The sequence below is a fragment of the Gopherus flavomarginatus genome, chromosome 2, assembly GCF_025201925.1.
Source record: "Gopherus flavomarginatus isolate rGopFla2 chromosome 2, rGopFla2.mat.asm, whole genome shotgun sequence".
NCBI classification, from domain to species: Eukaryota; Metazoa; Chordata; order Testudines; family Testudinidae; genus Gopherus; species Gopherus flavomarginatus.
Window position 1 is genome coordinate 275,169,876 of NC_066618.1, and position 282,132 is coordinate 275,452,007.

Here is a 282,132-nt window from a genome sequence, read left to right on the forward strand (position 1 = left end):
TTTGGTTATGGAATTTTAGAAAGTGGATGTGACGGGTTTCCTTCATGGTGCCACCTAGAACTGGGGTACCACTGAGCCCTCTGACCCACCAGCCGAGGCTCCCTCCCTGCTGTGACAAGCTGCAAAGCCCCCTAAGCTTGCATTTTCACCAGCACTCATGCAGGTAGGGACACACCCAGCTGCAGTTATATGCAGGTTCTTTAACCACCAGCCTCCCAGACTAGGACCCCAGAGCAGTACCATCCTGCCCTGGTTAAATCTGGCCTCAACATGAAGAGGACCATGCACACATGTAGTAACCAAGCTGAGATTTTCCCCAGACACCTTAGTCAAACGCACACTGGTTTGGGTTAAAACATAAAATAAGTTTATTAACTACAAAAGGATAGATTTTAAGTGGTTATAAGTGATAGCAAACGGATTAAATCAGATTACCTAGTAAATAAACCAAACCACAAACTGAGTTTAATATACTAGATAGGTAGGATATGAATTAGCAAATTCTCATCCTAAGTGATAAACAGGCAGATTCTTAAGGCACAAGCTAAGCTGCCTTTGCCTTGCAGCTTAGGTTTCCCAGGTTTTCATAGTCAGGCTAGAAATCCCTTTAGCCTGGGACCATCACTTCCCCCAGTTCAGTCTCTGTCCCTCAGGTATTTACAGGTCTGTGGTTGTAAGGAGAATGAGATACCATCATGTTGTCATTTCCCCCTTTTATATCTTCTTCCCACTTGCTGGAGAGCTCTTTCGCTGTGACCTGGTACAAATAGTTCCCATTGTGTAGTGCTATCTCGGAAAGGTTTCTGTTGTACACAATTCCTGGGGTAGTCCTTGTGCTTGTGTGAATTTCCTCAATAAACCATTAACATTGTTTGACCTTTTTACTGCTGTACCTGAAAGGCTGCTTGTGGGTGTTTTCAGCATCACAGCTTGTTTCAGTAACACGTACATAGCCAAACTTCATAACTTCACGTACAATCCAACGAGATATTAATGTCTCGCAGATCAAGACTTCCAGAATGATACCTCACAAGGCACACTTTGTGCAAAACATACCCCAATTATATGACAGTGGTGAATAAGGGGGTGCCAGGGTGTCACAGTGGACACCTGTGAGCTCCTGCCAGCATGTCATTGGTTTTAACATGATCAAGGTAGCATTGCAAGCAAAGTAACAAAGCAACAGAGGCATAAAAGCAACAGAATGTCTCAGAGTTTTGTGTATGCAAAGGGAGTGTTGGGAAAGGACACTAATAAGAGAAAAGCATAGAGAAATGTAATGGAGGAACAAAATAAATATACTCAGACATGTAGATCTTAGGTTAGTAATAATATTTATTCATATTACTTCCACCTTTTATCATTGTTAACCTAATTATTTTTAGCTCTGGATTTTTTTCTTCTGTTGTGTATCATATTAGAATGATCATAAAAAGCCACATTATTATTATTTGTATTATCATAGCATCTAGCAGCCCCAGTCATGGACCAGGATCCATTGTGCTAGGTGCTGTACAAATGCAGAACAAAAAGATGGCCCTTCCTGTAAAGAGCTTACAGTCTAACTCAGTAATATCTGCAAAACTGTTATATCATTAGTTACAGCACAGTAATGACTAGAAGCCCATTGTGCTAGGCACCAAAGAAACAAATAGATAGTAACAGGCAGTCCCTGCCCCTCAAAGAGCTTACAACCCAATGGCTAGATCCTTCAAATGAATCCTTATATGCATCGGCGCCGACTTTTACTGCCGCTGGTGGATGCTCAACCCCCACTGCCACTGCCCCCTCCTGCCCCCATTCCAATCCCTTCCCCAAAGTCCCTGTCCCAACTCCGCCCCCTCCCTGCCCCTATTCCGACTCCTTCCCCAAATCCCTGCCCCAGATCCCCTCTTCCCCACCTCCTTCCTGAGTGCACCACGTTCCCGCTCCTCCCCACTCCCTTCTGGAGCTTGCTACAGTTGTTTGGTGGTGGCAAGCACTGAGAGGTAGGTGGAGGAGCGGGGATGTGGCACACTCAGGGGAGGAGGCGGAGGAGGAGGTGAGGTGGGGTGGGCCTGGGAGCTTGGCTGCTGGTAGGTGTAGAGCACCCACTAATTTTTGCTCATGGGTGCACCAGCCCCGGAGCACCCACGGAGTCAGTGTCTATGTTTATGTGTGCTCTGCCAGATCCATTTGTGGGATCTAGCCCTAAACAGATAAGACAACGGCTGGGAGGAAAGAAGGAGTGTTACCCACCACCATTTTGTAGATGAAGAATTATCTTTAAAACCACTATCTATTTTACTGTGTGTGTTTCCCCAACATGCACATACTTCGAAGGAAACAATTTTGTTCAGAGCAGCAGTGTGGCAACCCACAGGGTGAGGAGCACCACAAATCACACACAAATTGTGAAATATTTTCACATATGAACTTTTAAAATTAAAATTGCTGCTCTCACCCTACTACTGGTGGCAGCCGTAAGGGTGACAAATTACAACATTTGCAACACAAGCAGTAGGGTGCTACACATTAGAGATTATAAAGCAGTATTAAATCTGTGAGAAAGCTGGTTTGCAATCTCTTACACAGATATCCCACCTAAATGATCCCATCTTTTAACACAGCTGCCACCAAGCTCAGAAATACCATAGTTATGAGGCTAGTGAGGCTTATATTTACCCATATACTTACACACATATCAGGCCTCTACATTAGAGTAATAATAACATAGGACCCAATCCTTCAATGTGCTCTGTGTAGGCAGACTCCAGCTCATATGGCTTTGATGGAGTTTGCCATGGGAATAGGATCTCATGGGAAGACTGGGGCCATAATTTTCACTTCTATACTGCCTTGCATCTGAAGATCTCAAAGTGCCTTTTATTTATTAACATTTATTACACCTCATAACATTTATTACGCCTCTTAACACCCTTTGAGACACTGTTCTACACATTTTGCATATAGACAAAGTGTGATCCAGAGGGTTTAGGGATCTTGCCAAAAACTGCATATTAAATTAGAGAAAAAGCTGGGAATAGAATCAGTGTTGAGTTACATCTCGTGGTTTAAGCTCTAGGCATACTTGCCTACTAAATGACCAATACCAGTTTGCTCCTTCCTGGCTCCAGGGGAAAAGTGAAGTGGGAACTGTGAGCTATTCCCTCAGTAGTCTGCTTCTGGAACAGTGCAACTTTGCATTGCCCCTAACTCAGGGTAGACTGTAAACTGACTTCTGAAACATATTACTTATGTAGTGATGAGCACCACTGTGGTATGATCCAATTTTGTTCCGTAGGGGGTACGGAACCAGAAAGGTTCAGCATCTTAAGCCACAGAAGAAATAATTGTCAGAGCTGGGATTAGAACTCAGAGTGTCTCAACTTCTAGTTCTCGATTTAGACTATGCTCCTCTCTTACTTATTAGCACTGTTAAATTAATGCAAATACACTCCATGATATAGAAACTGTTCAAAAGGGCAGTGTGGCCCCTGCAAAAAGCAGCTGGGAGTGGAGGAGGAGGGAGGAAAAGGGGAAAAAAATCAAACATAAATTTCTCTAGCGTGTGTTTGTTTGTGTGTGTATAAATAGATGATAGATAGATAGATAGATAATGTTAACTTGTTGACCAGCAGAGTTTGTCTCCGTCTCTCCTCATGCAGAATTCCCGCTGATTTCTCCAGTTCTTTGTATGGAACAATGGTGAGGTATTGCCATTTAATTTATTTTGGCACTTTTCATTTTCAGAAAGTGCTGTACTAGAAACTAAATAGACACCTGCAGTTCATCTTCCTTCTCATCAAAGGCTGGCTTTTAGTCCTTCGTCTCTATTCTTGCATGACAAAATTGTGAGTGTGTGATCAGACTTGTGCCTGCATTTCATAGGTGCAGGCACTGTGCATGTCCTTTAAGCAATGTAGTGTCTGAAGTTGCACAAGCCTTACATCTTTTGGTGCAAACTGTTTAAGAGGCATGGATGAGTGTTTGTACTTGCAGAACACAGGTGTGAGTTAGCTCATGCAAACTTTTGGGAGTCTCAATATCCCTCTGAAAACTATGTCTTCTTGGGAAAGAGACTCTTCAGTTCTCAGGATACTCCTTCAAAGAATCATTCAGCTGCATTTTAGTCTAATTTGCTATTTCTCAGAGGAGGACCATGTAGGGGAATGGATGTCTGAGGGAATTGGTAACGGAGATAGAAAACTTTTCTCTTTTCTGTCTATGGTTTGAATTCTGACAAAGTTGTGAAAATGGAAAGTAGTTAGTATCCAGCAGCTGGTGAGTGGCCTGTGTACATTGATTCGGTGTTCTCAGTCCACGTTCTTTCTAGTGACCAAGTATCCACATCATGAAAACCACCACTCCCTCTGGCATTAACTTACGCTTTTGTTAGCCGCCTCAGCAAAGGTCAGCAGTTGAGGGAACACAGGGACATCACTGTCTCATCACTTCTCCTAGTAGTGGCCTCTCCAGGACAAAGTTAAAATAATTTGGATTAGTGGATTGGGGAATCTGGCCCTGTCTTTGCTCTGTCTATTCTATAGACAAATGTCTGCCCTTTTGACATGCTCTAACCACACTTATACACACATTTACCTTTAAAAAAAATAAAATGGGTTTTAAAATATTTGGGACTTGCTCCAATGCCCGTTGAAGTCAGCGGGAGTCTCTGCACTGTGACTCAGTGGGGTTTGGCTCAGGCTCTTAAGTCCTTAGGATTCTGTTCTAAAATGGTAGCCACCTCTGGTGCTGAGCTACTGAAGCGAGCATCCACAGTGACTGAGCACAAAGCTAGTGCAGGAGAGGGCATGACTGGCTGTGTGGAATCAGAGGTGATGACCTGCATAGGAGGTGAATTATGAATGATTATTGTTAGTTGTTTGTATAGTGCCAGTAATGGCAACACTGGAAGACCCCTCCCATGGATGACCAGTGCACAAACTGGTGGGTTATGTTAGAAAAAGAACTTCATCCTAGCTTTAGGAAAGAAGACTTTATCATCTTTGTGTTCCTTCCATGCCACAGAAGGTCAGTAACTTCTGCTGATTAGACCCCTTCACTCTGGTTGATTGTAATTTGCAGTTAATTATTTTACAATACTGGCCTATTTAGTTAGATTGGATTATTTAATGTACCTAAAGTGCTTTGAAGATGTAAATCACACTGTGGGTCCAAACCTGCAAGGTGATAAGCACTCTCTGCCAGATCTGGAACACCCTGATTTTTTATCTAACAGGATAGGGCCCTCTAGAAAAGCTAAATATTATTAGTCTTGAACAACTACTATATGTGTGAACTCTGTGCTTTAATTTCTTGCTCATATCACATATCTTTAGGGAGAGAACTCTCAGAAATCAATATTGTTTTGATGCCTGTTAAAATTGATACTCCCTGTAAATGTTCTATTTGTTATCTGGACTATTTATAATTGTCTACAGTTTTAGAAATTCTTATACTGTGTATGTACAGTACTAAATATAACAATCACATCAGAAATGACATGGAATACACTTATGGCAACATTATGTTATGGAGTGAGACTCCTGATTTGAGATGTGCAAAGCCATAGCTGTTTGGCAAGTTACTGGTAGAATATCATGGCATTGAACTTCTTCTGGAGGAGACCTTCCAGGAAGGCAATTCATGAAAGACAGGCCCTGATAACAAAACGACAGGGCAGGCATCTTCAGAGCTGGAATGATTGCCGGCTGTGTCACAGTCTGACTCTGTTGCCATCAAGTCACTGTACTCCTGTTTCAGGTCTCGGATACAAGCATGAAGTTCCATTAGCTGTTTAATCAACATTTGGTCCAAATACCGAATCTCCATCTGTACAGATAAGAGAGTTCATTTCAACATGCTCATAGGATTTGATATTTATTTGGTTGTCATCATATATTCATATACTATCTCAAAGGCTATGATAGAGCAATGGCTAGCAGTGTCCAGTGACTATGTAAAGACAATTATGGCAATTAATGTATTCTGGGTACTGACAATGAGTGAACATTGTAAAATTGTGAGAAGTCCTTGTGGCGCCTTAGAGACTAACATATTTATTTAGGCATAAGCTTTCGTGGGCTAAAACCCACTTCATCAGATGCATGGAGTGGAAAATACAGTAGGTAGGCATAAATACACAGCACATGAAAACATGGGAGTTGCCTTACCAAGTGGGGGGTAAGTGCTAATGAGCCAATTCAATTAAGGTGGAAGTGGCCTGTTCTCAACAGTTGACAAGAAGGGGAGAGTACCAAGGGAGGGAAAATCAACTTGTAAAATTGATTTCTCTGAGCATTAGGTTTGTGTGAAACACCTGCAAAGATTTCACTTGCAACCAGGATGGGTTTAAGGTTCAACTATGACTTTGTGAATGTCTGCCAAACCTCATTGTACAGTTTTCACAGTACTCTTCGAGTATCCCTAAAGTATCCTTTCACCAGTTCCCTTGCCTCAGCTCTTCTATTTATTACTGGGGTGAACAGAGATTGTAATTGTCTGCCCTTTGGGGCCCACTAGCAGGGCCTTTGATGATATTGCCTGACTCTCGCTATTGTAAAGGATCTGCAGGTATGGACAGCTGGAGATAGGTGGTGCATCCTTTCCTGATAAAAGGAGCTCTCTAGTAGTCATATACTTGGAAAGCTGTATAATCCCTAGTTCATAGTTGCTTGAAGATTCTGCCATAATGATTATAGGGCCATAAATTATCTGCAGCCAGCACATGGGGAGGAAAGGCAACATGTATAAAACTTCAAGAATCCCTGTAGAGTTTGAGGGGGTCTTTCCTGCTGTGAAAAGACCATATGATTCATGTAGCTTGCATCATCGTAACCCTCTAACAAGCACCCCAAAGCAGAAATTATTACGTGAAAGACCTGAATCTACAAAATTGGACAGGAAATCTTGAGGAAGTAGAAGGGGGAAGTTTTTTTGTGTGATTTCTAAGTCTTCTTCGTTCCAGTTGGTCCAGACATGAGAGGAGAACAGGGAAGTAAAACTGTTTCTGAGATGATGGTCAGTTAGAAGGTCTGCTTGCATGACTACATGTGAAAGAGACCCACAGGGATGACTTCAACTCCAATCATTTGAGAGTCTAAAAATGATTAAGTCAAAGGAGGGACCATTGACCAGCCTGATCCAGGGCCATCCATTTTCACAGCAGACAACCTGCCCTCCAACTTGGCAGGCATTACTATTGACAAGCCAGGGACTAGAGGGCTGTAATAATATCTTCACTTCAGCAGAGCTATAAAATTATCTCAAAATGTATAGCAATGGTAAAATACTTCTGTCTTTTCATGCCAGTTATTAACTAAGTGTATTTCTCACTGGAGATTTATTTTGCTAAAAAGCTCTGAAATTACTTGCATCAATGAACTATACCATAGGTAAAGCTCTCTATAAATTATTTAGTAGGGAATTCAAAAACAACAAGATGGTGACGCTTTGAAAACCAGTCTGCTGCTTTCCCCCTTTTGGGTTTGATTTGATTTGGGCTTCTCAGGCAATTTAGCTGCTTTCCTGAATTTAGCTACTAAGCAAAACAGAATACGAGAACAATTCCTGAATGTTTAACATGCACTGTTTTAATGTATTTGGGGCCATGGTAGAGCAAGTGTCACATTATTTTGCATGGCTCAGAGGTCTCTTTTAATTAATATCAAGCACTGCTATATAGGGGAAATACATTAAAAAAGCAACATTAGATTTTCCCTCTCAACATTTTCTTGTTGGAAGGGCTTTATCTTTTTGACTTGTGCTGATTAATAGTACTCCAGACGTTAATTTTGATGAGCCTGTGTTCCATATTTTAAGAGGTAAAAAAGATCTGGGAATTAGAGCACAGGATTTGGTGGCAGGATTATTTATGAATTTCTTCCAGTGCATGACTTTGAATGATTACTTAAACCCTCTGTGCCTTAGTTTACCTTTCTCAGATGAGTTTAATAACTGCTTGCTTCACATGAGCTGTATGAGGGTTAATTAATGGCCCACATTTCACTTCCAGGCCCATGATAGCTTCTGCTGTCCTAGTCCTTAGTTCAGAGCTCCTGTTGGAGAGGTAACCACAGCAGAAGAGCAATAAACTGAAATCTCCCCATTTCAAAAATGGGTGTTGCTGGACAAGAAGAGGGTGTGGCCAGGGAATACAGTGTTTCAGCAGTATGAGCACTGAAGAAGAAAAGTGTATTGGAATGTACATATCCCCAGGGCTCTCCTGAGTGAGGTGCAAGGTGTGCAAAAGGGTTATTAAAACAGAAGAAAAAGCTAAGTGACACATTTTCAATCATGGGCTTCTTAGTTCCATCTTAAAGTAAATGCATGAACAAAACTTATTCTCTGTTTTGTGGTGTGCATGTAGTTTTTCTAGCTTCAGGTTATGTGGCTACATTTGAAAATTTAGCCCTAAGGTTTAGAGAAGAAATGTTGTGTTAAATACAATGTTGCAATTGTTAAACAGAACTTCCATGGTTTGGGTTTATTTATTTGTTGGGGCCTGACATTTAATTTTGAAGGTAGAACTACACAGGAGATTGGAGACATGGCCAAACTCCACGTGCTTTATTGCATTGTGCCATTTTGTACATAGGAGGCAATTAAAATGCAGCAGCCTATGCTGTTTCACAGTGGTGGAATCATTAAGCTTCAATTTGCACTTAAGGATATGAGTTAGCAAGCAGAATATTTGCCATGGAAGACTGAACAAGAGAACACTAATCCCTGGATCCACATTTTTTAGGGCCTTGTGCTGGCTTCTGGAATGCTAAAGTATGGTGTGTGTGCTGAGAAGAGATCTTAGTTTGACTTTGAACTTCAAAACTTTATGGTCCTGAGGCCAATGTGCAGCCAGGCCAATTGTTCTTTAAGGATTTTCATAATTAGATGGAAATAGAAGCACTCCTGATAATCTAATCTATAATTTATTATAGTGGAATGATAAAGTGGAAAAACATTAATTTTTACAACTCTGTCATTATTTTAAATGTTTTCCCTATTTCCTTAAGCAGCTTCTTCTACCAAATGAATGGAATCATTGCAGATGCTGGATTATTTACAGGAATAAAGGAATAAAAAGTATAGTTCATAGTTTTTTTCTAATTTTTTTCTTGTTTATACAGCTCCCCAAGTTGAAATTAAGATTGTGGCAAATTTCCTGTGACAGATCCTATTTTTCCATGGGTTTAGAGTTCAGCTATATAAGCCAGCCAGCTATTCCTGGTTGAAACAATCCTTATAGAAATCTTAGCCTGGGACCTTTTTTCTTTTCTTTTAGTCTCAAAACTAAAATTCTATGCTGAATGGGAAAATGTCAGGGCAGGTAAGTCATGCAGGCACACCTGTCCTCGTTACATATATCTAAATGTGTGAACTGTATTAACTCTATGGCTGGACTCTGAGTATAATGATTTTCCAAGTCTTTAATAGTATGTGAGTTTCCAGATTTTCCTGCCACCACATGGTCCAAAGAAGTTCTGAGGGTTCTAAGGTAATATACCTAGTGTGGCTGGGTATGCGGAAGAAAGTGCTAAGCATGTGGAAGTTGCAAGGGATACTTATTAGAGCTGGTTGGAAAATGTTATTTTCCTGCAGAAACTGTTAAAAAAAAAACAACCCAGAAATTTCATTTCAAAATTTTCCATGGATATTTTTGAGTTTTTGGTGAAAATCAAAAACTGAATTATTTCAGCTGAACATGGAAACATTTCAGTTCTGAGCTTCTTCCCCGGTGCCTCTTGGGTGTTTTTCTTTGACCTGGGAGTGTGGACTCTAGAGGAGACTAGGAATTTGTGGCAGGATGCATACATCTCCCATGATGAACTAGTCTCCTTTCTTGGTGCAGTGCATCATGGGAGTTGAAATCCATCGGGGAGCCTGGTCCATAGAAGAGAATGAGAACATGAGGCACCCAAACTACAGGTCCCATGAGGCACCATGGTGGCATTTCAAACTTGAAATATTTCCATTTTTCAGCAAAAAATACATCATGATAATGAGCTGGCTGGGCCAAACCTGAATGGCGCTGTGATCCCACATGCCTGGTTGCAATGTCTGGAGTAGGGAGCCAGGCCTAGTCCTGTGGGATAGGAGCTGCCATTGCAGTGTGATGGCAGGGCACTTGCTCACCAACCGCTGCTCTCTCAGGGTCTCTCTGCTGCACTGGGCCAGTATTAGGATTGCGGTGCCAGGTCACTACTGTGGGTGGTCCGTGCCCCTGAGTCCTCTACATATTTTTCTAGGGGAACATTGAGAATGGAGGAGCAGGGAAAGCTTAGGCAGTGACAGGTGGATAGGAGGAAAGCTGTGTTTAGAACTCCTATGTGCTGTACAGCTGGATATTTAGCATCCTGTCATATTTATCTCCCTGAACTAATTTAATTAAATGGGGGACTTTTATACAAATTGGTGTATTTGCTTCGCTTCTGTTTCTGTCCTCAGTCCAAGTACAACATGTTAATATATTTCAGTAACAGCTTTCACTTTAAGGATCTCTAGAAGGCATAATTGTAATGATTCTCAGCTATTGTATTTCTGGCTTTCTCTGGAGCTATTTAGAATCTTTTGCTTTAAAAAGTATTTCTGTGTAATCATTTTGCCTGCTAAGATAGTTGTAAGTGCAACCTGACATCTGTTCACATATAGATGAAAGTGAATTCATCTGCCTTCCGGGATTCTGAAGTCAGCACCTGCATGGAAGATTTGTGGACATTTAGGTTGGCATTCACAAGGCGGGACTTCTAAGTGCCCTATCACCTAGTGGAATTCACATCCCTGACTTAGGCATCCAGGCTTCCTATACAATGCATGGGAAGAGTTAGGCACCTAAGAATGGGATTCACCAAAGCTGGCAGAATGAGCAGGGAGCCCCCTAAACTCAGTAGGAAATATTGAGGAGATGGGTGTGGCCTAAGATCCACCCCTCGATGGGAGTTAGGCATCTCTCTCCACTCAGGATTTATAGCCATGAACCCCCTCCTGAAGTTAGGAGTGACCCATCTTAAGCACCTTTCTCAACAAAAACCTAGGAGGTAGTAGCACTCCCATTATAACTTTTAGCCCACTAGTTAGATCACTCACTCTGGATGTGGGAGACTTGGGTTCAAATCTACCCTGATCCTCATATGGAGCAGGGATTTGAATTTGGGCTTGCCACCTCCCAGGAGAGTGCACGGCTCTGGACTGCCTGTGGCAGGACTGTCTCAATCTCTCCAGCTGAACCTGTTCCATGTTGTATAAATATTCATTGAGCCAGAGTTTTAGAATGACCCCAAAGCATAGTGGTTAGGACACTTATCAGAGAAGTGAGAGGTTCCAGTGCCCCCTATTTCTCTACATATTTATATACCTCTTGGGGATTCTACTGGTGGAAACTTAGGTGCTTCAGGATATTAGGCAGCAGCTGAACAGTGGGTTTGTGAATGCCAGTGGCACCTAAATTTTGGACTTAAGTGGTTATAATGATATTTAGGCATGTTAGTGTCCCTGGCGAATTCTACCTATAGTAGTTTGAATAACATATGACAGGCACAGTCATATACCATTAAGAATAAATCTTTGGAAATTAATTCTAATAAGCCTTAGGGGAATGAGGACATTATGATGATTGCCCTGTTGTTGTAGCTGTGTTGGTCCCAGGATACTAGAGGGATCAGATGGGTGAGGCAATGTTTTTTATTGGATTTGATGGGGTGGACTAGGCCCTGAGGCCCCCCTGCTGGAGGTCTTGCTGCCCTGCCTCACCCAGCCCCAGAACAGAGCAGAGGAGAAATTCTCCAGGTGGCCTAGAGTGGCTGCAGGGGAGCAGCCAATCAGAGGAGCTGTGAGAGCAGCCAATCAGGGGACAGAAGGGCCATATAAAAAGGACTAGAAGCGGCAGAGCAGTCAGTTGCTGCCTGGAGCTGGAAGAGTGAAACTGGATGGCTGGAAAAGTAGCAGAACCATGGACAGTTCAGTGTGGGCAAGACTGAGCCCAGGGAGGGCTTCTAAATGCCTGGGGAGCTAAGAAGGAGCTCTGGGCTGACTAAGGAGACAGAGCAAGGTCTGAACCCAGAACCTAGCCAGACCAAGTGAGGGTAACATGATGGGCCCTGCTGGTCTGGTTAAAGACTCAGCCCAGATAGAGTTTCCAAAAAAGAACATACCAACCGAAAGTACTGTGATGGCCCCCTGTTGGACTGTTACAGGATGGCAGTGTCTTTGGGGAGGAAACCTTGACAGGAAGGTAAAGACTGTATACCTTGGAAGGGGTTTGTTTGTTTTGTTCCATCTACAGACAGCATGTGTGACTTGGATGGAGGGCTGAGTCACTGAAGACCTACCAAAGAAAATGTTGGCTGTGAGCTGCTTGTCAGGGTGGGGTGGGGTGCCACCCCATTCCCAAACTGAGAAGTTGCAGACATGGAATCTTCCAAAAGAGGTGGGGGAAGTTCATGAGAGGTGGGTGCTGACCTCATTACATGGACCAACTTCTGCTGGTGAGAGACAAAATCTTGAGCTCTTCTTCAGATGTTGGAAGCTTGTCTTTCAAAAGAAGCTGGTCCAATAAAAGATATTACCTCACCCACCTTTTCTTTATTATGATGAGTTCATCAGAGAAATATCTGTCCCCAAGAATATGGGTGAAACTTTGGCCTCACTGAAGTCAATAAGAGTTTGCCATTGAGGTTAACTGGGGATTTCGTCTTAGATTAGTGGTTATATGAGAGGTGAGGAGGAGAGAAATAACTCAGCACTAAGCCCTGGTGTACACTACAGAGCTGGTTGATGCAAGGCAGCTTATGTCAACCTAACTCTGTACATATCTACACTAAAATTTTGCTCCCACCAACATAACTCACGCACTTCACTGACTTAACTCCACCTCATGAGTGGCAGAGTTTGTGTTGATGTAGTGTCAGTGTAGACACTGTGTTGCTTGCATTGACTGCTGCTGGCTTTCAGAAGCCGTCCCACAATGCCCCACACTGACAGTTCAATTGGTGCAAGCTCTCCTGGTGAGAATGTGCACCATTGACAGAGTGGAGCAAAGTGTAGACATGCACAAACAATGTAATTATGTGGCAGCAGTATGCTGACGTAAGTTAGGTTGACTTAATTTTGTAGTGTAGACATGCAGCATGGCCAAGAGGCAATGATATGATTTCGGATTTCCTGATTTCTGAACCCACATTCTATTTTTTTCAATGAGGACCAATTCCTTTTACTAGTTTGTGAACATTTGGTGTGTTTTTTACAGTCTGAATCTGCAACCCTTACTTGTGCCAAATAGCACTTTCTCATTTTTGGAGTCCAAGTGAAGTTAAAGGGATTGTTTGCATGAGTAAGTGCTACTTGAATGGTACTGTGTCTTAAACTTGACAAGTATGTGTTCCTAACAACTGCAAGCCAGTTTTAAGCATGCATGGTCTGATGCAGATATTAGTCTGCATTGTCTAATGTGGTCATTACAATGTCTCCAATGGCTGTAAGATCTTCGACTTTCTAAAATTTATAGCTGATCTTCCAGAGGCTTCGGCATTCAAAAGAGCCCTGGTTCCTGTAAACACACTCCACTAAATGCTACAGAAATTCCTGCCACACCTGGAAACCCTGTATGTTGTCCTGACATACATACAAATCCTGCAAAAGTTGATGTGATGACTTATGCCTCTTTAATGTTTCAGAAGAACAGCAACAAATCGCTTCCAATAATGGGAGCTAGTGTCAGAACAATTTATAAAATATCTTAAAAACTAATGGAATTTCCAGACAAATCTTTATAAAACTGGAATTAAGACTGATGGACTGGAGAAGGAAAATGCTACAGTTAACAACAACAAAGCAGGAAACAGGTTAAGGTTAAAATTAAAAAAGAAACTCAGCGCAGAGATACCCACATCACCCTGCTCTAATTCATCCAAAATGTAGCTGCCAGAATTATCTTTCTCATCCCACCTGTCAGTTTAACCACGTCCCCTACCTCCCAGGCTTCCCTCAACTATCTTTTAATCTATGTTCAAGCTTTTCCCTTCCTTCAAAATTCTCCACAATTCTTTCCTGCTTTACACCTTGTTCTTTGTTGTATCCTTCCTCTGAACTGTTGTAAGGAGAGATGTCAGCAAACCAGTAAAGTGCCTGAACCCACTATTGCTTATTGCTAAAAGCAACCAAGTCATCATGCTTAGCTTAACCAAGGAAGGAGGGAAGGGGGTTTTGGGTGCCACAGAAAGGGCAGGTTGACCCCACATCCTTCCTGATAAGAATTGTATTGAAGCTGTCAATACATGCATTTTAGAAGATCAGGCTATGCCCTCAGGAATGTGTCTAACAGGGTCTCAAGGCTGCAAACACTGGGAAAAACCTACACCTGGTTAATCAATAATCAAGGAAGCCTCTTGCTTGACCATTGGAACTGCTTGCTTAATGAGTTTTCTTTAAGGGACATGTCATTCTATTGCTAATGTATAAATAAGGGGGAAAAGTTTGAGGTAGTGGGACTCTTCAGGACTAGACTGTTCCTCTGGATGCATCTTGTGTTCCCTACCAGCAGAAGGGCTGCTGCTGTGCCACTCAAGAACCACACTCTGCTTCATTAGTTATCAAGGGTTGGGGGTGTTTTACTAACCTGTTGCAGACGTGTGAGTGCTTGAGACTAAGTAAAGTTTAGCTTTAAGTGAAAGCACTCGTGTTGTCCCGTTTGTGCCAGCAATCTATTGGTCGGACAGCCGTGTCTCCCCTGATTTATTTCCTGACATCACCTTGCATAGAGTAAAAGTTACCAAGAGCTTTGGGTTGAAAGAACCCTGGGTAACACTGTGATCCCAGTCTTGTCTGTTAATTTCATCCCCTAACTCCCATCTCCATGCATTTTTCCCATGCGGCTACTTTTATGTGGAATGAACCCCCAGCTCCACTTCTGCAAGTCACCACCCACTCCTCATTCAAATCCCTTCTAAAACTCTACTCTTCCACAATGCCTGTAGAGCAGGGGTAGGCAACCTATGGCACGCGTTCCAAAGGCGGCAAGCGAGCTGATTTTCAGCGGCACTCACACTGCCCGGGTCCTGGCCATCGGTCTGGGGGGCTCTGCATTTTAATTTTAAATGAAGCTTCTTAAACATTTTTAAAACCTTACTTACTTTACATACAACAATAGTTTAGTTATATATTATAGACTTCTAGAAAGAGACCTAAGAGCATTAAAATATATTACTGGCACGCGAAACCTTAAATTAGAGTGAATAAATGAAGACTCGGCACACCACTTCTGAAAGGTTGCTGACCCCTGCTGTAGAGAGTAAGCACATTATATCTGGGGGAGGAGGGGAATCTTTAGCCTTGTATCCATACTTAAAGCTACTGCTATACCTAGATCAAAAAACAAAATAAAGTTTAAATGAACCCCATTTCTGGATTTTCCAATGCATCCTGTCATTTCTGAACTATAAACTCTTTGAAGCAGAAACTGTCTTTATTTCATGGCACAGAGAGCATTCAGTGAGAAACAAATAAAATAAGTAGAGGGAAGAATGGAAATGCAGAGTTAAGGTAGCCAGTAAAACCTTAACTCTGTCCCAGGAATCCTTGCTGCTTCATAGACTGCTAGTTTGTTGTGATGTGGGAAAAATTAAAAAGGCAATATTTTAGAAAAAAAAATCATGTTCAGTGTTTGTTCAGATAAGGGTGATAAATTAGTACTAAATGAAATGCTTTGTGCATATATGTTTCCTGATGCCTGATAATGTTATATGTGAAATATAATAAAATGAAAGATCTAAAATGTGTAGGCCTAAAAGTTGAAGTGGTGGAAGCCAGCTTAATTTGCCTGGATGACACATAAATATAAACATGATTGAAGTGTTCTGCTTCTCTTTATAATTTAAAAAAAAAAGAACAAGAACAGTTTCTCGGAGAAATTGCTGATTGAGTCTGGAAGTGGTATCAAGTGATGCTTCATTTGCAGTTTGTGATGGAAGCACACTAACTTTGCAGTGTTGTAACTCCCCATTTCCGGCAACTTATGGCAGCTCTCACAGTCCAACTCTGGCTGGATTAAGTGGCACTGCTGAGTTAATAAACATCATCTTCCCTTTATAAAAACAATGCAATTAAATCTACTTCTGCAAAACACATAATGTGTGATTGATGTGAAATTGCATTGCTTAAAAAAAAAAGTTGTGGAAAAGTACTATTTTCCACTTACGGCCTATTGTCACTTTGTAAACCCCAGTTAGTGTTATGCTAGTCTTTTACTTCTGCAGGTCTGAATTCACATCACAAACTCATGGCATGTATTTGGCCTGATGAGCTGTTGTTAATGATCTCGAATATGATCTTTGCTAGTGGAGCCCATAAAACACAAGAGCACACATGATGGAGTGGGATCTAGTTCCTACTGGAGTCAATGAAAGTTGGTCTGAGCCCTCTAAGGGAAATTCAACAGCTGCAGTTTGTGTGGAAGCAATGCCTGGCCATGCTAATAAAAAGGGACCAAATTCTGACCCACCTGTGGTGCAGGTAAGCAGCCCTGCTACGGCTGTGCAACCCCACTGAGTCCCACTCCTGTGGGATGATAAATGGATCAAAATGGTAGAGGCCAGCCTCTGGATACAAAGCCAACCTTGATGCTCATTTGTTTCCTTCCCAACTCCCATTTCTGGGCATTTTTCCATGGGTACCCAGCTCCATCCCATTACCCACTGGTGCCAGGGTCGGCTTTAGGAGGTGCAGGGCTCAATTCGAACAGTTTCGATGGGGCCCCAGCAGGGATGACTAAAAAAAAAACCACATTAAAAAGCATGTGGGACTTGTACTCACCGAGCAGTGCTCCTAGTCTTTGGCAGCACTTCGGCGGCAAGTCCTTCACTCACTCCAGGTCTTCAGTGGCACTGAAGGACCCACCGCTGAAGTGCCTGGAGTGCCGCTAGGTAAGTAAAAATTAAAAAGGCACCTCTAGCCAGGGAAGGGATTCTCACTGGGCGCGGGGCCCGATTTGGGGGAGTTGGTGGAATAGGCCTAAAGCCCACTGCAGTGTAAAGCGACATTAAGGGGAAGGGAGCTGTGCTTTCCCTAATGTCCCTGTATGAGGAGGTGGTCTTTCTGGTTCCGTGACAGCTGTGGAGACAGTGAAAGGGCTGAATTAGATGTTGCACAGGAGTTACTGCTGTCCTAGGGTTCTAGTAGTCTGTGTTTCCCCAAGCAGTGGACAGAGAGGAATTGGAGCCAGCAGAGACTTGGTGAGCAGGTAGGGAACCAAAATGCATGGTTTCCACACTCCTCTATGGGCCTCTACTGTTCTGGACTTGAGAGACTATCAAGCAGCCCTTGTGTGCCTCTCCATGGGGGTAGGGACCCTCATACAGAATAATCATCATAATTAGTCTTTCAGTTCTATGGAGAGCTTGGAGAATTGGGGCCTGAATCTCTACTGTTTGCACCTTGAGCAGTCACTTACACCTGTGTAAAATGCTACCAGAATGGCAATTGTGGTTGCGGAAGCCCTGACTCTTAACAGTACTGTGTTATTAATTAAAGCTATTTCTAATCTTCCACTGTCCAATTTGTCTCACTGCTAAAATGGTTCTTGGCATGGGAAGTAATTTTTGCTGAAAGCAGTTTTACACACTTAACTAGGAAAAGTAGGGAGGAATGATTTATTGTACCAGCTGCCTTCTTAATTTATTTTATGAAATTTTGATGGGTGCTCATGAATTTTAAGCTAGCAATTTCTTTGCTGCATATAGATTTTTCATTTTTTTTTTTAGTGTTAGCAAATGATATATCATTGTACTGTGTTATTTGCCTTGTCTGGTGTAATGTTTCTGTATGAATTTATCATAGTGAAACACACACATACACCTGTTCTTGGTGGACAGATATCCCACTTTTGGGGGGTTGCCCTTCTTTAGAGATAAGGAATCAGAACAAGACCTTAACACAGCTCTTTCTTGCATTATTTTGAGTGCTGGGTGTATAATGTAATTGTTAATTCTTGTAGGGGACATTTAGATTTCTACAGTTTTGGCACGTAGGTAAATGACAGGACATAATGATTTTCAGATATCTTGTTTTAAAGATAACTACGTGTTTTTAATTCTGTATTTGATTTGACTAGTCTGAGATTCCATAGGTACATGTAGGCTTTCTATCAAAGTCCCACTTAATCCCTTGATGGGGGTAAATTTCACACCTATTGATTTGTGATCTTAAATATTTTGAAAAGAAAATCATGTAGCAAAGCTTTTCAGTTCACCTTTGAAAGACTCGGTGGGTGTCTGTGATCCATCTGTCTTCTTTTACACTGAAGAACTGTCTCCTGATAGCAAGAGAAGTGCTGCAAGGGATAATTAACTGCAGTAGTGACAGAGCAGTGGACTGCACATTGCCGTATGAACACTATTGTTAGTTAACTGAGCACTGTTCTTAATTGTTAGTTAACTGGGGTCTTCTATCTGTATGTCAGGGGAATGCTGATTAAGTTTGGATAAGTACGAGTTTTGGATAATGTAGATAAATCTTTAATTTAGATCCATCCCTGTTATAAAATGTGGTGGTTTTACAGATTCATTGGAGATTTTTTTTTCTGCTTTGCAAATACTGAACTGGATTGCCCCAAAAGAGGCAGCCTCTGGGGGAAAGATAGCTCCACAAGTAGCTCCTCAGTTTTTCTGGGTTCTTCCTATTGAGTGGTTGCCCTCCTCAGAAGTGCCCTTGATCTGTGGATGCCCATGAGATGTTCAGGCTTCCCAGGGAATCTACAAGAGGTCAGAGCTCTTGGCACTGGCTCTAGAACATCCTCTGGTTCTGCGTTAGTGTTGCTGCATGGTTGGCCAGGGATATCAACTTAAAGGCAATTTCCCCAGCACCAAAGGGGCTAGAAAGACTCTCTGCTTAGTTTTTCACAAGGCTGTGAGGGGAGATGTGCAGCCATTAGCCCCACTTCTGTCCCTCTCCCTCCTCCCAACTTAAGAACAACATAAGAACGGCCGTACCGGGTCAGACCAAAGGTCCATCTAGCCCAGTATCTGTCTGACAGTGGCCAATGTCAGGTGCCCCAGAGGGAGTGAACCTAACAGGCAATGGTCAAGTGATCTCTCTCCTGACATCCATCCCCACCCTCTGACAAACAGAGGCTAGGGACACAATTCCTTACCCATCCTGGCTAATAGCCATTTGTGGACCACCACCATGAATTTATCCAGTTCTCTTTTAAACACTGTTATAGGCCTAGCCTTCACAACCTCCTCAGGTAAGGTATTCCACAAGTTGACTGTGCACTATGTGAAGAAGAACTTCTTTTTATTTGTTTTAAGCCTGCTGCCTATTAAGTTCATTTGGTGACCCCTAGTTCTTGTATTGTGGGAATAAGTAAAGAAGTTTTCCTCATTCACTTTCTCCACATCACTCATGATTTTATATACCTCTATCATATACCCCCTTAGTCTACTCTTTTCCAAGCTGAAGAGGCCTAGCCTCTTTAATCTTTCCTTATATGGGACCCTCTCCAAACCCCTAATAATTTTAGTTGCCCTTTTCTGAACCTTTTCTAGTGCCAGTATATCTTTTTTGAGGTGAGGAGACCACATCTGTACACAGTATTCGAGATGTGGGCATACCATGGATTTATATAAGGGCAATAATATATTCTCAGTCTTATTCTCTATGCCTTTTTTAATGATTCCTAACATCCTGTTTGCTTTTTTGACCGCCTCTGTGCACTGCTTGGACATCTTCAGAGAACTATCCATGATGACTCCAAGATCTTTTTCCTGACTCATTGTAGCTAAATTAGCTCCCATCATACTGTATGTATAGTTGGGGTTATTTTTTCCAAGGTGCATTACTTTACATTTATCCACCTTAAATTTCATTTGCCATTTTGTTGCCCAATCACTTAGTTTTGTGAGATCTTTTTGAAGTTCTTCACAGTCTGCTTTGGTCCTAACTATCCTGAGCAGTTTAGTATCATCTGCAAACTTTGCCACCTCACTCTTTACCTCTTTCTCCAGATCATTTTTGAATAAATTGAATAGGATTAGTCCTAGGACTGACCCTTGGGGAACACCGCTAGTTACCCCTCTCCATTCTGAGAATTTACCATTAATTCCTACCCTTTGTTCCCTGTCTTTTAACCAGTTCTCAATCCAAAGGACCTTCCCTTTTATCCCATAACAGCTTAATTTATGTAACAGCCTTTGGTGAGGGACCTTCTCAAAGGCTTTCTGGAAATCTAAGTATACTATGTCCACTGGATCCCCCTTGTCCACATGTTTGTTGACCCCTTCAAAGAACTCTAATAGATTAGTAAGACACGATTTCCCTTTACAGAAACCATGTTGACTATTGCTCAACAGTTTGTTTTTCTATGTGTCTGACAATTTTATTCTTAACTATTGTTTCGACTAATTTGCCCGGTACCAACGTTAGACTTACCGGTCTGTAATTGCCAGGATCACCTCTAGAGCCCTTTTTAAATATTGACGTTACATTAGCTAACTTCCAGTCATTGGGCACCGAAGCCGATTTAAAGGACAGGTTACAAATCTTAGTTAATAGTTCCACAACTTCACATTTGAGTTCTTTCAGAACTCTTGGGTGAATGCCATCTGGTCTCGGTGACTTGTTAATGTTTAGTTTATCAATTAGTTCCAAAACCTCCAAAACTTGCCTCTTCCCTACTGTGAATATCCTCCCCCCCGGAGGGGGCTCTTTGGATGGTCCACTCTCAGGGGGGATGGTGCCTCTACGGTGGCTGGCAACCCTGCACAGGAGGTAGCAATCCATGGAGAAGGACCTTTCTTTCCCTTAATATAGGCCTGAGGATTTAGCCCCTTAGTATTGGTGGCCAGAACCATACTGACGCTACAGCATTTGATAGGCTGACAGTAAAGGGCTTCTCAGAGCTCCTGTCCAATGCAAACAGCAGCAAACAGTCTGACAGATCAAAGCAGCAATTGCTATAACTTCAACATATACAGTGCCTTTTTATGTGATACAAGGGCATACAACAGTTTAATAACAAGATAGTGGTTCCACCATAAACTCAACTAGGAAGGCTAAGTGTCATACATGTCCCATACGCCAGATTTTGAAATGCAGTCCACAGGTGCATATCTTCGTGGAACATGTTTCACTGCTTGCCTTTTCTTATAGATAGTGTATTTCTTTAGGTAATAACGAAGCCTGTGGTTAGGAGGATAATACCCCAGGAGGACAACATTTGCAATTTTGAAAGACTTAAAGGACTTTTGCTGGGTGTCAGACAGGAAAGTTTCTTTTTTCTTTCCAGTAACTGCATCATTTGGTTTTTATTTTTGTGTCTATTGTTATTGGAAGTTATGTCAAGGGGAAAAGGAGGGAGGGAGAAAATTATTTATCTCTAACGGCAAGGAACAAAATGTTCATTCAGTGAATCTTGTTGATTACAATCTACTGGATGACTTCTGCATGCTTGAATTATAATTAACTTCCATATATTTTATTGGAATTAGTGACTTGTCAGCATTTTTTGGAACTTGTACTAAGGATTTAAAGTAATAATAGCATTTATCATCTTTATGGGCATGTTTCAGGTTCGTAGATAAAGATAAGTGAGGAATTACAACAGGTTTTCCTGGGCTTTTATTTTTAGGCAGAAAAAAACCTATAAGCCTTTTAATTGAGTGGCATGTTAAGAACAGTTTCATCTAGTAAAAATCTTTCAAGTAGTAGGAGACACAAAGAGATTGCTTTAGAGCTTTCAGATCAGTGTTAAATACAGCCATAAACCCTCTGGCCTGCTGGCTATCTTGTCCTTGCATTGCAATCCAAAGAGATGGAGAATCACTCATTGAATTATATTTTACATTTATACAGTTCCATTTATTCCAAAGAGTGTTATAAGCCAGTCAGGATTCTCATTCCACATCACTGAAGTGCAATGACTTCTGGGGCAGAGTACAGCAGCCATTTAACGGTGCACAGAAATACAAAGCAACACCTTAGGGCAGGACACGAAGAGCACTATATCCAACTGAAAATGCAAGAAGACTTTAGGGAAACAGAAAGAATAGCTAACACAACAAGTCCATCTGGGAATAATGTATTTGATTAATATGATGGGGATACCACCCCTAATCTTGCAAAGGGCAACCGGGGATATATAATGACCACATATGAGGCCCAGTCCTGCTCCTTTTGAAGTTAATAAGAAAATGTCTATTGACTTTAATGGGAGCAGGATCAGGCCAATGGGTAGGACCTCAGTGTTATGCCTGACAGCACTTCCAGCAGCACATTGCTGGCTAATTCTATGTTATGTAGAACATTGTTTCAGTGCATCACTGAATCACCTACATGGCTTCCTCTAGTTGTAGCAGATAGCTGCTCCTTGAACATTTTTCTTCCAAGTACTAAACTAGCACAATCCTACTTGCAGTTGCTTGAGAACTCTGATCAGATAATAGCCTAAGACAGAGGTCCCCAACATGGTGCCCACGTCCTGGCCGGCGGTGGAGCATCCGCTGAAATGCCGCTGAATTTCTGTGGCGTTTTGGCAGCGCCGCCTCTTGATGACATCACTTGTCGGCGGCAAGTGACGTCATCGAGAGGCGTCGCCACCGAAACGCTGCAGAAATTCAGCGGCGACACCTCTCGATGACACCACTTGCCGCCGACAAGCGACATCATTGAGAGGCATCGCTGCCAAAATGACACAGAAATTCAGTGGTATTTTGGTGGGTGCTCCACCACCGCCACAGTCCTTCGTCTGGCGCCTGCCAGACGAAAAGGTTGGGGACCACTGCCCTAAGATGACAATGACAGCACTTGGTGTAGAGCACCATCCATGTGGGTAGCAGTATGAGGCACTCTATTAAGGAGTACATGATGTGGCTCCCAACCCAGTGCCCCTGGCTGGAATCCTGGAGCAGGGCAAGCCCAAGACCCCGGTCCCCAGCAGGAGCTCGTGGGCCTGCTTAAAATGGCTTGCAGGCCAGATCCAGCCTACGGGCTGTAGTTTAACCACCTCTGGTCGAGCCCCAAGTTTTTCATAGTGTCTATAAACTTAAAACTCCTGTGCCTGAATTAGAGAGTCCAAGAAGGAGCATTCAGAGACCTATTTATACACATACTTAAGTCCATCCCTATTCAGGACAACACTTAGGCATCTTGAAAAATGGAGAGGGTTCAGAGAACAGCCATGAGACTGGTTAAAGGATTAGAAAACGTGCTTTACAGTGATAGACTCAAAAAGCTCAATCTATTTATCTTAACAAAGAAGGTTAAGGGGTGACTTGATTAGTGTATAAGTAACTACGTGAGGGAGAAATATTTGATAAAGGGCTCCAGTCTAGCAGAGAAAAGCATAAACTGATTCAATGGCTGGAAGTTGACTGGAAATAAGGCATATATTTTTAATGGTATGGGTAATTAGTCATTGGAACAGTTTACCCAGGATTGTGGTGGATTCTCCATCACTGGCAATTTTAAAATTAAGATTGGACATTTTTCTAAAAGATCTGCTCTAAGAAGTATTGTGGGGAAGTTCTATGGTCTGGGTTATACAGGAGGTCAGAGCAGACAATCAAAATGACCTTGGAATCTATGAATCTTGACTTAAAGCACATGCTTAACCTTCGCTGATATGAATGGGATTTAAGCATACACTTAACTTTAAGTATATGGTTGAGTCATCCAGAGTAGGGATATTTTTCTGAATCAGGACCCAAATTAGCTCAACCAGTGTCTTTAACTTGACAATTTTTAAAGATCACTCTTGAACTTGATTGTTTTGGGGCATATGTGGGATAATTTGTCTCTCCCACCCCACATAAATTTCCTTCTAATCTTGAATAGCTAGTTGATGCATGGGGTTTTTAATATTTTCAATATTATCCTGCATTTTATTAGAAAGCTGGGGAAAATGAATCTACAGTTGTGTTGATGTAAAAATATTACTAGGAATTTAAATTAATTTTATTTTTCATTGTCAATATCAACATTTTAAAGTTTTATGGAGAGTTCCAGTGAGGTATTTACTTGTGTGCAATATGAATGTACCAAACTCTTCAAACTTTATACATAATGTAAGAGAAGCCAGATAGAATCCACTGAGTGCTACAGACATTGTGCCAAATTTGATCTGATCTACACTGGAGATTAATTTAGTTCAGTGAAGTTACGCTTGTAAATCAGCAGTAACTGAGATCAGAATTTAGCCCACTGTGTTTAAATATTCTAATGCTTCATTCCCCATCACTTTTCATTATGATAATTAGTACCTCAATGAAATATTATCTGCAAACCCACTCTGTCCCCCACACATAAGAATGGTCATACTGGGTGAGATCAAAGGTCCATCTAGCCCAGTATCCAGTCTTCCAACAGTGGCCAATGCCAGGTGCCCCAGAGGGAATGAACAGAACATGTAATCATCAAGTGATCCATCCCCTGTCACTCATTCCCAGCTTCTGGCAAACAGAGGCTAGGGACACCAGCCCTGCCCATCCTGGCTAATTGACATTAAGGGACCTATCCTCCATGAATTTATCTAGTTCTTTTTTGAATCCTGTTATAGTCTTGGCCTTCACAACATCCTCTGTCAAGGAGTTCCACAGATTGACTGTGCATTGTATGAAAAAGAACTTCCTTTTGTTTGTTTTAAACCTGCTGCCTATTTCATGTGGTGACCCTTAGTTCTCGTGTTATGACAAGGAGTAAATAACACTTCCTTATTTACTTTCTCCACACCAGTCATGATTTTATAGACCTCTCTCATATCCCCCCCTCTTTTTCCAAGCTGAAAAGTCTCAGTCTTATTAATTTCTCCTCATATGGAAGCCACTCCATACCCCTAATAATTTTGTTGCCCTTTTATGAACCTTTTCCAATTCCAATATATTTTTTGAGATGGGGTGACCACATCTGCACACAGTATTCAAGATGTGGGCATACCATGAATTTAAATAGAGGCAATATGATATTTTCTGTCTTATTATCGATCCTTTTCTTAATGATTCCCAATATTCTGTTTGCTTTTTTGACTGTCACTGCACATTGAGTGGATGTTTTCAGAGAACTATCCACAATGACTCCAAGATCTTTCTTGAGTGGTAACAGCTAACTTAGACGCCATCATTTTATATGTATAGTTGGAATCATGTTTTCCAGTGTGCATTACTCTGCACTTATCAACATGAAATTTCATCTGCCATTTTGTTGCCCAGTCACTTGGTTTTATGAGATCCTTTTGCAGATCTTCACAGTCTGCTTGGGACTTAACTACCTTCCGTAGTTTTGGATCATCTGCAAATTTGGCACCTCAATGTTTACCTGTTTTTCCAGATCATTTATGAATGTTGAAAAGGACTGGTCCCAGTACAACCCCCCTGGGGACACAACAATTTACCTGTCTTCAGTCTGAAAACTGACCATTTATTCCTACCCTTTGTTTCCTATCTTTTAACCATTTACCGATCCATGAGAGGACCTTCCCTCTTATCCCATGACAGTTTACTTTGCTTAAGAGCCTTTGATGAGAGACCTTGTCAAAGGCTTTCTGAAAAACTAGGAACACTATATCCACTGGATCCCTCTTGTTCACATGGTGGTTGACCCCTTCAAAGAATTCTAGTAGATTGGTGAGGCATGATTGCCCTTTACAAAAACCATATTGACAAATTCCCCAACAAATTATGTTCATCTATGTCTCTTACACTTTTATTCTTTACTATAGTTTCAACCAGTTTGCCTGATACTGAAGTCAGGTTTACTGGCCTGCAATTGCTGGGATCACCTTGGGAGCCCTTTTTAAAAATTAGCATCACATTAGCTATCCTCCAGTCGTTTGGTACAGAAGCTGATTTAAATGATAGGTTATAAACTACAGTTACTAGGTCTGCAATTTCACATTTGGGTTCCTTCAGAACTCTTAGATGAATATCATCTGGTCTGGTGACTTACTACTGTTTAGTTTATCAATTTGTTCCAAAACCTCCTCTAACGGCACCTCAATCTGCCACAGTTCCTCAGATTTGTCACCTAAAAAGAATGTCTCAGGCGTAGGAGTCTCCCTCATATCCTCAACCGTGAAGACTGATGCAAAGACTTCATTTAGTTTCTCCGCAATGGCCTTATCCTTGAGAGCTCCTTTAGCATCTTGATCATCCAATGGCCCCACTGGTTGTTTATCAGGCTTCCTGCTTCTGATGTACTTAAAATTTTTGCTATTACTTTTTGAGTCTTTGTCTAGCTGTTCTTCAAATTCTTTTTTGCCTTCCTTATTATATTTTTACACTTCATTTGCCAGAGTTTATGCTCCTTTCTATTTTCCTCACTAGGATTTAACTTCCTCTTTAAAGGATACCTTTTTGTCTCTCACTGCTTCTCTTACTTTGTTTAGCCATGGTGGCACTTTTTTGGTTCTCTTAGTATGCTTTTTAATTTGGGGTATACATTTAAGTTGAGCCTGTATTATGGTGTCTTAAAGTTTCCATGCAGCTTGCGGGGATTTCACTTTTGGCACCTGTACTTTTTAATTTCAATCTTACTAACTTCCTCATTTTTGTGTAGTCCCCCTTTCTGAAATTAAGTGCTACAGTGTTTGGCTGCTGTGGGGGTTTCCCCGTCACAGGATGTAAAATTTAATAATATTATGTTCACTATTACCAAGCGGTCCAGCTATATTCATCCCTTGGACAAGATCCTGTTCTGCACTTAGGACTAAATCAAGAATTGCCTCTCGTTTTGTGGGTTCCAGAACTAGCTGCTCCAAGAAGCAGTCATTTAGGGTGTCAAACTTTATCTCTGCATCCTGTGCTGAGGTAACAAGTACCCAGTCAATATGGGGATAGTTGAAATCCCCCATTATTATTGATTTTTTTTTAATTTTTATAACCTCTCTAATCTCCCTGAGCATTTCAGTCACTATCACCATCCTGGTCAGGTGGTCAGTAATATATTCCTACTGCTATATTCTTATTATTCGAGCATGGAGTTACTATCCATAGAGATTCTATGGTACAGTTTGATTCATTTAAAATTTTTACTTCATTTGATTCTACACTTTCACATACAGTGCCACTCCCCCCCAGCATGAGCTGTTCTGTCTTTCTGATATATTTTGTACCCTGGTATTACTGTATCCCATTGATTATCCTCAATTCCACCAATTTTCTGTGATGCCTCTTATATCAATATCCTCATTTAATACGAGGCACTCTAGTTTACCCATCTTATTATTTCGACTTCTAGCATTTATATATAAGCACTTTAAAAACTAGTCACTTTTTAGCTGTCTGCCTTTTCATGATGTAATGTAATACAACAAAAATACATTGTTTTCCTCCATAAATTGTGGATTTACAGGAGCTTGTCCTCTCGCCAAATCTTTCCATTAGTGCTTTCATTCTGCATCAGCAACTTTTAAACTGTTGCTTTTTGAAAAATGAAATGTAGCACACTCCCTCTTACAAATTTAGAGACCCCAAAAGAATCATAGGTCTGGAAGGGACCTTGAGAGGTCAGCTAGTCCAGTCCTCTGCACTCATGGCAGGACTAAGTATTCTCTACACCATCCCTGACAGGTGTTTTTTGCCTAGCCTGCTTGGTGGAATCTCCATCACTGAAGATTTTTAAATTTCCATGAGCAAATTTTCCAGTGCTTAACAACCCTCACAATTAGGAAGTTTTTCCTAATGTCCAACCTAAACCGCCCTTGCTGCAATTTAAGCCCATTGCTTCTTGTCCTATCCTCAGAAGTTAAGGAGAACATTTTTTCTTCCTCCTCCTTGTAACAACCTTTTATGTGGTTAACCCTCCTGCTGTGATAAAAGATAACCGTTATGCTCTTCTTGATACAGGAGAGAAGAAATCACCCCCAACAGTTAAGGAGGTGAAGCCTCGTACCCCTAAGGCTGGGAGGTCTGCTGCCACCACTGATAAGAAACGTAGGGTAGTGGTGGTTGGAGACTCTCTGCTGAGGGGGACGGAGACACCCATCTGTCGCCCTGACCGTTCATCCCGGGAGGTATGCTGCCTGCCAGGGGCCCGTATCCGAGATGTTACAGAGGCATTGTCGAGGATTATCCGGCCTTCTGACTACTACCCCATGCTACTCATCCATGTGGGCACAAATGATACTGCGAGGTGTGACAATGAGCAGATCAGGAGTGACTACAGGGCTCTGGGAGTACGGGTTAAGGAGTTTGGAGCGCAGGTGGTATTCTCTTCGATTCTTCCTGTTGAAGGTAGGGGTCCGGGCAGAGACAGATGCATCGTGGAGGTGAATGCCTGGCTGCGAAGATGGTGTCGCCAGGAGGGATTTGGCTTCCTTGACCACGGATGCTATTCAAGGAAGGACTGCTAGGAACAGATGGCGTTCACCTTTCGAAGAGGGGAAAGGCCTTATTTGCGCACAGACTGGCTAACCTAGTAAGGAGGGCTTTAAACTAGGTTCGATGGGGACAGGTGAGCAAAGCCCACAGGTAAGTGGGGAACAAGACCTGGGAGATGGGTTGGAAACAGGAGGGAGAACGGGCTATAATGGCAGAGAGGAAGGAGGGTCAGGGCAAAGCTGGGAGGCAAGATCAAACCAGTATCTTAGATGCCTATATACAAATGCAAGAAGTATGGGTAATAAGCAGGAAGAACTGGAAGTGCTAATAAATAAATACAACTATGACATTATTGGCATTACTGAAACTTGGTGGGATAATACACACGACTGGAATGTTGGTGTGGATGAGTATAGTTTGCTCAGGAAGGATAGACAGGGGAAGAAGGGAGGAGGTGTTGCCTTATATATTAAAAATGTACACATTGGACTGAGGTGGAGATGGACATAGGAGACGGAAGTGTGGAGAGTCTCTGGGTTAGGCTGAAAGGGGTAAAAAACACGGGTGATGTCGTGCTGAGAGTCTACTACAGGCCACCTAATCAGGTGGAAGAGGTGGATGAGGCTTTTTTCAAACAACTAACAAAATCATCCAAAGCCCAAGATTTGGTGGTGATGGGGGACTTCAACTATCCAGATATATGTTGGGAAAATAACACCGCGGGGCACAGACTATCTAATAAGTTCCTGGACTGCATTGCAGACAACTTTTTATTTCAGAAAGTTGAAAAAGCTACTGGGGGGAAGCTGTTCTAGACTTGATTTTAACAAATAGGGAGGAACTTGTCGAGAATTTGAAAGTAGAAGGAAGCTTGGGTGAAAGTGATCATGAAATCATAGAATTTGCAATTCTAAGGAAGGGTAGAAGGGAGTACAGCAGAATAGAGACAATGGATTTCAGGAAGGCGGATTTTGGTAAGCTCAGAGAGCTGATAGGTAAGGTCCCATGGGAATTAAGATTGAGGGGGAAAACAACTGAGGAAAGTTGGCAGTTTTTCAAAGGGACACTATTAAGGGCCCAAAAGCAAGTTATTCCGATGGTTAGGAAAGATAGAAAATGTGGCAAAAGACCACCTTGGCTTAACCACGAGATCTTGCGTAACCTACAAAATAAAAAGGCGTCATATAAAAAATGGAAACTAGGTCAGATTACAAAGGATGAATATAGGCAAATAACACAGGAATGCAGAGGCAAGATTAGAAAAGCAAAGGCACAAAATGAACTCAAACTAGCTATGGGAATAAAGGGAAACAAGAAGACTTTTTATCAATACATTAGAAGCAAGAGGAAGACCAAGGACAGGGTAGGCCCACTGCTCAATGAGGAGGGGGAAACAGTAACGGGAGACGTGGAAATGGCAGAGATGCTTAATGACTTCTTTGTTTCAGTCTTCACTGAGAAGTCTGAAGGAATGTCTAGCATAGTGAATGCTTACGGGAAGAGGGTAGGTTTAGAAGAGAAAATAAAAAAAGAGCAAGTAAAAAATCACTTAGAAAAGTTAGATGCCTGCAAGTCACCAGGGCCTGATGAAATGCATCCTAGAATACTCAAGGAGTTAATAGAAGAGGTATCTGAGCCTCTAGCTATTATCTTTGGGAAATCATGGGAGACGGGGGAGATTCCAGAAGACTGGAAGGGGGCAAATATAGTGCCCATCTATAAAAAGGGAAATAAAAACAACCCAGGAAACTACAGACCAGTTAGTTTAACTTCTGTGCCAGGGAAGATAATGGAGCAGGTAATCAAAGAAATCATTTGCAAACATTTGGAAGGTGGTAAGGTGATAGGGAATAGCCAGCATGGATTTGTAAAGAACAAATTGTGTCAAACTAATCTGATAGCGTTCTTTGATAGGATAACGAGCCTTGTGGATAAGGGAGAAGCGATGGATGTGATATACCTAGACTTTAGTAAGGCATTTGATACGGTCTCGCATGATATTCTTATAGATAAACTAGGAAAGTACAATTTAGATGGGGCTACTATAAGGTGGGTGCATAACTGGCTGGATAACCGTACTCAGAGAGTAGTTGTTAATGGCTCCCAATCCTGCTGGAAAGGTATAACAAGTGGGGTTCCGCAGGGGTCTGTTTTGGGACCGGTTCTGTTCAATATCTTCATCAACGATTTAGATGTTGGCATAGAAAGTACGCTTATTAAGTTTGCAGACGATACCAAACTGGGAGGGATTGCAACTGCTTTGGAGGACAGGGTCAAAATTCAAAATGATCTGGACAAATTGGAGAAATGGTCTGAGGTAAACAGGATGAAGTTCAATAAAGATAAATGCAAAGTGCTCTACCTAGGAAGGAACAATCAGTTTCACACATACAGAATGGGAAGAGACTGTCTAGGAACGAGTATGGCAGAAAGAGATCTAGGGTTCATAGTAGACCACAAGCTTAATACGAGTCAACAGTGTGATACTGTTGCAAAAAAAGCAAACGTGATTCTGGGATGCATTAACAGGTGTGTTGTAAACAAGACACGAGAAGTCATTCTTCCGCTTTACTCTGCCCTGGTTAGGCCTCAACTGGAGTATTGTTTCCAGTTCTGGGCACCGCATTTCAAGAAAGATGTAGAGAAATTGGAGAGGGTCCAGAGAAGAGCGACAAGAATGATTAAAGGTCTTGAGAACATTACCTATGAAGGAAGGCTGAAGGAATTGAGTTTGTTTAGTTTGGAAAAGAGAAGACTGAGAGGGGACATGATAGCAGTTTTCAGATATCTAAAAGGGTGTCATCAGGAGGAGGGAGAAAACTTGTTCACCTTAGCCTCCAATGATAGAACAAGAAGCAATGGGCTTAAACTGCAGCAAGGGAGATTTAGGTTGGACATTAGGAAAAAGTTCCTAACTGTCAGGGTAGTTAAACACTGGAATAGATTGCCTAGGGAAGTTGTGGAATCTCCATCTCTGGAGATATTTAAGAGTAGGTTAGATAAATGTCTATTAGGGATGGTCTAGACAATATTTGGTCCTGCCATGAGGGCAGGGGACTGGACTCGATGACCTCTCGAGGTCCCTTCCAGTCCTAAAGTCTATGAGTCTATGAATCTATGTACTTGAAAACTTATCATGACCTCTCTGTCTTCTCTTCTCCAGACTAAACAAACACAATTTTTTAAAATCTTTCCTCATAGGTCATGTTTTCTAGACCTGTGATCATTTTTGTTGCTCTTCTCTGGACTTTATCCAATTTGTCCATATCTTTCCTGAAATGTGGTGCCCAGAACTGGACACAATATTCAATTGAGGCCTAATAAGCAGAGATGATGCTTTTTATTATTTTTGGATAAATATAAAAAGTAATAATTTTAAGAGTTTTGGAGAAAAGAAATGAAAAATAATCAAAGCATAGACTGACTCCTGCAAAAAAAAATTAGAGGACAGGGCGATGATGCTGGTAAACCAAGTCAGATCAGGGCAACGGGCTAGTTCATTTGTGTTAGTATAGATCAAAAGTGATTTAGATGTAAGAGTATAATCAGGTCAATTTATCTGCTATTAGGATAGATCAAAGTAACAATGTATATATTCATATGTTTAAACTTCATGAAAACTAATGGGTCATTACCTCTGGTGTTCTCACGTTTCTATTCCTATTGTACCAGCAAACATTTTCACTTGTGTGTAACCCTGTAACTAAATTACCCATCAAAGAAATCTTGTGAAATGCTAATGAAGGACTTAAGAACTTTTAACAGAAAATGCTAATTTGAAAGCAAGTGGCCATTTTGTGTGATGATGGAGGTCAAGAACTCGGACTGCATTCCTCACTATCTTTCATCAAAGAAAAAAACCAATGTGAGTACAGATACTGTCATCTGGCTTTCTGTGTAAAGGAGCTGTAAATATGGATTCAAGAAATGATCCATCATCTATGGACTGTTTGGATTCTAATAGAGCAGAATAACTGAATGAGAAGATAGAGATCCCCAGAGTTATTCTGGGTAGCCCTGAGGGACTTTTGGGAAACTGGCAGTTTTGATTACACCACTGCCACTATTTGGAGTTACAAACTGTGATATACCTGCTACTATATTTCACCTGCTTTAACCTCTCATTAACTCATTTCTTTTTCTTAGCTAATATACCTGTAGTTAGTTTACTATAGAATTGGCTTCCAGTGTTGTCTTTGGTATAAGATTTGGAGTATCAATTGATCTGGGGTAAGTGGTTAGTCCTTTGGGACTGAGAGCAACCTAATGTGGTGTGATTTTAGTTTTTAATAACCTTTTATCACAAAATTCAGTTTGTCTGGATAGTAAGATAGGCTGGAGAGGCTAAGGGAACTGGCTGTGACTCCATGGTAAGACTGGTAGAGTGACGCAAGAGTTCACATTTGTTACTGACTTAGTAAATTCTAATTATAGAACATACCACCACTTTGGGGTGTCTGCCCTGTTTTTTTGACGATCTGCCCTGAGATAGTCACTCGCAGTGGTGAGCTGCTCCAAACAGTGCGACAAGAGCTATGGGGGAGGAAGACAGTTAAGACTCCTCCAAATTCTTCCACTGGGATGAGAGAGAAAGTGTGTCTGGGGCGGGGGTGTCCCTCCAGTGGTATGATGTCAGGGACACAACCTGGCCCTATACCAGGTACTAAATGGCTCTTTAGACTAGCAGAGAAAATCTGCAGCATAACAAGAACCAATGGCTGGAAGCTGAAGCCAGACAAATTCAAATTAGAAATGTAGGCACAGCTTTTTAACAGTGAGAGTGATTTACCTGCAGAAAACAACTGAAGAAAGGGTGGATACTCTGTCTTTGTCTTCAGATCAAGACTAGATGCCTTTCTGGAAGATTCTCTATAGCCAAACACAGCACAGGACTCAATACAGTCAGGGGTAGGGTGTGTGTGTGTGAAATTCTATGGCCTGTGATATACAGGAGGTCAGAATGATTGATCTAATAGTCCAACTGTTCCACAACTTTTTGCCTGCATGATCCTATTTTGAGACACACTGTTTCCTGTGATCCCAGACAGCAACGTAAGCAGCACAGTGGGCAAGCAATCCAAGGGATTCATACTTTAAGTGTGCTATTTAATGCTCTTTAATGTGACATTGGCTCTGGGGGTGTTGTGACACAGCTTCGTGGAGTCCAGTGGCATGGTGGATATTGCACATCTAATCTCTGATGTGACATCAACTGTAGATAAATACCGATGGACACAAGTGCACTGAATCCAGCTTCACACAAATATGTGCTTGTGAATGGCACCATCAGTTTCAGGGCATGTGTTGAGAGTGCAGGATATCCATTTTTTATATTGAACCGGAACTCCAGGAGAGAAAGTTGGGTGCACATTCCTCAGAAGAATCAATAGCAGGAAATTTTCATGAGCTATTCTGATGCCATGCATTTACCAGCAGCTGAAATCAACTTGCACTGAAAGGGGTTTCACACTCAATCATACTTTGTCATATCCAATTGGCGTGGGGGGAAGGGGCGGATGCAAAATGTTCCTCCAGCCAGCTGAGATGCTCAACTATCACCTGTATGGGAGGCTGAATAATTTCACTGTCAGCCAGGAACTTGCAAAACTTCAGGAAGGATTCATCATTTGTCTTCAATAAATTATTTTTCCAGAAAACAATTTTCTTCCTGAATCCGGTTATTCAGTAACTCAGCTGAAGGACATAAGTGTTCTTTCCTTGCAGACTTGTGTTCAATTCATTCAGTTTCCCAAATGTGTGTGTGATATAGGCAAGACAACACATCTTTCTAGGGTCGCATAGAAAATCAATGTATTCACTCTTTGTAGTTCACTGTATAAGTACACAGCTTAACTCTCAGTTCAAAAAATTGTCCAGTGCTTTTCCTCTTGAAAGCCAAGAAGCTTCAGTGTGGAACAACACATCATGAATCAGACAGTTTCTTCACATGGATTTACAAACTGACATATGCAAGGAGGCTGAGTCTTAATGTAGTTCACAATAAATGAAACATGCTGCAAACTTCACCTAGCTCGGGACTTAGAGCTTTAAATGCCACTTGTTCTGTGTGTGAATCATGCAGTGCTTCCATGAAAACAGACTGAGCAACTTGCTTTACCAAGACATGAAGACTTGCTTTGTGGCCTGCCATAGATCAAGATTCATCTGTGCAAAAGCCCCACAATGTGATAACATGGTATCTTTGTCTTTCATCTAGTACATCAAACATTCCTTGTGCTTGCTCACGTCTGGGAAGAGGGAGACAGAACTGAATTTTTGGGGAATTGCACCTTTCCTTGTGTATTTCAAAAAAGCCAAGAAATATGCATCACTACCCTCAGTGCTCAGATCAACTTGAAGAGCAAAAGCATCCATATATTTTGACACTCCACCAGTATATTTTCCTGATCTGTGCTATCACGTCAGTCCTTTTCTTCACTGTGTTGGAGAGTGGTATGCTTGTGTGGCTAGGTTTCTCCACACAATGTGTTCACCATATTGATTGCAGCTGGCAAAATCAAAGTCTCACCAGTTGTATGAGGCTTCTTGGCATGTGTGGTGGGGTACCTCACATGAAATGAAGCCTTTTGAGCTTGGTCAGAGATGGACATGGCTCTCTTGAAGTGCAATTATTGACATAAAAGTTTTCTTTTCTGCTGCTGGAAAAATGATCTTGGTTTTCCTGTGTGTTCCTTGTGAAAGGGTTTCCAAGTGTTGAAGTGTATTAGGCTTCATGCTTTTGCTAGATAACACCATGTGACATAGGCATTGTGATTTTTCTTCATTCTTGACCAAAACATTGGGGAAGCCATAATCAAAGAAAGCCTTGTCATATTTGAGCACGTTTCTTGGATGAGTTGTTCATTCATAACTGCATCACTAGATTCACTGCTGGAGTCTGAAGCAGATACTCTGCATAAAAAGAGTCCATTGTGCCTCTTCTCACAAATCAGAAAGCAGAATTCACAGTGAAGCAAGTGAGGCCAGGACTTAGGAATGCCCTGTGTGGGGACATTAGGGCAGCACAGAAACAGCAACTTAATATGATTCTTTATCCTTGAGTGCCAAAAGGGTACTCAGCATGGCATAAAAGAAGATATGGGTCCTGCCTTAAGGAGGTTACAAGCCACTGCTGATTCCTATCTCAGAAGAGGCTAGCAAAGACTCCTACCAGCTGAAGCAAAGAGGATGCTTTGAGGCTGCTGCCCACAGATAAGGAACTTCTGCTTTCAAGTGCCTCAGATGGCTGCTTGTACACCCAGATTGTACAAATGGCCACTCTGGTGTCTGCACAGCTGCCTCTGCATAGCCAAAATGTCCGCATCTGCTCCACCAACACCACACTGGGAGGCTGCCATTTTGATCTACAAAATGGCAGCCTCCATACAATGTGACCTTGCACACACTGTATGTGCCAGGTCATACTGTGCAGATGCTGGCCATTTGTAGATCAAAATGGCAGCCTCCTGGTATGGCATTTATGCAACTGGTCCAGACACATGCGGGGGCAGTTACCATCACCTCATAGGCCAAATCTGGCCCATCGGACCTGCAGCCCTATCTGCTGATGGTGTGACCCTAGTTAGGCTCGAAACCCAGAGTCTGGGAACCTATGCAATAGTCCCTTCTGGCTTTAAACTCTATACATCTATAGTATTGCATTAGAAATTAAGGCTGTGTATATACATTCACTTTTTTCTGCAAAAACATTCATATGGATTTTAGTTTTAAACTATTTATTAAAATTGTTCAGTGGCAAACTTTACACAGATTCTGCCACATGTACATGTTGCATGGTACCACACTCCTTGTAGTCCCACTGGGCCCAGTCCTCAGTGTGTATCAGTGTACTTCCTTTGAAATCAATGGAGCTGTGCTACTTATACCAGCTGAGGATCTGGCACCTTAAGCTGAAAGTAAAGGGGGCCTAAGTCCATGTTTAAAGATTGCAGAATCTGGATTTCAGCTCACAAGCACTATCAGAGGGTTTCTAAATGACTGCACTAAACCTGCCATCAGTTCTAGAATGGTGTCATTTTCATTAGTCTCTGGTCTTTTTGGCCTTACATTTATTGAAACTAAAGAATTGCAGTGGGAGTGCATGGGAATCTCCCACAGGGCAAGTGAAGATGCCCAAGACCATGAGAGGTGAGATGAGCAGACAGGAAAGTATTATCCAGTCTAAACTCTGTTCACCTTTATTTCACCTTAAAATGCATTGACACTTTCCCATGACATGTCTGTCTAGCCAGTCAGTATCATTCTGAAGGGAAGTCAATGCATAGAAAATGATTTTTTGACAAATGATTGTAAAGACAATGTTAACCACAGAATTGCACACATAACATACTGCAACATAGTAATTGCAAAAAGGTCAGATTACTAGTTTACAATATAATAAAATGCCTAAGTGCATTTCTTATTATTAATTAGTAGTAGTAGTATTGAGGAAGCACCTAGAGGCCCCAGTCAGGGATCAGGCCCACTGTGCTAGACATGGCACACACATGTAACAAGAAGATAGACCTTGTCCCAAAGATCTAAGATTTTAAACATGTTTACTATACAAGGCATGCATTTTGTAAGCCCTCTCTAAAGAGAAAATTTCCTGAAATTGCTGTTAACGTCTCAATTTCTTTGAGGATCAATTTGTAAATTGTATATTAATATTCAAGATTAATTGTTGGTAACTAATAAATAAGGAATTGGACCAATTACACAACTGCAAATAATCACTAACCAGTGTATGTGTTGACTTGGTGAATGATTATTCATATTAAAAGCAGTTACTTAACTGTGCGCATATATTTTCTGACGCAAATATAGAAAGCTTGCTCATTAGTGACTAACTTGTTCTCAGCTTTTAACACAGAGCCTTTAGATAATCCAATGCACTTTCAGCAACAATGTACCCAAACTGGAGGAGCTCGTTAATAATAGTTCAAAGGCTCTTACCAGTTCTTTTTTAAGTGAAGCCAAAGCACTTTCAATGTCTAAGCTCTGTCGACTTTGTCCATCTTCTGCTTGGTAATAACTGCAGGAAGAAACTTCTGTTGTATGTTGGCTATTAAATGTGGCAGATTTGGAAGAAAAATCTTTAAGCTGTGTTAAAATGAGTTCCATTTTTCTAACTTTAAATTCAGCTGAAAAGGATACAGCTTTGTCAAGGTTAACTAAGTTTTGTACAGGGATTTGGATGGGCTGGAATGAAAATCCTTGGAAGCTTGCAATGAATTGAATGTTAACACTGATGTAATAAAATAGCCAATAGGAAAGTGTACCATTATTTGTAACCTGGTTTCTCCCTCTCTGCTTTTGTGATGTGATCACCAATGAAATGTGGGGGTGGATCATCAAACAGACATTGACTTTGTTTGTTAACACCAAGCCCAATTCTATGCTCATTGAAAACAACTCTGGTGAATTTGAAGTTGATTAGAACTTGCTCTATTATCACTGAATTTACAAGAAATACATAACCCAAATACGCAGCGAAGTATTTGCACAGTTTTCCCTTTAAGTGCTATTAAGAGGAAAATAAAGATGACAAGATTTCCTAGACACAAAGGAAAAAAATAATTTCCAAACTAACCATGCGTGTTTATGATGCTGAGAAACACAATCTAGCTATGTTGTCTCTGAAAGTGACTTGTACCTGAAGAAGGCATAAAATTCCCATCATGCATGTGGACAATTGTGAAATACTACACCTTGGGTGCTCTGGAGATGGGGAAAGGAATTGCTTCCTGACATCAGCCAGTGGTGCTTCCTGAAGTATGATGATTGACACCCCTTGTAATTATTATCCTATCTAGTATAACCGCAGATTCTGTTCTTACATGAAGTGTAGTTGTAGCTGTGTCAGTCCCAGGATATTAGACAGATAAGGTGAGTGAGGTAATATCTTTTATTGGACCAGCTTCTGTTGGCTCAAAAGCTCTCACTATAGCAGATTGTTGACTCACCAGTGCAGCACCCCCTGCTGGTTACCCCGGGAATTAGCTCTTGTCCGGCCCAGAGCACCCTCTGCTGGCTGGTGTCTCATCTGCCTTAGGTCTGGTGTCCCTCCCAGACCCCAGTGCCCTTCATATCTTGGGGTGCTGCCCTACCACAGTACCCTCATACTCTGGGTCTCCCCTCCAGGGGAATCGCCATCCCTCTAAGCCCACCTGCCTCAGTGGCTACTGCCAGTCATCATCATCTGGCCCCTTTTCTCTGAGGCACACTGCAGTCTGTAATGGCCACTCAACATTGGCAAGGGGTAGGACCTGCTGCCTTTGCCTACCCCTGGGCTGCCTCTCTGCAGCCCCACTATGTTTTGGGGCCTTTAACGAGGCCTGCAGCCTGGGGGTTTACCAGGCTGGAGCTCCCAAGCTCCCTTTTCCTTTCTCCAGCACTGCTCCGCTTCAGGTACCTTACTCCCAGACAGCTAGCCCTTCCCACTCCAGGGCTAGAGTGAGACTCCTTCTGCTCCTGGCCCCCAGCCTTCTTATCAGGGCCAGCTGAGCCCTGATTGATCTGGCCACACCTGTGGTCAGCTACTCCCTCAGCTGCTTTCACTCCTTATCTCAGCTGCAGCCCTCTCCAGGGCTGCTTTTAACCCCTTTTCTGTGGGAGTGGGCAGCTGCCCCACTACACTCACCCACAGAAGTTGGTCCAATAAAAGATTCTGTTCTTATTTAGAGATTAGATGGGAGTGAATCTGAAGTAACTGTACTGGGCTATTCTGGGTAATGGAGTTGCTCTGGATCTACCTCAGTCTATAAGCAGAATATGACCCTCATGTTCTAATCTCATTTTGAACCTATGTAAGCCACTTTACCTCACTAGCTCGGCTCCATGAGCTGTACATGGTAATAACACTATTTACAAGGAAGGATTTCCTTTTGTTCACTCTAAACTAGTTGCCTCTAGCTTCATTGACTTTGACTCTTTCATATAAGGAAAACTGAGTGTGCCCCACTCAATACCATTTTTAATCATATCTCCCAGAGGCGCTGACTTTCTAATGTGCTGGGGGGTGCTCGACCCACTGGGAAGGGGGCAGAGGAAGGAGCTGGTCAGCGGGGCTGCCTGTGGGTGCCGAGCACTGTTATTTCTTTTCTGGGGTGCTCCAGCCCCAGACCACCCACAGAGTCAGCACCTATGATGTCTCCTCTTACTCTTCTTATTTACACGTAAAATAATCCTAGGGCCAGATTCTCAGCCACACTCCACTTGCACTGCTCTAGCAGTGCAAAAGGACGGTAAAGCAAATTTAACCAGACTTTTGAGGATTCCCAAGGTTGAGGGGCAAGGGCAGGGTGGCATGTCTGAAAAAGAATTCCCCAGGTGGTGTAGAGACAGGATAACTGATGGCATACCATCCCTCTTGTCTGGATCTCTGCTGTACTCCAGCGATTCACCCTCTTGGGACCATGTGCAATCAGACACAATTTAGAACACCCCCTGTCTGAACCTTTTCCCTGCTATTATTACAAATAGCTCTGAAGATTTCAATAACAGTGATTAGGAAAAAAAATATTTGTCTGCCAGGAAGACACTGAAATTACACGATTAGCCCACCAGGGGATGCTGTGGCACCAGAAGAGAGGCAGCCAGTTCACCGTTAGAGCAGCCAGCCACAGAGAGGGAGGGGGCAGAGGCTGCCTTCTTCACAGCACCCTGCCCCTGAGGCTAGAGGAGGAGGCATGGGATACAGGGAGGATGGACAGGGCGGGGCACACGAGACTGCTGGAGGTGGGGGTCACATACTATGTATTACATACACATTTCAAATTTCAGAGTGGTAGCTGTGTTAGTCTAAATCAGCAAAAACAATGAAGAGTCCTTGTGGCACTTTAGAGACTAACAAATTTATTTGGGCATAAGCTTTTGTGGGCTAAAAACCACCTCATTGGATGCATGAAGTGAAAAATACAGGAGCAGGTTTAAATACTTGAAAGGATGGTTGCTTTACAAAGTGTAAGGTCAGTCTAACGAGATAAATCAATTAACAGCAGGATATCAAGGGAGGAAAAATAACTTTTGAAGTGGTAAGAGAGTGGTCCGTTACAGATAGTTGACAAGAAGGTATGAGTAACATTAGGGAGAAATTAGTATTCGGGAAATTAAGTTTAGGTTTTGTAATGCCCAACCACTCCCAGTCTTTATTCAGGCCTAATCTGATGGTACCCAGTTTGCAAACTGATTCCAGTTCTTCAGCTTCATGTTGGAGTCTGTTTTTGAAGGATTTTTGTTGAAGAATTGCCACTTTTAGGTCTGTTATTGAGTGACCAGAGAGACTGAAGTGTTCTCCTACTGGTTTTTGAATATATGATTCGTGATGTCAGATTTGTGTCCATTTATTCTTTTGTGTAGAGATTGTCTGGTGTGGCCAATGTACATGGAAGAGGGGCATTAGGACCTACCCACATCAGCCACACCATCCGGGGCTTGTTCACTTGCACATCTATTAATGTGATATATGCCATCATGTGCCAGCAATATATATTACAAAATGGCTACATTTTCTGTTCTGGTTATTTATGTTACGGTTGTACTTTGTGAGATATTTCAGTAGTATTTTAATCCCCTTGCCACTTTGGCCTCAGTCACCCTCCCCTGCTTCCACCAGGCTTCTGGCACCCTTGGGTAGTACCCAGTGTGTGCAAGGGCAGCAGAACTGAGTTTCATATGAATAATGTAAAGGTCTTCAGAGTAGATAAGAAATTATTTTTGGGAGGTGTGTAGGGGGGAGAAAGCAACATCTAAACAATGTTAAAATCCCATAAAGAATGAAACTTTAGTACTGTGTCAAGCCTTTTCCCCACTCTAGCATCCATTAGAATGCTAAAGAAGGATTTGAGGCTACTGAAATTCTGGGACTGGTTCTGAACCCCCAATGCTAGTCCTTAGATAAGGACCTGGCCGTTCAGAGTATAGGAACCAAAGCACCGATCAAAGACTCTGCTGTCTGCTTTGCTGACAGTGAACTGATTCTGCCAGCCCAAATAACATGTATTTCACTTAATGTCTTCATTCTCACTTTACTGTTCTCATTCAGTGAGTAGACAGCTGAAATACTGCCAATGAAGGAAAACATATTTTATGATAAATAGTCCTACACCATGAAAAATGAGATTAGAGGGATGCCTAAACTAATTTCAGGTTATTACGATCTTCATCTTGAACTAATTCTCAGTAGCTTTACTTCAGGTTTATGGACAGAAATGTAGAGCCAGTGCATTTTATCATCAGTATTATACAGTCTCACTTTTTACTGAAGCTTTGCAATGTTCTCTTTAATTTCCAGGAGAATGAATTTCATCTTTTATAACATTCAAAGACAAGTATACTGTCTTTATGATGAATGATGTCACCCTGATCCAAGTAATAAAAAAGAATGTACTAATGCCAATAAATACATTGACGGTATCATTCATTCTTCTGATTTTTATTTTATTTTATTTTGTTCAGTAGAAGCAGAATGCAACCTTGAGGTTTTAATTGGTTAGCACTTCCAAAAACAGTACAGTGACTCTTTAAATCTTGATCTTGTCATAGGCTGGGGAAAACTGCACAAATAAATATTTGAATACACCAAAATAACACAGCCTTGATCTATGGGTCAGTCATCAACTAAATTTGGTTTAAAGATTTATTCAAACTCTTTGGGAAATGGTAGAACTGTGCATGCTGGAAGTAACAGTGCAATACAATATGTTTTACATTATGTCTTTTGAAGCAGAAAAGTGCTTTGCAGTGAAGTATAATTCTGCATTTGGACATTGGTACAAAAACGTGGGTCTGCTCCCATTGAAGTCAATGGGTCTGATTCGGCTCTTACACGGGATTAAATGAGAATTATCGCCATTGAAGTCAAAAGGATGAAAAGAATGTGATAGCAGCATTAGGCCCAATAATGAGGCTGTTCTCTGGGGCTTCAGTGGGAGCAGCACTGGTATGTCTGCTTGGAGGGTGACTTCACATTAAGAGCATAATCTTGTCTTTCAGTCTCATTTTTCTTGGGGTTTTTTTTCCATAGTAATTTGATCTACAAACCATTCCAAAAAGTATCAGTGTTTTGAAACTAGAAAAATAGAGGTTCCCCAGATCCATTTTAAATCTCAGTTCCAAAACCACCACACTCAAATAACACTGTGACTTCAAAAGAGCAAATTCAGTTCTACACTTCTAACCAAGGTCTGAATCACCACCCCAACAAACAGAATGCTAAAATATACTGCGTGAATAGAGGGGTGGTTCTCTTTTTGTTCATCAAAATATTTATCATGATAAAATGGCTGGAAAATGAAGTGGAAAATGCCTTTGATAAAAAAATCATTGTACAGACACATGTAGTATTATTGCACATTTCCTTTAAAACATAGGCAGGTGCTGCCATCTTGTGTTGCAAATAAAACTGGAGGCAGAGGGCCTGCTGGAAGCTTCCCACTATTACAGGCTACACACTCTCTGGTTATGTCCCTGAGATCTACAACCCAAATGTGAATCAATGGAATTGGCTGTGTGTTTACTGCTTTGAACAGCAAGTACTTTACCAAGACAATAATAGTATTGTCTGGTTTACGAAATGATGTTTGTGAAGCCCTTTGATGGCATAAACTAATTATTAAGGAGTAAATAATGTATAGTATTCTTTTGATTTATTCCCTGCACTACTCTTTCTTTGTTTCCTCAATCTTTAGAAACAAGCATTTATTCTCTTGGTAGCCAAAGCTATTGTCTAATTGTAATTGTCTAATTACAGATTCTTTTTTTTTCTCCATAAGCATATTTGTATTTTCCCTTGAGCTGTGATAAATAGAACTCTCCCTCAAAAAATGATGCAAGTGTAAGCTAATACATTGCAGAGAATCAGACCTCCTTGGTTTGAGTCCTGGCTCTGCTGCTTGCTTGCTGTGTAACCTTGGGAAAGTTATTGAATTCTCTGGGCAACCTGTATGCTGCTGTAAAATCATGCATATGTCAGAAGGGTGTGATATAAGGTTTGACTAATTAGAATCAAAGTAAGGTTTCTAGGTTGTGATTTTTCCAATGAACCTTTGGGGAGTTAATCACCAAACTCTGCCCTCCTAAATTTCAATGGGAGTTGGGCGTCTTACACCCTTAGGCGTCTGTGGAAACCCCTACCCAAGAGTTCTGAGCAGCTCTGTAAGGAGGGATGCTGCCTAGATAGCAATGCCTGAATGCATTGTGCTTCCCAATCCATTAGCTGAAATGTGCTCACTAGAGACCCTTGCTATAGTAGTAGGGGAGCTCCTAGCACCCACCTCCAGGCTTTGTTTTGAAAGAGGATGGGATAACGGCCATGCACCTGCTCCACCAAGACATGCCTTCTCTAGGCCAGCAGCACTTGCAGAGTGGTCCTCCTCTTCAGTCCGCAGTGGGCACAGATAGACAAATTATGGCTGCCTACTTGAATCACAGAATCATAGGCCTAGAAGGGACTGCTAGGGTCATCTAGTCTAGTGGTTCTCAAACTACGGCCGCTGCTCTTTCAGGGAAAGCCCCTGGCGGGCCGAGCTGGTTTGTTTACCTGTCGCGTCTGCAGGTGTCATAAATAGATAAGTAAGGGTTAATAGAACAGGAGTACTTCCTGTCTCTTTTGCCTGTAAAGGGTTAACAAGTTCAGTAAGCCTGGCTGTCACCTGACCAGAGAACCAATCAGGGGACAGGATACTTTCAAAACTTGAGGGAGGGAAGTCTGTGTGTGCTGTTAGATTTTGGTTGTTGTTCTCTCTGGGTTCTGAGAGTAACCAGATGTGCAACCAGGTTTCTCTCCAATCGCTCTGATACAGTCTCTTATATGTCCAGAATAGTAAGTACTAGGTAGATAAAGCGAGTTAGGCTTATGTTTGTTTTCTTTATTTGCAAATGTGTATTTGGCTGGGAGGAGTTCAAATGTGTATTTGGCTGGAAGGATTTTAATTTGTACTTGTATACTTAGGCTGGGAGGGTATTCCCAGTGTCTATAGCTGAAAGACCCTGTACCTATTTCATTTTAAATTTACAAAGATAATTTTTACTGTTTTTTCTTTCTTTAATTAAAAGCTTTTCTTGTTTAAGAACCTGATTGTTTTTTTATTCTGGTGAGACCCCAGGGGACTGGGTCTGGATCCACCAGTGAATCCGTGGGGAGAAAAGAGGGAAGGGGAGAGAAAGGTTAATTTTCTCTCTGTGTTAGGATTACTTTCCTCTCAGGGAGAATCTGGGAGGGGGAGAGAGAAGGAAGGGGGAAGGTGCATTTTCCTCTTTGTTTTAAGATTCAAGGAGTTTGAATCACAGTGATCTTCCAGGGTAACCCAGGGAGGGGAAGCCAGGGAGAGGCAACGGTAAGGGAAAGGGTTTACTCTCCTTGTGTTAAGATCCAGAGGGTCTGGGTCTTGGGGGTCACCAGGCAAGGTTTTGGGGGCACCAGAGTGTACCAGGCACTGGAATTCCTGGTTGGTGGCAGCGCTACAAGTACTAAGCTGGTAATTGTGCTTAGAGGAATTCATGCTGGTACCCCATCTTTTGGACGCTAAGGTTCAGAGTGGGGAAATATACCATGACAGCAGGTTTGACTGATTGCGGCTCCCACTGGCTGTGGTTTGCTGCTCCAGGCCAATGGGGGCTGCAGGAAGGGCGGCCAGCACGTCTCTCAGCCCGCGCCTCTTCCTGCAGCCCCCATTGGCCTGGAGCGGCGAACCGCAGCCAATGGGAGCCACAATCGGCTGAAACTGCAGATGCAGCAGGTAAACAAACTTGTCCAGCCCACCAGGGGCTTTCCCTGAACAAGCGGCAGCCCTAGTTGGAGAACCACTGATCTAGTCTACCCCCCCGCCAAGATGCACAATTTTTTGTGTCTAAAGCATCCCAGGCAGCCTCCTTTTGAAAACCTCCAGTGAAAAAGCTTCCATGAGTCCCTTGCATACACTGGCTTCTCACAATACCCAGAATGCTATACAGCCCTTAGTGTATGTTTAACCACTTTCAGATCTCCCTGGTGCCCTCAGCCAAGGGGCCAGCCATAACTGCACTTGTTGAGCTCCCATGAGCACAAGGAGTACGGCTAGTGGCACCCAGTGAAATGGGGTGGGCTGAACGTGAGCCAGCGGCTCTGCCCCTTTGACAGCTTGCTGCCACAATTTAGCCCTTTGATTATAAATTTTCTTGTGCGAGTGTAACCTATTGGTGAGTGTGTGTTATAGGTTCCCCTTAGGGCTAATCAGCAGAGGGTATAAACTGTGATAGCCCCTAGTTACAGAGGCTAGGCTCTTTAGATCAAGCTGATACAGATCATGCTTTTAGCTATGGAGTGTTGCTGCTTCAATCCCTGAGGTCAGGCATCACAGAGGAATTTTATTTTCCTACCTTTCTGCAAAGTATCAGGCAAACTACTACCTATTATAGAAATAATATATGCTACTGGTTGGCTTGAGAATTCAAAATATAATAACAATGCATAATGAATGGAAATAATGTAAATGTATACTAAGAAATATTAAATTACCATTATCAGTCGATGCCACATATTTATCAGAGTGGGGTCCTGTTTTAAATATAGATGGTTATATCTCAAATCCCACTGTCTGATAACTGCTGGCAAATGCTGACGTTTATTAATAGCAGCTACTATACCTAGCGATGGCAAAGACCACATAGGTGGCCTTTCTTCAAGTCTCTGGAAACACAAAGCTAATTAGGCTAATGGCAGTTAGGGCTTGTCTACATCACAAAGTTGCAGCGCTGGTGAGGGGGTTACAGCGCTGCAACTTAGGAGGTGTACACATCTGCAGGGCATCACCAGCGCTGCAACTCCCTGTTTGCAGCGCTGGCCGTACTCCCGTTTTGTCTCGGGTGTAGAGGATCCAGCGCTGGTGATCCAGCGCTGGTAATCAAGTGTAGACACTTACCAGCGCTTTTCTTGACCTCCGTGGAATAAGCAGGTATCCCAGCATACCTGAGGAAGCCTCTCTGGTAATCAAGCAGGTCTCCTTCCCCGGTTTGCTCTCGCGTTCCCCGAACCCCCGAGCAAGCAGGTCTCCTTCCCCGCGGTTTGCAGGGGGTTCGGGGAACGCGAGAGCAAACCGCGGGGAAGCAGGTCTCCTTCCCCGGTTTGCTCTCGCGTTCCCCGAACCCCCGTGCAAGCAGGTCTCCTTCCCTGCGGTTTGCTCTCGCGTTCCCCGAACCCCCCTTGAAGCCGCCCAACAGCGCTGCAGTGTGGCCACATCTAACACCGCTTGCAGCGCTGGTTGCTGTAAGTGTGGCCACTCTGCAGCGCTGGCCCTATACAGCTGTACTAATACAGCTGTAACAACCAGCGCTGCAAAATTGTAGATGTAGACATACCCTTAGTCTTGTCAAAACATGACAATGCCACAGCTGTGAACATCCACAAGACAGTCAGTTTGCTTGGCTAATATCTGGTGTCTAAAACAAGTTAACAGCTGCCTGCTTCTTGTATGTAGTCATCCTATTAACTACCCGAGAATGCTTAGTCTCCACATCCACAGCCTGAGTCTGCAAAAGGAAGCTCCTGGCAGTTTTTATGATAATGGCAATAAGTTTAAGATATATTTATTTTTGAGGGGGTGGGGGAATTCCAGTGTTGGAAAAATAGTCTAAGGTCACAAAGAGCTATAAACAGTTTGTTGAATGTTCCTGAAATCTGTATGACTGCTGCTGCATAGGAATATGTTGTGAAGAGACTAAAGAACTTAATAAAGAAAGGGTGGGGTGGGGTGGAGGTGAAAATTTAGAGGGAGATTACACTTTCCTTGCCTGCTCTAAAATAGAAACATGCCTCTTACAAGTAAGGAAAGGAAATGATTTGCAAACTACACAGAAAAGAACAGAGTGCAGTCATAAACTTGTCTGAAGTTCAGGGATGAGTGGAAAGCTTTGGACATGTTAGTGGAGACTCGGACATCTTTCCTTTGTTCTTTAAACATATCTGTAGCTTCTGAGTTAAAGCCAAATGGAAGGGAGACATGAGCTCAAGTCTGTTTCTCAAAGGGGAAATAAGGCACTGGATAACTTTGACATGGCAGTATTGTTTTGCTATAGCATAGGTTGAAGGGGGAGCAGGACAAGTTGATGTTGAATGCTAAGTAGACTTGAGGCAAAGCCTACTCTCCTCCCCCCTTCTTCATTAAAACAAATCCTCCTCCCTGTACAGTGGCTATTGTGGATCACTTTTACAATCAGAGCATATAGGCAAATAGACAGTCTACAGGGTCCAAAGCTGCAAGACTGATGCACATGTGACTATGGCTGTATGAAGCTCTTTTAGAAGGTCTTGGACACTGTGCACTGTTATCTTTCTCCTCTGTGAATTTCTAAAGCATCCTTTATCAATGGCTTTCCCTTCTTGATTAGTGGAGAAGCACTGGTTTTGTGTGCTTGTTAACAAACCCTATTCTCCCTTTGTTCCCTTCTCTACTTAGGATATTTCTTTCAGAGATACCATTGTCACACTGGGTCTGATTTCATAGCTGCTCTGAGCATGCAAATCCTTTTAACTTCAACAGGATCTGTATGCACTGTGCAGTTCCAGAACTGGCCCATGTATATTTGAGAAAAGTGTGTTGAACAGTAAGAGTGCAATAAGAAACTGCCTTCTTTAGCATTTTTAGCTACATCTTTCTAAGCTTTTCCTCCATACATGGGACTCTTCCCCATCAGCAGCTGTGATCTTTCACTTCAGCCCATACTATTTATATCATCACGTTCCTGGGGCTAAACTTTGGCATTTTGTGCTTCCTGTCTTGGTAGGCTGTATCCATGGACAGAATAGAAAATATCGCCCTTGTTCATTTTCTGAATCTGAATGAATAACAGACATACTTAACTGTTAATATCTAAGAGTAGATAAATAAGCATTCATTGTAGTGATGAATGTTTCTCTTAGCTCTTCATCTGCCACTCTGCAACGATTTATCCATTGTGAGCAACTTGATTGTATGCTGTAATTCTGCACCTCTATCCCAGATCATGCCCTTAAGATCCATACATGTTGAATTACTTTTAAGGTAAAGATTTTTCCCTTCCAGGGATCTGTTAGTGGGGTGGGAGGGGGCAGGGGATAAATAGGAAGTGGATGAACAGACGAGGGTTAGGCTGTTTCAGTTATCTCTGCTACCCCTGCACCTATTGTAAACAATAAAGGAAAGTTGAAGTGTGCCCAGGAGACTCTCAGGAGGGACTCTGCCAATCTTGGACTCTCAGGAAAGGTGAGATCAGACAGTGGGAGAGGACATGTTAGGACGCTTGTTGTTTTCACAGATCTGTAACTCCTGGGTTCTTTAAGAATAATGTCACTGTGGTTAAGGGCATTCAGGGGTGTGAAAAATCCACACACCTGAGCATGTAGCTCTACCGACCTAACCCCTGGTGTGTAGATGCTAGGATGCTTCTGTCAGCTTAGCTGTTTTCATCTAGGGAAGTGGTGCTCCTACACCAGTGGAAATACCATTCAATCTGTGCAAGCTCTGTCGGCACAATGAAGTTATGCTGGCCTAGCAACAGCATCTGAGCTATTTTCCTGTAGTCCCCATAGTGTAGAGGTGGCCTTATTGACGTTAATGAGATTAGAAAATGCTGAGCACCTTCCTAGGTCAGGCCTTCACTCCTGCTGGGAACTAGGAAATCCACAGGAATGTAGCAAAAGTGGAAAGTAATGGGAAAGTTTAACTCAAAAAAAGCAAAGTTCAAGGGATGACTAGGAAGGAGTATAAAAATACTGCTCGAGCATGCAGGGGTGTAATCAGAAGGCCAAAACACAACTGGAGTTGCAGCTAGCAAGGGATGTGAAGAGTAACAAGAAGGGTTTCTATGGGTATAATAGCAACAAGAAAAAGTTCAGGGAAAGCATGGGACCCTTAATGAATAGAGGAGGCAACCTAGTGACAGATGATGTGGAAAAAACTAAAGTAATCAATGCTTTTTTTTTTGCTGTAGTATTTACAGACAAGGTCAGCTCCCACACTGCTGTCCTGGGCAACACAGTTTGGGGAGGAGGTGAGTAACCCTCAGTGGTGAAAGAACAGGTTAAGGAATATTTAGAAAAGCTGGACAAGCACAAGTCCATGGGTCCAGATCTAATGCATCCAAGGATGCTGAAGGAGTTGACTAGTGTTATTGCAGAGCCATTGGCCATTATCTCTGAAAACTCGTGGCAATTGGGGGAGGTTTCCAATGATTGGAAAAAGGCAAATATAAGTGCTCATCTTTAAAAAAGAGAAGAAGGAGAACCCGGGGAACTACAGACTAGTCAGCCTCACCTCAGTCCCTGGAAAAATTATGGAGAAGGTCCCCAAGGAAACCATTCTGAAGCACTTGGAGAGGAAGTTGATCAGGAACAGTCAACATGGATTCACCAAGTGCAAGTCTTGCCTGACCAACCTGACTACCTTCTATGATAAGTGACTCTGTGGATATGGGGAAAGCAGTGGACATGATATATCTTGACTTTAGCAAAGCTTTTGATATGGTCTCCCACAGTATTCTTGCCAGCAAGTTAAAAAAGTATGGTTTGGATGAAAGGACTATAAAGTGGCTAGAAAGCTGGCTAGATTGTTGGGCCCAATGAGTAGTGATGAACGGCTTGATGTCTAGTTGGCAGCTGGTATCACACGAAGTGCCTCAGGATTCAGTCCTGGGGCCAGTTTTATTCAACATCTTTCATGATCTAGATGATGGGATGGATTGCACACTCAGCAAGTTCACAGCTGACACTAAAATGGAGGAAGAGGTAGATATGCTGAAGGGTAGGGATAATGTCCAGAGTGACCTAGTCAAATTGGAGGATTTGGTCAAAAGAAATCTGAGGTTCAACAAGGACAAGTGCAGAGTCCTGCACTTACGATGGAAGAATCCCATGCCCTGCTACAGGCTTGGGACCATCTGGCTAAGCAGCAGTTCTGCAGAAAAGGACCTGGGGATTATAGTGGATGAGAAGCTGGATGTGAGTCAGCAGTGTGCCCGTGTTGCTAAGAAGACTAACGGCATATTGGGCTGCATTAGTAGGCGCATTGCCAGCAGATTGAGGGAAGTGATTATTTCCCTCTATTTGGCACTGGTGAGGCCACTTCTGGAGTATTGCATCCAGCTTTGGGCTCCCCACTACAGAAAGGATGTGGACAAATTGGAGAGAGTCCAATGGAGGGCAACGAAAATGATTATGGTGCTGGGGCACATGATTTACGAGCAGAGGCTGAAGAAACTGGACTTATTTAGTATGCAGAAGAGAAGAGCGAGGGGGATTTGATAGTGGACTTCAACTACCTGAAGAGGGGTTCCAAAGAGGATGGAGCTCAGCTGTTCTCAGTGGTGGCAGATGGCAGAACAAGGAGCAATGATCTCAAGTTGCAGTGGGGGAGGAGGTCTAGATTGGATATTAGGAATCACTATTTCACTAGGAGGGTGGTGAAGCACTGGTATGAGTTACCTAGAGAGGTGGTGGAATCTCCATCTTTAGAGGTTTTTAAGGTCCAGCTTGACAAAGCCCTCGCTGGGATAATTTAATTGGTGTTGGTCCTGCTTTGAGCAGGGGGTTGGACTAGATGACCTCCTGAGGTCTCTTCCAACCCTAATCTTCTATGATAAGGGATGGTGACAGTTTTGCTCAGTTATTTCATCCCAACCGATTTAATTGTACACATTCATGGAGAAGGGCTAACTCCTACAATGAGATATTTAAAACCTGTGTGGTTTTTTTTGACATGAGGGAATTTGGATTTCATGAAAGAAAGAGACCTTAGCTAAGCAGAGGAGGCCAGGTGTCTTGCAAGCTTCCCCAACAGATCTCTGGCAATGTTCCTTATACTTGACTAGCAACACTCTTGTCATTGTGGTCTTTATCAAAGACTGCCAAATGTGTTACGTCATGGCAGACTGTCCAGTGGTTTTGTGGTGTGAAAGAAGGGCAGCTAGAAGGAAGCCGCGAAAGTTGTGCAAAGAGCTGATACTTGGAGGCACAGGTGAGTGGCTATTACATATGTCCAATTGTATTTTATGTATGACAAATCTTAATTAAACATGCATTGCCTTTTTGAAGCAAGGAGTTTGTTCTTCGTCCAAGGACTGCTCCATTTATAGCTTGTATAATTTCAAGTCCCCATTTCACAGAGAGCCCTAAACAATTACTTAAATGGAAAGATCTAAGGACTTTAATGACAGGAGCAGCTAATAATCCACATAAGTGATAGGAACCTCATTCCTGAGCTGTACTCACCTCTGTGATTTTAACATTATTCTTAACTTGGCACATCGGAGGACACTTCTGCGGCAGTGCAAAGGTCACCTTTATATTATCGAGACTGATGGCAGTATATCTGTGTGGTGCATCTTCAGTATGTGAAGTCACCACTGCCCATCAGTATTTTCTAATTCAACAAGGAGTGGAAATGCCAGGACTTCACACCAGCAGAATAGACTTGACCCTTGGAAAGCAACAGCATGAGCTCTTTCACATCATTACTTTTTATTATGCTCCCTGACAGATTTCTGCAAAACAGGGAGATGTCAAACCATGGAGCTATTTTCATCCTTTGACAGAATGAGTCTCTAGCTTTGGCCCTACTTCATTGTGTGTGTGTGGTGTGTGTGTGTGTGTGTGTGTGTGTGTATGTGTGTGTGTGTGCGTGCGCGCGCACTGAAAGACATTTTCTCAGTGACTAGAAATTTAGAGCCAAACTACTGTTGAAAAGGTCACAGTCAACATGGCAGACTAAATGAAATGTTTATTTGAAATGGAATATCAGTTGCAGGTATACTGGTGCTTTAAGTCACTTGTGTTTCTGTTTTCTTTTTCTTAAAGCTCAGTATAATGTTGTAAGGGCCTTTGTGATGCATGATGGAGCTCTTCTGGCGAGGGATTCATTTTTGTTTCTAAGGTCATGTACAATGAGTCAAAGCTGACAGTACGAACTATGTCTTCTCTCCATGGGTTACTCAGATATCTTGAGAAAGGCGAGACATAACAGGACAGATTCTAACCTCAGTTATAGGACTGGCTGGGAATTTGTCACCTAAATGTTTTTCTGTGGGAAAATGCTAATTTGAAGAAACTAGAGCTGGGTGAATAACTGATTTTATTTATTTTATTTATTTATTTATTTATTTATTGGTTTGGTGGCAGTTGTGAAAAAATGAAGAACAAATTTTCAGTTCAGGTCAACTGAAGCCAAAAATTGTGAAAAGTTTTGGCCAATTGAAAAAAAAATCTTCATCAAACAAAACACATTTAGTTTGTTCTGAAATGGATTTTTCCAGGTGGGTGAGGAGACTTTCCTTCTGAGCTAATGTCCTTAGTCCTTTTACCTAGAAGGTGAAAGACCCAGGTTCCATTCCTCCCTCTGCCTGGGGTAGGAAAGAGATATGAACTTACTTTTCTGCGTTGCAAGAAAGCACCCTAGCTAGCGGGCTGTAAAACAATAAGGGGTAAGACTATCTCAATCTTGCTGCTCCACTGTGTAGAAATAATTAGTCATTAGGGCAGGAACTTGAAATTGGGTCTTTCACAGCCCATGTGAGTGCCCTGACCACAGCCACTCTCACTTACTAGCCCTGTCCTGGTGATTATTCGTTATAATTAGGGCTGTGAAGCAATTAAAAAATAATTGCAATTAATTGCATAATTTAAAAAATAATTGCAATTAATCACACTATTAATAATAGAATACCATTTATTTAAATATTTTTGGATATTTTCTACATTTTCAAATATCTTGATTTCAATTACAACAAAGAATGCAAAGTATACAGTTTTCACTTTATTTTTTATTACAAATATTTGCACTGTAAAAAACAAAAGAAACAGTATTTTTCAATTCATCTCATATGAGTACTGTAGTGCAATCTCTTTATTGTGAAAGTTGAACTTACAAATGTAGAATTATGTACAAAAAATAACTGCACTCAAAAATAAAAGAATGTAAAACTTTAGAGCCTATAAGTCCACTCAGTCCTGTTTCTTGTTCAGCCAATCGCTCAGACAAACAAGTTTGTTTACATTTGCAGGAGATAATGCTGTCCACTTCTTGTTTATAATGTCACCTGAAGGTGAGAATAGGAGGCATTTGCATGGCACTGTTGTAGCCGGCATTCCAAGATATATACGTGCCAGATGCACTAAAGATTCATGTGCCTCTTTGTGCTTTGACCACCATTCCAGAAGACATGTGTCCATGTTGATGACAGACTCTACTCGATGGCGAGCCAATGCATGTTCATTTTCATCATCTGAGTCAGATGCCTTCAGAAGAAGGTTGATTTTCTTTTTTTGGTGGTTCAGGTTCTGTAGTTTCCACATTCGAGTGTTGCTCTTTTAAGACTTCTGAAAGCATGCTCCACACCTCATCCTTCTCAGATTTTGGAAGGCACTTCAGATTTTTAAACCTTGGGTCGAATGCTGTATCTATCTTTAGAAGTCTCACATTGGTACCTTCTTTGTGTTTTGTCAAATCTGCAGTGAAAATGTTCTTAAAATGGACAACATGTACTGGGTCATCATCCAAGACTGCTATAACATGAAATATATGGCAGAATGCCAGAAAGCACAGAGCAGAAGACATACAATTCTTCCGCAAGAAGTTCAATCACAAATTTAATTAACACATTTTTAATGAGCATCATTAGCATGGAAGCATGTCCTCTGGAATGGTGGCCTAAGCATGAAGGTGCATGCAAATGTTTAGCATATCAGGCACATAAATATCTTACAATGCCGCTACAAAAGTGCCATGCAAATGCCTGCTCTCACTTTCAGGTGATGTATATAATAAGGGGGTAGCATTATAAACAAACTTGTTTGTCTGAGCGATTGACTGAACAAGAAGTAGGCCTGAGTGGACTTGTAGGCTCTAAATTTTTTTTATTGTTTTGTTTTTAAGTGCAGTTATGTAACAAAAAAATCTACATTTGTAAGTTGCACTTTCATGATAAAGAGATTGCACTACAGTACTTGTATGCAGTGAATTGAAAAAGACTATTTCTTTTGTTTATCATTTTACAGTGCAAATATTTGTATTAAAAATAATAACATAAAGTGAGAACTGTATACTCTGTATCTGTGTTGTAATTGAAATCAATATATTTGAAAAGGTAGAAACACATCCAAAATATTTAATACATTTCAATTGGTTGTTTAACAGTGTGATTAAAACTGTGATTAATCGTGATTAAAAAAAATAATTTTTGAGTTAATCATGTGAGTTGACTGCCATTAATTGACAGCCCTAATTATAATTCATAATAATGCTAAGTATCCAAATCCTTTTATTTAAGTAAATAACTAAATGGCCTAGATTTCACAGGTGCTTTGCATTTGAAGCATCCCCTACAGAAACATCCATAAGGGCTGCAGGATCAGGCCTTTTATTCCTCCAGCTCCCTAGTTCGCGAACTTTGCAGTGGAAGATAAACTATTGTGATTATTTTAAAATAGACTGGATACCCACTAGTCACTTTTGACATTTATATTCTGTGTCCTGTAGACAGGAAAAGATGACAAAGAAAAGAAGAGCTGTGGCAGGAATGTGAAGGCTTAGTGATTCATGCACTCACAAAAAGTCCCCTTCTCTGCAGTATGCCTGACAAGTTACCAGTTTCAACTCCTGCTGCCCTTACTCTTAAACTATAGCCGCTGAAGCAGATCCTAAATTGGTTCCCCAAAAGGGAGCCGCAGTTGCTTGGCTGAATGGCATGAGTCCTAATAGCAGCAGCAGCAGCAATCACAGGAGCAGCAGGATCTCTGTTGTTGCTTTTTGGATGTCATCTTGATTTAATCCCTTGATGTCACTTCCACTCTGGGCTTCTTGTTCGGTGTTTCTCCAGCTAATGTGTCCATTAAATATGCTACTCTCATTCTACAATTTACCATAGGTAAAATAGCTTCTCTGTAATGGGAGTGTTTCTGTAAAGTGTTTCTCTGAAATGGGAATGTTTCTGTAAATGGGAGTGTTTCTGTTGTACAATGGAACTGAATGTTTCTGTAAAGAATGAGCCCCAGTGATCCTGTGTGGGCCTGTTAGAAGTGCAAGCACAGAGCTGCATCTCAGCGGTGGGGTATGTTAAGATAGCTTTAAGCCCCATTTGTACCCTCTTGATTCTGGCCTGCTTAGGGGGCAGGAGAGATCCCTGATGTAACATAACTTAGACAGGCCTCTATGACCATTTTAAGATACCCTCTGGGGCTGCACTATCATAGAATCATAGAAGATTAGGGTTGGAAGGAACCTCGGGAGGTCATCTAGTCCAACCCCCTGCTTAAAGCAGGACCAATCCCAACTAAATCATCCCAGCCAGGGCTTTGTCTATGCCTCCCATGTCTGCGCTTTCAGCTTTACATCTGTCTCCAACAGTGCTTGTGTCAAGGGAGTTCTCTCCTAGCCAGAACTAAGGCTTTTAGGGTTCCTCTATGGTACTCTGGTCCTTTCACCAGACATAAATGGGCCAGCGAAGGGGTGAGAATCCCACCCCACCCCTTGTGTGTGTGTGTTGAGATGTGACCTGTTTGAGATGCAGTCTGTATTCATGAAGTGAATGTCTCCTTATAATCAATCCATGACCTTAGCCAAAAGCAACATTTTCAATAGCACATAAATGACTTAAGAACATAAGTCCATTTTCAAAAGTGACTTGGGCACCAAGGAGCCTAAATCTCACTGACAGTGAGTGGGACGTAGCCTCTGACATCACTTAAGGTCTTCTGAAAAAATTCCCCTATTCTTTGAAGGTAGGAGAAAATTATCAAATGAACCATGTTCTTGTACACACCTGGTGAGTGTCCCTTACTGAGAAGTGGCATAAGGTTTTCAAATATAAACATGGCAGAAACCAGTACATTTTTCAGGAGCAAAAAATGGACAGACTGCAAACTGCAGATGGCAAAGCAGATGCAAAAGAGTGTGTGTCCAAGGCAGGTCTCTGTTAAAATGCTAACATTGTATAGTGCATGTGAGAGTAAGCTCAGTGGCCTCAAAACAGCTGTTGTAGCTGCTGGCTCATAGAAGAGCTATGGGCCCCCTATGCATCACAGACAGTTACAGACAGTTCTGAGGAGGTAAATATCCCCTCTCCAGTGGCCTGGCAGTGCTCAATTTCACATTAAGAAAAGCTCTGCAAAAGTCAGCAGCTAGAGCTGTGCAGAACTCAGTGGTTCCAGTCAAACAAGAGTTCTGTGAGGCTTTTCTTTGGTGTTGATTTGCTTCAGTGTGCACCTGTGAGGTTTGCTTTGGGTTCAGCTCTGGAGCCACCTGCTTTTGTTTCCCATACGTGACACCGATGGATCAGATTCTCCTATCCTTTACCCTCTTTAAGGAGTCCTTTACTGTGTGAGACATCCCATTGAACTCAGTGGGACAGAGTGTCTCCTGGTGCTCTTCCTAGGTTGGGATTCCTCCACTCACATGCAGGTTTGGGACATGATCTAGCCCTAAGTTAGATGGATAACATAACTAGTGATATCAGCAGATGGTGGGGAGGACAGGAACCAATCAAATGAAATGAAAGGGAGGCCTGCTTTTGTGAGCGTGTATCTTACAGGGAAACAGAGCATTTGTATACCATTGTTATATGTTCTTCAGATTTTGGGGGGGTGAGGGGGCTGGAGAGGGACTGAGGATAAAGGTGGTTACTTTGCCTGATCTTGATTCTGGCACCCTTTCTCACCATCTTCTCCATAAGTAATCCCGTCTTGATTGCTTCCACTGTGCACTCTCATAAGGAACAGACAGACTCCTGCCCTTATAAAGGGGAGGGAGTGTGACTGAGTGGACTGGGCACTGGACTGGCACTTGGGAGAACTGGGTTGTATTCATGGATCTGTCAGTAGCTTGCTGGGTGATCCTGGGCAAGTCACTTCACCTCTCTGTGCTTCAGTTTCCCCATCTGTAAAGTGGGGAAAATAAGACTGTCCTCCATTGAGTTTGCTTGGAGAGTCCTTGATCCAATATCTCAGAAGAACATTAAGAATGCTGTGATGGGGCTTACAGACCCCACTGTAAACCACAGCAAGGCATGGGGCAGTGCTGAGCCAGAGAGGAGGCCCTGCCCCTTAGCAGCTGCATTGAATGCTCCAGGTGGTGTGTCAAGGTTTCTTTCCCCAGTTTGAATTTTAGAGTACAAAAAGTGGGGACCTGCATGAACACTTCTAAGCTTAATTACTAGCTTAGATCTGGTACCACTGCCACCAGCCAGAATTTAGTGTCTGGCACACTTTCTGTTTCCCCAAAACCTTCCCTGGGGAACACAGATCCAAACCCCTTGGATCTTAAAACAAGGAGAAATTAACCATCCTCCCTCCTTTCCCCCCAAACTTTCCCTTCCCTGAGTTGCCTTGAGAGGCTTCACACAGATCCAAACTCCTTGGATCTTAAAACAAGGAAAAATCAATCAGGTTCTTAAAAAGAAAGCTTTTAATTAAAGAAAGAAAAGGTAAAAATTATCTCTGTAAAATCAGGATGGAAAATTCTTTACAGGGTACTTAGATTTATATAGCCCAGAGGAAACCCGCTCTAGCCTCAGGTTCAGAGTTACAGCAAACAGAGGTAAAAATCCTTCCAGCAAAAAGAAACATTTACAAGTTGAGAAAACAAACATAAGACTAATCCACCTTGCCTGGCTATTACTTACAATTTTGACACATGAAAGACTGATTCAGAAAGATTTGGAGAGCCTGGATGGACGTCTGGTCTCTCTTAATCCCAAGAGTGAACAATGAACAAAACAAAAAGCACAAACAAAGACTTCCCTCCACCAAGATTTGAAAGTATCTTGTCCCTCTATTGGTCCTCTGGTCAGGTGTCAGCCAGGTTTACTGAGCTTCTTAACCCTTTACAGGTAAAAGAGACATTAACCCTTAACCATCTGTTTATGACATGGTGGGACTGTTTAAAAGGGTACCAGTAGGCCAGTGATGGGAGGAAGGAGTTACAGGCTGCAGCAGAAAGTGAGGCTGATGCCTGGAGCTGTTGTCAGAGTGACTACAGCATTGGTAAGGCCACTCTGGGAATGGTGATCTATATTTTCCCGCCACACACACACTTTTGGAGTTGGAAACTCATCAGAAGCCCTGAAGAATGGGACATCAATCCCTGGCAGATGAAGTTGGAACTGCTAAGACTGAGACCATGCTCCAAATGGAAGAGTCAGTCACAGCTTGATAGGAAGTGACCTTGGGGAGTGAAACCTGGGGTTGACCAACGGGTGGTCTGGCACTGCAACATCTCTTGAGGGCCCTGGGTCAAGACCCGGTGGAGTGGGAGGGCCTGGGTTCCCTTTCCCTCTGTTATGACAAAACCCTGAAGAGTGGACATACAGGAGAGACTGAAGCCCACTGTGTATGACCTGGCAGGACACTCTCTAGAATGAGCAAGGTAGAAAGAACTGTGAAGCTACTGCCTGATCATTAGGCCAGGTGTCTGTCAGGCTGACCAATACAGATGCTAAGAACCAAAGCTGCTGTGTGTTTCCTTGACTGAAAGGTCCATTACTGAGATGAGCCAAGGGTTTCACTTTGGCATGGATTGATATTTATTTACTTAATTTTGATTAGTTCTTACCTACACCCCGCCCCCAATGCTAAATGTCTATCTTTGGATGACCTGGGGAATGTACCTGTCAGCAAGGATAGATTTTGAGGATATCAAAGGACAAAATTGAAGTTGGCTGTTCTCTAACATGTAGCCACAGAGGAGAATTACTTTAGCTTAAAGCTGTGCAGAAGCACCTCTCCTCTTGGGCAGTTCTTTAACCTGCATCTTCAGTTGGTTAGAGCAGGGGCAGGGAGTCAGGACTGTTGGATTATATTCTGGGCTCTGCAATTGATTGATTATGTGATCTTGGGCATGCCATTTCACCTCTCAAATCCTGTTTGCCCACCAAGAAAATGCATAGGCTATTTACTCTGTAGAGAGAGTTGTGGAAATGAGGAAAGGAATTACACCTCTATCCCGATATAACTCTGTCCTCAAGAGCCAAAAAATCTTACCGCATTATAGGTGAAACCGCGTTATATTGAACTTACTGTGATCTGCCGGAGTGTGCAGCCCTGCCCCCCCAGAGCACTACTTTGCCACATTATATTCAAATTTGTGTTATATCAAGTTGCGTTATATCAGGGTAGAGGTATATTGCAAAAATCTGCATGAAATTTCATTTGTTTTTCATTGAAATTTCATTTGTCAAAATGTTCCAGACAACTCTACACAGAGATTAGGGTGGTTAGTGATTAGTGAAAACCTCAGATGTGAAATACCATAGAAATACAAACTATCTTTTTTACAGCTGTGGAGGCAGGTTTCTCTTTTCAAGGGTTGCAGGGAGAGAACTAACACAATAAACTGAACTTTCCTATTGAATTAAATTGACCTTCTGTCTATTCAGCTTCTGCATGCCTAAGAAACTAGTGGATATTCTTGATTGTTTCACCCACACTTTGAAGGAATGTGTCAGGCAGAATATATAATTGCAGATATTTCTTTATCAGTTCATAGTCATTTTTCACCAGAATGGACTGAATGATGGCATAACAATCTTACCTGATACATTTCACCTCCTTTTCTGTTCACTGAACATCCACAAACAGATCTACATTTTTCCTCAAATGGATTAAATTCTCAAACTTTTAATAATTTGTTTTCCCTATGCCTTGCTCTTTGAGCTGTTGTTTAACTGTGATTGATCACAGACATGAATTACTTGGCATTGATTCTGTTTCCTCATTGGGAGACTGTAATTAAGTTTCCTGTGGAAATGCTTGCAGGAAGCAAAAGTAAAAATAGCTTTGTGCAATTTAAGAGCATAAGAACAGCAACACTGGCTCAGACCAATAGTCCATCTAGCCCAGTATCCTGTCTTCCAATATATTGGAATTGGAAAAGGTTCAGAAAAGGGCAACAAAAATGATTAGGGGTATAGAATGGCTTTCGTATGAGGAGAGATTAATACGACTGGGACTTTTCAGCTTGGAAAAGAGGTGACTGAGGGGGGATATGATAGAGGTCTATATCATGAGTGGTATAGAGAAAGTAAATAAGGTAGTGTTATTTACTCCTCAGGGACCACCAAATGAAATTAATAGGTTGCAGGTTTAAAACAAACACAAGAAAGTATTTTTTCACTCAATGCACTGTCAACCTCTGGAACTCCTTGCCAGAGGGTGTTGTGAAGGCCAATACTATAATGGGGTTCAAAAGGGAGCTAGATAGATTCATGGAAGATAGGACCATCAATGGCTATTAGCCAGGATGGGCAGGAATGGTGTCCCTAGACTTTGTTTGCAAGAAGCTGAGATTGTGTGACAGGGCATGGATCACTTGATGATAACCTGTCTGTTCATTCCCTTTGAGGCACATGCCAATGGCCACTGTCAAAGAACAGGATATTGGGCTTGATGGACCTTTGGTCTGACCCAGTATGGCCATTCTTATGTTCTTCCAACAGTGGCCAGTGCCAGATGCTTCAGAGGGAATGAACAGAACAGGACAATTATCATCCAATCCCAGATTCTGGTGGTAGGAGGTTTAGGGATACCTGGAGCATAGGGTTGCATCTTACTTTTGGCCTTCACAACATCCCCTGGCAATGAGTTCTGCAAGTCCACTGTGCATTGCATTATGTGAAGAATTACCTGCTTTTTTTCATTTTAAACCTGCTGCCTATTAGCTTCATTGGGTGACTCCTAGTTCTTGTGTATGACAAAGGGTAAAGAAAACTTCCCTATTCACTTTCTCCACATCATTCATGATTTTACATGAGACATCTATCATACCTCCCCTTAGTTATCTCTTTTCTAACCTGAACAGTTCTAGTCTTTTTAATCTCTCCTCGTGCAGAAGCTGTTCCTTACACCTAATCATTTGGGTTGCCCTTCTCTATACCTTCTCCGATTCTAATACCTTTTTTGAGATGGGACAACCAGAACTGCATGCAGTGTTCATGGTGTGCCTTACCTTGGATTTATATAGTGGCATATATATGTTGTGTTGTATTCTCTATCCCTTCCCTGATGGTTCCTACCAATCCATTTGACTGCTGCTGCACATGCTGCAGATGTTTTCAGAGGACTATCCATGATGACTCCAAGATCTTTCTTGAATGGTAACAGCTAATTTAGAACCCATCACTTTGTATGTATAGTTGGGATGTATAATTGTATTATGGCTTATGTAAGTCTGCTTAGCTTTTGCTTTTCATGAATATTCAACCTGGAATACTCAGTCTCTCAAATGCCTGCAGAAAGCACAGACAAAAGAGGGGTGACCAGGGCCTAATGGAACTAGCTTAAACATTGAAATGAATAGTCATAGAAAACTGTTTGTAGTAATCTCCTTTTTTAACTAGGCAGATATATAAAGGCTATTTAGAACAATACTTAGGCAATGAGTGATCAATGAATAACGATCACATCTCTGCCAGCACTAAGAGTTTCTTCAGTACACTATAGAGCTGAATTCCAGGATGAGTAGGTAAGGAAAATATTTTTGTAACATAGTAATTATGGGTAACAATTTACAGGAATAATAACTAGAGTGGATCCAGAAGAACACCCAGTGTGTCAGCCTTTCTGTAGGCAGTGGGAAGTGCCAGAGACTACATGAATTCCAGTAGGGACTTCCCTATCACGATTGGCTTTATGTGCCTGATACTTCGTTGATGGGCAACCGTGTTATCACCTAAGACAGGCAGTAGGGGGAAAATTTCAGCATACTGTAGATAGGTGAATCTATTTTTTATACAGTGATGGAGTGCTAGCTTAACACATGGTAAAATAGAGTGAGCTATCATGCTTACCAGAAATATATTGTAAACTCCACTGCTTTGAGAATATTGCCTATTTTTCCCAAATGTTTGTTTTCATTCTTTCAGATTGCCTCTCCAGTCATTGCTGCAATTACAGCTGGTCAGAAATTGAAATTTTTGTTCCATGGGAATGTAGCAAAAATCACTGTCCTGGGGTATCCTCTCCTGACACAGCGGGATGTTACAGCTTCCCCATGGTCTTCCTTGACTCTGCCTACCGACCAATGCCTTTTGGGCTGCTTTGGTGACTTAATGGATCAAGTCACTGCAACACCAGACATAAGTCATTAACAGACTTGGGCATCCAAGTCCAAGACAAAGAAAGTCTATGTCCTTGTCTCCACCTGGGTCCACCCTCCTTCCATCCTCTGATTCAAGCACTCTTCTGCCCACGCTCTCGAATCAGCTTTCACTGTTCCTGGGCTCCATTACATCTCTACCCTCAGCCCTCCTTGAGCTCCTTTGGGTTACTCCCTGCTTCCCAAAGCAACCACTCCCAGGCCTTCCTGCTTGGAGGCTTCCCTAGGTCTTGCCTGCCTTGTGCTGTCCTTTCTGCTCTTTCCTCCAGCCAGCCCCCACTGCTGGCCTTCTTCCTTTTGAGTCCAACCCTGCAAAGGTATTGCTGGGCAGGGCTAATTGAACATGTGTGTCCCTAGGCCTTATTTACTGAACAGTGTGCAATAAGCCAGGCATAGGACCACACACTGAACAACAAGGAGAAAACAAAATGGTGAAGAGCTGAGCGACTCACTGAGTGAGCACCATCCACTCTTTGCACTGAAAGACGCAGGGTCCTGTAGGAAAATAAATAGTACGAGATTCCAGATTTGAAGACTGTAGCATAAGGCATACGCACAAGAGGGTCTGAGTTAATGTTGCACAGGCAACCTTCATTCTCGCACTTCCTAACTTTTCAGTGCTTAACTTTGCAACCTTAATGATGTTCCTTTCATGTAGTTTTTTTATGTGCACTATATTATGTAACAAAATGCAATACTTCAGTTAGTGTCCCTTTTGGGATATGCCAAAAGAGGAACTTGTCATGAGAGATGATGGAGGAAATAAAATACTTTGCAGTTAAATAGTGCATTCCAATCAAGAAGCTCAAAGAGCTTTAGTTTAGTCTTACAATATCCCCGTGCGCTAGGGCTTTAGCATCAATTTGACAGGTGAGGAAACTGAGGCATCAAAAGAGCATGGGTCTGAGCTTGAACCACTGATGGGAGTGCGAGTTTTGCCATTTACTTCAATGGGAGAAGAATCTACCCTAAAAGAAGTGACTCTCTCATGATTAAATACGTCTGTGGCAGATCCAGGAATAACACCCAGGTCCTGTGACTTTCAGCCCCCTGTCTTAAATACAAAGCCAACTTTATTAGATATTTAGGGCCAAATTCACCTGTGATACAATGGGGTTGAACGAGCATCCTAGCAGAAAATTTGATCTTAGGAGCCTAATACTGACGCCTAGATGCTGACGTGGTATGTTCTTTAAATACAGGGGGGTTGGTTTTTTGGTTTTTTATATCTTGCATCATGTGGCATAACAGATTCTTAAGCTTCACATACAGTTCTGGTCTCGATAACTTCTCCTCTTCTGTATGCCTGGCTCAGCTTATGAAAATCTAATGGAGTACCTATACCCCTTAGAGGTAAGCAGTATCTATCTTGCCCCATATACATCAGGCCAAGAACTATGTTTGCTGAGCCTAAATTAAAGTTTAGTTTGGCTGGCTAGGATGGACAGAGGTGGTAGGGACCCAATTTATGACAGGACACTTTCCAAACTCAGTTTAAATATTATTTGACACTGTTCACAAAAACTAACCAGAACTAAGCCATCTGAACTTGTTTAAAATGCTGTTTTACAGTGTTCAGCAAACACTGAGCCCCAGTGTAGATGGGGCATCTGTATCACCAACACACAATCTTGAATTGGCAGAAAGAAGGAGAAAGGAACTGTCTGATATCCTCAGCCCTAATACCTAAAGGAACATTCCACTAGGGAATTTCGACCAGGTGCAGTCCCGAATTTGGAAGCCTTGAAAATTGTATGAAACTACTGGGCTGAACTTGCAGATCTTTGTGTGACGTTTCCTTCAGTATTTATTTGCATAGGTTCACAAATCCTGCACTCAGTCCTTTAACTGCAGGATATGAGTAACCAATGGGAGTTAATTGTGTCCTGCAATGGGATTCTGGTGACTCTAGTCTATTCATCCCTACTTGTGCTGCTTTGCATGTGTTCTTGAGAACACAAGGAGCTCAAGCCAATCCCAGGGGTTTCACTTCTGGTGCCCCACATGTAGCTCTGGAGCCACAAACAATCAGTGGTATAAACTGTAGCAGGGAGACAGTGACTATTTCTTTTGTTGCCTTGTAAATCCAGAGACAGAAATAAATCATTTACTCCTCAAAGGCTCTCATGTCTCATGAACTTTTTGCAGAGATTTCTGCTCTCCTGAAATGTGATTGGATTTAAATCCCTGACTACTCAGTTGTGCCCTTCTGACTATCTTTCCTCTTCAACAAGTCAAAATCCAGGTGCAAAAACCTTAAAAATGGATGTTTTTCCCAGCATAGTACAGGCTATTTTTCAGCTGATCCTATTTACCTGTTAAATCCAACACCAATGCCTTTATCTCCACACTCCTTTTATAGCAGAACAAATATAGAGAATAAAAGCATTTCAACCAATTTCATCATGTTCCCTGCCCTTCATCTTCCATCTCCTTGTTCTTTCTGACCCTCTCAGAACCAGAATTGGCCTGCCTGATTTTCCAACAATAAAACAAAATGGAACAAATGAGTACAAAATAAAATTCATATCTTAAAGGCAAAGTAATAATGGAAAAAAACAGTAGTTCAAGAGGTCTTGCTATTAGCTCAGCTCCTGTCGTCACCACCTTCACAGTGACCCAGCTGCTCTACAGCCCTATTCTGTAACATATGATCCTATAACATTGTGAAATGTGTGAACAATGGTCTGATAACCTTCAAGTACAGTGCACTGTAGGTTTGTAAATAAGAAAGAACATGCCATGGGGGAGCAAGCATGATTTGTAAACATCTTTCACTGTTTTATGGCCTTGCAGAGTTCACAAAGCTAGTGCCAGTTCACAAAACTCATGGTATTTTTCAAGGGTGATTTCTTTTTTTAAGCTTTCTCTAGCTCAAGGGAAGTCTGTGCTATGTGTTATGGATAGACTGTTTCTCCTCAAAAGCTAAACTGAAGTTGAGAGGAAGCCTGAAATGTACTTGAAAGAAGAGGACTCTGACAATGAAGGAAGTTTTTGAGGCCCTACTACTATAGAAACCAAAGCATACATTAATTGATGCTACTTATACCTGCCTAATCAATTTGGGGAAACAATTCCAAAGGCACAAAGGGCTTTCATTGGAAGCTGTTGAGAGCTGGGTGTCTAACTCCTACTTGAATATCTCCACCTCTACTTCTAAAGCACCAGTCACTTCAGTATCTTCTCACTGCTGGCCATGCTCTCATAAGAAAAGGTTTATATTTGTTACAATGAAGGTAGACATTAAAGATGTTGTGTCAAACAAAACTTGTTAGATCATATGGGTTGGAATGAGCATCCTGTCCGCATTCTCTTTTTAAATCCCAGGAGATCCTTTACAATTAAGCTGAAATGCTATGCAAAGCAGCATACATGGAGAAACCCACAATTAGAGACTCAACATCCAGGTGGGAGGAAGGAAAGCAGCAGCTCAGATTCTAATCTTGTGTGACACCATTGTTCAGATACTCCAAAAGTCTTGGCAAAGTCCCCTCACACAAGGAAGGAGGTGAAGACCTACCACTCTTGATTTTGCAATTGTAACTTACTGGTGTAAGCAGAGTCAGGATGAGCTCTACCCTGACATCTGGTGGTGAATTGTGGTGATTGTGGAAAAGAACTTCAAGGGCTGATCTTGTTTGCATAGGCACACCCACCCCACCTAGCATGAGCCCACAGCAGCCCCAAATGGTCTCTTTGGCTGCCGTGGGATCCCCAGTTTCTCTGTTATTTGGGCAGGAGGAATAAAGTGTCGTTACCCTGATTATGTGAATCAAGGACCATGAAGCTGTTTTATGACAGAGGGTCTCACCATCAACTAAGTAGCAGTCGCTAGACAAGGGACATGCGTTCCATAACCCAGTGAATTGAAAAAGGCTGGGGTCAGGTATTTGTACTTGGTGGTGTGGGTTGCTTTTATGACTCTGAAACACCAATTGCATTTCCTCCTCCCACTGTTGAATGTCAGAGCTAATTTTGATTCCTTTAGGAGTCTAGTTACAGGCTGCTGAGCTGAATTCACTTTGGGCTAATGGTACACCAGCCCTGGGGCTCCCCTATTATGAGCTGAAATCACTAAAGAGCTAAAGTTACTAAGAGCTGAGATCACTGAGTGCTGTGTTAACTAGTGTCTGGCAGCTTCCTTCTGGTAGTCTAGACCTAGACAACTCTCCAATACCAAATTCTACAGGCCGCTTTCCTCAGATCCCATTGAGGACTATACTAAGAAACTGCACCATCTACTCAGGACACTCCCTACACTAACACAGGAACAAATCAACACACCCTTAGAGCCCCGACTGTGGTTATTCTATCTACTACCCAAGATCCACAAACCTGGAAATCCTGGATGCCCCATCATCTCTGGAATTGGCACTCTCACTGAAGGACTATCTGGATATGTGAACTATCTACTCAGACCCTATGCCACCAGCACTCCCAGCTGTCTCTGGAACACCACTTATTTCCTGAGAAAACTACAATGCATTGGTGATCTTTCAGAAAACACCATCTTATACCTGGATGTGGAGGCTCTCTACACAAACATCTCACACACAGATGGAATACAAGCTGTCAGGAACAGTATCCCTGATGATGACACAGCACAACTTGTTGCTGAGCTCTGTGACTTTATCCTTACACACAATTATTTCAAATTTGGTGATAATATATACCTCCAGACCAGTGGCATCGCCCTGGGCACCCACAAGGCCCCATAATATGCCAACATTTTTATGGCTGACCTGGAACAACGCTTCCTCAGCTCTCATCCACTCATGCCCCTTCTCTACCTATGCTACATTGACAACATCTTCATCATCTGGACCCATGGGAAGGATACTCTGGAAGAACTCTACCATGATTTCAACAGCTTCCACCCCACCATCAACCTCAGCTTGGACCAATCTACACGAGAGGTCCACTTCCTAGACATCACGGTGCAAATAAGTGATGGTTACATTAACACCACCCTATACTGAAAACCTACCGACCACTATGCCTACCTTCATGCCTCCAGCTTCCATCCCAGGCACATCACACGATCCATTGTCTACAGCCAAGCGCTGAGGTACAACCGCATTTGCTCCAACCCCTCAGACAAAGACCAATACCTACAAGATCTTCACCAAGCATTCTCAAAACTATGATACCCTCATGAGGAAATAAGGAAACAAATCAACAGAGCCAGATGTGTACCCAGAAGCCTCCTGCTGCAAGACAAGCCCAAGAAAGAAACCAACAGAACTCCACTGGCCATCACCTACAGTCCTCAGCTAAAACCTCTCCAACGCATCATCAGTGATCTACAACCCATCCTGGACAATGATCCCTCACTTTCACAGGCCTTGGGAGGGAGGTCAGTCCTCGCCCACAGACAACTCACCAACCTGAAGCATATTCTCACCAGCAAGCACACACTGCACCATAACAACTCTAACTCATGAACCAATCCATGCAACAAACCTCAATGCCAACTCTGCCCACATATCTACACCAACACCACCATCACACAACCTAACCAGATCAGCTACAACATCACTGGTTCATTCACCTGCACATCCACCAATGTTATATATGCCATCATATGCCAGCAATGCCCCGCTGCTATGTACATCGGCCAAACTGGACAGTCCCTACGTAAAAGGATAAATGGACACAAGTCAGATATTAGGAATGGCAATATACAAAAACCTGTAGGAGAACACTTCAACCTTCCTGGCCACACAATAGCAGATGTAAAGGTAGCCATTTTACAGCAAAAATACTTCAGGACCAGACTTCAAAGAGAAACTGCTGAGCTTCAGTTCATTTGCAAATTTGACACCATCAGATCAGGTTTAAACAAAGACTGTGAATGGCTTGCCAACTACAAAAGCAGTTTCTCCTCTGTTGGTTTTCACACCTCAACTGCTGGAAGAGGGCCTCACCCTCCCTGACTGAACTAACCTCGTTATCTCCAGACTGATTCTTGCCTGCATATTTATACCCGCCTCTGGAAATTTCCATTACATGCGTCTGAGGAAGTGGGTATTCATCCACGAAAGCTTATGCTCCAATACATCTGTTAGTCTTTAAGGTGCCGCAGGACTCCAGGACTCGTTGCTTTTTACAGATCCAGACTAACACGGCTACCCCCTGATACTTTACTTTGCATATAACTCAAGCTTATATGGGTAATCGGGCACTGGCCAAACATAGGGAAGGGATGTCTGATATTTTTCCTAATGTATTTATCCTATCTAAGCAGATCTGGGATATAGCTTCTGGTGGGATATAACTTCTGCTGCAAAAGTTGATTTCAAAAAAGCTATTTTAATGAAAGGCAACGGAAAATCATAGAAATCATTCTTAATGCACAGTTCTCTCTTTTGTTCTATTATGCATTGATGAGGGAAGTTGCATGATCATTAGGGATGTTTGAAATTTGGAATCTTTTTAATGAATTTTACATTTCCATCAATTAATGGGAGAAATGACAGTAGCCTCCTCTTGTACCCAATTTCTGCCATCTGTGTAACCTTTTTCCTGGAGGATTTCTAAGAACTAAGTCAAGAGGGGTTCCTACACAGTGCCAAGGAAAAAATCTGAATGTGCAGGGAAATTAAGATTTAGCTCACTTCCCACCTGGTTACCTTATTTTTCTTCCCTCATTTGCTTTCTCGCTTCTCATTTTACAAATTGCCTGCTTCTCTAGCAGCTTAATTTCCCTTCCTTCACATTCCTTTCTTATTTTTGTCCCTTGCTTACTGAAATATCTTTCATCTTCTTTCATCCTTTCCTAGCAATATGGCTGAAAGAAAATGTGGCCTGGGTCAGCTGTTCAGAATCTTACCTACTCTTCTAAGGCTTCTCTTTCTTCTGAGGCCCCACTAAAAACAAGTTTTTTATTATGTTCATAGGTTAACAGCCTTTAAGGCCACACAGGACCATCTAGTCCGACCACTTGGATAGTCCAGATCATAGTTTCACTGTGATTCCGAATCTAGCCCAACAACTTGTGGCTGAACTAGAGCAAATCTTTTAGAAAGATATCCAGTATTGACTGAAAAACTAAGTGATAGAGAATTTATCATATTGCTTGGTAGTCTGTTCCAGTTAGGAAGCCTGGCCAGAAAATGTTTTTTTCCCATGTAAAGGTCAACTTTTTGGTAAAAAATTGAAATGCAAGATATTTTGGCTGAAAAAAGAAATAGTTTGATTCAGAGATGTTAGATGCCTGCAAGTCACCAGGGCCTGATGAAATGCATCCTAGAATACTCAAGGAGTTAATAGAGGAGGTATCTGAGCCTCTAGCTATTATCTTTGGAAAGTTATGGGAGACGGGAGAGATTCCAAAAGACTGGAAAAGGGCAAATATAGTGCCCATATAAAAAGGGAAATAAAAACAACCGAGGAAACTACAGACCAGTTAGTTTAACTTCTGTGCCAGGGAAGATAATGGAGCAAGTAATTAAAGAAATCATCTGCAAACACTTGGAAGGTGGTAAGGTGATAGGGAATAGCCAGCATGGATTTGTAAAGAACAAATCGTGTCAAACCAATCTGATAGCTTTCTTTGATAGGATATCGAGTCTTGTGGATAAGGGAGAAATGGTGGATGTGGTATACCTAGACTTTAGTAAGGCATTTGATACAGTCTCGCATGATATCCTTATCGATAAACTAGGCAAATACAATTTAGATGGGGCTACTATCAGGAGTGGTGCCAGGGTTTCTGCCGCCCTAGGTGGACGGCCATTTCACCGCCCCCCACGGGTCCGGTGAACCTACCGCAGTGATGCCGGTGGATGGTCCGCTGCTGGAAAGGCTCCGGTGGAGCTGCCGCAGTGATGCTGGCGGGCGGTCCGCTGGTCTAAAGGCTCCGGTGGACCTGCTGCAAGCATGACTGCGGTAGGTCCAGCGGAGCCTTTAGACCAGCGCACCATCCGCCGAAATGACTGCGGCAGCTCTACCGGAGCCTTTCCAGCAGCGGACCGTCCGCCGGCATCACTGCAGTAGGTCTACTGGACCCGGGTACTGCCCTCCCCCGGCAAAATAGCGCCCCCCAAAAATTCTGGCACCCTAGGCCATTGCCTAGGTCGCCTAAATGGTAGTGCCAGCCCTGGCTACTAGAAGGTGGGTGCATAACTGGCTGGATAACTGTACTCAGAGAGTAGTTATTAATGGCACCCAATCCTGCTGGAAAGATATAACAAGTGGGGTTCCGCAGGGGTCTGTTTTGGGACCGGCTCTGTTCGATATCTTCATCAACGACTTAGATGTTGGCATAGAAAGTACGCTTATTAAGTTTGCAGATGATACCAAACTGGGAGGGATTGCAACTGCTTTGGAGAACAGGGTCAAAATTCAAAATGATCTGGACAAATTGGAGAAATGGTCTGAGGTAAACCGGATGAAGTTCAATAAAGACAAATGCAAAGTGCTCCACTTAGAAAGGAACAATCAGTTTCGCACATACAGAATGGTAAGAGACTGTCTAGGAAGGAGTATGGCAGAAAGAGATCTAGGGGTCATAGTGGACCACAAGCTAAATATGAGTCAACAGTGTGATACTATTGCAAAAAAAGCAAACGTGATTCTGGGATGCATTAACAAGTGTGTTGTAAACAAGACACGAGAAGTCATTCTTCCGCTCCACTCTGCACTGGTCAGGCCTCAGCTGGAGTATTGTGTTCAGTTCTGGGCACCGCATTTCAAGAAAGATGTGGAGAAATTGGAGAGGGTCCAGAGAAGAGCAACAAGAATGATTAAAGGTCTTGAGAACATGACATATGAAGGAAGGCTGAAAGAATTGGGTTTGTTTAGTTTGGAAAAGAGAAGACTGAGAGGGGACATGATAGCAGTTTTCAGGTATCTAAAAGGGTGTCATCAGGAGGAGGGAGAAAACTTGTTCACCTTAGCCTCTAATGATAGAACAAGAAGCAATGGGCTTAAACTGCAGCAAGGGAGATTTAGGTTGGACATTAGGAAAAAGTTCCTAACTGTCAGGGTAATTAAACACTGGAATAAATTGCCTACGGAGGATTGTGGAATCTCCATCTCTGGAGATATTTAAGAGTAGGTTAGATAAATGTCTATCAGGGATGGTCTAGACAGTATTTGGTCCTGCCATGAGGGCAGGGGACTGGACTCGATGACCTCTCGAGGTCCCTTCCAGTCCTAAAGTCTACGAATCTATGTTGCTGTGAGGCCTTATGGGGCTTGTAGTTTGGGCGCCTCATTTTCCTATTCTTTTCTATAGGCTGGGTTGCCTAGTCAGCCTACATCTCCCATGATGCATCTGTCTTCCTTTTGTGGAGAGGTGCATCATGGAACTGCCTGGCCACAGTGCATCTGTGGAGATGGGAGTGTGGCTGCTTAGACTGGTCCATAGAGGACCATGAGGACGTGATGCAACTAAATTAGAGCTCCCATGAGGAACTGCAGTAGCAGCATATTTGAATTGTAATACTTCTTGGGTTTGGGATGTTCATTTGTTTGATGAAAACTTGATAACTTTCATAGAAAACAAACTCTTTTTGGAAAATATTTTGTGTATTCAAAAACCCATTTTTTGGAAAAAAAAAATAGTAGCATGGAAAACTTTTGACCAGTCCCAGTTCCAATGGTTGATTCACCTTTCTGTTAAAAAATTTGCATCTTATTTGCAGTTTGAACTTGGCTTTCAGTAAACTTCCAGCCATTGGATATTATTATGCAATTGTCTGGTATTAAATTAGAGGTTGAAAAGCTCTCTGCTATCAGATATTTTCTCTTGTAGATCACAATTAATAGTTTATTTGGCTTTCGTAAACTACATATATTGGGACTCCGTAGTTTCTCGTTGTTGGGTGTGGCCTCTAGACTACAAATCCCTTTTAAAGTATTTTATATTTTTAAAATGTTCGTCTGTCTTTCACACATATTTCTCAAGTGCCTTTCACTCTAGTATCTAGGTGCAGTGGGAGGCATGTAGATGCCACTGATAGATGCAACTGACTGTTTACCTAAGTTTCAGTAGATGGTTGAGTAGACACTGGACCCAGGATTGCTTTTTCGCTTAATTCCTTATTTAAAAAATACATTTAAAATGAATTAAATAACTGAGATATGGGACCCTGTGTTTGACTATCCTGTGGCCACTTTCAGCCGCTCCACCAGACAAAAGCAGACGTAAAGCTACCATAGCTGGCTATGGGAGTATCACTCCATTGTCATGGAGCTAAGGAATTGGTATAACAGCTCCTACTCAATTCCCTCAAGTTCTCATAGACTCATAGACTCATAGGTCAGAAGGGACCAATCTGATCATCTAGTCTGACCTCCTGCACAAGGCAGGCCACAGAACCCCACCCATCCAATTTTATACAACCCCTATCCCAGGACCGAGTTATTGAAATCCTCAAAAATGGTTTGAAGACCTCAAGCTGCAGAGACACCACCAGCAAGCGACCCGTGCCCCACGCTGCAGGGGAAGGCGAAAAACCTCCAGGGCACCTGCCAATCCGCCCTGGAGGAAAATTCCTTCCCGACCCCAAATATGGCGATCAGCTAAACCCTGAGCATGTGGGCAAGAGTCACCAGCCAGCACCCAAGAAGGAGTTCTCCGCAGCAACTCAGTACCCATCGCATGCAACATCTCCCCGCAGACCATTGAGCAGACCTGTCTGGTGGTAATTCAAGATCAATTGCCCAAATTGACGATCCTATCATAACATCCCCTCCATATACTTATCAAGCTTTGTCTTAAAGCCAGGAAAGTCTTTTGCCCCTACCACTTCCCTCGGAAGGCTATTCCAGAACTTCACTCCCCTAATGGTCAGAAACCTTCGTCTAATTTCAAGTCTAAACTTCCTAATATCCAGTTTATACCCATTCGTCCTCGTGGCTACATTAGTACTAAACTTAAATAATTCCTCTCCCTCCCTAACGTTAACCCCCTTGATATATTTATATAGGGCGAGCATATCCCCCCTCAGCCTTCTTTTGGCCAGGCTAAACAAGCCAAGCTCTTTGAGTCTCCTTTCATAAGGCAGTTTTTCCATTCCTCGGATCATCCTCGTAGCCCGTCTCTGAACCTGTTCCAGTTTGAATTCATCCTTCTTGAACATGGGACACCAGAACTGCACACAGTATTCCAGATGGGGTCTCACCAACGCCGTATACAACGGTACTAACACCTCCTTATCCTTGCAGGAAATACCCCGCCTGATGCATCCCAAAATCGCATTTGCTTTTTTAACAGCCGTATCACATTGGCGACTCATAGTCATCCTGCTATCAACCAGTACCCCAAGGTCCTTCTCTTCCTCCGTCGCTTCCAACTGATGCGCCCCCAACGTATATCCAAAATTCTTATTATTAATTCCTAAATGCATGACCTTGCACTTTTCACTATTGTATTTCATCCTATTTCTATTACTCCAGTTTACAAGGTGGTTCAGATCTTCTTGAATAGTATCCCTGTCCTTCTCCGTGTTAGCAATACCCCCCAGCTTCGTGTCATCCGCGAAACTTTATTAGCACATTCCCGCTCTTTGTGCCAAGGTCAGTAATAAAAAGGTTAAATAAGATCGGTCCCAAGACCGATCCTTGAGGGACTCCACTGGTGACCTCCTTCCAGTCCGACAGTTCACCTTTCAATACGACCCTCTGGAGTCTCCCCTTTAACCAGTTCCTTATCCACCTTACAACTTTCATATTCACTCCCAGCTTTTCCAATTTAACTAACAGCTCCCCGTGCGGAACCGTGTCAAACGCCTTACTGAAATCTAGGTAAATTATATCTACCGCATTTCCTTTATCTAAGTAATCCGTCACCTTCTCAAAGAAGGAGATCAGATTGGTTTGGCACGATCTACCTTTAGTAAATCCGTGTTGCAGTTCGTCCCAATTACCATTGACCTCTATGTCCTTAACTACTTTCTCCCTTAAAATTTTTTCCAAGACCTTACATACTACAGACGTCAAGCTAACAGGCCTATAATTACCCGGATCACTCTTTTTCCCTTTCTTAAAAATAGGAACTACATTAGCAATCCTCCAGTCATACGGCACAACACCCGAGATTATCGATTGCTTAAAAATTCTCGCTAACGGGCTTGCAATTTCACGCGCCAGTTCCTTTAATATCCTCGGGTGGAGATTGTCCGGGCCCTCCGACTTCGACCCATCAAGCTGTTCAAGTACGGCCTCTACCTCAGTTGCAGTAATATCCACTTCCATATCCACATTCCCGTTTATCATCCCTCCATCATCGCAAGGTTCCTCACTAGTCTTATTAAAAACCGAGGCAAAGTACTTGTTTAGATGTTGGGCCATGCCTAGGTTATCCTTAACCTCCATTCCATCCTCAGTGTATAGCGGCCCCACTTCTTCTTTCTTTGTTTTCTTCTTATTTATGTGGCTGTAGAACCTTTTACTATTGGTTTTGATTCCCTTTGCAAGTTCCAGTTCAATGCGGCTTTTAGCCTTCCTCACTTTATCCCTACATGTTCTGACCTCAGCAAGGTAGCTTTCTTTACTGATCCTGCCTTCCTTCCACTCCCTGTAAGCTTTCTGCTTTTGTCTAATCCCCTCTCTGAGTTGCTTGCTCATCCAGTTTGGCCTGCAACTCCTGCCCATGGTTCTTTTCCCCTTTCTCGGGATGCAGGCTTCCGACAGTCTCCGCAGCTGTGACTTAAAGTAATTCCAGGCCTCCTCCACATTTAAATCCACTAATTCTTCCGTCCAATCCACTTCCCTAACTAATTTCCTTAACTCTTTAAAATTAGCCCTCGAGAAGTCAAAAACCCTAATCGCAGATCTACATTTGTTTATCCTTCCATCTAGTTTGAACTGAATCAGCTCATGATCACTCGAACCAAGGTTGTCCCCTACCACCATTTCTTCTACGAGGTCCTCACTGCTCACCAACACCAAGTCTAGAATGGCATCCCCTCTCGTAGGTGCTTCAACTACTCGATGAAGAAATCCATCCGCTATCACATCCAGAAAAATCCGACCCCTATTATTCGTGCAAGTACTCGTCCTCCAGTCTATGTCCGGGAAGTTGAAGTCCCCCATAATCACACATTTCCCCTTTGTGTTTACTTCATTAAAGACATTAAAGAGTTGGAGGTATGGCATGGCTTATCCTATGCTGTGGTGATCCCCAGTTGCTATACTGGCCCCATGAGGTTACTGGCAGCTGTCACATATTAGAGCAGCCTTCAGGCTCCTTTAACAACTTGTGCTGGGAACACAGCCCAGTGCATTGTCAGCTAGGACTGCATGAGTGCAAATGTCACTAAAGCCATCCCGTCTATCCTAGGTACTTGTGTGGCCCCCATTATCATTGCATCGGAGCACCTTACAATCTTAATGTGTTTACCTGCACAACATCCCAAGGAGGTAGGTCAGTGCGATTAACCCCATTTTACACATATGTAACTGAGTCACAGATAGACTAAGTGACTTGCCCAAGATCACACAGGAAGTCTGTGGTGGAGCAGGGAATTGAATCCAGGTTTCTGGCTAGCACTCTAACCACTAGGCCATCCTAGCACCCTCTCCTGAATTGCACTGTGTGCTTCTATGCTGCAGCCCTGTTTTAGGGCCACCAGCTATTAAGCAAAATTCCCTTTCAATAACTTTATTCCATGTGCTTCTCTGTGCACAAATGGGTGGAGGGGAAGACATGAATGCAAAAGTTCTACTGCACCAATGGAGATTGCACATTCTGGGCCCGAATCTGCAGGGCAGGAGAGCAGACTAGGCAGGGATGGGGCTTGAGAAAAAGGGAGTGGGAGTCCAGAATCTATGGGAATCCTGGCACCTAACCCTATGGCCCTCATGGAGCTGTGTGGAGGGATTACCATCCATACTGCTGCTGTGTCCCTACCATACATGGCAGCACAGCAAGACTAATAGCCATATTGCCATTGCCTGCTGTCCCCCAGCATGCATTCTGTTCTGCCAGAGCTTGCAATGGGAGATAACAGCATTAGCTCTCTGCGAATGTTACCTCAGATCTGCCACACTCTGCAAGGGAAACTTGCCACTAAGAGTTCATCTGCACTGCAAACTAAGGCCTTGGCTACACTCACACTTTACAGCGCTGCAACTGGGGTGTGAAAAAACACCCCCTTGAGCGCTGCAAGATACAGCACTGTAAAGCGTCAGTGTAATCAGGGCAGCAGCGCTGGGAGCGCGGCTCCCAGCGGTGCACTCTACACCCGTAAGGGATGTGGTTTACATGCAGTGCTGGGAGAGCTCTTTCCCAGCGCTGCCGCTCTGACTACACTCACACTCCAAAGCGCTGCCGCGGCAGCGCTCCCGCAGCGCTGCCGGGGCAGCGCTTTGAAATTCCAAATGTAGCCATACCCTCAGATGTGATTGCAGCACATGTAGACGTACCTGAGCTAGCTGTAATCTAGCAGTAGCAGTGAAGCCATGGCAGCACAGCTGCAGCATGGGTGGGCTGCCCAAGCATAAGCCTGCCAGGGAGTCTGAGTACATATTCTAGTGGCTGGCCTGTGCTGCAGCCCATGTTGCCTTGGCTTAATGGCTATTGGTACCTGAGATTGCTAGATGAAAGCTAGCTTGGGTAGTCTATCTGTGCTGCAATCTCACCTCTGCTTGCCATACAGACGTACCCTTAGCATGGCTCTACCTCAGCTCCTCCCCTCCCTCTAGCCTGCAAGATGGGAAAAGGGGACTTTAAAAAGGGCAGGGAACTTTCCAGTTCCCCCCTTCATGAGCCTGCCATGCCTTTCTCTGGGGTTTGTTCCTCTCCACACCCAGCAATAGTCAGGGGAATACATGGAATTTATACCATCAGTTAGATAATTCTCTAGATGCATGTTCACATAACGTGGTATATCCAACACATCCACTGACTCATCGTTAGGTTTATGTGGGGGAAAATCTTGGGACAAAGGCTATTCCCTCCTGAGAGCAGGAGCCAGTGAGTGTTCAGTGACTATCCCCAAGCACCTGCTGTTTTAACATATATATATATCCAGTCAAACAGCTGCTGGCATATTCATTTGCAGTTAAGTTTGCAAGGTCTCCAAAGTGGGAGGTAGGGCAGGAGAAATGGGTGGTGAGTAACTTCCTTCTCTAGTGTTTTTTTTTTGGGAGAGGGGAGTCAATTCCCTTTCTCAGATCCTGCTGCTGTTTCTAAGAGATCAGTCCACTCCAGGAATTGTTACTTGCGTTGCTTGGGTTTCAGATTGACCCTGGTTTCTCTTTTATTTAGCTGGTAATTGGGTATTTGAACAGAAGCAGGAAGGAAATGTAAGAAACAACCACAAGCTAAATACATTTTCTCTTTCACAGAACCCATTCCCATTAATGAGGAAACAGCCAGTGTAAAAAAGTTAAAAGTCACAGAAAACTGATTTTCGATTTTCTTTTATTCTCTGCTGATCATGGACACTAAAGCCATTGCCTGCCTCTGGCTCTAGACAGGACACTCAGCAATCAGTCCCAATGGTGAGCAGCTAGGGGGCATCAGTGCACCTGGTTAACAAGAAGGTTTCCCACCAATGTAGAAGAGAGAACACTATGGGGCGAATTCTTTTCTTAGTTTCACAGGGATAGATCGCTGATAATGCCATTGAGAACAGTGGAGTTATTTTGGATTTACTCGGGTGTCAATTAAATCACATGCCTAAAGCCTAGAGGCAGATGCTGTTAAAAGAGTCATTTAGCCACGTTGGGAGCAACACAGTAAAGTACTTCTCCATCACCATCGCAGCCTTGATGAAGTACAATTGGGTAACGAATTGCACAAGTACATGCATTTTCCTGCCTGCTGGATATTAAGTCAGAGTAGTAGTTTGTTTTGCCATTTTAAATGAATGCTAAAACTGTAGGTGAGCATGAACTAAAGTGTTTCTTTGGTATTAAGTGTACAATGGAAGCTACTGTATATAATCAACCTATCCAAACCAGAGTGCCTAACGTGAGACATCTAAATCTAGATATTTTACACCTAAATAAATGGCTTGATTTTCAAAGGTGCTGAGCACTTCTGAATTTCTGTGGATAAACATGTACATACAGTGTTTAGATTTTGATCAGTCAGTTGACATCTTCACTATTCTCACTCTAAAAGGCCTTTATTCACTACGAATAAAGATGCATTTTTTACATTAGCTAAAGTGTTAAAATCCTTGTGTAGGCAATGTAAATTGTAGATTTAACACATTAGCTGATCAAAGGGAACCCAAGGCTCCTACTAGCTAACACATGTTAAAACTACATCTTGTTCTGCCTTCACTAGAGTTTAGAATAAGCTAGCTAGCACAATTAAATAAAACACCCACATTCTTTTTATCCTAGTGGCGACAAGGCTTAGGAATAACGGTATATTTTTAAAGCAAGATGTTTTAATATCTTTCTGATGTGTGTTAAAATCCTACCATACAGGGCGGATTATATTGTAAATCATTGTTCACCAGCCAAGGTGAATCCTAGTGGGGAGTCTCTGCCACAACAAAACCAGCTAGCACATGTTAAAATCCAGCTTGTCTCAAACCATGTTAAAAATACATCATTATTCCTTGTGTGGACAGACTCTTATAGTGTTTGTGTTCTTTGCTCTAGTCCAAATATTGATGGCCTGGAAAAAATGGTTGAAGAGTGCCCCCCACTGGCCTTTACAAATACGTTAACTACCTCAAGTTAATTGACAATCAATTAATTCAGAAGTTAAAAAGTCTAGTGTGCAACTCTAAAACCTGGATTCTATTCCTGGCTCTGGTCCTGGCCTGCTGGTGATCTTGGGAACCATCCCTTCACATCTGTGTGCCTGTGATCTCTTGTTTTTGAAGCATGTTGAGACCTACCGACGAAAAGTGTTATGTGAGAGCTAAGTATTAGTATTCGGTGAAACTTTTTCAGACAGAAGTGTGACTATGAAGTTGCTGTTTTGTACAGCTAGTTTTGACAAAGTGTTATGTGAAAAACGATTATTTGATGGAATCAAAATGTTCTGCAGGGGGGAGGGATAGCTCAGTGGTTTGAGCATTGGCCTGCTAAATCCAGGGTTGTGAGTTCAATCCCTGAGAAGGCCATTTGGGGATTGGTCCTGCTTTGAGCAGGGGGTTGGACTAGATGATCTCCTGAGGTCCCTTCCAACCCTGATAATCTATGAATCAATTCCCCAAAGTTTTGATGGAAACTAGGTAGGTAGTTCATAAACCTTGTTTAAAGTAGCCAAGTTACTGCTATTGGACCAAATGCTTAATGTACCTGATACAATCAAAATCTTCCCTTTACACAAACATTACAGTCCCAATTCTGTAATGGGATGCATCTGATCACAAGATTTCAACTGCAACTTCATCTACAGTGGAAGAACCTGAACCCATGTATGACATTGGCAAACAAGGTGCCAGTTCATTTTAAGGCCCCTACGTTTGAACTGAATCCTAACAAATACATAGCTGAAATTAGTCTGTTCACTGAGTATTAATATTGTTAAAATAGGTATTAGAATTATAAAAATGTGTTTAGTGTATAGACTTTATTGAATGCTTGTAAACTGTAGCATTAATCTCACTTATAACATCAGTATCCCATGTTATAAGGTAATATTTAAGTGTTTGCATTGTAAGCCTCTCTAACTATAAATCACCAGATAGGAACAAAGCATTAACTAGTGTGACATTCTAGTCTCTAACAGACAGTGTTAAGTTCTGCCTGACAAAGAAGACCCACCAACACTAGACAAATTATTGTGGAACATGAAAGAGGACAAAGGGTTTTGTTGATTGCTTTCCCATGCCCCCTTGAAGAAAAGACGTGCAAATGAATTCCTCCCATCAGCTGGACTGGCAACTCAGAGCAGCAGGAAAGGGAATAAAAATTGTGGCAAGGAGAAACTATCTTTGTGCTGCTTGGACTCTACAGGGCAAGAATTACTAAGCATAAGCAAGAGATCCCCAGTTCTTAGCCTGGGTTAGCCCTAAAGGACATATATATCTTGCTTATCATAGAAGCTTCTGTTGCTTTTTGAAACTTACGATTGGAACTCATTTGTATGTGTGTGTGTATATATATATATACACACGTGCGCACTTTTACCTTGTAAATAATTCTTATTTCCTTTTCCTCTATAATAAATCTTTAGGTCATTTATTATAGGATTGGCTACCAGCATTGACTTTGATGTCAGATCTAAAGTGCAGTTGACCTGGGATAAGTGACTGGTCATTTTGGACTGGGAGTAACCTGAATAGTTCAGTGATCTTTGGTGTAAAGGACCATCTATCATAAAGGTGAACTTACCTCAGTGGTAAAGCAGATCAGAGTACCCAAGGGGACTGTGTGTGACTCCATGTTAAGGCAGAGGAGTTTACACTTGATAACTGGTTGGTGAAATCTAAGTGTGGAACTCAAAGCCAGTTTGGGGTTTGTGCCCTGCTTCCTAGCAGCCTGCCCTGAGGTTGCTACTCACACTCTTGAGTCACTACAGGACAGCTTGATAACATGTAGATCCATTCCCTACTGCAATCTCAGGGCATGCAGGAACAGGGTCCACCCACATGAAATAAAATGCAGGATCAAGGCCTAAATTGATATATACAGTGTGAGGTCTGGTTTGAAAAGGCATTGCATCCATATGAGATTATCAGACAATGAGAAATTTTGACCAAATAGGGTGAGCATAGGCATTCTGCAAAATTTACATGCTGTAATACAAAATGTATTTAAGCTATAGTATAAGAAAGACAGGTTGTTATGCTTTGTCCTGTGGGAGCACAGAAAGGCAATGAAACTGGCAAAAGTGATTCCCCTGCATGTGGATTCCCCAGCTGCTAAACACCATGCTTAGCCGCCAAAGGATGCATGTATATCTTGGAGGTCAAACCAGCAAGCTGCACACTTTGAATAATGGGCTACCACAAGGTTCTGCACTGTCTCTGACACTCTTCGAGGTCTAGACGAGCAATATGCCTGAAACAATAGGACAAAAGTTTGCGTATGCTGATGATTTGGCTCTTGCAATTCAGGTCCATAGCTATGAAGAACTTGAAGAGCTCCTTACATCTGACCTTAAGATCGTGGAGGGGTACTTCCAAAAGTGGTGGCTGAGACCAAATCCAAGCAAATCGATAGTCTCTACTTTCCACAATGAAAACAGAATCCAGAAAACACTGAGTTCTATGGTGAAACTGTGTGTTATGACCCAAAGCCAACATATCTCAATGTCATTCTTGACTGCATACTCATCTTTCATGACCATGTCAAGACAGTAGCCTCCAAAGTGAAGACTTGCAGCAACATTATCCAATAGTTGGTGGGAACAAATTGGGAATCAACTGCCCTGGTGCTATGAGCATTGGCCTTGGCCTAGAAAGGCAGTTGCTTGACTGTATAGGAAAATAGCATGTGTAAATATATATGAAGCCAAATGTAGGTTATAAAGTGTGGGCATGGTTATACACGTGTAAACACAGATGGACAAATGTACAGGTGTAAATGCATGAAACTCATTTGATTTCAGTAGACTTGCATCGGTATGAGCCAGATCTGAATTTACGGTAATAAATTAATATACTGTTTTGTAGGACTGAATGAAATGTCCTCTTAGAGAATGGAAAACACTGTTAAAGCCTGCATGATGCTTCCAACAACAGAAAACTGTTGCAACTTCATAAGAAATTGGCTGCAACTGATTTTATTTTTTTTTTTTCAAAAAAAGTTAAAAAAACTTCCCAGAAGTTTAGTTGCAAATCTATAGAAAGGTTTGTTAGAGAAACAGCAGAAACTCTTTTGGTGAAAAATGCATTCAGTGACACCAAAATATTTTGTGAATCTGTGTTGGTTTCACAGAATTGTTTGTCTTAAAAACAAAGAAACAACTTCTGAAAAAGTCAAAACATTTAATTTTGACATTCTTTAAATGAAACATTTTGATTTTTTGGAGGGGGGGGGGTCAAAATGCCTTCATTTCAGAATTTCCTTCAATGTTATTTAAAAAAGCAGAATCAAAACAAAATTTTTCATTTGTCCAAAACTAACTTTTTGATTCACCAAAAAATCTTTCAAATCTTGGACGTTTGGGTTGACCTGAAATGATTTTGAGGGGGACTGCCAGTGAACTGAAAAATTTGTTCTCACAGTACTACTCTGGTTGTGTGCAAATACAGCAGCCACTTGTTCTCAGAGTTGTGGCAGAGGAGACACACACCCTGTACCCTTTCATGGAGACTTTTCTTTTAATCTTTCTTCTTGTTGTTACCCTTCATATCAAATCCGTCATTTTAGAAAGGCTGCTTTGATTGTAAGATCTTTGGGGAAGGACTGTCTTTTCATTATGTCCATACAATGCCTAGCATTAATTTCAATTGAGTTATACTGGTTTATCCCATGCAGTAAACTGTATATGTATATTATGGAAGTGAAAGCTTAATGGAAAATTCTCTCTCCTGTTTGTACTCTGGCATTTTATATTTGAATTTGCTATATATTTCACAAGTCAATCCCATTGATTTCAATGAGAGTTAGGCACCTAGGCGCTTTTGAAAATCCCACTTGCTGTCTGTCTGCACCTTTTATGCACCTAAAAAATTCTGACCCACAGTGTTTGATTCAGGGTCAGTTGTATGTCAGGCAATAGAGTTGTATTGATGTAAAACTGTTATAAAATAAAATCAGAATCTGTCCCCAAGTAAGAATATATTTCACGTACAGCTGTATGTATGAGACCTATATGTAAGCACCTTCTAAATGGAAAAAAAAACCTATTGATATAAAAAGACATAAGCAGTAATTAGGACAAAATAAAATGGACACCTTGGGATTTAAGATAACAATAAGTAACAAATATAAAACAAACATTTTGTATAATGTAAAACAAAGGTATTACCTCACCCACTTTGTGTCGATAAACAACAAGGCAGAAGATATGCATAATTGTAAAAACTAAGGTAGTGTAAAAGAGACACTGGAAATACATAGGCCAGTACACTGATGTGGTCAGCTTGAGTACAGGTAATAAAAATCAGTAAAATGTGGAAAAGCTCTCTCTGAGCAGTACATAAATCCTCTGAAAGCAATTAAAGCTGTCTAGTCTGTAAGTTAATCACTGATAATAACTATTCTTTCCCAAGTTACTTTACAGTCTTCAATGATTCCATCATAGAATGAGTGGAGATAGACAGAGCCAAATTCTCATCTCACATCTGTGCAATCCCACTGATTTCAGTCAAGTTGAACTTTTGTAAGTGAGAGTATAATATGGTCCATAATGTGGAAGCAGTGCGTAGAGAGAGCTCCAGTCAACATTATACAGCACAACAACTAACAGTATTTCTGCAGTAAAAGTTTCATAAAGACAAGCAGGTGGAAGCTGCAGGGGAGCAGGGCAGGCTGTTATGTTGAAATAAGCCTTATAAGGCATTTGAATCACCTCCCAATAGGACCCACTGGAAATGGAGCAAGATGACTCAGAAATTCAACCTGATATTACTGGTCAATTGCTTGTACTATGGAAAAGAACATGTTTTTCATAGGTGAAGTAGTTATAATCCTCCTTAAATCTGGAAACCAGGATATTAGCTTGAAAGCTTGTCTCTTTCACCAACAGAAGTTGGTCCAATAAAAGATATTACCTCATCCAATTTGTCTCTCTAATATCCTGGGACCAACATGGCTACAACAACATTGCAAGCATGAGTGACGTTTTCAGTCAGGTAGATATTAACACTAGTGTTTTTACCCTTATCCTTACAAAATTATAACCCTTTTTTTGGTATGTGTGCACAAAAGATGCTGAATTCACCACCCTGGAGTCTAAAATACTCTGAGCCACAAAAGAGACAATAGAATGTTTATCCATATGAATCAGCAGGGACCGCCTTATGTGTTTCAGTCTCCATGCCCATTCAATCCTCTGCCACTCTGCTGAGACTGCCAGTTATAATGATGGCTTTGGAACCTGGAAGCCTGCCTGTCAACTACGCACTTGTCTGTGGCCATCAACTTATTTCATACAGGCTACTGACATCAGATAGCAATGAGTTTTGGCAACTACTGATAGTCTTATTGGAACTTTATGCACTTACTAAGTCCCAGAGGCCATGCAGTGTCACTGTAGTATTATAATAGAACTACAGTAGTATTTACAGTATTACTGTAGTGAGGTGGCAATATTGTGGAGTAAAGGCCCAGAACAGTTTCTTCATGCATTTTATGTCTCTAATATATCCTTAAAAGATGCTGAGTAAAACTGGGCAATTTTTTTTTTGGACAAATAGATTATTGTTTTTTTTTAAATTAAAAATACAGTTTTAGTCAGCCTGAACTATTTGTGAATTTGACACTAATAGTTTTGGCTATTTTAAAAAAAATGGGTAGAGGGAGAGAGAAGAAGGAGGAGGAGGAGGAGGAGGGTGGTGGTAGAGGAGGCAGCGAAGTAGCAGATGCTGCTGTCTCCCCACCTTCAACCTCCCTGGGTAAACTTTAGCCCACTCCCAGGAACATGAGAGACCCCGATTCAACATCCCCCCAGCCCCGGAACAGACCCAGACTAGACTCTCTCAATTCTTGAGTTACCCAAAATTCTAAATTTTCAAGTTCAATCCAAATTAATGTGTTTTCAATTATTTTGGAATTGCCACCCAACCAAAAAAAGCAGTTATTCACCCACCTCTATTGCTGAACACCGCCAGCTTCCATTGTTTTCCATGATTAAATAAGAGGTCCTAATACTGCAACAGCTGAAGAAGATTCACTTTTAGTTCAAATGGCCTCTGTTGTTGAGGCAGATCCAAACCTCACTGAAGTCATTGGAAAGACTCAGGACACAAGCTTTATCCCTGCTGTTGCCATGACGTCTTGAATGGACGTAGTTTGCTGGATGGTAACACATGGGAAGTTCTTTGTAGTCAAGCAACTACAGACTAAATTCTCGATTCAGGTACCGTGATGATGAGTACAGCATGAATACCTTGACAGCTAAATAGTAGAGCTGTTTAGGAAAAGTGGGAAAATAACAAAAGATATTGCACAAAATTTGTCCTGTGTTTTTAATTTACAAATATTTTGAAATTTGAACTTTTTAAACTAGCTATTATAAGTAGTCAGATGACAGTCAATGAGCAGATATTTAGATAGACGGACGGATAGGAGTTGCCATACTGTACCAGACTACGTTTCCTGTATATTTTGTTTTAATAATTAAGTAATAAATAATAAATAATAAATTAATATAATATCTGGCTTTTATAGCACTTTTCATCAGCAGATCTCTGATCACTTTAGAAAGGAGAGAACAGAGGGGGAAAATAAATCTTTCAAAGCTTTATTACAGATATTTTCTCCTGGTCAATAAAATTTAAATTTGAAAAGAGTTCTCGATCCTCACACCCCTGTCTCATTAAGTTTCCAACCAGCAGGATCTAAAATTAGACTACTTGAGGAATTTTGTCATTCCAGATGAGCAGCTGCTGATAGCCATAGGATATGAGTTGTCAAGTAAACAGAGATTACATGTACTCATTGAGTTGGTTCACACTAGGGCCAACAGGGGCAGCTCCAGGCACCAGTGCACTAAACGTGTGCCTGGTGGGGCAAGCTGCAGGGGGTGGCCTGCTGGTCACCCTGAGGGCAGCAGTCAGCCTGCCTTCGGTGGCATGCCTGCAGGAGGTCTGCCGGTCCCACGGTTTTGGCAGCAATTTGGTGGCGGGTACAGCAAAGGCGCGGGACTGGTGGACTTCCCGCAGGCAAGCCACCGAATCCGCGTTACCAGTTGACTTCCCACAGGCATGCCACCGAAAGCCGTGCTTGGGGCAGCAAAACACATAGAGCCGCCCCTGAGGGCCAATGAGAGTTTCATCAATGTAAGTGAAATCAGAACGCAATCCAGTAAAGTTACAATGGTTTTTAGTTTGGTCTCTGGTTAGGAAAGGTGAGTGAGAAGACTGGCACCAGTCTATTCTCCTTCCAAAGGGTAGCATTGCCTAGATCTCTGATTCTTAACCTTTTACACATATCATCCCCCTTTTTCATATTTAGACCTCCCCTCCCATCTCACCAGGACCCTCCTTCCATTTAGAAATGTGGAAGGGCAGGATGGGCAGGATGTCCTGAAACTTTTTACATCCCCCCATGCCGAGACCCCTTGGCATAAACATTAGCTTCACCTAGTTACATAGATAAAGATAAAAGGTGGAACTGAAGGGCTTCTAAAGGCTGGTGGAAGGGGATATAAAGTGGGATCCAAAAATATTGTGAACACCATATGTTTTTCCATTAAATGTAACAATAAATATGCTAGTAGGTCTTGGAGAAAGTCTTGAGAGATCAGCAGCTGCATGACTAGCATCCTCAGAGGCGGTGGGGGAGATATACAGTCCTACGAGTCTGAGAGTTGCATATAAAAGAATTATTAGTAAAATACAGACAGACCTTTATATTTGTGATAACCAGCACTCTACATAGGTTAGGAAGTTTAGTTTACATCCTTGTGTGAGATGAGCAGCCCTTTATCTCCAGCCCTGAAATACTCATTTTAAACTATAACGTCTCTATTACTGTCTGGGCCGGGCATGTCATAATTAAGTGGAAAAATTGCTATCTCATCAGGCTTATATGCTTCTTAGTTTTATCTAGCAAGCTAAGCCCTTAACAAAGAGCCTCAGTTCCATGATGACATATACTGAAAGCACAAAGGAATTCTTTGGAAGAAGAAATTTAATAGTAAAAGCACCATCACAGAAGCTAATAAGGGAACATAGATTCATAGACTGCTCTTTTGAGGCTCCATTTTTTCTGTATAGGTGTGTGGTTTGTATCACCCCAGAATCAGGTACAAGGCATCTGGGAGCACTAGGAGAATATGCATGCAAGTAGCCACTGATAAACCCTCTAACAAGGTAAAATGTGTGGTTCCCCCTGCCTAGGATCAGCTCTTCTGGTTAATGCAGAAGGGGAACAAAGCCATGGGCTCATCAATGTTCACCTTTGCAGTTCCTTTGGGGTTTCTAGTGCCAGCAGCATGCTAGCCTCTCCCTGTTGATGGATGTTCTGAGCATCAAGACTAGGACTGTGATTGGCCTTGGTATGGGGTACAGAGAGGTGAATGATCTTTGTAGCCTTTCCCCCCCTTGTATATTCACATAGGGTAATCTATCATCTAATCCTCAGAATCCAAGACAAGTATTACACACAGTCCTTACTCAGGCAAAACTCCCAGTATCATGCAAAAGAAAAAGCACCGGAGAGAAAGCTACACACAGTGAGCCAAGTTTTGTTGTCGTGGACACCCACACAATCCCAAGAGGGGAGAATTCTCCTCTCACACCCAGTGTGTCAGGGGGATCTCGCAGGGGTAAATGAAAGCAGAGTTTGGTCCCATATGCTCAAAGGTCAGGCTGACAGGAAAGCCCTTTACAGGATATTACCAGGAGTGCCAGTATGCAATTGCACTCATGTTTCTTTTGCAAAATGTCACCTTTTTCACTGAGCATAACATATGTGGCTGGAATGACACAATGGAAACTGAGTGACTCCAGATATATTGTTGTCTGAGAGTGCAGTTTAACTTTACACCTTCATATGGGCAATCTGAACATTCACTTCAAACCTGGGACAGTCCATTTCTATGCTAATAACATGGATGGGTGAAATTCTGCTCTGTTACCCTTGAGTAAATCCAATGAAGTTAGTGGAATTATTCCAGAGTAACGCTGCGGTAATTAAGAGCAGAAATTGATTTATCTTTGTTTTATTATTGCTAAACTCTTTACTGGCAATTAAACACTTCTTCTTTGGAGGATTCAAGAAAGGAATCATTCAAGAATTTTTAAGTCAGGGTGGTTTTGGATTCTCATTTCCTCCTGGAATTACACATAGCAGTGGTGGTGGTAAGTTCTTTTAAGTTTCTCTCTCTCTGCTGAGACATCTGTAGCCTTTCCTCTTGGACATCATGCTACTATTATCCATGTTTTTGTAGCTTCTGCATTGGATCAGTGTAATATGCTCCACATAGGGACACACTTGAAAATGAGATGGAAGTTATAGCTGGTGCAGAATGTGGCTGCCTGACTGCATAGCATTGTTCACAGTAAGGGACATATTGGGCCTATTCTGTGACAGCTGCTCTGGTTTTCTATTTGCTTCCAGGTGCAATTCAAGTGTTGACTTTGAAGTATGCTATAATTGGTTTGGACCCTAACTGTGTGTGTAGCATCTCCCTGTGAACAGCATGGCAGCTGAGTTCAGCTGGGACTAGTGTTCCCTTGATGTTCATTGTTGTGGGCCTGGTGGCCAAAGGTTCTCAGTGGAGATCTCTTGAATTTGGAATTCACTGCCTCTGCTGGTCCAACAACTCCTGAGTTGTTTGAACATTGGAACTGCCATGCTGGATCAGCCATCATATCCATCTAGTCCAGTATCCTGTCTCTGACAGTACCAGATGCTGCAGAGGGAAGGTGTGAGAACCCCATAATAGGCAGATGTGGGATAATCTGCCCTCCCCCCACCTAATGTTAGATTTCATTCTGGTTTTGAATTGGCTTAAACCCAGAAGCATGAGATTTAATAGCTCTTCCAAAAGGTTTCTTATAATTAATTATGATAATTCTGGATATTCTTGGTATCCACAGTAATGTCCAAACCTTTTCTGACTCTTGCAAAGTTCTTGGCCTCAATGACTTCCTATGGCAGTGAGTTCCACAGTCTATGCACTGTGTGAAGGAATTTCTTTTATCAGTTTTGAATTTCCCCACCTTTTAATTTCATTGAATGCCTCCTCGTTCTTGTGTTCAGAGAGACCAAAAGTTCTGATCTCCGTTACTGTGGCCATTCCTTATATTATATATTTAATTCCAGTATGATTAATCCACTTCCATAGTTCAACAATTATCCTAAAGCAGATTAATTATGCTGGGCTTAAGTCACATTTATTCTAGAATATAGTGTTGACATAGTGCATTGTATCGGTTTAGCTTTAGTGGTATAATTATTCTGCTATAGCTATGCTGGTCAGTCCTTAGGCACTTGCTTGTATGTCTTAAAAATGATTTAGGCTCATAAATGTTTATGGACATTTTACCCCAGAGGTCTCGCTCCGTTTATCTTTGTGACATGGAAGCTTGTGCCCTTTGTTGATATAATGTAATAATCTATATGATTTTATGGACATTTCACTTGCACATTAGACTGATCATTTACTTTTATGGCTTTTAATAATGATTGGCGGTAGGGAGGAAAGAAAGTTCCTCATTTTCCTTTTCCTACTGCATTTGGTCAGTTACTGTGTAGCCTTTTGCTGCTACCTCTGAAAAGGGCAAAGGAAGCTATAAAGGACCTTTCCAGCAAGAACGTAACAAATATGTTCAATTTTAAATGAAGAACTGTGCAGTAGGCAGGTAGGAGATTAGAACTGATCTGTGGGCAGGGGAAATTGACTGCCATAACTACTTTGCTGTTCGGATTTTTAACAATAAAAATAATTACTCAAGATTAATTTTTTTCCACTAAACCTCCCCACATCTTTGACAAAACCTAGAGTTTAGCTCGTCCAATCATTTACCCTCTGGAGATTCAGCAACAGCTCTTTATTTGCTTATATCTGGCTCACAATGTTAAGCCAGGATAGCAAAGACGATGTTAACATACTAGGCTGTAGAGTCTAAAGAAACTCATGGTAAATTCAGTGCAAATCCTCCCATGTTAATTCATTGTTAACGTGGTAAATTAAACATACAAAATAGAAGAGATCTGGAATTTGAGCTCCTGTTCTGTTCTTACTTGTTCTGACGTAAATCTGGAGTAACTCTACTGAAGTCTGTTCCTCAGCTGGTACAACTGATTTATACCAGCTGAAGATGTGGCCCATTATGCCAAAACTGGTGTGAGTGAGAAGACAATCAGGACCAAAACACCTATGGCAACTGTACTCTTCCGCCTTTTATGGGATGCATTTCTTTTGCATAGGGTTTTCATGACACAGTCACATAACATGGGAATGTGACATGGCATATAGATGACAATGAAGAGGTCATGGTCAGTAGTGTCCCCCACCAGGCCAGGACCCTGTTGTGATAAGCACTGTACAGAGATAGATAGATAGATAGATAGTCCTTGCCCCAAGTATCTATTTAGACTGTAAGCTAATAGTTAACAGGTAGATGGGATGGACAGATTAGTGGAAGAATGGGACCGTTAGGCAACACAGGAAGTTTTAGCCTAAGTTAACTGTGAGCACAATTAAGTGGTCATGCTAATGATTTGTTAATGCTAATTAATAGTTCTTATTTTGATCTGCAAACAGTAGTTTTTATCACAATTCTGAAATGAAATCAGAGTGTTTTTATTTCCAAATCTATTATCAAGCATCCCTTTTGAGTTTGCTCTATTATATTTTCTAAAACACCATATTTTGAACATGATGTACTTGAAATGGGATTGTCTTTAACATAAGAACATAAGAACAGCCGTACCGGGTCAGACCAAAGGTCCATCTAGCCTAGTATCTGTCTACTGACAGTGGCCAATGCGAGGTGCCCCAGAGGGAGTGAACCTAACAGGCAATGATCGAGAGATCTCTCTCCTGCCATCCATCTCCATCCTCTGACGAACAGAGGCTAGGGACACTATTCTTTTCCCATCCTGGCAAATAGCCATTTATGGACTGTCATAGTATAATTCCCAATTCTGAACCTTAGCATCCAAAATGTGGGTACTAGCATGAATTCCCCTAAGCTTAATTACCAGCTTAGAACCTGTAGTGCTGCCACCAATCAGGACTTAGAGTAGAGTGCCTGATAAACTCTGGTCTCCCCCAAAACCTTCCCTGGGGACCCCCAAGGCCCAAATTCCTTGAGTCTCACAACAAAGGGGAATAAACCATTTCCCTTCCCCCTCCTCCCCTCCAGCTGTTCCCTCCCTGGGCTCCTGGAGAGATATACAGATTCAACCTCCGTGAATCTAAACAAAGGGATTCCCCCTTCTCCTTTCTTCCTCCCAGATCTTTCCCGCCCTGGGTACACTAGGAGATCACCGTGATTCAAACTCCTTGAATCACAACACAGAGAAATCAGGTGGGTTCCCCCCTTTCTCTCCCCCTCCCTTCTCCTTTCCTGTTAAGTACAGACTCAATTCCCTTGAGCCTCAACAAGGGGAAAAATCAGACAGGTCTTAAAAGCAAAACTTTTAATAAAAGAAAAAAAGAATAAAGAAACTCACTGTAAATTCAAGATGGAATATTACAGGGTCTGTCAGCTTATAGAAACTGGAGAAAAAGCCTCCTCCAGCAGAAATACAATTTAAAATACTTCCAGCCAAATATACATTTGCAAATAAAGAAAAACAAATAAAAAGACTATACCACCTTTCTACCTTTGAACTTACAAAATTGGAATAGAATATTAGAGAGCCTGTAGCTATGTGTGGTCACTCTCAGAGCCCAGAGAGAACAAACCCAAACCCAAAAAACACAAACAAAGGCTTCCCTCCACCAAGATTTGAAAGTATCTTGTCTCCTGATTGGTCCTCTGGTCAGGTGTTTGGTTCCCTGTTTGTTAACCCTTTACAGGTAAAAGAGACATTAACCCTTACCTATCCGTTTATGACATGGACTTCACCATGAATTTATCCAGTTCTCTTTTAAACACTGTTATAGTCCCAGCCTTCACAACCTCCTCAGGTAAGGAGTTCCACAAGTTGACTGTGTGCTGTGTGAAGAAGAACTTCCTTTTATTTGTTTTAAACCTGCTGCCTATTAATTTCATTTGGTGACCCCTAGTTCTTGTATTATGGGAATAAGTAAAGAACTTTTCCTTATCCACTTTCTCAACATCACTCATGATTTTATATACCTCTATCATATCCCCCCTTAGTCTCCTCTTTTCCAAGCTGAGGAGTCCTAGTCTCTTTAATCTTTCCTCATATGGGACCCTCTCCAAACCCCTAATCATTTTAGTTGCCCTTTGCTGAACCTTTTCTAGTGCTAGAATCTCTTTTTTGAGGTGAGGAGACCACATCTGTACACAGTATTCGAGATGTGGGCGTACCATGGATTTATATAAGGGCAATAATATATTCTCAGTCTTATTCTCTATCCCCTTTTTAATGATTCCTAACATCCTGTTTGCTTTTTTGACCGCCTCTGCACACTGCGTGGACATCTTCAGAGAACTATCCATGATGACTCCAAGATCTTTTTCCTGACTCGTTGTAGCTAAATTACCCCCCATCATATAGTATGTAAGGTTGGGGTTATTTTTTCCAAGGTGCATTACTTTACATTTATCCGCCTTAAATTTCATTTGCCATTTTGTTGCCCGATCACTTAGTTTTGTGAGATGTTTTTGAAGTTCTTCACAATCTGCCTTGGTCTTAACTATCTTGAGTTGTTTAGTATCATCTGCAAACTTTGCCACCTCACTGTTTACCCCTTTCTCCAGATCATTTATGAATAAATTGAATAGGATTGGTCTTAGGACTGACCCTTGGGAAACACTACTAGTTACCCCTCTCCATTCTGAGAATTTACCATTAATTCCTACCCTTTGTTCCCTGTCTTTTAACCAGTTCTCAATCCATGAAAGAACCTTCCCTTTTATCCCATGACAGCTTAATTTATGTAAAAGCCTTTGGTGAGGGACCTTGTCAAAGGCTTTCTGGAAATCTAAGTACACTATGTCCACTGGATCCCCCTTGTCCACATGTTTGTTGACCCCTTCAAAGAACTCTAATAGATTAGTAAGACACGATTTCCCTTTACAGAAACCATGTTGACTATTGCTCAACAGTTATGTTTTTCTATGTGTCTGACAATTTTATTCTTAACTATTGTTTCTACTCATTTGCCCGGTACCAATGTTAGACTTACCGGTCTGTAATTGCCGGGACCATCTCTAGAGCCCTTTTTAAATATTGGCGTTACATTAGCTGACTTCCAGTCATTGGGTACTGAAGCCAATTTAAAGGACAGGTTAAAAACCTTAGTTAATAGTTCCGCAACTTCACATTTGAGTTCTTTCAGAACTCTTGGTTGAGTGCCATCTGGTCCCGGTGACCTGTTAATGTTGAGTTTATCAATTAATTCCAAAACCTCCTCTAGTGACACTTCACTCTGCGACAGTTCCTCAGATTTGTCACCTACAAAAGCCAGCCGTGAAGACTGAAGCAAAGAATCCATTTAGTTTCTCCGCAATGACTTTATCGTCTTTAAGCGCTCCTTTTGTATTTCGATCGTCAAGAGGCCCCACTGGTTGTTTAGCAGGCTTGTTGCTTCTGATGTACTTAAAAAACATTTTATTATTACCTTTGGAGTTTTTGGCTAGCCATTCTTCAAACTCCTCTTTGGCTTTTCTTATTATACTCTTGCACTTAATTTGGCAGTGTTTATGCTCCTTTCTATTTGCCTGACTTGGATTTGACTTCCACTTTTTAAAGGAAGTCTTTTTATCTCTCACTGCTTCTTTTACATGGTTGTTAAGCCACGGTGGCTCTTTTTTAGTTCTTTTACTATGTTTCTTAATTTGGGGTATACATTGAAGTTGGGCCTCTATTATGGTGTCTTTAAAAAGTGCCCATGCAGCTTGCAGGGATTTCACTTTAGTCACTGTACCTTTTAACTTTTGTTTAACTAACCCCCTCATTTTTGTATACTTCCCCTTTTGAAATTAAATGCCACAGTGTTGGGCTGTTGAGTTGTTTTTCCCACCACAGGGATGTTAAATGTTATTATATTATGGTCACTATTTGCAAGTGGTCCTGCTATAGTTACCTCTTGAACCAGCTCCTGTGCTCCATCCCGGATTAAATCTAGAGTTGCCTCTCCCCTTGTGGTTTCCCGTACCAGCTGCTCCATGAAGCAGTCATTTAAAGTATCGAGAAATTTTATCTCTGCATTTTGTCCTGAAGTGAAATGTTCCCAGTCAATATGGGGATAATTGAAATCCCCCACTATTATTGGGTTCTTAATTTTGATAGCCTCTTTAATTTCCCTTAGCATTTCGTCATCACTATTACTGTCCTGGTCTGGTGGTCGATAATAGATCCCTAATGTTATATTGTATTAGAGCATGACATTTCTATCCATAGAGATTCTACGGAACGTGGATTCACTTAAGATTTTTACTTCATTTGAATCTACATTTTCTTTCACATATAGTGCCATTCCTCCCTCTGCACGACCTGTTCTGTCCTTCCGATATATTTTGTACCTCAGAATGATTGTGTCCCATTGATTGCTCTCAGTCCACCAGGTTTCTGTGATGCTTATTATATCAATATCCTCCTTTATCACAAGGCACTCTAGTTCACCCATCTTATTATTTAGACTTCTAGCATTTGTGTACAAACACTTTAAAAACTTGTCCCTGTTTATTTGTCTGCCCTTTTCTGATGTGCCAGATTCTTTATGTGACTGTTTATCATCTGTTCTGGCCCTTACATTATCCTCTTCCATCCTCTGCTCCTGACTATAACTCAGAGCATCTCTATCAATAGACTCTCCTCTAAGAGAAGTCTGTCCGATCCACATGCTCCTCTGCAGCACTCAGCTTTCCCCCATGTCCTAGTTTAAAAACTGCTCTACAACCTTTTTAATGTTTATTGACAGCAGTCTGATTCCACTTTGGTTTAGGTGGAGCCCATCTCTCCTGTATAGGCTGCCCCCATCCCAAAAGTTTCCCCAGTTCCTAATGAACTTAAACCCCTCCTCTCTACACCATCGTCTCATCTACGCATTGAGACTCTGAAGCTCTGCCTGCCTACCTGGCTCTGCGCGTGGAACTGGGAGCATTTCTGAGAATGCCACCATAGAGGTCCTGGATTTCAGTCTCTTCCCTAGCAGCCTAAATTTGGCTTCCAGGACATCTCTCCTACCCTTCCCTATGTCATTGGTACCTACATGTACCACGACCACCGGCTCCTCCCCAGCACTATGCATAAGTCTGTCTAGATGCCTCGAGAGATCCACAACCTTCGCACCAGGCAGGCAAGTCACTATACGGTTCTCCCGGTCATCACAAACCCAGCTATCTACGTTTCTAATGATCGAATCTCCCATTACTAACACCTGCCTTTTCCTAGCAACTGGAGTTCCCTCCCCCGAGAGGTAACTTCGGTGCGAGAGGCAACCCCAGCACCATCTGGAAGGAGGGTCCCAACTATGGGAAGGTTTCCCTCTGCTCCCATTGACTGCTCTGCTTCCCTGGGCCTTTCTTCCTCCTCAACAGCGCAGGGACTGTCTGACCGGAGGTGGGACAATTCTACAGTATCCCGGAAAGCCTCATCAACATACCTCTCTGCCTCTCTTAGCTCCTCCAGTTCCGCCACCCTGGCCTCCAAAGTCCGTACGTGGTCTCTGAGGGCCAGGAGCTCCTTGCACCGATTGCACACATATGCCATGCACCCACAGGGCAGGTAATCATACATGCTACACTCAGTGCAATAAACTGGATAGCCTCCACTATGCTGCTGGGCTTCTGCCTGCATTGTCTCTTAGTTAATGTACGGGTGGTTTAAAGAAAGGGGTTTTGAATGTAGTTTTGTTTATAGGTTTTAAGGGGACTGACAGGGCACAGTTAGAACCGACAAAGGACCCTCGCACCCTTCCCACTCCCCTTCTAAACTCCCTTGTGAAACTCCCTGTCAGCAGCCCCTGTTCGCAAAGCTCCCTGGTCGCTTGTGCGCGGTTTTATAAAGCCCTGGCCTGAGTGAATGCCCTGCCCACTGATTAAGGCTCAGCCAATTACCAGAGGCTTCTAGCTTTCATACCTTCCTTTGAAGCTCACAGCCTCCAACTGCCATTCACGACACATGGTCCTTCAACCAACCAACCAAACAAACAGATTGACAAACACAAGCTCAGCACATAGCAAGTAACCCGCAAACACAAACAAACACACCACAGACAGTCACTTACCCTACAGATGCTGTATTTGCTCCTCCTTCACTTGGAAGGAACTCCCTGTTAGCAGCCCCTGTTTGCAAAGCAGGCATGTCTGTATTGCAGTAAGCTCTACAAAGTTTTTCGTGTTTACTTAGAACTAAACAAAACTGCATTTTTGTTAGGATATAGATATTCAGGCCTGTCTGCAAAGGCCTAACTTTAAGAATTTAGATGTATTCTTATCACTTAGCTAGTTATAAAGGTATAAACGAAAGAATCAAAATCACTGTCTGTGTAATGGCCTTCTCTTACTGTGACAGTTTGAGGCCTGGTTCTTCGGCTAACCAGCAAAGGCAGCCATAAACTGGGAAGTGTATGGTCACATCCTCACATTCCAAACTAGTCACATTGAAATAAGCTGCTATTGGGCTATTAGGAATACAATCCTGTCCTGATATTCCTATCACCTCCAGAGAAAGGGAAGAGCCTAGAAAATGCAAAAGGAAACTTAGTTTGATAACATCCTGTCTGTCAAGAACTCACTTATCAATAGACACAGCTGGAAAACCCTTATGTCTGTATAAATGTAGTTGTGAAATCCTCACTTCTGTATTGTTTTGTATGTTTATTTGCATGGTCTCTGTCTGGTTCTGTGATTGTTTCTGTCTGCTGTATAATTAATTTTGTTGAGTATAATCCAATTACGGTGGTGGGGTATAATTGGTTAAATAACCATGTTACAGTATGTTAGGATTGGTTAGTTAAATTTCAGTAAAATGATTGGTTAAGGTATAGCTAAGCAGAATTCAAGTTTTACTATATAGTCTGCAGTCAATCAGGAAGTGCGGGGGGAAATAGGAACAGGGACTGGGGATGTGGGAATTGGGATCATGTTTTGCTAAAGGGGGAAATGAGAACAGGGGATGGGATCAGAAACAGGGACACAGACAAGGCTCTGTGGTGTCAGAGCTGGGAAGGGGGACACTGAGGAAGGAAACTGGAATCATGCTTGCTGGAAGTTCACCCCAATAAACATCAAATTGTTTGCACCTTTGGACTTCATGTATTGTTTCTCTCTGTTCATGCGGGAAGGACCAAGGAAGTGAGAGGGAGAAGGAATAAGCCTCCTAACGATTTTTATGACTGTTATAAATACATGGCGCCAAGATTTTCAGAAGCGATTAGTGATTTTGGGCGCCCAACTTCTGAGTCACTGTAAAAGGACCTGGTCAAATCAGGCCCCTGTAAGTTGTCTCAGATGAGGCCCCAGTAATGACTTGGGAAAGTCTTGGCTCTGATTTATTATACAAGGGGAATTAGCTATACTAGTATAAGGCACGTTTATCCTGGCATAGCTGCAGCCTCACTACAAGTTGTAAAGTATAACTATTTTAGGTAAAAAGAAAAAAGAAAATCACACCCTTAACGGGACTAGTTATACTGGTACAATATTTTCAGCCTGCTTTTAACTAGGCCCCCCTTTTTCCACTTGCAGTTTTGCATTCACAGTTATTTGTGGATACAATGTAGATCTTTAAAGATTTCTGTACCTGATCTGTGTGTACAGTCACGTATTGAGATGTCTAAATGACCTAAAATATGCCTTAACTTACAACTCTGTATCTCATTCTGAATATTCTGAGCCATCCAGGTCTCCTGAATTCTGCAATCCTTTAACTGGATTCTCCAGAGGGAAAAGAGGGAAGGAATGATCTGATGGGTAATGCAATGGACTGGGGTGCAGAAGAACTCCATTCTATTCCTGGCTGTGCCACAGGCCTGCTGTGTGACCGTGGGGAAAGGGCTTCACATCTCTGCTTCTCCTTCTGCAGGACAGAGGTAAAGATACTGACCTCCTTTGGTGAAGTGTTTTAAGATATAGGAATGCAGAGTGCTGTATAAGAATGCAATTAATTTTATGGTCATTGTAAGGTTCTAAAATCTGTTTTCATATGAACAGTGTAATTTCAACCTATTAATTCCAAAGTATTTACCACCCAAAAATGACACTTTAGGAACAGTGTCTTTGATTAAATGACTGTAGCACTGACACTATTGGATGGTTGCCAGTTTTGGTTGGACGTGTTCCTGGAGGTTTCAACACATGACATAATCTTTAATTAAAGATTAATCTTTAATTCCTGGGGACTCCAGGACAATCCTGAAGGGTTGGCAACCCTACAGTACTGCCATAGGCCATTTCACATGCTGCATGGAGTGGTGGCTCCTCTCCTCTATTGGCCAATATAGTTACCTAGGCTGGAGTGGATACTCTCTGGGTATGCTTGCACTGTAGATCCCTCTGCTTGTGTTTGTCTGCCTACCTCCTTTCTGACTCACCTCTGGCTTCTCTAGTGGCAAAGAAACTCCCTCCCCCAGCTGACTCCTGTCCCCTTAGAAACTACCCAGCTTCTCTCCCTTATCCCTGGGTTTTGAGAAAGGATGGACCATGGCAGTTGGGGAGGAGGAAATTCTCCATGTCAGGCTGCAAAGTATCAGTGGAACTGCTCTAAACCTTAGGGCTGCAGTAGGCTGCCATCTGCATAGAAGGATTTAGTTGGTTGGATCTGTGAAGTCACAGATCCACTGACCACACCACTTCCTCTCCTCTCTTCCCCTCACAAAACCCCTGTTCTTCTGGTGCAAATGCAGTCCCTACAGAACAAAGCTCCATGATACTATGAGGTTGCATGGTCCTTCTCTGGTTCCCTCTCAGATTCCAGCCTCCACTTGTGCACAGCAGAACTCCACTGGTTCTGCTATCTTTTGTGCTATACTTGCGCACTGAGGGCTAAATGGGACAGGATTTATTCCTTCATGCTTAGTTAATCACAGCTATATACAAACATCTTGTACCAGTAGGAAGATTTGGGGTCCTTCAGTCTGTAAATGTCTCTCACTGCATGCTACTGACAGAAAAAATGTTCAGTCTTCTAACTTTACTGTACATCTTTGATGCAACATTCCAAACTATGATCGTGCAAAGCTACCATTACAATTCCATTCTGAGCTCTTCAGACTCTCTTCTATTATGTGCCTGTGTTAGGAACATTACAATGGGGTCCAATCCTATCTGGTATCTCTGGGTGCTACCATAATACAAATAACAAATAAAAATAGTTGTTAAATACCTGCCTAAATTATTTGTGAAAGCCCTGCCAAGCAAAAGTATGGGATTTCAGCTACTACTGCAGTTAGCTATTGCTGGCAAAGGTGCTGGGTTTTTTTTGTTTTTTTAAACCTCTTGATAAGTCATTCAAAATATGAGCTCTGCAGAGTGTTTTAGTTCATTACGCTTTTAAATGAGCTAACCTAAATTAGAATCTCCTGAAATCAATAGTTCATTTTTATCACTGAATTTTCTAACTGTAACATATAGATCAGATAAATTATCTCTCACAGCACTTAAAAGTCTATAACAACATAAAACTACTGCAAATTTGGAGTTAGGAAAATCGATATTTTATAGCTGTTCCTTATATAACTGCCATATTAAAGGACAACAACTATTCCAATTGCAGATTTAGCCTTAGAATGCACTATATGCTGCCCTTTGATATAGCAGGCTTGAACCATTATTATTTGCAATGTCACAGGATGAAACGTTGCACTGCTTAGCCATACTGACATTATTACAACAAAAAATAAAGATAAATTCTTTGTGACACAGAACAATGCAGACTAGGACATTCAAAGTGGAAGTTAAAAGCACTGTCATGATCTATCGCATTTGACATAAGAATATTTTGCTTTCCAAAAATTACTACTGTCTGAGTTTGATACTGCTTCAGTCCCCATTTTAAACTAAATGTTTCCATGACTGTTCAAAAGCTGCCACACCAGAGGTGATTACAGTTCATTGATGGATGATGTAATCAGAGCAGGGTGCAATTTTTTCATCAAAACATTGTTTTTCAGATGAAAAATGTCTTCTTGACCACAACAAAACTTTTCACAGAAAATTTTCATTTTAGTTATAATTTTCCATTTTTTTGACCAACACTGGAAAATGAAAGCTTTTTGGGAAAACAAAAAACAATTCCTGGGTTTGGGTTTCATGAATGTCAAAAAATTAAAAAAAGAATTACAGGACATGATTAATTATTTTTAATTTCCCATGAAAAATAATTGGAATCTTTTGACCTTTTACAAGAATGTCCTTTGGCATCAAATAAATCCCTCTGCAGGAAAACCCCACAGAGGGGATTGGGAAGGCTGTGACGGCATATATGGAATGCACCTCCCACCTGAAATGCACAAAGGGTAGGGTTTCAGAAGGCAACTGGATGGAGGCATTCTGAAAATTCTTCCATGTTTTCATACATAGATGTGAAGAAAAAAGCTGACGGCTACTTCCTGCATGCCTTCCCTTATACCAATCCGAATATGGCTCCCTGAGGAAAAGTAGTCCCGTGGGACCCTACCTGCAACTGTCTTTAGCCTGTGAGAGGAGCTGGGGGTTAATTGGTAGAGGGAATTTCCAAAGTTTTTCACCATCTAGGCACTTAAATCTGTACTTTGGCACCTACTTCAACTGGGTAGCATTCCTCCCTAGGTGGAAGGCCAGCCTAAGGGCCATGCAGCATTTAAAGCCCTACTTCTAGTGTTTAAGTGGATTTATGTGGTGCACAGGCTCTGGGCTGCAGGGTGCATCTGACTATTGTAAATAACACATGTGTTGCTACCCTGAGACCTCCCTGCCCAATGTCAGCCTGCAATGACTTTTTTTAAATCTAGGTTTGGAAACTCCTGGATGTGATGGGGAGTTATTTTTATCATGGAGACTGTAGGAGTGTGTGGCCATCCTTCCCTGTCAATCTCAGATGGAGGCCATGCCCCCTTGCTGTCCCGTTCCTAGAAAGACAATCTGAAAAGGGGGAAATTAGCTGTTACTGGCATCCAGGCCCTCTGAGCTGGGCTGGGCAGTAATCAGGCTCTTGGGCTCATGCCCTCAGGCAGGGTGAACCCCCAGACTGTCTAGGGCTCCGGCCCTCAAGCAGGGAAGAGCAGTAAATAGTCTAGGAGCCAAGCCCTCAGGCAGTGCATTACACCAAACAATCTAGGGGGCTCTGGCCCTCAGGCAGGGCAGAGCAGTAATGAGTCTAGGGGCCCAGGCTCTCAGGTAGAGTGAAGTGCCAAACAGTCTAGGGGGCTCTGGCCCTCAAGCAGGGCCGAGCCGTAAAGAGTCTAATGTACTAGCTCTGGCAGACTGTAGACCAGCACAGTCCTCTTGGCCTTACATGGTGTAGCCTATAGAGTTTGGTTGCTTGGTTGCTTGCATACAGTATATATGTTTGTGACCTTCCACATAGATAAGTGGGCAGGTTAAAGCAAGTTGGTAGGTAAGACCACCCAAGTTCATGGCCTTTTTCAGACTTAACCGGTACACCACAAAGAACATGGAAATAACCAGTTAGGACAGAAATAACAGAGGTGAGGATGAGCTGATGGTTTCTAATAGTTATGAATATGTCATGAAGATGCATGAGCATGACAATCTCTAAAGTGTACCCTAACATTTTGTGAGTGAGGAAGTTAAGTTTGGACATGGAAGAAGGTCTTTCTACAGCTTATAGCTCCAGCTTCTTCTAAGTTCTTTGCCTCTCACTCAGGACTTGAAGAACTCACTTGACATGACAGAGGCAAGGCTAGTCCTTTGTCTCTTATCAAGGAAGGGTGCAAATATATTAATCGAGAATCTTTTATAGCATATAATACCGCATGTACTGCTAGAACAATATCATTGCTTTTGTAATTGGTTGATTATTTGATTACTACTCCATTACTATTCTATTTATCTCAGTAAAAGACTTAGAGCTGCCTTTTCTTCTCAGGGTGAGTTTCCTTGTCATATATCTCAAGGGTCTCTGCAAATTCTTTTGATCAGATTAATTGGTGATCTTATAACCCATATTACATAAATAATATTATTAATCTCCCATAAAATCAGGCAACAGTGGGGAGGCTGCCACCTTAGGGGTGGGGTTGGCAGCAGAGGGTAAGGTCCAGGGCCCTGACGGGGGCAGAGGGTTCCAGCACTGGGTCAGCGGGAAATCCAGCCACAACACGATGACCTGGATTCAGGCAGCAATGCAGCTGGACTAGAATCAGTTGTCCCTGGGCTACTTCCTCCTCCCCTCATGGTGTACCTGGATCCTGGGGTACATCTCCTTGGGGTACACCACCAGTGATAGTCCCAGCAGCTCTTCAGTGTCTGGGGTGTCTGGCAGCTCTCATAGGTCTGGTGAGTCCTCGGTGCAGCAGAGGTTCTCTTTGGGTTCCCATTCCAGCAGCGGGTGGGGACATCTGTCTCCCTTGGCAGCTCCAGCCCAACTAAGATGCAGGGCCTGCCTTTTGTACATCCTGTCCCACCCCTCTGCTTCCCGTGTGGCAGGTCTGGCCTTCCTGGTTTCACTCACCAAGGGGTGGGTGGTGGTTCCTCCCTCTCAATATCAGAGGGAGGCCACACATCCTTGCTACAGAGACACTAACTCTTATTTTACTATATCAGCTCAAATGATAATGCTATAACGGTAACTCCAGAACCTTAATACATTGAAAACAGAAAACTGGTGCCAAATATATCAACAGGCTTTTAATAGACTCTTCAAATGTCATATTAAATAGAAAAATATCAGTATTTACCAGTTTCATGCTCTCCATGATATCATCAGGTAGCCAAGGGACTTGATTACAGTCATCATGATAATGCTACAATAAAGAATTATGAATTGTTTGTTGCTGACTTGGGACCAAGCTGAAAAGATCATATCGTAAGACCAGAATTCAGTCTCTTTTAACTTTATTGTATTAAAAAGTTATAAGAAATCACTGTATGATTTTCACTATGCCCCAGCCATGAGAGACCCATTATTTAACTCTTCATTTAATTTCCAGATGCTGTATATGCACAATGTAAAGGGTGCCCAGAGACTGCAGGCAGGAAACAGGCATATGGTAGGCAGCTATGACTTAAATGCATGTGGAAAATGCCATTAAAATTAGAACTTGTATTGTGTGTGTGTGTGGTGGCTTCTCCAAACTAGAATTCATTAACTATGGTCACAATCTGATAGCTCCAGCTTACAATGCACCATTTCTTTCATGCTGGCAGGGTACCAATGAATCTCACTATCTACCATGGGCCTCCAGAATCAGCCACACCAGCAGCAGGAAATTCAGGGTGATCTAGGACTATTGCTTGTAGTGTGCAACATATCATGGAGGTGTCATGCGGGACTGCTCCTTGATGCTAGACACCCAATAGCAGCAGCAAAATTCACCATTGTTCCTGGGTCTGGCTAGGAGATTGCATCCCATCCTATGGAATGCAGACCTAGCTACATCAATGCATTCATGTGTTGCCAATTCTATGATATTTGTTGGTTTTCATAAAGCCCCAGCTCCTGAAGTCATCTAAACATGTAAGAACCTTTAAACACTCCTCTACATTTCTAGTCCTCGTGGTTGCAGAGAAAAGCTTGTGAATGTGACCTGAGCATTCTGTGAAAGGTTTAGAAACCAGAAAACAAATTTAAAAAACCCAAAAATGTATTTTATAAAACTTCCTGATTTTAAACAAATCTCATGATTATCGATTGATTATTGGGGTTGGCAATACTGTATCCATGACTTCCAAGCTTTGATTATTAAAACACACTACACCTGGGCGTGAATCCATAGTCATCAAAATTCCAACTGGTACAGAACAAGCACATTATTTCAGTTCTGCCATGATTGCATGGTTATCTATTGAATCTTGGAGCAAGTTTAAAATTCTGTTCTTACTTTTCAGTGCTCTCCAACTTGCCTGAGACCAGCTCTCCCACTGCTAGCAAGACTCCCCGATGAAGTGATGATCTTTCAGAGGTAATGACATTCCCAGATGATAGATTAGACTAGTAAACTGGAAACCCAGCCTGTCTGGCTGCTGGCCTATGGCTAAGGATCTCCCCCAAGATCAAGAGGATCATCAGAAAACCTGGCCATATTCAGGGCACAATCCAACACTCCCATCTGCTGTAGTTTTTCTTCCCATAACACGGATGAGAATGACATCATAGTCTTATTCTGCCTGCTGTCAGGGTAGGGCCAGAACATAACTAGGAAGAAAAGATTACTGAAGTGCATATGTGAAGACATGCACAGGCAATCTTTACAGGAATATATTGAGAGGGTGCCTGTCTCATTCAGTGCACCAAGTGTGCACTCAGTGAAGCAAGGCTCTGTCTCTATGACAGCCTGAGCCAAAGCTCATCGGAGTCAATCTGGGACACGTGGAGGTCAATGAGCACTGGATCAGGACCAGTATGTACATTTCATGTGGGGCAGAGCATTCTAGTGCTGTCTAGCAAATAGTTCAACAGAATGAAATTTATTTTGTCTATTATGTTTCCTTTTTGAAAAACCTAAGAAATTCCATTTTAAAAAACTGGTAAAAGCATGTTAATTTTGGAAAGTGAAGCTCTCAAAAATCAGAAAAGGCCGAGGTTAAAGTTGCCTCTTTAGGCATGACTCTGCCCCCTTGTACATGTGCAATGAATTATAGTCTTTCGTTGTGTAAACCTATGCTGCTATTGCTATGGGACCACTCCTCACTCACTTTATATTGTAGCTGTTTTGTTGGAATTTTATAGCATTTGCTGGTAAAATCATTAGTGGAAGAGGCAAGCGAAAGTAGCCACCCTGAGGAGGGCGGAACCACCAGTGCCTAAAGCTAGTGTGGAGTAGTCTCTCTGAGCCCCAAGGCAACTTAGGCTGGCTCCTTTAGTATTGATTCCCAGCCAGTCATAATCTGGCTCTAACTTTCCCAGTGGATCTTGGGCCATTCAAGTATATGCATTAGGAGCCGAATTCTGCTCTGTTATGCTATAGCAAATGTCATTGATTTCAGTGGAGATACTCCTCAACTTACACTGGTTTTAACCGAGAGCAATCTTGGGCCATAGGCATTAGGTGTTACTGAAAAGGAAAGTTTACAAGAAGTTTAATGTGAATGAAACATGCTTTGGAAAATGAACAGTGTGAAATGGACACAGTTTAAACATCAACAGCAGCCTGACCAGCTTGAGGAACCCTGGTTGCTGAGAAACCTTAAAGTACAATGCCACCTGTGTAGGCTTTCACTAGGTTGCCGTGTCCTTTCCTAATTCAAATTGCAACTGTAAGGATGATAAAATGGAAAATAAATGTTTGTGCAATGGCTGGGAAAAGCCAATTAGTTTTGCACCAGTGAGAAATAATGCACAGCTCCCTGTGTCTTTAATAAACTGGCTCTCAATATCTACGGTAAAATATATCTTCACTAGCCAAACGTACTTACAAATTTAAGTAGCATGAGAACAAAATGTATTCTGCAAGTGATAATAAAAGAAATAATGCAATAAGGTTTCCGTATTTTATTAGAAGAAGAAAACAATTAAAACAAAATCCAGGTAATAACTTATTTACCAAATGTCATAATTATCTCTTTTGCTGCCAAAACATGTATATTCTTTTCCTAGCAGTCCCTTTCCCCAAGGAAAAATAAATGTATCTAAGAAATACTTGTTAGCAATGCAATTACAGGCTTAATTCCCCAATCAGCTCCACACACAATAAAAACAAAAATAAGCAAAAAACCCCATTGCAATCACAATGCAAAATGAAGGAGGGAGAGGGAAAGAGAGCGACGGGGATAGAGAGACTGACTGATTAGGTGTTTAGAAAAAAAATATTTTAATAAGAAATACTGACACATGCTATGGCAATAGCATTTGAAAGAACCATTATCATTCACTTTTCAGCGACACCTCTGTCTCTCTCTTCTAGCCAACAGTCTGGAATACATGACTGGGGTGACGACAACCCTGCGTACTGACCAGATCTTCAAATTGGCCTGCTAAACCTAGAGTTGTGAGTTCAATCCTTGAGGGGGCCATTTAGGGATTTGGGGATTGGTCCTGCTTTGAGCAGAGGGTTGGACTAGATGATCTCTTGAGGTCCCTTCCAACCCTAATATTCTACGATCTGTGAAAACTGCTCAGCTTCCATGTAGGCACTAAAAGAACTGGCCAGATTGTCAAAAGAGCTGAGCACATTGAAGCTAATCTGGGTGTCAGCATCACAGTGAGAACAGCTGGGTGTTAAGCACTTCTGAAAATCTGGTGTTTATTTAGGTGCATAAATGGAAGCTGATCTCTGGAAAATCTGGCTGCAATGGTGGGTGTTGAGACCCTGGATGCCTAGCTCTGATTGTCCAGCTCAATATGCTAAACTACTTCCCTTCAGCCATCCTGAACAACCCAGCTGATGTCCACTAGTGCTGGAAGCAGGTGTCTGAGGTCACTCCCAAATGCAAGTCTCCAGCATCTGTGTATGGGATTGTATCTCCATATTTTCACTGGCCCCATCAGGCATTAGAGCCTGCTACTTACAAACTGCCAGCAAAGTTGCTTCTTTAGGAGCATGTGCTCTTGCTGCTTAAGGTGTCAGGTCACTGACTACCATGATATCTATATGTGGCCATAGTTTGTTTTGGTAACATATCATCCTGGTGCCAGATTGTGGTTGCAAAGAAGAATGGCATGTTCTCAGTCCACAATCTGAAAGGTTAAAGAGTGCCGCTTGCTATAACTAACCTGTAGAACCTGAAATCCAGCCATGGCATTGGTGAGGTTCCGATATGTGTCCCAACTTTGCAATTCAAGCTGATCTCTTGTTTTAATTAAAATAGGTACTTCATAGCTTGCTGCTGACGGCAGTCGCCTTTGTGGAAGTGAGGGGTCATTGGTGGCCCTGGCAGTGCGGGAACTCAGTGGAAGAGTCTGTCAAAAGTTTTCATCCTCTGAGCACTGATTACAAAAAAAAATCAGAGGACAAATGTTAATGTTTAAAAATTCAGTACTTTAAAATATTAAACATTAGCATCCTGTTAATGATTTTTAAATTGGCACTAAATCAGGATGGAGACATTCTCTATGATAGTCTCATAGTTTGGGCCCCTGTATTGCAATGCCACACAAAAATGTCACCCCTATTTCTATTGATTTGTCCTGTCTAAGACCCCAGTCCTATAATGACAGCTACTTGGAGAGACAGCTGAAGTCACTAGAGCTCCAGATAGGTTAACAGGTAGTTTCATACTTACAGTAGGTAAAGAGGATCACAGTAATCAAGCTGGAAAGTGCCTGGATCACCACATTAAAGGCAATCCTGAAGAGAGCCATATGGATTGCTGACACAGAATGGAAAAGAAAAACTTGCTATAAGATGTCTCACGTTGAGTAAAATTGGTTGACTTTCCTGGCATTTTCTATTAACAGATGCACTGAATTTTGCACTGTACATTTAAGCTGTCAGTATCTCCCCCCATCATGACAGGATGAAAGTTTTGTATTTTAAAGCATGCTTGACTGGAGTTGAAATGGGATCAAGAATACGCATCTTTTACTGCCTGAGATTTTGGATGATAATAATGATAAGGGACTCTCATTTGCAAAAGCCAGTTTGATGTCTCACTTCTCTCCGTTGGATGCAAATTTGGAGAAATGTCTTTGACTTGAGTCATTAGAATTGCTATGATTGGATTTGAGACACTTTTAATATAGACTCAGAAAAACAAAATTCATTATTACTGAAAGAGGGAGATGAATTTATTGAGATGGTCTGAATAATTTCTCTGAAGCAGAATTTCCACAGGCAGCTGGTGTCTGTGTCTTGATGAGCTTTGGATTCTGTGTAAAGAGGAACACTCCTGCCTTTGTGAAAAAACTCTGAAAAGATTTCTTTATAACATGCTTCTCAACTCACTTCCTAAGAGGTATGGCCATCAGCACAGACAACAGTCGACGTAAAACAAAGGTCTAGATTAAATAAAGTGAATAATCTATGGCTGTTTTCCTAGCATCCATCTGAGGCCTGAGACCCCCTTTGCAAAATGATGGAAACAAAAGTTACAGGCAATATTCATTTACTCACTCTATTTGCCAGTAGGTGTAAAGAAACATGGCGAAGTCATTATTAACCAGATCTCCTTGTTCTCAGGCTCAAGTGCTGCCTTATTTATTGGGGAAAACACTGGGACAGCTGACAGAACAATATGTTTGTAGGTAATTTGTGGATCTCTAGCTCTGTAAAAATCAATTAAGGCTTGTACAGCTGCACGACACCAGCATCCCACAGAGCGTCTGCTGGGTTCTGGGGGAAATCCCAGTGTGAGGCATGGCAGTTAGGCTGGAAATTATGAGTTGTGCTGCTCTTTATCTGAAAGAGATCATCTGGCAGGCGCTCGTTTTATCTCTCTAGAGGTTGTGTGGGATTTGAGTGCATGGGTAAAAATGTAGACTGCCAACCCCAGAGGCAAAGTTTCTTCCTTTCTCTGCAGAACAGTGGTGCAAACTTTCCCACTCTCCCCCACCAATGCGCATCTGCCCTGACCTGTGGGTATCACTAGGGCCGTACCAAATTCACAGTCATGAAAAATGCACCACGGACCATGAAATCTGGTCTCTCACCGCGAAATATGGTCTTTTGTGTGCTTTTACCCTATACTATACAGTTTTCATGGGGGAGACCAGAATTTCTCAAATTGGGGGTTCTGATGCAAAAGGGAGTTGCAGGAGGGTCGCAAGGTTATTTTAAAGGGTCTGCAGTATTGCCACTCTTATTTTTGCACTGCTTTCAGAGCTGAGTGGTTGGACAGCGGCAGCTGCTGACTGAAGGCCCAGCTCTGCAGGCAACAGCACAGAAGTAAGGGTGGTAATACCATACCATGCCATCTTTACTTCTGTGCTGCTGCAGGTGGCTGCTCTGCCTTCAAAGCTGGGGTTCTGGCCAGCAACCACCACTCTCCAGATGTCCAGCTCTCAAGGCAGTGCCACTGCCAGCAGCAGCGCAGAAGTAAGAGTAGCAGTACTGCAACCCCCTCTACAATAACCTTTGCGACCCTCCCCAACTCACTTTTGAGTCAGGACCCCGACAATTACAACACCATGAAATTTCAGATTTTAATAGCTGAAATCATGACATTTATGATTTTTTAAAATCCTATGACCGTGAAATTGACCAAAATGGACCATGAATTTGGTAAGGTCCTAGGTATCACTTTTAGGTGGAGGATATAAGTGATCCCCCTTCAGATCAGCAGCCTGCATGCTGTATAATGCACCAATCCTGTGGGGATAATAACCAGAGATTTTATAAATAAAGAGTGGGTCATAATACTTACGCATGAGAGGCAGAGTGAAGGTTGCCCCTTTCTCGCCTCTGAGTGCTTCACTTTGCATCCTTCATGTACTTTTTTGAGCGATTTAATATTTATTATCGTGGTGTCTCCACCCATTTAATTGTACTGAGGGGAAAAACACATTTGTTAACAGCGATAAATGATGGGAGAGTGATAGTGAAGCTGAAATACTTTGAACTCTCAGTTCTTCGGGGCAGGGACTGTCCTTTTGTTTTGTGTTTGTACAACATCTCGCACAAGGGGGTCCGGTCCTTGATTTAAGTCTCCTAGGAGCTACGGTTATGCAAATAATAAATAATGATGATATTTGTCTCCTGTCACTAGACAGGAATGATGCTAATGGAATGGGAAAAAATACCTCTGTTAAGGTTTCTTTCCCCACTCTGAACTTTAGGGTACAGATGTGGGGACCTGCATGGACACTTCTAAGCTTAATTACTAGCTTAGATTTGGTAACCCTGCCACCACCCAGAATTTTAGTGTCTGGGGCACTCTCTGTTTCCCCCAAAACTTCCTCCCCCCCGGGTTGCCTTGAGGGACTTCAACAATTCACTGGTGAACACAGATCCAAACCCCTTAGATCTTAAAACAGGGAGAAATTAACTATCTGCCCTCCTTTCCCCACACCAGTCCCTGGTGAGTCCAGATCCAATCCCCTTGGATCTTAAAACAAGGAAAAATCAATCAGGTTCTTAAAAAGAAAGCTTTTAATTAAAGAAAGAAAAGTAAAAATTATCTTTGTAAAATCAGGATGGAAAATGTTTTATAGGGTAATTAGATTCCTATAGACCAGAGGGGCCCCCTTAGCCTTAGGTACAAAGTTACAGCAAACAGAGGTAAAATCCTTCCAGCAAAAAGAAACATTTACAAGTTGAGGAAACAAAAATAAGACTAACACACCTTGCCTAGCTAATTACTTACAAGTTTGAAACATGAGAGACTGATTCAGAAGGATTTGGAGAGCCTGGATGGACGTCTGGTCCCTCTTTGTCCGAAGAGCGAACAATAACAACACAAAGAGCACAAACAAAAGACTTCCCTCCACCAAGATTTGAAAATATCTTGTCCCCCTATTGGTCCTCTGGTCAGGTGTCAGCCAGGTTCACTGAACTTCTTAACCCTTTACAGGTAAAAGAGGCATTAACCCTTAACTATCTGTTTATGACATGCCCCCCAAATCTCAGACAGTGTGGAACCACACTGGCGGTGATTTCTTACTAGAACTTTAGAATAAACAGATTAATTAAACACATGCACCTTTACACATACTACTAATTATGTAAAACTACAAGACTTTCCACATTTCAAGGACAATTTTTAACCAGTTGATTTTGGGAAACTTTTACGGGAGAGTGCATCAGCTACTTTGTTAGAAGCTCCTGAAATGTGTTGAATTTCAAAATCAAAATTTTGGAGAGCTAAACTCCATCGAAGAAGTTTTTTGTTGTTTCCCTTGGCAGTATGAAGCCACTTTAGTGCAGCATGGTCGGTTTGTAGCTGGAAACACCATCCCCAAACGTATGGGTGTAGCTTTTTCAGGGCATACACAATGGTGTAGCACTCTTTTTTACTGATTGACCAATGGCTTTTTCTTTCAGACAGTTTCTTGCTGAGAAACACGACAGGATGAAATTTTTGATCCGGTCCTTTCTGCATTAAAACTGCTCCTACAGCACGCTCAGACACATCTGTGGTTACTAGGAATGGTTTGTCAAAGTCTGGGGCCCTTAGCACCGGGTCAGACATGAGTGTTGCCTTAAGCTGAGTAAAGGCCTTCTGACACTCATCAGTCCACTTAACTGCATTTGGCTGGGTCTTTTTGGTCAGGTCTGTTAGTGGGGCAGCGATTTGGCTGTAGTGTGGTACAAATCGCCTGTAATATCCGGCCAAGTCTAAGAAGGATTGGACCTGTTTCTTTGACTTTGGGACAGGCCACTTTTGGATAGCATCCACCTTGGCCTGTAGGAGAGTTATTGTTCCTTGACCTACCTGGTGTTCAAGGTAAGTCACCTTGTTTTGGCCTATTTGACACTTTTTAGCCTTAACAGTTAGTCCTGCCTGCCTGATGCGCTCAAAGACTTTTTTTAAGTGTTCCAGGTGTTTTGCCCATGAATCAGAAAAAATGGCCACATTATTGAGGTAGGCAACTGCAGATTCTGCCAATCCTGCTAGAAGACCATCTACAAGTCTTTGGAAGGTGGCGGGTGCATTTCGCAGCCCGAAAGGAAGCATATTAAATTCATGAAGGCTGACGTCTCCTTGGCGGGTTCATCTAGCAGTACTTGCCAGTACCCCTTGGTTAAGTCTATTGTAGAGATGAACTGGGCCCATCCCAATTTTTTCAATGTGGTAGGCGTGTCGGGTAAATGACACATTTGGTTTTCACCTTAGGGCTCTGAACCGCCGACGGGCATGCTCAGGTTAGCCCCATTCTGATTCTGGCCTTGGTTTGAAAAAGATTATAATTGTTCATGTGTTCCTTAGGCATTTCAGCCGCCACCTCTGCTAAGGGTCCACTGAGCTGTGGCCTGAGCTCTATCATGTACTGGTCTACAGAGATGCTGTACCCAAGGCAGGTCCTTTCAAAATTTTCTAAGAAGGCCTTAGTATCATCACCTGTCTTATAGGTGGGGAATTTTCTGGGATGGGGAACAGTACCTGGAGAAGGGTTGTTAGGGTTGGCTGGTACATCCGGCTTAGTCTTTGCTAATTCCAGGGCCAGCTGGTGGGCCTCCCTTTGGATCTCCAATTTTTTTTGTTTTATTTTCATTTTTTTTATTATTTTTATTTTTTTTTTGTTTCATTTCCATAGCTTTTCTGTGGGCAGCCTCTCTGGCTTTTTTTTTCTTTCTTTTTTTTTTATTTTCATTTTTTTTTCATCTCCATAGCTCTTCTGTGGTCAGCCTCTTTTGCCTTCTCTTCTGCGTCCAGTCTAGCCAGTTCCAGTTTAACTGCTTCCCTGGTACTCATTTTTCTGCTTTCTTGTGCTGGCCACACCCCTCTGCAGTTCACTGAACTTGGGATGCACTTAGCAGGGCTGCTTGGTTAACAGAGACTTTCTAACTAGCTATACTCGAGAGGTAGAAAGAAAGAAAACAATTCAGTTTGTAAATTCCTTTTGCTGGCTGCTTGCTCACAGCTTGAAGCCTCCTCTTAACAAAGACCCTTGTTAAAAAAACTTAACACTTCTGCCCTCAGGCTGCTTTCCAAGCAGCTAGAAAGGAGAGAAAAAAAATCCTACTGGCTTTTGGTTCCTAAAAAAAATCCCACCGCTACCACCATGTCAAAGTTTCTTTCCCCACTCTGAACTTTAGGGTACAGATGTGGGGACCTGCATGGACACTTCTAAGCTTAAAATTACTAGCTTAGATTTGGTAACCCTGCCACCATCCAGAATTTTAGTGTCTGGGGCACTCTCTGTTTCCCCCAAAACTTTCCCCCCCCCCGGGGAACCTGGCTGACACCTGACCAGAGGACCAATAGGGGGACAAGATACTTTCAAATCTTGGTGGAGGGAAGTCTTTGTTTGTGCTCCCTCTTAGTCCCAAGAGCGAACAACAACAACACAAAGAGCACAAACAAAGACTTCCCTCCACCAAGATTTGAAAGTATCTTGTCCCCCTATTGGTCCTCTGGTCAGGTGTCATTTGCCTTGAGGGACTTCACCAATTCCCTGGTGAACACAGATCCAAACCCCTTGGATCTTAAAACAAGGAGAAATTAACTATCCCCCCTCCTTTCCCCCCACCAATCCTTGGTGAGTCCAGATCCAATCCCCTTGGATCTTAAAAGAAGGAGAATTTAACCATCCCCCCTCCTTTCCCCCACCAATCCCTGGTGAGTCCAGATCCAATCCCCTTGGATCTTAAAACAAGGAAAAATCAATCAGGTTCTTAAAAAGAAAGCTTTTAATTAAAGAAAGAAAAGTAAAAATTATCTTTGTAAAATCAGGATGGAAAATGCTTTACAAGGTAATTAGATTCCTATAGACCATTGGGCCCCCCCCCCAGCCTTAGGTTCAAAGCTACAGCAAACAGAGGTAAAATCCTTCCAGCAAAAAGAAACATTTACAAGTTGAGGAAACAAAAATAAGACTAACACGCCTTGCCTGGCTAATTACTTACAAGTTTGAAACATGAGAGACTGATTCAGAAAGATTTGGAGAGCCTGGATGGACGTCTGGTCCCTCTTAGTCCCAAGAGCGAACAACAACAACACAAAGAGCACAAACAAAGACTTCCCTCCACCAAGATTTGAAAGTATCTTGTCCCCCTATTGGTCCTCTGGTCAGGTGTCAGCCAGGTTCACTGAACTTCTTAACCCTTTACAGGTAGAAGAGGCATTAACCCTTAACTATCTGTTTATGACAACCTCCTTAAAGGTTTATTGCTTTCCAGAACATTTTCTCCTGCTCCGGGCACTGTTTGGCAGACACAGAATGGGAGATTTATTATTGCTGAGTTTGTCTTGTGACAGGCTGTGGGATCATCTATCTATCTATCTATCTATCTATCTATCTATCTATCTATCTATCTATCTAAATTATAAAAATCTTGCCTATTTTTAAGGGAAAATCTTCTGTGACCGGATATGCTGACTCTTGATGATACCTAAATAGTGCATTGATAGCTGCATTATAGCTGTGGAAGTAGCCAAGGAAAGAGGTAATGTTTTAGGGGTAAATGTCTTTTAGATACCTTATGTGTACAGTGTCTAGTAAAAGGGCCCCCGGCCCCTGGCTGAGGCCTGTTGGCACTACTGAAATAGAAATCATAAATCCTAAGGGAAAAGAGAATGCAGCTGTGTACTGTTCACATATAGATCTCAGTAACCTGCTTCAGGTTGTTAACTGCAATCATGAATAGTTCTTCTTGTCCCCGATTTTTTTCTAAACATTTGTAATAAAATTCCAGTTGGGGAGAAGTAAGAGAGAAAGGAATCTTTACAGCAATCACTTAGATTAAGGAGGTTTGCGCCAACCTGAGCAAAAGAAGGTTGTTTTTTTTCTTTCCAGGCTGAGCAGGCAAGATGGGAAACAGTGGTTTGACTGTTGCAGGCAAATCAGGCTGTTTTAATCACTTTTCTTCTGTGCGTGTGTTTGCGTGCTCCAGGCTGAGTCAGCAATCTAGGGCAAAGTGGTAGGCTTCTCATCATGAGTGCAACAAGGATTGCATCATAACATCAGGGGGAAAAACGTGCCACAAAACCTCCAATATCAGAAACCCAGCAAGTCACTGTTGGGTGAATTGGTGATGCTACTAGCCATAAGAGAGCAGCTCCCTTTGTAGTGGATTTATTGACAAGATTATTCTAACGTGTTGTTTTTAAACCTTTGGCGGAGATTTCTCCTTCGTTGTGAGAGCATTTTTACCCCTGCCCGCTTCCAAAAAGGGAAGGAGCATTTGAGGAAAAAAGTTTTCATCATGGCCACTGCAAAAGGTCTTGAAAGAACTTGTCTTGTGGCAGACAGAGGCACCAAGAAGTACTCCTTAGCTCTAGACAGGTAAACGCAGCTGTCTGTGTCTATTTCACTTTATATTGCTTTGCCCTTTAAGGTACAATGAGCCAGATAATCTGCAGACATTACTACTGAATTTGAAGCACTCACTTCTCTGAGTCTCGGACTCTATATAGGGATGCACATTGCACTATGGTATTGTTTGGGGTTTGGTGGGGGGTTTTCCCCCTTCCAAACTTTCTTATTAAATGTTGGTTTAAGATATTAGAAATTAGTCTAATGCATCTGCATCTGTGATGGATTGACCCAATCTACCGTTGAAGCCAATGTCTCCTACAATGTATTTTATATGCTTAGTAGATTTGTGGTAGCATGTAAAATCCCACTGATTATAATGTGCTTTTAGACTGAATCATAATAGTGCTATTGACATTGTGTTTGAGTCCAGGCTCCTTCATGCCTGAATGTCTAAATGCCTATTAGGTGTTAAAGAAATGTGATGGCATTAAGGGCTTGATCCTGCAAAACTTTACTCACATGACTAGCCAACTGGACTTGAAGTCAATGCATATACTCATGTGATTGAGGATTACTCATGGGAGTAAGGGTTTATGTGAGCAAGCCTTTACTTGGTAATCCTTGTAAATGGATTTAGGACCATATCCTGTATTCCCTGCCCTCCCAAAGCTCTGATGGGCAGGGAATGAAGGACTGGGCTATAAATTAGTTGAGAATTTAAGAGTATTTATTCATAAATGTATTTAATTGTGTGAATTAAATGGTGATTTTTTTTGTTTGGAATTTTCAAAAAATGAGTACAGATGTCTGCTAGGAAATACCTTTATCCTGAAACATATTTTCATTCTTCCTTATGTTTAGGAGCAGCAAATATTTTAAATAAAATAGCAGCACTGCTACAGTTAGCACCTCTTGACATTTTCATTATCTCACTGCTTTTCAGGTTATTTGTTGCTTGGCTCTCTTAAAATATGTGGGGCAGAAACTTGGTAGGAAACCTGTCCACTCTAATGAAAATCTAGCTCTGTGTTTTTCCACTGTGCCCAACACCACAGTATCTTAGTGCTTTAAATATTTGATTATTGCTTTAATATTATTTACATGTCTGCATAAATGTAAATGACGCTGTCCAAAAGAACATATACATTAGCAATAAAATCCCACTCCCCATATGTTATGTGACTCATTATCTGTTACCAAGGAATCTCAGTGGTGGTTTACAATTCAAATAAAACAGCTTGGGGGAGATCTTCACCTTCCCTCTGGCTGCTTCGTATTGGGGCTCTAAAAGCCCTGGATCTGATTGTGGGAATATTTTTCTGGCAAAGGAACTGCTGAAGACAGCCATAAGGCTGCCTTCTGATCACCCCCTCACAAGCCCTGGTGTTAGGGGGTGTGCCAGGAAAGGGCTGGGGGATGGATGGGGCATTTTGAAGGTGGGGTTAAAGCATGTTGTCTTGGGAGATTGACGTAGGTCCTCCGGGCTGTTTAAATTGTGCAGAGCAGCCCAGGATTAGGACAACGTATAGCTGGTTTAAAGCAATTTTAGCCCCTCTCCTCCCTGGGCTGCAAGTTCTGTGCTGCGCCTCTTGTTTTTTAACCTGTAAAATTCTTCATGGACAAGTGCTTGTTACTTATGTACAGTAGAAACTAGAAACTTCCCCCAGCTTGGGACCCCATTGTGCTAGACACTGTATCAACCCATAAGAATGGCCACACTGAGTCAGACCAACAGTCCATCTTGCCCAGTATCCTTACTCTGAGGGTAGCCAGAACCAGATGCTTCAGAGGGACTGAACAGAACACAGCAATTTTGAGTGATCCATCCCATGTCATCTAGTCCCAGCTTCTGGCAGTTGGAGGTTTAGAGATACTCAAAGGATGGGTATCCCTGACTACCTTGGCTAATAGCCATTGATGGACCTATTCTCCCTGAATGTATCTAATTCTTTTTTGAACCCAGTTGTACCTTTGGCCTTCACTGCTGGGTGACCTTGGACAAATCCCTTCATTGCTCTGTGCCTCAGTTTCCTTGCGTATAAAATGGGGATAATGATGCCACTCTCCTTTGAGATCAACTGCTGAATAGCTCTATATGCAAACTAGTTATTATAGTGGGGGGAAAATCCATACCCTGAAGAGCTTGTAATCCTTGACCCTAATCCTGCAAAGTACTGAAATCAGTGGGGCTCAGCAGAGGCACAGGGGGCTGCCTACACTGAGCTCTGTCTATTATTGGGATCTGTGACAACATACAATGGGTAGAGTAAAGAAACAAATGTAGGTGTAGGGAGGATGGAGTAACAATATTATGAGCATATATTTGCATAGACTGGCTGTGTGCACAGTTTCTAGGTGTAATAAACTGAGGAGTAGTAGTAATCAGTTTAGTCCTGGGGATAAATTACTGTATTTTTCAATTCTTTGTGTGTATGTTTAGCAGAAACAATCCAGCTGTATTGCTTTCAAAAGCATTTATTTTGCAGAGAAATTGGCTACCTCTTTACAACACTTATTTTGTTAGTAAGCCCTTTTTTTTTTAAAAATATGGAGATATACCTGACTCATAGAAGTGGAAGGGACTTTGAAAAGTCATTGAGTCCAGTCCCCTGCTGTTACAGCAGGACCAAGTAGTGTCCCTGAAAGGTTTTTGCCCCAGATCCCTAAATGCCACCCTCAAGGTTTGAACTCACAATTCTAGGATTAGCAGGCTCATGCAAAAGCCACTAAGCAATCTCTCCCCAATGCCATTATTGTTATATTATTCTGATGACAAAATCCTGGTCATCATACTTGTTTTAGGAAGTCTGGCTACCTGAACCTCTCTCTCCACAGAGTTTTGGAGTGATCATATTGCTATAGGCCAGTGGCTCTCAACCTATTTATCATTGGGGGCCATATTTGCGGCCCAAAATGTGTTACCTGGACCGCAGGTTGAGAACCACAGCATGTCCCCCAAACTCTTCCCACAGGTCCCTATGCCTCCCTCCTAGAGACCCTTCCAGAGAGTGGGGCCAGGAACAGAACCCTGGTTGGGGGGCTGGGCATCAGGGACCCTAGACCCCACTGAGTGGCAGGGACCCTAGACCTCACTGGGCTGGATGGCAGTCCTGACCCTGGACCCTGCCGTGTGAGGCCGTGTGGCAGGGCAGCTGGGCGGCAGCCTGGACCCCAACCCCGCGGGACCGGTTGGCAAACCGAACCCCAGATCCTCACTACGTGGGGCCAGGCATCAAGGAACCTGGCCCCTGCCATGCGGCCCAGCGGCTTTTAGCACATAGCTGGGCCACAGCTGTGTGCTAATTGGGCCAGATGTAGCCCACGGGCCTCAGGTTGAGAACTGCTGCTATAGGCCCAGGTTTTCAACAGACACTAGTCATCCCAGGTGCCTTCAGTTTTGTTTGCTCAACTTGAGACACTTTAAAGGGAACTGTTTTTCACGAAGTGCTCAGCATTCACCCTCTGAAAATCAGTTTCCTTTAAAGTATCTCAAGTTGAGCACTCACAGTTGCTAGTCACATGAAAATCTTGGCCACATGAGTCACATACGGATATCAGCTCAGTGCAAGTTGAACAATTTGATATCCTACTTGGTAATACTGTCATTTGTGCAGGAGTAGAACAGTTACGCTCTTGTTATATCAATGACTTGTTGACCCAATCCAGTGCTGATGAATGTGTTTCCTGTTATGTATTTTATATGCTTATTAGAGTTATTGCACTGTGCAAAATCCCATTGATTACAATGGGATTTTGATAGCATCCTAGCAGTTTAACTCAAGGCTTCATCAATCTAGTTTCTTACTATTGTTAAAATACAAAGAACAGTAAATAAAGAGACAAGGTTAAAGTAAGTTTTGGTTGCCCTGGGAAAGTCTGAAATTTAGAGTTGCACGAGCAAATCCACCCTTAAGGGGTAGACTAATACACAATGTGTATGAGGGAAGGTAAGTTTTAAGATCCTCTGTGGAAATGCAGAATTCTTCTGCTGAGTTGCCCTGATATCAGGTGCTAGAACTTTGCATAGAGCTGCAGAGTTGCTTTTACTAACCCATCTTGCTGTCAGGACAACTGAATCCTATCAATGCCAACCCAAGGAATATAAAAGGGTTTAAATGGCTCTCAGAGGCAGGGGATACAAGAAGCAGTGACAAGAGGGACAACCCTAAAAACAGGTGATCTGAGAAGAAAGCTTAAGGCTTCTTGACAGTTGAAAGTTGTTTCGGATTAATATGGGGTGTGAATTTAAAATGCTATAGCTATTTCTGAATAACGCCATATATAGACAAGGTCTCAGGCTTGAAACTGATTCCTGCCCACCCTGCTCACACCGCTGTGCAAAGGTATGGCCTAAGGACTCTGAGGAGATGACTCTTTTACACATGGACTCATTTTACGTAACAAAGATGTGGGGGATGTTTAGTTCCTCCTATCCTAACTTTCTGCTGCAGAAGCGAAGCTCAATGAAAGCTCTCATGGAATCAAGGGTTTCTCTTCAAACGAGTGGTTTGTGCCAGACCTTTCTGCTGATCAGTGGCCACAGCCTCTGCACACCCTTTAAGCGGGTCTTGTGTCCAGTGGATGTATTTGATTGCCAGCTCTCTGATCTTGCTCCCAGCTTGCTTCTCTAGTATCCCATGTCTGACCCTTCTATGTGTAAGGGGGCAGGAATTCCCCTGTCTTCTGGCATCACAGGCATCACCACCCCATGCAGCTGTTCTGATATGGGGGGCGGGAAAAGAAGGGAATGGGGTCATCGTCCATGCTTTAGCACTCATTTGGTGGGTTAATTTAATGTTAAATTACCTCTCAGAATTATCCCTGAGACTTCCAAAACGACTGTATCCAACTTCTAGTAAAGAGCATCTCTACTGAGCACCCAAGTTTGCGGATGGGGTTTGGCTGACCATGAAGACAGCACCAGCATGCCAACCCCAATCGTGCACAAATCATGTCAGGCCCCAAGAATCATGAGATAGCCTTAAAATGCCTGGAATTTCAAAAGTAATGAATGTTGAGTACCTATAGATTTGTCCCTTGGTTTTGGAGCCTTAAGGCTGTACATCTTCAAGCTTTCTTTTCTAACCGTGAGGACTAGAAATGTCTTTTTGTTACATAGAAGCTGTGATTCTCATGTAATCCCCTGACTCCAGGAGCTGGGGCTTTAAGAAAAACACTAAAATATCATGAGATTCTTGGTAAAATGATGAGAGCTGGCCACACTTCCACTTTCCTTGCAACAAACCCTTTATCTAGGTCGTGCTTAGTATCTGTAGTACCTGACACTTTACAATAAGACCCACACAGATCAAGAGAGAGATGTTCAAAATGTGACTTTCCCTTTTATGCCTACAGACTTCCTCTCCAAGAAGGTGATTCTGTGTCTGCAGCAGCTGCAATCATAGCAAGTCTCCTCATTTAAAAGAAGAGGACTGCCAGTAGGGCACTCTCTGTGAGAGGCTGTGATGGGATATACAAACCCCACACTGGACAGCAAGGGGTTACAGAACAGTTCTAGGTCCAGGCAGCCCAGCCACATCTGCAAAGCCTGCACCAGCTGGAGGCAGGGCTTTAGAAATGGGAGCAGAGCTGTTCAGAAGGGGGCAGAGGAAAGGAGCAGAGGTTCTGCCCCAAAGCTCATTGCCTGAGACCTGACAACACCGACGCAAACCCACAAAGGAGAAGCAGGTGACTTAGTATGCAAGTCAGAAACTGGATTGGAGTGATTTACTCTGGGAAGCTGAAGGGAGCTGTGGTAGGAAGTGGGCCAGTCTCATCACCACAAGGTATCGGGTGTAGCGTCCCACCACTGGGCCTTGGACTGGAGCCTGGTGGAGAGAGTGGGCCAGGGTTCCCTTATCCACTCTGAGAGGACGTTATGACACCTAGAGTGTTCACCAAGGTGGAAGTCCAGCTGGAAAAGGTCTTGACAGTTCGAGGGCTCAGCCCCCAGTAAAATCTCTGCACTAAAGGGGAGAACTGGAAACCTTTGGGATGGAGGCAGTGAAGGACCAGGCCATGCTTTTCAATAGGGAGACACCCTGCCAAAGACCCTGCCTAACCAGTAGGCAGCACTGTTGGTGATTGTGCATCTACTACAGGAGCCCTTAAACATCAAACTCATTCCCTCTTTGGGCCAAAATAGATATCAGGGAGTACTGCAGAGCCTCTCTCTTTTCCTTGGTTTTGGGGAGGGGAAAGTTTGAGGAGTTTATCTTTTTATTAGTGGGTGTAAAGTATATGATTATAATCTTGGCAGTTAATTTATTATCATTAATTATTCTTATTATTTGTATTGTGATACCACCTAGAGGCCCCAGTTAGGGATCGTGGCCCCATTGTGCATAGGCACCGTGCAGATATACAATGAAAAGACAGCCTCTGTTCCAAAGAATTTACTATCCAAGTACACAACAAGAGACAACAGGCAGCTACAGCAACCCGAAAGGGTGAATACAAGTTCATCTGTCTGCATCCACCGGTTGTCTCTTGGTTTACACTTAGATTGTAATCTTGTGGGGGGCAGGAATAGTCTTTTTGTTCTATCTTTGTACAGTGCCTAGCACAATAGGATCCTGGTCCATGAGTAGGTGGATTTTATGAGCTGAGAAGTTAAGTTTCATATGTGGCCAGCCCACAAAACCTAACTAAACAAAATAATTGCAGGCATAATGACTGTCAATTAGATGTCTAGTACAGATGTTAGCCAGCTGGTTTATATCTAGCTTGCAAATATTTACCTGCTTTGTTTTGCACCTACACCATTGAGGAAGCAAGAAGAGACCTGTGGATAGGCAGGCTGAAAATATGACCCCAAATGACTTAAAAACATCCAAGGTTGTATGTAGTGTAGTCATAGCCATGTTGGGCCCAGGATATTATAGAGACAAGAAGTTATCTCACCCACCTCATCTCTTTAAAACCTTCCAAGTTTAGGATGACATCAGTTAAGATCAGCATGGTACCTACATAAAGGAGATGAATATAGTTTTGATGTGTTATTTCTAAAGATAGTTTCATTATTATTTCAGACACAGATAAAGCGTGATTTTCCTTTGTGGCGGAGGTGTTCCTTCTCTGGGAAGTTTGCTGGTTCTGGTTTCATTCCCCTCACTGGAGTTCTAATACAGCCCTGTGAGGAAGGCAGCTGTACCTGTCAGCTTGTAGAGCAAGTCACTGCACACATCACATGAAAACAAAGACAAGGAAGCTGTAATCACACTTGTTAATGATTTGCAGTGGTTCTGCAGTATGTATTAATGTATTCTTATTCACTCTTTCCTTGTATGACTCAGTAGGTGTCCCTCCATGACATGTACCCTTATTGCCTTTCCTACAAAGAAAAAAGAATGTGAAATGGAAGAAAAGATTGTTTTAATTTAGGAGTCTGTTTGCAATGTGTCAGTGCAGGAAGCTAACGCTCGAAGGTTGTGTCTCACTCTAGCACATATGGGAGATTTATGATTTGCCTACACTGATCTGTGCACTGTTAGCTCTTGTTCTCTGCTTCTAAAAATTTGTCTGTAAGATTATTTTAATTAGCTGGGAGCTGCTACTGAGGAATCTGTTACTCGCTGCAGTTTGCAGGGGTCTTCCTAATACACTTGGCCAGATTATGTTCTCTTTTACTCTGGCTGACTTCATTGGGAGTGGTGGATGCTCAGTGCCTCTCAAAACCAGGCCATTAATTTAGGGGTCTAATTTAAGACACATAAATGTGACAATGTTTGGCTTTACCCTCAGTTTACCAATCTGTTCAACAAGGTCTACACCACAGGGCTTACCAACCTCATAGTAATTGTCTGAGGTTGTGTTAGCTGATGTTTTGTAAGGTGCTTTGAAGATTTAAGAGAAGAAAAAAAAAGCACAAAAAGTGACCGAGTTCCTGACAGCATAAGAAGGGTTTGGTGACTGAGAAATGTGCAGAGGTAATTTTGGCACCTCCATTCTAGCAGACTCCCAAGCAAATTGCAACTCAAGTCCTCAAGATATTTTTAACTTTCAGTGCCAGCCAATGAAAATCAGGTTAAGAGAAAATTAATTTTTTTCCCGCACAAAATACAGAAGAGTGCTGGGATTTAACTCCAGAGAGAGAGAAACTTGCATGCTGTGAGCTCAAGGGGAAAGTGAGTAAACTGTTTAACTCAGCCATCTGGAATTAATCGATTTGTGGTACCTTCTGGGTCTAATTCATCAGCAAAACACTGTGTTTCGAGTGACACAGTTGAACATGAGAAAGCAGATGAATATAAACACAAAATAATGGCAGATTCTTATAGAGGGCTGGCCCTCAGGGTGCTGGCTGGCAGGGCAACACATCACCAGATGTGAGTCCTGTTCCCAGATGGCTCACCCACAATTTATTTTGCTGTTCTGGGAAAATAGAGAAGAGGAGAAGAAAACAAGGAAAAAGCATCTCCACTCAGTGGGCAATAAATCTGACCATTTACTCTGCCAAATAATCTCTGTGGAAACATGTACAGGGACTAGGTTGTCTAGGCTAGGCAAGCAAAGAGACTCATGGACCTGGTATGTGCTCACCTCAGAAAGCCCTGCTAGGGAAAAAAAAACCTGACTTTGGGGAGCATAGAATATTTAGAAAATCAAACCCATGCTGATAATTACTGGACTTAGAGAGCAAGGAAAATTCCTGCCACTTTCCTGGTAAATGGGCTGACAGATACTCTACACCAGAGTCTCTCCTTTGCTGAAATCCACTTGGTGAAGGCAGGGGAGGGGGAAGTTGTCAGTGTTACCGCTCCTTAGCTTTCAAAGTATCCCAGCCCTGACGGAAGTTACTGCAGCCCCTAGGTTGCTCTATCTTACAGCTAGTTTGTTCCCTAGAGGACCAGATGCCAGCTGTGAATTGAAAGAGCTGTGCTGTGTTATGCCCCGCCTTCTCATTTCACTTCACATCCTGACCTGCCGCCTATGCTAGGCAGGCAGGCAGGGAGCATAGGTTCCAGCAACTGATTTCTTCCCACTAAGAAGTTCTCTCTTGGGTAGGTATGGCCAGTTTCCAGCCCCTCTGCACCACTCAGCCAACACAAAGGGGGAAGAACCCGGGCAAAGAATCTGTCCCTCTGCCTTGATCACTTGTTACTGGAAAAGTTATTTGATCAAATAATCCATGTGATGAGCACAATTAGTTTCAAGGTTTTTGTCCTGAACAGCAGGTTTACTGCTTCACAAACAGCACAGGAAAAGCTGTATAAAGTCAGTAAGATCTATGTGCCTCCTGAAGTTAGGGGCCCTTTAACTCAATCTACAAGACACATATTAATCCCAGCGACAAATCCTTCAGTGCAGGGAATGTGAAAACAATCTGTTATTACCAGAGTGCTGTTAAACCCAGGTCTGCATCACATCTCTGAGCTAATTTCAGACTCAAAACAATAGGGCAGTTCATTACATTTCAAGACTTTCATTACATTACATTCCAAGACAGTAATGTGGCACATCAACATTCATAGACTGAAGATGGGTAGAGCGTATGATTTTATAAACTTTATATATGTAGCATTGGGAAGAAATAGTTGGTTATCATACCGCACTCCTACAATAGCAATTCAGGAAATATAGCAGGGGAGTTTTATTGTTGGATTTATTATACCAGAAGCAGCTGCTGCAGCAATAAATACTGTAGTTGAAGTTACGTAGTGGATTCTATTCTAACCCCCTTGGGCCAGTGTCTATTCCACCCAAGCTTTGCTCAGTGCAGGAATAAAGGAGTAGAGAACAAAGGTACTTACAAAACCATGTTGGAGCCACCTGGCCCCTAACATAAATTAGAGCAGTCTCAGGACTGCTCTAGAATATGCTTGGCACAAGGACCACAGGGGCCATTCAGCAGCTGAGAACAGCTGCAGTTCAGTGAATCCTAACCATACCGCTTTCCTTTCATCCCCTGGTATCCCCTATGTTGGAGGCTTTGAGAGGGGACAGGACTGAGGTGTTCTGGCAGCTCTAAATTTACTAGGAAGCTGCTGTATGTTGGGGGGATTCTCTAGCAGCAAGTTCTGCTGAATGTTTTCTCCTTTTATGCCACTTGAGTAGCATAGATGGGGACCAGGCTACCATGCATCCCCTGCTTATAGTGACTCACCCTTTTTCATCTTATGGGCTGGCATTTTCTATGCTTAGTCTCTGCCTGAAGCTGGATTTTTTTTGGGTGTGCACACATGGAAGGTTTGAGAAACAATTCAGCTATTTTTGAGTATGAAGAGAGTGGGATAAGTGAAGTTTTTCTATTATAAAAAGGGAATTGTGGCCCCTTTTAAACTAATAGTCCTATCAAAATTGCTAGGAGTAGAACATTGAACTTTTCTATGGATCTAGCCCTTGTTGAGAATGTTCCATTAAATTTTATTTGGATTTGCCCGAGTTCTGACTTTCTGCAAGTCATGCTGTACATTTGCATGGAGCTTTTTGTTTTGTTTTTGCTCAGCTCATAGTGTGCACATCTTATGAAGGCTGCACTGTGCATGACTAACTTAGGTGTGTAATGAAAAGAGCACTGAAGCAGGGCATAAAAATGGAAATCCAATGCAGAACAAACTGAAGATCCATGATTTCTTCGAACCTCACCCTGCATACCCGTTACTCATGTGCATAAACCTCTCATGTGAGTAGTCCAACTGAGGTTCAATGGGGCTTTTGACTTCAGTGATTAGGCACAGAGGTATGGGATTGCAGGAGTGTACCCTGAATAGAAATAGCTTTGAAATCTTCTGGTTCTTTCAATCTCCTAGGATGGGACTGCAGCAGAATTATTTAAACAAAGAAGAATGCCAGGAGGAATCAGAGGATGCTGAAGATAATCCACTTTACCACTGCCATAGCCACTCAACAGCCAATGAGAGCAGAAAATTAGAACAATGTCAAGCCAAGCGGAAGCTCTATGCAGCATCAATAATTTGTCTCATCTTCATGATTGCTGAAATTATAGGTGAGTACAACTGTGTTTTGCCATCAAGGAAATTTCATATTGTTCTCAAGGTCAGTGCTGATTGAATCCTTTTGCTGTCACTCTCTCTGCACCTATTGTGATCTTCATTATAGAGGGGCGAACCAGCTGGGATAAAATAACTAATCCCAATCTTTTCCAATTGAAAAAAAATCTGTTAACTTTTTTAGTGAATTTCTTAAAACTTTCATGGGACTGTCATTTAAGGATTAAGGCTGGATCCCGAATGGAGGGAATAATCCATGTAATAGACTGGTCTGACAGTTTAAGGCTGGTTCAAATCAGGAAGCACTGGAATTCTTATAAGACAGCCTCCTTTTCTATTTCCAGACTTTATCAACTTTGGATACGATTCAGAGATTTGATAGGTTTATCCAAGCCTGGCAGGTCTGCAAACATTTGAGGGTCGCCCATCAGTAGGATCTGATATAAAATGAGTGTAATATAACAGTCTTAAAGCCTTTTGAGTAAATTCCAGGGTCATTTTCATCATCTGTGTCTTTCCACTGAAGTCAATGGAGTTACATCAGGGTGGATTTAAAAGCTTCATATTTGACTGTTGGTTTGTCTTTGAAGAATTGGAGTGCTTTTTGTTTGAGGTGGGGGATGCTATAAGATAGTTAACAGCTCCCAGGCACTCCTGGACCGTAAATGGCCTATCCCACAACGCTTCCATCTTATGGGCTTGGAGCGCCTTCAAGACCATGACCTGGTCCCCGACTTTGAAGGAATGCTCTCTGGCATGTTTGTCATACCAGGCCTTTTGCTCTTCCTGAGCATTGTTTAGGTTTTCTTTAACAAGGGCTAAAGAGTTTCAGAGGGTGTTTTGTAGGTTGTTTACAAAGTCCAGAATGTTAGTTCCTGGAGAAGGCATAAACCCCTCCCATTGCTGCTTCACCAACTATAATGGCCCCTTAACCTCGTGGCCATACACAAGTTCAAATGGTGAAAACCCCAAACTGGGACGTGGTACAGCCCTGTAGGCAAAAAGCAATCATTGGAGTGGATTGGAGGTGGCCGGAGGACAACAATTCCATTTTGCGGCAACTTTTGAAGGTTTTTAAATGTTGTTTTTGTTCTGCCTTGGAAATAAAACAAACCCATTTGAAAGTTTTCATGAAAATGGAGTTAGGTTGAAATGGCCATATGCAGATCAAAACCTAAGCTGTTCAATTTGGGAAGGGGCATGCATGTTGCCTAGTTGCTAGAGCACAGGCCTGGCATGTGGGAGACCCAGATTACTCCAAATTAGGCAAAGCAGAGAGTTGAACCTGGGTTTCTCACCTCCCAGCAGCCCACTAGGGGGAGGGATAGCTCAGTGGTTTGAGCATTAGCTTGCTAAACCCAGGGTTATGAATTCAATCCTTGAGGGGTCTGCTTAGGGATCTGGGGCAAAAATTAGTCCTGCTAATGAAGGCAGGGGGCTGGACTCAATGACCTTTGAAGGTCCCTTCCAGTTCCAGGAGATTGGTATATCTCCAATTACTATTATTATTATTTTTTTAACCACCAGGCTATAGAGTGGGAGAGTTGATCTCTCTCCCTCTTCAGTGAAAACATTGTCTAAACTGGTATCTCTCCATCCAACATTTCAGTTTTGATGAAATGGCATTTTTTGGCAAAGTTTCATTTTGTAGAAAATGTTCCAACCAGTACTAAAATGGATCCAGCTGGCAGTAAATTATTCCACAGTTTAGGAGGCCTTGTTCCTAGGACCTGTCTCCTGATAGTCAGTCTAACTTTTCCTTTGCTCTTTCCCATAGCACTTGTAGCCCCTGGAATCACTCTGAACAATGCCTCTCCCTCCTTGATATTTATACTTCACTGATACTTGTGGGCAGTTATGTTTTCATCCCTCCTTCACTTCCTTCTATTTAGCTGTTTGTTTAGTGAAGTTGTATATATTTATTTCCTTAAATCTATCCTCAGAAATCTGTCCTTCCAGCCCTTAAATAGTTTTATGATGCTGCTTTGAATTTTCCCCTGTACAACAAATCCCATATCTTTCTCCATACCATATATATGTACCTCACAGCAGTGGATACAAATATTTTTTCTAAATCCTGGGAAAGCTTCTTCTATATCAGTAAGAGATTTTGGAGATGTGGTGTTGTGCATGAGATATGTAGTGTGTGAGGTCAGAACAACGCCATACATGCCACATCAGCCTTGTCTTGTGGTAGCATGAGGCAGCATGGAGGGAGACCTGTGCACCTGAAAGGGATTTTTCCACACCAGTCCCACATAGTACTGTAGAGGACAGCCAGGGAAGGACTATGGGATCCATGCTTATGTAGACCTCGTACCCCTTAAACCGCATGCAAGTACAGGGCTTGTCTGCTTCTCCAGCCCTCTTGCCTATAGGCTGAAGCCAATGGTTTAGTGGTAAAAAAAAGTATGTAAACTAACCTAAACGGCACTCCATATTCCCCAAGTGAGAAGTTTGTAACTCTGTTTACCTCTGACTACACTACTGGCTGGAGCTGTGGTCACTGAGAGACTGCACTGCTGTCTTCTACCTTTGTTGTCCATTAGAGGGAGAATTTTTCTCCCCAACTTCTTCATCATCTCCCCACACACATACTTTCCCTGCATAAATTGCTTGTGGGTCAGGTGAATTTCACTGGGTGAAATTTGGTGCATGCTATTTATCTCCATACAGTAATTTCCAGTGACAGAAGTAATGCTTTATTAACAAAGCTATGTAATCAGCAGGCTTAAATTTGGTGAATACAGCGTTGCTAGAGGATAATTGGAAGGACAGATGATATGTTAACAAAATGTTTCTTTTTGCTTAATGAATCATTCAGATTTTTGCAGTGACAGCTAAGTAACAGGCTTGAAAACCATTTTGTTTCAGACCATTAAACTCTGACAAACCAGTTATTAACTGCAGTTACAGACAGCAGTCTATGGGGATTATTGCAATTATGAACCATATATTTATTTTTTTTAATCATTAGGCTAGACAGCATGTGCTAGATGATTGACCATTGAGTGACTGATAATTTCTCTTGCTTTATAGTATACAAAGCAATAACCAACCACTGTGGGTAATAATCAGTCACAAAGCCATTTGTTGGGAATATTGCTACAAAGAAATAAACTTTATAGCTATAATACAAGCCTTACTCTTGAAAGTAAAGAACATTTTATCCTCCTATCCCCTCTTAAAGGGCAAAATACTCCTGTAGGCAAAGCTGAGATAAGCAGCTAAAATGAAGATTACTCCTGGGGGAATTCTGCACCACTGCACAATGCAGAGTTTGCACAGAAATTAATGTTCTGTGCAGAATTTTCTTTTCCCCCACAGTAATGGGCTGCAAAGCTGCTGGCCGCCACTAGAGGCTGCTGGACCCAGCAGAATCCAGCTCGAAAATAGAAGACACTGCCAGTGGAGCGGGGGGAGGAGCTGGAGGGTTTGCAGCAGCTGCAGTTCCCAGCGTGCCCTGAAGGAAGGAGGTAGTGTGCAGGAAACTCCACATAAGCCCAAGACCTGGCATCAGGCTGTTTCTCCCTCTGGATCCATGGGCACTGGGCAGGTAGAGGGTGCAAGTGAGTGTCTGGGCTGGGGGTCACACCCTGCAGCTGGCTCTGGGAGGTAGAGGGTGTGGGTATCTGTGCTGAGGGGTATGGGCATTTGGCTGTCTGGCTGGGTTCTGCGGGGGAGGGGGCAGAGAAACTGGAACTGGGTTGTCTATTCTGGGAAGCCATGGCTCTGAAAAAGATTTGGGGATTATAGTGGACAATCAGCTGAACAGGCGCTCCGAATGTGATTCTGTCACCAAAAGAACTAATGTGATCCTGGGATGCATAAACAGGGGAATCTTGAGTAGTAGTAGAGAGGTTATTTTACCTCTGCATTTGGCACTGAAGTGACCACTGCAAAAATACTGTGTCCAGTTCTGGTGCCCACAATTCAAGAAGGGTGTTGATCGATTGGAGAGAGTTCAGAGAAGAGCCAAAAAACTGATTAAATGATTAGAAAACATGAATTATAGTGATAAGCTAAATAGATTGAGTCCCTTGAATCTAACAAAGACATGGTTAAGGGGAGACTTGATTGCAGTTTATAAGCAGTCTATAAGAAATGGGTGTCACGAGGCAGGGGGAGGGGGAAGGGATGTTACAGCCCCACGTCTGAGTCCAAGAAACTGCCCTTAGCCTCTGGGCAGTATGCCTAATGTCTAGAGTCAATAAGATGGCCCTTCTATGAAGGACTGCATGGCTCAGTAGCCAGAGTCAATATGGTGGCCCTCCTTTGCAAAGCTGCACAGATCAGTGGCTGGAGTCAATATGGCAGCCCTCCTATGAAGGGCTGTAAGACCTAGCGGCCAGTGGGGAGTGGGCTGCAGCCAGGGTAGGAGGAGGGCCTGTCAGAAGTGACTGTATTCACCACTAGGTTAGCGGGGATCCATCCAAAACATGCTGACTTTGCTCCTGTTCTACAACCGGAAAAAGGCTAATTCCCCTGGGCAACTTCCTACCCTGTTTCCTGTGCAGTTGTCCACCGGTCTTCTGGGGTCATCAGCTGGTGAAGCTCCTGATGACTCCATCCACTCTTTGTCTTCCATGGGCAGCCGGGTATCTGCCTGGGTCTCAGTGCACCTGGCCTCCATGGTTTGGGGCTCCACCAGCTCCTGAGAACGAGTCTGCAATGCGTGTCCTTTCCCCTTAGTGATCAGCCCCGACTGAGCTGGGCTGCTCCTTTTTATACTGAGGCTTCACCTGGAGCAGTGGTGACAGGGTGTGGCTTCCTTAGCTCACAATATGGGGTTAACTTGTCCAGTGCAAGGCAGGTATACCCCATCACAATGTAGAACATATATTTTAAATGGGTTCTTCAATCTAGCGGAGAAAGGTATTAACACAATCCAATGGCTGGAAGTTGTAGCTAAGCACATTTAAAATGGAAATAAGGCATACATTTTTAAGAATGATAGTAATTAACCGTCGGAACAATTTTCCAAGGGTCATGATGGATTCTTCATCACTGACAATTTTAAAATCAAGATTGGATGTTTTTCTAAAAGTTATGTTCTATGAAATATTTGGGAGAAGTTCAGTTACCTGTGCTATATGGGAGGTCAGCATGGATGATCACAATTGTCCCTTCTGGACTTAGAATCTATGAAGGTAAGAGTGCTCAAATGGGGATATTTGCAATTAATGACAAAATGTGGATTTGGGACAATCCCTGAAAGATTTCAGTTCCATTTTGGCACCTTGAGGTAGATAGAAGCCTAACTATATCATGTAATTAAAAGGGAAGCCATACCCACATTGCTGGGACCAGCACAAGGAGATTTCAAAGAGACACCTCTTGGCATGCATCAACTTGGGCAATATGTCTGATAGTTCTTTGGCATTATCTTTCAGAATTTCAAGCTGAGCAGAGTGGGGGGGTCTTGTAATTCTGTATGAAAAAAAACACAACAGAATGGAAGTAAAGTATCCAAAATGTAAAAGGATGTTGCAGCATTTTGTGGTCTGTATGCCAAGTTAAGAGAAAAACATCTCATATTCCAGCTTCTTATGATTGCAAGATGTTGCATGTCACTGTATTAAATAGATATCTGCCTAGAAAATATCTATAGTGCAGCTTTAGATGATGTATCACAACTGAAAAGTTGGTGTGTTCATGCAGAGTAAAACTGATCAAAAATTTTCATCATAACAGTTTTTGGTCAGAAAATGCTGTTTAGATTACACCTCATTCTTTGTGCAATAATATCCATTTGACAAAATATTGTTATGGGGAAAAAATGGAAAAACATTTTGAAAATGTTGAAACATCTCGGCATGGAAAAGTTTCATTTTGAAATTTGCTTTATGTAAAAATAAATAGTCAGATTCAAATATTTCATTCTGGTTTTATCAAATCAAAATATTTTGATTGACTGAAATGAATGTGGCTTTTTTTTTGCTTTGTTTTTTGTGGGATTTTGTTTTGTGACAAACTTCAGATTCTGGCTTCTTGTTCCTATTCAGGATGATTTTGTTTCTTCCAAAAAAAACCCCTCTTTTTTGGCTTTTTTGCCAGATGGAAAAATCCATTTGCGGACCAGCTGTCCTGCAGAGCCCCCTCACATTTTGGATAATCTCTGTTCTGTTGTGTTCTTTCATTTCACTGCAATGAATCCCTGCTGCTCCATTTTGGGAAGTAACCCATAGGCAGCAGTAAATGACACTTATAAGGAACAGAAGAATGCTCTGTGTCCTACATGTGTAACTTACAGTATAATTATTTGGGAAGGATCTTGTTGAAGAAAACACTGTTTGCCAGATGAAACATATCACTTTGTATCAGTTTAACCTAGCCACACCTGCAGGGCAACAAAGACTTAAGCCTAGCACCACCTGTAGAGCAAGCTATTTTCTGAACAGTAACTATGTTGTTGAGCTACATAGCACTTGAAAATCTGGCCATGCATAGAGATCAGCAAGATTCACCTACCATGTGGAGAGGAATTTGAACCGGTATCTGCCACCTTGTGGGTGTTAAGAGAACCACAGACAATCAGGAGATATACATAGGGGTCAGATTTCCTCATAAGGTCTGAAAATAGTATGTTGCTTTTTGTAATGTTTTCCAGACTTTTTACTGGTATTCATATCAGGGTGTGGTTAAGATCAATAGGTGAGTCAGTCGTGGCTGAATTAATCAGTTGCTTCAAACAGGGTAAAAAAAAGTGTGATGGAACTAAAGTAATAGGCCCTGAGTCTTAGCACTATGGCCACCCTACTGTGTGTTTTATGCCACACACAGCTCTATGCTACTAAGACATCAGTTTCAGAGCTGACATAATGGTTCCTTCTCTGTGATCTCTGGTTGCCATATTTGCCCCATGTGACCATTGGCAGCTGGTGTAATTTAGAGCAACCTTTAGTATCTCTGGCATAATTTAGATCAGCCTATAGTCTATAGTGTGACTAGCTTAAAGCATGTCCTATATATAAAAAATGATGGGTTTAATATGGCAAATGTAACGCTCCCTTCCCCTACCCAAAATACTATACTGTATATCACAAAAATAGGGCACCAAACATACTATCTTTCTGTTGGATTCTTCCTTAAATCCCATTTACTGTTGTTCACTGCCTTTATGTAAGGGGACTCTTGTTTTTGTTGGCTAGCTTCCAGTACCAAAAGAAAGGGGAAGGGTCAATGGGAAATCAGGACTTGAGACTGACAATCCCCAGGGGAATGGGGAGAGGCCAATGCTCCAGGTCAGCCTGATTGGCAGGGTGGGCAGGCTAATCAGGGAATCAGGAGGCCAGAGGGGTCCCAAGCTGGAATTACCTGGGTCAGACCAGAATGGGGCCGAGCTAAGGAGAAAACAGGGGCCCAAGCTGAGCTGGGGAGCAGAGCCGTGCCAGCCAGAGGGGCAGAAAAGCAGGCAGGAAGCAGGTCAGGCTGGGAGCAGAGTCACAGAAGCAGCCCACAGAGCAGACCTGTCCTGGGAGCAGAGCTGTAGCAACCAGAGCCAGAGGGGCCAGAGAAGCAGCCCAGGAAGCTGAAGGCAGAGCAGCAGCAGCAGCCGTGCTGAGGCAGTGTGGAGCTGGGGCTGGAGCAGTCCCGGAGCCGAGTGCAGTGAGCAGCTGGGAGAGCGAGGGGGACCCTAGGCAGCGGGCCCAGCACAGGGAGACATCCCCCGCAAAGGGGCCCTGCAGGCCAGACTTGGAGGGAGATTGTAACTCCGACGGGGCAGAGATAACACTGGAAAGAAGGGTCCTGCCACCTAGAGCCTTGAGCCACCAGAGCAAGTGTCCGACCTGCAGCATCCTGCAGCACAGCCAGGGCCTGAGAAGGAGGCCTGGGACTTGTGAGGAACAGACTGAACTTCTCTGACTTTCCAGAGATGCTGGTTGTGGTGTCTCTGTGCCACAGAATGGGCTGATGTGTTTTTCTTTAACCTTTCTCATTTTTTCCTTATTTTTTTAATTGATTGCTGCTTAATAAATTGTATTTGCTTTGAACTGTATTTAATAATTAGTGGGTCAGGGAAGCATCAGGGCAGAGAGAGCACCCCGGAGTAGGGTCATCCTAGCCCCTACCCTAAGTGACCACAATAAGGTTGGGAGTCGAGCCCCCTAGGAATCCTGGGCTCAGTCTTGTTGAGGTTACGAGGACTTTGCCACACAGGAGAGTGGAAGGGAGCTTCTGAGGTCAGGCAGGCCTCTGGTAAAGGAAGTGGGAGTGAGGACTCAGATCCTTTCTCTAGCCCACTTCACGGGGTAGTGCATTAGCCAGGAAAGTTACCCTCAATAGCAGGACCATTTAGGTTGCTCTAAATCAAGGGTGGGCAAACTACAGACTGTCAGGGCTTTGGATCTGGCCTGCGGGATTGCCACCCAGGAATGGGATACCATGGCCAATGGGAGCTTCAGGGGAAGTACCTGCAGGCAAGGGCAGTGCGTGGAGCCCTCTGCCCCCCGTCTCCCAGGGGCTGCAGGGACATGGTGCCGGCCGCTTCCAGGAGTGGCGCGGGGCCAGGACAGGCAAGGAGCCTGCCTCAGTCTCGCTGCGCACCGCTGCCCCCCCAGAGCCACTCCAGGTAAGTGGCACCAGGCCAGAGCCCACATCCCGAACCTCTCCTGCACCCTGCCCCGAAACCCCGTTCTCTGAGCCCCCTGCTGTACCCCGCACCCTTCCTACACCCCAACCCCCTGCCCTGAGCCCACAACCCCCTGCTACACCCCAACCCTCTGTCCTAAGCCCCCAACTCCCTGCCCTGAGCCCCCCACACACTCTGCACCCCTCCCTGCACCCCTGCCCTGAGCCCCCACTGCACTCTGCACCCCCTCCTGCATCTCAACCCCTTGCCCTGAGCTCCCTCCTGCACCCCGCACCCCTCCTCCACCCCAACCCCTTGCTCTGAGTGTCTTCCTGCACACCATACCCCCTCCCACACCCTGCATTCCCTCCCGCACCCCAACCCCCTGCCCCAGCCCAGGTTCATGGTGCTGCATACAATTTCCCCACCCAGATGTGTTTGCCCACCCTTGCTCTACATTATGCCAGAGAACCACTCATCCTGGGGTCAGGAAACAAACAATGCCATCTTCACCCATTTTTGTGTCATGAGTGTTGCTAAGTTTGATCAGGGCCATATTGTGTTGACAAAAATGTCAGTGATTTGTGAGGAGATATTAGGGGCATAATCGGATTGTAATTCAGGATGTTTGAGACTGCAATTGTTCTCCCACTTTAAAGTAGCAATTAAACCACATTTCAAATGAGTTACAACATGTTGAAGATTTACCAGCCACTGTATGCTTTAGTAAAACTAAGATGCAACTTTTTTCAGGATTAGGAATAGTTGAATGCATGAATGGGATAAAAACTTCTTCTAGTCTGTAAAAAGTTTAAAGTTATGCCATACATTATCATTGTAAATGAAGTTTTCCTTAGTTTTATTATAACAAATAAGATCTTGGATACACGTCCTATTATATGCATGTATTTGTTTTACACAGGTGGACAAATTTCAGGAAGTCTTGCTGTGATAACTGATGCAGCACACATCTTGGTTGACTTGACAAGTTTCCTAATTAGCCTTTGCTCACTGTGGCTATCATCTAAACCTTCCACTAAAAGGTTAACTTTTGGATGGCACAGAGCAGGTACCAAATGTACTGTCATATGTCCATGTGAAATAGAAAAGGTAATTCATCATAGCATGCACAGGTCTGCGGGTTTGTGAAGCTAATCTATTAATGTTCTCAAAGCTCCCAGGATACATCAGAAACTGGAAAACAGCAAGTCATGGAACCTCAAAGAAGAAAAGAATATAGCACTGGAGAATGTTACAGCCAAAGTTATTAGACCAGTGGTTCTCAACCTATTTACCATTGTGGGCCGCGTATGCAGCTATCTATGTGTTATATAGGCTGCATCCATGCAATATATACACCAACCTGCCTGCTGTAGCTGCCCAGTCAGGCACATGTCCATCGACACGTGCTCCCGGACAGTCAGGGGTAGGGGTGATCCCAACCATTGAGCCATGGGGAACCATAGCTGGGAAGCCACCCACAGGACAAATTTCCACCCCACTCCAGTTCCCCCCAGAGATGGGCCTTACATGGCAGCCTCCTGTTTTAGCTAAGAGCTCAAGGTCTGGACATGGCCAGCAGGGGTCTGGACATAGTCACAGAGCACAAGCCAATGAACAGGCAGGAGCTGTCAGCTGCAGGCAGTTCCAGGCATGTTGCAGCCTGGAGCATGCTTATCCTCCCCAAAGGCGACACGTAGCTGTAGCTAGTGGGGGGACACATGTCCCCCCCATTTCTCTGGACACCTCTGGCATGGATGCCCACAAGTAAGGAGCTGGCACTCACAGTCATCCCCATCTCTTCCTTCTGCACTATCCCATCCCTCTTCCTTCCCCACTGCCTCGCCCTGCCCCCACATGGGCACTCACCATTGTACGGAAACAGGACTTGCATTCATGTACAGTCTACTAAAGGTTTGTGCAATTGTGTACTCCATTTGGATATCTGCAGACATCTTGAGGCTTCAATTCTACAGTGCATTTCAGTTTCACATGGTGTTTTCTGGGGCAATTGGGCACAAATCCCAAGGTGTGTATCACCTTCCTGTTTCGTGAACCAGCAGACACTCTGCAAGCCCATGGGAACATATATGAATCCATCATTCCCAAACCATGCCCGTAAGTCTGCAACAAGCGTCAGCCCTGGGGAAACCAGATATATTTGATCCCAACATGATTTGAATATTAGGATATGCAAACACATAAGAACTGCTTTCTAATGGGGAAAGTGTTAGTGCTAATCCATTAGCCAATTCCTTGCATTTTATTTAAAATGCCCTTAAAATTCAATTGTTTTAACCCCTAGAAATTCTGGGTGCTTTGATGTCGATGCTAATCATTTGGGTGGTGACTGGTGTGTTGACATATTTGGCGACCATGAGACTGCTGCAACCAAATTATGAGATTGAAGCTACAGTGATGCTCATTACTTCTGGTTGTGCAGTGATAGCCAATGTCATGTAAGTTGTCTTTTTTGTATATAAAATACTTAATCATTTTGAGATTTCCTGGAGTGGACAATATCTACATATATTTACACATACACTTGCTATTGCTTATCTTTTGCATTAAGGAGTGTGATACTGAAGTGTTTGTTGTTATCTTAGACAGGATGATCTCACTGATATTTGCAGCATTGTATCTCTTTCAGATTAAGTCTGACTCTGCACCAGACTGGAGCAGGACATAGTCACAGAGCACAAGCCAGTGAACATATATCAGCTCTTCAACAGAAGCCAGCTTTGGCCAATGCCAGTGTGAGGGCAGCTTTTGTACATGCCATTGGAGATCTATTTCAGAGCATTAGTGTGCTAATTAGTGCACTAATAATATTCTTTAAGGTCAGTTTTACTGGGTTTACTCACCTTCATAGCAATTAATGATGCAGTTATTTTCATAACACCGTCATTAGATGCTATGTACATATTTTCTCTGTCTTAATGATGTATATTGTAATTTAGTCAAGGACAGTTATGTTCATTTCTGGAAATAAAATGGCTGTTGAGAGCACAACAATTTTTTTCTTGGGGTTTAAGCCAGAAGGAATCTATTGTTATGTGTCTTTCTCTCCTTTATCGTTAGTGGCTTGAGGTCTTAAAGAATAATGCAATCAGAAAATTGTCTGTTAACCCAGCTGTACTGGGACTGTACTGGTCGAGAATATCAGCAATGGTTACTGTGTTAGATAAATGGATTATATTGGTTTTTGATTAACTTGTTAAAAATGTCAGCCAGAAACTGAAAGTGATTAATTTAATCAAGTGATGTGCTTTTTGTTTTTTTTAGCCAGAATACAAAATAGCTGACCCAGTCTGCACATTTGTGTTCTCTATCTTTGTGCTGGCAACAACTGTCACCATTTTAAGGGACATTTTGCTTGTTTTGATGGAGGGTAAGAACTTCTGTATGTACATTAGTTATTTCTGGAATCAATATTATTCTGTTCTCTCTGTCTCTCTATAGAATACTTACCAACACTGGCCAGGGGTTTAAAAATGAGTGCCTTAAGTTAGAGTCTTAAATCCGTATTTAGTCTCCTAAATACCTCCCCTGATCTTCAGAAGTGTTGGACAGAGAATGTCTCCTATTAATTTCAGCCAGGTGCCTATATACACATTTAGGAGACTAACTTTCGGCACTTATTACTTAAAAAAAATCTTCACCACTCTTCATGGAAGATACATTCTTTCTACATGTGCATTATGTAGAAATCTCAAAAATGTTAATTGTTGAAATTGTATGCCTGACTTTTTGAAAATCAATCTCTAAATTACAATCTTGCAGGAAGTTACTACAGTTGTGTGCAGAAATTGGGTATACACATGTTCAGAATAGCCATTTACACATGACCTGGCCATCTGGGTGCTCAAATAGCCAATCAGTACATGCATTCATGGCAATTGTGCATGCAGATTAGAAGTGCAAATGGACATCTGACTTTTTTGAAAAAAATCCGACCTTTAGCTTATTAGATGTTGTACAAGAAAATCTGAATTGAACCCAAAGTATTTTAAAATAAACTCTTAGAGCACTTCAGATGGATACTAGATGGTATATTATACTACAGCAAAGGAAAAAGCATGTCTGTGAAAATACCTAGAAAATAATTTGCCAAATTCTGCTCTTCATGTGACCCTCTCCAATTTCAATTTCTCCAATATTTACATACCATTCTGCAGTGGGAGTTATGTGAACATATTGGAGAACATAATTTGGCCCCTATCTTTCAGGACTAGACTACATTGATGCTAGTCTAATTCTCTTAGGGTAACATATATAATCAGATGTGGGCTACCATCAACAGCTGCAGTCAGAAACGTAGAAATGTTTTAACACTTTCTGATCTTGCATAACCCCTCTAGCATGCTTCTAGTCCTTTTGAGATCCAAAATCCCTTGCACTCTGCCTCCTTAAAGCATACCATCACAGCTGGACCTTGCCTCGGCATAATACCCACAGCAAGCTAAATAGCAAACAGTAGCTTGTCCAAACATAGCAGTGCACTGATGTCATTTTCAGTATTTTCATAATTCTAAGCATATGCTAATCATAATTCTAATTAGAACTATTTGAGATGATATAATGACAGAGTTATGTATATTCCAGTTTTCCATTGAATCTTCTTCAAGAATCTATGTGTTGCTGTTTTGTTAGTGAAACCATGATGAATTTCTACAACTGTCTCACATGCATGCCATTGCCTCCCATAACCCCATGGCATTTGTGAATTCTTTGTTTTGTGCATTGTGTATTTCCATTATGAATCATGAGCACAACCAAGCTTGTGCCACAAATAAATCATAAAAATTGTGCTGCAGGTTTGACATTTTATCAAGCAGCAGAGGTATAAAACGCTGCTAAGGTTTTGGCTACATTAATCTGAAAGAGCAAACCCAGGCAGCTTTCAAAGTCAGGTTAGAGTTCAAAGTAAAATGGACAGTTCTAAGCACCTTTTCATTAAGGTAGTGAGACTGCCTAGATGTGTCAGCTGTGGGCCTGATGTTTGATTTGCCAAGGCTGAAAGAGTAGCAGTCATAGATACAAGTTTTTGCTTTCTTGGGGTTAAGTGATATGACGCAGCTATTGCGTCAACTACAGAAGACATAGGCCTTAAAGGGATGAGGAACTGTTGTGATGTAGATTTTTGGATTGCTATGCTTTAACCAACCTGACTCGCTGCGTACCTTATGGCTTCATATGTCTTTATTGTCTCTTCCTTTTTGTATACGTTTTTGTTTCAGTAAAGAAATTTATCAGTATAGTCATACTATAAAGCTTTCCCAGAGGTTGCCTCTGTGTTCACCTGTCATGGAGTAGAAATTTAGAGTGAGAGTCACAAAAATGTAGGCATGGAAATTGCAAAGCCTAAATTTTAGGCTTCTAGAAAATCAGTGGGTTTCACAAAGCCTGAGTTCAGTGTCTAGGTTCCCTATGTAATGAATGGAAGGAGATAGGTGTCTAAGAATGGAATTCACAGAAGCCACCATGCTAGGTAGCTCCCTGCCTAAACTAGCCAATGAGAGATGCCAAAGCAAGCGTATGTCTTAATCCCCACTCTCTCAGTGAATTTGGTGCCTAAATCCAGGCTGGAGGAAGGTGCCTCCCTCTGGGATACTTAGCTGCAAACCTTCTCTTGGGGTTAGGCACCCATGCCATTTTTTGCGAAAGAAAAGGACCTCCCTCACACCTGTTAGCCCAGGGGTTAAGGTGAATAAATAATGAAAGAATCAACAGAGAGAGTGTACAAGACACTGACTCTGTAGCCTGGTGCTTAGGACATTTGCACAGGAGCAGGGCCGGCTCCAGGCATCAGTGCAGCAAGCAGGTGCTTGGGGTGGCCAACGGAAAGGGGCAGCACATCCAGCTCTTTGGCGGCAATTCAGCTGTGGGTCCCTCAGTCCCTCTCAGAGGGAAGGACCTGCCGCTGAAGAATGAAGTGGCAGTGGTAGAACTGCCACCAAAGTGCTGCCGATTGCTTTTTTTTTCCCCCCCCCCCACTGCTTGGGGCACCAAAAACACTGGAGCTAGCCCTGCATGGGAGACCCATTATTCAGTTCCCCCTGTCCCAATGGCTTTTTAAAATTATCAACCCACAGTGGAACAGCTTCTACAGGAGTGGGTGAGGGAGGCCCACACCAGAATATCCTACAGCCCAGCAGTTAGTGCACTCACCTGAGAGATGGCAAAGCCCTGTTCAAATTCCATCTCCCTCTCAGGCAAAGGGTCTCCCACATCCCGAGTGAGTACCCCAACCACTGTACTAAAGGTTATGTTATGAAAGGGGACCTCCTCCTCCATTTTGTGTGAGCTCACTTAGAAAGGAATGATATGGCAGGCCAGCTCTGAACACACATACCAGATTGGTCCCCACAGGTGAGTTAGGTAGAGCAACATTTATCTTTCTCTGGTTCCTGCAACACTCTAAGGCTTAGACGTCTGAACACCTAGAGTGAGGCTGCAGTGCACATGCACACAGGCAGAAACATAGGCACCTAAGGAAATGATACTGCAAAAACGTAGGTGCCAACTGAGTTTAGGTGCCTATAGGGTTCAGCAGCAACTGAGTGGGGCCAGATTTGGGGATTTAGGTTCCTAAAGTGTCATACGTGTCTAGCCAGAATACTGTACCTGGCAGGTCATCTCTCTTACATTAGGTAATGAAAGTGGAGGATGCCTGGTCTGTTGGTTATCACAAAGGCCTGGGAGTTAGAACTTTGGGTTTAATTTCTGGATCTGCTGCGCTCTCAGTAGTGTGACATTAGGCAAGTCTTAACCTCTGTTTAACCCATTCCATCTCATGTATTTCAGCTAAGAACTTTGGGCTAAATCCTTTGGAGGTTAATTCCACTCAAGTCAGTGGGTTCCATTGGGAATAAATTTGGCCCATTGTTCTTACTCACATCCTGATCAATGCAATACATATGTGCCAGCCAATGGACTGCTTTTTCCCCAGACCATTTGGACTGACAATACTGCATACTGTTCTGAGTTACTTTTTGACTCTGTTAGGTGAACCCCAGAGGATAATAGTTCCTTTGGGTCTGCTCAGCCTGGTGGGCTGAAGGGGAGCCAGGAGCCTGGAAGCTCCAGGAATGTCACCTGAGCTGGTGTTCCCAGGGCTTCTGGGTTCTTGGCTCCCCATCAGCCTGCCAGGTAGGCTGCCGAGGAACTGGGTTGACCATCTGGCAGATAGGGTTTCATCAGATCACTTCCTGCATTCCACTGGACCTTCACTGAAATTGAACAGTTTCTGTGAAATGCTACTATTCCAATGAACCTGCATTCTCCCCACAGGAAACAATTCCTTCAGAGAGTTTGTGATTAGTTCTCATGAAGACCCTTCCTCTCAGCACCATACTGTGAGTCTGTGCTCCCTACAGCATAGTATTCTTGTGATAAACTGACAGAGCAAAACACAAGACACTGAGGTTCTTGTGTAAGCACAAATAACTGGCATCAGAACTATTGTAAGAAAGGCACAACTGAGTTGAATTGACCATATCATTATTATACATGATGACATGGCTTTTATAAAGGGAATTCTTTGAGGGTGTCAACAAGCATGTGGACAAGGGTGGTATAATTGATATAGTGTACTTGGACTTTCAGAAAGCCTTTGACACCAAAGGCTCTTAAGCAAAGCAGGCAGCCCTGGGGAAAGAGGGAAGGTCCTGTCATGGACCAGTAACTGTTCAAAAGATAGGAAACAGAGTAGGAATAAATTGTCAGTTTTCTCAATGGAAAGCAGTAAAAAAATTACTCAAGAGAGTTAAGTCCAAATCCAATAGTGAAGAGTTACAAAAAAATCTCACGGGGTGACTGGGCAAAAAAAAACAGATGAAATTCAGTGTTAAGTGCAAAGTAATGCACATCGGAAAAATAATCTCAACTTTACATGCAAGATGATGGATTGTTTTCTGACAATGGAGCCTACAAATTTGCCTGAATTGTGAGCTCGACTGTAAAAAGTATGTAAATGTTCCAAAGTATTAAAATAAACTATAATAACAAATGTTGATGGGGGGAAAGACCAAGTTGTTAGGATTCAAGGACTGTGTTGAAATTATGCTTGTTAAAAACAAGAGAGGTGGAACTGGAAGTTAATAAGCCAAAATTTGGTATATCAGATCTTAGGCCTAATTGGTGGACAAAATAAGGAGCGAATGGGCTAGTCCACCTATCACTCCCTTTTTGAGCCTTTATAAGAAAGGGATTTCTGTGTGGAAAATTGAAAAGAACAACATCAAAAATCAAACACTCGAAAGAACAGATAACTACTGGAGTGAGCTTCACCATCATGGCTACCACCATCACTGTTTCCTGGGATACTGGGCCTTCATCCAGTGAGGTGTCTTGACCAGAATGAAACGGAGACAGATGACATTGCTACCCCTACTGGCTCCAGCTGAATCCCAAACACCACCTGAGATGACAGTTTTTACCATCTTTGATACCACCTAAGACAGCATTTCTCAAACTGGGGTCTGCAGACCCCTGGGGATTCATGAGGGTATTCAGAGATCCACAGGCCCCACTGATCAATTCCTCCTCCCCCACCCCCAGTGCCTCCTGCACACTGCAGAATAGCTGTTCCCCAGCATGCAGGAGGAGCTGGGAGACAAGGGGAGGAGTGGGGACAGGGCATGCTTGGGGAAGGGGGTGGAAGGAGGTGGGGAAGAAGATGGGCAGGGGTGGGAAGAGGTGGGATCGGGGTGGGGCCTTGGGTGAAGGGATGGGGGCATGAGGTCCTCGGGTTGCTAAAGTTTGAGAACCGCTGATCTAAAAGACTGTCAAACAAGGTGGCTTTTCCTTCTAGGACTTGATTTTAACAAGAAACAGCAGCAGTGACATCTCCAGCCCATCTCAACTAACTTTTTCTCTTTTCCCCAAAAGGACAGTTATTACTGTCTTTGATACCATCCAAGTGACTGTCAAACAACAGCAGTTTTTCTTTTTGAAAACTTTCTCCAGCTAAAGGGAAAGAGAACAAGAGAAGTTCTTAAAACGAAAGTCTTATTTAAAGCATCTGAAATGTAAAATATTAACTCTTTTTTCTTCTTTTCTGTATTTTTAATAAAATGGATTTTTAATGGTGTGTTTGCCATGGTGCTAAGCAGGCAGACTTTGTTTAACTCTGTTTAATGTTGGACAGTGACTGCCTTATGCTAACACCTGGAGCTCATATATTCCATCTAAATTAATACAACAGTTCTAAATTAGCTGTTACCACTCAAAAAGGGTCTTGGAGTCATCATGGATAGTTCTCTGAAAACATCTGTTCAATGTGCAGAGACAGTTTTAGCAATATTAGGAACCATTAGTAAAGGGATAGATAATAAAACAGAAAATATCATAATGCCACTCTATAAATCCATGGTACACCCACACCTTGAATACTGCATGTAGTTCTGGTCACTCCAGCTCAAAAAAGATAAATTAGAATTGGAAAGGATAATAGAAGGGCAACAAAAATTATCAGGGGGATGGAGCAGCTTCCATATGAAGAGAGATTTAAAAGATTGTGACTGTTCCATTTATAAAAGAAACAACGAAGGGGAGGGGGAATATGATAGAGGTCTATAAAATCATGAATGGTGTGGAGAAAGTGAATAGAAAGTGTTATTTACCCTTCACATAACATAAGAACCAGGGATCACTCAATGAAATTAATAGACAGCAGGTTTAAAACAAATATAAGGAAGTATTTGTTCATACAACATACAATCAACCTGTGGAACTCATTGCTGGAGGATGTTATGAAGCCCAAAGTATAACTGGGTTCCAAAAACAATTAGGTAAATTCAGTTTGATAAAGTCCATCAATGGCTATTAGCCAAGATAGTCAGAGACAAACCCCATGTTCTGGATGTCCCTAAGCCTATGACTGCCAGAAATAAGGACTGGAGGACAAGGGATGGATCACTCAATGTTGAGATGATCTGTTCATTCCCTCTGAAGCACCTCGCATTGGCCACTGTCAGACAACAGGATACTGGGCTATATGAACCATTGGTCTGACATAGTCTTATGACATAGTACCTAAATTAATTCTTTGCAACTTACAGAGCAGTTAGACACAACAGAGATAGAGCATCAAGCGGAGAATCATATAAACCCTAATTCAGAGCACTGGAATCACAAAGACTTGGCTCTGGGGAAGTTTGGATTCTGGTTTGGACTCTGAGGTTCAGACCCATATCTAATTCCAATAGAATTGTCCTCACTCCTGCACTCTGACCCAAAGGCAAGTTTTGACCTTCCTATTAGACAAGAAGAGTGGTCTAGTGAAGAGGGTACTTGAGTGGGATTTAGGAAATTTGGGTTCAAGTCTAATCTCAGATTTCCTGTGTGACCTTGGGCATGTCACTTAATCTGTTCTGCATCTTCCTATCTGTAAAATGGAGATAATATTTCCCTACCTCATAGGGTTATTCAAGATAAAAAGCCATCAGTGCTTGTGAGGTGCTCAGATACTAGGTATAAATACCCCTGAAGATGTCAAAGCAGATTAATGGAATATTAATAAACAGCATACTCCCATCAATAAAAGCAGACTTTCATAAGTCTAAAATCTATTTGCATTTAATTGCTCCATTGAGTTACACCCTAGTGAATTACTGTGTAACTGGGGACAGAATTTAACTTCACAGTAAACAGAAAAATAGAGCTGTACTCTATGGCACATCTTTTTATAAGAAAACCCAAGCCTAATTCAGTAAAGATTCAGGGGTCTCTCCATGTGTCCTTTAATTGAATATAGTTCTTATTTAATCAAAAGGCATATTTCCTCCTCTACAGGAACACCCAAAGGATTTAATTATGATGCAGTGAGAGAGAGAATTCTAGCAGTCAACAAAGTGGAATCTATCCACAACCTTCATCTCTGGTCTCTAACAATGAATCAAGTTATTCTGTCTGCTCATGTTGTCACAGGTCAGTAAATTTCTGCAAACAGAAAAATAATAATTCATCTGAAGCCTAGTAAAGTCAATTTCTCCTGATTGGGATACAACTGCTTGTCTGTATCTGGTGCTTATTAAAACAAATTTATTTTTTGTTAAAAAAAACAAATAAAAGCAACAACAACTTCCGTCAATATTTTTGTAGAACATTGTTGTTAAAAAAATTGAAAATTTTTCATCAGCTACAACATAGGGTACAAGCTTGCTGAGCAAGACTGAACAGATAGTTGCAATATAGTTATTAAACTGTAACTTGGAAACAGAAGTAAATCACCCCAAATGTTTGCCAATAGTTTCAGTAGTCACTCATGTTTCTTGGAAGTATTACATTTCTGCAGTGTGATAATTTTTGTTCTACAGAAGACACAGTGGACAATCACCAGATCCTGAAAGAAGTTACTCAAGTTCTCTTTGACACTTACGCCTTCCACTCGGTCACCATTCAGATTGAACCACAAGCAAATCAGAAGCCCGACTGTGTCTTCTGTCAAGATCCAAAGGATTGAAGCAGCCAGTGCATCTTGTTGACCTATTATTACACATTTAACAGGTCAAAGGGCACTGTGTGCTGGTTGCACATACTCAGCTAGGCAACAAACCATAATTAATTGAACTGGCAAGGTCTGTCACAGTGTGCAGTGTGCACTTTCACCATTGTTCATTGGTGCCATTTACCATGAAGAGATGGAGCATTAGGGACATTTGTCAACCAGATTATATGAGTCAATGGTTACATTCAATTACAAGAACATGTACCTAAATTTTTCTCGACGAGAGACAAGTGCCTGGAGTTAAAGTAATATTTAAGAGTATCTCTTTGTAATCACAGGTAACAAAAAAATTAATCAGACTTCAAATTATCCACAGACTAATTACCCCTAAATGACTGGTTGAAATCTGACTAATGTCCTAGCAAAACTTACCAGCACTGCTCAGGATAAAGGAGAGACAGTAAGTGAACATGAAGAATCAGTGCATAATGGATATCCTGCGTGTTGTACTCGAAGAAAAGTAAGAGATATAGCATATTCTGTAATAGTCACAAGATGACTCATTCTATACATATTTGGTGAATTTTTCTATAGATCAGTTATCCAACAGCAACTTAAGTATTTTTCTGTGGCATTAGGAAAGTATCCTCCATAGCAGTTGTATAGAAATAGTGAGCAATCCGTCAAGGGGCAGGGTTTGCGCCACCATGCATAACCGATCTATGGAACTCATTGCCACAAGGTATCATTGAGGTCATGAAAAAGATATATTGGATGTTTATATGGATAAGAAGAGCATCCATTGTTCACAGATTAAGGCCAGAAGGGACTATTAGAAACACCTAGTCTGACCTCCTGCATAACGTATACTGTATTATTTCACTCAGTGATTTCTACAGCAAACCCATGACTACTAACTGAGCTTCATCGCGTATTTTAGAAAGACATTGAATTTCAATTTAAAGTTATGTTTAGGCACATAAAATATAGCTTCAGCGTTTAACCCAACTGAGGATATGCAGCATGCCCTACTGGTCTCAGGTAGTTCTTCAGCACCTGTCCTCAGTTTCCATTCTCTGCTGACTCCGCAGTACATGACCAATGCTTGAGTTATTTAATAGCACTCCTTTTGGGGGCTACTTTATGAGCATACAATAATTTAAAATGTCTCTTTCCTCTCAGTCTCTTGCTGGGGCGGCACAGCTTCTTACTTGCTGAGGTCAATCTTTCGCCCAGTCTTCCGCCAGGCACACCTCCTTTCTTCAGTTGTCCCCAGCTGTAACTGTTTGCAGGGTACCCAGCACTGTGATTCACCCTGCCACCAGCAGGAGGGAATCTTGCTTGTGCTTGGTTGGGTGTCAGCGCCTTACCAGCTTGTTGGCCACTCGAGCACTCTCCTCTGGGCAATGCCATTCTTTACTTTGCCTTGCAAGGTAATAGTTGCATCCAGTTCCAGAATCCCTTTGAAGCATTGCTCTGTGATATCCATCCCGTGTCACTGGCTACACACCAAATTACCAAGTCTGTTGTTTTCAAAGGAATAGCACACACCAGCTTGTATGATTCAGCTCAAGATCAGCATCTTGTTTAATATCACAGCACTGAGCTATTTATAGTGAAAGCAAGAGTAAGTTAATTATGGAAGCCTGGAGATAGCGAGTACGGATATTGGAAACAAATGGCTACATATGTGTAAGCAGAGTCTGAATGAATGTTCCCCTGACAGCTAGCTGGGGTGGGAAGAGACTTTGTGTGTGTTTATGTAAATACAGTTTGCTTCTGCTCTGCTTAGATATTCAGCACTTAGAGCAGTGTCAAAGTAATCAATTTTGTCTGGTGTTGAGCACAAATCAATTAAGTACTGAATGCAGAGGTAGTGAAATGCTGTTACCAAAATGTTGTAATTATTGTAGGAATACAGGGAAGCAGGGCTGTACTTAAATTGTCCCACATGAGAGGGGTCACCTTCAGTTGAAAGGACCTTGGTAAGCCAGGGGCTCAAATGCCAGAGCCCTGAGAAAGTAAGGTGGGTGAGGACAGCTGTCTCTGCCAGGAGGCATATGGCCTTTCCCTAGGAGTCTCCAGGTTGGTTTGACCTGTTCCTCCCCCCTGTTCAAAGAATAGAGCTAAATAGGTTTCATTAGAAGCTTTGTTGTCATTTTAAATGGTCAGTCAGAGCTAAAATTCAGTTGTGGTGAGACTGTGTTTCTGCCCAGAGCTGAAAAATCACTGAGAGTTGAAATCACTTGACATGGGACTGTGTTTCTGCCCAGCCTATAAAGAGCTGAAAAATCAGTAAGAGACTGATATGCAGAGGTCACAGCAGATAGAGGCAGGTGGCAGCAGAAGGTGATTGACACTCAGCTGACAAAGGAGTGGCTGGTGAGGCGGTGAGCAGAGCGAGCGACTAGCAGGGCAGCTGGTGGAGAGGTGCAGTGAATAAGGTGCCTCCTTACCTACACCCAGGCTGGGAGGTGAACTCTGCGGATGCACCTTTGATCTCTGGGTCTGCACTGACCAAGGACAGAAACAGTGGGGTGCAGAGAAGGGACGGGCATGCTAAAGGGACTTTTGGGTTGCTGGACTTAAGAACCTGAGGGGAAAAGGACACTGCTCAACTTACTTGGGGATGGGTCTTTTGCTCATGGTTTATGTTTATGAACCCTGTTTGCAGTGTTTTCCCAAATTCATGTCAAGTTACTTCCCTCCTTTTATTATTGAATGAGGTGAGGATGTGGGCCTGATCCATTAGGAATTGGGACCAGAGGCGCTACAGAAAAGATCTTGGCAACTGAAGTGGGGAAAAGAAACAAACAAGTTGGGAAGTTAGGATATAGCAAGGACAAGTTTGGAGATCTAGGCCAAGGTGGAGATTAGTAGGCCCATAGAAGTGAGAACAAGAAACTTAAGGGCAAAGAGAAGTTAGTGGTGGGGTTCGAACAGGCAAGTGGTGTGGTCTCCCAAGGAAGGTTATTTTGGTAACAATATTCTGTAAGGAAGGAATGTGAGAATTAGAGAGGCTAAAGAAGAGGAGGTTACATCAACTGACCAGGCATGACTAGGGTATGGGCAAGTGTGTTGGCAAGCAGGACCCCAAAGAGATTGTCACTGTGTTTTGGAGGACGAAGCAGTAAGATTTTGTGACTGCCAGTATATGTGGGAAGAGGAGGAGGAAAGCGTTCAAGCTGACTCAAGGTTATGAGCATTGACGATAGGAAGGATAATAGCAGTGAAAAGAGAAGTGGAGAAAAGTGGTGGCAAAGATTTGAGAGGGAAAATAAGAGGCCAGGTGTCAGCCATATACATTTTGAGCTGGCAATGCACCAGTGATTTTCAAAAAAAATTTCATTGACAGACCCCTAAAAAATGTCGAATGGAAGTGCGGATCCCTTTGGGAATCTTAGACATAGTCTGCAGGCCACGAGTCCACAGAGCACAGGCTGAAAACTTCTGCAATAGGCTATCCAGGATAGCCTCCTAGAGACAGTCAGATATGCAGTACTGGATAATAGTAGGCAGGGCAGGTGCAATATGGAAGAGCTGAGGCCAGATTGGATTAATTTCTATCTACAGTAAGGCACTTATTTCCAGCCAGAAGAACTGACCACACATTTGCAGCAAAAGCTAAAACAGGAAGTTGATAGCAACTCAGTTTTGTAGAATTTCCCCAACATTCACTTGCAGAAGCAGATAAAAACTAGTGGGAGTTTTGATTAAGTTTTGAAGGGTGAGATCTCATTTTCATTCAGATGTAAACTAATCTGTTGCTATGAATATTGTAAGTGGTGATACGGTTGACAGTTTCACTTTGTTCATGCACCAGTGTGAAACCGTGAAGAGTGGTTTATCTATGGCCCTTTTCCATTCTGATATTTCCAGGATAGTGACTTGTTACGGAGTTGTCTCCAGAATGTTTTCTGATTCTTTTGGGGTGAGAGCCTCTGCAGAAACACTACTCCACTATAAAGAGACCGGTGGAGGGAACTCCAGGACCAATTTCTAGTTCTCTCTGCTTATATTAACTTTGAATTCCTCTGGTCACCTTCAGAATGTTCTTTCACCTCTTTGATTTTGGACAGTGGCTTCAGGCAGCCCATATTCAATGTCTCTGAATCTGTTCCTGGAGGTATTGTGAAACAGAAGGGTTTCTAGCATCACAGTGGTCCAATTCTTAACCTTCCTAACTTTCTGTGAAGTTCAGTTTGTAACACTGAAGTTTATATACATCATTACACTCATCTTTCTCATTTTACAGCTCATATATTATAGAGAGACTGTTTTGGGTGGCTCTCTTTCACTTATTATAGTAACTTCAGGTTTGAAACTTAACCCTCTCTGCAGGGCTTGAGGTTAAGGAGGCAAGGAGGGGATCAAAGGAGTTTACATTATGACCATAAATATTCACACATCGAAAGCTATACTCTTCATCATGCCTCCCAGTGACAAAAAGAACCAGGTACTGGTATTTTGATGGAATTACATTTAAACAATGTAAAAAATATTTTTAAGAGATATAAACTGTCAAGCTTCAAGGCATAAAGCTACATTAATGACTGAGGCTAGGAAGAAACTTCACCTATGTGCAGATTAGTCCATACCTGTCCATTATGGGGAGTGAGGGGAGTATCTTGAGCTTCCTCTGAAGCATCTGGTGCTGGAAAGCTCTGTCTACACTGGCACTTTCCGTGCTAAAAATTTTGTTTCTCAGGGGTGTAACAAACACACTGGTGTGCGACAAAAGTTTTAGCACTGAAAAGCACCAATATAGATAGCGCTTGCGGCTCCCAGCGATAACGCTACCACCTCCGGTTTGGGGTGGTTTGGTTTTGTCACCGGGAGAGTTATCTCCCAGCGACAGAGAGCGACCACAGCACTGCAAGGTGTACTGTGTAGACATGAGACTGGACTAGGTGGAACATTAGTCTGATCCAGTGTGGCAGTTTCTATATTCCTAATCTCTGAGAACAGATCAAGTCATAGGACCTTTTCCCCAATGAAAGCAAGTGGCAGCCTAAATATTAAGCAATGTTTATGTCTGGGATACCATTTTCACTTATGTCATCAGGCTGTGTTTTGTAGTTTTGACTCTGTACATTCTCTCTCCCTTGTGCTAATTGGCTGTTTGTCTCAAGCCCCACCCACTCTCTTCCTCACATTCTCTTTACCTCAGTCTCACCCCGCCATGCTCCCCCCTTCCTTTTCCCTCTCCTCTCCCCTGTGCTGTGGCCCCTTTCCTCATTTCCCTCCCTTCGTCTTTCCATCTAGCTAATTTCCTCTAAACAAACCCCCACCCATTTTTTTTTATCATAGGCACTACTGACATTTGGCACTACATTTTCATCATAGGCACTACTGTTTTTCCACCATATGTACTAACGACATTTGCCAGCCATCACTCTGACTTCTGGGCCTATTTAGATTGTGAGATCTTTAGGGAAGAGACTTTCTCCTCCCTCTATCTGTACAATGCTCAGCACAATAGGGACCTCAGCTGGTCCTGAGGCAATATCAGAGTAATAATAATGTGACGTTAGGATGGGTGATACGCCCTTCCAGCCATCATTTATTGTACCACTTCCAGCAAAGACTATACATTTAATTTGTATGTAAATTATTTAAAACCTTAAGAGGCTAAGAAAATGCTCAGAATTGCCTACTCAAGTGTTCTAGCAGGCAAGAATTGTTCAGTTTCAACAGAAGCAGCTGTTCAGTGCGCTAACGCCTGCTGATGTTTTCTTTCAGCTAAGAAAAATAACACCCTTTTCCCACCTCAGTAAGCAAAAAGGAATTGAAGGCACTCAAGATGCCTAACTGCCTCATCACCATTCTTGAGGAGTAAAGGGTTATTCAACACTACATTACTTCTCATTGCCCGGAGGATCCTGTGTGTCAATATTTAATGCTAAAAGAAAGGAGGGAGATATTAAAGGGCAGTTGACTCAGTAAATATGTGGATTCTAGCAAAATCCTGATTTTTGTTTGAAAGTTTATTATCCATTTTGTGTCAGAAGGGCAGCATCTAGCAAGAATGTATCACAGGCAGAGAGGTATTTGGAAATCAGTCAAATATCCTAGCAAGGGTGCTAGTAAAGCAGTATTCTTCTGGAATGGCAACCTAACACAGGTTTTACACACATGCCAATGAGTACTCAGAAACCAGTGTGAACTATGTTTTTATAACACAGCTATGAATCTTGTCCTAACGAAATCTGCTCCAATATCCATAATCTGATTAAAACAATGCGTCTGCTTATGCCCAAATACATCTGTTAGTCTTTAAGGTACCACCAGACTCCTTGTTGTTTTTGTGGATACTGTTTAACATGGCTACCCCCTGATACTTGACATAATCTGATTGGCGCAATCAGAAAAATAGATGGAATTTGAGATGAAAAAATAAAAAGCAAAGTGATTTTGAGTAAAAAGCCCATGATCAAGAGGGGACAGCCAGACTCTCATTTAGTTTACACTGCTGTAAATCCAAAGTAAAGCCTTGGATTTCAGTGCCATTCCTGCGGATGAAGATTAGAATCTAGCCCTCCGTGGCAGTCTTACATCTCAGTTTCTCCCATATGATTCCTCATCTTTCTGCATCCCCACAAAATCTTTCCAACAACCCAGGTTCTGATCCCACATTGTCTTGCACCTTGCATAGTCCCTTATACCTGTGCAGAGAGAGTTCAGAGTGGATATAAATGTCACCAGTATGAAGGAAGAATTCTGATTTGGTAGCATTTTGACACCCACTAGTTTTCTATGGTCGTGCCAAGGTTTACGGCAGCCCACATATGGAATCTTTCAAATTTGGTCCCCTTCCCATTTCCCCCCAACTGGGCTTTTAAAAGTAGGTCTGGTCAAAAAAATTCCGTCAAAACTGTTTTTCACTGGAAAACTAGGTATTTGACTAAACAGAATTTTCCATAAAAAGTGTCTGTTTTTTTATATTTTTGTCAAAAAATGGAATGCCCTGAACCAGAAATATTTTGAGTCTGAAATATTATTGTAGTGTCTCATGGGAATTGTTTAGTTGGTTGCCTCCTGCTTGCATTCTTCTCTATGGGCATGTCTCCCCAGCTGGATTTCATCTCCTACTGCACACTTGCTGGGTTTCAGAGCCTGGGCTCCAGCCCCGGGGCGAACATTGTCACTGCTATTTTTATCCTTGCAGCCTGAGCCCCACGAAACCAAGTAAATTGACCTAGAAAGCTCTGAGACTTGGCACCATAGGATTTTCTTTGCAGTGTAAACATAACTTTACGGGCCTCAGATACTATGGTGATCAGCATCAGGGAAATGCCCCAAAATGAACTGAACAAGTATAATCTAACCCAAAGGATGCTATTCACCTCCAAATATGCAAATAGATCATCCAATGGGAATTACGCTGGAGTGTCATGCTGAAAGTGAAATGAAAGTTAACAACTCCCCTTGTCCTACTAAACTACATTTACCAATTAAATACAGTATTGGAAATCGTAAAATGTGTTCCTTTAAAAAGAAAAAAGTTTGGGCTTTTTCTTTTTCTTTTCCTTACTGTAAGAACTTTTAGAACTGATCCATCGCACACATTTATGGAAGATATTATTTTAGCAGAAATCAGAAACCTTTAGTCACCTGCTGAGTTTAAACAGCAGGAGTCTGACAGAAGGTCAACACTGGCTGTGACAGATAACTCTTACTGGATCGGTTCTGGTGTTGGACCAAACTTGTGAGCCAATATGATCTTTAAATATTATTATTTGTATTATGTGACAGCTTGAGGTTTGTGCTAGATACTGTACAAGCACACACTGAGAGATAGTCCTTGTCTCACAGTCTACATAGAGAAGACCAACAATGCATTGGAAAGGAAACACGATACAGAGAGGCGACTTGACTTTCCTAAGGACCTACACCAGGTTAACGACAGATCCGGGAATAGAAACTAGATCCCTTAACTCCTAAGCCAGCACCCTTCACACCAGCCCATCCTGCCTCAATATTCCTGAAATCTCTTACCTGTGTAGTTTGTATTTAAAAGGCTGTTTTACTACTGGAAGATGGAGGGAGAAATCCCTGTTAATTTTTCATGGCTGATCTCAGAGGAATTGTCTGATACCTGACAAAAAAAGGTCTGTCTCAAAGGTATTGTTTGGCATTTAAGGGCCTTATTTCTAGAATTTCTGAGCATCCACAGTGCCCATTGATTTGCATTGGAGTAGCAAGTATTCAGCACCTGTGAAAGTTAGACACAAAGCTTTTAAACCAGATGAGGAGTAAGGGAAGTCACCCTTCCTCTGTGAGCAGAGCATACACTTATGAGGATGGGTTTTGGAAGGTGATTTTATGTGTGTCTTGCTAGATCTGAAGGAGGTCTGGTGGGAGGGAAAAAGATGTTTGCAGTGAGTCCTGTATCATGGTCAATAGTTTCTTCCGTGATAGCTTAGTTCATGCAAAGACTTAGGGAGAGCCTGAGTCCTGAAACCACGCAGCACAGTTAGTCTGGGAGATACAAGTAGCCAGAAGGGAATACAGGGTCTGTGTGAGGCCTACATAAATAATCCTATTTATAGTCCTACAAACAAAGCAAAGAATCCTGTGGCACCTTATAGACTAACAGACGTTTTGGAGCATGAGCTTTCGTGGGTGAATACCCACTTCCTCAGATGCATGTAGTGGAAATTTCCAGGGGCAGGTATATATATGCTAGCAAGCAAGCTAGAGATAACTAGGTCAGTTCAATCAGGGAGGATGAGGCCCTGTTCTAGCACTTGAGGTGTGAAAACCAAGGGAGGAGAAACTGGTTCTGTAGTTGGCAAGCCATTCACAGTCTTTGTTCAATCCTGAGCTGATGGTGTCAAATTTGCAGATGAACTGAAGCTCAGCAGTTTCTCTTTGAAGTCTGGTCCTGAAGTTTTTTTGCTGCAGGATGGCCACCTTAAGGTCTGCTATAGTGTGGCGAGGGAGGTTGAAGTGCTCTCCTACAGGTTTTTGTATATTGCCATTCCTAATGTCTGATTTGTGTCCATTGATCCTTGTCCGTAGAGACTGTCCAGTTTGGCCGATGTACATAGCAGAGGGGCATTGCTGGCATATGATGGCATATATTACATTGGTGGATGTGCAGGTGAATGAACCGGTGATGGTGTGGCTGATCTGGTTAGGTCCTGTGATGGTGTCGCTGGTGTAGATATGTGGGCAGAGTTGGCATTGAGGTTTGTTGCATGGATTGGTTCCTGAGCTAGAGTTATTATGGTGCGGTGTGCAGTTACTGGTAAGAATACGTTTCAGGTTGGCAGGTTGTCTGTGGGCAAGGACTGGCCTGCCACCCAAGGCCTGTGAAAGTGTGGGATCATTGTCCAGGATGGGTTGTAGATCCTTGATGATGCGTTGGAGGGGTTTTAGCTGGGGGCTGTATGTGATGGCCGGTGGAGTCCTGTCGGTTTCTTTCTTGGGTTTGTCTTGCAGTAGGAGGCTTCTGGCTCTGTTGATCTGTTTCCTTATTTCCTCATGTGGGTATTGTAGTTTTGAGAATGCTTGGTGGAGATTTTGTAGGTGTTGGTCTCTGTCTGAGGGGTTAGAGCAGATGCGGTTATACCTCAGTGCTTGGCTGTAGACAATGGATCGTGTGATGTGTCCGGGATGGAAGCTGGAGGCATGAAGGTAGGCATAGCAGTCGGTAGGTTTTCGATATAGGGTGGTGTTAATGTGACCATCACTTATTTGCACTGTGGTGTCTAGAAAGTGGACCTCCCATGTAGATTGGTCCAACACATACAGCCCCCAGCTAAAACCCCTCCAACGCATCATCAAGGATCTACAACCCATCCTGGACAATGATCCCACACTTTCACAGGCCTTGGGTGGCAGGCCAGTCCTTGCCCACAGACAACCTGCCAACCTGAAACATATTCTCACCAGTAACTGCACACCGCACCATAGTAACTCTAGCTCAGGAACCAATCCATGCAACAAACCTCAATGCCAACTCTGCCCACATATCTACACCAGCGACACCATCACAGGACCTAACCAGATCAGCCACACCATCACCGGTTCATTCACCTTCACATCCACCAATGTAATATACGCCATCATATGCCAGCAATGCCCCTCTGCTATGTACATCGGCCAAACTGGACAGTCTCTACGGAAAAGGATCAATGGACACAAATCAGACATTAGGAATGGCAATATACAAAAACCTGTAGGAGAGCACTTCAACCTCCCTGGCCACACTATAGCAGACCTTAAGGTGGCCATCCTGCAGCAAATAAATTCAAGACCAGACTTCAAAGAGAAACTGCTGAGCTTCAGTTCATCTGCAAATTTGACACCATCAGCTCAGGATTGAACAAAGACTGTGAATGGCTTGCCAACTACAGAACCAGTTTCTCCTCTCTTGGTTTTCACACCTCAAGTGCTAGAACAGGGCCTCATCCTCCCTGATTGAACTGACCTAGTTATCTCTAGCTTGCTTGCTAGCATATATATACCTGCCCCTGGAAATTTCCACTACATGCATCTGAGGAAGTGGGTATTCACCCACGAAAGCTCATGCTCCAAAACGTCTGTTAGTCTATAAGGTGCCACAGGATTCTTTGCTGCTTTTACAGATCCAGACTAACACGGCTACCCCTCTGATACTCCTACAAACAAGTCCTTTCTCTCATCTGCCAATGATAGACCTGACCCTGTAAATGCTCCATGCTTGGAATGGGGAGAAAGTTCTGCATGTATGGTGCACCTTCACAATCTCTTTGCAAATAAGGAAAATGGAGCTCTATTGACAATTCGCCAATCTACAACCTGGGACAGGAAACCATACTCAATGGAAACAGAGAGATCCCTTAGGCTGGAAAAAAGATTCTACCCCACCATGTGGGATTTTTCAGATATCTCCTAAATCCTCCTGTGTATCTTAAGTTCTAACACAGTGGTATGTTATACAGCATTTGTCTATAGCATATTGTTTTATTTCATGGTTTACTCACCACTTCTGTAAATTTGCCAGTAAAAATCTCCTTTATTTGAACTTCTGAATTTTATCCTGGATTATTTTACTTGGGAACAGCTGCTGGCAGGCATCTCAGAGTGAAGCTGCACAGCTGGTCTCAGGGGACAACAGAGCAAAGTGCAAGCCCACCTTCCACACTGGATCAAGGGCATATTGCAGGCTCTCTTCCCAACCATTGCTTGTGTAACCCATACATATTGTGTGGCTCTCTGTTTCCTTCTATTGCCTACACCAGCTAGAGCTTTGAATCTGCTACTGGCTTTGAGTTAAGAGATGGCTTTTTTAGCTTAGGCAAGAGAGGTTCCTGCTTTGATATCCAAATGTCTTGAGTTTGATCCCTGATGCTAATGACCCACTTGGGAATGTCACAATTCACTGACATGAGTCTGGGGTCCAGAGAGAATTGTACAATCTGAAAGTTTCAGGAAGCAGTGATGCTGGCTGCTCTCATTTTCTCCTATGGCACCAGACTTCACCATGAAAGAAGAGATAGGGAACTACTTCAGCATTAGCTGTGGAATAAGATTTCTGTTCCAGAAAAGACCATCTTCATGGTTCATAAGGATTTTCACTCCATGGATGTGCTGGCTTGGATCAACCCCAGCAGTCAATCATATCCTGGATCTGCCACTGAATAACATATAGAAGCTAATTTACCACATTCGCTTGCCAAAGCACTAGCTGTTTAAATGAGCAATACAACACTGAACATATATTTTTTTAAAAATTAGCTTAGTTATTAAATACAGGGCAGCAAAACATGAGGGAGTCTATTTGATTTTTCTCAGTTTATGTAACAAAACATTACTGAAAGCACACCATCCTAGCCACCATGGACGTAGAGGCTCTCTACACGAACATCCCACACACAGATGGAACACAAGCTGTCAGGAACAGTATCCCTGATGATGCCACAGCACAACTGGCTGCTGAGCTCTGTGCCTTTATCCTCACACACAACTATTTCAAATTTGATGACAATATATATCTCCAGATCAGTGGCACCGCTATGGGCACCCGCATGGCCCCACAATATGCCAACATTTTTATGGCCGACCTGGAACAACGCTTCCTCAGCTCTCGTCCACTCACGCTCCTTCTCTACCTACGCTACATTAATGACATCTTCATCATCTGGACCCATGGGAAGGAGACTCTGGAAAAATTCCACCATGATTTCAACAGCTTCCACCCCACCATCAGCCTCAGCCTGGACCAATCTACATGGGAGGTCCACTTCCTGGACACCAAGGTGCAAATAAGTGATGGTCCCATTACCACCACCCTCTACCGAAAACCTACCGACCGCTATGCCTACCTTCATGCCTCCAGCTTCCATCCCGGGCACATCACACGATTCATTGTCTACAGCCAAGCACTGAGGTACAACTGCATCTGCTGTAACCCCTCAGACAGAGACCAACACCTACAAAATCTCCACCAAGCATTCTCAAAACTGCAATACCCACACGAGGAAATAAGGAAACAGATCAACAGAGCCAGACGTGTGCCCAGAAGCCTCCTACTGCAAGACAAACCCAAGAAAGAAACCAACAGGCCTCCACTGACCATCACATACAGTCCCCAGCTAAAACCCCTCCAATGCATCATCAGGGATCTACAACCCATCCTGGACAACGATCCCACACTTTCACAGGTCTTGGGTGGCAGGCCAGTCCTCGCCCACAGGCAACCTGCCAACCTGAAACATATTCTCACCAGTAACTGCACACCGCACCATAATAACTCTAGCTCAGGAACCAATAAATGCAACAAACCTCAATGCCAACTCTGCCCACATATCTACACCAGCGACACCATCACAGGACCTAACCAGATCAGCCATATCATCACCGGTTCATTCACCTGCATGTCCACCAATGTAATATATGCCATCATATGCCAGCAACGCCCCTCTGCTATGTACATCGGCCAAACTGGACGGTCGCTACAGAAAAGGATAAATGGACACAAATCAGATATTAGGAATGGCAATATACAAAAACCTGTAGGGGAGCACTTCAACCTCCCTGGCCACACTATAGCAGACCTTAAGGTGGCCATCCGGCAGCAAAAAAACTTCAGGACCAGACTTCAAAGAGAAACTGCTGAGCTTCAGTTCATCTGCAAATTTGACACAATCATCTTAGGATTAAACAAAGACTGTGAATGGCTTGCCAACTACAGAACCAGTTTCTCCTCTCTTGGTTTTCACACCTCAACTGCTAGAACAGGGCCTCATCCTCCCTGATTGAACTAACCTCATTATCTCTAGCTTGCCTGCATATATATACCTGCCCCTGGAAATTTCCACTACATGCATCTGAGGAAGTGGGTATTCACCCACGAAAGCTCATGCTCCAAAACGTCTGTTAGTCTATAAGGTGCCACAGGATTCTTTGTTGCTTTTACTGAAAGCACATAATCAATGCTGAGTGGTATTATGTTTAGTAGTACAACTGTTTATTGCTAGAAACAGATTAAGATGGCCAGAAAAGCCAATGCAGTCTTAACTTTGAAGTAGGAAAAGTCTTAGTCTTGGCCATGATACTGAATAGTTTGATTCCATCAGAATTATTTTCAAGGTGACTTGCAAAAAGAGAAGCGATTGTACTTGTTTCCTTATTCTTAATGATGTATAAAGGTGGGTGAAATGTTGCTGGAGGGGGGGTGTCTGCTTTTTATTTTAACATTAGAAATTTAAGTCTTGTCTACCTCTAATTATTTTCCAGGACAATTAATAGATTCATAGTTTCCAAGGCCAGTAAAGACCATTATGATCATCTAGTCTGACCTCCTGTATAACACAGGCCGTAGTAATTCCCCAAAATAATTTCTAGAGAATAACTTTTGAAAAAAATATCTAGTCTTGATTTAAAATTTGCCAGTGATGGAGAATCCACCACCACCCTTGATACATTGTTCCAGTCGTTAATTTACTCTCTCTGTTAAAAATGTACATCTTATTTCCAGTCTGAATTGATCTAGCTTTCACATCCAGCCAACAGATTGTGTTATAACTTTCTTTGATAGGCTGAAGAGACCATTCTTTAATATTTATTCCTCGGGAAGGTATTTATAGATTGTGATCAAGTCATCCCCTAACCTTCTCTTTTAAGCTAAATATTGAGCTCCTGGAGTCTATCACTATAAGGCATGTTTTCTAATCCTTTAATCATTCTTGTAGCTCTTCTCTGAACCCTTGCCAATTTATCAACATCCCTCTTGAATTGTGGGCACCAGAACTGGACACAATGTTCCAGCAGTGGTCACACCTGTGACAAATACAGAGGTAAACTAACCTCACTGCTGCTACTCAAGAATTCCATTTTTATGCATCCAAGGATTGCAATAGTCCTCTTAGCCACAGAGTCACATTGGGGAACTCAGGTTGAGCTGATTATCCACCACAGCCACCAAATCTGCAGCATACAGGGTAAAGTCTTCTTTGTGTAAGTATGGCCTACATTCTTTGTTCCTAGATGTACACATTGACATTTAGCTCTATTAAAATCTAAGTTCCCTCTAAGCTGCACAGCTGCGCAGCCATGCAGCAGCCTATTAAGCACCACACAGGTGATCAGGGTTGCAGTGGGGAGAAATTCCTCTCTCCCAGCCCAAAACCCAACTGGTCCATCCACAGACCTGTTGTAATCAAGGGAAACGTGCCCCTCCCTCATCCCCAACCCAGCCTGGCCCAGACCTGCTGCAGCGGGGGAGATGCACCCCTCCCCTGTCCCCAACCCAGCCCAGCCCGGACCTGCTGCAGCCGTGCGAGAGGCACCCCTACCATGGCCCCAACACAGCCCCAGCCTGGACCTGCGCAGTGGGGAGAGGCACCCCTCCCTCTCGGCCCAGATGCTGCTATGGGGAAAGAGAGTTGTGGAAGGAGTTCTCTCTCCCCATCGCAGCCCTGGGGCAGCTGCATCCCCAACCCCTCATCCCCAGCCCCACCCCAGAACCCGTACCCCCAGCCAGAGCACTCATCCCCCCAACACGCCAACCACCTGCCTCAGCCTCAGCCCCTCATCCTGCCCCACCCTAGAGCCCGCACCCCGAACTGGAGCTCACCCCCTCGCACCCCAAATCTCTTCCCCAGCCCACATCACCTCCATATTGGTGCGCATAACAAAATTCATGCTGCACATGGATGGGAAAAATTAGAGGGAACACTGATTAAAATTCATATTTACTTGTGTGCAGCTGATCAAGAGATCAAGATCATTCTGTATCAGTGACCGTCATCTTCATTATTTACCACTCCCCCAATTTTTCTGTCCTCTGCAAACTTTATCAGTGGATTTCTTCCAGGTCATTAATAAATTTATAAATTTAATAACAGAGGGCCAAGAACCACTCCTTGTGGGGCCCCACTAGAAACCCACCCATTCAATGGTGATTCCCCATTTACAATTACAATTTTGATACCTAACAGTTACTCAGCTTTTAATCCATTTAATGTGTGCCATATTAACTTGATATCATTCTAATTTTGTAATTTTGTAATGTCATGCAGTACCGAGTCAAATGCCTTACAGAAGTCTAACTATATTACATCAATACTCTTACCTTTATCAACCAACCCTGTAATCTAATAAAAAAAAATCAGGTTAGTGCAGGATCTGTTTTCCATAAACCCATGTAAACTGTCATTAAATATGTTACCCTCTTTTAATTCTTTCTTACTTGAGTCCCATATCAGCAGCTCCATTATCTTGCCCAGGATTGATGTCAGACTGACATGCCTATAATCACCCAGGTCATCCCAGGTACTTTTGTTAAATACTGGCAAAACATTAGCTTTCTTCCAGTCTTTATTTTCAAGACTTACTGAAAATAAACATTGATGATCCAGGAATCTATCGTCCACTGGAAGCTGAGTAGGATTATGACATCACAGATACTAGTGAAAAGACAATAGATTAGCTGAGTGAGGAAATTATTTTTATTCACGCTTTTTAAAATTGTGTTTTTTGTTTTATTACCACTTATTGAACTCAAACATCTAGTAAGCACTTGGGAGAAATATCTTCTAATGAAAAGATACAATAACCCTGCTCCTTCCTGGGGCTTCCAAGAGACCTAAATCAGAAGACAAGACTTGATATTCCTGGTATTTCTCACACAATCAAATACATCCTTATGTTCTGGCACATACCTGGATGTTAAGAATAATGTCCTACAGGTATTAGGAAATCATTCTGTTTTATTATAAAATTCTTGTAAGTCTCATATTCTTACTAAATTTTAAAAAATGAAAAATTCATTAAATTAGTGATTTTTTCTGATTTTTAAATATTGACATTTTAAACTTTCATTGAAATTTCAACATTTTATTAACTTTGCCCAGCTCTAGTTGTTACAGCTAGAGCTGAAAAATCAGAAGTGCTATGAATATCCTCCAGAGGAGACTATCCGCTGGTAACCGAACCCTCAGATGATAAGAAAGCTTGTTCTAATTTTGACCTGGTCAGAATGATGCTTCTGTTGCCTCTGTTTTTGCTGGTGCTGCAGCTTCAACTAAGTGACAAGCTACCTTTCAATTTTCAATCACAAAGAATCTGGAAAATCTGCTTTGCCTCTCTTGTGATTACCCAGACCTGTAAAGTCAGAGCATAGCTTTCGGTTGCTCTTAGAGTCACTCAGGTATATAATAGCATTTCAGGGAGCTGAAATTGCTTGCATTCACTGATATGCTGCACAACTTGGATTTTGCTGCCATTGGTACTTAGCACTTATACCGCTTGCTACAGTGACTGTGGTAGTCGGGCACAAATTCTGTGCCATGGTAACTCATGTATCTGAGTGTTCACCTGTTCACTTAGGCAGAACACACAGTAAGGAACAATGTAGATCTGCCCTGCTCCAGTAGGAGCACTGGGAGGCATTCTGCTCAGGCATTTTGACTTCTTAAGCAGAATGCCTTCTATCTTGCAACATCAGTGAGCTCACTGCTAAGCACACACGGGAACAGTGTATATTCTGGTCTTCTCCCTTGCCTGTCTCCTGGGACACTGGGCTCTCCTAGGGGAATAGGTGAGGATGCACTCATTGGTTCCTTGAATGCACATAGTGAGACAAAACAGTTATGATGAGATTTTGTTTGTCACTGAGTATGTAATTAGATTACTAGTTAACATGCGTAGAGACTTCTGTAATGCTAATGTTCTATTCCAGCCTATAAGCAACTCCTTACACTGCAGGCTAGGAGAACAGTGGTGGGGCTGGGGCAGGGGCAGGGGCAGGGGCAGGGGCAAGGGCAAGGGCAAGGGCAAGGGCAGGGGTAGGTTGGTGGTTTGAGCATTGGCCTGCTAAACCCAGGGTTGTGAGTTCACCCCTTGAGGGTATCATTTGGAGACTGGTCTCAGAGTGGTAGTAAGCTAGACACATAATCTAGCATGACCCAGGTCTCTATTCCAATGGGGGGACACTTTAGCATCTGTGTGCAGAATTCCCACTGAAACTCATGGGAAAGGGCACTGCTTTGCTGGCTACATTTTTTCCATCATGCTATCATTAAGCATCATTTATCCATCATGCATCATGCTGATCATTAAGAGAAGCACACACAGGAACAATGATAAAAATGACCACAGTCAAGCCATAAACGGAGATTATTATTACTCTTGTTTCAGTGGAATTAGAAAAACACATTTGATGGCTGGGTTTGTGTTGACCAGGAGAACCATATGGTGACTTGCCTGCCTGGTGCAAAGGTTGCGGATCTCGTGAGGCATCGGGATAGACTTATGTGTAGTGCTGGGGAGGAGCTGGTGGTCGTGGTACATGTAGGTACCAATGACATAGGGAAGGGTAGGAGAGACGTCCTGGAGGCCAAATTTAAGTTGCTAGGGAAGAGACTGAAATCCAGGACCTCTATGGAGGCATTCTTAGAAATGCTCCCGGTTCCACACGCAGGGCCAGCTAGGTAGGCAGAGCTTCAGGGTCTCAATGAGTGGATGAGACGATGGTGTAAAGAAGAGGGGTTTAGATTCATTAGGAATTGGGGAAACTTTTGGGATAGGGTGAGCCTATACAGGAGAGATGGGCTCCATCTAAACCAAAGTGGAACCAGACCTCTGGTACTTAACATTAAAAAGGTTGCAGAGCAGTTTTTAAACTAGGAAATGGGGGAAAGCCGACTGCTGCAGAGGAGTATGTGGATTGGACAGAGACTCCTCTTAGAGGAGAGTCTATTGATAGAGATGCTCTGAGTTATAGTCAGGAGCAGAGGATGGAAGAGGATAATGTAAGGGCCAGAACAGATGATAAACAGTCACATAAAGAATCTGGCACATCAGAAAAGGGCAGACAAATAAACAGGGACAAGTTTTTAAAGTGCTTGTACACAAATGCTAGAAGTCTAAATAATAAGATGGGTGAACTAGAGTGACTTGTGATAAAGGAGGATATTGATATAATAGGCATCACAGAAATCTGGTGGACTGAGGACAATCAATGGGACACAATCATTCAAAATATATATAAATGCAAAATATATCGGAAGGACAGAACAAGGTCGTGCAGGGGGAGGAGTGGCACTATATGTGAAAGAAAATGTAGAATCAAATGAAGTAAAAACCTTAAGAATCTAACATTAGGGATCTATTATCGACCACCTGACCAGGATAGTGATGATGAAATGCTAAGGGAAATTAAAGAGGCTATCAAAATTAAGAACTCAATAATAGTGGGGGATTTCAATTATCCCCATATTGACTGGGAACATGTTACCTCAGGATGAAATGCAGAGACAAAATTTCTTGATACTTTAAATGACTGCTTCTCGGAGCAGGGTACGGGAACCCACAATGGGAGAGGCAACTTTCGATTTAGCCCTGAGTGGAGCGCAGGAGCTGGTCCAAGAGGTAGCTATAACAGGATCGCTTGGAAATAGTGACCATAATATAATAACATTTAACATCCTTGTGGTGGGAAGAACATCTCAACAGCCCAACACTGTGTCATTTAATTTAAAAAAGGGGAACTATGCAAAAGTGAGAGGGTTAGTTAAACAGAAATTAAAAGGTACAGTGACTAAAGAGAAATCCCTGCAAGCTGCATGGGTGCTTTTTAAAGACACTATAATAGAGGCCCAACTTCAATGTATACCCCAAATTAAGAAACACAGTAAAAGAAATAAAAAAGAGCCACCGTGGCTTAACAACCATTTAAAAGAAGCAGTGAGAGATAAAAAAGCATCTTTTAAAAAGTGGAAGTCAAATCCCAGTGAGGTAAATAGAAAGGAGCACAAACACTGCCAAATTAAGTGTAAAAATGTAATAAGTAAAGCCAAAGAGGAGCTTGAAGAATGACTAGCCAAAAACTCAAAAGGTAATAACAAAATGTTTTTTAAGTACATCAGAAGCAGGAAGCCTGCTAAACAACCAGTGGGGCCCCTGGATGATCGAGATACAAAAGGAGTGCTTAAAGACGATAAAGTCATTGCGGAGAAACTAAACGAATTCTTTGCTTCAGTCGTCACAGCTGAGGATGTTAGGGAGATTCCCAAACCTGAGACGGCTTTTGTAGGTGATAAATCTGAGGAACTGTCACAGATTGAAGTGTCACTAGAGGAGGTTTTGGAATTAATTGATAAACTCAACATTAACAAGTCACCGGGACCAGATGGCATTCACCCAAGAGTTCTGAAAGAACTCAAATGTGAAGTTGCGGAACTATTAACTAGGGTTCGTAACCTGTCCTTTAAATTGGCTTCTGTCCCCAATGACTGGAAGATAGCTAATGTAACGCCAATATTTAAAAAGGGCTCTAGAGGTGATCCCAGCAATTACAGACCGGTAAGTCTAACATCAGTACTGGGCAAATTAGTTGAAACAATAGTAAAGGATAAAATTGTCAGACACCTAGAAGAGCATAAATTGTTGGGCAAAAGTCAACATGGTTTCTGTAAAGGGAAATCGTGTCTTACTAATCTATTAGAGTTTGAAAGGGTCAACAAATATGTGGACAAGGGGGATCCAGTGGACATAGTGTACTTAGATTTCCAGAAAGCCTTTGACAAGGTCCCTCACCAAAGGCTCTTACATAAATTAAGTTGTCATGGGACAAAAGGGAAGGTCCTTTCATGGATTGAGAACTGGTTAAAAGACATGGAACAAAGGGTAGGAATAAATGGTAAATTCTCAGAATGGAGAGGAATGGTGTCCCTAGCCTCTGTTTGTCAGAGGGTGGGGATGGATGGCAGAAGAGAGATCACTTGATCATTACCTGTTAGGTTCACTCCCTCTGGGGCATTTGGCATTGGCCACTGTCAGGAGACAGGATACTGGGCTAGATGGACCATTGGTCTGACCCAGTACGCCATTCTTATGTTCTTATGTTTGGTGAAGGTCATGCCACAGTGAGCATTTTGTTGTCTATTAAGAGAGAAATCTGTTATCATAGGGGAGAACAGCCAGCAAAAATTCACTCAGATATCAGTAAAGAGCAGAGCATTGATACATCTCTCTTTAACATGACCTAATACATGTCCTGTTCTGCTCTTGTTGAAATTAAGGAAGAGTTTATATTGACTTCAGTAGGCGTATTCCATAGGCCATTGCACAGATTGCGGTTACAAGACCATGTTGAGCTGGTTCTGATCTTGAGTTCTGAGTCTTACAACACTTACTACAAACTGTACTGCTTATTACAACAAGCAGACCCACTTGGCAACATTATTATTTTTTCTTAATAGAAATGAAATTTTGATCATGCTGTCGGCTTCACCTAGCATATACCTCCCATTACTTATTGATTTCAAGGGAACTTCTCATGGCAGGTGGGATGCTTAAGAGCAAGTATTTCCAGCACAGGAGGTTGCAGCGATAACAAATCTGACAGCTGCGAAGACAACCTCCTGGTTGCACTGGTCTAGGCTGTCTCTTCTCAGTATGGGAAAGGAGAGAGGAGGGACGGGCTTGTGGGTAAGATAGTGGCTATAGACTCAGGAGACTAGGGTTCTCATGCCAGCTTTCTCCCAGACTTCCTGTGTGACCTCAGTCAAGTCAGTTAATTTCTCTGTGACTTAGTTTCCCTGTCTGTAAAATGGAGGTACTAGTGCCTGCCTCAGAGGGGAGTTGAGACTATATCTGTTAATGTATCAAGTGTTCAGATATTATATTGATAAGCACTATCGCAAAGTCTATAAACCATTAAATCAGCAGCCAGGTAGCAAGTTGCTAATGAGAATTAATATTAGACAGTAACATTTGAGCTTGAAGCTTAAAGAAGTACTTCACAGTTCCTTATGCTTGTTGGCTATGTGCTATCTGCCCCGGCTTTGAAAAATCTCTGTAGAATATGCCTGAGGGCATTCTGTGCCAAAAATTTAAAAACTCTGCACCCTATATTTTAAAATTCTGAAAAATTCAGCAAATTTTGTGAAATAAATGTGGGGAGCACAGGCCACTGGCTGCCCAGATGTGGGAGATCACTGTGCAGCTCCCTCCTCCACCCCTGGGACACCTTTCCCCAGGTCGCATACAACCCTGAGACAGTGCAAGGACCAGGCCTGCCCCAGAAACACCCCTGTGCCCTGCCTCGCTGTGCCAGGTGCACCAGATGTGGGCAACGAGGTTCAGCAAGGCAGGATCCAAGTGTGCAGGGGCTTAGTGTGTGGAGTGGTCCAGGTGTAGGTGGAGGGGGTTCTGTGTGGGGCAATCTGGGTGCGGGCAGCTCAGTGGGGGATCCGGGTGTGGCGAGGATCTGGACACACTGGGGCTTGTTGTGGGGTTCTGGGTGCAACAGTAATGGAACTCTGCAGGGGGGTCTAATGAAAGTGGTTGGGTTTAAGTGAGGGGGTCTGGGTGTGGCAGGGATAGAGCTCAGCAGGGGGGTCTTGGTGTTGGGGGCTCAGTGGAGGGTCCAGATGCTGGGGGAGTTGGGCTCAGTGGGGTGGAGATCTGGGTGTAGGTGACTCGTCTGGGTGGCTCAGGTGCAGGGGCAGTGGGGCTTATCGAGGGGGTTCTGAGTGTGGGGGATGAGACTCGGCAGGAGGGTCTGGATATGAGGGGGTCCGGATGCATGGAGGATCATCTCCCTATACAGGGATCCCTGCCCCTGAAGCTGAGGAGCAATGGGTGCAGGAAGCGGGGGCGGGTGGAGTTTGCAGAGCTTTCTGTAGCTGGGGGAGAAATCTGGGGGTGGGCCTGACCCAGCCCTGGATGCTGTGCAGAGGAAGAGGAGGTCCCGTCCTCCCCAGCCCAGCTGGGACTAGCAGCTGAGCCTGGTGCAGGGTTGAAGCCACCAGCCAGGTCTTCCCCAGTCCTGTCCTCAACCCCACAGTGATTTGCCTCTCTGCCAGCTGCCTTGGGCCCCCGATACATACTGTTGGGAAGGGTCACATGACTGCTCTTGGGGCTTCCCTTTGCTTCCCCATCAAAGTGTCATTTTTCTGCAAGGAAGCAAAGAAATCTGCAGGGGATATAAATTCTGCACATGTGCAGTGATGCAGAATTCCCCCAGAAGTAATGGAAGTATTCTCAAGTGAACCACCAGAGTCAGTTCTGAAAGCTTCTACAGAGCTCGGACCAACTTCACTCTCTTACAAAAGATAGTTTAATCATTCCCTGTCCAAACATTGCCTATTACTAAGCTACCTTGGTGTTACTGGGAGATCCACTGGTATCAGCTGGCTCATTTCATGCAGTCCAAATTTGACGGCTCTTCATGATATAATTTATGACATTTCAACTGCCATGGAAGTGGCAATGGTGTCACTGAGGGTCTGACTCTGCTCTCTACTCAGACAAATTGTCTAGATCAGCAGTTCTCAAACTTATTTGATTGCACCCCCTCTTCATGTCTATAATAGTTATATGCCCCTCCTGCCATATGAGTGCATATACCAATACAAGAAATCAACATGCAGCTCTCATTAAATATTAAAAACAATAAGGTATTGATTCAAACAGAGCCAATGATCCATTCTAAGAAGAGCAAAAGTAAAACTCAATTGTGGTTGATGCTTACAGTTAAATGTGCACACTGCATTTTAGCAAATGGATTAATGTACAGATGGCAACAACTTTGTGTAATGCTATGCAAGCTTAACAGAAATCTATCAAAATGCATAGCACCATCAAGGACCTGATCTGTCTGGAGGAATCAGCTTTGCTAGTTCATTGCTGTAGGTAAAATGTGTGCAGTACTTTTTTTTTCTAAAGCTTTTCCCATACCCCAGAATACATTCCATGCTCCCCAGCTCGGGAACCTCTGGTCTAGATGAAACTAATGGAACTATTCACATGAGTACAGCCAGTAGATTTGGCACTGCAAGAATTAAATAGGGCTACAAAAGTTGATTATGAAAAAGGAAATGATTAACTATTTTAGTAATTCCCAATGAGGAGGAAAGAAACAGAGACCAGGGGCGTGACGCTTTTAATCAGAGGTTGCTTAAACCAATACAATTTTATGGAAACTCTTGGAAGTTGACAGTATTTTCAGGCCTCAGGACTACATGCCAGTTGAATACTTTTGAATATTAATGTTGAACTAAAAGGGCACTCCAGACATTCTCTTCCTAATCAAACTGAAATATGTGTCCACCAATCCACTACATACAAGCACTGTCCTAATCTTGTTTACACAGAGAGAATTTGTTTCATCTGCTAAAGCCCTCACACAACATTATGTTGGTAATTGGCAGTTTATATAATAAATGCAGTTTGTAGCAATGAATTTGCATATGAGATGTGGGGCTAAAGAATAAAACAGGAAGAATATTCAAAATGTAGAGAACAGAAGACTGAATTATTCCACTGAAATATTTCCTTAGACCAGCAGTTTTTGAGCTGAGCCCCTCCCCCCCTTTGAGTTACAATTTTTGCTTGCACCTTCCTCAACCCAGACAAAAATAGACACATGCAAATGTATGCTTGATATGCTACTCACAAACCTAATAGAGAACTTCACACAACTTTAATTAAATTACTTACACCTGGAAGTTTGAGATACACAGATACTGACCAATGGCACAGCCAGGCTGCACCGGTAGCCCCTCTGCCCCACCCTCTGGGTTTTCAGGGGAGGAGAAGGTGTGTGCCATGGGCTCTGGGGGTGTGGAGCCAGTAGTGGGTGTTGAGAATGACCCACAAACTGGCTGGCCCACTGAGATGAGTCAGGAGACAGAGGTGGCGCTCCAGCCCAGCTCCCTGTGGGGGCAGGCCTGGGCCCTGGCACGAGCTGCCTGGCATTGCCTCCCCAAACATTCCTTCATGCCTCCCTAAGGGGCATGGCTTACAGTTTGAAAACCTCTGCCTGAGACTAAAAGGTACATGTTGGCAGGCAATCAGATCAGACATCTGGCTTCTCTGACAACAATATGAAAAAGAGAAGTGCTTGGTTCTTAGGGAAACCTCAGTAACATTCTAGAGCCTTGTCCTGCTCCCATTCTCTTCAATACTTACCATTCCCATGGATTATCCATCTCCGTACAGTTATGAACATTACCCAAATGCCTCAGTCAGGTTGCAGGCTCCCTTGTGCCAGCTGCTGGTCCAACACACAGCTAGACATTGCACCTGTTCCAAAGAGCTTACACTCTAATTTTGGACAAGGTGTCACAGGTGAGTGCACCAGGAGAATGCAGGGTTGGATGAGAGTATCCAGTTATCACAGAGAAAAAAAAAGAGAAATATTAAGGCAGGTAAAATTAAAGCACTAAGTAAGACTTTCAAGTGAACAATTTCCCTTATTCCCTTTAGCTATAAAATCTTCTAGATGGGGACCCCCCCTACCATAACAGTCTTTTCAGATTGTATTAAGATGGTATTAACGGGCATTAATTTGGAGGGGGGGAAGAGGAAGTTAGTTTTGATGGCCTGGAGTAATTTTTGAAGTTCACACCTGTTTCCTTTAAGACAAAGCAAGACAAGCACACACAAAAAGGGAGTGAATACTAATGAATGCTGCTTCCATCTCTGGTGCTGACTTTCACGTCTCCACACAGGCCCAGCATAGGGTCTGATCAGCAACTGAAAGACCTGGCAAACTTGTGTTAGTATTGGGCTGTTTAAAACATTGCTATTAGCTGTCCGTTCTGGTCACAGGTTCACAGCAGTGTTATAAAAAGGTGGAGTTGCCATGGCCGGCTCAGCCAGATGCCTGTTAGGAGGCTAAAGGAGAGAGGTAGGAGAGAGGACAAATAAGGCAGGGAAGGAAAATGACACAGTAGGGAAAGGCTGACATCAGGAATCTAAGACTCGCATCCCAGCTGATCAGGATTTAGCCAAAACTAGTGGAAGTGGTGATGTTTTATTCTGTTCCCTCTCCCTGGCACAGTCTGGTGAGGATGTCTTTCAGGATCAGGACAATGAAGGCCAGATGGTGTCATGATGGATCCCAAAAGATGTTGGGGGTGACAGTCGTGATAGTAAAGCCTGCTTCTTGCAGTTCACCTCTTGCCTGTTCCTATTCAATGAGCCCTCAGATAAAGAATATCCGAAAAGGGGTGGCAACCTCATTCCATTCAAAGTAACCAGTCAAAACCCATTCTGGTGATCTGAACCCAAACACTTCCTCCCATTTCTAGAATCTTCCAGATCATTGTCATACCAACTGGTAACTTTGATAAAAGCCTTAAGGACCCTGTGACGGTTTATACAAACCCCATAGTGGACCCAAAGGATTAAAAGAAAATACTGGGCCCAGGTAGCCCCACCCTTTGGGCTTCCTAAGCATGCTCTGACTGGAGGAGTGGGCTAAAAGGAGCTCAGACACCCAGTCAAAGGCTGGTGAATAGACTGTAGAAGAGAAGAATCCTTCTCTGGGAAGCCAGACAGAAGGTTGAGGCTGAAAAGGGACCACAGAGTAGGTAAGACCCATAGGCAGTGCCTTCTCCAACCACCATTCCCTTCCAAAAACAGTAGGTCCTGCAGGGCTTTGCTCTTTTGGACTCTTTTGGTAAGCGAATGACTGTTTGCACTCTAGGGGCCACACCCCAAACTGAAGGGACATATCGCTAGGAAGTAACCTAGGGCAGTGGACTAAGACACAGAGAAGACCCTGACAACATTGTTTCTCAAGGGGCCTGGGCTAAGACCTGGTGGAGAGGGAAGGCCTGGGTCCTCCTACCAAAGTCTCTTGAGGCCCAGGTGCATGTGGAGGCAAGAAGATTAGGGTCAGGAACCAGGCACCTTTACTGCCCTCACAGAGAGGCAAGGGGCTGGAGGCCAGAATGTGCTAACTGGCAGGCTACCCGACCCTCTGAGTACCCTATCACAGACCCCTCATCACAATTATTTTCTGTTAAACAATCTAGCTGTACTAATCTTTATCTCCAACTCCTGATTATTTTACAAACAATTTTATGTAAATAGGCTAATTTGAATTTTTGCATAATTAGGAGTACAGGCTTTGGAACAACAGAACTCCCATCATGAGTTCTCATTGATGTCTGAAGTCAGGACCTTCAGCACTGAAAGCATGAGCCTCTACAATCTGAGCTAAAGTAGTAACTGCGTTAGTTGATAGCAATGGTAAACTCTTATGCTCTTATGTGGACCATTCACTAGAATGCTGAACTAGTGGGCTACATTATCTCCATCCTTCCTACTTTTAATCAAGATCCTGTTCATAGATGAGAAGATAGACATCTTGTAGAGATAAAGACCTTTATGAAGGACATCTGCTCAGGGTATAATATGTTAGCTTACTTGTTATTGCTCTCTATAGCTTCATCAGCATATCACTTCTATGTAAGCAAAGTCACTGCTCTATGTGTTCCATCTTCAGAAAACATGATGGTTGTTGGGACTGTTTTACTAAGAAGAATGACACTAACTACAGCTGATCAAAACTTCTGTTCACATTCAGTTTGGTACATCTGTTGTTCAATAGTTAGCTTTAATTAACTTTTTGTTTTACTTTGCACGCTGAATTTGAGCTGTTTCAATTTGCCCCCTGCCTGCTGTGCAAGACACTTTCCTAGGAATGTTTTTCTCTTTATTTTTAAATGTATTTTTAAGGATTTCCCCTCAGGTGTGTCCCTGCCTGCAGGTATATGGGATCTTGGGGAGCAATTACCACACAGGTGGGGTGCAAAATAAACTTTATTAAGAAAATGCAAAAACAGGGAAAATTTAATAGTGAGGGGTATGGGGTTTGTTAAGTTAGGCAATTGGGGAGGGAGTTCTTTTAGTATAGTATAGGGGGTTTCAATAGTGGGGTACAATACAGTGGGGTACAATACAGTTGGTAACCAACTAACACTGAAGTATAAATGTAACAGGTAGCTAACAATTTCTAGGTAAAGGGTGTGTCACAGCAGCATATAACCAACTAACAGTTATGGGTAAAATGTGTTAAATAACCGACAACTCTAGGTAAAAATGTGTCTCAGTGGTGTAAATATAAAATGTGAGATGTGTGTGAGAGAGAAAAAGGGTAACCAATGGGGTTTTATGCTAGACTTCAGTAATACAATTGAGGTTTGGCAGCAGTAGGAGCGGGGTGAACACGTGGGGGAAGGGATTAAAAGAGAGAGAGAGAGAGAGAAAGGCAGTGGTAGAGGAATGAGGTTAGGGGATGGGGGAAGAGGAGCATGTGGTGGAGCAGAAACCAAAGATAGAGGCGCTACAGAGGGAGATTTAAACTCAGGGAGACACAGAGAGCAGACAGGCTGCGAGTTTAAACAGCAGAGAGACTGCAATGAATGACTGGGGAGCTTCGGGGGGGGCATTGGGGCAGTGGGAAGACAAATTCAAATAGTAAAAACCTTATCTATCCCCTAACTTAATCAAACTTATATAAAATGACAAGCAGCTACAGAATGCAACCAGGCAATGATTTTCTAAACTTATCTTAACCAACAATTAGGCAACACAACAAATATCACAGAAACTTACAAGCTCTACAATCTTAATAAACTATGACTTATTAAATTAAAAAAAAAACAAGACCTATGGTGCACCTTATGCTATGGGGAGGTTACAGAGGGCAGAGTGGTATGTATCCAGGACCCAGCTCCCAAGGAAGCCAAGGGATGGTGGCTACAGCGGTGGATACAGCTGAAAGCAGAGAGCCCCAAGGCAAAGCCCACAGGAGCAGAGCTTAGCAGTGGCAAAGAGCCCTGTAGTTTAAGAGAGGTTTTAAGACACAGACCAAGGTTTAGCTTGAGTCTGTGTGCTGGGGAAACAGAGCCAGCAGCTAAAATAATAAAATAAAAGTATAGAAAGTTTTACAAGAGGGATTCTTACCAGTCCCCAAGGCAGCAGCAAAGGCAGAAGCAGCAGCAACATCAGAAGAGGCAAGGAGGGTTCGGTACAGTCTCAATAATCAGGAGATCTCTCAGGTAGCAATTCGTTCTTCGTGGGGGGGGGGGGTTTCAAAAATGGGGGTACGCTCAAAAATAAAACGAGAGCGGAGAAAGGACCCCCCAGAACCCCTGGCTGATCAGACCAGGCAGCAATGCAGGAACCTTTCTGAGGTGTGTTTCAAAAATGTCTGGTTTTAAAGGCAAACTTGGGCAGTTTCCCACCAGTAATCCTGATAGGCTCCCTCTGTCACAGGGGAGGGGGCACAGGGGAAAAACTGAAGGTAAGCCCAGAGACATGCCTGGACATAGTCCTGTGCAATAGGTGACTCAAGAGCACATGAGACTATGACTCATGCCCAGGATCTTAAAACCACAATAGGCCTTGCAGCTCTGGACATTGCCTACCCTACACCAAGCCCAGGTTCAACGAGGTGATAACAGGACTAACCCTTTGAAAAGGGCAGTAGTCCCACTTAGCATGCAGCACAAGTGGCCATCCCTTTGAGAAGGGCAATGGCTCTTGTTAAACAACTTAAGGGGCCCTCCCTTTGAGAAGGGCAGTGGCCCTGGTAAACAACTTAACAGCCAGGGAAGGGCGGCCACAGGAGAACAGAAAACAAAATGGAGTCTGGGGAAACAAAATGGAATAGGGGAATAGCTGTAACGGACAAGGTGCTGTAGACCAGATAAGAGCCGCTGGACAGCTTTAAGCACTGCATTTATTTTTATGACTCCAACCCTATCAGATTTTTACTCTAATTTTAAAAAGTCAAGCTGCTAGTAAAAAAAAAAAATTAATTACACATCATGGTTCCTATACAGCACGAAGGATTTCATGCTGGCAGGACTTAAAAGAACAGTGTCTTTCTCCTGCAATATATCTTTGTTTCTACTTTAAGCAAGTCACTGTTTCCAACAGAAAAGATGGTCTGAGATAACAAAGGCAGATCTGGTACCTATCCTCCTATTTTATAGTTTACCAACTGTATTCAGTATTTTTTGCTGTTCTGAGCACTAGTCCCATGCCTCTCGGGTACTGTCTGTGTACTGATGTTCAAAGGCTAACTGGAGGATTCGGCATGACTTTTTCTCTCCTTACTTTTCCGGCACTAGGCAAAGGATGACACACTTCAGTTAGGAGGACAATGATTTTTAATTGCTGCCACCATCATGCAGCATGATAGTATTGGCCCAGCACGTAATCAAAGTGGCTTTGGCATTTGTGATGAAGCTGAGATGTCAATTCATTTGTTCATAAGATGAAAGAAGTGCACGTATCACTGCCTTGCATGCTTGCTGGAATTTTAATTGTAAAGCAATTACAATAACGCTATTTGCTTTATCATGTTTTTAAACCTCCTGACTCACCACTCCCTGATATTAAATGTACACACCGCCAACCTAAGGGCTTTGCTCCGACTTGTACAGCTGGAGCTAACATGTAGAGGTTATGCAGGGCCACCCCACCCCATTGAGATCTTGCTGACACTGCCAGAACACATGCAATGCCCTTTGGGACAGACATGTATACTACCCCTCTACAAGCTCTGGTCCGGCTGGTGGGGGAGCTATGACACTGCCCTTGTGACATTCTACCTCCTTTGAGGTACTAGCACTAGGTGGCCCAGTCCTCACGGCACTGAGATTGTGCCAGCCTCTTTGTGAGGAAGGGAGGCAAATTAGCTCATAGTAGAACAGCAGCTGTAACTGGCAGAGTTTTCATGAATCCTGGCCACTGTACTAAATACATCCTTATCTACCATGGAAGTGTAATATAAAATAACTATACCAAGGGGAGACTTCTGCCCCTCAGTCAATGGGAGCTGTTCATAGGCATTCAGAGGTTAAATTTGGCCTTCAAAGTAGCATGGCTGCAAAATTCTTTATATTCTTGAGGATGACCATAATATTGCTATGAGTAATGTGTCTGCCATCTACCTCAGCTGTCATCTGTAACGTTACAGAAACACTAATATCTTTTAAATGGTCTAGGCAGGCATTGGTTGAATAATGTAAGTAATTATTAATCTATAACTTATTAAACAGATGCAAAAAATGGAATCAATTATTCAGGGTCTGATGTCACTGTCTCTCTCAGACGGAGTAGTCCCTTACTCGCTGATCAATCCCATTGGCGTTGACAAGGTAAGGTGCTAATTGGTATGTGGCAGCATTAGGGCCCTGATAAGCTGTTCAACTTCGCAAGTGGGTTGAATCTTAATTTTTTTTAAAAAGAAATAAGCAGCAAATCCCCATTAAGTCAAAAAGTAAACTTTGCTGAACAGTCTTTGAGCAGCAGCCTCTAAATACATATATATCTCATCTCCAGAGTGGCTGAGCAGCACACAGACATTAACAAATTTATCATCCGCATGTCCCAGGAGGTAGAAAGATGGTATTATCCCCAAGTATGGAGTGGAAACAGAAGCACAGAAAGATTAAGTGACTTGTCCAAGGTCACATAGGAAAACTGCGGCAGAGCCAGGAATTGAAACCAGCTGCACTGAGTCCCAGTCTAGTGATGAGACCATCCTTCCTCCCTCATATGGACCACTAGAAGGACTAATCTGGACAGAAGTGCCACAAACTCCTGCATGGCATATAAAAATGCCTCTAAAATATAACTGCACATCCCAACCACTCCTCCATTTCTTTGTCTGGCTTTTTTTCTTTTTCTGTCACATACAATTGGGCAGAGAGGTTAAAACATTAAGCAACTATTGGTTTCAATAAATTATAGTCAGATATGACCAGAGTCTTTTGATCAAAGAGCAAAAAGGTCATTTGCTGCACAGAAACTGTGCCTATAAAGCATTAGCTATTTGAAAGAGCAGAAGCATAACAAAGGAAATTTTATCACAATCTTTAAATCTTATACTACAGAAAATCTAGTATTAAAGCTTAAAAATCATCTCCATGTTTCGCTCGTCTGGTTATAGTACATTCCAAAAGACAAATGTGGTTTCTATTCTATTCTCACCAGAAGGGTCCTCATCTAAATTCACTTATTTCCAGCAAAAGTTCTAACAGTTCTATTCTTACAAAACAATATTGGAGAGATCTTGGGCAGAGACTAGTCCCTGTTTACCATGAGAAGTAGGCTAAATACAACTGCACAACATCAGGGTCTGTCTTTATGGAGGACGTCCCTACTGTTTCTCCCCCAGGAAGGCTATTACGGACCTCTCTGCACATTTTATGAGAGGAAAAAAGGAGAAACCTCAGACTCTGTGGGTGAAATCCTGACCCCACTGTAGTCAATGGCACAATGTATATTGACTTCAATGGGGCACGGATTTCACCTAGACACTTAACAGTAACTAGCTAGAGGCAAGAAAAATGTGGTATGCAACCATCACCACTGCCTTACCTTACCAAGTATCTGCCCTGGAGGTCTGTATTTGGGTGCCCAGTTGTATCCTTTTGATGCACACCTTAGAATGACTCAGACTATGAGATGATGCTGCCCCTTGCTAGAGACAGAAGCCAAATGGATCAGGACCTATATATCCATGTTGATCTTCCTAGATCTATCAGTTATCACTGGTGCTGGTGATCTTGATATGGTGTCAATTCATTTATAGACCCTTTGGAAATTCATTCCCTCTGCTTGATGCAAAATACACTATATTTGGCGACTTTCAGTGCAAACTTCAAAACTCCTATTATGAACTGAGTTTGGGGAGGTGTGAAAGTGTGTCAAGGGGACAGTGTGTTCTTGGCCAACTCTGACACATAATAAATGGTCAAAGAACTTCTCTGCAGCTCAGGCTTCCTCCTGTCCATTAGCACTGAACAGGACACCATGATGTAACCTTAATGCTTGTTTATACTCTGTCCTCAGCTAAATTCTTATTTTTCCCATAAAAAACACAGAAAGGATTCAACTATGAATGCTGTGACATTCTTGCTGATGGTGAAGATGTCAGAACAAATAAAAGATATTCTCCGGGCAGTTTGGTCAGTTAAATTTTAATAAACCTTTATGCTAAACCCTGCCCTTCAATTGACCTTTTCATCAGTAGACAGGTATAGAGCAAATATTTGCAGAATCTGTTGTCAGATTGGATGGCTACTAACTGGTCATTAATAACCAGCACAACCAATGGCTCAAATCTCAAAAGTAAGTCAGATAAAACTGGTGCTACATGGAAGAGATGGAAGCATGGAAAGGCTGTTGATGGGGGCAGGTGAGGAAACAACAGAGCACAGCATAAAACAGAGAAGACACAAGAAAAAATGAAAAAACAGGTTGAAAATTACAGGTGAATGGAAAGATAGTGAGTCAAATTTTGTTCTAGTTTTCATGAGTCCAGGGACTTCAGTGGAATTATTCAGAATTTCCACGGCTATAACTGAAAGCAGAATGTGGCTCAGTGAACAGAAACATAATGAGAATGGAGAAGGGTATTTTTCTAACTGCGCAGTTTCCTACGTCAAAGGCTGTTAAATAACGATGAACTTCTATCTGAAATGTGAACTTCTATGGCAGTATGTCAGTCAAAGACTGCTTCTGGAGAATGTCAAATTCTCTGGAGAAAACCAGGCACTAAAACTGACAATGTTTGTAGCCACTGTAGTTTACCTCTTGAGAAACTTAGAGAGTTGCTGAAGCTACTCAACAAAATAGAGAAAATAATAATAAAACTCAAACTACGGAAAGAGAGAATATTGAGCCTTACATTCCTTTAGCAATTATCTAATCAATAAACATTCTAGTGACATTACTGGATATTTAATAACCATAGCAGGGGGGAAGAGAAGCTTAGAAATTGTGAATGTGGATCTGACAGCAAAAATATTTGACCCCAAACTAGCTTCCATTGAAGTTACTCATAGTTTCACCATTTACTTCAGTGAGACCAAGATTAGCTTCTTGTTAGCTGTATTAGGTAAAATGTTGCCAGCTCTTGTAATTTTATCTAGTCTTGCAATATCTTAGGTTTTACTTAAAGTATCAGCTCCTGGAGACAAGTGATTCAGTGAGAATCTCAGCTTTCAGTTTTTCAAAAAGCAAGTTTCTAGCCTTCATGGTTTCTGAGAAAAGCTTGAAAATGTGACCCAAGTGCATCCTAAAGACTCAAAAGCCAGAAGTTAAATAAGAAGAACCCAAGTTCATTGTTTTTTAATCTTGTGATTTTTAAGACAATTTCATGATTTTCCAGAGCCTGGCTCATGATGTTTGTATGCTTAAGAATGTTAATAATATAGGTGAAATTCTATATGGCTTTCTGTTCCATATGTCTTCTTCACTCCATTCATAGTGATATTCATTCTGATCATAGTACTGATTAAGGTGTGTAGATCTAACCCCTGTCACTGAGCAGATCAGGGTTAAATGCAGCAATTGTGTTCCAGGAAGTTAGGAAAGTTAGTGATGGTACGGGAGATTCCCATTCACTGCCTTCTGTATACTTCCTCTTGCTCCTCTCTTCTTGTAGTTTCTCACTTTTACTACTTATGCAAAGAATTCTAATTAGGTGCAAGGCCAATTTGAAATAAATGGAGCTGGTTCTACTCAGGGCAGAACTTGCCTCAGTTTCGTTACAGTCCTGCAACACCACCACACCTATGTGGAACTCCTCCCTAGCATCACCTCTGTGAAGTCATAGCAATTAATAAACTAAACAGTAATAAGTCTCCAGGACCGGATGGTATTCACCCAAGAGTTCTGAAGGAACTCAAATGTGAAATTGCAGGACTACTAACTGTCATCTGTACCAAATGACTGGAGGATAGCTAATGTGACGTCACTTTTTAAAGAGGGATCCAGAGGTGACCCTGGCAACTACATGCCAGTAAGCCTCACTTCAGTACCAGGCAAATACTTTGAGGGAGTCAGCAAGGATGTGGACAAAGGAGATCCAGTGGGTATAGTATATTTAGATTTTCAGAAAGCCTTTGATAAGGTCCCTCAGCAAAGGCTCTTAAGCAAAATAAGCAGTCATGGGATAAGAGGGAAGGTTCGATAACTGGTTAAAAGATAGGAAACAAAGGGTAGGAATAAATGGTCAGTTTTCAGAATGGAGAGAGGTAAATAGTGGTATCCCCCAGGGATCTGTACTGGGCCCAGTCCTATTTAACATATTCATAAACAATCTGGAAAAAGGGTAAACAGTGAGGTGGCAGAATTTGCAGATGATACAAAACTACTCAAGATAGTTAAGTCCCTGGCAGACTGTGAGCTACAAAAAGATCTCACAAAATTGGGTGAGTGGGCAACAAAATGGCAGATGAAATTTAATGTTGATAAATGCAAAGTAATGCACATTGGAAAACATAATTCTAACTATACATATACAATTAGCTGTTACTACTCAAGAAGGAGATCTTGGAGTCATTGTGGATAGTTCTCTGAAACCATCCACTCAATGTGCAGCGGCAGTCAAAAAAGCTAACAGGATGTTGGGAATCATTAAGAAAGGGATCGATACTAAGACAGAAAATATTATATTGCCTCTATATAAATCCATGGTACACCCACACCTTGAATACTACATGCAGATGTGGTTGCCCAATCTCAAAAAAGATATATTGGAATTGGAAAAGGTTCAGAAAAGGGTAACAAAAATGATTAGGGGTATGGAACGGCTTCCATATAAGGAGAGATTAATAAGACTGGGACTTTTCAGCTTGGAAAAGAGGCAACTAATGGGGGGATATGATAGAAGTCTATAAAATCATGAGTGGTATAGAAAAAGTAAATAAGGAAGTGTTATTTACTCCTTCTCATAATACAAGAACAAGAGGCCACTAATTGAAATTAATAGGTAGCAGGTTTAAAACAAACACAAGAAAGTATTTTTTCATGCAACGCACTGTTAACTTCTGGAACTCCTTGCCAGAGGGTGTTGTGAAGGCCAATACTATAAAAAGGGAGCTAGACAAATTAAAGGAAGATAGGTCCATCAATGGCTATTAGCCAGGATGGACAGGAATGGTGTCCCTAGCCTCTGTTTGTCAGAAGCTGGGATTGGGTGACAGGCCATGGATCACTTAATGGTAACATGTCTGTTCATTCCCCTTGGGGCACCTGCCATTGGGCACTGTCAGAGGACAGGATACTGGATGTTATGGACCATTGGTCTGATCCAGTATAGCAGTTCTTATGTTCTTATCGCCTGAAGCTTTCCATGTGTGAATATTTTAGATACTATTAAATAAAAATGTATCTACACTATTTCGTATCCTTCCTCTTGAAAAGCCAGGTGGCTGAGTGCTTAAGGTACATATAACAAGCACAGTGGCCACAGCCTGATTAGGGTGTGAGATGGAGAAGCTGCACTTCAGCAGGACTTCCTGGAGGAATTCTGCACAACTCTGAGGAAATGCATCCTGATCCAAGCATTGAACTGCTATGTTGCACAATATAGCTTATAGCCTCCATATCAGCTCAGCTCCACTGGTATGAGTGGAAGGGATGGGTGAAGCTCTGACTCTCTGCTCTTACCCTGCCTCTCTTGAGGAGACTAGCTATAGTGGCAGTGCTCGAAGTGTACCATTATTGCCTTCCCTGGAAGAAATATAGCTAGAATTTTAGCTGACAACTGCACAGGTCCGCCAAACCAGTGGAGGAAAATTCCTTATGCATCTACTCAGGCCCAAATGGAGTCTATCCCTAAGTAATACACCTGAGAAAGGATGCTGATTATCTAGGGGATATTGTGGCATGTTGTTTCTAAATGTATTTGATAACTGCAAATTAAAATCAGTTCTAGTCCTGAATCCATTACACCTCAACTAGCTTCACAGACAGATATGTATCTGACTCCCTGTTGCACTGGTGGGTGCTATATCTGATCCAAGTAGCTGTAATGTAATACATCAATCACCAGCTTGTGTGATTAGTGCATTTGACAATGATTAATATATTTGACAAGGATACTTTTGTCTGATATTGGCTTCCGCTTATGTGTGCACAAAAGTCTCCTTCAAAACATGCTAATAAAAAATAGAAAAGGACTCAGGCAAACATTGTTTAAAATGCACGTTAAAGAAAACTCAATTGTGTTGAGTATTCACACCACCATTTTGCTGGTATTTACTTAGAAAATAAAACTGACACAAATAGTTTGATGCTTTCCTGCTAGCTGTAGACAATAGGGGTAAATATAATCATGTTCAATTCTTTCAAAAGAGATCCCTCGATAAGAGATTTTATCAAGCTGGCAACAGGGGAATGGGGATAGAAGACACAATGACCAAATAGACAATCAAGTAAATAGAAACTGGGAGAGATAAGGACTGTTTTCCTCTGCATGCTTATCAACTTCAGCATTGACTCTACAGTTCTTGAGCTTCTAGAAATCCCAACCGCAGTGGAAGGTGACATATTATTCCACATTTAGGATGACAAACTGACAGTGTGGTCTTGGAGCAGGAACTCTAGCAATCATCAAAGGAAACAGTGATGGATGGACTTTTGACTACAAATGACAGCAAGAAAATAATAAGATATGGCAGGAAGCAGCAGTAGTTTTATAATGACAGGTGCTGCTGAAGTAAGAATGCCTACTTCTGGCATGCTGTCATTAGGCTGGAATGAGGTTGGCACTTCTATTAAACAATACCTAACACTTATATTGTATGTGTAAATATATATGTCAGTGTCAATCAGAAGCAATTTCACTAAAGCCGGGCCAATGGCTTTCCAGCAGATTAAGGGGAGCATCATGTTCATGCAGTATATATTCAACAATCACTTTAATTATAGCTGGTTGGGAGCCAGGGGAAAATTACTCTGAAAATTTTTGACTTTTCATTAAAAAAAAGTAAAACCCCATTTTTTGTTGTTTTTTTTTTAACTGAAAATTTTTCAATTTGGGGATTTTTTAATTTTTTGATAAATGGAAAGTACACCATTTCCATGAAATCTTCCATTTTATTAAAAACCCAATTTTCCATTAAAAAAAGTTTTGACAACAATTTCCAACCAGTATTAACTTTCCTTTACCTCTGAAATACATCAGCTTCTGAGGTAGAATGCAATAGCTATCTAATAGCATGCCGCAGTTCAGGATTAGAAGTGAAGAATGTTCCAATAAGATCAAACTAAATTTGTATCCATGCCCATATTTTTTTTCCTTTTCAATATTTCAGATTATTCGCTATCAGCTCACAGAACACCATAAGAGTGTTTGATACTCGAGGTATCATAATGTCTTTTGCTATAAACACCCAGGCTTGGTTTTGTAATTGTTGTGCCCTCAGAACTCCCTCTGAAGGAAAAAGGTGAATCCAAATAAATTCCAAATTCTATTTGTTTCTGACTCAAGTACGTTGTGTTGTCACTTAGGCAGCATGAAAATGTTGCTGCTGATTTGATTGGCCGAACTGCCTTTTCATCACCAGGAAATACAGATATTGATAAAAATAAACTATGAAAATATTCTAATATTGTGAATAGTTGGGGATCATTCCATTGTACTGAAAGCTTTTACCAAATGGCACAATGGTGAAATAAACTCTTACATTCCCAAATACAATAATTGCTAAGGTTATTGACCTACTCTCTCAGGCGTTGCCAGATTTGGTTAAAGCAGAGTATCTGCCATCTTGCTTTACTGCTAACAAAGAGAATAACACATTTTCGTACAGTGTAATATCAACATTATAGCAGCATTCGATCCCATATGGGTCATACAAGCATTTCCATCTTCTGTCCTGTTTTCAGTTGCTTCTAACTTTTGAAACGTTTTCCCCTTCTCAGGATGAAATCTTCAGAACTTGGTTTCTTCCTAAAAAAATTCACATCAAGGAAGCTGGAGGAAAATCATTTGAACTGTTCTTGAGAATTAGTAGTGTGAAGAGAAAAATACATTTTTCCCCATTAAAGAAAAAAATCTTCTGACTCTTCTGAATAGCTCTAGTTCTAAAACAGTTGGGAGTAGAAAATTAATATTTGGAAAGGAAATAGCTCCATTTAGTGAAGTGCCTTCAACTGTGTCAGTGAAAATCACTTTTGGTTTGATCATATTATGAAATATCAGGCTCTGCAATCTATAGTAAATGTTGCTTGAAGCTTTCTCTCCAAGAGCTTGATCCAAAGCCCTCTGAAGTCCGTGGAAAGACTCCTAGTGAATTCAAAGGGATTTCAGTCTGGATTTAAACCTGCAAACTACACATGAAAAGAAGGTTATGCTGTACATAGGTTTGTTGTTTACCTGGCTGTGCAGTAAAAAATATATTTAGATATAATTATGCTACCTTAATTGTCATAACAATTCAGAATAACTTTATTTACTAGGGCCCTGATCCTGCAAAGGGATCTGAGCAGATGGTCTCTTCCAGGTGTGTGGTGTCCCATTGACATCACAGATTGCTTCTTGCAGCTCCCATGGGCTGGGAACAGTGAACAGCAGCCACTGGGAGCTGTGGGGCGCTGTGCCTGTGGATGGTCAATGTAAACAAAATGTCTCATGGCCCACCAGCAGATTACCCTGTTGGGACACGTGCCAAAGGTTGCCGACCCCTGGTCTGGACCCTACTTCTGTGCACTAAAAGTTCCCTAATGCATTCTACTCCTGTTTCAAAGCAGAATAGATAAAAGTGTACTAGGGAATTTTTCGTGCATGGCAGCAGGGTCCACATGGACACTTATGCGTGGCAGCCTTGTATGGGGGTAGATTTACACCCCAGTTTGCCACAAACTAAATGTTCGTGTAGATAAGCCCTTACATGGCGCTACTCACAGCAGGGGTTCTGGAACAATTTGTATAACGGGGGTGGTGAGAGTCATTGAACCAAACTGTAAACCCTGTGTATGTTAAAGCAGCAAAGAATCCTGTGGCACCTTATAGACTAACAGACGTTTTGGAGCATGAGCTTTCGTGAGTGAATACCTGTGTATGTTGGAAACCACTTCAAGCCACCCCCCAGCACCCGTAGTTCCAGCACGTATGACTCACAGAGAAAAGTACTACACAGTGTAAGGCAGCGCTTATGACTCACAGAGAAAAGTACTATCCATTTTAGAGTTATACATACTTAATGTTCTCAGAATGTAGGGAGGAGGGGTTGTTTCTGTTTTGTTTTTCAATGGAATAAAAATAATTTTCAGACTATCCCATTTTATTATTAATGCTTAAGAGCCAAATTTTCAAAACATGGACATGCTAATCATGCACATTTGTACACACTAACATGTCTGCAGTCAAATGACAGAATAGATATTTTTAAATCAGAGGTAAATCAGAGACGTGCATGAAATCTCTAACATCCACCTACACAAGTGAGAGCGCACAAGTGATGGTATGCCCAAAATGTGCTCTTTAATGTCTTTGAGCTACCTGACTCCACCAAACATAAAGTGACTGGCATTCAGAATAGAATACAGGATGTTAGTCATGTGCTTCCTACTGACACTCAGTAGGAGTTGAGCAGCTAACTACTTTAGATCCCTTTGAAAATTCCACTCAAAAATCTTGTGAATCCAGCTGAAGACTTACTCCTCAAGAGTCACTGAATGTATTTAATCGCTATGTGCTGACGAAAATTAGTATCCAAAGATATTCATGATTAATTTCACTGTTAAACAATGTATTCAATATTTTTGGATTTTTTCTACATTTTCATATATACTTATTTCTATTACAACACAATACAAAGTGTACAGTGCTCACTTTATCTTATTGTTTTTATTACAAATATTTGCACTGTAAAAATGATAAACAAAAGAAATAGTATTTTTCAATTCACCTCATACAAGTACTGCAGTGCAATCTCTTTATTGTGAAAGTGTAACTTACAAATGTAGATTTTTTTTTGTTACATAACTTCACTCAACAGCAAAACACTATAAACTTTAGAGCCTACAAGTCTCTGCTGCCTATTTCTTATTTACAATGTCACCTGAAAGTGAAAACAGGCATTCACATGGCACTTTTGTAGCCGGCGTTGCAAGATATTTATGTGCCAGATATGCTAAACATTCATATGCCCCTTCATGGTCAGCCACCATTCCAGAGGACATACTTGCATGCTGATGATACTCATTAAAAAAATAATGTGTTAATTAAATTTGTAACTGAACTCCTTTGGGAGAATTGTATGTCTCCTGTTCTGTTTTTACCTGCATTCTGCCATATATTTCATGTTACAGCAGTCTCGGATGATGACTCGGCACATATTCGTTTTAAGAACACTTTCACGGCAGATTTGACAAAATGCAAAGAAGGTACCAATGTGAGATTTCTAAAAATAGCTACCACATTCGACCCATGGTTTAAGAATCTGATGTGCCATCCAAAATCTGAGAGGGATGAGGTGTGGAGCATGCTTTCAGAAGTATGAAAAGAACAACACTCAGATGCGGAAACTACAGAACCCGAACAACCAAAAAAGAAAATCAACCTTCTGCTGGAGGCATCTGGCTCAGATGATGAAAATGAACATGCATCGGTCTGCTCTGCTTTGGATCATTACTGAGCAGAATCTGTCATTGGCATGGATGCCTGTCGTCTAGAATGGTGGTTGAATCATGAAGGGACATATGAATCTGTAGCGCATCTGGCACGTAAATATCTTGTGATGCTGGCTACAACAGTGTCATTTGAATGCCTGTTCTCACTTTCAGGTGACCTTGTAAACAAGAAGTGGCAGCATTATCTCCTGCAAATTGTAATCAAACTTCTTTGAGTAATTGGCTGAAGTAGGACTGAGTGGACTTCTAGGCTTTAAAGTTTTACATTTTTATTTTTGTATGCAGTTATTCTTTTGTACATAATTCTACATTAGTAAGTTCAACTTTCATGATAAAGAGATTGCACTACAGTACTTGTATTAGGTGAACTGAAAAATACAATTTCTTTTGTTTGTAATAAAAATAAGTATAAAGTGAGCACTGTACACTTTGTATTCTGTGTTGCAATTGAAATCAATATATTTGAAAATGTAGAAAACATCCAAAAATATTTAAATAAATGGGATTCTATTATTGTTTAACAGCACGATTAATCGCAATTACTTTTTTTAATCACTTGACAGCCCGAGTTCTAATGTTTTGGGAGGAAAGGGGTTAATTTTATTTATATCATCTTTGAATCTCGTTTAGCCTGTGATTCTATTTCTGCATTTACATACATAGAATACTAGAATATATAATAGCAAATATATATATTCTAAATTTTAAAAAGTAACTAGAGATTTGGGGAGCTCTCAACCTTTCCAGACTACTGTACCCCTTTCAGGAGTCTGATTTGTCTTGTGTACCCTAAGTTTCACCTCACTTAAAAACTACTTGCTTACAGAATCAGATATAAAAATACAAAAGTGTCACAGCCCCTATTACTGAAAAACCTTTGCATTTTTACCATATAATTATAAAATAAATAATTTGGAATATAAATATTGTACTTATATTTCAGTGACTAGTACATAGAGCAGTATAAACAAGTTGTAGTCTGGAAGAAATTTTAGTTTGTACAGACTTCACTAGTGCTTTTTATGTGATCTGTTGTAAAACTAGGCAAATATCTAGATGAGTTGATATACCCGCTGGAAGACCTATGGTACACCCAGGGGTATGCATACCCCTGGCTGAGAACCACTTTCTTAAAGGGCCCTGATTTTCAAAAAGTACTGAGCACCTGCCCTCTGAAAATTAGGTCCTTTTTAAGTGTCTCCAGTTGTGCACTCAAAATAATTCATAACTTTTAGAAATATGGACCCTGTATATATTACAGATACAGGGGAAATTTTCAAAAGTTGAAATGGCAGTTGGACACCTATCTACCATCAAACGTCAATATGCTGTGTTGTAGCCGTGTTGGTCCTAGATTATTAGAAAGACAAGGTGGGTGAGGTAATGTCTTTTACTGAACCAACTATTATGGGTGAGAGAGACAAACTTTTGAGCTTACACAGAGCTCTTCTTCAGGTCTGGGGCCTCAAACATGAAGACCTTGTCTATAAAATGTCAATGTGAGTTAGGAGCCTAACTGCCAACTGTCTTTGAAAATCCACCATAATTGTTTACTAAACTTTGTCTTGCAATAAATATGAAAAAAAAAAGCATCTGAAGGTAGATCAAATGTTTTACTGCAATAAACCATTTCTGTGATACTGTACTTGTAATAATAATAATAAGAATTAATAATAATATAGCTGGATTATGGGCTTTTCAAGTCATCTGATCTAGGTAATTAAAATATTCCCATTTGATAAAGTAATTTCACCCTCCTCCCCAGCCTTCATGAGACAAAGTTCATGGCTACCTGTGATGCTGTGTATACGAGGTGCATGCAAAAATCTTATAAAACTTTAGGGGAGACTTCATTAAGGTGCAAAATTCTATCAGATTTTTCCAGACAGCTGAGTCTCATTTTGGAATTTCATTTATTTACAGCTCTGGTGAATTTACTATATGTGCTTCATTATAATATAATGTTGCATGATTCTGATGCCAAGGAACTACAGTCTTAAAATCATTTGAGGGAAAATAACAAATGCATCATATTTGTTTTATTATTAAAATATAGATAAAATAGTCCTTTAAAATATTTTCAGTTTCCAGAGCATTTATTAATTTTCCTGTCTGCCGTATGAATCATGACATGATCCTGGTAACTTGGCAACAGCATCAGTTATTTTATATTTGGCAGTATACGCTGCCTGCATTTTAAGAGGATGAGCAGATTTTCTCTTCTATAACTAATCTCATTTTCTAGTTCTAATTGCTATATGTGTGCAGTCTATTGCTCCTATCACTGATGGAAACCTAGCAATTTCAAGGACATTATGCATTACTTGCTGCTGATGCAGTGGATCTTGGAGGAAAAGTACCATAATACACGGATTAGTTCCCCTGAGAAGCACATCCATAAACTTATCTGGGCACTGCGAAGCAGTGGGTTGATTAATGCCAACACTATTCCCCATTTGTGATTTGAAAGACCCAGTTGCTTAAAAATAAACAACCCTAAAGCAGATGTTACTGTCACAGTCACAAGTAAAGCATGACTTTTTGTCAGAATCACTCTCCAAATCCCCTTTCAAGCCATCACAGAGAGAAGTTATTGTTTGTCAAATCTGTATCTTGGATACACTTGTTCCTCAGTCAGACATGAAAGGCTGTAAAACAGAGAGAGATTAAACAGCCTCTGCCAATGAATTCTGCTAGTGGGGAGAGACGGCGTCTTCTTTCCCTTAGTTATTTTTGATTGTTTAAGAAAACAACACAGGAAAGGTGTAGTGTTTCAGAATGTGCATAAAGGTCAAATCCTCCAGTTAATAATAATGATAAAATTTCATTCCATCATCACCACCATCTTTACTTAAGTGACAACAGTGTGTTCAACTTTATGAAGGCTTTTACAGTCCACACCACCACTGATTACATAGTTCAATAAAGCATTATGTAAATACTAAATATTACATCTCAAATGAGCTGTACAAACATTATCTAATTAATACTTATAAACCTCCTGTGAGGGAAAGAGGTGAGTATTATTATCCCCATTCTAGAAACAATGAGATGGAGATACAACCAAAGTGATTAAGGTCAAACATTTCAGACTAAGGGCTCATCCACACTAGACGTGCTACAGTGGCACAGCTGCCCTGCCCCCAAGGCAGCTGTGCCACTGCAGCACATCTAGTGAAGATGTTCTATGCTGATGGGAGAGAGCTCTCCCACTGACATCATAAAACCGCCTCTGCAAGAGGTACTATGTTGACAGGAGAAGCTCTCCCGCTGACATAGCACTGACCACATTGGTGCATAGGTTGGTATAATTTATGTCACTCAACGGGTGGCTTATTCACACCCCTGAGCAACATAAATAATGCCTACATAACCTGTAGTGTAGACAATCCCTAAAATTAGGCACCTAAATCTATTGTTATGAGCTGGATGAAACCTTGTTATGTGTGGAGTTAAAACCTCATTCAAACTGATGTGTGAACACACCCTTTACTTAAGATAGTTGTAAGAACTACTTAAAGGGACATACCCCACCCCCTTACCACGCGGTTCTGAGCAGGGTGGAGCTCAGGCTCCGCCGGAGTCAGGCTGCAGCTGTTCAGGGACAACCCTGGATGTGCTGAGGCTCCGGGAGAGGGGCCGACACAGGGTTGGGTCGGGCTGGGGCAAGAGCTTCAGCCGTTCTCTTGGGGGCCCCTGCGGAGTCCGGGGCCTGGGGCAAATTGGCCCACTTGCTCCCCACCCCCACTTCCCGGGCGGCCCTGCAGGACAGAGCTTCTCCCATCATCTGAGTTAATCCACCTCCATGGAGTCAGTAGCTATGTTGGCAAGAGAAACAGTTCCTCTGACATAGTGATGTCTACACTGGTGCTTAGATCAGTATAACTAAGTGGCTCAGGGTGTAGATACTTCACACACCTGTGCGATGTAGTTATATTGAAGTAATTAGGTAGTGTCGACCAGGGCTTAGAGAGAGCTTTTGGGTTTGGAGTAGACTAAAGAGGCTTGGGGCTGTAAACTACAAAACTGCTCCTTTTGTTCGTGGTTCCTCTGGTGTTGGAAAAGCCAGATTCCTTATAAGTAAACAAGACTTCATCAAAGATAATACCAGACTCCATCAATTTCTACTTCCACCAGGAATGTCCCCTGGGCCCCAGAATTTGACTAGCCACTCAGATCAAAAAGGGGCAATGCTTTACTGAGGCACCTAAATAACAGTGGCTGAGTTTTCAGAGGTGCTGAGCACTTGCAGCTTTCAACGGAACCACTGGGAGTTAGAGATGTTCAGTGGCTTTGAAAAATCAGCCTTTTATTTAGGCACCTAAAAATGGATTTAGGTGCCTAACCTTAGGCACCAAAGTTTGAAAATGTTGATTTAAGTGATTTGTTTGTGACTGCTGAAGGAACCTATATCAGAAGCAGGAATGAACACAGCAGTTCTGATTCTCATACCTGTGCTCAGAGCCTGAATATCGCTATTTTTCAGCAGTGGGGTGTTTTGGGGATTAGTTTGCTATTCCGCACCCCTACTGATTATAGTCAGTGCTCATCCATAAGCCCCTCCACATATCTGCCTACAGAGTCTGTTTGAGTTTCAAAGATCTTAGTCCCCAGGAAACAGTGAAATACACCTCTTTCTGAAAAGAATGTGACCTCAGACTTAATCTTCCAGAATACTTTCCACTAAACAACAGCAATTAGCATTTTCTTAATCGCCTCACCCAGTATGAGCATGATCACAGAAAAAAGGGGTGACAGAAAAAGGATTGGTATATAGCAGATTTCAATAAAAATCTACCCTGCAGTTTAATTCCCTTTTTTCCAAGTGAAAATCTATTAAAAAATTTACCATTCTACCTAGATATTTGCAGTTTCCAGAACATAAACTGTTGGCAGGGAGCTTGTGTCATTTCTTTTCCACTTTAAAATCCTCAATGCCTCCGGGTAGGGGACATAATCCAAAACCCCTGAAAAGACCCCCATCAGCTTCGGTTGGTTTGGAGTCAGGCATTTATTACTAGAACTTCTACAGCTCTTTATTTGTTGATTGTTACAATTATTGTCTTGTTGCTTAATCTGACCTCTTCTACTGATATTAAATAGACAGATGGTTCTTCCAGAGTTTAATTTTTATAATTTACATCTGGAAGAATGTGTTAATCTTCATATCATCCCTATGCTTCTGTGACACATCTGTTCTTAAACCAAAGTGTTGAGGTGAGATTGCAAGCCTCTGGGACTAGTATCTGGTGGTAGCATCAATTGGTTTCCTCAGGATGTATTTTTGGAAGCAGCCACCACAGCAAATGCCGTCTGACACATGAGAGGCCTGGATCATTGTCTCAAGTTCCCAGCATAGCCGACACACAGGTATCTCAGATGCTAACTTCAGGTGGACTTTGGCATTCACAAAACAGATGTGGGAAAAGCTTGGTCCATGAAACTTCTATATTTTAAAGTCACTGAATGAGGTCTTATGGCTGTTCATGGGTGTGGAAGATGGCCAGAGAGTCTCTTCCCCAGGACCCTTCTTCTGGTGGCAGTCATCTATATTTTAAGGCCAGAAGGGACCATTGTGATAATCTAATCTGATCTCCTGCACAGCACAGGCCATAGAATTTTACCAAGTGACTCCTGCATCAAGTCCATAAAATCCTGATTGAGCTGCTAGACATATCTTTTAGAAAAAAATATCCCTTGGGTGTGCATGCCCTTGGAGTGCAAGTGAGTTGGAGAAGGCCAGCTAATGTCATCCACAGTGCAAACACACTCAAAGCCCATCCCGATGCACAACAGAGAGAGCATCAGCTGAGCTTCCCATGGAAGGAACACTGGCTAAGCCTTTTAAATATGTAGCAAGTGTGTCACCACCCAGTAGCCTTCCCACCTTCCGTATGGGGCTGAATGGTTCAGATGACCAGTGCGAGGCCTCTCAAGGCCAGATGTGAATTTAATTCCAAATGAATAGATATGTTCTACTAGATGGCATTCTTGCTACCGTGTTACATTATTTTGCTTTTCCAAGCATTTTTCCCTACAGGGCATGCTTGGACACTAATAAATCCAGAGTAGTCGTCTATTCCACATCCCACTCTACTTTCTTTTCTTGCAATATTCTGCCACACAGTCCTGCTTCTTCATCTTCTAATCAGTGCAAATAACTCAGTGCTTCTTTATATGGGGACAAAACTCTTCTCCTGGAACTTGCTCCACAATGGCCTGAGGCTGCTTTTGGTGTGAGTTTTTCTACTTGTGTCCTGTGTTTTAAATGGTCTCCATCGTTGTGGGCACAGCTGTCAGGGTAAGTGGCTGAATTTCTCCAGCCTTGTCATTTTTCAGCTCCACTTTCAACTTTAACAGATCCTAGTTTCCAGAGTGAGGGGTAGATTTAGTTTCTCCAAACTTATTTCAATAGGTTGTTCTGAGCAGAGAGCTTCTGTTACCAGTTACTTCCTCCAAATGAATACCAAGTGTATGACGAAACCAAATGTACAAGGCAAATGTTTAAAGGGCCACCAAAACGTCCAATGCAGTTTCTCTTCCCATGTAGCTTTGAGCAGATGTTGCAATGGAGATGTTTAGGGCTGATATGCTCATAATGCTTTGTATATATGAAATATAAGACAGAAGTTCTCTAGTCCTAATGGAGTCTGGAGAGCTGGGATGTGAGTGGAATAAAATATATTGGGATAAAATATTTTTCATATAGTACTATATACCAAAGCAATACAGAAAAATACTTGGACAAGATGTGGATTTACACAATGACAAAGCATTTCTTTATATTGAAACCATGCTCTGATGTTATTGATTGCTTGTTTATATGATCACCAAAGAATACCAAAGGCGTGCGATGTATTTTGTATCATGTAGAGCAGTAATGGGCAACCTGTGGCCCAGGGGGCCACACGCAGCCTGTCAGGGTAATCCGCTGACGGGCCGTGAGACAGTTTGTTTACATCGACCGTCTGCAGGTGGGCAACATTGGCCAGGAACAGCAAACTGTGGCCACTGGGAGCTGTGGGCAGCCATGCCTGCGGACGGTTAGTGTAAACTAACTGTCTTGCAGCCCACCAGTGGATTACTCTGATGGGCTTGCAGGTTGCCCACCACTGATGTAGAGACTAAATGTTTATATGCTTTACACTGAAAGGTTCAGTCTGAATGCTTCTATTCAATGGATACCTTCTTTTGTGACAAAGCTGGACCTGTTTAATTTAAGCAAGTTATTTTCGGCATGCACCTCTTATTCACTTGGACAATATTGTTAACTCATTGAGCTTAAATGCCCCAAAGCATCTGCAGAATGTCTAGCAAGTTAAGCCTTTAACAAAGAGCCTTAGTTCTAAGATGACAACTTATTAAAAAAAAAAGAGAGAGAGAGAGAGGAAAATAAATAAGGTAGAGATTAAATAGCAAGCGTTTATCATGGAAAAAGTAGAAGAGAAATTGAATCATTCTTTACCCAGCTCTGCTATCTACTTTAGAAACTTGTATCCCCAATTTAATACACTTAGAAAATAAATTCAATAATAGAAAGAGAAATGGATAAACTGCAGAGAATAAATCTTAAGAAGCATTTCATAATGGTTGTCAGAGCAAGGAACTAGAGTTTTTAAAAATGGAATGACAGGGAATCATATATAGGCACCAACTCCATAGGTGCTCCAGGGCTCAAGCACCCACAGGAAAAAAAATAGTGGGTGCTCAGTGTGGAATCTGTTGAGTTCTATGCTGCTAACAGCTTCTGCCCTTGGGTCAGGGAGTTTTTTATAAACAGAGGCAGGGTGATTAAGATAACAAAAGGCTTGTTATTAAATTAAATTAAGGATCATTAGATGATCCTGAAAGCATTCCCAGGAACTCCAGTTAAAAGATAAGAAACAAAGGGTAGAAATAAATGGCAGATGAAATTCAATGTTAAATGCAAAGTAATGCACGTGGCAAAACGTAATCCCAACTATACATACAATATGATGGTCCTTAAATTAGCTGTTACCCATCAAGAAAGAGATCCTGGAGTCATTTGCAGTACTTTTGAAGCACTATGTTTCCAGAATATTGCAAATTCATAAAAATCCTTCTCACTGTGCCTGTATCATCCTGAATTCATTCTCCAGCTTCAGGAGACTTAAAAATTATTTCCAGTCATCAATGGGACAGATGCAACTGAATAATGTAGCTGTCCTTAACGTACATCAAAACAATACCAAGGAATCTAGATGTAAATAAGATTGCTGACAGTTTCATCCAGAATGCTACAGTGAGACATAATGTCTTTAAACTGGGATGTTAGTGAAGACAGCTTTTAGGTGATTGCAATGATTTTAATATACTGTAATTCAGGAGAATGTAATTATGTAGTTCATAACAATTGAATCATTATTAAAATAGTAAAGATACCAACAATAGGCACATATTCAATAACCACAATACGAAAGAAGTGTATTTATAGCTCCCCCCCAAAAACTGGCAGCGTGCCCCCCCAAACACACACACTTCAAAAGCACCCACCAGCAAAAACAAAAGTCAGTGCCTCTATACGTGTATGTATATATACAAGTCATATGGTGTATAAATGAAAAATATGTACTGCAAAGTGAGAATAAAACAGTGCAGAACATCTTAGCAAACAATGGAAATATCTACAATGTAGAAAGTATTATCCATAAGAATAACTAATTTAAAACCTGGGAAGGAAAAAAACCTTTGAAAGAAATATGTATATCAATACACAAGATTCAATCAAATATTTAACAAAATATTTGGCACATAGGGAGTTGTTAATATATTATGGTACCAATTTTATTGATGATTTTCTTCCTAATTTATTCTAGGTAGACATTTTATTTTTGCCTTTTCTTTTCTTTCTTCTGGAGCTCATGCACCAATCAGTCATTCAGAGAAATAACATCATTCATACACGTATCCAAATTATTGTACAGATCCGATCATTTCTAATAGGTGACTTGGGTAAGGGCCACAGCTAAAATTATTGCTTGCCTAAGGTTTCATTTTGGTACCATGATAACTCATTTTGAACGTGAGCCCTGTGGAGTTCCTTTCAATTTATTACTCAATTTAAGTGAACTAATCTAAATTAAAATCTCCCTGAATCAATACCTCATTTTTATCATCGGGCATTCTGACTGTATCATACAGATCACTCATCCATTATTCACTGAACAGCTAGGCTAAAACAGATTTATGGCAAAAATGCTTTTCTTTTCCGTAGTCTTACATACCATTGCCCCTTTTCAACCAGAGCAGCTAGTCCAAGTTTGGGGCCCTGTTCTATCTGGAAGTAGAAATTAATGAAGTCTGGTATTTTCTTTGACACAATCTTCTTTGTTTACAAGGAATGTACGAAGTCCTGTGTCTCTGAACACAGAAGGAACGAAGAACAAAAGGAACAGTTTCTTAGTTTACAGCCCCCAAGGCTCTTTAGCCTACACCAGATCCAAAAGCTCTCTCTAGCTTTTTCCAGAGTCATGCTGGGCTTACAGGCTCCTGCTTGGCTTTCTTGACTCCTCCTCTCTCTCTGTTCTTCTTTTCTCAGTTCCTGTGATCTCTCTTCTGCCTTCTCTCCCTCCCCATCCTGCCCCCTGCCACATACCCAAACCAATAATCAGCCAAAAGTTCCTGGGCATGATCATATGCACCTTTGGTCTTAGATTGGGGCTTATGATTACAGTTCTGCAGTGTATGAGGTGCCAGAGCTCAAGTAATTAGGTGCTGGGGGCTAAAGCAATTTTTTTACATTCATAACTGATGCAGTCAGCCCAGAGGTGCTGGGGCTATAAACTGCCAAGCCTAGAGGTACCAGGGCTCAACCCTAGCAAGCCCTGGCACAAATTAATCACTGAAGTAATGTTAAATGAAGGATGAGTTCACATCTATCAGTCTCAATGGGATTTTATCTCAACCCATGACAGCGTTTACTTATACTCAACTCATAATAACATCACCCACCTCAGCATCACTCATCCTTCCGATGAGGCCTAAAATGGTGACACTCAACAACCCATCCCAAACAGAAAGAAAACAAATTAAAAATAATTCAAGGTTAGCAATTTACATATATACAGTGTCTTTCTGTTTTGCATCTGATGAAGTGGGTATTCACCCACGAAAGCCTATGCTCCAATACGTCCGTTAGTCTATAAGGTGCCACAGGACTCTTTGTCACTTTTTACAGATCCAGACTAACACGGCTACTCCTCTGATACTTTCTGTTAAGATGTTTTCATATCACAAATCCACAGGAATTTTATTCCGACCTAAATCTGTTTGGGGCTTTTCTCTCTCCAGGTTTCCTTTCAACCACCAGGGGAGGGGTTCATGGCAACTGGCTTCCATCTTCCTTACTAGTGGCTGCTTTCTCTTCTGGTGTACTGCTGCAAGGAAAGATCCAGATTCTGTAGCAAATTCCCCCAGCCTCTTGGAGCATCTCTGGCCTCCTTTTGCTGATCCTGAACTGCAAGTCCAACTCCAGCTGAGCATCTATACATTGGTTCATTGTCAGTCTATCCTGGAAGGCCTCTGTAGTATTTGGATATGTCAGGAACATGAGTTCAGGTGGAGGTTCTTCTTTCCTTCTCCTACTAGCTCTTTGCTGTGCCCTGGCCAGCTCAGCTTGATGGCTAGCTCCAAACTGTATGTCAAGGGCATGTACTAGGTCTGGGTAACTCCATCTCTTTTCTGGGCATCAGTTCTGCTGCATCATCATAGTTGGAACACCCAAATTGGGTACTAATAACCTCCCTTGCTGTCTTCCCAGCTGCTGATTTGAACTATAATGTTGAACTGAGTCAAATAAGCCTCCTCTGGAGTTTTTTCCCTCCACGATAGTGTTTTTTGGTCTCACTGGATCTGGACAGCCTGACCTCTCTGCTTTGGGCCTCTGTGGCTTACAAATGAGGTAGAAAACTGTTGTAACTATCCAGGCTGCTGTTAGGGTGACCAGACATCCCAATTTTATCAGGACTGACCCGATATTTGCTTGTTTGTCCTGCGTCTCGACCGATGTTCGGTCGAGACACTGAACAAACAAGCAATTTTGCCCTCCGCTCCTGCACAAGGGGAGCCTGGAGGGGCTCTCATCCCCCCTAGCCCCAGCCCCAGCCCCGCCTTCTTCTCCCATTGGATCCCTCCCCAAATCTCTGCCCTGGCCCCGCCCCCAGCCCCGCCCCCTCACAGCCCCATTGGATCCCTCCCCAAATCCTTGCCCTGCCCCCACCTCTTCCCCAAGCACAGGGCATTCCTCCTCCCTCCCAGGCTTGCACTGATCAGCTGTATGGCGGCGCAAGCCTGAAGGGAGCGGGTGGCCCCCAGCACTCACCCTGTGAACTGCTCCAGCCCAGGTTCTGGCGGTGGGGCAGGGGGGCGCGGCGGCAGGAGGTGGTGGGGGGAGCTCTCCGGCGTTTTTTTTTCCCCCCCTCCACACCCACATCCCGATATTTCATCTTTGTCATCTGGTCACCCTATCTGCTTTCCAAGTCATCATCCAGGCAGGTGCCTTCCACTGTGATCTGTGACCCTTTGATTTCCTTTGAAGCTGAATTTTCAGATCCTTGAGTCCTTGCTGCAGCTCATCTCTTTTAGCAAGTTGCAGGTTGGCTAAAGCATGTCTTGTCTCCACTATTTCATGGGAAAACTTCTGATCTATGGCAGTCAGGTTGCCGGCCACCTTTTTGATCTGTCTTGCCATTCCAACCTGGTGCTTTATAGCTGGACTTCCCAAACTCTCTGGATACTTTCGTAATTGTTGCTTCAGTAGAGATTTGATCTCCTCCTGCAAGTCAACCCTCAGTCTTTTCTGAGAATCCACTAGAAGCTGCTTAAGTTCTTTTTGTGAAACTTCCAGGTCTTGTTTTAAATGATCTGAAGCCTTCAGGTTCTGTTTTAAATCCCATTGGCTAATTTTGAGTTCTGCCATTATTTGTTCCACTTTGATTCAGTAGGAATACCAGCTCACAATCTCTCTCCTAGGAAACGAATCCCACTTTTCTAACACCAGGGTTGCCCCTTTTTGACCCTAACAGCTAACCAGCATTTGGAGCACTGGGGATGTTCCGGCTGGAAATAGAAATAGATGGAGTCTGGTATTTTCTTTGAGGCAATCTTGTTTAGTTATAAGGAATGTACTAAGTCCTGTGTATCTGAACACAGGAGGAACCAAGAATAAAAAGAGCAGTTTCTTAGCTCACAACCCCCAATCATCTTTACCCAATGTACCCAAAAGCTCTCTCTTTAGCTTTTTTACAGGGTCACATTGTGCTTCCAGGTTCCTGCTTAGCTTTCTTATCTGCTCCTCTCTATTTGTTCTTGTCTGTTCAGTTTCTGTGATGATTCTCTCCCTCTCTCTTTCTCTCTCTCTCCCCCAATATGCAGCCAAAGGCTCCTGAGTGGGTTCACACACACATTTTGTCTTAGGTGAAAGCTTGTGCTTACAGTTATGGTAACTGAAGCCTGAGTTCATACCTGTCACTCTCAATGGGGGTTTAATTAAACCTCTAATGAGCTTTCACCCAGCTCATAACAATACAAATGTCATATGAAGTACAGCAATCAGTAATATGGCAAAGCTCACACAAATTTATATAACCCTTCTAGATTTAGCTCTTTATATATTCTACAGCCATTTCACTCCAACCATTTATCATCGCACCATTACAGGGTAATCTAATGTGTAGTTAAATACTAACAAGGTACAAGATTACAATTTGGAAAATGATGGATTTTTACTCTTTCAATTTCCTAATTTAGGAATGAATACACACTGTACCACTGTTGTGTTCTTCCACTAGTAATTAGGGTGATAAGAAAGAAAGAAAGAAAGAAAGAAAGAAAGAAAGAAAGAAAGAAAGAAAGAAAGAAAGAAAGATGCATATGTTTTGTGTGTGATAAGGAACGAATACATTTTTAAAGCAATTTTTTAAATAAAATATCCTCATTCTTGTGACCAGATTACAGTAACAGGAACAAAAAGTGATACAAAGAGAGAGAGAGACCATTCTATTGACAAAGACTGCAAAAAATCTTTTAGAAGACTTATGCATTCACATCTTGTTCTTTCCATTATTCTTCTGTGCCTCACCTGTATTACAGTCTACAGCCAGTATATTTTATGTCCAGAATTTCATCTTTTTTTTTTCTTGACCTTCTAATTTCCATTCATGATATTTCAAATGCAAGAGATCTGAATGACCAATGTGGCCCTGATTAAGCAAAGTACTTCAGCACACACCTAACTTTAAGCATATGAGCAGGCCAAATGAAGTCAATAGAACTTTCTCATGTGCATAAAGTTAGGCACATACTTAACTCTCTTTCTAAATTAGGGCTCAAGTGTTTGATGCAGCAGAGAGCTGCGCCCTCTGTCTCCAATCCAGTAGAGAACTTAAGTATGCATTTAACTTTAAGCACATGAGTAGTCCCATAATGGAACTACTTGTGTGCTTAAAGTTAAGCATGTGCCTAAGTGCTCTGCTGGACTGGAGACAGATGGCTCAGCATCATGCAGAATCATGCCTTTCATCGATAGATACTTAAGAGACAAAAAATGAATATGAGAATCAGTGAAACGAGGGTATTGAAGGGGGAAATAAGGACCTGCTCTGACATTCTAGAGATGGTCCAGATCCTATATTGTAGTCACATAATTTAAGGACATTCAAGACCTTATTTACAAAAAATACCTGTGCACAGTTCTGCCCCAAATTTTCCTGTAATCATTGTTGCGCTATGTGCCCAAATAACTGACTTTCCTGTGCAATTGTGGCAATTCCACATATTAAATGGCCATGTAATCGTGCACATGCATTTTTAAAAATCAAGCCGTCTAGGCACTTAGGAGTGCATCATTCGGATCAATGGGAGTTTGTCCATTGAATTATATGGGAGCAGGATCAAGCTATTAAAGTTTAATCAATCCTGGTACAGTGGTCACCTTAACTAATAGGCAGCTTTGCGTTGGATGAATTACTTCAATATTTGCAGAATTTCTTATACTGCCCTGTAGTGTAGGAAGTACTGCAATAAATTTATCTATTATTGTCTAAGTCAAACCTGGCTAGTGTTCAAGGATGAGTACTGTATTGACTGGTTTGCATAATTCCATAAATCCACCATGAAGTGTAAACTTTGTGGTTCATTGGTTCTCCCCTTTCCCCACCGCAGATGAGTAGGGTGCAAAAGAGTCACTCTATTCTCAGTTTTTTCTCTGAAAGCAACCTGCCAACTCCTGGATAGAGATAACTTGTAGGAACAGATGTCTTTTAACTGCTTCCTTTGGTTTTGCAGCTACTGTGCCATGATACAGACTGCTTTACCCTGCTTGTTGGAGAAACCTCACTGGAACCCACAATAGGAGCAATTTTGCCAGTTTTCTAAAACTGCAGCTCCTCTTTATTAATTCTAGTTCCCCTAGCAACAGCTAGAAATGTGACAGGTGGTACTGCTCTCATTGTCAGTCGAACCATATTTAAAATTAGACAGGAAAACTTTAGGTAATATACAGTAAAGACCCTGCACTGGTCCAAGAGCAACAGATTAAAGATGGGATTTAACAGGTCTCTTTAATCTCTAATCTCTGTGATTCTGTGAATAAGGAATTGCCATGAAATCTGCTACCATTTATTGAATCCTGGATCCTAATTTTGGGCAAAAAATTGTGTGTCAGTTATGTGGTTTATACCCCAAAATGGCTCTAAAAGTGTTAACTGGAGCTGGTGAGCTCAACTGGGGAACCTGGCTACACCTGGAGAATGGGCGAGGCCCCGTCAAAGATGAGTCCTAGGTGGGAGAGTAGTTGGGTGATTAGATTCATAGATTCTAGAGTCAGAAGGGACCAATGTGATCATCTAGTCCAACCCCCTGCACAAAGCAGGCCACAGAACCCTACCCATCCACTTCTATAACAAACCCCTAACCTATGCCTGAGTTATTGAAGTCTTCAAATTGTGGTTTGAAGACCTCAAGCTGCAGAGAATCCACCAGCAAGTGACCCATGCCCCACGCTGCAGGGGAAAGCAAAAAACCTCCAGGGCCTCTGCCAATCTGCCCTGGAGGAAAATTCCCTCCCGACCCCAAATATGGCAATCAGCTAAACCCTGAGCACGTGGGCAAGACTCACTAGACAGCACTCAGAAAAGAATTCTCTGAGTATAGTATACTCTAGTATAAAGACAATAAGCCCAAAAGAGAAGGGGGCTGCAACCTTTTCAGTATTATGATAAATTATTTCCCAAAACAAATAAGTGCTGGGTACATGTCACTCTATTCACAGATGATTGTACTTTGTGGATTAGGCGTAAGAATACTGAAGTGGCAGAAAATAGAATCCACAGAGCATTACGAGAGACCTCTGGCTGGGGAAATGCATGGGGTTTCAAGTTCCCCATTGCTAAAACCAAGGACTGATCTTTACAAAAGGGAAAGTTACAAAGGAATGTAAACAGTACCAGTATGGAGAACAAATAGATGTAGCTCAAAGGTTCAAATTCTTAGTGGTAATATTCTATACAAAGTTACTTTGGAAAGATCATATAAACTGTGTTAAAGATAAATACACAGGAAGGATTAACCTGCTTAAAAGTCTTGCTGGGAATAATTGGGAGGGGAAGAGAGTATATAGGAATACACTGTTGATGGTACATTAAGCCTTGATTAGACCAGTTATTGACTATGGCTGCTACGCCATACTGCAGGGCCTGGATAGGACTAATGAAGTGCTTTGTTCAGAATATCAGAGGTGTAGCCATGTTAGTCTGTATCCACAAAAAAATGAGGAGTCTGGTGGCACCTTAAAGACTAACAGATTTATCTGGGCATAAGTTTTCTTGGGTAACCCCCCCTCCTACTTCTTCAGAAGCATGGGATGAAAATTACAGATCCGGGCATAAATATACTGGCACATGAAGAGAAGGGAGTTACCTTACAAGTGGAAAACCAATGTTGATAAGGCCAATTCAGTCAGGGTGGATATGGCCCACTCCCAATAATTAATGAGGAGGTATCAATACCAAGTAAGGCCTTGCTTACAGACAGCCACCCAACCTGAAGCAAATACTCAACAGAAACTACACACCACACCACACCACAGAAACACTAATCCAGGAACCAATCCCGGTAACAAACCGTGTTGCCTACTCTGTCCCCATATCTACTCTAGTGACACCATCAGAGGACCCAACTACATCAGCCACGCCGTCAGGGGTTTATTCACTGCACATCTGCTAATGTGATATATGCCATCATATGCCAGCAATGCCCCTCTGCCATGTACATTGGCCAAACCGGACAGTCTCTACATAAAAGAATAAATGGATACAAATCAAACATCAGGAATGGTAACATACAAAAGCCAGTAGGAGAATGCTTCAATCTCCCTGGACATTCAATAACAGATTTAAAAGTAGCCATCCTCCAACAAAAAAACTTCAGAAACAGACTTCAAAGAGAAACTGCAAAGCTAAAATTCATTTGCAAACTTACCACCATTAATTTGGGCTTGAATAGGGACTGGGAGTGGCTGGCTCACTACAAAAGCAATTTTTCCTCTCTTGTTATTGACACCCCCTCATCAATTGGGAGTGAACCACATCCACCCTGACTGAATTGGCCTTGTCAACACTGGTTCTCCACTTGTAGTTTAATTATTGGAGATATACCTATCTCCTAGAACTGGAAGGAACCTTGAAAGACCATTGAGTCCAGCCCGAGATCCCTACGTGGCCCCACCAAGGATTGAATTTACGATGCTGGGTTTAGCAGGCCAATGCTCAAACCACTGAGCTATCCCTCCCCCATAAGGTAACTCCCTTCTCTTCATGTACCAGTATATTTATGCCCGGATCTGTAATTTTCACTCCATGCATCTGAAGAAGTGGGTTTTTTTACCCACAAAAGCTTATGCCCAAATAAATCAATTAGTCTTTAAGGTGCCACCGGACTCCTCGTTGATTTTGTTTAGAGTAGTAACTGGCCATTGTGGCTTAAACAAAAATCATTTTTGAATAAATAGACACAAAGATGGACTATGTGAACTCTGTAAGGTGAAAGAAACAAAGGATCACCTTTTATGGGTATGCAAGAGCTTTGAGAAAGAAAGGGGAAAGTTTTCTGAGGAATTCAAATGGCTTAAGATAAAAAAAATTACATTATGTTATTTAGTAAAAACACTGGGGAAATGCAGTAGTATTAAAAAGGCACTATTATATTACCTGAAAGACACAGGGAAGAATGAGAGGATATAAACTGCTAAATACTGAGGAATTATAGTTGGTGGTGGCTATAGACTATTCAGACAAGTCTGCTTCACCATAAAAGAAAGAAAAAGACAACAAAGAAGGGGGCTGCAGGGAGCGTGGGAAAGAACTCTGTTGTCCCTGTCTGGGCAGTAGAGAAGTCTGCACGGTAAAGGAATGACATCAGAGATGGAGAGGAAAAAGGAAGAGGAAACCCAGGGAAAGAATTGGCCTTTGGATCCTCCATGAGTACAGAACTCTGACAAGTGTCCAGGAGAGATAGGGAGAAGTCACTGTGTTGGGGAAAGCTCCAGGGTTAAGCCTGGTTACGAGAACAGCATCTGGGCCTCCAGGAGGTCCTCAACTGAGAAACAGAGCTCAGGGGATACTTAAGAGGGATGAAAGATCAATCCTGAGGAAGGCAGAAGTTATTTAAGTATATACTTTTAGTTGAGGTTTGTGGGGGGACTTCAGGAGGAAGCCCTGCAAGCCCTTATGGTGAAACAAAGGTGAATCTAGAGAAACTATGGAGTCAAAGAAGAATAAAATTACACGGTGGGCCCAGGAAGGGGCTGTGGGAAATGTCTGATGGCAGTCTGAGGTAGGAAGAAGCCCAGGGAGAAAGTAGGGGATGAGTCTGAATACACAGAAATCGCCTATTTATATAGGGTCTCTGGGCTGGAACCCGGAGGAGAGAGAAAGCCTGGATTCTCCTACAAGTCCACTGAAAAGATGCTGTGAAGACCCCAGAAACCAAGAGTGGAAGGTCTTGGATCAAAGACTTGTACTTGGACCAAAGACTTGACATGAGACCATTGGACTCTTGTTTGTGGTACTCTCTGATACCCTGAAAAGGGTGACATTTTAAAGTGACCTGGCTGTAGGACTAAGTCACAAGAAGAAGCAGACCACTGTAGGGCTGGAGTAGCTGTTGGCAAGGAGTTGCTAGATGAGGAGAGCCTGCTATGCAATGCCAAGCCACCAGGGGGTCACTCCAGCAGTGAGTCAATTCTTCTACAATGGTACAACATGGATGTGAACTCTACTAAGGCATCGCACTAACCTAACATTTTCTGGCTGTGTTTGGTCCATGACATCTTGTCTGTTAATCAGCAGACTTGGCTTGCTGCAGCAGCAGTATCTCTGCTTGCTGCTTGGAACAACAAGGGAGCAGTTTGATGTTAATGTGAACTTTGTGTTCCTCGTTTTAACAGTGGTGAGGACTGAAGGCCTTCTGGTCTGGTGACACAACAGACAGCTTGTCTACACGGTTCATGTAACAGCAGTAGAAAAAACAATGTAGTTAAATGAGTTTTGCACAGCTCTGACTAGGCCCCTTCTTGACAGACTCAGTGACTGTGATCTGTCTTCTATTTATCTCTGCTGCTACATTAAATACAATAGGCCAAACCTAGCCCTCAAGTAACTTAACTTGTTTGACACTGCTAGTTAAGCTTGCCTGCTGGGGAACTGCCTAGATGTAAAAATCTCCATACCAAAATCAAAATGAAAGTGAAAGCATATCGAAGTCCCCATGATGTAAAGAAAATCCTGGAAGACATCACATGTCCCCGCTATATTGTCTGCCATTGAAATGGCAACAGTTTTATATGTACCCTGCTAGCAAAAAAGAAAGAAAGAAAGAAAGAAAGAAAGAAAGAAAGAAAGAAAGAAAGAAAGGGAATAGCCCTGCAGTAGATAAATCCATTTAAAATTGGCTTTGCTGAAGAATAATGAATATTTATCGTACACATTGCAGCCCAACTCCTTCCAACAGAACAATGGTACAAATGCTTGTTAGAACAGACATTGGACTGAGGCTATTATAGGAAATTTCCATTTCTGAGGGGAAAAAACCTGACCTAGATTTCTCCTCAGCAAATATATTCACTCAGTCTGAAAAGCAGCAGTGGTTTAAGTTTTGGCAACATTCAAACCTCTGCATGCAATTACAATATGACTTAGCATCAGGGTTAGAAATGGTTTGTAGTCTCCTTCAAATCTTACCATATTTGCATGAAACAGATAAATGCCCCCCAAACATTTTGATTAAACCTTGTGAGGATAGAATTACATGCACCAAAGTAATGTGTGAAGCAGATTGATCCTCCTGCTGAGGAGAACCATAGAGAAGCTGGAAAGAGACTGGGCATATTTCAGAAAGCAGCGCTTAAAAGAATTGAGTGGGACATTACTGGAAAGGCAAGACTGCAAGTTATTTCTAAAAAATGTAGTGAAGTTCTCCTCTCTGGGAAATGAGAATAGTTAGGAGACCTCTCTACCCCCAGCAAGATCACACATGTTATATATCCCTTCCCCATTCCTCTGCGCATGCTGTTTCAAAAACCATCACATAACAGAAAGGATGGTCCTTCTCATAGTACGGAATTGTTGCTCCCTCAGCTGCCCTGAGGTAAAAATAAACATGCCAATATGTGTGCAACTGCCATCTGTACCTGAAAAGGGCAGAAGCTCTGTCTTGGTAACATAATTACTTTAATTTCAAAGGAGCAAAAAAAGGTACAGTATTGTGGCCTTATTGCCGTAGGCAGGTTTATGTATCCAACTTGATGAAATACAGTGCAGGCTCACTCAATGAGACTAGGAAGTATTCAAGAGCCTGAAGTGCATGTTGCCTATAGGTGTGAGCCATGTGTAAAACAGAGTGGTTTCTGAGGAAGTAGATAAGGGACTGTCCTCCTGCTCAAACCCTAATTCAGACTCCTGGCTTCCCACTGGTCACTAGATCTGTCTGTCTCATCTCCTTAAGAAAAATGGCTACATTATTCTACAGCAATGGACAAAACACAGCGACCTGTGTTATTACTAGAGACATGTTTTGATTCTGCAGATATTAGTGCAAAATTTTAAAACAAACAGCTGAATTATGCCTCAGTTGAAGGTCAAAACTAGAGATCAACCCAAACCAAAACTTGGGATCTGTGGCCAGACTCAGCTCTGAACTTTGACATTGCATCTACCTCTAGAATGGACCATGTCTGAACATCAGATCCAAACCTGTAGGGAAAGTTAAGCTGCATACCTACATTTTGGAACCTGAGCTTCAAAGATGTTCAGAGCAGAAACTTGGATTCTCCTCTTTATAAAGATACTGCACCAAATCTTCAAATCCACTCTGGCTGCGTTGTGCTACTTGGAATATCTCAAAGTAGCCCAAAGTTGGCATAGCAATCCTCTTGACAATTCTTACAGCATTCCCCTCCTGCTTCATGGCAGAAAGAGGGCATGGCTGAGATATCGCTGTTCTCCAGTTATTGGAACATCCCATGACAGTCTGAGAAAAAACAGCATAAATTAGAGCAACTCTTAAACTGCTCTTCCTTGGCCAGGGGTTCCAGCTGGTGAAGACAGCCACTTTTGTCCCACCTCAGTCTTGTGCCAAGACCAGCTCTTCTAGACTGAAGAATTTTCCCCACAAAGTTCAAACCTAAACTTTTGAGTTTGGGCCTTTCTCTAGTCAGAATCATATCAACCCACCTAATTTCACACGGTTTCTGTTGTAAACCATAACCTAGCCATGGGTCAATTGAAATTCAGCCCAGGTTCATGCAAAACTCAAACTTGGCCCAAGATTCTGGCTGACAACCAAAGTAGATTGTTTCAGGCTTGTCACGAATACTTTTCAGTGATCTGGTTATACAATATTTTGGTTGACTGTTGTATCATATTGTAATGTTTTTTATAATGCTATCTGAACCATTTTAGCAAAGCTGGTAGCCTGGATGTATTTATCAGCAGTCTAAACTTTTTTGTGGTTTCTTCACATAACTGTCAGTATTTGTCCAAAATGGGTAAGCCAACTTGAATTTATTTTCAAATATCCATGAGTGAAAACACTTGTGCCATATGATCATCATAGTTTCTTTTTTTGAGGTTTATTATTGACACTTTACCTTTGCTCGATGTGACTTAAGGTGCTCACAAATCATAAATGCACATATATTCCCTTTATACAAGTGAAACCATCTTGCGTAAAACTGGCCAGACTTTCAGCACCACTACTATAGTCTGTATAGAAATGTTGTCTGTAGAGCTAGTGGTTTTGAAAGTGAAGGTGGCTGACATGAAAATACAAAGTGGGTGTCCTGACCCGAAACGTTTACCATGAATAGGACACTAGAGCTGAGGTCTTCTATAGAGGCCTGAGTACTAGTAACGGTGATGTTTCTTTAAGGAGAGAGAGAACTTCTTTACTCCTGACCATCAGTAGCGCACAACCGTTTTGGATGCTGTCATTTGTGATGAATGTGGAATCAGTCAAGAGCAGTTTGGAGTTTTGGGAAGTTTGCATCAAATAACACCATCAAATAACACCATTTGAAAGGATTATCAGTAGAGACAGGTTAGAAAATTTTAGTAAACTGTTTTGTGAATAAATGCCAAGATTTTCACAAAATTGTATTGATCTCCATGAAATTTTGTTTTGAAAAAGATTGGGGGAGGACATCCTGAAAATGTCAAATGTCCCATATTCATTGTTCATTTGAAATTAATTTTATTTTATATTTAAAAAATAATAAAATTAAAAAAGGAGGTCATGCTAGCTGATCTGACAGTCCCTAAAACTCCATGACTCTAAACATTTTGATTGGCCAGACTTTTTATTATTTTATTATTTATTCTGAATTTTCATTTTTAATTTTGGCTTTTTGTCCTGATTCAGGATGAAAAGCAATTTGAAATCTTAGTTTTTGGAAGGACAGAAAATCTGTTTTCTGACCAGCTCTTATTATAAACATAGATCCCTGGCTGGCGTCAATGGCACAGCTCAATTAAACATTTTGTTTTCTCTGACCTTCTGTAGTTCAGACAAATAAACTCAAATGAATAATTACGTCCCTAAAATGTAGGCTAAAAATACTCTTAGGGTGAATTATTACAAGAAAAATGACAACTCAACTAAGTTAAAGGAAAGACCTAGCCACAAAAAGTTATGCCACATTCTCTATTTCACAAAGACATAATGAGTCAGAGACATAAGTCCAGTGTATGCTGTTACTTCCAACTACTGAGTGGCTTGCTCAAATTTCAGTTGTATTTTTTGAGAGGAAATGGGTTGAATCAGTTATTCAATTTGCCGTATGCTAATACTGGCATCTCATGTTTGTCACTTCACAGGACCTCTTGCAGGAAAGCACACAAATCACTGGGACCACAAATAAACTGTGCTTATGACCAAGACCATCCTGGTTAACTGATTCATTCTTTATTCAATCCTAGTGGATTGCCCGCTTTTGCGATGAAAGGACTTCTCCTGGATAGTGCAGCATCTCAGTTTAATTAATGACTCTTTCTAGCAAGAATCCTTGTGAAGCAATATTAAATGAACTAAATATAATTTGGCTAAAACTTCATAATAAACATATACAGTTAACAAGTTGGTAAATAACAAAAAGGAAGATAAAAAAATTAGAGTTAAGTAAAATCCATTTATTTATGTCTGGATATTGGTGATATCATAGCAGAATTTTCTGAAGTCTTCTCAATCCATTCCCAGTTTCAAACACTCATCAGATTACCTTCTAGTTATTTCCTGTACACCATCCATCCATCTCCTTGCTGGTCAACCCCTTAAACAATGACCCACCACCATTCCTTCTTTGATAACTTTTTGAAGTTATTTCCCTCCCCATGCTTGATGCGATCAAAGTACATCTATTTGCACCTGTTGATTTCCAACAGCAAGATCTGTTTCTCTCCAATAATATCTCTGACATAAGCATTTGTTTTCTTTTCCATCCAGAAGACATGTAAGAGTCTTTGTCAGCACCATGTCTCAAAGCTTTATGCCAATCAAACCGTACCTTTTGAGATTCCACAGTTTTTCCAAGCTTTCATAAGGGAGGCCATGGATGAATGAGCCATTCATAGTCCTTTTCTGATTTCTTTGGAAAAGCTTCCTTGGATATGTGAGTTTTCAGGTAAATTGTATTTATTTACTGCCTCTCCAGCTTGACTATTAATTGTGATATCTGCTTGCATCTTGTTTTTGTTAATTAAATCAACATGTATGCATTGCATTTTCACCCCATTCAGGAATAGTCCCTATTCCTCATTAACTGCTTTTACAAACTCCACCATTTGGCACTTACATCAATGGTTGCAGCAAAGAGCATCATGTCCCAACTACATCCACTTTGTCAAACCATCCAAGGTTTGTCTTGCAATAAATTCTGTGTCCATGTTGAAAAGGCTTGGGGGAGAATACACCCTTGTTTCACATCCTGTACAGTAGAAAACCACTTGTTGTCTTCTGCTACTATTTGCACCATGTTATATTATTGATGTAGAGACTACCGATGAGTTTGATAAGATGCTATTGAGTCCCCATGTCTCCAGTATCATCTGAAGATGGTTATGTTGGATGGTGTCAACCGCTTTTCAGTAGGCAATGAAACACATGATCAATGAGTGCTTATGCTCCCTGCAGTTTTCAATGAAGTGATGGATGTTTGGAATTTGATCATGTGTGTCTCATCCCTGTATGAAATCAGCTTGTTATGGCAATTGTTCTGCTTCTATGTTTTGCTTCATGCAATCTTGGATTATATAGAGCAGAACTTTGCTCGTGTACAATATCAGGGAGATAATACAATTGTTACTGCATTCTGTTATGTCTCCTTTCTTTGATAAGGGCAGAAAAATTCCCTTCATCCGGTCACCTGGACAATTTCTAGTCATCCATACATTACTGCAAATTTTACATGAGAACAACGCCACAGTCACTAATCACTTTTTACAATTCTGCTCATATATTATCTATCCCTGTTGCTTTCCCAAGTTTCATTTTCATAACAGCACACACCACTTCGTCTCACAGGATTGATGACTCTGGCTCCATACTCTCTCTTCTGTCATCCTGTATTATAAATGGCTCTGATAAGGCATACACATTGATACAGTAAGCATTTGATATCATCACCTTCAGTAAGAACTCTGCCATCACAATCTTTTAAGTTTGATCATTGGGAAAACTTTTTGTAAGAAGTCTGACCACTATGAACATATCTTCTGTATTATATCTCTCTTTATAATGATCAAATTCCCTGCATTTTGTCCTTACATATTCACTCTGGTCTCATCTAGTCTTGGATATATCTGTTCCTTGTACTCTCTCCTACGTTCTTCAATCTCCATGCTATTCCCTTTCACTCTGCATCTTTTTTTCACCAGTTCAAACAAATTCTCCGTTAAACCACGCTGGAGTCCATTGCAATTTTTTTTCAATGAGTGCTTTAGCAGCTTCAGATATGATAGTTTTCATTTTATTCCAAAGTTTGGTCAGGTTGTTCTCTTTCATCTTTGGCAACGTCTCAAATCTGTTTTAGACAGACATTATATAGCTTTGATTCTGGACAAGTCCAAAATGTCAAATATTATATCTTTTTAAGTTTTAATTTTAGGTTTGGTGGCCAACCCACAGTTGATGGCCGACAGTTGATGACCAATCTGTAGTCTGCACTCCAGAAAGTCTTTGTCTATTGGATGCTCAACCTCTAGCACTGCTGTATCTTTACATAGTCAGCTAAGTTCTTTATAGTGCTGTCAGGTGACCTCCACATGTTGGGTGGAAAAAGTATTTGTATTTGTAATGACAAGGTGATTTGAGCAGCAAAATTCAGCTAAAAGCCTCCCTCTCTCATTTTGTAAACCCAAACCATTATTTCCCATTATTACTTTATCAGAGCTTACACTTCCAGCTTTTGCATTCAGCTTTTCAATTACAAGGGTGATATCTATCTTCAGCTAGTATGTTAATGTGTCTCTCATCAGGCCATTCACAGAGCTCATCAAGCATGCCATCATCAGCTGCTGCCATAAGAGCATAAACATGTATGATTGACATAGACTGTCTTCACTCAAAGACAAACTGTGATGACTCTGTTGCTGATTGGATTATGTCAAAGAATATAATTTGTCTTCTTGGATTAGACAAATGAGACCTGTGACAGAGTCAGGTCAGATGGCTACAGGAGAGTGTTAGAAGGCAGATATTTTAGTCCCAAGTTAAGTGGATCCCTTTTCCCTGGGAAAGGTAACAGGGGCAGTTCCAGAACAAGCAGGAACTTGCTGGAACCAACTAAGGCAGGCAGGCTAGTTAGGATACCTGGAGCCAATTAAGAGGAAACTGCTAGAATCAATTAGGACAGGCTGGCTAATCAGGGCACCTGAGTTAAAAAGGACCTCACTTCCGTTTGTAGTGTGCATGAGAGAATCTGGGAGCAAGAGGCACTAGGAGCTGAGAGTGAGAAAACATATTGCTGGAAGACTAAGGAGTACAAGCGTTATCAGACACCAGGAGAAAGGTCCTGTGGCGAGGATAAAGAAGGTGTGGAGAGGAGGCCATGGGGAAGTAGCCCAGGGAGTTGTAGCTGTCGCACAGCTGTACCAGGAGGCACTCTAGACAGCTGCAGTCCACAGGGCCCTGGGCTGGAACCCGGAGTAGAGGGCAGGCCCAAGTTCCCCCCAAACCTCCCAACTCCTGATCAGACGCAAGAGTAATTGACCTGGACTGTGGCTTTTACCAGAGGGGAAGGTCTCTGCGTCATTTCCTGACCCACAGGGTGAATCTCTGAAGTGAGCATATCCGCCAATAAGTGCAGGACCCACCAAGGTAGAGGAGGAGCTTTGTCACAGACCCTATATTCTCTCGTTTTCACAGCTCTTGAGTAGTACACTGTATTCATTCATCATCGTGAAACAACCCATTGTGGGCCTGAGATTCCATATATATCTAACGGCTTTCCAATTATTTGGTGTTGGGATTCCATCTGAGACCTTTTCCACTTAGCTTATCCAGATCACTATGTTCACTTCTGGAAGAACACTTTTCCCAATTCTCTGGGATCCAAAATGCTAAGTTTGACTCTGGATTTCATTGCTCGAGTCCCTTTATTAGGCATAGAGCAAAGCTATGCTGAGTTGATCAGATTCACACTTAGGAAGTGGGTATAGGGCATACCACATAACCAAAGTTATACAGACAAGCTCTTCCTTTGTATACATTTACACATCGTGTTGCATTTGCTGTACATTATACCACACATTTTTTGATTGGATTTGTTATTTTGCAGGAACCAGTACCTGTCCAGCATGCTCTGTCTCTATGATATTCATATGGTACCTGATCTTTACATTTCAGGTTTATCATGTCCATAGTCCCTAGCTACTTAGCTAGCACAGACATCCTGACTCCAGCATACTGTTTGTCAAACCCCTATTTACAACCTAATCATTCATTCACCTTCCTAATTATGCCAACTAAGAAATGAGGCAAGTTACTTATGTCAAGCCAGGCTTGCATTTGGTCACAGTGATGAATTTCCCTTCATACATACTCCTCACATTGCATGTTCCTACTCTGATGATTTGTTTGTCAAGGTTCATGTCATTCTCTTCCTTAGTGCAAACATTAGACACTGTACTTTCCAAGGATTTGGTAGAGCACCATCATAACCACAGCCTGTGCCATTAATGGCTGGAGCCTCCTTCCCAGTATAATTTGTCACCCATTCTGTCTTGGGGATCTCACTGCCTAGTGCCACATACAGATCTACACTTTGCCTTTGTTCTGCCATGATAGTTCTCATGGGGAAAAGTACAGAGACTGATTTCCTGTTGCCTTCCCTCCGGTTTGTGGCTTTTGTTGGTTAAATTCATGATTTAACTCTTCCACTTTTCGGTGGCATTTTCTCCAACAGGGGTTCCATTACCTTCTCCAAGTGCCCATCCAACCAAATCCATTGGCACTTCCTAAGGTTTGATATGTTACCTGAATGCCACTCATCATGCAGGTGTTGCTGTCTACTGCCATTACAGCAGCAGGCATTAATGTAGTCTGACCTGCCACACAAACAACTTAGGTGTATAAGGAAATTAATGGGATAAAGTGTAGAAATGGAAAATCTGGGTTGAATAGTGGGAGAAGCTTCTTGACACTGAACTATATGAGGCTGTGGAACAATCTCCAAAGCAAGGTAGGAGAAGCCCCATCACTACAGACATTTAAAACTAGACTCCATGAAGCCCTAGAAAATCTTCCACACTGAAGAGATCTGTTTTGCATTGGCTGGAAGATGGACTGCATGACTTAACAGGTCTCCTCCATCTTTCAAGGCATGATGCAGCCCTGCCATATGGATAGTTAGCTCTTTTAATGATTGTTTAAATGCAAAGGAACTGTAATAATAATAAATTGCCATAATTATATGAACTCCTGCCTTCATATGAAAACAGGTTCTTGGAAGTTAGAATTAGAAATCACACAGTGGATCATCAAGTCCATCTCCTGTCAATGAATGTTGTAGAGCCCCAGTCCTGCTCTCATGGAACATGTCAATGGAAAAGTGTCCACTGATGTCAATGAGTGCAGGACTGGGCTCATATCTGCAGGCAGAGTACATCAGCTATTAAATTGAGCTACATTTGGTCTTAGGCAAAAGGCCTATAAAAAGTGAATGGCTTCCTGTTTGAAACCCTCATGCCAATCCAATGAGGGAAGAATGTGATGGATAGTACAAATCTTTCCCATTCTAAAAGGGATCCCTGCTGTCATGGCCCTAGCCCCATGGGACCCAAATGAAAGGGGGCAACATGAAGCAGGAAAAGTGGGAAACTAGGACCCAGAAGTATTCCTAGAGGGAGTGAAGAAAAGGAAGCTGTCATAAACAGATGGCTAAGGATTAATATCTCTTTTACCTGTAAAGGGTTAAGAAGCTCAGTGAACCTGGCTGACACCTGACCAGAGGACCAATGGGGGGGACAAGATACTTTCAAATCTTGGTGGAGGGAAGTCTTTTGTTTGTGCTCTTTGTTTGGGGGTTGTTTGCTCTCGGGACTAAGAGGGACCAGACGTCAATTCAGGCTCTCCAAATCTTTCTGAATCAGTCTCTCATGTTTCAAACTTGTAAGTAATAGCCTGGCAAGGCGTGTTAGTCTTATTTTTGTTTTCTCAACTTGTAAATGTTCCTTTTTTGCTGAGAGGATTTTGCCTCTGTTTGCTGTAACTTTGAATTTAAGGCTAGAGGGGGTTCCTCTGGGCTATATGAATCTGATTACCCTGTAAAGTATTTTCCATCTTGATTTTACAGACATGATTTTTACCTTTTCTTTCTTTAATTAAAAGCTTTCTTTTTAAGAACCTGATTGATTTTTCCTTGTTTTGGAATCCAAGGGATTGAGTCTAAACTCACCAGGGATTGGTGGGGGGAAAAGGAAGGGAATGGTTAATTCCTCTTTGTTTTAAGATCTAAGGAGTTTGGATCTGTGTAACTTCCCAAGGCAACCCAGGAAGGGGAAAGTCTGGGGGGGGGGAAGGTGGGGAGATGGTTTATTTCTCCTTGTTCTAAGACCCAAGGGGGTTGGGTCTTGGGTTCCCCAGGGAAGGTTTTGGGGGAACAGGAAGTGTGCCAAACACTATATTTTTGGCTGGTGGCAGCGTACCAAATTTAAGCTAGCAATTAAGCGTAAAAGTTATCATGCAGGTCCCCACTTTTTGCACACTAAAGTTCAAAGTGGGGAAAAAACCCTTGACAGAAGCAGAACAGCTACACTCTGTTTTTCAAAAGCAGAGATGAAGAAGACAGTATCCTAGGAAGATTGCTGCTAGGAGAAGACAACTCTCCACACCTGGAGGACCTTTGACAAAAGTGTGTACTTTTGTTTTTCTTATTTTGCACTGTGCATCTTCTTTGAATAAACAGCCCAAGGGCCAGCATGAAGAAACTTTACTTCAATTTGGATCTTGAAATAAATAGCCAAGTAAAAAGGTTTTTCTTCTGTACTAAAAAGGTTCTCTTGTTGCTCATGGGAAGAACTTAGGAACTAGACTCAGTCCCCCATATTTTCACCCTCTATTATTTCTGCTGTTGCCTTATTTACCCTCCAAAGTCAATGGTGATAAAAGGAAGCTATAATTTACGGTATGCTGAAGGCCATCTGTAGGAAGCTAATTGTTTTCCCCTAGCCACTTTCATATTTTTTTTTCTTCGTCTCTGTAAGTGTGTTTGAACCGGAGGCCACTGCAATCATGGCAACTACCCACGACAGCACACGCTTTTATTTTTCTTGGCAACAATTATTTATCCAGCTTGTCAAGTTGCTGATGACATTGAAAGAGCATCTGTTTCATGCTGTCTGCATCACTTAATGTAGTAGGACACAATTTTATGGACCATTTTGTTGGTTTCTCTGATGTCTTTTCTTTACTTAAGTTTACCATTGCTGGCAACTTTTACTTGAGCTTGGCTTGTTAACTGTATCCTTGTTTACTTGATTTGCTATTTACTGCTGCTATCTAGCTATTTAGCTTCCACCATGAAATGTATCCATCTGAGACTTTCCCCCGTGTGTTGCGTTGCTAACTGACCTGTCTTGTGTCTGCTTGATCCACACACTCCCTGGGGTGATTCTCCCACTCTCAGTTAATACAATGAAGTAACACTGAAGATCCTAGGGAGAATAATATTGAGCTACTGCACTATGAGTAAAATAACGATTTAGTTCCCAAAATGTTTACATAAGCAACGGTATTTCAAATCACAGCATTCACTTCGGTATCTGACTTTAGTTTATTCTAAATAAACAATCAGGAGTTTGTTTCTCTCTGTTCTAGATTCTATTTGCAAACAGCTATAATTACATTTCTACATGCAGATTACACACTGGTCCGAGGAAATAAGGGTACATATAAAACCAAATTATGGCTACTCAAGCATGGGTCCCCTTGGTGTGATGGGATGGAGAAGGCATAGGGAACCCCTTCACTTCCTAGTGCAGGGTGAAACCATGATTTGTCTAGTAGGGTTGCCTCCTGTATGGTTTTTGTAGCACCATGCAGGTTGCTGGTTAAAATGTGCTGTGGTTTTTGTTTGTTTGTTTGTGTTCCCTCACAACACCAACATCCCCTCTGTAAGCTGTATGCACGTGTGGCTACGACTGTGCAGTGATATTGTAACTCCTGATACATGCACATTGCAGGGATGGGAAGGGAGCCTGGACGGTGCGGCAGCCAGGTCCTTCTCTGCATGCTAGGCCCTCAACCTGCTCTTGGCACCAGGGACCGGGAAGTGGGATGTACCCAAGGCTAGCCATCAAGAAGGAGTGAGGGTATGTCTGCACTACGAGATTATTCCGATTTTACATAAACCGGTTTTGTAAAACAGATTGTATAAAGTCAAGTGCACACAACCACACTAAGCACATTAATTTGGCGGTGTGCATCCATGTACCGAGGCTAGCATTGATTACCGGAGCATTGCACTGTGGGTAGCTATCCCGTAGCTATCCCATAGTTCCTGCAGTCTCCCCTTACCCTTGGAATTCTGGGTTGAGATCCCAGTGCCTGATGGGGCAAAAAACATTGTCGTGGGTGGTTCTGGGTACAGCCTCACCCCTTCAGATGAGCTCTTTCATTGCGGGTCACTTCCATGATTTCCGAGAACATTTCGTCTTGTGTCTTTTTTTTAAGCCGCCTTATCTGAGATAGCCTTCTGGATGGAGTAGGGAGGCTTGAAAAATTTGCAGCTGCATGAGGGAGGAAAAAAAGGGAGAGAAGTATTTAAAAAGATACATTTTACAGAACAATGCTTATACTCTTTCATGGTGAATAACACTATTCACCTTACATAGCACATGTGATTTCGCTACAAGGTCGCATTTTGCATCTTAATATTGAGTGCCTGCGGCTCTGGTGTTAGAGATCTCACAGATGCAGGTCCGGGCAGCAGAATTCAGCTTGCATGTGTCCATGGCAAGCCATTGTCTTTCGGCTTCTGCAGCCTTCATATACACAGTGCCCTCCTGTCCCAAATACCAAGCAAATCCCGTTCAGTGCTGCTTCTTTCCTGTTAACATGCAGCAGCAGAAACCACCCCCCCAATCCAATTCTCTGGGATGATCTCTTTACTCCTCCCCCCACCGCGTGGCAGGTATCATGGAAGATCACTGCTAATCACCCCCCTTCCCCTCTCACCACGTGGCTGGTAGCAGGGAAGATCCCTGCTGGCCAAACGCCAAAAAGCTCAGCACCATTCCCCGCCTTCCCTCCCCCCACTTGGCTACCTGCAAGGAAGGATTTCTTTTAAGCAACAGGCAAACAGCCCAATAGGAATGGCCATCTCTGTCCCCTTAACTAAATTCCTGAATTTCAACCAGGTTACCATGAACGATATCACTTTCCTAAGGATAACACAGTGAGATAAAGAACGGATGTTGCCTGAATGCCAGCAATCACCGGGACCATATGCAGCTAGGCTTTGTCATGCAATGATACCAGATTACTTGCTACGTGCATGGCGTGGTCAAGTGTCCTACCATGGAGGACAGAATAAGGCTGCCCTGCCCAGAAACCTTCTGCAAAGGCTTTTGGAGTACCTCCAGGAGAGCTTCATGGAGATGTCCCTGGAGGATTTCCTCTCCATCCCCAGACATATTAACAGACTTTTCCAATAACTGTACTGGCCGCGATTGCATCCCAAGTCCTCAGGGCAAATTAATCATTAAAAAACACTTGTTTTTAAACCATGTTTTATATTCACAAAGGTACACTCACCAGAGGTCCCTTCCATGGCTTCATTGTGTGGGATAGTGGCTTGGGAGGGCTGGCAGGGTAATTCCGTCTGGGTGAGAAAAAGCTCCTGGCTGTTGAAGAGAACGGAGTGCTGTGTGCTCTCTGCAAGCTCGTCCTCCTCTTCCTCCTCCTCATCTTCCCCATCTGCAGAATCCTCAGCCATGGCTGAGATTACCACCCCCACCTCGGAATCCACGGACAGGGGTGGAGTAGTGGTGGCGGACCCCCCTAGAATTGCATGCAACTCAGGGTAGAAGTGGCATGTTTTAGGCCCTGCCCTGGACCTTCCGTTTGCTTCGTTGTTTTTCTGGTAGGCTTTTCTGAGCTCCTTAACTTTCACTCTGCACTGCACTGAGTCCCTGGTGTGGCCTTTCTCCATCATGGCCTTGGAAATTTTTTCAAATGTTTTTTCATTTCGTCTTTTGGAACGGAGTTCTGTTAGCATGGAATCCTCTCCCCATACAGCGATCAGATCCAGTACCTCCCGTGCGGTCCATGCTGGAGCTCTTTTTTGATTCTCAGGACACTGCATTGTTACCTGTGCTGATGAGCTCTGCGTGGTCACCTGTACTGGTGAACTCCCCACGCTGACCAAACAGGAAATGAAATTCAAAAGTTGGGGCTTTTCCTGTCTACCTGGCCAGTGCATCCGAGTTCAGATTGCTTTCCAGAGCAGTCACAGTGGTGCACTGTGGGATACTGCCCGGAAGCCAATATCATTGATTTGCGGCCACACTAATCCTAATCCGACATGGCAATATCGATTTCAGCGCTACTCCTCTCATAGGGGAGGAGTACAGAAACCGGTTTAAAGAGCCTATTACATAGATATAAAGGGCCTTGTTGTGTGGACAGGTGCAGGGTTAAATCGGTTTAACGCTACTAAATTCGGTTTAAATGCATAGTGTAGACCAGGTCTAAAGAGTGGGAACTGGGGTGTGGGAGGCAGGACTCCTGGGAGGGCATGGTAGGCAGCTTACGAAAGGGCTGAGGCTCCTGGGAGGGGGTGGGTGTAGAAGTCAATAGGAAGATAAGAGACAAAGAGGCCTTGAATCTCCCCCGTCCCATCACCTGCACTGCTGCCTGCAGGAAGGGATAGGATGAGAGGGGTAAGGCTGCTGGTGAGTGTGGGGAGGGGGGCACTGGAAAGGGGAAGAGGAAGGTCAAGCTGGTGACCTGTTTGGCTTCCTGTTTGAAACCCTAATGCCAATCCAATGGGGGAAGAATTTTATAGATAGTACAAATCTTTCCCATTCTAAAGGGATCCCTGCTGTCATGGCCCCGTCCCCATGGGACCCAAACGAAAGGGGGCAATATGAAGCAGGAAAAGTGGGAAACTAGGACCCAGAAGTATTCCAAGAGAGAGTAAAGAGAAGGAAGCAGAACAGCTACACTTTATTTTTCAAAAGCAGAGATGAAGAAGACAGTATCCTAGGAAGATTGCTGCTAGGAGAAGACAACTCTCCACTGGAGGGGGGGCAGTGGCCAGGTTTACTATATTTCTGAGGTGGCAGGCCTAGCTGCAGGCCTGGGCAGTGCAAAGAATTTGAGGTGGCTAGCATGGCTGACAGTTCTAGCTGTTTCGTTCATAAAGTCTGAAGCTGACTGCCATTTAAGCTGAACAAGTGAAACTTTGTTTAACCCTGTGAACTGCTCTGCCTACATGGCTGAATTGCTTCCAGCCTGACTCTCACTTTCAGCCTCTCAATAACAGTCCCTCCAGGGAATATTGGCACTCTGAATCCAGTTCTACTGAGGATGATACTCTAGTGGCCTCAAGGAAGGACAGTGGAGGGATAGCTGATCTGTAGCAGTCATCTCAATGGCAGCTCTTTGGAAAATCCTGTCAATGATTTAAATGCCGGAATATGGATTTAAGAGCCTAACACAATGTCTCTGAAATGTTATTGGTTGACATACCAATTTCTCAAAAAAGTCTCATGAAGCGAATTGATTAAACATCAAACTTGCATCCCTTAAGTGGTACTTGTGCCATGTTTGCACTAACTGCTAATTTTTGGCTCCTATATGCGAAAATCTTTCTTATAATTAATCTTTAGAAAACACCTGATAACTTTTATTTGAGGAATAGGAGTATGATCACGTAATTAAAGAGTGTGGGCAATTTTCTGTTATTTTACCAGACTCAGTATTGTAACAGCAGCTTTGGGCCTTGTATCCTACCAGCCATGGGGGTCGAGGTCCGGGTGCGTATACACTCCATTGGCATTTCCTGGAGTTTGAGTGCTTAATCATATGACCTATTGGGAACCACAAATTTTGTGGTTCCCAACAGACCTTAATGTAACTGTTTAAAATTGAATGTCTATTTATTCTGTTACGCCAACAGACCTCGTCATCGGCAGGTAGGATCAAACCTGGGAACCTCTGAAGCTTAATGTATGAGCCTCTACTGCATGAGCTAAAATACCACCTAGCTCTTAACTAAGGCTGTAGCAGACTCAATCTCTAAGTGGTCTCAGTGCCACCAGAAGGGACAGAGCACCACACCCAGAAGATGTGTGAGTTACATACTTCCCCCTAGCTGAGGAAGTACATCCCAAGCTTCAGAGACTTCCCAGCTGAAATCCCAGATGATCCCCTACTTGTAACACTGACAAGTCGTTGGTAGGTGGGATCAAATGGCAAAAATGTCAAGGAGTCAGCCAGGAGCAAGGAACAGTGGCTGGCGGGATGGCCACTGGAGAGGAACCACAGCTGGCAGGGCAGCCAGCCAGAGCAAGTGCTCAGATGGCAGAACAAGCCAGGTGCCTTCTTCCCCGGGTGGGATGTAAACTCACACAGATGCACCTCTGAACCCTGGTTTCTCACTGACCAAGGACAACCACTGTGAGTGGGATGTGGTGAGAGAGCAGAGAAGGGCACAGTAAATGAACTTTTGGTTGTAGAACTCAGGAACATGAGGTAGAAGACTCTGCCCCACGCACTCTGGGGTGGTGTCCTACTCACATTTTTATATTTATGAATCCTGCTTGAGGCATTTTCCCTAATTGATGTTAGGTGACTTCCCTCCTTTCATTAAAAGTTTCTTTTCTACACTCAGACTCTGTGCTTGCGAGTGGGGAAGTATTGCCTCTCAGAGGCACCCAGGAATGGTGTGTAATTTTCCCAGGTTACTGGACAGGGGCACGAGCTGGTTCTATGTTGTACTGTTGAAAAGGAACACCTAGCTATTGAACCCAACACCAGTTGCTGCCATCAGCACTTGCCTAACATCACCATCAGCACTTGCCTGGAGCAGAGCCAGCAATTCACACTCCTCCAATTCTTCCACAAGGACACAAAGAACCTTCCATCTACTCCTAGCTCTTGATGGTCACTGGTACCTCAGGCTGTATATGAAATGCTTATTCTGATTGCTTTTTGGTTCAGAATAGGACCCCATGAACTAAATTTGAGTTGTTCCTGGTTCTGCTATAAATGTGCTTAGATTGAGAGACTGAGATAATGAATTAGTCCACATAATCTTGACTCAGTGATTACAGTGCAATATTTGATTTAACACAACAGGAAGACCTTTGTGACCACAGATCTAGGGAGCTTTTACTTGCCTGACAAGACTGTGGAAGCAATTAGTTAACACAGTAATTCTCAAACTGGGGTCCGCGGACCGCAGGGTGTCCTTAGAGACTGTACAGTGGGTCCGAACATCCGTTGGGTGGCCCACTGAGGGAAGTGAAGGTGTGGTGGTGGCGCTGTCTACCCGAGTGTTTCCGCATGGGAGCAACCTGAGCTGCCAGGGATCACTGCTCCCCCCTTCCCCGAACATTCCTCCATGCCCCCCTAAGGGCTCGGGGAGGGTACACCAGAGGTTTTCAAACTAGGGCTGGGGAAGCACAACCAAAAATTACAGCATCACTGCAGAAAAAGCGCTCTCCTTCTGCCCACTGACTCCACGAGTAGGTAGCAGCTAGTCAAGGAGACACATCACTGCTCTGCTCTGCTACATCAGCACTTCAGGGAGCAGCATCAAATGGAAGGCAGAAATCTGGGGTGGACACCTGACTCCACGTGCCCCCTCCCATCCCACGCATTGCCTCTGATGTCACCCACGATAGATAGACTCTATAGTAAGATACAGACACAGCGACACACCATCTCACTGATATCTGTAAGTACCTATACTCTTTTTCTTAAAGCATTACTAACCAAATGTGTTGATATGAAGTACACATATTTTTGTCAATCAGTTTCTCAGTGGGGGCGGGTCTGTGTTTAACATTGCATTTGAAAATGGATCCATCAACAAAAAAATATGTGAGAACCTCTAAGTTAACAGATAATCAAAAGCTCCCCTATGAACTTTAGATGTGATATTCCAGTGATCCATTGAGGACATTTTTCATGACTTTCAGTACAAATGCACAGATAGGACGCCCCTGCCCCCTCACACACACACCCAAACCACCAATGGATCAAAAGTTTAGTCAAGAGGAGCCATAATTTTAAACACTTGATTTGCTTGACATTTCCCTTTCGGTATGAAATATCAGGTCTCTGAGGTGAAGCAATGACTTGGCACTGCAAACCCATTTTCTGGAAGAAGATTTTAAATTCATAGGATTGACATAAAGGTGAATCATTCTAGTAAAAAGGCAATGTACTGTATATGAAACCTGAGCAGAAACGCACTGAACTCTGTCACATGTCACAAAGGTCCTTTACTCCAGTGAAAAGATCTAATTAGCATTGTGAAAGCAACTGTATTTTATTATTGGTTCAACAGTATTCTGGGAAAGGAACTCAACAGCAGAAGAGACAAGAGAGATAAAATGGAAAAGATCTAAACATAACAACTTGAGGGAGACCTTCTGCCTGGTGTGGGAAAGTAGGTGGGAAAGGTACATTACCTCTGAGGGCAGGATGGATGTTCAGGCTGTCGGATGCCTGACTGAGAGCTTTGGGCACGATCCTGTTCCCAAGTGAAGTTTAGTGGAGTTCTACTGTCCATGTCAGTGGGTGCAGGATTGAGTCTTGGGATCAGTTGTGGGACAGTGATGGGGAGAGTTTGGTATGAAAGGCATAGCAAAGTAAAAAGGAGCAGAACCAGGAATGGTTTTTATCAGTATCTTGATTCGTACACCTCAGAGATGATATTTCTTATTCAAAGGAAAATGTCTGCAGCACTTTGGAAAGCAAATCAAGGGCTTAGAATAATGCTTCTCTTTCCCAGAAGTTTGATTTGTTGATGGTTTTGTGTTGATGTTATTCAGTCTGAATTAAAGAAGAGGTATCAGACTATTTAAGAGTAATTAAAATGTAATCCAATAGCACCCAAAGGTTCTAAACAAATCTATGCAATGTAGAAACCTATGTGAGGGCTTACTCTCTTCCCAAAGAATTTACAATCTTAGATACTGTCGTGGAAATGATCACCACCCTGTTGAGTTGATCAGACAGCCTGAGGCTCCTTTATTGATTAATCAGAGAATACATGCATATGCACGGAGAGACGACAGGTCCCCTAGCAAGGGGCAAGTCGCTCTGCCTTACAGCAGTGATACCTGTGCTTATAAAGCTGAAAACCGCAAATTATCATATGAGCTTATACATCCGATTATACCTTATTTGGCTAATACAATGACATCTTCTAAACATCTGCTAAAAACAACTGCTATTAATATATCATTTATGAGCTAATTGTAAGCCTGCTCTCTTTCTACTTCCCTATAGAAAGTTTTGTAAGCGTTAGATCATTGACACCTGGTGTTTTTCTCCTACTTGCAGTTAAGCTATTACACGTTGCTTGAGCCTTTTTGAGGAACTTGTACCCAAAAATACCTATTGGTGTACCTTTGGTCAAATGATCATGAGTTATATTTTACGCCCATACAAGCAACTTAATAAACTATAATAAACTAAAAGCTGTTATAACTTAACAGATTTTCTGGTTCCCCTTTATCCAATTCTAGTTCCTCTTTTTGGGGCCCTGACCACATCTTTTTGCCTCAGCGTGCCCTTTGTACAGAAAAACAAGTTTAGCAGGAGTTAAAACTCTTGCTTCTAGCTAAGGGCCTACTCTTACTTTATTTTCAGCAAAAAAGCCTGGGGCCTTGGGTAAGGTGGGGTCGGGGGGCTTCCCTATCAATACATAATATAGAAAGGGTGTGCAGAGTGATATACTATAGTACTATATGTATTTCCATATCCTTTTAATAACTATAAATGGATAAAATACCACCTAATTCACTCCTGCCCTCAAACTATCATTAATAGGCTGTGCTGAGAAGGGGGACTGGTCCCCATTAATAGACTCATGATAGCAGACCATAACAGTAGCATGAAGGGTGCCTTTGCCATCTGCTGTGTCTTCAAGGAAGTCTGTTACTGGCAGCACAAAATATAAACCTACCCTTGATTAGGTCTGGGGGAACGTGCAATCCTTCATTCATGGAGCCCTGCATGGATACAAATTTATCCCGTGAATGCAGATATCTACAGATATAAATCAGTATCCACGGAACTGCAGGGCTTTCTGGGGAAGCGCAGCAGTGAAAGGAACAGAGCATTGGGCCGCCACTCCCAGGAGCCAGCGCCCTGTGCTGGCAGCTCCTCTGGTGTGGCTGTACCACCGCCAACCCCACCCACTAGGGTGGGCACCAAGCTCACTGGCAGCTGTCCCTGGTCACACTAATGTGGGCAAGCAGCACGCATGCCCCAAGACAGGAGACGCAGACAGCTGCATGGAAGGGATGGGGCAAGGCTGCAGGCAGGGCTGCGGGTGGTACACCTGTGCCAGAGGAGCTGCCGGTGAGGGCACTGGTTCCTGGGAGCAGTGGCACCAGGTTCTGCTCCTTTCACCACTGAAGTTCCTGGGAGACCCCTGCAGTTCTCATAGACTTATAGACTCTAGGACTGGAAGGGACCTCAAGAGGTCATCAAGTCCAGTCCCCTGCCCTCATGGCAGGACCAAATACTGTCTAGACCATCCCTGATAGACATTTATTTAACCTACTCTTAAATATCTCCAGAAATGGAGATTCCACAACTTCCCTAGGCAATCTATTCCAGCGTTTAACTACCCTGACAGTTAGGAACTTTTTCCTAATGTCCAACCTAAATCTCCCTTGCTGCAGTTTAAGCCCATTGCTTCTTGTTCTGTTATTGGAGGCTAAGGTGAACAAGTTTTCTCCCTTTTCCTGATGACACCCTTTTAGATACCTGAAAACTGCTATCATGTCCCCTCTCAGTCTTCTCTTCTCCAAACTAAACAAACCCAATTCCTTCAGCCTTCCTTCATAGGTCATGTTCTCAAGACCTTTAATCATACTCGTTACTCTTCTCTGGACCCTCTCCAATTTCTCCACATCTTTCTTGAAATGCGGTGCCCAGAACTGGACACAATACTCCAGCTGAGGCCTAACCAGCACAGAGTAAAGCGGAAGAATGACTTCTCGTGTCTTGTTTACAACACACCTGTTAATGCATCCCAGAATCACGTTTGCTTTTTTTGCAACAGTATCACACTGTTGACTCATATTAAGCTTGTGGTCTACTATGACCCTCGATCTCTTTCTGCCATACTCCTTCCTAGACAGTCTCTTCCCATTCTGTATGTGTGAAACTGATTGTTCCTTCCTAAGTGGAGCACTTTGCATTTATCTTTATTGAACTTCATCCTGTTTACCTCAGACCATTTCTCCAATTTGTCCAGATCATTTTGAATTTTGACCCTGTCCTCCAAAGCAGTTGCAGTCCCTCCCAGTTTGATATCATCTGCAAACTTAATAAGCGTACTTTCTATGCCAACATCTAAATCGTTGATGAAGATATTGAACAGAGCCGGTCCCAAAACAGACCCCTGCGGAACCCCACTTGTTATACCTTTCCAGCAGGATTGGGAGCCATTAATAACTACTCTCTGAGTACGGTTATCCAGCCAGTTATACACCCACCTTATAGTAGCCCCATCTAAATTGTACTTTCCTAGTTTATCTATAAGAATATCTGCAGATACTGGTTTATCTATAAGAATATTCTGCAGATACTGGTTTATATTCACGGTTATCCACATCTATGGGTATAAATTTGTATCTGTGCAGGGCTCTATAATTCAGTTCCAGGAGGTGAGGAATCTCATCTGCAATTGCAGTCTCCAGGCAGAGTGCTTTGTTGTACACAGTGAGGAGCCAAAACTGAGAATAAGCTGCATGAGGAATTTACTATGGATTTTGGAACAAATTGTTAAACCAACATTCGCTTTTAGTGGTAGATTGTACATATGCTGCACAGTTGTCATTTATGTGTTAGAAACCTGCCTGATACTCAAGCACTCATATGTGAGGCTTTGCAATAAAATGGCAGCCTTGAGCTCCAGTTGCTTACTGTCGTACTTGCTGGTGTTGAAGTCACTGCACCACTGATGCATACCTAAAGAAGAAGTATAGGTCACGTGATATTATTTTTTCAGGTTTGGCATCAGCTATAGCTTCTGAAACTCCCATGTATTACAAGACAAAATGCTATTTCATAAAAGTGTAGCAGCTGCAAACAGTCTTCATATTACTGTTGACATCAGCACTTTCTTCCACTTTTGATAGCATCACATCTTTTGCAGCCAGCTTTTAAGTATATGTGCTGTGATTCATTTCTGTGGATAGATTTACTAAAAACTACATCCATATCCCAGTCCATCTTCAGTAAGTGCTTTAAGAGCCTTTCTGCTAAGCATTTGTTCCTCTTCAGTCCCATTCAAAGCACATATTTCTTGGTATTTAGCCTCTGCATCGGCCATTGACATCACTTTCCCATCCATTAGAGCTCCTCAGAGGCAATTTAGGAACTCCAGCTGAGTCGCACCATTTGCAGTAGTAAAATCAGTATTTGTTTCTGTTGTTTTTACCTTCTAACACAACACACGACATACATTCTTGGTGTAGTACTTGATGTGAAGCTTAGTGTTATCGGTGTGGGCATCTTTTGGGTCAATGTACCTCTTAACTTTACTTTCTAAGTAATATTCTTGGTAGTGATGCTTCATACAGTTTCTCACCTGTCTCATGTGCCAAAAGGGTGCTTAAAAATGGATGACTTCAGGTTTCCAGCTTACCACAGAAGCAGGTGTTCTTGAAATGTATACCATGGGACCTAGTATGAGGAAAGTCTTGCCCACAGCTCGCACTTGTCCTGGCATCTTCAACTTTTTCCTGATGCTTGATGTACTTTCTCTCCAACTTTGCCAAATCCAGTTTATGGGTGCACTTCTTATAACTTGTAAGGTGCCACCCAGCATTGTGTTTAATCAGGTCCTCCACAGTGGTATTCTCCAACAATTCAGCTACTGGTCGATACTCTTTATTCCTCCAATGATGCCTAAAAGTGATCAAGACCAAAATGAAAACAAGGATTTTGGAATAAATGACATTCAGATTGTAATTTATTGTTATGTAATATATATTATATAACTAAGCGCATACTGTTTGCAGGTGGATTCTAGTAATTTCAGGCTTGAAACTGGCATCTTAACCAATGCCTCATTACACCTGTACTGGCATAATAAACTAAGCTGACAATCAATACCACTGAACTGCTTCTTTTTTGCCAATGAAGGCAAATCAGCTTGAAGCTCCCCTTCCATTTATAGTAATCTCTACCATTAAAAAGAATAAGGTATCATGTTCTGAGCATTAAATGGTGATGCAATACTGTCAGTCGAGGGCTGCAATTTAACTTTATGAGGGCTTCAAGTTTGACAGGTCTTAAAGTATAATTACAAGTCATTGATTTTTAAACATTTTCTCGAATATATATTTACACAATTGTTCTGGATTTATCATGCTTGGCACTATTGTGGTCATGGAACATAGGCCTTTTGAATGATACTCAACTTGACCCATTTCCAATGACATTGTATTATAAATATTTCCACCACCCAGAGGACTTAGAGCTGGGAGCCCACCTACCACGCCACAGAGGTTGACACCATTGAAATGATAATTTGATAGATTTTTACAAATCAAATGATACCTCCATTATCTTTCTATTATTTAACTTGCCCTCAGAATTACACATGCTTCCAGGCTAATCTGAAGATCGCTGGATTCAGTCAGTAGGGTCTAGTGCAAGGGCAAGGCCCTCTGATGCACAGATAGCTGACACATGAGGATTGTGATATGTCCTTTCTGCGAACAAGCCATGGGTCAATCAGGCCCTCTGTTTTCTATTACTATGGTATGGGCAGAGACAGATGCATTATGGAGGTGAATACCTGGCTGCGAAGATGGTGTCGCCAGGAGGGCTTTGGCTTCCTCGACCACGGGATGCTATTCGAGGAAGGACTGCTAGGCACAGATGGCGTTCACCTTTTGAAGAGGGGAAAGGCCTTATTTGCGCACAGACTGGCTAACCTAGTAAGGAGGGCTTTAAACTAGGTTCGATGGGGATAGGTGAGCAAACCCCACAGGTAAGTGGGGAACAAGACCTGGGAGATGGGTTGGAAACAGGAGGGAGCACGGACTATAATGGCAGTGAGGAAGGAGGGTCAGGGCAAACCTGGGAGGCAAGATCAAACCAGTATCTTAGATGCCTATATACAAATGCAAGAAGTATGGGTAATAAGCAGGAAGAACTGGAAGTGCTAATAAATAAATACAACTATGACATTGTCGGCATTACTGAAACTTGGTGGGATAATACACACGACTGGAATGTTGGTGTGGATGGGTATAGTTTGCTCAGGAAGGATAGACAGGGGAAAAAGGGAGGAGGTGTTGCCTTATATATTAAAAATGTACACACTTGGACTGAGGTGGAGATGGACATAGGAGACGGAAGTGTTGAGAGCCTCTGGGTTAGGCTAAAAGGAGTAAAAAACACAGGTGATGTCGTGCTGGGAGTCTACTACAGGCCACCTAATCAGGTGGAAGAGGTGGATGAGGCTTTTTTCAAACAACTAACAAAATCATCCAAAGCCCAAGATTTGGTGGTGATGGGGGACTTCAACTATCCAGATATATGTTGGGAAAATAACACTGCGGGGCACAGACTCTCCAATAAGTTCCTGGACTGCATTGCAGACAACTTTTTATTTCAGAAAGTTGAAAAAGCTACTGGGGGGAAGCTGTTCTAGACTTGATTTTAACAAATAGGGAGGAACTTGTTGAGAATTTGAAAGTAGAAGGAAGCTTGGGTGAAAGTGATCATGAAATCATAGCGTTTGCAATTCTAAGGAAGGGTAGAAGGGAGTACAGCAGAATAGAGACAATGGATTTCAGGAAGGCAGATTTTGGTAAGCTCAGAGAGCTGATAGGTAAGGTCCCATGGGAATCAAGACTGAGGGGAAAAACAACTGAGGAGAGTTGGCAGTTTTTCAAAGGGACACTATTAAGGGCCCAAAAGCAAGCTATTCCGATGGTTAGGAAAGATAGAAAATGTGGCAAAAGACCACCTTGGCTTAACCACGAGATCTTGCGTGACCTACAAAATAAAAAGGCGTCATATAAAAAATGGAAACTAGGTCAGATTACAAAGGATGAATATAGGCAAATAACACAGGAATGCAGAGGCAAGATTAGAAAGGCAAAGGCACAAAATGAACTCAAACTAGCTATGGGAATAAAGGGAAACAAGAAGACTTTTTATCAATACACTAGAAGCAAGAGGAAGACCAAGGACAGGGTAGGCCCACTGCTCAGTGAGGAGGGGGAAACAGTAACGGGAGACTTGGAAATGGCAGAGATGCTTAATGACTTCTTTGTTTCAGTCTTCACTGAGAAGTCTGAAGGAATGTCTAATATAGTGAATGCTTACGGGAAGAGGGTAGGTTTAGAAGATAAAATAAAAAAAGAGCAAGTAAAAAATCACTTAGAAAAGTTAGATGCCTGCAAGTCACCAGGGCCTGATGAAATGCATCCTAGAATACTCAAGGAGTTAATAGAAGAGGTATCTGAGCCTCTAGCTATTATCTTTGGGAAATCATGGGAGACGGGATATTCCAGAAGCCTGGAAGGGGGCAAATATAGTGCCCATCTATAAAAAGGGAAATAAAAACAACCCAGGAAACTACAGACCAGTTAGTTTAACTTCTGTGCCAGGGAAGATAGTGGAGCAGGTAATTAAAGAAATCATCTGCAAACACTTGGAAGGTGGTAAGGTGATAGGGAATAGCCAGCATGGATTTGTAAAGAACAAATCGTGTCAAACTAATCTGATAGCGTTCTTTGATAGGATAACGAGCCTTGTGGATAAGGGAGAAGCGGTGGATGTGATATACCTAGCCTTTAGTAAGGCATTTGATACGGTCTCGCATGATATTCTTACAGATAAACTAGGAAAGTACAATTTAGATGGGGCTACTATAAGGTGGGTGCATAACTGGCTGGATAACCATACTCAGAGAGTAGTTGTTAATGGCTCCCAATCCCGCTGGAAAGGTATAACAAGTGGGGTCCCGCAGGGGTCTGTTTTGGGACCGGTTCTGTTCAATATCTTCATCAACGATTTAGATGTTGGCATAGAAAGTACGCTTATTAAGTTTGCGGACGATACCAAACTGGGAGGGATTGCAACTGCTTTGGAGGACAGGGTCAAAATTCAAAATGATCTGGACAAATTGGAGAAATGGTCTGAGGTAAACAGGATGAAGTTCAATAAAGATAAATGCAAAGTGTTCCACTTAGGAAGGAACAATCAGTTTCACACATACAGAATGGGAAGAGACTGTCTAGGAAGGAGTATGGCAGAAAGAGATCTAGGGGTCATAGTAGACCACAAGCTTAATATGAGTCAACAGTGTGATACTGTTGCAAAAAAAGCAAACGTGATTCTGGGATGCATTAACAGGTGTGTTGTAAACAAGACACGAGAAGTCATTCTTCCGCTTTACTCTGCGCTGGTCAGGCCTCAGCTGGAGTATTGTGTCCAGTTCTGGGCACCGCATTTCAAGAAAGATGTGGAGAAATTGGAGAGGGTCCAGAGAAGAGCAACAAGAATGATTAAAGGTCTTGAGAACATGACCTATGAAGGAAGGCTGAAGGAATTGGGTTTGTTTAGTTTGGAAAAGAGAAGACTGAGATGGGACATGATAGCAGTTTTCAGGTATCTAAAAGGGTGTCATCAGGAGGAGGGAGAAAACTTGTTCACCTTAGCCTCCAATGATAGAACAAGAAGCAATGGGCTTAAACTGCAGCAAGGGAGATTTAGGTTGGACATTAGGAAAAAATTTCTAACTGTCAGGGTAGTTAAACACTGGAATAGATTGCCTAGGGAAGTTGTGGAATCTCCATCTCTGGAGATATTTAAGAGTAGGTTAGATAAATGTCTATTAGGGATGGTCTAGACAATATTTGGTCCTGCCATGAGGGCAGGGGACTGGACTCGATGACCTCTTGAGGTCCCTTCCAGTCCTAGAGTCTATGAATCTATGAATCTATGAAAATCCTAAGTAACTCCACTGAAGTCAGAGTTATTCAAGATTCCTGTCAAAACCCTTCTGTTTGGTGCATAAAGAGAAAGTATAATAGGTGAAGAGAACATTTATACATGAGTTCTCAAAATTATCACAGTCTACAAAGCATGCTTTCTGTAAGTATTATATGGACTTCAGTGTAGTAAGGTGGGTGTGTTGGGGGAGCTTCATGAGATCACTGTAAGTTTGGGGCATTTCTCTTTGCACCTCATAGGGTGGAATTCAGCCTCCACTCAGAGTTGTTCTTAAAAATCCTTTATTCTACTTTCAGCTTCCAAGGCTGATAATGGCGAGAATGTGCTACTCTTCCCCTCTCACATATATCACTGCTCCAAAGAAAAATAATTTAGTGTCTCTAGCCCGAGAAAACTTTGCAGTTCTTTTAATAACTGATTTGGACACATGTATTTTCGTCAGAGATGTGGAAATGGCCTGGTTCAATAAAATGCAGGAATAAGAAACTAGATGAAGGCGGGGAGAGGGGACCCAGCTTTCAAATTCTTTATAACTAGATTTGAATATATAAATACTGCATGAAACATAAAATCATGTGGCTACTCCCCTAGAAATGTCCACAATGCTACAGCGTGATTTAACTTCAGTACTAAATGGTTTTAAAATATGGGTGCACACTAACTTCAGAGCGAACTAGTCATTTGTAGAGGAATGAACACCTAAAAGACCAACCCCTCTCAATTAATTGGAAAAGTGTTGTACATTCCTCAGAGAGCTCAAATAATAACTGCCAGCATCAAATATTCACCCATACAACTGTATAAATATGAGAGTGGAATTACGCAGCCAGACACTTTGAGAGTTAAACAGATTGCTAGAGTTGTTCCATCAGGCTCTGAAATAAGTATTTGGAAGGCTTGATATGAAGAAGTAAATCAGGCTTTTTCTTAAAGATTTTCTCTTCTAAAGTGCTGGTGGCTGAACTGGCAGAAACATATCCTGAAAATCCTAACCAAGGTCTTCTCTTAGGTATTGTTAAAAATCTATTGAATGATCACTATCGTATTTGTCAGTATTGGAGTCTGTAGGGTGAACTAAAAAAAAACCATAGCTAACTTTAGACTATTCTACACTATTACTTATGTTGTTATAATTTATGTCGCTCAGGGGGGTGACTAAGCCACCTCCCTGAATGACATATGTTACACAGACCTATGTGCCTGTGTGGACAGCGCTATGACAGAAAGAAAGCTTCTGTTGATGACATAGCTACTGCCATTCATTGGGAGAGTAGTTAAGTCGCTAGGAGAGCTCTCTCCCATTGGCTCAGAGTGGCTACACTACAGAGCTTACAGCAGCACAGCTGCATTGGTGCAGCTGTACCTCTCTAAGCCCTCTAGTGCAGCCATAGCCCTAAAATAAGAAAAGAGAATTCACCTGATCTTAATCTGAAACTACATAAGCAAGCTACAGAGAACTCCTGTTTGGTTCTACAGTAACCACTCACCCAAGCTTTTTAGCAGGATATCAGGATATAAGCACCACATCATTACACAACTCTTGTTGGTAGATCATACTTGAGAACATGTCACTAGTATCACAGTATGTAGAAATACCAGTCTTGTACATTACAACCTAACACTGTTTATTCATAGACTCTAGGATTCATAGATTCATAGACTCTAGGACTGGAAGGAACCTCGAGAGGTCATCGAGTCCAGTCCCCTGCCCTCATGGCAGGACCAAATATTGTCTAGACCATCCCTAATAGACATTTATCTAACCTACTCTTAAATATCTCCAGAGATGGAGATTCCACAACTTCCCTAGGCAATCTATTCCAGTGTTTAACTACCCTGACAGTTAGAAATTTTTTCCTAATGTCCAACCTAAATCTCCCTTGCTGCAGTTTAAGCCCATTGCTTCTTGTTCTATCATTGGAGGCTAAGGTGAACAAGTTTTCTCCCTCCTCCTGATGACACCCTTTTAGATACCTGAAAACTGCTATCATGTCCCCTCTCAGTCTTCTCTTTTCCAAACTAAACAAACCCAATTCCTTCAGCCTTCCTTCATAGGTCATGTTCTCAAGACCTTTAATCATTCTTGTTGCTCTTCTCTGGACCCTCTCCAATTTCTCCACATCTTTCTTGAAATGCGGTGCCCAGAACTGGACACAATACTCCAGCTGAGGCCTGACCAGCGCAGAGTAAAGCGGAAGAATGACTTCTCGTGTCTTGTTTACAACACACCTGTTAATGCATCCCAGAATCACGTTTGCTTTTTTTGCAACAGTATCACACTGTTGACTCATATTAAGCTTGTGGTCTACTATGACCCCTAGATCTCTTTCTGCCATACTCCTTCCTAGACAGTCTCTTCCCGTTCTGTATGTGTGAAACTGATTGTTCCTTCCTAAGTGGAGCACTTTGCATTTATCTTTATTGAACTTCATCCTGTTTACCTCAGACCATTTCTCCAATTTGTCCAGATCATTTTGAATTTTGACCCTGTCCTCCAAAGCAGTTGCAATCCCTCCCAGTTTGGTATCGTCCGCAAACTTAATAAGCGTACTTTCTATGCCAACATCTAAATCGTTGATGAAGATATTGAACAGAACCGGTCCCAAAACAGACCCCTGCGGTACCCCACTTGTTATACCTTTTCAGCGGGATTGGGAGCCATTAACAACTACTCTCTGAGTATGGTTATCCAGCCAGTTATGCACCCACCTTATAGTAGCCCCATCTAAATTGTACTTTCCTAGTTTATCTGTAAGAATATCATGCGAGACCGTATCAAATGCCTTACTAAAGGCTAGGTATATCACATCCACCGCTTCTCCCTTATCCACAAGGCTCGTTATCCTATCAAAGAACGCTATCAGATTAGTTTGACACGATTTGTTCTTTACAAATCCATGCTGGCTATTCCCTATCACCTTACCACCTTCCAAGTGTTTGCAGATGATTTCTTTAATTACCTGCTCCACTATCTTCCCTGGCACAGAAGTTAAACTAACTGGTCTGTAGTTTCCTGGGTTGTTTTTATTTCCCTTTTTATAGATGGGCACTATATTTGCCCCCTTCCAGGCTTCTGGAATATCCCCCGTCTCCCATGATTTCCCAAAGATAATAGCTAGAGGCTCAGATACCTCTTCTATTAACTCCTTGAGTATTCTAGGATGCATTTCATCAGGCCCTGGTGACTTGCAGGCATCTAACTTTTCTAAGTGATTTTTTACTTGCTCTTTTTTTATTTTATCTTCTAAACCTACCCTCTTCCCGTAAGCATTCACTATATTAGACATTCCTTCAGACTTCTCAGTGAAGACTGAAACAAAGAAGTCATTAAGCATCTCTGCCATTTCCAAGTCTCCCGTTACTGTTTCCCCCTCCTCACTGAGCAGTGGGCCTACCCTGTCCTTGGTCTTCCTCTTGCTTCTAGTGTATTGATAAAAAGTCTTCTTGTTTCCCTTTATTCCCATAGCTAGTTTGAGTTCATTTTGTGCCTTTGCCTTTCTAATCTTGCCTCTGCATTCCTGTGTTATTTGCCTATATTCATCCTTTGTAATCTGACCTAGTTTCCATTTTTTATATGACGCCTTTTTATTTTGTAGGTCACGCAAGATCTCGTGGTTAAGCCAAGGTGGTCTTTTGCCACATTTTCTATCTTTCCTAACCATCGGAATAGCTTGCTTTTGGGCCCTTAATAGTGTCCCTTTGAAAAACTGCCAACTCTCCTCAGTTGTTTTTCCCCTCAGTCTTGATTCCCATGGGACCTTACCTATCAGCTCTCTGAGCTTACCAAAATCTGCCTTCCTGAAATCCATTGTCTCTATTCTGCTGTACTCCCTTCTACCCTTCTTTAGAATTGCAAACGCTATGATTTCATGATCACTTTCACCCAAGCTTCCTTCTACTTTCAAATTCTCAACAAGTTCCTCCCTATTTGTTAAAATCAAGTCTAGAACAGCTTCCCCCCTAGTAGCTTTTTCAACTTTTTGAAATAAAAAGTTGTCTGCAATGCAGTCCAGGAACTTATTGGAGAGTCTGTGCCCCGCAGTGTTATTTTCCCAACATATATCTGGATAGTTGAAGTCCCCCATCACCACCAAATCTTGGGCTTTGGATGATTTTGTTAGTTGTTTGAAAAAAGCCTCATCCACCTCTTCCACCTGATTAGGTGGCCTGTAGTAGACTCCCAGCACGACATCACCTGTGTTTTTTACTCCTTTTAGCCTAACCCAGAGGCTCTCAACACTTCCGTCTCCTATGTCCATCTCCACCTCAGTCCAAGTGTGTACATTTTTAATATATAAGGTAACACCTCCTCCCTTTTTCCCCTGTCTATCCTTCCTGAGCAAACTATACCCATCCACACCAACATTCCAGTCATGTATATTATCCCACCAAGTTTCAGTAATGCCGACAATGTCATAGTTGTATTTATTTATTAGCACTTCCAGTTCTTCCTGCTTATTACCCATACTTCTTGCATTTGTATATAGGCATCTAAGATGAAGATCATCTTGTTTTCCATTGGATTGTTCAGCATTTCAGTTATTGGAGATGGTCTGCTATGGAAAATGACTTTGCAAATATGTTTTCAGGGTTGTTGTAGCTTTCAGAAAAAGGGTGCGTGAGGTCATATCTTTTATTGGACCCACTTCTGCTGGTGAAAGAGACACGGTTTTGAGCTACACAGAGCTCTTCTTCAGGTCTGAAGAAGAAGAAGAGCTCTGTGTAGTTTGAAAGCTTGTCTCCTTCACCAACAGAAGTTGCTCCATGTGATGGGGCACCTGCCCCACACTGGGCTCTAAGGGGTTAATAGAGCCTTAAGGCAGCTGCATGGGAGGCAGCCAATCAGAGAGCGGCTGTGAGGAGCAGCTAATCAGGGCTGGGCAGGCCCATACAAGAAAAAATGCAGAGCAGAGCAGCTTCAGTCACTCCCTGGAGCTTCAGGAGGGAGGATGACTGGCTGCCTTGCAGGCTGAAAGCAGGTAGTAGCCTGGATAGAGCAGTGCTGCAGGCAGAGATCTGGAGCACTAAATGCAGCTCCTGGAGGGCGGCAGGGATCTACTGGCTGAGGCCATGAGGCAAGGATAAAGAGGGTGCTGGGGCCATGGGGAAGTGGCCCAGGGAAACCTACTGAAGAGTCAGAGGAGAAGCCACAAGCAGCGTCCTTCTACAGGTTCCTTGGGCTGGGACCCACAGTAGCGAATGAAGCCTGATTCCCACTCACACACACAGACACTCACCACTGTGGAAGTGGCTAAACAGTAGACTGCGGTCACCTCTGAAAGAAGTGGCTGGACAGGGACTGCAGAGACATTTCCCTGAAGGGGGAAGCACCAATTGTGGCATGGCCAGAGGGCTGTGTCACTGAAGAGGACATCATGGTCTGTGAAGGGACACGGGTCCAGGAATAGAAGAGGTGACGGGTGGTGTACCACCACAGCAAGGTGCACCAGGTACCAGAGCTAATTCTCTTATTGGCCATGAGGAAGCACTGGTGTGTTGAGACAACCACATCACAGTCCAATAAAAGATATTACCTCACTAACCTTGTCTCCCAATGTTGTAACCGTGTTATTGTAGGGTCCATGTTTATTGTGTCTTAATGAACATAGATCAGATTTGGACAGGTTACAAATTAAGATCCTTTTTCTAGTTGTCAGCCCCATAGACTCACTTTAGTCTCTGAAAATTAAGCTGCATTCTTAAATACTCACCCATCATCAACCCGGCCCACATGAGGTGCACAGCTTAACTGTACTTTAGCTACATCTACAATACAAGTTCATTGAATCAGGATTGTTGGTGATGTTACACAGTCCAGACAGCACACAGATTGACTTTTAAGATTCTAGGGAGAATTTGCAGGGGTGAAAAGAATTTTATAACTTGTCAAGGGAGAAAATTTACTGTCATTTAATAGCTTTCAGAGCAGTTGTGGAACCCTGTGATTCCATTTTTTAGAGAACTGCACCAAGAACAATGTTTTTTTAATTATATCATTTAGATTTCTGAGTTTATCAACTTCTTTTAAAGTAACTGAATCAAATTAACCAAAGAATAAAATCTTCATACAGGGCACTCAGTCACTTACAGCATGGCTGTCATAAACAAATAGCTAAGGGTTAATGTCTCTTTCACCTATAAAGGGTTAACAAACAGTGACCTGCAAACACCTGACCAGAGGACCAATCAGGAGGCAAAATACTTTCAAATCTCGTGGAGGGAAGCCTCTGTTTGTAGGCTTGGGGTTTGGCTTTGTTCTCTCTGGGTCCTGGAAGGGACTAGACGTGCAACCAGATTTCTGCCAATCTCCCTGCTACAGTGTCTTATCTATTCAGAATTGTAAGTAAGAAAAGGCGGTCATAGTCTTTTAATTTCCTTTTTTATTAAAAGTTTTGCTTTTAAAAAAAAAGAAAGAAAAAAGAAAAAGGTTTATCTCTGCACTTTAGATGGTAAAAAGTTACAGGTTCTTTTAACTATAAACAATAGAAAGAAACTTTCTCCAGCAGAAACACAATTTAAGCTACTTCCAGCAAGTACACATATGCAAATGGAAAAAAAACAAATTAAAAGACTATGACCGCCTTTTCTTACTTACAATTCTGAATAGATAAGACACTGTAGCAGGGAGATTGGCAGAAACCTGGTTGCACCTCTAGTCCCGTCCAGGACCCGGAGAGAACAAAGCCAACCCCAAAACTCACAAACAAAGGCTTCCCTCCATGAGATTTGAAAGTATTTTGTCTCCTGATTGGTCCTCTGGTCAGGTGTTTGCAGGTCACTGTTTGTTAACCCTTTATAGGTGAAAGAGACATTAACCCTTAGCTATCTGTTTATGACAATGGCCTATTTGTTTTCAAGCAGCCAGTAAGTCAGTTATGAATAACAATGCTTACCCAAAAGAAATTAAACCCTAAGATGTCAGCATGGCCCAACCAAAGCTACAGGTCAACACAATGACCTAGGCAAAAACTAGAGATCTACTTGACAATGCTAGGATTCACTTGAATAAACATAGCTTTATATAACTATCTGAGTAATACAAATAAATCTATCTTGTAGTCATTCTCAGTGGAGGCATGTCAGTAACAGACTAGCAGGGAATAAACAACCTTATAGTAGTAACAATCACGTTGTTATTAGATGTTAGAAAGCATCAAGTTGGATTTATATGTGTTGACTACACCATGAGACAGCTTCAGATTAAATTGCTGGCTTGTTCTAGGACAAAACAGACATTAAAGAGAAGAATGTTGTCTTTCAATAGACTTATGATGATTTAGAGTAAGTTTAATCATCTCTCTCTCCCTCTCCAAAAAGATTAGAGATGTGACTGAAAGAGCACCATGTACGCTGCTTTTATTCTCAGAGCGATCATTCATTATAAATGTATAAATTTGCACACAACCTAATTCACATTCAGAATGTGAGCACAAAGTTAGGAAGGTGGAATCTGGAACAGAGCATTTAAAACGGGAAACATGGTATGCTTCATAACACAGTAAACAGAATCCACAGAGCCTCAGGGCTGTTAGCAAAATGGACTATTCTCTAACTGCAAACTAAGCCAAGTCCTTCGGTAAATTAAAAATCTACAAGCATAAATAAATAAAAGAATGTTTTGTTAGTGGAGGGAAGGAGTGAGCACCTCTGCCAGTTTTGAGTTTTGCTGTGTGATATTCCTTCAAAGAATAGCTTAGCAACTGATTTTTCTAGTGCATGCACCCCCTGTGCAAATGAGACAAAATTCCCCAATTTTAATGCTTCTTAGTTTCACACTTATTTCATTTCCTGCAATCACCAGCCTCTCTTTGGTTATAAACAGGACAACTGCACAACTATGCTAAAGCCCTATAATTATGACACTATTGATAATAATCCAGTAGATAAATTGTCTTTTGCGATTTTATTTTTTAAAGAACTAATACTATTTATTAGAGGGCAAATGAGTGTGTTTGGCTACAATAACGTGCAAGCTCAGTATCATTCTCTCTCTCTCTGACCGACATTAATCCCTAAAACTGAGCCTTTCTGAAGACTTGACAGTGTTTAGTTAAGGAACTCCCTATATGTTCCCCACTCTCCTCTAGTGCTCAGCTTCCTTTCCTGAGAAGCTGGAACTGCTGTGCAGTCAAGGGGCATGCAAACCTATTTCCCTCCTCTGAGAACTTCAGGACCACTCTGCTAGCTTTGCTTTTGACCAAGCTACACTGGTGGTAGCTTGGAAAAGAGGAGACTAAGGGGGGATATGACAGAGGTATATAAAATCATGAGTGGTGTGGAGAAAGTGGATAAGGAAAAGTTACTTACTTATTCTCATAATACAAAAACTAGGGGTCACCAAATGAAATTAATGGGCAGGCAGCAGGCTTAAAGCAAATAAAAGGAAGTTCTTCACACAGCGCACAGTCAACTTGTGGAACTCCTTGCCTGAGGAGGTTGTGAAGGCTAGCACTATAACAGCGTTTAAAAGAGAACTGGATAAATTCATGGAGGTTAAGTCCATTAATGGCTATTAGCCAGGATGGGTAAGGAATAGTGTCCCTAGCCTCTGTTTCTCAGAGGGTGGAGATGGATGGCAGGAGAGAGATCACTTGATCATTACCTGTTAGGGTCACTCCCTCTGGGGCATCTGGCATTGGCCACTGTCGGCAGACAGGAGACTGGGCTGGATGGACCCTTGGTCTGACCCAGTACGGCCGTTCTTATGTTCTTATGTGGTGTCTTCTTCATCAAACCAGAGCTTTGTGCTAGGGTTTAAGGTCCAAAGCACCTTTTTCATTTTAATGTAAGAATCAGCACAGGAATTACTGCAGGGACCTGTCTTCTGGACAGGGACAGAGGCCTGCTTCCCAGTCATCTCTGTTATATGCCAGTAGGGTGAAGTAGCATAGCTACCTTCAACAGGATAAATACTCATTATGAGGGATTTAAACCCTTCTGCTTCAGGTCATAAACCAACTAACAACTGAGTGGGGTTAAAATTCCCCTATGTACAGGTGTAACAACATGACAGGATTCTTCTCATCACCCTTCCACCCTCTGCAAGATGAAACTAATTGAATTCTACTGGCTCACAGTGACACATTGTGATGCTGTCTGATTAAAAATGACCATTTATATCAATGACATTGCCGCTGTTAGACAGTTGCAACAAAACTTGTACAAAGTCTATCATGTAAGGTATCAATGGAAAAGTTATGATTTGCTAAGTATGATTATCTAGTTTATACTTTTGTGTCTGAAGTTATGAATATTGAGCTATATACCCGTGTCACCATTGTATTTGTCCTTGGGATAACACCCACCAGGTAAAACCTACATTGAACCCACATAGCTAGGTGTTGATAGCCCATTAAAGAACATTAGCTCTCCAAATGGCCATAGGAGAAACTTATCCCACCCAGCAAGTCTTCCTTTGGACGACTTAGCCTCCAAGTAGCCACTGACTGCCCCTGTGAGGGCAGGTCTACACTATGACAGGGATCGATGCTCTGAGAAAATCTTCCATCGACCCCCCACAGTGTAGACTCCACGGTAACTCGACCTAAGGTACATTTTTCACGTAGCAGGAGTTGCGTCGTGTAGGTCGACTTACCGTGGTAGTGTAGACATGGCCTGAGTCAGCAAGCCATGTAAGGCTTACTCATGTGTCCCTGGACTTCAACTTGTGCCAGTAATTTCCCACAAACTGCGCTGTGAGCTTTGGGACAGTAAAATTCCAAGCACCTGGCAGAGAGTATAAAGGCCCCTTGAATCATCTCCATGTTGCCTCTTTCCTGATCTGATTCTATCGACCTACAACTAAAAGGAGCATTCTAAACCAGCGGTGGGCAACCTGCGGCCCACAGGCCACATGCAGCCTGTCAGGGTAATCTGCTGGTGGGCCATGAGACAGTTTGTTTACATTGACCATCCACAGGCATGGCCGCCCGCAGCTCCCAGTGACCGCAGTTCACCGTTCCCAGCCAATGGGAGCTGCGGGAAGTGGTGGCCAGTAAGTCACTGCAGCCCATGCCACTTCCCACACTGTCATTCGCCAGGAATAGTGAACCGTAGGCTGCAGGTTGCCCACCACTATTCTAAACTATGGATGAGGTCCTTCTAATCTTTTGGAAGTTGCCAGAGAGATAACATCATTGCTACAAACCTGATATAAGAACTTTGCAATGATTGTATGTATATGATCTATTAATCATTTTTAACTCTCTTCTTTTCTCTTCTAAATAAATCTTTAGATTTTAGTTACTAAAGGATTGGCAGCAGTGTGATTGGGTAAGATCGGAGTTATATATTGACCTGGCTATGTGGTTGATATCTTGAGATCAAATTGGTTTTCAAAAACCAGTCATCATTAAGTGTAGTGCGTGGGTAGTGAAATATGGGCTGGAATGCCTAAGGAGACTGCATTTTTGACTTCTTGTTAACCAGCGTGGTGAGACAGAAGTTTACTTTTGGTTACTACAAAATAGGGAGGGTTAGGCAAGGATTCTGCTGAAAGGGTCTGGGGGTTATAGTAGATCACAAATTGAATATGAATCAACAATGTGATGCAGTTGGAAATAGGCTAATATAATCATTCTAGGGTATATGAACAGGAGAGTTATATGTAAGACATCAGAGATAATTGTCCCACTCTGTTCAGCACTGCTGAGACCTGAGCTAGAATACTGTGTCCAGTTTTGGGTGCCTTGCTTTAAGAAAGATGTGGACAAATTGGAGAGAGTCCAGAGGAGAGCAACAAAAATGGGGAGGGGGGAGAACACCTGACCTGTGAGGAAAAGTTACAAAACCTGGGCATATTTAGTTTTGAGAAAAGAAGACATAAAAGTCTTCAAATATGCTAGGGGCTCTTATAAAGAGGATGTTAATCAGTTGTTCTCCATGTCCACTAAAGGTAGGACAAGAAGTAATTAGCTTAATGTGTAACAAGGGAGATTTAGATTAGATATTAGGGGGAAACCTTCTAACTAAAAGAGTAGCTAAGCACTGGAACAGGCTTCCAAGGAAGGTTGTGGAATCCCCATCACTGGAGGTTTTAAAGAACAGGTTCAACATCTTGTCAGGGTTGGTCTAGTTATACTTGGTCCTGCCTGAGTGCTGGGGGCTTATGAGGAGGTGTGCTAGTGCAACAGTTCCCCCTCTGGTCAGTCAGAGCATTGCATAGCATCCACTCAGTCTGGCGGGGCAGTCAATCAGCTCCTCTTGCCTGAATCTCTATGGTAGTCCCATTTCTGGGGCATAAAGGATGTTAGCCTCAGTCCTGTTGGGGTGTACAGGTTTCCCCTTATCTTTGGCTGGGCTAGCTGGTCCAGGTCCTCAGTGGCTCTAGAAACCCCTTTGATTCTTAAATCTCTGAGGGCCTGGTAGGGGAGCACAGGCCTATCCACTCAACTGGGTTCTAGCTCAGGGCCCTTAAATGAGGCAGGTGAAATCAAACCTCAACAACTCCTCCTGGTGGTCCCTGAGATCCTTCTTACCTCTCTTAGTTCTGGAGGCTTCACTAACCTGTGACTTTGTTCATCACTTCTCTGGGGTGTGGTCCCTGGGTGGCTTCTCACCAGCTAGCTGACAGGACTTTCCTTCCCCAGCCTGCTTGCTCCTCTGGCAGACACCTTGCCCCTCTGCATCTCAGCTGTTCTATTCTCCGCTCTGCTGTGAAGCTGATAGCACTGACTAGTGGTTGCTGCATTAACATCTTGGTCAGCATGGGGTCATGCTGGTCATGGTCAGCATAGTGATATACCCTATGACAGGGCTGAACTAGAGGATCCCTCAAGGTCCATTCCAGCCCTAAATTTTCATGAGTCTATGTATGTTCATATGTTTAGTCCCAAAACTTCTCTGTTAATTCAGGATGGGATTTGCCAAAGCACTTAAACGCCTTAAGAGCATAAGTCCTATTGACTTGTGCTTTTAGATCTCCTAGCTGCTTTTGAAAAATCCCACCCCCAAATTCTTACTGGAAACATCCTCTGTAGTGTTCTGCTTCTGCAACAAATTCATTGTTACAATCTACCAGAAAGTAGTGACTATGTCATATAAAATTGTGAGTAACCATGGTGTCCCCTACCTCCCAGAGCTCTCCCAATTGGGGACACAGGATTGATGATGCGTCTTTTCCACACTCAGTTCCCTTTCAGACATTGCACACTTGTATTTCTGTCAGAGTCCTTCACTCGAAGAGCTTTCACATGTCTAATATTCCAGTTATTTTGTCTTGTGTAATGTTGACAATCGGTTTGGTCCTGTTCCCATTGAAATCAAAACATGACACAATTCCTATTTATTTCAAAAGGAGCAGGATCAAACTCAGTGCTTACAAGAATAGGCTCTGGACAAACTCAGTTGTTAGCAATGAACCTTCTTATATAAAAGTTAGAAAAATAAAAACCATGTCCAGATATTCATAGTATAGTCCAACATTTACAGGTGTACACAGAATAAAAAACCTAAATTCTTCGGCTGGTTGGTCATACTCAGCAGGACTTGAGCCAACTACCGCTGAATTAAGGGGAATCCTACCACTGCCTTCCTTGGAATATGGATCAGGCCCAAATTCCTTTCTGGATCCATCACAGCTGTATGCGATTAACAAGTTAGTGTGTTTTAAACAGTACAGTATTGATGCAGCAGCAAGCAAAATGCTGGTGCCTCATTTGAATTCTAAAAAAATCTGTTTTCTTAACAATCTACTTGACTCCCCATTTGTGATTTCCTTTGATTGCTCTCGCTGTAGTCAAAAGACTACACATAAAAGAGTTCTAGAAGAGCACATGGGATTAGGCTAATACAGGATAACCTAACAAATAATTTCAATTCTACAGTCCAATTTTTACTAATATGATGCCTGCTCCTTCACCGTTTTAATATCAGTCAAAACTCTCTGATTGACAAAAATGAGCATTTTGCCTGAATAAGCAGTCCTGCCCCAGATTATAGCTATTTTTTTTCATATCCAGCTTGAATCACTTTCCTTTCGAATGCTGTACATCCAATAAATACACACTGTAACAAATATCATTACTATTAAACAGTATAACTGAAACATTATTGTCTGTCATCTCCTGCTTCCCTACGTTCTCTGCCTCTCCTCCTGTTTTCCCCAACACAAAAGATGGAAATATTGCATAATTAGCATAAATTACTAGAAGGCAAGATGGTCCAGTAGGAATGGAGGATGGTCCAGTGGACAGGACATGGTCATGGGACTCGAGACCTATGTTCAGTACCTGAATCTGACACAGATTTTCTGTGTGACCTTGAGCAAGTCACTTGGGCCCATATCCTCAAAAAAAAAATTTAAATTTTCAGTCAATGGGAATTAGGCACCCAAATACTTCTGCTTCAGTTACCAATCTGTAAAATGGGGATAACAGGACTTCTTTACTATGAAGTACGTGAGGGTAAGCTTTATCAATGATTGTGAGACACTCAGCTAGTGCAGTGTTGAGGACCATATAAATACATAGATAAATAAGAATCATTGGCTTATTTCATCACTTTCTCCTAAAATATCACAGTAATTTGCCCTGAGCTCTGCTTTAAATTAATGAGAAACTGTTTTTGGAAGAATGACTTTGTAGTGTGTGCCCCATTGGAAGATGTGAGCTGTGTCAACAATGAAATAGAACACAGTGTGTCAGAAAGCTGCCTGTAGTCAAAAACAACAGCTTGGTTTGGATAGAAGGATAACACTAGATCTGGAGCCCAGTCATCTCACAGGAAGGGGAAAGAAACTTGCTGGAAATAAACTCATTGTTTCTCCCTCCTTTTGTCCAGGAGAGTGGGGTTTCTAATCTCACACAGGAGAAGACTGTGTAGCCTAGAAATCCTGCAGAGTCCTAAGTGTCATAAGGAAAGTAGGCTGCAACTAAGCTGGTCCTGAGTTGTATCATGGAGAATCAGTCCTGTAGAGATGCTTCCTTGACTCTTCTTCTCCCCAACATTATGGCTATGCTGCCATTAGCTCTCATCCATGCCCACTAATCCATGCCTCTGAGAAAGCATAGAGGGCACAGAGGAGGAATGAATGTTTCAAGCAGCACCAATTTCCAGACAGATTTTGCTCAGAAATTCACTAGTTTTGCAAGGGACTGTGCAATACACAGGAACTCTTCTGCCTTTTGCACCTACTGACCTATGAAATCACAACCCCACAGTACGCTTGCAGAGTGACTTCCATGGAACTCGGGACAGCATTTTAAAAGTTTCCAAATGGCTTTCAATGGGTTACATAACTTACATGATCCTTTGGGGGCTATTTTGAAAATCCCATCCTTTGACTTCAGCAAAGCCACTGATTTACCCCTTCCATTCAACTCTGATTATTTCTGCACAAATTTGCTCCCCTTAATTTTAACTCTTTCATCCTGTCTGCATATACAGTAAGGTGACAGCCAAAGTTCACAAAGAAATAATAAAAATGTGAATAATTGAAACTTTGTAAAAGTATTGAAAGCCTTTGTCAGTTACACATGACAACCAGTTTTGCATGTTGCACAGATGGTACAATTAAGTATTGAGTTACCCCAATGCTCCAAAGTATGATCCTTGGCATAGGATGGCACATATGCTAACTCCTATAAGGATAAGATCAAAGATTCCAAACCTCTCTCTGCACCCCTATCAGCAAAGTATCATGCTATTTCCATATTGGCATGCAGGAGTCAGAAATCCATTCCATTTCTAAGAGGTTTCGCAAGTCCTCTCTTTTTCTAGCAATCAAATGTTAATGGACTATGCCACTTCAGTTTGCATTAATTAAGTTCATTTGTCTACATAAAACTTTGCCAGACCATTTCCTACTAAACTGTTAGTCAATCTTATGTTTGGAGTCAGAATGAGTAGTTGGAAACAAAAGTATGTTCCTAGGAAGCAGTATCCTCTCAGTATGAATGCTTTTTTTCTTAAACAAAACATTTCACATATTTTATATCAAGTGGAAACTTGGAAGAACTCATGTTTGATGATGATATGCAGAAGAAAGACTAAAGATGGTTTGCACAATGCCAGCTATCAGGGATACTTTTTCTCATTCTTATAATAATCACTGGGTTAGGGAGCACACCTAAAGAGTTTTAAGATTTACTAGTTTGTTTGATCATGTTAGCTGTTTTAATTAATTTCTTTATGCCAGTTTTCCCCCTCATAATCTGTAGAATCAACATCCTAAGATCTTTAGCCCATGCTCAAAAGATAGCACCAGACTTCATAGTATCTTGATTTATGCTCAGACCTGTATGTAAGTGTGAAATGATTTTTTATTCTGCAGCAATAGATATAATAAAAAATCTATACAGTGTTTCTATTGTGTGGTAGAACAACTGTTCATCTTAATATAGTCAAACCTTCTTATGGAGAAATTATTTAAAAGAATAACTTCATCATAAACAAAGGGGCACTGTGGTCCCCATTCTGCAATAACATCTACTAGCATGAGACCCTAACCCCGGATGAAGCCCTGTGGGCCATAAAAATAAATTTAATGTTGCACTTAGTACTGAATTGAACCAATTTGGGACTCTCCTTCTTCTTGATATACCAAAACCTGAAGTCATTACCCAATAATCTGTACTCAGGCAAAATCCCCATTGATGTCAATCTCTCTCCTATAAGATATGTGGCCTACTGGGTAGAGCACTGGGTTGAAACTTAGGAGATGTGGGTCTTACTCCTGGCTCTACCAGAGACCTGCCAGGTGAAGCTGAGTCTTTTTAATTCTCTACACCTCAGTTTCCCCAGTTGTAAAATGGTGTAATGATGTTGACTTCCTTTTCTAGAGCACTTTGGGATCTGCCAGTGAAAAGCTCCATATTAAAGCTAGGTGTATTCATTATTATTGTTGTAGAGAATGGAAATTAACAAATGGATCCGACTTAAATTGGAGTCCTCACTGTTTGGGCTTCCTACCTGCTTATTATATCAGATACTGTTTATAAAATCATTTAGTAATACTGGGCATAAACAGTAAGGTATAATTAAGGTTTTAAAAATGTGAATAGTTCATATCAATCTACAGTAAATACAAGAGTGAAATTATTTCAGGCCTGCCTCTATGGGGTGTTTTAATACACTTATGGAAATGAGAATGTTAAACAGCACTGAATGCTTTGCTGTCCAAAACTCTACAAAATACATGTTAAAAAAACAATCCGTGACCTCAGTGCCCCTGAAAATGTGGAACTGATAGCAATCATGGACATAACCAACCGTCATGGACATGGATGTGGTGGAAGCTACTCTGCACAGTTCAGCTGTTACATCTTGGTGCCAATGTGTTTCTTTTTACAGACTCTCAGAAGTCATGCAGCCACTAGCTGAAGTACAAGCCACGGAGGGGTCTCATGGGAGTCAATGTTAACTAGAGCTGTGCTAAATCTCACGTGCACAGCTATGAGGCAAAGATGGTAACATGCCTATGGGAAGCTGCTCCTTAGCTATTCCTTCTGCTTCCTAGACATGCCCCTCTTGACCATAAATCGCTATCCCCACAAAGCTAAAATGGGAGGATTTGGAAAAGCAGCTGCCCTTTACCCTTTCCTGGCACACACCTGGCCTACCTCTGTTTCCACTAATGGAGAGGGGCTTCATGCACTCAGTCCTTAGGAAATTAATGGAAGTTTTGTCCAACCAAGGACTATAGGGTTTGGCCCAATGTCCGCACATTATTTTCTGTTCAGTAACAGAATCACAGAAATGTAGGGCAGGAAGGAACCTTGAGAGGTCAGCTAGTCCAGTTCCCTGTAAACTTAGATCATCCCTGACAATGAGCTCATAGTTTCTTCTTTACTTTTCTAATTGCTGCTACACATCACTTCTCTGAGCTCTGCATGGTGACTTTTATGCCTTTCTCCTCAGAGAGACCCTGAAAAATCAGATCTCATCAACTTATCAGCAGTTTAGCCTGTTTTTACTGTTGTGCTTTACTTGACACTTTGCAACAATAAATTACCCTTTAATAATCTCTTATGAGGGCTCTGATCAAAGTCTAAGTAGGCTGTCTCCACTGGGTCCCCTACATTAGCCCTGTAAAGGGCTCTAACAAAGTTGAGAGCACAGATTTTCCTTACAGAAACTCTGTAGTTTTGATGTCATGAAGCTATAGTTATCCAATTGTCATACTATTCCATCTTTAACTGAACCCTCAATCAGGTTCCCTGCTATCATAACAAGGTTCAGGGATCAGTAATTCTTAGCTTCATTTTTAAAGATAAGCATCTTCTGGTGAGTTTTCAGTCTTCAGGCATAATCACTGTAAAGGAAATAATGTATTCTTGTTATTATCTTCACTATTTAATGCTTTGTTTGCATTAGATTCCTTGGATGAATATCAGCCAGTCCTTATGACTTACAGCACCAGGGTTTCTCAAACTGCATCACATATAGCTTTCTTCTTAAGATCTTCAGTCTATTAAAGGCCACAGCTTGATTTCAGATGAAGTGCTCTTTGAATAGGAAATTTTTCTTTATGCTCTAACATAAAGATTGATGCAAAAGAATAATTTAATACCTCCGTCCTCACATATTGTACCTGATGCAATCAGCGTTTACAGGATATGACTGGACAAGTTTGAGGAGACATGGCTTGGTAGAAAAGCAGAAAGTTCTGGGCAGAATGGGCAGAAAGATCTGTTCCCTTGAGAGTACACTCCCCTCCAGAGCCTAGAATGGAACTCAAGATTCCTGAGTCTCACCATTCCTCTTAAGTAAATCCATTTATTCACATCTGAATATTGGGACATCACAGCAGAATTTTTGGAAGCCTTCATGATCCATCGCTAACTTCCAGGACTCAGCAACTGATCTTCCAGTGAGGTGCCACACACCTTGCATCCATCTCCTTGTTGGTCGTCCCCTACTGCAATGACCTTCCATCATTCCTTCCATAATAACTTTCTCAAGGTTATTTCCATGTGTATGCCTAATGTGACCAAAGTATATACATTTGAGTCTGCTGATTTCGAACATAAAAGTCTGCTTCTCACCAGTAGTATTTCCAATATAGGCATTTGCCTTTTTGTCTGTTCAGGAAATACACAAGAGCCTTCATTAGCATCACATTTCAGAAGTTTCAGTTTTCTTCTTGTCAGCAGTATTAAATTTCCATGATTCACATCACTAAGTCACTGTGGAAAAAAGCAGCAAAGAATCCTATGGCACCTTATAGACTAACAGATGTTTTGGAACATGAGCTTTGGTGGGTGAATACCCACTTCGTCAGATGCATGTAGTGGAAAGTTCCAGGGGAAGGTATATATATGCAAGCAAGCTAGAGATAATGAGGTTAGTTCAATCAGGGAGGATGAGGCCCTGTTCTAGGGCCTAACCTCGTTATCTCTAGCTTGCTTGCATATATATACCTGCCCCTGGAAATTTCCACTACAAGCATCTGACGAAGAGGGTATTCACCCACGAAAGCTCATGCTCCAAAACGTCTGTTAGTCTATAAGGTGCCATAGGATTCTTTGTTGCTTTTACAGATCCAGACTAACATGGCTACCCCTCTGATACTTGTGGAAAAAAGTAGGCTTTTCACAATCGCACCTTTGTACATTTCAAGATGCCACTTTTCTTCATACTTTCTTAAGGGAGGTCATAGCTGAACAAGCCTCCCTAATCATCTTCTGATTTTGCTGGCACAGCATCCTTGTTGGATATATGAGCCCATATAATTAAATTCATCTACTGCTTCGACAGCTTATCTGTTAATTACGATGTTGACTTGCATCCAGTTTTTGCTATTTGTGTCAATATACATGCATTTTTCCTTGCATTCAGGAATAGCTCATACTCCTCACTAACTGTTTTTATGAACTCCAACATTTGTTACATTGTCAAGATAGTTAAGTGCAAAGTAGACTGTGAAGAGTTATAAAGGGATCTCACAAAGCAAGGTGGTTTGGCAACAAAATCGCAAATGAAATTCAATGCTGATAAAATGCAAGGTAATGCACATTGGAAAATATAATCCCAACTATACATATAAAATAATGGGATCTGAATTAGCTCTTATCCCTCAGGAAAGAGATCTTGGAGTCATTGTACATAGTTCTCTGAAAACATCCACTCAGTGTGCCGCAGCAGTCAAAAAAGTGAACAGAATGTTGGGAATCGTTAAGGGATAGATCAGAAAGAAAATATAATATTGCATCTATATAAATCCATGGTATGCCCACATCTTGAATACTGAGTGCAGATGTGGTGGTCCCATCTTAAAAAAAGATATATTGGAATTTTAAAAGGTTCAGAAAATGGCAACTAAAATGTTTAGGGGTATGGAACATCTTACATATGAGGAGAGATTAATAAGACTGGGACTTTTCAGCTTGGAAAAGAGACATCTAAGGGGGGATAGAACAGAGGTCTATAAAATCATAAATGTTGTGAAGAGAGTTGTCAAGTTTCCTTTCCCACTCTGAACTTTAGGGTACAAATGTGGGGATCTGCATGGACACTTCTAAGCTTAATTACTAGCTTAGATCCGGTACACTGCCACCATCCAGAATTTCAGTGTCTGGAGCACTTTCTGTTCCCCCAAAACTTTCCTCTCTCTGGGTTGCCTTGAGGGACTTCACCAATTCCCTGGTGAACACAGATCCAAACCCCTTGGATCTTAAAACAAGGAGAAATTAACCATCCCCCCCACTTTCCCCCCACCAATCCCTGGTGAGTCCAGATCCAATCCCCTTGGATCTTAAAACAAGGAAAAATCAATCAGGTTCTTAAAAAGAAAGCTTTTAATTAAAGAAAGAGAAGTAAAAATCATCTCTGTAAAATCAGGATGGAAAATACTTTAAAGGGTAATCAGATTCATATAGCCCAGAGGAATCCCCTCTAGCCTTAGGTTCAAAGTTACAGCAAACAGAGGTAAAATCCTCTCAGCAAAAAACGAACATTTACAAGTTGAGAAAACAAAAACAAGACTAACACGCCTTGCCTGGCTATTACTTACAAGTTTGAAACATGAGAGACTGATTCAGAAAGATTTGGAGAGCCTGGATTGACGTCTGGTCCCTCTTAGTCCCAAGAGCGAACAACCCCCAGAACAAAGAGCACAAACAAAAGACTTCCCTCCACCAAGATTTGAAAGTATCTTGTCCCCCCCATTGGCCCTCTGGTCAGGTATCAGCCAGGTTTACTGAGCTTCTTAACCCTTTACAGGTAAAAGAGACATTAACCCTTAACTATCTGTTTATGACAAGAGTGAATAAAGAAGTGTTATTTACTCCTTCTCATAACACAAGAACCAGGAGTCACCCAATGAAATTAATAAGTAACAGATTTGAAACAAATAAAGGAAGTACTTCACACAGCAAAAGTCAACCTATGGAACCCATTGCCAGGGAATGTTGTGAAGGCCATTACTATAACGGGGTTAAAAAAAGAAGTGGATACATTCTTAGAGGATAGGTCCGTCAACGGCTTTTAGCCAAGATGATTGGGGATGCAACCCCATGCTCTGGGTGTTCCTAGCCTCTGACTGCCAGAAGCTGGGAGTAACTGACAGGGGATCGATCACTTGATGATTGCCCATTCTGTTCATTCCCTCTGAAGCACCAGGCATTAACCCTTGTTGGAAGACAGACTGCTTGATTAGATGGACCATTGGTATGGCCCAGTGTGGCCGTTCTTATGTTCTTACAATGGTTGGTGCAAAGAGCATTGAATTTGCAGCATAGCTGAAGCTGGTTAAGAGGTGTCCACCAGTGGAAATCCCACCTCCTTCTACTTTGCCAAAATCTTCCAAGGCTTGTCCCATAATAAATTCTGTGTATATGTTAAAGAGACCCGGGGACAAAATAGGCCCTTGTCTCACACCTTGCCCAGTAAAAAAAACACTGCTGTTCACACCACGGTCTGCTGTTTGTGGCAGAGACTTATGATGAGTTCAATGAAATGCTTTGGAATCCCCATGTCTGCCGGCATCCTGCAAAGAGGGTAATGTCAGGGGGCATCAAACGTTTTTGTGTAGTCAATGAAGCACATGATCAATAGGTGATTGCACTCTGCATTTTTCAATGATGTGAAGAATATTCGTGATTTGGTCACGTATGCCTCAACCTTCTGTGAAACCAGCTTGTTGTGGTGGTAGTTCTGCTTCTACCCTTCATTTCATGTAATCCTGGATTATGTAGAGCAGAACTTTGCTCATGTGCAATATTGAGGAGATGGTACCATAGTTACTACACTCTGGTATGTCTCCCTTCTTTGATAAGGGCAGAAATATTCCCTTCATTCAGTCCTCCAGCCACTTCCTAGTATGGGGTGAGAAATGAGACCCACTCCAGTTAGGCTTAAACTGCTTCTTTTAGCTTCTATTATCTATGTTTTATGACAATGCTATTATCAATTATGAATTGCATAAACATGCAAAAATAGACAAGGCAAGAAAGTAAATGGCAAAGTGCTCATCCTGAGAACTGGGTGACTCTTTCCAAATCTCTGGTCTCTGCTATGTTTGGCTTGTTCTTCCCCTGTTTCTCCTCCCCTCTCTTTTTGTCAATCATCTATCTTTTATTCTCTGTTCCATAATTTTGCGGAGACTCACTTTACCAAGATACCTCATCTGTATACTTATCCATATGCCTGTCATTCAAAACCCCTAATTAAAGCATTCTCATGCATAAATCACAATAATTAACCTAAATTAATACAATTTTACTCTTCGCGATCTAGTTCCCCCACACTATTTCATCCAGTTATACCTTCTCTTTATCCTTTTGATGGGTTTGTTTTTGTAGCCTTGGGTTTCTACTTGTTTGCTAGATCTTGTCTGATTAATATATCATTTCTTTATCTTGATGATCGTCGTAGAGGGATTTCACCTGGCCATTATTCACTGCAGAGATGGCAACTCCCTCTTGACTCTCTGTTTCACCCTACTATCTGCACAGACAGAAAATTATACAGCTAAGACAAACAAACCAGTTTTCTAGTTTACACAACCTTGAAACTGTTTCAGAAAAGTCTGGAGCATTGTATCAATGGAAACACATATAAAAAGCAAAACCTCCTTTATATTTTCTTATAATACTATATATTCTATATATAATATTCATTTCTCTAACATTTAGTGTATATATATATGTGACTGACACAATTAATTACACAGTTCTCTAACATTAGTCATTCATACATCATTACAAATTGTCCACATGAGATCATTACCACATTCACCAACTGCTTTTAACAATTCAGCAGGCAAGTTATCTACCTCTGGTGCTTTCCAAGGCTTCATTTTCATAATAGCATGTACTACGTCCTGTCTCAGTACTATGGCTCCAGTTCTGGACTCACTTTTCTGTCAACCTGTATTATGAATGGGTCTGGCAAAGTATACAGATTGGCATAGTAATCTCTCCACTTGCATTTAATATCATCAGCCTCTGCTATCATGATCTTTTATTAAGTTTGATCATGGGGAAAACCTTTTGGTAAGAAGACTGACCATCGTGAACATACCTTTTGCATTATTAATCTCCTTAGAATTCTCAAGTTCCAGACATTTTGCCTTCAAATATTTGCTCTTCTCTCATCTAGTCTGCCTTTGAATCTCCTCACTACCTTGTATTCTCACCGACATTCTTCCAACTGCATACCCTTCTCTTTCACTCTGCATTGCTTTTCTGCCAGTTCAAACACTCTCTCAGTGAACCATGGTGAAGTCCAATGCAGATTTTTTCAGAATATGTGCTTTGGCAGTTTCAAGAATAATACTTGCTTTACTCAAAAATTAATTCAGATTGTTCTCCTCTTTCATCTGTGCCAATGCCTCAAACTGACTCTGGACAGAAGTTATATAATTTTTGTTGATTCTGGACAGGTCCAAATGCGGTGAACTTGTTGTATATTGTATCTTTTTAAGTTTAAATTTTATGTTTGAGGCTAAAAGTTAATGGTATGACCCACAGTGTGCACTGCATTTGTCATTCAATCTCCAGCACTGCTGTATCATTACATAACCGATTTGGTTCTTGTGATACCATGAGATGACCTTCACCGGTATAAATGTCTAGGATATTGAGTATTTATAATGACCAGGTGATTCGAGCAGCAGAATTGAACTAAACATCTTCCTCTCTCATTTTGTGAGGCCAGACCACTGTTTGCCTCTTTATGAGACCTTACAGCTCCAAATTTCACATTTAAGTTCCCAGTTACAAGGGTGATATCTTTATTTGGTGTTTTAGTGAGTATCTCCTCAAGTCATTCTTAGAGCACATCAATCATGTTGTCAACTGCTGTTGTAGAGGCATAAACCTGTATGATTGACATATTGACTGGCTTTGCTTGAAGGTGAATTGTAATGATTGAATTGCTGACTGAATTATATCCAAGCACACACTTTGATGTCTCCTTGGCTTGGATAAATGCAATCCCATTTTCTCTCCTTTTCTCAGATCCTGAACAGTATATTGTGCATCCATCCATCATCATGAAATGACCCTCATCCTTCCAACACAGCTCTAAGATTCCACATATATCTATGTTACATCTTGCCAGTTCTTTGGTTACAATGGTGACCTTCCCTTCGTACATACTCCTCACATGCCATGTTCTTACTCTGATGATTCGTTTGTGAAGGTTCAGGTCATTCTTTTATTTTGGGGAAAACATCAGACACTGTTTTGGTACAGCGCCATCATAACCACAACCTGTTCTCTTAATGGCCAGAACCTCCTCCCTAATCTAATTTGTTGTGCCTTCTGGCCTGGGGGTCTGACCAACCAGTGCCACACTTGGATCACTTCTTTACCTTTGTTCTGCCATAAAAGAGGGCTAAATTAAACTTGCATGAGTAACCTGAATTCTGATGTCTCCTAACTTTTGAGTGCTTGACTTTGCAACTTTAATAATGTTCTTTTAAAATAGATGTTTGTGTGTAATAAGGAATCAGTGTAGAGATATCTGAGTATATGTATGCCCCTATACAATCTGAGTGAATCTTAGGTATTTAATAGTAGAAATATCAATAGAAAATATATTCCCTGGCAATATGTAGGAAAAATAGTTAGATTATTTTATAGTTGTTTGTTTGGTTATTTGAATGTATCTCTACATGTGAGTGTTTGGTACATTCTGTGTGTCTGTTTCTCTGTGTTTGAGGAAAACCTAAATAAAAGAAATAAATTCTGCAGTAAGGTCTGAAAGGGGCTAGTTCTGCAGTCATTTTTATTTCCTGTAGAAGTGAGTTCCACAGTCAAGGCCCAGTTCCTGTGAAAGTTCCATCTCTAGGACTCATGAACCTCTCCTAATTGGACAATAGTTCCATTATTCTGGTGGAATGCAGCAATCGTGGGAGGTCTATTATAACCTTAGTCCCACATTTGGACCTTAGCGTCCAAAATATGGGGGTTAGCATGAAAACCTCCAAGCTTAGTTACCAGCTTGGACCTGGTACCTGCTGCCACCACCCAAAAAATTAGAGTGTTTTGGGGCACTTTGGTCCCCCTGAAAAACCTTCCCTGGGACCCCAAGACCCAAATCCCTTGAGTCTCACAACAAAGGGAAATAATCCTTTTTCCCTTCCCCCCTCCAGGTGCTCCTGGAGAGATACACAGACACAAGCTCTGTGAAACTACACAGAGAGACTCCCCCTCTCTGTTCCCAATCCTGGAAACCAAAAGTACTTTTCTATTCCCCCAGAGGGAATGCAAAATCAGGCTAGCAATCCAACACACAGATCTCCCCGATTTCTTCCTCCCACCAATTCCCTGGTGAGTACAGACTCAATTTCCCTGAAGTAAAGAAAACTTCAACAGGTCTTAAAAGAAAGCTTTATATAAAAAGAAAGAAAAATACATACAAATGTGCTTTTTGTATTAAGATGATACAACACAGGGTCAATTGCTTAAAAGAATATTGAGTAAACAGCCTTATTCAAAAAGAATACAAATCAAAGCACTTCAGCACTTATATTTATGCAAATACCAAAGAAAAGAAACCATAGAACTTACTATCTGATCTCTTTGTCCTTACACTTAGAAACAGAAAATTAGAAAGTAGAACTACTTCTCCAAAGCTCAGAGAAAGCAGGCAGGCAGACAAAAGACCTCAGACACACAATTCCCTTCACCCAGAGTTGAAAAAATCCGGTTTCCTGATTGGTCCTCTGGTCAGGTGCTTCAGGTGAAAGAGACATTAACCCTTAGCTATCTGTTTATGACACACCCCCCAAATTGCAGACAGTGGGGAAGCTCACTGGCGGCGATTTCCTTCTAGAACTTGAAAATAAACAGATTAATACAACACATACATCTTTACATATACTTCTAAGTATATAACTAACAGACTTTTACATTTTAAGAACACTTTTTAACTACTGAATTTTGGGAAACTCTCACGGGAGAGTGCATCAGCAACTTTATTAGAAGCTCCTGTGATGTGTTGAATTTCAAAATCAAAATTTTGGAGAGCTAAACTTCAACGAAGAAGTTTCTTGTTGTTCCCCTTGGCAGTATGAAGCCACTTTAGTGCAGCATGGTCAGTTTGTAGTTGGAACCGCCGTCCCCAAACATATGGGCGTAGCTTTTCCAGGGCGTACACAATGGCATAGCATTCCTTTTCACTGACTGACCAGTGACTTTCCCTCTCAGACAGTTTCTTGCTGAGAAACACGACAGGATGGAAGTTGTGATTTGTTGCTTTCTGCATGAGCACCGCTCCTATACCACGCTCAGATGCATCTGTGGTTACTAGGAATGGCTTGTTAAAATCCGGGGCCCTGAGCACAGGGTCAGACATGAGCATCGCCTTAAGCTGGGTAAAGGCCTTTTGACACTTATTAGTTCACTTAACTGCATTTGGCTGGGTCTTTTTGGTCAGGTCGGTCAGTGGGGCAGCGATTTGGCTGTAGTGGGGTACAAATCGCCTGTAGTATCCGGCCAAGCCTAAGAAGGATTGGACCTGCTTCTTGGACCGTGGGACAGGCCACTTTTGGATAGCATCCACCTTGGTTTTGTTCACCCCAGCATGGCCACTGGGATGATTATGGGCTAAGCTTAAGAGCTTCTCCCGGTACTTAGCTGGAACCACCAACTGTTTTTGCGGCTGCCATTCTTCCCGGTGTTCACCAGAAAGAATTTTCTTGTATAAAAGTTCTTGGTCTATAACAAACCGGGATCGATTAGAAGAGCTGAGAGGCGGTGGGGTGCTCCGTGCCGCCGCCCAAGCTTTCTGAAGGCTGTCATCCGCTTCCTGCTTAGTCTGGAACTGTTCCCTTGAGGCTGGGGTCACCAGTTCTTCCTCAGACTGTGGACTTGGGCTTGGTCCCTCTCGAAGCGATGTAGGTGATGGGGTTGTTTCTGTTGCTGGTGAACCGCTCTCCGCTGGTGCACCTGAGGGTATTTCAGGCTCTGGCTGAGCCTTTTGGGTATGGTTGTTTTTTGCTTCTGCCAGTTTTGGCTCGCTGGCGCCCTTTGGCGTTGAGTTTGAAGATGTGGTTGCACTTGCTGGTGCTGGTTGCTGTTTCAGTTCCGGGCCTGGGACTGGAGATGCTGTGGCTGTTTCAGTGGTAGGCATGGAATCCGGGTCCACTACCTCTGTCTGGGTCTCTGGTAACACAGACGGGGCCTCTGTGGACAGCTCAGGAACAGGAATGGGTCTGGAAGCTTGCCGGGTTTGGCTATGTGTAACCATTCCCACTCTCTTGGCCCGCCTCACCTGGTTGGCCAAGTCTTCCCCCAGTAGCATGGGGATAGGATAATTGTCATAGACTGCAAAAGTCCACATTCCTGACCAGCCTTTGTACTGGACAGGCAGTTGAGCTGTAGGCAAGTCTACAGCTTGTGACATGAAGGGGTAAATTGTAACTTTGGCCTTTGGGTTGATGAATTTGGGGTCAACGAAGGATTGGTGGATAGCTGACACTTGTGCCCCCGTGTCTCTCCACACAGTAACCTTCTTTCCGCCCACTCTCAAATTTTCCCTTCGCTCCAAGGGTATTTGAGAGGCATCCGGGCCTGGGGATCTTTGGTGTGATGGTGGTGTAATGAATTGCACTCGCATGGTGTTCTTGGGACAGTTGGCCTTGATATGTCCCAGTTCATTACACTTAAAGCATCTTCCATCTGATGGGTCACTGGGCCGAAGTGAGTTACTGGAGACTGGTGAGGTTGAAGGGTAGGGTATCTGTGGCTTTACTTGGGTGGTATGTGGGGTCTTTGGCTGTCCTCGGTTGTAGGGTTTATGGTCTGTGTGCCCCCTGGGGTAATCGTTCCCCTTGACAGTAGCTTTTTTGCTTTCTGCCAGTTCCATCCATTTGGCTCCAATCTCCCCCGCCTCAGCGATATCTTTGGGATTTCCATCTTGTATGTACCGTGTGATGTCTTCAGGAACACCATCCAAGAACTGCTCCATTTGTATGAGGAGGTTCAGTTCTTCCAAGGTTTGAATGTTGTTTCCTGTTATCCAGGCCTCATAGTTTTTTGCAATGTAGTAGGCGTGTTTGGGAAATGACACCTCTGGTTTCCACTTTTGGGTTCTGAAGCGCCGACGGGCATGATCTGGGGTTATCCCCATTCGGTATCTGGCCTTGGTTTGAAAAAGTTTATAGTCATTCATTTGCAGCTTAGGCATTTCAGCTGCCACCTCTGCTAAAGGTCCACTGAGCTGTGACCTCAATTCTACCATGTACTGGTCTTCGGGGATGTTGTACCCAAGACAGGCTCTTTCAAAATTTTCCAAGAAGGCCTCGGTGTCATCACCTGCCTTGTAGGTGGGAAATTTCCTGTGCTGTGGAGCAATAATGGGCGCCGGGTTGTTAGGGTTGGCTGGCACATGCAGCCCAGCTTTTGCCAACTCCAGTTCATGTTTTCTCTGTTTTTCCTTCTCTTCACTCTCTTTTTGTTGTTTTTCCATTTCTTTTTGGTGTTTTTCCATTTCTTTTTGGTGTTTTTCCATTTCTCGGTGGTGGGCCGCCTCCTCTTCTTCTTGCTTCCTTCTGTGGGCCAACTCTTCTTCTGCTTGTTTCCTTCGGTAGGCTACCTCTTCTTCTTCTAGTTTTCTTTTGTGTGCTGCCTCTTGGGCTGCCTGTTCTCTTTGGAAGGCTGCCAGTTTCATGCTTTCTTCCTTTTCTTTCATCTCCATCTGTCGCCTGTGTTCAGCTTCTTTGATTTGTTCTTCGGCCTCAATTTTTGCCTTAGAAGTCATGGTTCCTGTTTTCTTGTGTTGGGGTGCCCTCCGGTGTTTATCTTCTGAACTGCAGGTTCTGTTGCCTCCTGAAGTCTGCCTAGCAACAGTGCTTTTTTCCTTTTCTCTCTCTAGCTAATGTTCAATGAAAGGAAACCAGAAAAACCACTTTATTTGCATGCATATAAGTGCTGGTACTTGCCTCCTAATGGGAGGGCTATTGCATGACAAAAGACCCTTAACAGTCTGGTAATGGCTTCTTGCTTAACATGCAAGCCACAAACTGCCAGAGAGAGCAGAAAAAAAAATTCTCTCTGGTTCCCTTTTAAAACCAAACTGTTTCTCTCTCTGCTAAAAAGCCCTTAGCAGAGAAAAGAAAAATATAATATTCCTACTGGCTTCTGGATTCTGTCTAGATCCCACCCGCTGCTACACCATATCATAACCTTAGTCCCACATTTGGACCTTAGCGTCCAAAATATGGGGGTTAGCATGAAAACCTCCAAGCTTAGTTACCAGCTTGGACCTGGTACCTGCTGCCACCACCCAAAAAATTAGAGTGTTTTGGGGCACTCTGGTCCCCCTGAAAAACCTTCCCTGGGACCCCAAGACCCAAATCCCTTGAGTCTCACAACAAAGGGAAATAATCCTTTTTCCCTTCCCCCCTCCAGGTGCTCCTGGAGAGATACACAGACACAAGCTCTGTGAAACTACACAGAGAGACTCCCCCTCTCTGTTCCCAATCCTGGAAACCAAAAGTACTTTCCTATTCCCCCAGAGGGAATGCAAAATCAGGCTAGCAATCCAACACACAGATCTCCCCGATTTCTTCCTCCCACCAATTCCCTGGTGAGTACAGACTCAATTTCCCTGAAGTAAAGAAAACTTCAACAGGTCTTAAAAGAAAGCTTTATATAAAAAGAAAGAAAAATACATACAAATGTGCTCTCTGTATTAAGATGATACAACACAGGGTCAATTGCTTAAAAGAATATTGAGTAAACAGCCTTATTCAAAAAGAATACAAATCAAAGCACTCCAGCACTTATATTCATGCAAATACCAAAGAAAAGAAACCATAGAACTTACTATCTGATCTCTTTGTCCTTACACTTAGAAACAGAAAATTGGAAAGTAGAAACTACTTCTCCAAAGCTCAGAGAAAGCAGGCAGACAAAAGACCTCAGACACACAATTCCCTCCACCCAGAGTTGAAAAAATCCGGTTTCCTGATTGGTCCTCTGGTCAGGTGCTTCAGGTGAAAGAGACATTAACCCTTAGCTATCTGTTTATGACAAGGTCATGGTCACAGAGGGAGTGAATATCTCTCTGGTAGCTATGGCCAATTCCTTTAAGTAGGAGAACCAAGACCTCAAATTGGACTCTGTATTCAAAGGGGAGCCAGTGCAAAGAGTAGAGTGTTAAGATGGTAGGCTGATTGTGTTACGTGCCAATGGGAGCTTTTCAAGACTGTGACTTCATTCCTAGTTATGAGTTACAATAATCAATCCTAGAAGTCACAAATGCATGGATGACAATGCCCAGGTCTGTGTCTGATAGGCTGGATGGCAGTCTACTAGTTGCCAGTTGAAATAGGATGTCGGTGGGGTTTGGTGTCATGGCTATTGGGCCTTTCAGTAAAACTGAGGAATCCAAAATGACCCTAAGGCTGTGGGCTGACTTAACAATCTGAGTGCAGATATGCTTTACAATAAGGAATATTTCCCCATATTTACAGTAAGGAATATTATAAAAGTGGCACACTTTTTGAAATGTTTGGCTCTTCCTACTTGTCTGGGTCCAGCTTTAGCCTGCTGCTCTTCATCCAAATGCCAATTTTGGATAGACGCTGAGAAAGCAGGGAGATAATGTTGTTGATGTTTGACAAAAACAAGACAGACACTTGAGTGTCATTTGGATACTTCTTGCCGTATTGTCTTACCAACTCACTCAATATCTGTATATAGATATTGAACAATATGCGGAAGAAGACTGAGTCCTGTGGGATGCTGCATTTGAAGGCTTTGGAGATGAAGGAGACACATGCCCATAATGACCTTCTGAGCTTCTTCTCAGAGGAAGGACTTGATCCATTTCAGACCATTTGTGTCCACCCCAGAAATCTGAACTTGAGTCTGGCCTGCTGCAAGTGTAATGCATTTTGGAAGGAATAAGATAAACTACTCAGACACATTGACTGTCCTAACCATTTAGGAAAAAGATCTGGGCATTACTGTGGGCAGCTGGCCACCATGAGGGGATCGTCGCTTTGATGTTTATATTATGATATTATACCTTCCAATATCATAACATATACAAATTGAAATGATAAAGTTGAAATGAAATATTCCAATCTTCACTGAACATTTGGACCTTATTGAAACAAAACATTCTGATAGAGTCATTTCGATGTTTCCAAAACAAAACATTTAAAAAAATTTGTTTTGTGGTAAGTTTTGACTTTTTGTTCTGATTTGGAACAAAAAGTTAAAAACATGAGAATTTCCTGCTGAATGGACATTTCATTTTCTGACCAGCTCTCAGGAGAAGGAATGGTGGGGTCACAACCCAGCCCTCTCCACACTAGCCAGCAGAATTGGCTTGGCACAGAAAGAACCACTTGCTTCCTCCATTGAAACGATAGCAGAGCTGCTGTTGCTGCTGTTGCTGTAGAGGGTGCTCCACTGGAAAAACTTTGGTCGAGTCAGCCAGAACTCCTTAGGAGAGCTCCTTCTACAGGGAATATGATGTCGCTGTACCCCCTCCAGATACGACTGTAACTTACAACTAGGTATAAGTTGGACATTAAATTAAACTTATTTCCATATCTTAACCAAAACTGAAGGTGAGCAAACAAACAAAAAAAATTGTTAGAATTGTTAGCTAGAACTGAAACAGGAATAGAATGTGATTTTACTCAATAAGAAAATTTACTAAAGATATGAATTTTGTCTCTCTCCTAGCAGAAATACCTGCTCTTGTGCTGTTACTGAGACTGAAAGTAACTTTTTTATGCGTGCATCAAACAAGCTGTCTTTGGTCTTTTCTTGTTTGTTTTTTTTTTAATTGAAGTTGATATTTACGCTTGAGAAGAGTAGCAACACTTGTTCTCTGCAAGATACTCAGTTAGGATCTGATTTGGCGCTGTTGCTCAAGAGAATTAGGAACATGTTGTTCTCTGCTGTTATGGAAGGAACAAACTGCTTTCTTTGCACAGAAATCCCTGCTAGACAATGCACAAGGGAAGAATACAGATGTCAGTGGTACGGTAGCTGCTGAATGCTACCACTGAAAGATAGGCCTGTGGGTGTCAAGATGGGGGATGGGTATTAAAAGGGAGAAAAAGAAAAGGTTACTTGATTTCTTTTAAATCCATTTTTTGTGGTACACTATGAAATCCAGCAATTACAGCCCCAAATCCTGCTTGTCTATTCACCTCAGAGGATTCATGCAATCAGATTCAAACCAGACATAAATTCAACTCATTGAAGTTCCCTGGTGTGGCACCTGCTTAAGCCAAAACTGATTTTGGTCCATTGATTTCAATGGGACAACCCATGTGACTAACGCAAGCAGGATTTGGCCCAGGCTTAGAACATGCCCTTGAAATTTTGAAGAATATTGACTTTTTCCCTTCTCCCCCCTCATCCTTTCCCTCCATATTTATCCTTTTTTCCGCTCCCTCCCTCCTTCCTTTTCCTATCTATTCATTCCTCTTCCCCCTCCTCCCGCCCTCCATTCTTTGGCAGGATGCTAAAATAACCCTCTGTGATTTCTCTGAAAATAAACTACAGTTTTACTGAGACTGCAACTTTTTTCAAGTGGATCTTCTTTAAAAGTAGTTAGAATAGCAAACTTACCGTTTTATGTGGCACCTACACAAACTAGTCTCTAACTGGAGATACCCATTTGAAAATGTGGAATTCGAACTGCACATTCCCATCACCTATTACTAATGTCTAACTCCACCCCCAGCCTCCCCTCTCCATGTAGACCAATATGTTTGGAGGCACTTGTTTAGGAGGAAGGCTGGTTTTGCTATTAAGACCCAGGAAGGGGAACGAGGAGAACTGGGTTCTATTCCTGATTTTCCTACAGACTTCCTGTGATATCTCAGCCAAGTCGTGACATCCCTCTGAGGCTTTATTTCCCCATCTATAAAATTGGGATTATAATATTTCCCCCACCCACACAAAGGTGTTATTAGGTTTGATTGGTTAAAGTTGGTAAAGTGCTCTGAGATTCTCCAATGGGGGATGCTATAGCAATCGTACCAATTGTTCTGTTACCTGGAGTTCTTTCAACCCAAAGCTCTTGGTAACTTTACTCTGCGAGGAGGTGTCAGGAAATAAATCAGGGGAGACACGGCCGTCCAACCGATAGATGGCTGGCACAAACAGGACAACACAAGTGCTTTCACTTAAGGCTAAACTTTACTTAGTCTCAAGCACTTACACACGTCCGCAACAAGTTAGTAAAACATCCCCAATCCTTGATAATTACCAAAGCTGAGTGTGGCTTTCGAGTGATACAGTGACAGCCCTTCTGCTGCTGGGGAACACAAGATGCATCCAGAGGGAGAGGCCGGTCCCGAAACGAGTCCCCCCCGTCTCAAGCTTTTTCCTCTTATTTATACATTAGTAATTAAAGAAACCTTGTTAAGCAAGCAGTTTCAAGCAAGAGATTCCTTCTGATTATTGATTAACCAGGTGTGGGTTTTTCCAGAACTTCCAGCCTTGAGACCTCAATAGACATTCCTGAGGCATATCCTACTCTTTGAAAATGCATGTAACAGCAATTTTAACTCAATTCGGATCAGGAAGGATGCTGGGTCAAGCTGCTCTTTCAGTGGCACCCAAAACCCTCCTCCCCTCCTGCCTTGGTCAAGCTGAGACTTGCTTTTAACAGCTTGCTGACTAGGCTGTCTTTAACAATAAGCCATAGTGGTTTCAGGCACTTTACTGGTTTGCCAAAGTTTCCCCATACAGTTCTAACAGTCCATGTTGCCTAAAAAAGCAACAGAATTTGGACAGATTAATGCAGGTACTCAGTGAGAACGCTGCTGGTATCCTTTAAAGGTGAGACAAAATTATTATCTCTATTTTTGCACTGTCTGCATAGAGCACAAGACATAGTCACTGGCCCAATCCGCTGTATGGAAAAGTCTTCTACAGTAGAAGTATCAATGCCATGATATCAGCTCTGGCTTAACTATTGACATTGACAGGAATGAGTAAAAACCATTGAAGGAAGTAAAGATTTTGTCCTGCTACAATATGTATGAATTACTTCGCCCTCCACTGAAATGCAGTCCTCTCCCAGATGAAATGCAACAACTGCGTCACAGAGCACAGAAACATTACACCACAGGGAAGAATGTCCGAACTGAAACTGGGTAGATAGAAGGTAATTACCTAAACTGGAATTTAGTCAAGGCAGCAGGGTTAAAACTCCTGCTCTTGTAAAAGATGCTTTGGGTTTTCTACTGACAACAGATGGTAAGGATCTTGGATTTGTTTCTTACCTATACAGCAGTACCTCTATTAGCAAATAGCCTCCTAACATCATGCTGGAATATTGGTTCAGTACTTACCCTAGATGGAAATGTGAATGGTACCAGATAAACAATGCCATTTCCTGATGGAACATGGATATCCTTAGAGGTCTCCAGTCCAAGTTTTGAACAGGTAAGGGCTATTCAGATTGTGAGATCTGATGCTTGGCAGAAAAAGCTAGATCTAAAACCATCCAACATCCATGACAAAATATAGGCAGACCCTGCAAATCCTTATTCACACGAATAGTCCCACTGACTTCAGGGGGGTAACTTGTGTGAGTAAGAACTACTTATGACAGAGTGGGATTTATCTATATCAAATTCTGAACTCCATTTTGTATTATGTGCCAGGCACAAGTCTAAACTTATTTGAGAGCAGACAGACAGCTGCCCTGCCCAGAAAATGTGCCCCACTATCAATAAGAAGCTATCAAGACCACAATCTAGGCACAATGACTTTGAGGGTCTCTCAACCGCTGGTCCAACCCATTGGACAAAATATGTTTTCTAAACAGGGGCCAGTGGGCAGGAAGTGGCATGGGAGAGAGGAATGAGCTTTACCAGGTGAGGATTGAAATATGCCAGATGGAGCCCATGGCGCATGGAAGACACCCTACATGAGTTTGTTCTGTGCAAGGTGGGGCAAACATTGTCACATGGAAGTAGGACATACAGGTAGGGTTGCCATGTGTCCAGTTTTTTACTGGAATGCTCGGTCAAAAGGGAACCCTGTGGCTTCGGTCAGCATTGCTGACCGGCCACTAAAAGTCCAGTAGGCAGTGTAGCAGGGCTAAGGTAGGCTCCCTGCGGCTCCCGGAAGGGGCCGGCATGTCCAGCTCCTAGGTGCAGGGGCGGCCAGAGGGGCTCTCCAAGCTGTCCCTGCCTCGAGTGCCAGTTCTGTAGCTCCCATTGGCTGGGAACTCCTCCTTCTTATGCCACTTGCGCTCACCCCTTCCTGCACCCCAATCCCCTGTCCCAGCCCCAAGCCCCCTTCTGCACCAAACTCCCCCCGGGGCTGGCACCCCACACTCCATCCCAAACCCAACACCCCTGCCCCAGCCCTGAGCCCCCTCCTGAACCCCAAACCCCTTATCCTTGGCCCCATCACAAAGCCCATATCCCCAGGTGCAGCCTGCACCCCCTCCTGCACCCCATCCCCCTATCCCAACCTTGCTCCTCCTGCACTCTGAACCCCTCATCCCCAGCGTAGAGCCTCCTCATACATCCCAAACCCCTCATCCCTGCCCCATCCCAGAGCCCACACACACAGTCAGAGCCCTCACCCCTTCCCACACCCCAATCCGCTGCCCCAGCCCGGTGAAAGTGAGTGAGGGTGAGGGACAGCAAGCAACGGAGGGAGGGGTGATGGAGTGACCAGGGGTGTGGCCTCAGAGAAGAGGCAGGGCCTCAGGTCAGGTGCAGGGTGGGGCAGGGCAAGAGTGTTCAGTTTTGTGCGATTAGAAAGTTAGCAACCCTACATACAGGAGAGAGAGGACAGGAGGAACTTTGCTTAGCTGCAAATGTTGACAACTCAGACTCACAAGCAGGGCCAGCTCCAGGCACCAGTTTACCACGCAGGAGCTTGGGGTGCCAACTCCGGAGGGGGGCGGCACTTTAAGGTATTCGGCGGCAATTCAGCGGAGGGTCTCTCACTCCTGCTCAGAGCAAAGGATCTCCTGCCGAATTGCCGCAGACCGTGATAGCGGCTTTTTTTTTTTTTTGGCTGCTTGGGGCGGCAAAACCCCTGGAGCCCGCCCTGCTCACAAGCGGGAGTGTGCAAAGACTAGGGAAGGTGGCATCTCACGGTTTCTGGTCATTTTCAAAGATCTGTAACTTTCAAGTGCTTTCAAGAAAAAGTTTCTGTGGTTTTCATAGATTCATAGACTCTAGGACTGGAAGGGACCTCGAGAGGTCATCGAGTCCAGTCCCCTGCCCTCATGGCAGGACCAAATACTGTCTAGATCATCCCTGATAGACATTTATCTAACCTACTCTTAAATATCTCCAGAGATGGAGATGTCACAACCTCCCTAGGCAATTTATTCCAGTGTTTAACCACCCTGACAGTTAGGAACTTTTTCCTAATGTCCAGCCTTTGCTAAGCTTGTGTTCCTTGCTTTCCTGCCACATTATCCCTGAAGGAGTTCAGACAGAAGCTCAGAGCACTCACAGCTTCAGTGGAACTCTGTGGGAGTGTGTGTAAGTGATTGGTTGGTCTCAAACTCTGGATTTGGGGTTTATGGAGGGTGTGCAGCATTGGCCCATATCCCAAGGAAGGGCATTAGACAAAATGTCTAAGGCTGGGAGTGGGCCCTAGAGTCCAAGACCTAAAAATAGTGACTGGATTCTACCCAGACCCAGCAGCCTTGGAAGCATGAGGGATGCAGCTATTGAGTCCACTCACAGCCAGCCAGTGACTGCCCAGAGTGGTACAGGACCAGGTTGTTGCACTACTCACATGAGTACAGATTGCACAGGATCAGCACCTAAATGTTGTTTAAACTTAAGATTTACACATATTTTGCTTACTTGCCAAGACCTGAGTTTAGATTCTGGGTTTCCCGCTTGTGTGGCTCATGATCTCATTAGCAGCTAATAGCCTGAGATGTGCAGAGATAAGGCCACTCAGAACCTTTCAGGATTGGGACCCTGTGAGGTACTGAGCACTTCCTGCAAGGTTCTGAGGCCAAAAGTGTCAAGCTTGGTTGATTAAAGTAAGACCTTTAAATCCATATTTATACAACTAATAAGCGGTGGCATTTTTTTTAAGGGAACAGAGGGTGATCAGTGCCCTTTGAGCTTGTGCCAAAAACAGCATAAGGAATGTAATTTTGCAAGACTAACATGGCATCAGCTGCTACAGGATATGTGCAGAACCCTAAATGCAGGAGTCTGTCTAATATAAAAAGCCTTTCAGTCCACCTTTAGCAAAAACTGCAGTATTGTTTTCCAGAATGGTGAGCTAACAAAACTATAGCATGGGCTAACTTTTTAAAACCAGCTTTGGCATAGCCTTTAAGTGGCTGTAAGGAACAGATCATTTGCACAGCAATTAGAGTCGGAGGAGGACGAAGAGGTAACTGGACCAGTCAATAATCAGTGCACCTTCTCCCCTACAGCTGGCACACAGAATGCTTCTAAAGCTTGTTGCTTAATTAAGCTTCGGAATTTTAAGTAGTGCGCTTCTGCCATCTAGAGGTTTTCCTGCTATCCTGAAAACCTGCTGACTTTTTTCCATCTACTTCACAAACATAAGAAATGGATTGAACCAGAAACCCCAACCGTTGATTAAAGGATAACAATGTTAAGATTGATTCCACATGAAATTAAACTAAAAATAAAGAGTGTGGTGATGGTGGAAATGAACAGACGGGGAGTATCCTGGATCATTGCTTTGATGAGCAGAAAACTCTGCCTCACAATTATTACTTTTTTGTAGTATTCTCCAAGGAACAAAATATATTTAGGAAGATGGAAGATAATATTGGGGATGTGCATCAATGTGAAAGATAAAACTTTCTTTTAAATGAATATAAAACACTGACTTATTTTTTTTAAAGTCCTCTGACTGGAAGAAACTGATCTTTATATTTGTCACCTGCAAAATAAATTGACTTGTAATGAAGGTTGATCCTGTGATTAATATAACCCTTATACAAAATGCATAACCAGAACATTGCAATTAAAAATCTCTAAGTATTAAATAGAAAGGAAATTTACATAAAGATTCCATTAACCTTACAGTTCCTTCCATTCGGTTTAATCACACATAAAAATCCACCTTGCACATTCCATAAGCAACCTGAACTGTGACCCCCTCTATATACTTAAAACCTCTGTCAACATATGTCTCGACAACTTTGCCAGAAAGAAGTTAGAGACTCCATATCACGATGCTAGCTGAGCTGCATGCTGCCTTTTATGTTTTAAGCACCCCTGCCACACTCAGCCTTTAGCATTTAAAAGCCAGAGGTTTTTCTTGCCCTCTCAGTAAAGAAGTACAGATTTCTGAACTATGAAGCTCAGGGAATCCACAGGGCTGAATTAGTAGTGAGATCTACATAGGGGCAGGGAAGCCCAGAGACCTTGAACTCTAGTAGCTCTTGGCCCTTCTGAGCTCCTTAAATGCCTGGATAAGTAACTATTTGAATACTCCAGCACTTAAAAGTTTTATTAAGGTATCACTCTAAGGGCTAAAGTGCTACACTTGATTAGTCCAAAGCCAGTTTGCTTCTAAAGCATTGAACTTCAAGGGGTTCAGTATTGTTAGGTGACATGGTTGAGGCAAAGACTAGAAGGAAAATTTATATACTGTGGCTATAGGAAACTTGGTGGTGTGGATGCAATAGTCAAGTCTTGAAACGTGGATTTAAAAAAATGTTTATCTGGAGGAAAAAAGAATATGAATGGGATAGCTATGATCGTGAGACCAGAGGTTGCTGAAGGTGTCATGAGGGTAGAAAGAAGTGGTGACCAATTGATAGCAATGTGATTGATGATAGAGTGTAGGGTTATATGTATGATGTTGGCATATGCTTTGTAACTAGATAGACCTGTGCAATAGGAGAGCTTTAGACATTAACCGGCAGAGTTGTGGATCTGGCTGAGAGAAACATCTTGGTAGTGGTCAGTGATGATTTAAACTGCAGTGTTGGTGAAGAGAGCCTAATAAATGGAGGAGTGGGTAAATTTGGCTTTGGTAAAATAAATGAAGGAGAGAAGTGGGTTTAGTGGTGTTTGTTTAATGGGTTTGCAGTGGTGAATATATGGTTTGGAAAGAGAAATCCAAATGGTGACATACTATAGTGGAAAAAGTAAAGCCCAGGTGGACTATATTTTGTTAAGAAGAGAATATATGAAAATGATGAAAGACGTAAAGGTAATACTGAGTGAATAAATGGCAGAACAACATAAGGTATTAATAGCTAAAATCTGACTGCAACCTGAAAAAACAGAAAAGAATATGAAATTGAGGAAGAAAATGTGTTGGTGGTTATGTAAGAGGGGGAGAAAGGAGGATTTCTGCCAAAAGGTAAAGGAAGGCATTAATGCTTTGCCAATGATAATGAAGTCAATGAAACAAGATGAAGAAATTTAAGAACTGTAGGCAGAGGTATGATGGGGCGCTTTCAGAGAACAAACCTGTAGTAGAAGTCTCAGGTTGTAAGGCAAGGCCCATTTGCTGAGGGCTGAGCGAGTCTTGGTGCATTACTGTGTCAATAATTTTGGTGTCCTCACTCTTTTTCATCACAGACCTCATAAACAGGATGTAACAAATCAGGTGGTATTTGCTTTCAGCAGCGTGACGGGGTCTACATATCCCGCACTAGGCAAGAGAGGTTTAACCCCACACTATGGGTGGGGGAAGTCCTGCTCCTCAGACTGTGCTGGGCATGCTCCAACTGCGGCTTCATTATAAAAGGGAGCAGCCCAGCTCATTCAAGCCTGACGATGGAGGAGGGAGGATGCTTGGTGGAGGCTCCAGCCCAGAAGCTGCTTCAGCACCTAACTGCAGAAACCAGAGATCCCAAGATCCAGACCAGAGACCTGTTGCCTAGTGCTGTCCAACTGGAATCGGAATCCCAGGAAGCTAGCCCCACCAAGGAGCTCAAAGACCCCGGTGATGTATGGACCCTGGCTTCAGGAGACATGGTAGGAAGTGGCCCAGGGAGACGAGGTGAGTGGTATCTCCCACCTGAGGAAGGTCAGAGTGTTGTGGTAGGATCCTCACTGAATGGGTTGTGACCACACTTGCTGCTGACAGGGCCCATGGCCAGGACTCGGTGGAGCCAGGAGGGGCAGGGTTCCACTACTCGGCCATTAGTCCACACAGCCCTGATCCCCAGGGAAGACCCTTGACTTGACTCTAGCTGTTAGGCCATGCTGCCCTGAACCTAAGGGCAGCTGTGTTTATCCTAGCCATTAGGCTGTGCAGCACTGACCCCAAGGGTAGCTTATTGACCCTGGCCATTAGGTCATGCAGCCCTGACCCCAAGGGTAGCCTATTGACTTTGGCCATTAGGCCACATAACCCTGATCCCCAGGGCAGCCATATTGACTCATCCCCTTAGGCCATTTAGCCCTGATCCCCAGGGCTGACATATTGACTCTGGCCATTGGGGCACACAGCCCTGACCCTAAGGGCAGCTATACTGACTCAGCCCCGTGGGCTGGACAACCCTGATTCCCTAAGGGCAGTTATATTGACTTGCTATTAAGCCACACAGCCCTGACCCCAAGGGCAGCCTGTTGACTTTGGCCCATAGGCCACACTGCTCTGATCCCCAGAGAAACCATACTGACTCTAGCTGTTGGGTCAAGTTGTTCTGAGTTTAGGGATAGTTGAGTAGACTGTAACCACAGTGGTATCACAACCCCAACCAGCCCCAAGAAGACGGGAATGCATACCCCTCAACAAGCAGCTATGAGGTCATTTACTCCAGCTAAACAAACACTCGTTTTGTGCCCATTATCTGTTAACTCATATTAATGCAGTTACAGAGATGAGTGTGTTTTTAGGGTGCACCTCTTAACAAAACATGCAGCATCTCCAGTCCATAGTCCAGTTCAGACTATACCTGTCTTGTATTACAGTCACTGGTATCTTTATTGGGCTTGCTACAGTTTGCCACACATAATACATCAGTTGCAGTTGCTCTTGCTTTCTGTAACCTACTCCAAGTAGCAAGCACCAGGGCGGAGGCTTGAGACACACCTCGGTAGAGAGGCTACATTCAGAACTACCTTGTGCATGAGTGCTAATGGACTTGTAAAAACGTGAATTTATTTCTAAAATCTCTTTATTTCAGAGGAGTGAAATATCTTTAAGAAATTTAATTTTGTTTCCATGTAACTGAAAACTTTGTCTTATACTACTGAAATTCCAGGTCAAATTCTTGTCTTCTTCTATGTAAATAATTTGTTCCTATGAAAAGGTGGTTGCAAATCAGACATTGAGTAGTTCCTTATGTTACAACATCAGCTATGAAGCTAGTGCCATAAGCTGGCATCTTTCAACATAAGAGATCCCAAAATGCTTTATGTTCATATATCATATTGCATTTCATGCAACTGAGATTTTGTTCAAGGCAGTCTAGGAGATTTAGACAAACATCTTTTATTCATATTAAAATCTGAATTCCCTATATGGATTTGAAATTTTCAACCCTTCTGTCATTGAAATGCAACCACATCCGTATGGAGAAGGAACTGATATGTTGGTATCCCATATCCGAAAGCCATAAACAATGTGGTGAATGAGGAAGTGGTGCTATATGTGGCATTGTTTATAAATATATGCCCCTCTTGTTATCTGTTGATATTAACCTGCCTGACTGCCAGGAAATAAATCAAAAGAGGCTGTAAAGGAGAAACTAACAGGAAACAAAACAATGGCAAAGATAAGACACTTGGAGTAAACAGCTTCAAAGGAATTAAGATAACAATGGCTGGGCCCACTGACTGGAAAGTAGCTCCCTAACTGACTGCTTCCAGCCGGGCATGATTTATTCTTCCCAAGGCTGGCAGTGTGGAATCAAAAAAGGATACTAAACCTCAAAGATGCTGGTCTTGGGAAGGAGGAGGGTGGGTGGGCTGTCAGCAGATTGAGCCCAAAGGGAAAGAGAGACAGAGGGAGCATGCTGCAATCAAGAGAGTCTGCTTCTCCCTGAGTTGGGTGTCAAAGCTGTCAAGGAAAGATCAAGGTGCAAGGCAGACCCATGTGTGTAGGCCTTGTTTTTAAATTTTGTTCTGTGTCTTGTACCTTTGGGGGAATCAATAAATAATGTTTTGGTTTTGAAGATTCTGCTTCTGCATCATTTTAATAAGTTACTGGTCACAGGTCTCTGGCATGAAAGGGCTTACATATGGGAAACAGAGCGGCAGCCCAGAGATCCACTCTGAGAGCAGGTGGACAACATGGTTCCACCCAGAATGAGGGGCAGGAAGCCAAGCCTGTCACCTGAGGGGTGCACTCAAGAGGAAGAAAAAGGGGTCTAACATAGCTCACCTTGTAACCATGACAACCAACCACTATACACCTTTAAGAGAAACGGAACTCTGGCGTTGTGAGGTGATTGAATTTAGAAAGGTTAATGGTTTTTTGCACGTTATGAATGAGCCATTTGGGATTTATCACAGAGGGGCAGCTTGAAGTAAATCTAACCTGAATATAGACCAACTCACAGAAATCATTCTTGACATCATAACTCTGACCAACTTCACCGCCACGGTGTCCTTAAACCTAAACCCAGATTCAGATTAAATAAAATGTTTAGATAGAGGAAAACATCTGATAGTGGGTTTTCTTAATGGCCATTCATATGTTTTGGCTGGTAATGGGGTGGGTATGGTCCTGCTCCAAGATGATAAAGGCATTGTATACAAAGCTGTAGAGGTACTTGATTAATATCTGGAGTTCGGGAGGAAGGGAGACGACTGATCAGATCTTCGAAGCAGTGACTGTTTGTGTTTTTTGTCTTTTACAACACTCAGCATGCTGTCCATGTTAGATCATAAACAATGATTACATTCCATAGATGATTATTTCATATGCAGATGAACTTAAACAATGACCTTTATGCTCTATATATGGCATCTACAAAAATTCTTAACATGCCTGGCAGCCCTTCTTACACCAAGGCCCAGATCCTCAAAGGTATTTAGGCATCTAGCTCGCATTGGGAGGATCTGGGCCCAACTCCTCAACATTCTTTTATGAGAGGGCCTGATCCTGGGATCATGGGAGTTCCTGGGAAAATCTCTGATTAACTTCCATAGAAACAGGATCAGGACCATCTCCTTTTTGTACACCTGTACACAGATATTCTAGGCTTAAAATGTGACCTATCTTAAGGCTCATCCTGCAAGCCCCTTCATGAGTAGTCTGGTTTGAAGTCTCATTCACATGAGTAATGTTTACAGGATTGGGCCCTTAAAAAGATACTGAAAATGAACTGTGATGGGGAAATATGCCATATAGCTACTTGACTTTTTGAAATGCCTTTACAAATGCTAAATGTTGACTTAAAAACCTACATTTACATAAATATTTTTGAGGGATTTTTTTTTCTTTTGGTGGGGGAGTAACAGGAACTGAGTATCCTCCCATTTACACCAGTTTTTGTCTGGTGTAGCTGTGATTACACTACACTGCACTAGTGTAAGTGAGAGGAAACTGCTCTAGTTTTGCCAGTAGCCTCTAGATCCTAGTGACTAGACTGCTTTCCACTCGTAAGTTCTGTAACAAATGCCATTCCCAGAGCTGTACTGAAGTGATATTCTCCTGACATTGACGCACACACATACAAATATGTGGTCAAGAAAACATAAGGCTGTTTCTGTTGGTAATTGCTTGAGGACTGGATAAATGCTCAGTGTAAGTCTCTAAAAGCAGCACTTATAAGGCACTATGGATGAATACTGAATATCTAAAGATTGAACTGATTTCTAGACTATAGGAGAAACGTTGTCACCCATAAATAAGCACTATGTGAAGTGCTCAAAGAATTACGGTAAAACAGTTGTGTTTAAAATTTTGGAGGGAAGGGGATGCCAATATATGCCTATCGAAAAAATGACTGTATGGATGAATTCTGAACGGATATTTACAAACAGTCTGGAGTAGTAAAATTAAAAACCTACTATTGCTGCTATTGGGGCACATACTACTTCTGGGTTAATGCTTTAGGAACAAAGACCCATCTTTGAACCTCCTTATAATCAGACTATATTTCATCTGCTCCCTGAAGAATCCTTTGTAGCAGGCTGGCAATGCACTTGGTTGTAGTGTGGGATGCTCAAGGGTTTAAAGCTGGCCCCTTATTCCTTTGTGTGAACTTCTTTGGTTTATATCTGACTCTTCTCATGGTTTTTATGTCAATGATTTCACTAACATACAATCTCTATTTTACTCTGCTCTGAAAATATGCAATGATTACAAAAAACCAAATCAGTGTTAAGAAGCAAAGCTGTGTAAGTGGACCTTGAAGGCAAATGAAAAGGGAGGCTTTTAATGAGTTCCTGACATGTTTTATGCTGCACCCAAAGGCATAGCCGCTAGTGCACCATCCCGATACAGCAAAGTAATGAGATCTAATGTAATCTTTTCACAGGAGATCAGCATTCAACTGGGAACCAGTCGTGACAGCATTCTGGTATGGAACTTGCAATGGGAGTTGCATACAGCATGTGCTTACAAGAATGAGCCCTCATGCAGCAAAATGGTATGCAAAATGAGCTACCCGCGGTCCCAAAGGCGGCGTCTTTTTAGGTCAGCATTGAGGAATATAGCATGAACAGTGTGTGGAAGCTTGAACTGCCACTGGCCAAGCTGTATATGTTGTGGAAGAAGAGAAGGCATTGGGATGGTTTAATGGGCAATTTTCCCTAGAATTAAATTCACTAGCCAGTCCCTGTGCCTCCATATTAGAACACACTGATGCTAGGTGAAGGGAGTGAGTAATAATTAAAAAGGCAAAGTGAAAAAAAAATGCAAGTCTGGCTTTGAACTTTGGGTCATACTTTGTATAAAGGCTCCATTCGTAAAGGGTTAACAAATGGTTAATAGATATTTTTAATAAATGACTAGTCAATTGCTATAGAGCCCAACAGGTCCAATAGGTGGTTATAACCATGGGTTATAACCATCTATAATGCCTTCCACTGAGGTGCTTATAACCATCTCTAACACATCCCAAGTCAGGTCTGTTACAGTCTTATAATATTGATGTGACATTTATGAACCCTTTATATACTATTTATAAATATAACCTTAATGTAAACTGGGGTCACACTTGGATTTTTCCCACATTCATGCCAAAGACGCTGCCACTGTGCTAGGTGTAATAACCATGGCCTGTGCAAGGCCGTAGGCACAACTTAAGCCCTGTGTTAATGGCTTATACACAGCAGAGTCTTGTGTGGGCCCTCCGCCCTAAGGTGAATTTCAGACTATATCAGCAAGTGGAACCATAGGATTATAAAGTATCAGCTGCTTGTCCTTTCTAACAGTGGATATTTCCACAGAGCCTGTGTCATAAACAGATAGCTAAGGGTTAATGTCTCTTTCACCTGAAGCACCTGACCAGAGGACCAATCAGGAAACCGGATTTTTTCAACTCTGGGTGGAGGGAAGTTTGTGTCTGAGTCTTTTGTCTGTCTGCCTGCTTTCTCTGAGCTTTGGAGAAGTAGTTTCTACTTTCTAGTCTTCTGTTTCTAAGTGTAAGGACAAAGAGATCAGATAGTAAGTTATATGGTTTCTTTTCTTTGGTATTTGCATGAATATAAGTGCTGGAGTGCTTTGATTTGTATTCTTTTTGAATAAGGCTGTTTATTCAATATTCTTTTAAGCAATCGACCCTGTATTTTATCACCTTAATACAGAGAGACCATTTGTATGTATTTTTCTTTCTTTTTATATAAAGCTTTCTTTTAAGACCTGTTGGAGTTTTTTCTTTACTTCAGGGAAATTGAGTCTGTACTCACCAGGGAATTGGTGGGAGGAAGAAATCAGGGGGCGATCTGTGTGTTGGATTTGCTAGCCTGATTTTGCATTCCCTCTGGGGGAATAGGAAAGTACTTTTGGTTTCCAGGACTGGGAACAGAGATGGGGAGTCACTCTGTGTAGTTTCACAGAGCTTGTGTCTGTGTATCTCTCCAGGAGCACCTGGAGGGGGGAAGGGAAAAAGGATTATTTCCCTTTGTTGTAAGACTCAAGGGATTTGGGTCTTGGGGTCCCCAGGGAAGGTTTTTCAGGGGGACCAGAGTGCCCCAAAACACTCTAATTTTTTGGGTGGTGGCAGCAAGTACCAGGTCCAAGCTGGTAGCTAAGCTTGGAGGTTTTCATGCTAACCCCCATATTTTGGACGCTAAGGTCCAAATCTGGGACTAAGGTTATGACAGCCTGTTAAAACCAGGCCCTCTATTAATATAGGCAAAATTTTGCACCTGCAGTGAGCTGGGCCAAAGTTTTGTATCCGCCATTTATTTATGTCTTTTCCTGTCCAGTACAATATTTGTGTGTGCAGAACTGAAATGTATCAACCGGAGAAGGCGGTTGGTCTTTAGATCAAAGCACTGGAGGACTAGTGGCAAAGCTGAGAAGTATCTTTCTCCTCATTCAACAGATAGGGAAATGGTGTTATATAGAGGAGACGTGATCTGTTTACCATCTCATTGCTTGTCAGTGGCAGTGCTGGGAATAGAACACAGTCTCCTGATTCCCCACTCCGGTGCCTAATGCACTGGACTACGGATCCATCAAAATAAAGAGCAAGAGCCTGGTTTGGCCAGTGCCACTGATGATCTGAATGTCAAAGAGAAACGGAACATATTGTTTTAAACAAATTTCGAGTTCATGAGCAAATTACACCAAAAAATGGATTACAGGCCCTGCTTTTTCATCTGATGATATATATGTCTATTGATTTAAAACTATATTTCCCCTCTCACTAGTACTTAAAATTATGGGACTAGCGACTGATTCATCGACCAGTGGTATTGTTTCCTCTGAGGTCTGATGATAATTAATTTTATGTAATAAGTAGAGGCCAGGTTTAATAAAAGATCCATCTGGGTCCGTATAATAAATTGATTTTAAGGTGCCTCTCTGAAGGGGAAGCCAGGCAGAGTTTTTATTAAATCTAGGTCCAAATATAATACATCATAACTCTCATTTTCAGCTTATTTCATTTATTAATAAAATCCATTTAGTATCTTTGGATATTTTTCAAAAGGTTCATCCTTAATCCTCCTTGACGTAATTAGTACTGAAGGTAATTAGTTTTTATGTAGGAGTTCTCCTTCATCTAGATACAAGTCATCTAAATTATTTTCATTTGCTTATGGAAATGAGAACACCACAGTTTTATTTCTCCTTCAGTTGCTCCCTAGTGATTACCTTAAGTGGAATTACAATTTGTGCTGCTGTAGTGGAGTTTAACTCTTCTAGTGTTCTTGCTTTATACAGCTAGCTACAGCTTTCTAGCTGTTGGGTAGAGAATAAGCAAGCTGTGTGAGCCAAGACAGTAGAGTAGGAAGGCATGAGATGAGGGATCGTCTCCAGTTTGGATGTAAAATATTCACAAACAAACTGCAAAGGACACAGTACAGAATAAGGAATATGGGGAGCAACTAAGTCAAGTTGGTCAAAAATTTTCTGAAGGAACATTTTTTCTGTTGGAAAATGCTGTTTCATTGAAATCAAAACTTTACACAAGAACATATCAATTTCAACAAACTTTTGTTTGGAAGGAAAATTGAAAACAGAATATTTTGACCTTGTCAGAATGGAATGTTTTGATTTTTCACTTCAAAATGACTTCATTTCTAAATTTATTTTGTTATAAATTAATATTATATAAAAATGTTACGAAATCAACATTGAAATGAAATGTTTTATCAAAATTGAACAATTAAAAATTTCATTTCAGAAGAAATCTTTTTGTTTCTGGTCTGATTCGGATAGGAACTACATTTTAAAATGTTGGAATTCCCTGTGAAATGAAAATTCTGAGTACCACCCAGATCCAGTTATAAACAATCTGTTGGACTCTATAGCAATTTATTAATAGCTGTTTTAATAAATAGTTAATCATTCATTAAACATTTACAAGCTAGTTATAAATCTACATTTAATATAAAATTTGGCCCAAGTTGGCTTCAGAAATACATTGTGAAAGTAGAATAAATTATATTGTAAAAATAAAAAGAATTAAAGAAATGCTGTCTGTACCTTTAAGCAAAATTGTTGAAATGCTGCAATCCAGGTGTCAGGAATACAGACATTAACATAGAACAATTGCACCATTTAAGGGCAATTGGTGAAGTAAAGTATTAGCCTTAGATCGATAAAAGTTAGTAAGGAAGTAGGATATGCATGCTGTGCCCAGGTGAATTTTACTGTTTTGCTTTCTTTGTCCCTTTGTCTAATTCCCGCTCTTTTATCTGTATAAATAAGATAGTTTGTGTCTTGCATGGTGCTCACATTATCTGGATGTTATTAGCAGAGCGCTGTGCTAATAAAACAAAGTGGTCTGACAAACTGTGAGTCCTGAGTCTAACTTTGAAAATTTGGAGGTTCCACCAAGATGGCAACCGTCTTCACTGGGGCCGTGTGATTCCTGACCGTTTTTGTAGGATGATCGTGGCAGCCGGCACCTGGGCATTTGGCCCGAGCAGTCCTCCACTAGAGCAGAAAGGCGCACGACCACAGTGAAGTCTACGCCATCGAACCTGTTGGTTCCCACTCTGTTCTGGTAGGGATCCCGGGATCTGACATCAGGAACCTGGTCAGGTAATTATTTCTGTGTTTTGTCCGGACTGAGGACTGTCTTGTCTCTGTGTCTAACCATCCTCTTGTGGAGAGTTTGAGTCTGGGTGCCATCTCTGTCTGGGGATTGGCCGACCAAGGGGTTCCTGTCCCCGCGGTCTGAGTGAATGGAATCTGCACAATTGCAGCCGCAACGCACTTTGGGTAAAACCCCTGGTGTGAAAGCAAGGGCAACTGAGGCAGTAGCCTGTGGGCTCCTTTTGTGTGTTGCAGCGGGCATCACTCTGACGAACCTGAATTTCCTTCTTGTGTGATTGGTGTGTGAAGTCCTCCTGTACTGGTAACCAGACGTCTAAGTCGGGACAGTTCCCTAAATGAACGCCGGCTCATTTTATGTATTTAGGATGGGTCCGGACTCCTGTAAAAAGGGTCCAGACTCCTGTAAATTTCTAGAAAAATGGTCTAGGCTAACTCAGGGGATCCCAAAACTCAGTGGCCACTGTTAAAATCTTGGAACAAAGACTGAGTGGGCGTCTTAAAAGACAAACTCAGCCAACCTAAAACTAAATTTGCTAAAGGAGAGGTTAATTGTTTCATGCAGTGGTGGGAAGAGGCAAATCATAGGTGGACAAAATCAAAACTTGCCTCTCTAAATTATTCAAATAATAAGTTAAAAGCTTTATTAAAAGCCTCCTCTTCCACCACCAGAGTGAGCGCTCCCCTTTACCCCATTCTCCAAACCCCGGATCGATCCAACCCCCTTCATGCTCCCATCTCATTGTAAAAAGGACAAAAAGCCCCTTGTTCTGTTCCCCTTTGTTGTCTGCCTCAAAAACTGATTCTTTAGTGTTCTGCTACCAATTCAGCAAGGAGGGTGGGCTCCTCAACTAGCCCCCACCCTTCCTGGTCCCTTTCCTTGAACATTTCTTTCAAAATTGTGAAATGACCACAATATCACTCACAAACAGTTCATTTAAAAAAAAAAAAAAAAAAAAGGCAAGACAGGGCCCAGACAAGTAGGCAAGCAACAAATAAAAAAACAGGTTGAAAGCCCTAAGGAAATAATGTCAGGAGTAAGAAAAGCAGTAAGTGCAGGCATGAACCCCTGGAACAATACTTAAAATGATATGCATCAGAAAAAAATAAAGGTGTAAAGTCCATTGTTATAGCCAGAGTCAAGAAAAAAGTAGTAAAAAGACTTAAACATCAAAAAAATCACCAGGCACTGCTTACTACCCCGACGGCTGTTAAACTGTCTGTCATCTCAAAGTGGATACATGCTTCGCTGTGTAAAAATGCACCACCCCCAGTGAACCAATCATCACCTCAGGACCTCGCAAAGTCAATTGTGACTCCAGAAGAAGACGTAAAGGAACAGCCTGCAATACCTTACAATCTACATTCTCATAAGGGTTGCCAGAAGTAGACAACAACCTAAAGCAAGGCCCAAAAAAAAGCAGTAGTAAGCCTAGCGCCTGCTGCCTGGTGGACATAAAATTGTGACTGTGGTTTCCTCAGTTGAGGTTGTCAGAACCAGAAGGGCCCTGCCTCCAACATGCGCCTCTGGTGGTGCCTGTTCCTCGACTGCTGGTGTCTTAAGGTCTGGGAAGTCCACAATAACAATTCTTTTATCCAGCAGCAAGTGTGGATAGCTCAGACCCTTATTATTTCTAAATGCTGAGTCTGCAGCCACATCCCAGCCCACTCTCAAACTGGTGTTCCTGTCCTGGCTATCCCACTCAATTCCCCAAACCTCACTGAAGGACCTTGTCTGTTTAACACAATATGGAACAGTAATAACACCTGGGAAGAGGCTATTAGCAGTTACTTCCCCAAGTGGGATAAAGGAATACACCAGGCAAAAAGGCTCCTAAGGTTACAAGCAGTAGTTAAAATAATGGCAAATAAAACCAGAGAAAGTTTAAGAGCCCTGGCCAAAGAAACAGGGGCGATCCGACAGGTGGCCCTCCAGAACCGTCAGGCATTGGACATAGTGCTGGTGGCCAAAGGAGGGACCTGTGCTCTCATTGGAAAACAATGTTGTTTGTTTACACCTGACAATACCAATGAGGTAATAGATCGCGCTAGCCACTTAGAACAAATGGCATATCTTCCCCAAGCAGAGCTGAGTTCTTTATGGAGGTGGCTAAGTAACCTGTTCAATTTCTCTGGCACAGAAAACTGGTTGTTTCAGGGAGCCCTAACTATCTTGTTTGAAATCTTACTGATTTTTGTATGCTTTCAGTTAATCTCCTGTTGTGTAATTTGTGGAACCCAGTAATTGTTGGTCATGGCGTGCGCTTAACCAAAAGAAGGGATTGTGAAAGTAGAATAAATTATATTGTAAAAATAAAAAGAATTAAAGAAATGCTGTCTGTACCTTTAAG

The 282,132-nt window shown here is 42.3% G+C and overlaps 2 protein-coding genes across 2 annotated transcripts; both read left to right on the forward strand.

Annotated features, from left to right (window-relative positions):
• The first annotated feature begins 28,211 nt into the window (after nucleotides 1-28,211).
• Nucleotides 28,212-229,595, forward strand: LOC127045326 (uncharacterized). Its single transcript, XM_050941348.1, has 2 exons — nucleotides 28,212-28,225; nucleotides 228,611-229,595. The coding sequence occupies exon 2, from the start codon at nucleotides 228,787-228,789 to the stop codon at nucleotides 229,477-229,479; it is 693 nt and encodes a 230-aa protein (XP_050797305.1). The 5' UTR covers nucleotides 28,212-28,225; nucleotides 228,611-228,786; the 3' UTR covers nucleotides 229,480-229,595.
• Nucleotides 125,648-145,886, forward strand: SLC30A8 (solute carrier family 30 member 8). Its single transcript, XM_050941201.1, has 7 exons — nucleotides 125,648-125,843; nucleotides 135,342-135,488; nucleotides 136,725-136,878; nucleotides 137,070-137,259; nucleotides 137,705-137,810; nucleotides 145,217-145,351; nucleotides 145,741-145,886. Exons 1-7 carry the CDS (start codon nucleotides 125,648-125,650, stop codon nucleotides 145,884-145,886), a joined length of 1,074 nt encoding a protein of 357 aa, XP_050797158.1.
• Nucleotides 229,596-282,132: the final 52,537 nt, after the last annotated feature.

Excerpts from the sequence above, each read along its gene's own strand:
- LOC127045326 (XM_050941348.1), top strand. The coding sequence starts at position 228,787 with ATGGGGATAGGTGAGCAAACCCCACAGGTAAGTGGGGAACAAGACCTG.
- SLC30A8 (XM_050941201.1), top strand. The coding sequence starts at position 125,648 with ATGGGACTGCAGCAGAATTATTTAAACAAAGAAGAATGCCAGGAGGAA. Across the intron at positions 137,260-137,704 it reads CACTAATAATATTCTTTAAG|CCAGAATACAAAATAGCTGA; the intron begins GTCAGTTTTACT and ends TGTTTTTTTTAG. Across the intron at positions 137,811-145,216 it reads TTTGCTTGTTTTGATGGAGG|GAACACCCAAAGGATTTAAT; the intron begins GTAAGAACTTCT and ends CCTCCTCTACAG.